General features: G+C 40.4%; 11 protein-coding genes across 41 annotated transcripts; 6 read left to right on the top strand and 5 right to left on the bottom strand.

Moving 5' to 3' along the window:
* Positions 1-45,901: 45,901 nt before the first annotated feature.
* Positions 45,902-47,820, bottom strand: sox3 (SRY-box transcription factor 3). Its single transcript, XM_085243311.1, has one exon. It carries the CDS (start codon positions 47,575-47,577, stop codon positions 46,675-46,677), a length of 903 nt encoding a protein of 300 aa, XP_085099437.1. The 5' UTR covers positions 47,578-47,820; the 3' UTR covers positions 45,902-46,674.
* An 18,084-nt stretch (positions 47,821-65,904) lies between these two features.
* LOC146582500 (P2Y purinoceptor 4) lies at positions 65,905-69,203 on the bottom strand. The gene is made up of 2 exons (XM_085243298.1): positions 68,763-69,203; positions 65,905-67,333 (listed from the first exon to the last, which is right to left on the bottom strand). The coding sequence occupies exon 2, from the start codon at positions 67,280-67,282 to the stop codon at positions 66,191-66,193; it is 1,092 nt and encodes a 363-aa protein (XP_085099424.1). The 5' UTR covers positions 67,283-67,333; positions 68,763-69,203; the 3' UTR covers positions 65,905-66,190.
* Positions 69,204-74,037: 4,834 nt separating this feature from the next.
* inppl1b (inositol polyphosphate phosphatase-like 1b) lies at positions 74,038-102,946 on the bottom strand. Of its 5 annotated transcripts, none has more exons than XM_085243268.1 (28): positions 102,609-102,946; positions 89,869-89,992; positions 88,376-88,439; positions 86,230-86,368; positions 85,962-86,082; positions 85,390-85,530; positions 84,734-84,821; positions 84,546-84,623; positions 84,092-84,229; positions 83,827-83,941; positions 83,592-83,692; positions 83,411-83,513; positions 83,105-83,301; positions 81,661-81,778; positions 81,409-81,505; positions 81,164-81,302; positions 80,915-81,014; positions 80,660-80,748; positions 79,930-80,011; positions 79,540-79,629; positions 79,336-79,449; positions 79,166-79,254; positions 78,988-79,075; positions 78,599-78,751; positions 78,138-78,219; positions 76,035-76,821; positions 75,829-75,959; positions 74,038-74,816 (listed from the first exon to the last, which is right to left on the bottom strand). In XM_085243268.1, exons 1-28 carry the CDS (start codon positions 102,634-102,636, stop codon positions 74,723-74,725), a joined length of 3,690 nt encoding a protein of 1,229 aa, XP_085099394.1. In that variant the 5' UTR covers positions 102,637-102,946; the 3' UTR covers positions 74,038-74,722. The 5 variants fall into 5 exon arrangements, with proteins under 5 accessions (XP_085099394.1, XP_085099395.1, XP_085099397.1 ...); XM_085243269.1 differs by having other exon boundaries at positions 75,829-75,944; positions 102,609-102,943; XM_085243271.1 differs by having other exon boundaries at positions 89,869-90,265; positions 102,609-102,641.
* arr3b (arrestin 3b, retinal (X-arrestin)) lies at positions 96,708-103,110 on the top strand. 4 transcript variants are annotated; one of them, XR_014888163.1, is made up of 17 exons: positions 96,708-96,773; positions 97,243-97,276; positions 98,323-98,353; positions 98,511-98,571; positions 98,673-98,717; positions 98,805-98,998; positions 99,153-99,212; positions 99,314-99,390; positions 99,486-99,621; positions 99,710-99,794; positions 99,918-99,990; positions 100,274-100,411; positions 100,567-100,644; positions 100,744-100,767; positions 100,856-100,905; positions 101,069-101,222; positions 102,659-102,792. XR_014888163.1 is itself a non-coding variant. In XM_085243273.1 (16 exons), the coding sequence occupies exons 2-16, from the start codon at positions 97,269-97,271 to the stop codon at positions 102,811-102,813; spliced, it is 1,215 nt and encodes a 404-aa protein (XP_085099399.1). In that variant the 5' UTR covers positions 96,708-96,773; positions 97,243-97,268; the 3' UTR covers positions 102,814-103,110. The 4 variants fall into 4 exon arrangements, 3 of the variants coding, with proteins under 3 accessions (XP_085099399.1, XP_085099408.1, XP_085099400.1); XM_085243273.1 differs by lacking the exon at positions 101,069-101,222 and having other exon boundaries at positions 102,659-103,110; XM_085243274.1 differs by lacking the exons at positions 96,708-96,773; positions 101,069-101,222 and adding an exon at positions 96,838-96,898 and having other exon boundaries at positions 102,659-103,110.
* Positions 103,111-104,547: 1,437 nt separating this feature from the next.
* rab41 (RAB41, member RAS oncogene family) lies at positions 104,548-113,082 on the top strand. 5 transcript variants are annotated; one of them, XR_014888134.1, is made up of 9 exons: positions 104,548-104,741; positions 105,849-105,907; positions 107,083-107,136; positions 108,038-108,143; positions 108,434-108,545; positions 108,951-109,044; positions 109,452-109,545; positions 110,952-111,018; positions 111,223-111,292. XR_014888134.1 is itself a non-coding variant. In XM_085243266.1 (8 exons), exons 1-8 carry the CDS (start codon positions 104,663-104,665, stop codon positions 111,285-111,287), a joined length of 636 nt encoding a protein of 211 aa, XP_085099392.1. In that variant the 5' UTR covers positions 104,548-104,662; the 3' UTR covers positions 111,288-113,082. The 5 variants fall into 5 exon arrangements, 4 of the variants coding, with proteins under 4 accessions (XP_085099392.1, XP_085099393.1, XP_085099391.1 ...); XM_085243266.1 differs by lacking the exons at positions 108,038-108,143; positions 108,951-109,044 and adding an exon at positions 107,411-107,516 and having other exon boundaries at positions 111,223-113,082; XM_085243267.1 differs by lacking the exons at positions 108,038-108,143; positions 109,452-109,545 and adding an exon at positions 107,411-107,516 and having other exon boundaries at positions 111,223-113,082.
* A 1,504-nt stretch (positions 113,083-114,586) lies between these two features.
* Positions 114,587-118,476, top strand: stard14 (START domain containing 14). The gene is made up of 6 exons (XM_085243261.1): positions 114,587-115,106; positions 115,227-115,374; positions 115,757-115,860; positions 116,073-116,190; positions 116,285-116,337; positions 117,179-118,476. Exons 1-6 carry the CDS (start codon positions 114,933-114,935, stop codon positions 117,383-117,385), a joined length of 804 nt encoding a protein of 267 aa, XP_085099387.1. The 5' UTR covers positions 114,587-114,932; the 3' UTR covers positions 117,386-118,476.
* Positions 118,477-118,743: 267 nt separating this feature from the next.
* pdzd11 (PDZ domain containing 11) lies at positions 118,744-126,078 on the bottom strand. Its single transcript, XM_085243262.1, has 6 exons — positions 125,940-126,078; positions 125,163-125,260; positions 123,086-123,226; positions 122,877-122,975; positions 120,339-120,399; positions 118,744-119,761 (listed from the first exon to the last, which is right to left on the bottom strand). Exons 2-6 carry the CDS (start codon positions 125,253-125,255, stop codon positions 119,727-119,729), a joined length of 429 nt encoding a protein of 142 aa, XP_085099388.1. The 5' UTR covers positions 125,256-125,260; positions 125,940-126,078; the 3' UTR covers positions 118,744-119,726.
* Positions 126,079-131,614: 5,536 nt separating this feature from the next.
* gdpd2 (glycerophosphodiester phosphodiesterase domain containing 2) lies at positions 131,615-142,027 on the top strand. 2 transcript variants are annotated; one of them, XM_085243260.1, is made up of 17 exons: positions 131,615-131,637; positions 131,718-131,843; positions 135,300-135,519; positions 136,224-136,327; positions 136,464-136,557; positions 136,678-136,737; positions 136,838-136,936; positions 137,039-137,129; positions 137,499-137,644; positions 138,100-138,182; positions 138,531-138,690; positions 138,798-139,007; positions 139,095-139,243; positions 140,679-140,826; positions 140,976-141,052; positions 141,141-141,169; positions 141,505-142,027. In XM_085243260.1, exons 3-17 carry the CDS (start codon positions 135,430-135,432, stop codon positions 141,555-141,557), a joined length of 1,593 nt encoding a protein of 530 aa, XP_085099386.1. In that variant the 5' UTR covers positions 131,615-131,637; positions 131,718-131,843; positions 135,300-135,429; the 3' UTR covers positions 141,558-142,027. The 2 variants fall into 2 exon arrangements, with proteins under 2 accessions (XP_085099386.1, XP_085099385.1); XM_085243259.1 differs by lacking the exon at positions 131,615-131,637 and having other exon boundaries at positions 131,662-131,843.
* Positions 142,028-143,523: 1,496 nt separating this feature from the next.
* dlg3 (discs, large homolog 3 (Drosophila)) lies at positions 143,524-223,949 on the top strand. 15 transcript variants are annotated; one of them, XM_085243257.1, is made up of 24 exons: positions 143,761-143,791; positions 144,632-144,763; positions 154,852-154,937; positions 159,863-159,973; positions 192,480-192,533; positions 193,037-193,087; positions 194,217-194,341; positions 194,727-194,896; positions 195,054-195,190; positions 198,266-198,411; positions 200,079-200,240; positions 206,612-206,768; positions 207,344-207,446; positions 214,381-214,495; positions 216,670-216,846; positions 216,956-217,031; positions 217,650-217,749; positions 219,210-219,251; positions 219,463-219,513; positions 219,597-219,698; positions 219,786-219,958; positions 220,077-220,186; positions 220,273-220,364; positions 220,750-223,949. In XM_085243257.1, exons 1-24 carry the CDS (start codon positions 143,773-143,775, stop codon positions 220,854-220,856), a joined length of 2,598 nt encoding a protein of 865 aa, XP_085099383.1. In that variant the 5' UTR covers positions 143,761-143,772; the 3' UTR covers positions 220,857-223,949. The 15 variants fall into 15 exon arrangements, with proteins under 15 accessions (XP_085099346.1, XP_085099383.1, XP_085099382.1 ...); XM_085243220.1 differs by having other exon boundaries at positions 143,524-143,791; positions 217,647-217,749; positions 219,597-219,958; XM_085243256.1 differs by lacking the exons at positions 143,761-143,791; positions 144,632-144,763; positions 154,852-154,937 and adding an exon at positions 158,790-158,891 and having other exon boundaries at positions 217,647-217,749; positions 219,597-219,958.
* On the bottom strand, positions 223,950-235,543 carry tex11 (testis expressed 11). Of its 5 annotated transcripts, none has more exons than XM_085243180.1 (29): positions 235,353-235,543; positions 234,109-234,221; positions 233,728-233,812; positions 233,170-233,249; positions 233,006-233,086; positions 232,777-232,896; positions 232,469-232,549; positions 232,260-232,345; positions 232,126-232,183; positions 231,939-232,034; positions 231,772-231,853; positions 231,449-231,527; positions 231,166-231,317; positions 230,911-230,996; positions 230,477-230,614; positions 230,218-230,263; positions 229,966-230,090; positions 229,327-229,412; positions 228,635-228,688; positions 228,484-228,554; positions 228,295-228,372; positions 228,113-228,183; positions 226,526-226,639; positions 226,248-226,314; positions 225,923-226,072; positions 225,706-225,814; positions 225,482-225,602; positions 224,727-224,894; positions 223,950-224,382 (listed from the first exon to the last, which is right to left on the bottom strand). In XM_085243180.1, the coding sequence occupies exons 1-29, from the start codon at positions 235,378-235,380 to the stop codon at positions 224,311-224,313; spliced, it is 2,697 nt and encodes an 898-aa protein (XP_085099306.1). In that variant the 5' UTR covers positions 235,381-235,543; the 3' UTR covers positions 223,950-224,310. The 5 variants fall into 5 exon arrangements, with proteins under 5 accessions (XP_085099306.1, XP_085099293.1, XP_085099299.1 ...); XM_085243167.1 differs by having other exon boundaries at positions 230,218-230,320; positions 235,353-235,542; XM_085243173.1 differs by having other exon boundaries at positions 228,484-228,524; positions 230,218-230,320; positions 235,353-235,541.
* Positions 235,544-241,235: 5,692 nt separating this feature from the next.
* Positions 241,236-285,626, top strand: kdrl (kinase insert domain receptor like). Its single transcript, XM_085243161.1, has 30 exons — positions 241,236-241,738; positions 249,242-249,332; positions 250,216-250,427; positions 251,976-252,097; positions 253,361-253,520; positions 253,623-253,765; positions 253,856-254,027; positions 254,161-254,281; positions 254,392-254,561; positions 256,077-256,233; positions 258,225-258,330; positions 260,439-260,547; positions 261,609-261,893; positions 261,983-262,129; positions 262,392-262,520; positions 263,582-263,688; positions 264,061-264,190; positions 265,284-265,388; positions 266,921-267,034; positions 267,201-267,289; positions 267,487-267,640; positions 268,383-268,480; positions 268,834-268,956; positions 269,205-269,316; positions 273,792-273,891; positions 276,253-276,358; positions 278,413-278,531; positions 280,471-280,549; positions 280,928-281,028; positions 283,565-285,626. The coding sequence occupies exons 1-30, from the start codon at positions 241,675-241,677 to the stop codon at positions 283,746-283,748; spliced, it is 3,909 nt and encodes a 1,302-aa protein (XP_085099287.1). The 5' UTR covers positions 241,236-241,674; the 3' UTR covers positions 283,749-285,626.
* Positions 285,627-288,358: the final 2,732 nt, after the last annotated feature.

Raw genomic sequence — 288,358 nt, 5'->3', positions numbered from 1 at the left:
GAATGCAGTAGCATCAATTAGAATGTGTTAGGAGATAGCAATGCAGGGAAGAAAAACCTTTCTCTCCCTTTTGCTCACAGGACAACACAGTCCCACTATAGGAGGTGTCAGAGCCACAAAGCCTTTTTTGTGGGTCTCTCTCCATTACATTACCAGTGCAATATGTAAGGTGGGGACTCTTTTGATTTAAATTAAGTGGAAAAAACACTAAATCCTATTTTTATTCAGCAGGGATAATGGCGTTATACTCTATAAAGGTCTTTAACTACTTATCTGTGGCTTAAAATCTTCCCCAGCTCCCTTTTCACTCTATCTCAGTGTCTTACTCTCATTGGGAGCATTATATTTATTCAGTGGTGGAGGGTCAAAGACAGACTGTTAAACAAAGTTGCTTGTAGCCTTAACTGCCGCATCACTTCTAATTGTGTATCACTGGGTCAGTGGTTTGTTGTGTTGTCCCCCCGCAAGAAAGGACGAGCGGATATGAATTTAAACAGTATCTAGTAAGGCATTGTTTGGAGTGGGCTCAGGCCACCTCTTCAGAATCAGAGGGCCTTTCAGACAAAAAGAGGTGTTTTTTTTTCTCTATAACTTTTAAGACAGTTATATAAAAGGAAGGGGAAGGAGCGGAAAACAGTTTGATGGTGATCACATGTCGGGGTTGACACACCATTCTGTTTTTTTGAATGTAGAGAGGCCAGTCGTACATGCCATTCAACCTAATTAGACTGCACTTAATTGAATGCTTTTTCAACTTGCATGCAGTAAACACATTCTGTATTTGAAAACAATGAAAATAGCTTTAATTTCAATCAGCCATGTCCCTTGGGGTTTTTCTTCCTTTTCCCCACTGAAACATCCCTGTTAAATTTCTAATTCACACTCCTTGTGAGAAATTTAGAAAACAGGCATCACGTCGGGGGAAAGGGGTTACTCTGCACTGACTAACTTGAACAAACTGATTTTTAAGTTTTTCATCCATGCACTCAGCATCCATTTTGTCTCCAATTTCCTTGCTTTTAACACAAGATGATACAGATGGCACGTGTGCTGAATGTGTGCGGAATTTTTGTTCTCCTTAGGTTTAATGAGAACTAACTGGCAGGAACCTCTTGTAGAAAGGTGTGGATTTCAATATGAGCAATTATGCTTCATTTGAAGCCAAATGAGCCAAATTTGCATCCTCTGAAAAGAGAACCAGAGTTAAACTGTATGAAAAGTGCAGTAAATTGGGGCAAACATCACAACGTGCAGAAATGCATCTCCGCTGTAATTGTGTAATTGTAGAAGAGCTCTAAATGCACGGCCCAATTAAACTTGCTTCTTCTGCAAGGCAAAGAATTGGCAGGTTATTATGCAGGAAAGTATCAGCAGATCTAAATAGCTGCCTCCTTCATGGGTGGGGATGGAGGGTGAGATCATTTGCAGGAAAATGGAATATCTGATCAAATATGGACAGATGTCTTCATACATGTCGAGCGGCTGTGAATTGGATTGGAAGAGGCAGGATAGATGGATGGCCTCGTCTAAGAGATAGAGCTTCCTGCCCTGAGTACTGAGGGGGCACAAGAGGAAAAGGGGGAGAGAGGGGGAAGGTTAGGCTCGCAGTGGGGGGAGACATTTCCCTGAAACACCAGTTGATGGGTTTCTCCCACAAAGGGTGGAGTGACGCATTCTGCACTGCTGCAGAACAGCCTGGTCTCTGTCTGGATTAGGCCCTGCAGCACACAAAGGAGAGCTCAAGTAAACGGTTCATGAATGTTGATTAATTGATGCCATTTTTTGCAGTGTGCCATGGAGATTTAGAGGGTAGGGTGCATGAGGGAGGTTGTGTGTAAGCCTGGAGGGCTGCGATCTGAGGCTGGAAATGTGTTTTTGTGAGTGTATTTTTCAGATATGCAAATCTTAAATGGTCGCAATAGATCACAAACTGTCACAAGTTTGATTCATAACTTCTGTGGAGATTCCTTAGTCGTTCTGCCTTCAATGAGAACAACAGTTTGCCAGTAAAAAGTTCTAAGAGCTCAATCAAGTCGGCACGCTGTGACTCTCTTTGGTCTCTGTATGCTTTTGCTCCCAATGGTGTTGTCAGATGTGCCCAGCTGGCACAGTAAGCAGCTCAGGTGGCAGAGGCAGCGAGAAGGTTCCCACGATGGGGTTTAGGGGTACAGGTGTCCTGGGAGAATGAGGGTGGCCCGGGGCGAGGAGGGGCGAAGCACTGGCCCATAGCCCACCTCAATGGAGGGATCCCAGGGGCCAACTCAATAGCCTGGGTTCCACTTGATGGAGAGAGAAAGGAGCGTTTCAGCCGCTGCCCAGCAGGAAAGATCTGGTTGTGGGAGACCTCTTTCAGGACTCACTGTTTGTCTGAAGGCTGTCACAGCAGATGAGTACTCAGCAAACAGCGTGAACAAGGATTTGAACCAGAAAACCAACAGAGCCTTGACAATATTGTGATTGGGCCTTGTCTCTTTAGAGGGGCTGAAAGCCGAATTGAGAGCAGTAACAAGTGCACATTCACCGCAAGACGGGGATGCCTTTGGGTTGTGTTTTATGGTTTTGAGGCTTGCATGCGGTGGATAAAGCAAAATCATGTTAATCTCCCTTTTCTCTCATCTAAAAGCAGAATGGCAGTGAACCTGTGGCACTTTAATGGTCTAACTAAAGTCTTACAAAGTCATTCTTCAGTCAAATGCGAATCAGACATCTGTAATCGCTTGACCCAAAACAGAAACACTCTTTAAAAGTGTAAATAAGCACACCACAATATTTACACTGACTTTGTTCCTAAATGTGTTGCTTGTTATCAATAAAACTAAAGCCGTGGATGACACGAACGCACCCGTTGCAACAGAGACACTACCATAAATGTATGCATGTGGATAAATAGTAAGACATGTTATGTACACTTATGTGTAGATATTTACTCAATCTTTATGACTCACTCAGACGTGCAAGCCTTTGCTTGGTAGCTCATATCTAACTCTAGCGTCCTAGAGTGCAGGAGAGGAAAGAGGAACATACCAGATGCATACCGCTGTAACCACACCATAGTACCTTTAAGTGTTGTTGTGCTACAGTAGCTCAATATTAGGGATACAAATATCACTAATACCTTATTCATCATTTGGCTGTAAAATCTGTTTTGTTAATGTGGACCTGGGTGCTTTCACACCAACGGCTCTTTTAAAATCTATCCATCAGCACATGGGAAAAACCAAAATGGATAGTGGGATTCAGTAAATTCAGATTACACATAAAACAAACAAATTATATGCTTCAGTTTTGTTTCCCCTCTGACTTTGTATACATTTATTGACCGATTTATCCATTTGATGTTGAGTGAGAGGGGTATACAAAGAGCGATGTTGTCTTTTGGAGGAGTTGGGGTAACTTTGAAGGTTTCTGAAGAGAGAGGCTTGTGATGGAATGGGCCGGGAAGGACTGTGACTTCTCCATTGAGACTGGAGGGGCACGCTGGATTAGCTCGATTTGCCTGTGAATGGGTGCTTTCCATTATTCTTGTTAGGGAGCTGTCACATTGAATTGAGAAAGTGAAAACCTCCTTTTATCAACCTTTTCCAAGTGAAACTGAACAGGCAATCAATAACTGAATTCAGACTCAGGGGAAAGTCAAGCAGAATGATATGGGGCTGTTATAAAGGGAGTATTTGTCAAATTGCTAATGCGAAAAAGCGGATAACTGATGTAACTTTGGCTCCAAATGCCATTAAGTATAAGAGAACACTGAAAAAATAGAAATAAAGTCTTAACGGCACAAATAATGGTTTACTACTAATAATAATACTGTAATTACAATTTTTTCAAGCTAACACAATAACAGCCACTAACATTATTACTATCACACAATAGTAGTAATCACAACTTTCATAAAGAATTCAATTTAAAAAATAGAAAATATAAAAGTTACAAACATTTTTTTTTACTTTTCCTTGCTTCTTTTTTTTTTTAAGAATTTTATTACAGAATAACTTAAGACCATTTGTCATATGTCAAATCGGCTTCCACAAAATGCATTTTTATTTGCAAATAATTTTACAAAGAGCTCAGTACAAGATCATGACTGTTGCAGGACTAAACAAACCGAGAGTGGCTCACATTTTATTATACGAATGACACCATATTGTTTTGGAGTTTCATTATATTGACCTTATTGTGCCATTGTGCTTGTTCTGACACCATGATAATGCCTGAATACGGAGGGAATTATGCCCTGTATAAATAGATCCCATAGTCAAAGATCGCCTCAATTATCCCTCTACACATTGACAACATGAACAGAATAAAAACTAAAGCCTTAGTCCAAGCTGGTCTCAAGGCGCTCTTCAAACATTGTTTTGGCCTTTGTAAGAGGGGCAGAGGAACATCATCGACATCAATACCAACAGAGAAAAGAAATGCATTCATCTGATACATTAAATACTTACATGTATTATAAAGAATTAACTGAGAAATCATATATATATTTATGGCAGCTCTTTAAATGCATTTGTTTTTTTTAAATAACGCAAGTCTGTTTGTTCCCTCTTTATTGTGTAATTCTTATTATGGATTTTAAACCTATTTAGCAAAAGCTATTTTTAATGTTTACTGTGTTTGCATATTAAATTGCACATACTACCACAGAGAAGGGGTTTCTGTACATGCACACCATTAATCAACACATTTTCTCATACTGCTGCTTCCAGTTTTTACGCTGAATGAAGAAAATGAATCGGATCATTTGGTCTCATCAATCAAATTGGTAATTGATGTCTTAATCGTTATACAGTTAATTGAGCACCTTGATTGTTGCCTGTCATTGTTCAGAGTATTTGGATACATTACCCAGTAGCCAGCCTGCATCAGTTTGGAGGAATTAGAACAAAGGGATTTAATTTTATTGCAATAAAAACTATACAGTTTATATAAAAGTAATGCCATATTGCATATTAAAGAATTGTATTTTAAATTTTAAAAAGATGGTTATCTGTCTCGCAAATTGTTTTAATTTTAAGAAATTAACTTAAAAATAATGATAGCATGAATCTCTTAAGTGCTCTATTCCTGCCAAAAAAGTGTATGTGAGGTTTTCATCAGTATAATTGTCATCAATCCATCTTCTGTGCACAGTGAAGTGATAACAGCTTATGAAAAATGACTCATGGCTTTAATGAGTGCCTCGCCTCTTCGTGGTAAGCAGGTTCACAGCACTCCATGAAACACCAATTCTCCATTTATTCCACTTCACTGTTTTAACTCCACCTCATATACCATCTTGCCTTCAATTTTTCACATAACGAATTCCTCTTTCTTATTGCAACCAGCGCAGAGATTAGTTAAACGAGTAAGACTCTGGGCCAGGCGAGTGATGATAGAGGCCACAGCCTATAAACACCCTTTGATCCCCTGCAGAAGGGAATAGGTGTAGGATAGCAGTTAGGGCTCAGGGGAAACTGTAGGGGAAGAGTCCTTAATTGAGTTACAGAATACTTTAATTACAACTGTTTCCCACATTCCTGCTCTTAATGGCTTGCGCACAATATGAGCCACCAAGGGGTAAAAGAAAAAAAAAACCTGCACCTAATTCAATGCCCGGAGCGCAGCTGCAAGGCAATTATCATCAAGCACCCCTGCATCTGTGTACAAACAATCTCGCAGCTGCTGCCATTGATACTGTACATGCAGAAAGGCACAGATTGACCCCAGTCTCTAGTATCGCCTCCAGACCATGACCCATTCATTTAGGAGGCTTTTGTGACACCGATGAAAACTCAACCTGTTTACAGTTTCTAATGAGTTTACATGCGCTGTTTATCATAGCGCCTTGTGTTTGTGGACATATACAGCATCGTTTAAATGTTGCATCATCGTGAAAAATGCTAGCAATAAAAATTGTTAGACGATTACTGGAAGGTCATTTGATTTTTTTAAACTTGCATTTTTATTTATAAAACATAAACATGCTTTATAGAACACAGAAGCAATTAGACTAACAATCATCACCTCTTTTCAGTCCATCCTGAATTTCCTGTTGTAGATGGAACCACACCTCACTACAGGGATATTTTCAAGTCATCTACAAGCCGGCAAGTTTTCAGGATTGGGAATTTTTAACTTTTTTAAGTGTAAATTCCTGTTCCAAATTTTTTTGGGGGATGATATGGGTGTTATTCAGTACTTCTTTAAGAAATATATGAACATATATGATCATGTAACCTCTATAATCTGCTTCTTCGTTAAACCCTCTAATAAAACGTCACTTTTCACTTTAATTTTTAGGTATCTTTAAGGACAGCCACAAAGTTTTACCATTTAACACTTGCATAAGGGATTTTCTAAATGAGCTCTTTAAAGTTACAAGATGTTTACACACCAATCAGAATTCTTTCAGTTCAGTGTTTAGATGCCCAAACTGACATATAAAGCACCTTAGTACCACTGTGGCTAAGTGCACCGTGTATTCACAGCATCTGCATGTTTTACAATACTTTTTAGTTTCCAGTTTTGTACACATATTTAAACAAATGCCACCATGGTGGGCATGTGCGTGTCTAAGCTGGATGGATGCGTGTGACCAAGAATGTGAGTGGGGTAGTGAAAGTGGGTGAGTGGGCCTATTTGTGTGAGGAGCACACCAGCGAGGGCCACTGTGGGACAGAGGGGGAAATGGAGGATGACTTTATGACACAGAGGGCATAGGATCGGAGACAGAAACAGAGAGAGCCTAGTGGAGGCGGAGGTGGTATGGGGAGAGGGGCTGCCCGAGCTGTCAGCTCTGAGGAGCTGCTGGAAGGCTCAGCGGGAGCCCAGCTTGGCCCCCAGGATGCCTTGTCACCACGGCGAGGGCCTGGAATGCACCAACACACAATGAGCTCCTGGGGCTTAGAGGGCACTCTGATTTGATAACCACATTAAAGTCCTAGCAACATCTGTTGGGGTGCAGGAGAAAGGCCTACTGGCAAGCTTTAACCCCTGAAACTGGGATCATTAACCCTCAGCCCTGTGAGAGAAGGGGGAAGACAGCCCTCTATTTGTCAGCCGCCCAGCACAGGGCTGAGGGGGCTAATATTTTACTAAAAACAGCGTGAGAAGAGAAGCAGCTCAGGGCACCATGGGGAGTGCTCCTTCACACTTTACACACAGATTAAGAGGAATGTACAGTCTGTTTTGCTTAATGGAACTAACAAAATAACATTTGCATAACCTCCAAAGTAGAGGCTTTCTGAGCATGTCACTGATTTACATGATATTGATCAAACAGCTCTGCTTGTCTCCACTAGTTTAGACTGCATTAAAAAGTTAGCATTAAAATTCATGTCACTGTTCCTTCGCTTAAATGAAAACAAAGCATCATACTATACATCAAATGCAATAAACTGTTGGTATACATTAACATAGATATGCCAGGATTATTTTCCTCTCTGATTTGTTAATGTGCAGTAAGAGGAGAGGGGGCAAAGTTGATAGAGGATGGATGGAAATAACAGGTGTCCTGTCACAAAGACATCTCGGGCTTCGGGATGCTCCGATGCTTCGTGGTCAGCTCCAAGCCTCATCCACCTCCACAGGTTTCAAAGGGAAGGCCACCTCTCTGTAATGAATAATTAGGGAAACAAAAGGCCCAGAGGGGGTGAGAGGCTAGGGAAGGAGGGGCAAGCTGTGGAGGGTTTAATGTAACTAGACCAGATGCAGAGAGGTTTTTGCCCCTGTGCTTCATAGAAAACATCATCCTAAATGTATTCCCTGGAGATGAGGGCCTGCAGGAGGTGCCCCCGATGCACAGGGTCCTCAAGTACCTCCACACAAGTAATCCCATTCACTGCAGCTCATTACATGGGCAATTAAGTGCTGGGGTAGGGGAGAGGGATGGGGTAAGGGGGTGATGGCAAAGAAGTGTGTATGCGCCTGTGTGTGTGTGCGTGTGAGAGAGAGTAAGTGTATGGAGGGTAACAGGCCCATCACTGGGTTTTAAGGATCGAAACCCCTACCAATCCAATTCCCCCTCACCCGGCTTCACCCTCACTAGCCGCCCCCTCCCGGATTCTTCACCTGGGCTGAATCTCTCTGGACACCTGCCTCTCCTAATGAAGATCCATGGCTTCATTTCCATTTCTGGAGTCATATCAGAGACGGCCAAGCACAAAACAGGCCTGTTTCCTCAGAGGCCTGGAGAGCCGGATAGAATGACACGGCTAAGTGCTCTGGCAGAGCAGGGCAGCTGCAGAGCCTGAAAATGGGATTTGGTTGGGGGTTCTGAAGTGGGGGGCTCGGATGGAGAGGACCTGATGTTTGGATTGGCCACAATGGCAGCCGTGTGCTACCTCAGCAGCTCCTTGGTACTAATGAGGCTTTCTGCAGAGATGGAAGAGAAGAGGAGAGGGCATGAGGAGGAGGAGAAGAGGAGAACAGAGTAGGAGTGTACCACTACACACCTACCTCACACACTCTCACCTCCTCTGCTGATGACAGCTATGTTAACTCTTGAGAACACACACCAAGGGTCTTCTACTACACAGAGCAGACATAAACAGGTGTCAAGACTCACACAACTACCAAAGGACCTGCTTTCTGCAGCTGCTTAAGCTCTTGTTGGCAGTAGCTGACATGACTACAAACAATTTTGGCACATGTTCTACACATTTTTTTGCATTTAGTGAAAATAGGTGGGGAAAAAAGCAGATCATATTGGCACAAACCAAGAGATCACAAACCACAAAACATGAAGAAAAATGTCGAGGTCACACAAACACATTCTCAAACTTTGTAGAAACTTTTTATTGATAAAAAAATATGACTGCATACCACTATTGAGCTTTTCCCACCCCACCCAGTTACCACCCAGCACAGCGTGCATGTGTGTCTTTCAGTACAGTGGTTAAGGCTGTGCTTGTTAACATGTTCTAGCTCACTGACTCCTCTCAGCACCTGGGGCTAGGGACTCAGAGCTGAGCCAGGTGAGGGAGATGAAGAAAGGAAAACAAACAAGCTGACACCCTAGTCTTATCACAGCTGCCTCCTTAAATGAAGAAACTTTAAGAAGCCCATGTTCTTGTTGTATTAGGTCAAAAAAAACAGCCAGTTCAGGCAATGATCAAAAAGTATTTTGATTTTAATTGTCATAAATAGCCATCAGATATTAAAAGGAGATTGGGAGGGGACCATATTATATGCATAAAGTGGCCACTATGTATAAAAAACCAGTAAAGGTCAGTGCATGAGGCATAAAAGGTGACCTGTTTGTGTAGGTACAGGACGAGCCTGTAGGGGAGGAGGGTTTAGCTAAGGACTGTGTACGGTGTCATTTTGCAGGCCCCTCTGCACTCACCTGGAACAGAGCACTTCCCCTCCCCAAGTCTTATCAGTTCCCAGAGGAAATACCTGCTGCAGGTAAACACGACCTTTCGACCCCAGGAACATCCACTCTGCCCCACTGTCAGCAGCCAGTGTCCCCGTCCTGGAGCCTGTCTCGGCCTTAATCCAAGGATTACCTCTACCTCAACTTCTAACTCCAGGCTCAGAGCCTCGTAACTGCATTTAGCACCATGTTCAGGCCAGGTCTTCTGACAATCCTTCAACCCCTACCCCAACTACCTGAGATGTTGTTCTTCATGCACCGGTGAGAAAAACCTTTATCCCTTCACCCCGACTCTTCCCCCATCCCCTCATCCCTCTGTCTCAAATTTAATCTTATCTACATATCACCAGGTGTAACCAAATATGCCTCTTATCAACCAAAGTGTCTTCAGCTCTGTTTTGCATTGTCACTCGAGTGATTTATTTTGGGGAGGAGAGGGGGACTGAATTAAATAATATGTCATATGTCAAAGGAATAGCTGTATTTGTGATGGAAGTTGGCTTCATTAGGGAATGAGAAATTTGATGAACTTTCAAAGTGATCGCATTAAAGAATGATCGTAATTAAAATGGAGTCTACTTTTAATGACTCTGGAGTGTAATTAATTCTTCAACTGTATCTATAACACATTTTCTAATAAATGTGTGGGTGGTGATTTATATTTAATTACTTCCTTAAGAATTTTGAAATAGGAGTTTTTCTATGAATTATGACATAGCCGGTCATAATGGTGAAGCAAATGCCACACCCTACTCATTTTAACGGCGACACATATGTATGCTCACACAAGCACCAGTGAATGAGCACAAGTAAATATGCATAGATAAATAGGTGCAGGGTGATATAACACTCACAGTGCTTGGCATTGCTGGGACTACAAAGGTGGGGGAGGCTCTGCTAATTCTATCACTAGTGTCCAGGAGTCTCCTGCCTGCCTTCAGGACATAGACTAAGAGGCTGGCAGTGCCCTAACAAAACCTTCCCTACGCTACCATCACAGGGTCAGGGTTATGCTCACACCCCTAGGTTAACCTCCATCTCTCCCAACCCCCCACTCTTCCTCCACTGTCACCTGAGCCACACAGGTGAATGCTTGACTTTATTTGATGGATGCGGTTTCCCACAGCGACAGTGATGTATGCAGGCCCATAAGCCCCTCCCCCACCGGTCAAGTCTGGAGCTAGAGTGGTGATTTTGTGCCGATAACCTCCTCGGTGCACACAGCGCCGGGCAGGGCGATGGAAACTGGAGAGGACAAGACATTCTGTGTGACGCACCTGAGCGTATGCTTCATGAAGCTGAAACAAAGGAGAATCCATTCCGAAGCCATCAGCACTCATCCGAATAACAAACTTTGAGGCTCTGTGATGATGATAATGAATAGGTATTCGTGTGTCTACATGCACAGATATTGATGTAATCCAATTACTATTTCTGAGAAGGTTGTCAAGTCATGTTACATGTTGTATGCAAAAGATTTTGTATAGGTGAAGCAAGTTCACTGCTTTTACAGAACTGCACTACACATTATTGGGTGGTGACAGTCCTTAAACTACACCTTAATTAACAATAGATTGTGTTTTTGTTCCTTATCAATGACAACACCTCCCTCTATCTCCTCCTCTCTCCTCCTCATTATTAGCAGAAGCGCTACATTAGAGATAAGCAGTAACAATGGCCGGGGTGAAGGCCTGGAACACAGTTGTTTTTATCTCTTGCTTGATCTGGAGCCTGTGGTGTCTCTGTCAGAGGATGTTGTTAAACCAGGTCAAACACTCAAACATCCTGTGGCATCTCACACAGGCACACACTTACACAGCCCTCTTTGATGGCAGTTCACACTCGTCTGGGAGCCTGGTCCATGTGGATGGTTTATAGGCCCAGTGAGGTAATTATATAAACCTAATTTTAGATAAAGACTTTCATGTATAACTCAAAAGTCAGATCAGTTAAAATTAGAAGCCATTACTTTCTCTGGGGTCTGTTTATCAAGATTTTACAAATTTAGCCCACGATGGGAGACTTGGCTGCCAGAGGACTATTCCTGGACCAGACAAGCAGAATAGAGTACTTAAAAAAAATACAAAAAAATACATAGTGGAGCAACTAGTTAAAACGAGGCCTTACACCTGAGAGCACAGGGTATGAATCATGCCCGATGCTAAAATTTATGGCAGACTTTATTTTAAAGCATGAAGCACATACATATGACCATCTTTGTTTGGTGGAGAGACCAAGGACATTATAAACGACATGTCATGAAAAAGATGGCAGTTGTCCAATCCCTGCTACCAAAACCTCAATCAGCAGCCTAAATGGGAAACATTAACAAGTCAAGTTGTTGCAGGTGCACAGCAGAAGGTCACAGCATATCTCTGTATTCACTATCATGGCAAATATGCACATATACGTTCATAAAGTGCATCAGCCGGTGCTCTCAGATGATGTCAGCACCGGAAACGAGCCATTAATAAAGCTGTTGTGGCACGTAACTTGGCACAGAAATATAACTTACAGAGAAAAATGTTTTAAAACTTTTATGAGCTGCATTTTTTTTATTATGTGCAAACAGTTAAAATAATGTTGAGGCAACACTGAGGTGTTTAAACAAGATGGGTATCGAGCAGCAAGGCACTGAAGGGACTTAGGCACCTGCAGTAGGATTGTTTATTTTAAAATTATTGCAGTTTTGTTGTTGCGTGTTTTTGTTTCCAAAATATTTAGATGATAGGTTTCATGATGAAATAAGCAACCACAGTTAGGAACACAAAATCTTTAATAACCCACAGATTCAGAAAAAGTAAAACTTTTGATCCTAAATTATAGATAAACTAGCAAAATGATATCTAATGCTTATTGTAACTATATAAAACTTACCAAGTTCAACTCAAGTAAAATTTTTAATGTGGCCCTTTTTTGACCAACTTTCATCAGCACTAGCCCTCAAAATAGGCTACACGATTGCAGACACACACACACACACACACCTCTGTGTGAAGGGAGGAAGCCCCGGTGCAGGCAGGTTAATATCAGGAGCACTTGACAACAATAGTGTGTTATGAGGTGCTGCAGCGGTAATAAGGTCTTTGTTGGGACTTTAGAGCACAGCCACATCACATCATTACTCATCCTGGGAGACCAGTTGCCAGTCGGCATGGCAACCGGGACTTGGCTGAAGCCAGAAGCAAGACCAGAATCTCAATGCCCAGAGGGAACACACACACAAAGGATGTTCTAGTGGAAGGAAAAAGTTTAAAAAGTGGCCACAGTGACCCCAGACCAGTGCCGTGGAGATGGGATAGAGTTAATCTAAAACCCAACATGTTAAATCAAAATTGTATTTTGTGCAGGAAAATTCTATCTTAATAAAAGCCACCAATTCAATTTCAGAGCACAGATCGAGTCAAACGTTATGTGTACATACATTTTCATATCAGGTTTTTTTTCTTTTAAGTGAAATTAAGTTGAGTTCAGATAAACAAAACTGATTGGACATCACAATCCAACAGGAAACTGCTTTATCTCCCACATGCCGAGTGTGTGAATGGACAGCTTAGGAGTGGGCAGGGCGATCAGTGGAGGTATGCAGAGGTGTGATGGTTTTATCCTGCAGGTTGTTGGGAGTGTTGGGTCAGTGTAGAGCGGTCAGCAGCTGCTGCCTGGCCTAGGTCCCACAGTTCCCAGGCTGGGGGGATTGACAGGCCAGTAATAAAATAGGCGCCCCGGTTGGGCTGTGTGCGGCCTATTGTTCACCCAGCAAGGCCCGCGGCTGCTGTTTACTTTCTCCCATATGCATTATTCAACGGCACAGGAGCTCCCGGAGAAAGGGGCCCCATTCAGGGATCCTCTTGCCCTTGTTTTGTTTTGCTAATTTTCAATTAAAATAAACCATCTTTTGCCAGTGCCATGGCTGAGTGGGGAAAGAGAGAGGGACACTGTCCCTGCCACTTGGGCCCTCTGAGGAGATTAGACAGAATGCGTAAATGAGAATAAAGTGGGATGTATCATTTATACTGTCAGTGATATGTTTTTCTATAGTAGGATTTAAACGGAGACAATAAAAGGAGCTGTTGTTTCGGTTGAGACCATACGCTGGCCTCTTATTTTTGTTGTTACCAAAACATTGTCTCATTGTGACCTCGTTAAAATAAAAGAGGATTATACTAAATATATATGAGTGAAAAATCACATAGGTTAGGATTTATTTTCACCTAGTCAACAAGCACACTTTTGTTCTACGACGACAAATTTCACCATTGCAGTTGCAACAGGAGGATTCCCATATGGTGGGAGGAAAGTGTGAAGTAATCACAAAGACAATAGCTTTTCAATAATGACTCCCAGAGGTCATTAAATGAAGCCAGCCAGAGCAGCCTGGACTAATCAATAAGTGCAGTGATGGCTCTCTTTTTAGTCTTCTTATTCACACAGGAGGGGGCTGAGCCAAACTTGCGAAGAGCAGGGACAGATGCAGTGACAGTGGGGGAATAAGCAAAGTTAAAGATTCACTACACATCTGTCACTTCAAACTGAGGCGGCAGCTCATAGTCTGCCCCCGCTGATTAACTGCCTGCCTGTCGACCAGCCTGCCTGATGCCATGCCTACCTGTGGCTGGGGTCTGGTCTGTTGCTGTGGTTTGCCATATGCCTCTTCTGCCTGAATCCCCACAGTTTGCTCAGTGGCTATTAAACTTTTCCTGCCATGTAGAAAGGCAGAAAGGTCTTAGTGTTATATGTAATCAGTAAAATGGAGAAAAAAGAATATGTACAGCCACACGATGGGAATCTACCTTTTCTCCAGCGGCATGCTGCCATTTTTTTTCCCATCAAATCAGTTTTACAGCATATTTTCACCTTAGCTGGTAATCACACAACCAGTGCTCTAATTCCTTACCTTAAAATTGACCATTCTATTTCACTCGTCGTATAAAGTAAATCCCCACTAATGCCCTACACACACAAACACCTGATATTTCATATCCTCCTCTTAAATTACCCCTTGAAAAAAAATCTGGATACCAGTCCTAATTGGCTGGCTCCCAAAGCCCTCACTCTCGCTACCTGTCAAATGCTGATAATTACAGAGTCTAGCAGAAACCTGTTCTAGCCTGTTTTGTGTCTAACAGAAGTCGGCATTCACTGAACAAAATCATTTCCACAGCATATACGTGTACTGTCATCATCTAGCCTATGAACTGAGGATTTGCTCCTCACTGAGAAAGAGAAATTATTTATCTCTGGCAGACCCACGCTAGCCCGTTAGTGCCTGGTGAGTGGGCTTGTGAATGTGGAGGGCCTCTTGGCTTGGCTGGACACAGTGTGTTCTCCCGCTGAGTGCAGGTGAGCTCTCAATGCAGCCCTCAGCACCTGCCCTCTTTGTTCACTTGTTGATGGCTTTACGGCATGAAGGGGATCTGTCTGTCTGGCTCTCGTAAAGCCAGCAACGCGCGGCCTAGTAAAAGCCACACTGCTGCTGGGGCATTGTGTGGGGCCCCCCATGGCTCCCGGGGTGACCCCACCAGTCACAGAGAGAGCTCGTTTTTAGCGCCCACTGCAAATGACGCACATGCTTACAGTGTACACCTAAAAATGCAGTACACAGTTCAAATTTCAGATAGTTGTGCATGAGCATCGCCTGGTTATGCCAGCTTGTACTTTTTCTTCAGCACCAGGAGTAATATTCACTATTAAAAAGATTATAAATATTAAATAATCATATAATAAACTGGTGGACGTAAAGAATTTAATTCACCTTGATCAACTAAAAGATTGCTGTTTACACGTTATAAGGTATAACTTCTGATAAAATAATTCTATGATACAAATGCTGTGCTTTCCACCCTTTATATTTTTAGTTATGTGTTCTTTCTTGAATAAAATGTGATTTTTCTTGCGAATGGTACAAAGTTAACTAAAAAAGCAAAAGTCTAAAAACAAGGGATGGCTTATATAACAACATGCAGTTTATCTAATAATATTTAATGCAGTGCTTCTCAAATATTAGGCTGCGGTCTGTGCTGAAGGCTTCACATCAAGCTGATTGACAAACACCGAGTCCCAAGCTGGATAAAGCAGCTCAATGGCCGTTGGAGGTCAGTGATTGCACAGAAATAAGCCTTACATTAATGTTTAATTTATATGATTTTCCTAGATATGAAATCTTACTGATAACTTCAAGCAAATTAAGTGACTGAAAAGAAGGCCATAAGCAGCTTGGTATTTGAGATCAGGTCTTTGAGTGGGAGCATCTTAGAAACCAATTACCAGACAAGAAATAGATCATTATTTTTTCTTTCAGGATTGGGTTGTGGGGATGTGGGGGTGGGCAAAGGTGGTTGCTAAAAGGAAGGGAGGGTTTTCTAGATTGAGGAGAGAGGGCACAATAAAGACATAATCATCTACCCTCAACTTTTCCTATCCAACTTTCAGATTTTAATTTGCTGTCTGTGAAGTGATACCTAATTTATTTTCGCCTCATCCCTTCAATGCGCCATTGTTGCCGCTGCTGAGATTCAGAGCTTCCTCTCTTAGCTCACCTCGGCGTGAAATTGGTTTAATGAAGCTGAAAGGTATGGGGCTCTCACAACACTGTGGATTCCAGTGACACTGCTTGATCCACCCACCCCTCCTCTCTGTACCCTCCACTCCTACCCCAAACCAGTTCTCTGCACACCCACATTATGGTACAATTTATAACACACCCACAAAAGATCCCTATCTGACATATTACATCAGAGCATATTACCGTCTTTTTGATAGCACCAGGCTTCGTGCAAACACCGAAGAGGGGGGAAAAAAGTGACTGGCTGATCAGCTTGCATATATAGCATGCATATGCCACTTCAAAGTATCAATCAATGCCAGTAATAAAACTGATCAGAAACAGAGGTCAAGATTAATATAAAGGGGTAAAAAGCAAAGAGGTACAAGCTTGTAAATAATCAGAGAGTAACCCTGCCTGTTTTTCCCCACCTCTTCCAATCTGACCCTGTGAAAGGTGTTCTCGTGTTACCTGTCGTCCTGGGTGTGGTTTCTAATGGGAATGAAAAGGAAGTCCCGCAGGACTATTGTGTGTGTGTGTGTTACATTAATATGATCCCCTTAAGTGATATCGTTTGCTTCTTCTTGTCCCCTTTTAGGACAATCAAATGGAAATGCATCCGTAACCGAATATTCTGGCCTGTGCCACTCATTTCTGGTTTGAGGCCCAGTTTGGAGCTGGTAGTTTTTGTACAAAAACCAACGAAAGGGGAAAGAAAGTAGACCGTGTGTGTGTGTGTATGGACAATGTAGGATATGAAAGGTTTCCTGTGGTGCTGGTTTCCCATGCTAAAAGTGAGCAGAGAGTATGATGAGCAGCTTAGAAGATGTCATAACACAGTCAGGTGCTTCTATAACTGAATCGGCTGTGGTTGCTATAATCCTCCTTCCCGAATGTGCTACGCTATGAAAAAACATGAGTTGCTGATGCACTTCCACTGTGATTTAGAACAAAAACTACAGTCTGCATTCCATGGAGATGTGTACTGAAAAGGTTTGGCTAAAGTTGCTATCAGACCTGGGTAATCCAAGTTAGTTTGATGTAAAAGTCCAAAGTTAAAGTGTCCTTTTTAATACATTTTCTGTGGAAAATAAAACACTGATTTGAAAAAAAAAACAACGCATATTAGCTCAATTTAACAACAATAGAATACCAGAAGAGAAGAGAAGAGAAGAGAAGAGAAGAGAAGAGAAGAGAAGAGAAGAGAAGAGAAGAGAAGAGAAGAGGCTGAGCAAGTTCAAAAACTTTAAGACAAAGAGAGAAACGCTTAGGAAAACCAGGAAATGGACAGGGCTGACTTACAAAGGTTTCTTTACACTGTAATGACACGGGCATTATGCTGAACTTTGGCTGCCGTAAGTCAAAAAGAATGAACACTTTCGCTGCTGTGGAGCTCTGGCCAGCAGCACGCACTGCTGTTTGTCTTTCAAATGCCATTGTGGGTGAGGCCACCAGTGTATGCTCAAAGTGCCTGTTACAACTTTGCATTCACCGTGGGATTGTGAAACTCACAAAGGCATGCCAAATCATCGTCCTGTAATTTTGTACAATTTTGAATGACCAACCATCATCGTCTCAGAGTTGGTAAATGATTCTTTTAAACACTTTCATGTTCCCTGTGAGACCAGTTTTGTGATATCCTAAGTGTGAATATGTGTAGCCTACACAGTACGTAACACACACGCAGACACATTTACACACGAAGTAGTGCCAAGCTGTTGTCTTTAGCTTCCCAAGTTAAAACCTAATCTGAAGTGGATGGAGATGGGAAGATTGCAGCTGAACAGAACCGCAGGAGTGCTATCTTTTATAGGTAATTACTTAATTATCAGTTAACACTGTCGCAGGAGACACAATACCACCATAACAACATGCATTCACAGATGTGAAGACGTGAAGACAGCTAGAAGCTATTACACGCACTTTCAGTGCACTCTTTCTACATGATAGGGAATGCGGTCTATGCTAAAATAATACTATAAATATGTCCTGAGTTAATCTCATTAATTGCCCTGTAGAAGTAAAACTGGTACCTCTTGTTTATCTTGATGCTAAGTAACCTGCTGTATCTCATTTTGATTTAATCCCAGTAAAACAAAAAACTTCTGTGCTATTTAATATTAAATGGTTTACAGAGCTAGACAAACACCATTCTATTTACCATTGAAGTTGAGTGTGATGGTGCTGCTTTTTACCACTAGCGGGAGCTAGTAAACAGGTGACATGCGTCTCAAAGGATGCCCTGCGGGCTCTGTCTCAGAAAAAGTTCATGTTTGAACAGTGTTGGGAACCAGCGGTGATTTTATAGGTTTGTTTAAAGACACAGGTTAAGACACAAACAGCCAGGTAGTTAAATAGATGAGTCTGAAGAGGCTGGGTGTTCGGTTACACTGTTGTAGGCTGAGCAGATGAGAAAATCCAGTCTTTTCATTGGTCTGTAAACATTTAGCCAGAATAAACAGAGCAGATAAAAACTGACACTAGACCCGAACAACTGAGTGGTGACAGAAGTGAGAAGAGGGGTGAGATTAAAAGATTTTTAACTACTAAGTTAAATTACCCTTATATTCTTTTAAAAAAAAAAAAAAAGAGTGCTGCATGTTTCCACCTGGAGCATGAAACCACACACAACCAGTCAAGGATGGAAACTCCATATGGTGTTACATGCTTTTGGTCAGTGGTCATGCACCTGCCCTAAAGCCACAGTCCTTCCCTGTGGTCCTACACTCACCACATAGGTTAACTCAGTAAAGCACCCTTCTGCACTGAAGCAGCCCTGCAGGCCTACTAAATCTCACCTGAGACAACCTGCCGTGAGGCAATGAGCATTTAGAGGGTAGGAAGGAGGTCTTAACTCCTGTTACTGTGACCCAGGAAGAGCCACAGTCCTGCGGCTATCAGTAACAACAACAGTCACCACTTAGCCAACATGTCAACACCTCACAACTAACATAACAGAAGATTTGTAAAAGAGGAGTTAGTGGAAAGGCTACTCATGTAAAAAGTAGCTTTAAATCTAAATGTGTCAGTCTGTCACACACACAAACCTCCAAACAGTCTATTAAAAGCTCATGTGTGAGTCTGGACTATTTTTACTGTACAGGTGTATCGCCTCTAGTTTTCACAGATGACACTAATGTACCATCACAAAAAAAAATCTAGCCTTTATGTGACTGTGGCTATCACTGTGCAATCCACTTCCACGTAAATGTGACATTGTGGTTCTGTGATTTGTTTTTTCAAATCCAAAGAAGAAAAACTAAAACCAGCAACTGAATAATATTTAAAAGTATGTCTACATGTCTTAAAAGCCTCATTAAATCACATTCTGTATTTGCTTACCAAAACCGATAGTGAAAAATCCCAATATTAATTGATATAAAATTCAAAATTCACTCAAGCAACGAGAAAAGTGTTTTGGTCAATAAGAATAAAAGAGGGAAGAACATGAGGTTTGTTTTGATGTGATGTTTCCACAGTACTCTGTTGACTCCAAGTGCAGTGGAATTGAACATAAACAAATGGACGCCAAATAGAAAAAGATGAATAAATACTACCAAAATAACTCGATTAACCTGCACATTAACAGACTGTATTTTCCCAGCCCCTTACTAATTTACCTTTAATGCACTTAGTTCCTGTAAAAAAGTTGATGTGACTTCTATGGCCACTCCTCATTCCAGTTTTCGCCAGGTTATACAACTTAATCTCTGCAGGCTTTCATCTACTTCTACTTTCTTATCCGTTCATAGCCTGTTCTTCAACAATACTGATAAGATTCTCCATTCTCTTCACTTCCTCATTAGGTTAAATTTAGTGACTAAAAGGTTTATATAATACTTATAGAAGTCAAAATCTTAATACTATCATGAAGAGACTGCTGAATTTATCAACTACACAAGTATGTACATGATAATGTAAGAGTGGTTTTAGCAAAGGAGTTTGATGAACACGAGGGACAAAAACTAGCTTCTGATATAATTCCATGGGACAAAAAGAAAACCAAAACAAACTAACAACGAATAATGCTCCTATGTTTGTGGTTACAGACTGGATAATGTACTACCATAAAAATTCAACATCAAACAAGCACACGCACACAGAGTCTGACTCATTCAGATGTCATGAAAACAACCACAGGATTAAGATTTGTGGCCTGAGTCACTTGCCAAATAGCTGCTAAAAAACCATCATGACTAAAGGTTTGAAGGGGTGATTCTCCTGCTCGGTGTTAACTATAACCAGTGTTACTAGTTTTTTTGATAAAGAAAAAGCTCAATAAATCTGAATAAAGGTTAAAAATATAACCCTTCTATGAATTAAGCTGGAGGACACATGCATCACATAGTGGGGATGCACAGTCTTAACAGCGACAGATGCTGATTGACAGATACGTCGCCTTTACTGGCTCCTACTTTCAGTTAAGACAACATGGTGAGCCATCTGATAGAGGGGCCCCATGTTCAACGGATGGGCTTACACCCTATACAGGTATGTACTGTGCAATTACCAGAGTCGCTCAGAGCATGCAATAATCAGTAGGTGCTGTAAGATTAAGCACGCGGGCGGCGGTGAAAACAACTTAAAGACAGGCTACTACTGTCAGGTGTCTCACTTCACCCAACTAATTCTCCTCCCTTACAACTGTGTAGGGTGTCCTGCGATATGTGGCTAGACGAGCTGCACGACACGAGCTCCAGTAGGTGTGCCCAAGCATGGGAGAATGTGTGTAGGTGTGCTCACAGTTTTAAAAATAGGCAATACCTAAGAGACAACCGACAAACCCAGCGCATGCGTGTGTTTATGTTTGTGTTGAGTTAGACCGTGTGAATGGAGCTTGATCTTGTCTTGGTCTGACACGTGATGTGAAGACTTCATCATCAGTCAGACAGGGTGAGAATCTGCATACAGACACAAACAAGGATATAGGCACATAAGGACGGCGTTGAAAGGAAATATGAAGAAGTGAAATATACTTACATGCTTGAAAATGTAATTAAGAGATATGAATTATTTTTAAGGTGCGCTTTTACATGTTTGCGTGTGTGCTTAGCCATGTCTGCAGGGTTAGGTGGAGGCTGATGCTTTGGCAGCAGGTCTGGCACGTCTTTCAGGCCCAAACCTGCAGAGGAGAGAGAGACAGAGAGCGCGAGAAGGGAGGCCGAAAGCAAATAGGTGTGAGAGTCTACCTGTGATATGCTTCATTTATTCCTCGCCATCATTAAAACCTCCTGGCATTGTCAAACCAAATACAGGTCAACCTAATAATGTGTCCTGTTTACAAAGTCAGATTAAGTCATTAGTGGACAGAAGAGCACGGAAGCGAAAAACACATTAAAAATGAAATTTAGTTACCTTCACATACCCAAGAGTGAACCGTGCACACCTACCTGCACATGTCTACCTGCTGTGGTGATAACAGTGTTCACTTGACACGTGCGTTTGGGTTTTTATTCAAAACGATGTTTCTTTTTTTTCTTTTTAACCAACGAGCAATAGGCAGGCATGTGGGGCATCCTTGTTTTGCTCTGAGATTTCAGCCAGGCACAACGCTGTTGATGAATGCATTGTGTTTCAGTAGCCAAGCGCTTCAGGAATGTGTTCAAAATCTATTTGCAGTGGTTTTCTAGTTAGGTTCCCCTCTAATTTTCCATAAAGTTTAGCTTGTATTTTAATTTAAGCTCCCTGAGATTCGGTTTCATGTAAGTGCATTAAAAAGCTTCTCAATCATCAGCTTGGATTTTAACACAGTGTGGTCAAGATTAAAAGGTCCATTTTGAATTAAGTAAGAACTCTCCTTCGGATATCGCTAGATAAAAGGATTTCCTGAATAATATCCAGATAATACCTCCACCTACACAGGAACACTTCTAAAGGGAGTATATGTCCCCTACGGCAGTAAGTAAATCACTGTACATTGTGACCACAGCACAAAAGTGACGTTGGAGAGTGTATCAACTCCATAACCTCAAAGGAAATCTCTATTCAGTGGCCATAAAAGAACGCCTTAGCTCACTGTCACTGTGGGGCCGGTTACAGAAAGAGAGAATGGATTAAGAGAGAAAACAGAGCGTAGAAAAGTGGATAGTGTACAGGTGAAGTCCCATGGCTATGGAGGTTTGCTCAGCTGTGCGGTATTCTTTTCTGTGCCCCACCCAGTAACCAAAGGCCAGGATATCTCTTCTCCACCCTCCCTCTCTACAGCTCTCTCTCTCTCTCGTTCATATTTGCACAGGTGAGAGGACAGCAGTCCAATGGGTGTGGGTGGGAGCCTTGAAAGTCAGGTTTGCCTGGCTGGTGGAAGGAGTTCACATGTAGACTGCAGATGGATGAAGGTCTGATGGCAAGGATCCAGCCAGCCTTTTGTCTAGAGAGACAGACAGCAAACATTCAGCGAAACAGAGAAACTCTAAATATCATCAGTCATAATGACCTGTAGTAAAATGAGAGGTTGAGGTAAGAGACACAGCCATGTAAGCAATTAAATAGTGAGATGTTGAAATGTGAAGGATACCAACCTGGCAGAAACAAACAATTCTAGAAAGATGCACGGAAGCATGCAACGAAAGAAGGAGGGACCGTAACGAGAGGGCAGAGAGCAGGTAGGCAGGTGGAGCAGTGCAGGAGTCATCAGGGTGGAGAGGTTTAGCTCCTGGGGCCAAAAGTTCAAAATGAGGCAAAGCGAGTAGGTAACTCTAGTCACCGTGTGCCAGTGTCTCACATGTTCCCCTTCATTGTCTAAACAGGCTGGAGCTCAGGTTTCTGGAACACCATGAGCTTCCTAGGAGATGAGCCCACCCCCATCTCTCCCGTCTACCCCATGTACCCGCCACCCCACCCTGCAAAGGTAAACACATACGTGCAACACATATATAGCAAGTCGACACACACAAGAGAATTAGGGAAACAAGGAGTACGTACTCAAGCCTGAGAACCGACTTTTTTGTGCCATGAGAATCAAAACCAAAGCACGTATGACTACTCCTACCCAGTGGATAAACAGAATAAGAAGTGCAAATAACAATCCTTTTTTTTAATCACACAGAATGACACACTAAGTGCCTCGCCTTGAAGAAAAACAAACACAAACAGCAACCAGAGGAACAAGTTGTAAATCACAATAATTACCAATACGCCTATATCAAGAAAGACTACCTTAGACGTACGAGGCAGTAGTATCAGACATCAGGAGATGTACACCAGAGGCAATTTCCTTTCTCTTTCACTCCTGTAGAATTCCACAAGAGGATCTTTGCCTGATTCATAACTTAGCCAGTGTTCAGCACCCTCTGTCATTGCCCTGTTAGGTAACATCTGTGTTCAAGTTCCTTAACAGCTACTGCAATTTTGCATCCTATATGTAACATTTTACAGCCCAGTTTCCAAAAAATTTAAAAATATTGAGTTTTCCTGAAAAAATGTTGCAAAATTCAATCTGCTCCATTTTTGTTTTTTGGTATCGTTAGTTTGTTTCGTTTGTTTGGGATAAATACGTAACTGTAACTGGAAGCAGTTAGACTCCCACTCTTTAATAAATTTTTTAATACACTTGAAAACATCCCCAAGCAATTATCCAATAAGAATACATATTATTTGTCTTGCCATATATTTTTGGCTACTCAGGCTACGTCCACACTAGCCCGAATAAATTTGAAAACGGTGTTTTCGTCTGAAAACGCTCCACGTCCACGCTATCGTTTTCAGTCGTTTTCACAGAGTTGTGCGTCCACATTGAAACGGCCGAAAACGCTTAGGTTCCAGTACTGCGCATGCGTGAAACGCAAGACGATTCACCCTACCTCATTTCTGTCTGCCGTTTATTTACTTTCCAGCTCTTTGAAACTTGGCAGCAAAATGTTGAGGAAAAGCACAGAGTTTTTAAATGGACTAATAATGAGGTGGAGTTGTTGCTGCGAGTACCACAAAAGTACAAAGTTGCAAAAGTGAGTGAGAATTAAAGAATTTGAAGAAAGGCTCTCTGAAGCATGTACAAACTGATATTAATCTTTAATAGGGCTGTCAAAATTGAAGGCAAACAAAACTGCTGTATAATGCCCTCCGCTATCTTAGTTTAATTGATAACATGACTGCATCACATGACTAAAATGTGTCATCGTTTTCGAAAAGGCTCCGGGTTCGCTGTCCACACTGCGACGCGAAAACGGTGTTTTCAAATGTATCCGTTTTGGAGAGCGTTTTCAAAACGCTGCGTTTTCCTTGACTGAAAATGCCGTCTCAGTGTGGACGGACGGCCAAAACGGAGAGAAAAAGAAAACGTATTAGTGTGGACATGGACTCGGACTCTGATGAGGAAACAGTAGTGTTTAAACATCTGTTTTCTGAAAGAATGCCATTTTTACTTTTAGTTAGCGTAACTTGAAATACTATTTCTGGCTTCAATGAAAATACATTATATAGACAAAAATAGTGGGTCATCTAATAATTACACCTACAGGCACCGTTTGCCATGAAGCTCCCGGTGCACAGTTTAGGTACTGATGTTAATACCAGAGGAGGTTTGGAGCTGTGCAGTTACTGAGTCAACTTACACATATTATGAATATTATCACTTCAACCTCATTTTGTACATGACACTACTCTTTGCATAACTTTACATGGTGTGCCACTTTACGGCTGTCGATCCTAAAGGATTTCAGTTTGCAGTGATACTACTTACAGTTAATTGTGGTGTAAGAGGAAAGAAATTTCATCAACCAACTTGTTGCAATAGCGACATCCTATTACAGTACGATAGTTGAATTCAGTGAGAATGACCCATTCTTTCACAAATATTTCTAAAGGTAGACTGCATAGCTACCTGCTTGATTTTATACTCCACTGACAATGGGACTGAAAACATCTGAATTCAATGTTTAAAAGGTGTGGATCCATATTTTTTTGTCCCTCCAGTGTATTTTTGAGACAAGAATAGATAGTCACTCAGTTTTGTGGAGACATGATCCACAAAAAATGACTCTTTAAGATTTTAATGAATACATTCATTTTCATCCAGCACCACCAATAAATCAAAATTTGGTACTTGCCGAACTAATGGCATCGTAATCAATCTTGGCTACATTTAATGTCTAATATAAACTGAACTGGAGAACATGGTAAAATGACTGGTTCTCATATAGCACTTTTCTACTCTGAGCACTCAAAGCGCTTTTCTACAACTTGCCTCATTCACCCATTCACACCTGAATCAGAATCAGAAAGGGTTTTATTGCCAAATGTTGAGCAGGTTTACAACATTAGGAAATTGCTGCGGTGCTTCAGTGCAAACATACTGTCATAAATTGCGCTTAAATAGACATGAAAAAATAAAAGTAAGAATAAGAATTAAAAGTGCTACGTAGAAAGATATATACATGAGTGCAGGTGGTGATCATTGCCAAACATGGAATGATGCAGTGAACACAGCGTAGGGTCATGTGTTAGTGGTGGGAACAGTCGTACGTTTATTGTTCATGTGTCCAACAGCAGAGGGGAAGAAACTGTTCTTATGGCGAGAGGTTCTGGTGCGAATGGACCGGAGCCTCCTGCCTGAGGGGAGCAGGTCAAACAGACTGTGTCCAGGGTGAGAAGGGTCAGCTGAGATCCGAGCTGCACGCCGCAATGTCCTGGAGGTGTACAGGTCCTGCAGAGATGGGAGTCTGCAGCCAATCACCTTCTCAGCAGAGCGCACAACACGCTGCAGTCTCTGTTTGTCCCTGATAGTGGCTCCAGCGTACCACACGGTGATAGAGGAGGTGAGGATGGACTCGATGATTGCAGTGTAGAATTGCATCATCGTCCGTGTTGGCAGGTTGAATTTCTTCAGCTGCCTCAGGAAGTACATCCTCTGCTGGGCTTTCTTGATGACGGAGGTGATGGTGGGCTCCCACTTCAGGTCCTGAGTGATGGTGGTACCCAGGAAGCGGAATGAGTCCACAGAGGTGATGGGGGTGTCAGTCAGGATGATGGGGGGGAGTGGGACTGTGTGCTTCCTGAAGTCCACAATAATCTCCACTGTCTTCTGGGCATTCAGCACCAGGTTGTTGTGGCTGCACCAAGACACCAGACGTTCAACCTCCCTCCTGTAGGCAGACTCATCCCCGTCCGAGATGAGCCCAATAACGGTGGTGTCATCTGCAAACTTGATTAGCTTGACAGACTGGTGGGTGGAGGTGCAGCAGTTGGTGTACAGGGAGAAGAGCAGAGGAGAAAGAACACAGCCCTGAGGGGAGCCGGTGCTGATGGTCCGAGAGTCCGAGACATTCTTTCCCAGCCTCACATGCTGCTTCCTGTCCGTCAGGAAGTCAGTGATCCACCGGCAGATGGGATCAGGCACATTCATCTGGGAAAGCTTGCCTTGGAGATGGTGCTGAGAAAAGGTGCTGTTCATACAAGCACCTTTTCTATGCCTGTTCTTTCTCGCATGAAGCACTCACCCAAAAGAGAAACAGACAACAGTTCACACTCACATTCACAACTACAGGCAATTGAGATTCACCAGTTAACATAACCTCACCGTCCCTTGTATGTTTTTGTTTAAGATGAACAACTTGTCATAAAGTGGAATCAATAAATTGCACAAAAATCTCAGATGCAAGAATTATACAAATTAAAACGTATATATCCAAACTGATATTTAATTGCTTTTTAAAAAATTGTTAAAAGGTCCAAAAATTAGAACTTTCTGCCAATTATTTCTTGGTTTAGGCTTTACAGGGTTAATATGTATAAAAGAAAAGACCAGTAATATGAAAAACAGATACAAAGTACTAAGAGGTTAAGATATGGTAAGAACACAACCACATTATCCTGTTCAGGAACTCATTTGCGCACTGTAGCGTACTTGGACTAACAGTAACACCTTGTTATATTCGACACCATCACGGTCTCTCTGTATTGTTTATGCACGTTGCCTTAATCGGGGTTGACAAACTGAAACTTTCCAGTCTGAGAGTTGTCAGTTGTTCGTGCTAATATTGTTCTCGTATTTTCCCTGTGCCACTGTACCTTCCATAGGGCAAGTATGTGCAAGAAATTCCCCCTGTACTTTAGAATATTATACATACGCGGTCACACACACACACACACACACACACACACTTTAAAACTTTTTCTTTGACTCTGTTGCTCTGTAAACATCATCTCTCATTCCTCTGCAAAAGTCAGGACCACTTTTTACATACTGCATGAAGTTGGCCTCGTGGGTGTAGTCTATAGGTTTGAGAAGTAGGTTAGTAATTTGAGTTTCCAGCTTAAGGCTGAATCCTGCCACTACCTCCTCTCTAAGATTACTTTTCTGTACACAATAGCTGAAATATTTGAAACTTAAGCTAAACAATCCCAAGAAACACAATTTCTTCCATAGCACTTAAGATTTATGACAGATTATGTGTTAGTGCGAATGTTCAATCAGTTGGACCATCCACAAGCAGAAATGTTGCAGAAGGTTCTGCTATACATTTGAATTCTGTGTGTTTCTCAAGTTTCTATTTATCAGAGGGTGTAAAATACTGCTGTTTCGTTAGCTGTAGTTACCGAAAAATCCCAAATGTTTTCTTATGGTGTCTGTGTAGTGGCAACACGGAGAGCTCGATATCTTGGCTGCATAATTAGGTATAGGCAAAAAGATTATTTTGTTAGCGTTAGGAAAAGACTAACTTTGGTTAAAATGCACTCCTTCAAAACATAAACCCACCATACTTAGTTGGAAGTTGGAATTTAACAGCGGGTGTATATTTAAATCAAGCAATCTGGAAAAATAGTTCCTGTGGGACCAGACGGAAGTTACACGTCTGACTAGCGCTGCAACTGACTTGCCATAGCACAGATGCCATAAGACAAAACTTCATAAATGAAGAGGAGGCACTTACCACCTCTTCATTGATGAAATCATTAAATCACCAAATTTACCTGCCACTTCTACCGGATAACTCCTCTGCAAATTCCATATCCTGTTTTTTAGCTATTGTTAAAACTTGGATCTCACAAAATTCTTTAACCTTAATAAAAAAAATTATTTGAAATAAAAAGAAAATTTTAGTGATTCGTTTCACTAATGAGCAGGCGTTTGGGGTGGCTGTAGCTCAGGTAGTAGAGCGGGTTACCTACTAACCAGAAGGTTGTTGGTTCGATCCAATTCTGCTCCAGTCTGCATGCCAATTATCCTTGGGCAAGAAACTAACCCTAGGTGGCTCTCCGATGCATTCATCGGAGTGTGAATGAGTATGAATGTTAGTTAGGTAACACTGAAAACCTAGAAAAGTGCTTGTGTGAATGGGTGTGATTGGGTGAATAAACAAATGAAGTTGTATAAAGCGCTTTGAGTGCTGAGATAGAGTAGAAAAGCGCCATATAAGAACCGGTCCATTTACATTTTAAGTAGATAGCTGTTCATGTATATCCATTGATCAGCAGCTTTTACCAATTCAAAATTCCCATCTGGTTCATACAGCCAACCAGGGGTTCTCAATTACACCACCAAGCCTCTGAAATCATCCAACTTCAGATTAGGTGAGCTGTCTCAATGAAAAGAAATTGCTTCAGACTATTTTGAACTCTCTATGTTATTATTATTTATTTTTATAGCTTTAACTGCTTGTTGATCATTTTACTTGGTGTGAAGCGCTTTGGTGGTGTCTGTTGTGTTTAAATGTCATCAGATTGTCTTGATTTAATGGTATTTGGTGTCCCAGGAATGAGAATCCATCTTTTTTCACAGCTTTTTTTCCGCAGTGGACAAGATGCATTTTTTGAAGAAATGACCCCCTCCCCAGGAGATGCTCACCATGGAAACCCATGCCAAGAAGCTCTCAGTGCACAGTTTAGGTGCTGATGCTAATGTCACAGGATGTTTGGAGTACCACAGTTATTGAGTCACTAGTTATTTATAGTGGTGACTTGGATCAACTATGTCCTTCATTACTTGGTGAATTAACTTTACATGGTCAGCCACATAATGGCTAAGCTACTATGGTTTCCAAAAGGTTCCTCTTTGCAGTGATACCCCTTACAGTTAACTGTAAGACGGTCATCCAGTTTTGTGGAGACTTTATTTACCTGCTCAGATTCTGTAAAAATAGTGCTACAATTATATTTCTTAGCTTATTATCAGGTGGGCGGGACTTTTGGAGCCAAGTGACCCTTGCACATAGCTACTGCTGCCCTGGGCAAGGAGCCAGACTCGAGGCCTTGTGAACACACGCACACCCTGAACACACAGAGCAGGAAATCACTCTGATGTCATCAGAATTCCATGAAGACTACGCAATAACCTTCTCCATGACAACATAGATAAATCGTTATGGGTCAGAATGCTGCTGTATGTGCACTTGCATTACGTTGTGATGATATGGTGTTTATGGCACTCGAAGAAACCTGAAATTAAATCTCTGAGAGAATTCCAGAATAGCGGTGGTAGAGGTACCACTAGAAAACCTCATAGAAGCAAGTGTGGCCACTCAGCAGCCATCTTGGTAATGCCTCTGGGCACTTATCTGAACAGGATTCATTGAATGCGAGGTCTCCTGTGTGATGTCTGTGATTTAACTTCTGAGAAGATAAAGCCAGCAGGTTTGGCTGGGTATTGCAATGATTTAAATCTTTATGTCTCTGTGACCACTGAAATTAAAGTTGTTTTCATAATATTTTAACATAACGTCCCTAGAAAGCACCTGGAAGCCTCAGTCAGCATTATGTTCTTCAAGATGGTAAAACCAAAACTGCATGCAAGACATAAAATAGAGCCGCAAAACCCCGAACTACAAAAGAAAGTTTACATGTTACTGAGAAAAAACTGTGAGATCATCTCCATGACCATACAGCAATACTACCGGGGGTGTCATACCACAGATCGCTGTCCTCCCCATAACAGCTGCACAGACTGTAATGGATTAGCAAGTCTGGCTTCATGGGAAGCAATGTATCTGGCCTCCCCAGTCAGTGGTCACTCCCTGATTACTGTTGACAAGGTGATCAGGCTAATGGTCTCCCACTGGGAGAACAAAAGACCCCATGAGTTGAAACTACATACACTGCAGTAGGTGGGCACGTACATGTAATCTTACCTGATAAGTTTGCGAATGTGCTGGCATTATGCAGCAAGGAGAAATAAGAAAGTTAAAAATATTTTTAACGGTAATGGGACAGTAAAGTCAAAAACTCAAAGTGTGAGAAAACAAACTGCCCAAACTGTTCTTTGGGAGGAATTACATGAACTGACTGTATTTTGATTGTCCTCTTTTAAGCTCTTTTGAGCTGTTTTACCTTTTTTGTAGACACAGCTTTAAAAAGTCCATTGCAGAATATAACATTTTACGAATGCTAATGGGTGGATTATGATGGAGATAAAAAAAAAATAGAATAGAATAGAATCAATAACTTTGCAACTGCATACCTATCCTCAAAAATTATGTAAGATTTTGCATTTTTAAGGACTCAAAGAGCTCAAAGAACATATTCCTTAATAACTCAGTACTTCTACTTGTATCTGAATATGGACACTGATACTGAGACTACTGACTCATACTGACCCACACATACAGTTCTTACACACACACTGGACTTTCTGGACTTTGGTTTTGCACAACACTGGTCACAATCATCTTCATTTCCGGTTAATACTTGTACAGCTGCTGTTATTGTGTATATATTTATTTATATTTAGATTTCTTCATACATTCTTATATAGTTCTATATTGTGTATTTTGTTGTACAGTTATTTTATTTTCAACTTTAATTTATATATTTTATCTTATTCTTCCCAGTTAAATTTACCCTTCATTCTAATTTGTGTTGTACAGTTATTTCATTTTTAACCTTAATTTATATTTTATTCCTTCCTAGTTAAATTTACCCTTTTTAATTTTTCATATTTATTTCCTATCTCATTCATAGCCTTTTCCTTTTTTGTTTTCTTTCGGTCACGAGCAGTTGTCCAAGCATTTCACTACATATCGTACTGTGTATGACTGTGTACGTGACAAATAAAAATTTGAATTTGAATTTGAATTTGAGACCAAGTTGAAGAAAATACCTTGAAGCCCAATCACATTCTAAACTAATTTATTACCTAGTCAAATGAATGCATCTCTAAATCAATCAATAGTTTGTCCTCTACTTCTGCTTCTTCTCCTTTCCTAAAAGTTATCAGTGCTATGAGTGAATACTAGTTTTCTGCATTTTGGAGTCAATGGCGAGCCCTGGGACGCTGTGAGGTGTGAATGCTAACGCGGCTCAATCTGTGTGCCACTGAGAAAAAACAATCCATGCTAATCTGCCACCACAGACAGGAGTCCAGTTAGGCCAATCAGGAGGGGAATCATCTGGAGTGGAGAGGGCTCAGAGAAGCCTAGATCAGGGCCCTGATTGCGGCAGGGTGATTTACAGCTCGAGAACAATGAGTGCTGCCTCGGTCAGCACTGATGGAGAGGCTTTGACTGCACCAGCACAGACAGTTGAAACTCACCTGACATTCATGCGCTGATGTGCATGCATGCATGAGGCCACGTGCAAGGTGCACGTGCACGCACATCAACACAGCCCTTTAAAATACTCCCACTGGTTGACCTTGCGGGGTTTACTCTGTGACCCGAATGTGCCCCCGAGGCTTGCATTTGACCCTATGCATTTTACTAACAACGCATAAACCAAAACAACTCAGTAAGCTACTTCCTAAGAGCCCAGCACAGATAAAATGAGAAGCTGCCATTGCCCTGCAGCGCAATATGTAAATACAACGGGAAAGGAATTGAATGAAAGGAGGAGTTAGTTCAGATGTTAAGTGTGCATGGGGGAGAGGGAGAGAAAGGCAGGGAATTTGGGGGGAGGGGGGGACCATAAACTTTTCTTTGGAGCATCTCCTTTGATCTTCCTGGGCATCACTTCCGAAAAGAGGGAAGACCACAAGGGATAAAAGGTCTCTCCAAACTTTTTTTTAATTGAAAAATAAATATAGCAAATGTGGCCACCCTGATTGACTGATACAAGTACATTTTGAATATAAATTATTTTTTTAAAACTAAAGTCAAAGTTTTGAATCCTGAAATTCAAATGTAATTTACTGGGTTCTCATAGTTCGTAGAACCAGTAAGCATCAGATCCAAGAGAATACTTAGTATACAAATATAATAGCGTTCCATTTAGTGTTTTGTCATCCATGGGAACACCATCAATGCAAATACTTCCACTGTTTTAAAAAGAGTTTCACAGATGGCACAGATGGCAAATACGCAGTTCTGACAAACATAAACAGGACTGTTGTTAAAGCGCCATAATCCTGCAATGTAAAGTACTTGTTAAAATGGATCTGTTCCTGCTTGTATCTGAAGAAGGTAAAGGCATTAAGAAGGAGTTAATTCAGGATTTGTCTTGTTTGTTTGAAAGTGGCCGCACTCTTGCCCCAGGTCCTGCGTGGGAGTCGAGAGGTTGGATCTGACGTGCGATACTGCACAGACAAGATCGCTCTCAGCTTTTAGGATAGGCAGGTGAGTACATGCACAGGTGCCCCCCATGCACACACAAAAACATGGGCACGGAGTCACAGGTCACATGGTAATGTGACTCGTTGTTAGCGAGTGCAGCAGGTGGAAATTTGATATGGGCAGAGAAAAAACTAGTTCATCGTACTTAATGTAATTTTTCATGACGTTTTTGCATGTGAGTTCTATGTGGGGGGTTGGTAGCAAAGACTTCCCAGCCTGTTTTGTAAATATCTGACAGTGATACATGGGGCTTATAGGACAACTCCAACTGATGACAAAGCCTTGAAACCATGACTACAGCTGGCAAATACATCCTGTTTTAGACCTTGGGCGCATGACTCATTACACCAAAACCAACTGTTAATAGTTCGAAGGTGGTTTTAAGTTCTCTTCTTCCGTGCTTCTGGGTACAAATTATAAACTTCCAGCAGTCTGTGTACTGTACACCCCAGAGCTGAGAGAGGGAGGCCTGGTGAGGGTGAGAAGGCAAAGGGGGGAGTTGAGAAAAAAAAATTTTTTTCTTGGGTGCCTAGAGTTTTTGGGGCTGAGTGGGTCTATTTAGCCCCCAGCCGATTGCCCCCCTCTCCTTCCCTCCCCTCCTCCTCTGCCACCCTTCTCCTCCCCCTGGCTTTGTGTGCCCTGAGCCCACTCCTCCCCCTTTTGTCACCCGGGCATTCCGCTTTGGTTAGCACACACAATGGGCGCTCAGTGTTCACCCTCCTGACACTGCATTCTGCCTGTGCACCAGGGAGTGGGCATGGAAGGGGGAGGGAAAGGGCTCCGGAGGAGGGTTAAGGGATGACAGCAACTCGCCCCATGTGACCACAATGCCATCAAGTATCCCCCCTCACCCTACCACCCTGACACCCTTCCTTTTTATCCCCCCCACCTTCCCCCAAAGACCATCGTCTAACTTTGCCCATCCGTGCAGATGGGCAGTAAAATTAGTGCCAGTGTGCCTGGTTGGCACTCTGAAAAACAAAACCTCGGCCCCACAAGCCAAACAAACGAACAGGTGTCTCTTATGGTTGACTGGCGATATGGAGCCCTGCCTTCATGCGCTTGCCCATGCTACACGAGTGTTCCCTTCATCTTTCTACACTGCTGGGCACACATCCTAAATGGAATTTTAAGACCTTCAGAACATTTTTGTCTGAAAATTAATCCCCTGCACCGACAATGGTAAGAGTAAAATTGGCACAATTACAAGTCCAGGCTTTACTGCTTTGACATGTTTATCAAAGTTTTGGACGTCTTCCTAGCCTCCAGCAGTTTGCCCCGCAGATAGAATGGCACGGTTTGTCTCGTGCCATTTTTTTTTTTTTAAATGTTTGCATAGACATGTCAGAAACGGATGATCAAACATCTGAAAGTGTGACTGGAGGTAGCAAACTCTAAACATATAAACAGAAAGACGCTAAGTGTAACAATAGCAGTTTCCTTTTTAATCTGAACAGATATGACTCCCTTTCAGACTTTTAAGTAGTACAGTACACCGTATCCTTATTACCTGAAAGTATCTCAGGTGTAAAGAGCTAAAAATAAAGTTGCCGGGCATCTACCCACTGACTTGAAATGTAATTCCTATTTAAGGAAAGCAACCAGTGGACTGGTTCTGTATGTGTGTGTGGCAGAAGCTCAGAGGCTGGTGGGGGGTTAGTTTGAGTTTCAAAGACCCTGCTTGTTCGCCCATATTTCACACCACGGTGACATCTTAAAGCCTAGACAGGCCTGGTTGCTTCGCCCTCTCTTTCACTTTCTGAGAAAAAAGGGGAATTGGGATGTGAGGGAGGGGGCACTGAGATATATGCAAATGGTCCCCCAGAGGGGATACGAATTTTATGGGTTTAGAATTTAGTTCAGCCAACCTGAATAATCAAATGTGGGAACAAAAAAACAAGCCCCCCACCATCCCACCACCACAATTCCATACCTCGAGCTTCAACCCCCACCTCAGGCCTCATCTCTGTTCCCTCCTGCCAGGTCTTCACATAAGAGGAGCTCAGTACGTCCAAACTCTTATTAGGATCCCCTTACGGTGCAGAGGAAGGGAAGAGAAATGAGGGGAGGGGGCAAGGAGGAGGGAACGAGAAGAGGGGGCTAGTGTACCTGATCAGGCAGAACTGCTGGCTCCTGATTACGACACCATTTTCTCAGCGGGCTTCCCAGCCTCATCCTGCTTCTGTGAATATGGAGCATAAGGCCAGCCAATCCCCACAGTGCTCCCTCTCATCTAATGGCAGAATTAAGACCGTTTAGAGTGATTTCCTCTGCCTTCATGGGCGCTTTCTGAAAGAGCTGAATCTTTTTCCCTTCGCGCCGATTTACAATGTGGGGGGTCTGGCATGCAACTGGTGAGAGAAAAGTTCTACATGACTGAACATAACATTACAACAGGTGGGGAATTGAACAGAGACTCTGCAGAACATGACTGAGAACAATTTTATCTTCACCTATACCTTCTTATTAAACTGAACTACTATTTCACTTTGATCTAACTTTTTTTGGCACGCTTACTTTCATGTGTGTTTGTGCTTATGCAGCTGGCTTTCTACAAACCTTTACATTAAAATACAATAAAACACTCAAATGGATTAATTTATATTTAAAGTGGGTGTTACGAGGCACTGCTTAAGGAATAAGTGCTGATGTTTTTCTTATCATTAATTGTTATGTTCAGCAGATTTGTTGGTAATATTAAAGAGAAGAGAAAATATCACAATAAGAAATAAGAAACTGTGGTTGTTCAAATGTGCTGCAGTTCATTTTGCTTTTGATTACCTTTAACGTGGTCCAGTATTATTAGTAATAATAATAATTTAACTCCTAAGTTAAAGTGTTATCTGAAAACTGTTACAGTTTTGAAAACTTTAATGAACAGAGAAGAGAAAAATGAGTTTTCTAGGTGTTAATAAGACAGAAATTTGTAAGAAATTTAAATCCAAACATAACAGAAAACAGGGAACAAATGCTTCAGTAAATGCAGGACGGACGTTGAGTTCACAATTTGCATTCAGTACAAAATATGAATGATGCTTTTCTAGTGTGAGAGTGTGACACATTCAACAAAAAAAAGCTTTTTTGAGATTTTTGTGAATAGAGTACGGACAAATATTTCTACATCCAAAATAAGGCCTGAATATTTGTACGTAGCTGTTATTGCTTTTAACTTTGCATGTTTTGCCTTTAAAAAAAATAAAATAAAAGTGCTACTCTAAACAATCAAGTGTCTCATTTTGAGTTGAGGAGTTCCTTCTACTTCTTGTTCATTTACATACACGAGGCCCCTGAATAGAAGTGGCCAGGGTTGAAAGCTGATCATGAGTCATTATGATCAAACTGATTCACACTGACACTAACCAAAACAGGGTATAACTCTGGACTCAAATCTGATTAAACTCGCTCTTTCTGTGTCAAACTGCATTACATCAATCCCATCACTCTGGAATATGCCATAGCACCATATCAAAAAAAAAAAAAGAAGAAAAAATTCAGTTTGGACCTGTGGCTTTTGTTAGTTCCCATGCTGTCTAATGATCCCCCCACTTTTCCTCCAACCTCCAGCAGACAAATCCTTCAGCTTTATTGCCCAGACTCAAGGGCTGCAGGTGCACAGGCCACAAAAGGAAGGAGGAGGGGGTGCATGGAGCGTTGGGATGGGAAAGAGAATGGTCAGTCGGGAGATAAGAGGGGAAGGAACAGAACCCCCTACCCTGTTTTAACCTCTAAACCCACACATCCTTCCCCTCACCCTGCCTCCATGCCAGTGCTCCTTCTACCCTGCAACACCTCTCTGTTTTGCTCCGCTGCCTTCCCGCTCGTGAGAAGAGTGCAAACTGAATGGTGCCGCCCGGCGCTACCAGGCCTTGCTGGGTATGTGTGGCAGGGGACAGAGGGCAGGCATGGCAATCTGGCCATGTGGTGGGAGCAGCCCTTTACTTCTAAACCAGCAGAGAAGTAATGACTATGAGACTCGTCCCACCTTGTCCTGCAGTGGCCCATGAGCGACTGCTGCTGCTGGTGACCGCTATAATGTCAAAGTACTCTCCTCCAATGAATCTTTCTGAATAGCTCAAACTTGGCTTATGGCCCACTGACAAACTAAACGTGGGACAAACTGGGGATGTTGACAGTGCTGGGGGTTAGTTGAATATATCAATTTTGAATGTAACTTTTCCACCTCACTTGCTAAGTAAATATAATAAGGACAAAAAGAAGCTGAAGTTGGGTCTTACGGTTTCATGCTTAGTCTTTAAATATTCCTGTATAGTCTGTTCTCTCTGGCAACAGTCTTTGGATTTCAGTAGCGACATATCCATAGATGCATATTTTTTAATCAATTTTAAGCCAATTATGACACACTGACTATAATAAAAACCCTGCCTTTCATATGCATTGAGTAAAAGCTTTAGAAAAATGGGAGACTGTGGGTAAAGTGGGACATGCATCAAGATGTGGGACAGAGGGACAAGGAATAAAAATGTTTTGCAATACCACTTAGAGAGGCACATGTGGTCACTCTATCGGTGGATTGGTGATAGATGAGATGAAGTTGTTGTAAAATCAAGAACCAAAAGAAATGTAATAACATTTTTTAAATTAAACACACTGTAAATTTTCCATTGAGACAATGGAATATTTACTGGACATGTGCTGGATTTTTATATTTCCAGTTATAGTTCATTTATTTTTATCCCAACTAGTAAGTGGTAACATCGGACACTGTAGGACCTAATATTTCTATGCTTATCGGCTCTTTGAGTCTTTGTTGGTTAATTTTGATCATCTGCAGCATTTAAAAAAATTATATTATTCTCTTTATTGCACATACATGCATCCACACACTCGTTACTGTCAGTATTAGCCGGATGGTGTTTTCTGATCCTTAGAGGATGTGTGATCCATTTGGTAAAACAAAACAACAGATTGCATTCACTCATTCAATTACTGTTACCTCATTTATTTAATTCATATTGAATTCATTTTAAAATAGCATCTTGAGAATAAAAATGATCTCCAAAGAAAACACTTCAGCACTTTTACTAACATGCCTACAAAAAACATATAACATGACCGCTGTCACACAGAGGAAAAAATGGCAGTTAACCAAAATGAATTATGGGTGGAAATTTTGGTGAAATTTTATTTGGGGTAAAAAAAATCTCAAAGTCAATTAGTCACATATTAGAATGAGTGGTACTAAGAGCTTGAGCCACTGCTAGGAAGGGATAGAGCAATGTTTTGGTTCCATATTTTGTGCCTTGCAAGAGCCCGTTTCCAACCATTTTAAACTGTATTTGATTGAGCTTTAAGAATCCCAAAACTGAGGAGTACTGTGAAACTCTAGCAAATGCTGACTGATTAGAGTAGATGTCAGTTCACTACTATTAGCTAAATTGACTCATTTTGTTAAATCTTTTCATCTGTTAATTTAGAAATAATTAACCGGATGCCCAGCATTCCTAATTTGAAAATGTTAACAATAGCGGTACAATCAAATAAAAATGTTGACATGAAAAACAGAAAAGAAATAAATCCGTCTTCAATGTCAAGCAGGCTTTGGGATCTTGTTTGTGGTTCAATGAGTCAGTTTAATTGAAGGCCTGAACAGTACATGTCATGTGAGTAACAGAAGAACTGGTCTGGTGCCAGTGAAGAAACTCCAGTCCAGCTTAGTTTCCCCATAAAGTTATGAGTTACCATCTACACATGCAATATGTTAGCCCACATGGCTCTAACTTGATTCTCTATCACACATTCATACATGAGCACTCCAAACTGCCAGTGTTACAGGAGTTGTTGTGCTGGGAACACACCCTCGTGGACAGGAATAACAGGCCACTCCAGAGCGTGAGGACATAGGAGACACAGTGGCACCATACAAGCGTGAAGACTCTTTAGCTTCTCCTTATCTCCATCCCTAAGCCTCAGTGGGCTCGCCATCCGCTACTGTTTACAACAACCACAAGTCAAGAGTAAAAGCAGAAAATGGACTTTCTTAATTTTGAATGGCTAAAGTCCACTAGAAAGCCATTGACGAAGATCTCTAGTTTGAAGGGAGCCTCGTATTGAATAAGGATTGAAATTTACATGACAACTTGGGAAAAATGCTTTTTTATTACTCATTCATCCCCTAAATCACTTTGCTCCCCCACTCTTTTCCTCTGCCTGAGCTATTAAATCACCATCTTGACCCTGCGACCTGGGGCCGCAACCATAAAGAGCCCCCTGTGGGTCAGAGGCCTGATTGTAACATTTGAATATGAAATGGACTTCGTTGGGCGTGGAAACAGCTCCATGCGCTGAGACACAGGCTGACCCCCAGGAGAGAGGCCTGCCTCAGCAGCTACGGGCCTGGAGGCTCCCTCTTCTCTCAGCATGGATTTACTTGGACTTGAGAAGGAGCGAGAGACAGAGAGAGGGCTGAAGTCGGGGGTGGAGGGGAAGGGGGGGGGGGGGGCAGATCGGGGCGAAGCAGGCTAGGGGTTGAGAGAGACTGAGGGAGAGGAGAAAGAGAGAGGGCAGACATTTGAATAAGACAAGAAGCAAGTGGTGTTTGCATGACAAAGGAGCCCGCCATCTCCCCTGATTGGTGTCACAGCGCTGCACTAAAGCCATGCAAGCCCCCCGGTGTGGGGTGATGTGTGGAGCACAGGCATGTTTATGCATCCAAGGTGTGATATTAGGCAGGAATAGCAGAGGCCCGTTGTCAAGTTTCGGGCTGGGAAATTTGTGCGCATATCCTTGAAAGGAGAAGAAGTTTCCAGATCACCTTTTCTTTTTAAAAACCGTCTTGAAACTTGAAGAAACAAGAATGGGAGGAGAATTAATGGATACATCCAGTTATGCACAATTAAAAATGTTGTTTTCAGCTGTTGTTTTTTTTCTTATCACATATACATACTGAGATGCTGTAATCTGACCTACATTGTAGACAAGCTGTAAATAAACCAGCAGTATTACCGTTCAAAGGGAAATTTAAAAGAAATTTTAAAAGAGGTTTGCATGTGCAGGGAATGTAGTTAAAATTGGCCCTAAAATGTAGGCAGTTTGGTGTCATTATTTACTTTTTTCTTTTCAAATAAGTTTGCTGAAAGTTGTGTGACTTTAATGAGTTCTGCGCTCAGCAATTATATATAATATAATTTTACAACTTCTAAAAAAATAAAATGCCCAAAGCAATGTCGTCATGCCACTAAACAATTGTACTTTACTTTAATCCTCAATGGGACCCCATTAGGACCCTTTATATTTTCTAGAAATAGACTGTTATTAAAAGTTTTATTTGTTTGTTTCCTTCTTGTATGACAGATTTTTTAAACTTAAAGCATTATTATTATCCAGCATTTTTATGCAAAGAAATTACATTTATTCAGACGGTCCTTGTCTGCCAGTTCTAATTAATTCATTTTGAAACTTTAGGCATGTTCAGAGTAAATTATGTATTAGAGTATGCTACTACCATTTAAACATCAAAATGTACATGACAAATCTGCAATACTTACAATGAAGTCATCATGGTCAGAGTGCTTTAGGTACGTTCTTATGTTTAAAATAAAAAAAATGTATAATAATTAAAACATTCAAAATAGTTTCTGCAGCGGTAAATCTTGTACTCTATGTCCATCAGCTCGCTGGCTCACATTACAAAGTATTGATTAGAAGTGGAAAATTGTAACAAAATCAAAGCCAATCAAAGACATGTTTCATTTTCACTAATGGGCAAGAAATCCTCAAAAAAAAAAAAAAAAAAAAAAACATGAAGAAGAAGCTGTAGGAGAGCAAGGCTAATTAACGGTAGGAACATCACATTACAAACATATCAGCAGCCTCTTGAAGGTAAAGGTGTTCTCAGGACACTTATTGCACACAAACTTACTCATAAATAACTTCTATCGCACACCAGAATATAGGTCAGTTTCTCCCTTCTTCAGTTTGGTTTAGGCTGTCAGTGTTCAGTGAGTGGGCAGGATAAAGACCATTTAAATTCCTGATCCATCTGCATCAAACATTTCCTTTCTCACGTTCACCTTTGCTGGTGAAAACTCCTCTAGAATAATAAGAACAGTGCAGACATGGAATGTGTACAGTAGAACCCATGACACTGTAAAGCACAGATAGTTGCCTTATCTTTCTGCCTCTTTATCTCTCATCCTCCACCTTGTTTCTACTATTTTCCTCTTCTCTTCCTGTAGACCTGAATCTACAAATAATTTCCAAAAGGTGTAAAGTCCAGCACCATCACCATCCCCCACTGGGCTTTTACTGGAGTCGTTTGTCACGTCCTGCACCACCAAGTCCAGAATCTCCATCTCTGTGGAGTAAACCCTCCACAGAGATGGAGTGTGATTACTCTTTCTTCCTATGTTTTGATAGAAAAAATTACAATACAAAAACAGAGAGGTGGAGATCACATGAGAATGGGATATGAAGGGGATTTCACAGCTCAGTAAGTTTGAACAGTTTGTTTACAATTCCCTTTATAGCAAGTCCCTTGGGAGGAGGTGTAAGCATAAACAGTGATACATTTTCTCAGAGATTTTGCAGATTAGTTAGGAGTTCGTCCACTCAGGAGAAAAAAGTGTAAGTTAAAGTGCCCGCAGGGGCTCAAAAGGAGGAGGGGTGAACCTTGAGTGAGAGTGTACGTAAGATGTGCATGCATGCACGGACACACACACAAACACTTTCAACCCCCTGCAGACAAAGCCTTCACAGGCTCATCTGGGCAGTGCTGCTGGCCCTCAGGGACACACCTCCAAGAGAGATGGCCTGACTAACTCTCCATGGCAACTAATCAATAAGTGACAGTCAGTCAGGACTGACCCGTAGCAGAGTGTGTGCCACCTCCCCCATGTTCCCAGGCTTACACCCCCATAAACTGCACACACACTCTAAAAGACAAAGTGCTCGCAACCGGGTCATTTCTTCCAGGAAACTGAATGTCCTGATGTGTTTTGGATGCATCCAACTGCAATTACTTGGCTTTCAGCATTTTTGGGGGTTTTACGCTAACTACACTGGATGGAGAGCATACACTGGAACAAGTTACCGAATGTTCAGAGTTCTTGACATTAGTGATATGATCGGCAGATTTTGATGGAGCAGATTCGCCACTGTACTATTGTGTGTCTGTCAATCTGTGTTTTATCTCACTGTCCTTAAGAAAATAATCAATATCGCTGGCCTAGATGAGCAGCCTAATCTTCTGCCTTGTATCCCCTGAAGTCCTTATTCCCCTGACTCTATATTGTCTTGCAGCATCTCATACTCACTTTGCTGTCCTTAGGCATACTATATTCATCAGCTCACATACACTTGGCCCAATTTTTCCAAGCTTCCAAGACAGGTCAAAAGCGGGATCAGATTCCAGTTTGGCAAATAAGAAGCAACACTACATGCTCCAGTGTTCATAGACAAAGTAAAGTGTGCTATAGAAAGAGACCATCTGCAGCTGATGCACTTTTACACGACAGTGACTCTCTTGGTTTCCTGAGCTTTCCTGAACATACATTAGAACCAGCCGTTTGTATGTAATTGTCATTACAGGTTATTCAGGAAGAAGCCTCTTAATCCTGGTTCATTCTGGGTTGTGTGCTTTGTGTGTGTGTGTGTGTGGTTTCGCACATTTTCCTCCGACCACAATTACAAGCGAAAACAAGTTCAAGTAAAGCTCAGCAGTGCTTAGCTGAACAAAATATCAAAGGGCTCTCATCAGAAAAACTCTCCAAACATACAAAAAGAAAAAAAAAAAAGATTCCTCCCATTTCAGCTGTTCGCGTGATTTGTATTTGTTTTGTTTGGGACAAAAGCGGCGGTAATCCCGTCTTATATTTGACAAGTTTCATATTCACACACACCTGCTGGGACAGAGTAAACACACCTTCAGAGTCAGACACCTTAATGGATGACCCTCGCATTAGAACCTAAGTCCGGATAACCCCTAAAGCAGGCATGTTGACATGATATTGTACAGAGACATGCCCATTCTGGAGATGACTGATGAGCAGTAGCCACATCACAGCTAACTTGTTTACAGGACATTCAGTCTGTACATAGGTCAATCCTGCACACATGGCTCAGTTTCCCTTTTGTTTAACTGCAGTTATGTAAAAAACAGATTCCCTAAAAGTATAAACAATAATATCTGAAAAGTAAATGTGATTTCTTTTTTAACTTAGGTGTTTATAGAAATCCACAGAAGCAAAGAAGGTCAAGAAAACACAATTAGAGATCAATTATTTATATTATAAATGTATCTACGTGCACTACTCTATAGTTTGCTTTACCTTTGGTGCCTGAAAGTCTATAAAGGCCGTAATTCTACTAATTTACTTTCTTTGGTATTAACGCAGGTAACTCCCTGCTGGGCGGATGCAGTTTCTTGAGTGGCGGCATGCTTGTCTTTGAAGCATTTCCCACTCAGCATTCCTTGCGGTTGTGTAATGTATAATGAGCCAACCACAGCTATCATTAATGAAACATTTGCATCACTCACGCAACTAGTCCGTCAGTGTTCACATAGGTTCATGTGAGGGCCTGAACCTACATTGCTGAAAGAAGATAGGTGGGGAAAAAATAAAATCATAATAATAAGAAGAAGAAGATAAAATGTGACTTTGTGCCGTGTCTGGTGAGGGCTGTCAAATGTGTGAGTTGAGTGGGTGAGTGAATGGAGAGGACGGTGCAGTGGAGAGGGGTGGCTCTCTGTGGGTCAGCCCAGAAGCCCTGACCCCAGGAGGATTTGATGCCATTTTCCCACGCAGGGAGTCGACCTGAGAGGAGCTCGTTAACAACATCTGCCCCAGTTCAGAGAGATTAACCTCATCCCCAACCCCCTTCACCTCTACACACACACACACACAGCACTTTGCTGTCAATCTCATTACCTCACACAGGTCCCACCACTCCGGACAGGCCTCCCCAAGCTGGACAGGCCACCCTATAGGCCTCTCCGGGCTCAGATCAAACGGGTCTCCTGGATTTACTAGACACAGTAAATGGGTACAGTCTGAATCTGTCATAGGCGCAAAGGCCTTCACACATCGATGAATGTATGGCATAGGGATAGCACTCATCCATTCATGCATTACATTCAGACTGCATTCTTAGCTGATGTCTGATCTGTGTATTAGAGGAGGCTTCAGATTTGAGTGTGAGATTATATAAAGATTTGAGAGCGTGCTCAGAAGGTGTGTTCTTGTTGGAAGCTGCCCAGCCAGTCAAGCAGGAAACGTGATGTCACAAACAGATTTTCCACTCATCACATTGACGTAAAAAGGACAGGTAAAGCACACTCCTATTGGTTAGGCCATCTATTTTACCTATATACTTTCATAAAATGTGCAACTGGCAGGGCATGTTCTGACATAATATGGGGAGAGACCTAAGAAAAACAGGACTGACAGAAACATGGCTCATGGAGCTGCTGCTGTCAAGTCAAGAGTCTGTGTTGGCAGACTGATAGGTGTGCACAGACGCAGAGTGGCAGAATCCACTGGGAATCTGCTGAAGCCATGTTTTACAGGGCTATAATTAGGTTAGTTTTTGGAGAGGGGGTTAAACAAACTGGGGCTGTGAGGTCATAGGCAGATGGAAGTGGGATATGCCTGCACTTGCTGAGTGGGCACAGAGCTCCACATGACAGGCGAGAGAGAGAGAGGCCCTTTGGGCACTCAGCAGGGGGACAGCGAGGGGGTGTGGGGGTGGTGTGGTGGGGAGCCCAACTCAGATGGCCTAACTGCCAGAATATTCAAACGCAGTCAATAGATATGCGCACACCTTCCACCAACCACAGCAGTAAAGTCCTAAATCATCAGTAGACGTTACATTTCTGTGGCAATCCAGGTGATTATAGAAAGAACAGAGTCAAACTGGAGTTATAAGAAAATCTTTCACTCCCAACATATTTATACTTTTCCTTTAGTTGTTAAGCCTAAGCCCACGTGTTGGTGCATTTATCCAGAGAGTCGTATTGGTGAAAGTCATCCAATATTACTGAATTTGATAAATCAAAATAAATAAATATATATAAATATTGCTCTGACGAGACTACGACAAACTCCTCTAACACTGAGCACCAGGAAGAGAAAAGCTGCTTAATTACCAAAAAATGAGTAGGAGAGTGTGATTAGGTGACGGGTGGCTGCTGGCACGCTAGAGTGACTTAAAACCTGTCAGTGAATGCAGGGAGGTCTGGATAATCTTTCCCTCCACAAAGGTGCGTGGGGCTAATCTAGGCTGCTGTGCTGAGCTGTGGATCAAGTCCTAAAGGGGAGTGTGGGAAGGCCAGCGGGACCGCCACCGCTTAGGCCCTCTTGGTGGGCCAGGGCTTATTTATCCTAAGGTACACTGCAACAGCAGGCCAGTCCATTCTTCAAAACACCTTAGCGTCAGGAACAGTACGTGCATTAAAGGAGATTAAGTTTTATAAATGTGGCACGTTTATAAATTGAGAATTTATTGAAGAAAAAAAAATCAGAGCATAGAGAGTTTTCAGAGTCATGACAAGAGTTTAACAGAACCAAGACACAGACTGACAAAGAGTAGAATTTAAAAACGCTTCAAAAGGTACACGAGAACTAAATCTCTTCACATATAAATCAAATAAAAGTTTGAAATAATAAGATCACATTTTGTATGACTGATTGTTAAGTGATACAACACTTTCTGCCAAACAAAGTTGTGAATCAACGATACTTGGTACATCACTGATGCACCAAGTATCGTTAATGAGTGCTGACGCATTAAAGTAAACTTTTTCATATCACATTTCAGATAATATTCTGATAGTATATGGTATAGTCTTATTTAGTAAAAATGTTACCAGTTTAAATACAATCTGAATATGCTTATATAAGGATCTGCCAGTCTAATTCATTTTAGTTTAAAACATCTTAGATTTTTATATTTTTTTAGTTAAAAGTTAAAAAAATATATATACAAAAAGGTAATTATTGTATATTAAAGACCTATTCAAATGAGACAAAATAAAAACCAACCTAAGCAAACAAGTACTTTTACATGGTTTGTTTTCAACCCATCTGACCTATGAAAACTGAGTGAATTTAAGGGAACATACAGCTTTTCAACAAGAGCAAACATTCATTTCATATATATATATATATATATATATATATTTTTTTTTTTTAACAAATAGCCTGTTATCTAATGAAGAATTATGACACTCCTTATTAAGCAGATGTTCAAAATTAGACCAGGAATGAAATTTATGTTTATACCTTCTAAAACAATGAAACATTTTTCCTCTCCTGCTTGTGCTTCTGTGTAAGAAAATCGTAAGTGCTTGAATAACCAACTGATTTGACATTTTCAAAGAGAAAACATTTTTATGAACACATCTTACAAATGTAAATGCCAATTGTTTGGTCTTCAGACGGTTTTGTGAAAAGAAGACTTTCAGTCTGTCTAAGGGCCTATAATTTATTTATTTATTAAATCACCTTTATATCACATTCTCGTCATTCACATTACACACACAGACACATACACACGAGACGGAGTCACAAGTAACGTTTCGTAGAAATTTATTCAGCATTTAAGAATAGAGGATGGTCTTAAAATATGTAGAAACGTCAGTTTAAATAAACCTTTTCGTTCAGGGTAATGAGCAAACATGACACTGTCAAAAACCATCACAGAACAGAATATTTTACAAAAAATAAAACAATAATTGAACATTTTACGTGACAAAACTTCGGGTTCACAAGCTAAAAAACAAAAACAAAACAAAAAACAAGTGAAAAAAAACTTACTATAAATAAAACTTGCGTTTGCGACCCGCACTGTCTTTACATTTTCTTTAACCTAGTTCACTGGGAGGAAGGGAAGAAAAAAAAAAGAAAAAAAAAAAAAAAGGAGACTACAAAATTTGGACACAGTCGAGACAACTGACAGTCTACAAATTAAGTGTAAACATTTATGAAACAACTTTCCATCCAGCTTTTCTGAAATACACCAGCCCCTTCACGAGGCCACATGCCTTTTCATAGAGAGAAAATATGGCATCATTTAAAATATAGAAGTCCAATTCTTCTACATAAGTTAATTGCTCGTACTCGCGATAAAAAGCCTCTTTGCAGCGCAATTTACTCTGGCGGGCTCAACGTTCAGTTTCGATCCATTTAAACGTCTTTTAAAATGGACAAGTCAGAAGATAAAAGCGTGTTTCTCTTTTTTAAAAACAAAACTGCTGAACGTTGTCTCTTTAGCAAGTTCAAGTATCCGTAACTTTTTGAAAAAGTTTTTAAAAGTCTGTGTGGGGGGATTTTTGCGTGCTACTCTCAGATGTGGGTGAGAGGTAGCGTTCCATTAACGCCAGTCCCCGCGGTCTGATAGTGCGGATGGACGCTGTGTAACCGGCTGCTCTGCAGGGATGAATGCTCTGCGCTATCCCCGCCGGGAGGCAGGTACATGCTTATCATATCCCTCAGGTCCCCCAAACACGCCCTCTGAGAGTGGGACGTGATGGCCGGCGGTGGTGAGCTCGGCTCGGTCTTGCACACTGACGCCATGGAGCTCAGTCCCATGGCGCTGGTGGTCTGCTGCGTGTACGCCGGAGACATGCTGTATGTGGAAGCTGCGTTCATGTAGGTCTGCGCCGAAGACATCATCGGGTACTGCAGGCCTGCCATCTCGTACCGGTGCATCTGCTGAATCTGTGGGCTGTTCATGCTGTGATGCTGAGGGTAGGGCAGCTGGTCCGGCATGAGGGAGTACGCACTGTTTGTCCACCCGTTCATGTGCGCGTATCCGTCCATTCGCTGCCCCACTGACACAGCGTTGTTGACGGGGTTGGTTCCTGGCGCCAACAGTCCCCCGGGCAAAGAATACTTGTCTTTCTTGAGCAAGGTCTTGGTCTTCCTGCGGGGACGGTATTTATAATCCGGGTGCTCCTTCATGTGCATAGCCCGTAAACGCTTGGCCTCGTCGATGAATGGCCTCTTTTCACTGTCGGTCAGAAGTTTCCAGTCAGCACCGAGGCGCTTGCTGATTTCAGAGTTGTGCATTTTAGGGTTTTCTTGAGCCATCTTTCTCCGCTGACCCCGAGACCAGACCATGAAGGCGTTCATCGGCCGCTTTACCCGCTCCTGGTCGCTGGCGCTGTTGTTCTTTGCGCCCGGCGCCGAGCCCGAGTTGGACTGCGGGAGCGGGGTCTTGAGCTCGGTTTCCATCATGTTATACATTCAGGCGGCTTTTAGTGTTCACTCACAGGCACATAAAAAGTTCACAAAATAACGCCAAAAGTCAAAGAGGTAGATGTACTGACCGATCTCATAAGATGATGTTTTTCTTTTCTTTTTTTGGAAAAAAAAAGTTCTGCCTTAAGAGGCAAATGTGCCTGCAGGTGCTTCTAGGTTCTCTCCGCTCAAACTGCTCCTTCCTCCACGGCTCTGAAACAGAAGTCTGTAAACTTGTTCGCCAAGCTCATCTGTTAATAGGCCTAGGGGCCGGACCATGTGATGTGGATTGACAGCATGACAATGAGGACCAGGTAACCAATCAGCGCGCGGCTCCCATATCCAGCGCGTAACCAACCAGGGCACACACTCCTGTGTTTTGGTCAGAAGAGGAGGGAGAGGTAAAGTTTTAAAACAGCAGCGCAACTCCAAATATTCTGGGTTTACAAAATTTTGCAAGACTAAATCAACGAGTATATAAAAGAAATGAACCCGATTTATTTCTTCCTTTTTTGTCTGTGAACGCATCACATTTCTTCTAGTGACAAATTATTTTAGTTTTCAAATTTAGTGCTTATGGGGTGTTTTTACGGATTGTAATACCATGGAGGCTGTAAAGTACCCATACAACTATAAATTCTTAAAATATGAAACCATATGACCAAACAAAAGGTTTGGGATCGGTGTCATTTAATTTGCTGAAGAGGCAGACCCCAACCCACATGGATTTAATAAGTCCAAGTCATTTTAAAAAAAGCGGGATATTGAAATAAAATATGTTACTTGAAAGGAAAAAATGTTTCTTTCTGCCACTTAGTCAAATGTATTGCAAATCTTCTGGAAAAATTGCCTCCTGACATTAGTTTGGGGTTTCGATGGTGTCATGCTCAACTGATGAACCTGAATGTTATTCTTACGTGTTTTTTCTTAAAGTTTTTTAAAAATTTCCCAGAGGTGTTGAATGATTAAATGATCCTGTAGTCACTGTGAAAATGAAATCCATGCAATGAGTTTTTGATACAGAATGAGGTTGATAAGGGCATTTATTTAGGTTTTATAAATATAATAAAAATATACATTTTGAAAATAAAATAAAGCATCAAAAACAAGTATATTTATTCTGTTTTATGTGATGATAGAGAGATTTCGTACTTCCAAATGTTCCAAATGAAATTAATCGAAATGTTGTGCGTTAGGATCCCAGCACTGGGGAATTTTAATACATCAACGACCTCTTGTGGAGGGGACAGGCTATCTCCTCGGTCCCTGAGGAAAAGTTTAGTTTGAGTGTCCCTCACGTAAACCGACTGGCGGCCCTAAAAATCGTCGCCAGCTGTTGGGTGACTCGTTTTCTCTCATCGACGTTAATGGTTTTTAAAATGATTTTCAGGGAGTGTCTCCTTACAAACGACTTTGGCCATTGATACCAATCACTCAACTGGGCAAAACTCACACCTGCTAATGATTGGGAGCAAATCGCCCATCGAAAACGCCTGTTAACACCTGAGTATCGACAGGGCTCTTCAGGCGCCGTTCTGCTATGCGCATATTAGAGGGTTTCACACCTCACAGCTTTGAAACTTAAAGGGCAGCTGCTCAAGGCCCACCATGTACATGATGCGAGGGAGTGCAGGCATTTCATCATTTGTCACCATCGGTGAGAGCAAATATTCAGACTGAAAAGCCAGGCTCTTTCTGATTTATAGGTTTCTACGAGCTACCGATAACATTCTCCAACTGTTTTATTTTCCACTTTACTTAAAAAAAACCCCTCAAACATCATATTTAAAGCACTTTGAAAAAGCGTTTACTCTCACGACAGATATATATATATATATATATAAAATTAAATTTAAGGTTTAGACACACACATTACATAATATATATGTTATCTTAGAAGGAGGGGACTGTAGCCCATAGACCCAAGACCGTAATAGTAAATCAGCTGAAAAGAGACATCACTTCATGAATTTAATTTCCACGTTCAATGGGGCGTGACAAACAGAGCGGGAGCAATAAAACTAACGTTCAATTAGTACTCGTCTAATTCTCCGGGACCGGTTATTTGTTTATCGGGGCGAATCTCAGTACTGATCCGCTTGTAATCTGCTTATGGAAATTGACCGGTGGCAGAGAGAGGGAGAGAGGAGGAAAAAACACGCAAAGAGTAACCCGGAGTTTGATAATGAGGGCCTCTGTGCGGCTAATTTCCTAATTAAGGAACCGAGGACCACCAGCACAGTCTGCTCTGATTCAGACTCAACAAGCCTGACGGCCCTAAGGGGCTCTCAGGGCGCACGGCTGCAGGATCCCACTGTTGAATGTTGGGAAATATGTGGATGTCCTGATGGGAGGATGTAACGAGCTTGCAATCACCTCAATCGGGTATAATTTAACGTAAAAATAAAAAAAAAAATAAAAAAATGAATGAATAGCGCGTCAGCCTAAGAGCGAAAGTTCCTCTCAAAAATTCAGATTTCAGCGCAGAAATTAGTCGTTTTGTATTTTTAGTCAGAACACACAGGTTATGTGTTTATTAAACGCAAAAATGTGTGTTTAATTCTTACATTTATGTTCTTGCGGTAGGAGCTACAGAAATAAAGGTCTTGTGCAGAGTTTCGGCCTTTGGGCCAGCAAATAAAAGCAAACAAAGGATTTATTAGTTCAGGGCTGGAGAGGAATTAAAGTTTATCCAGTATGACAGACTGACACAACGACACATAAATGCCTGCTTTAAAATATAGTGCTCCGAACGCATTAGAGCTTTGTGGTCAGACAGCAACTTTAATAATACACGACAAGGCGCAGGCGCTGCATGCATTCAGCTTCCAACACCTGATAACAGATGAAATTTAATGTTTTGAATCGTGCTTTTATTGTTGCAGAATGAGCTTACAGTTCGTTGTTTTCATTTCATTTTTTTTTTACAGTTCTCAAACAAAGCAGATTGTTTTTCATTATCAAAAGTCGCACCTCAGATCCACAATAAACATTTTTACGTGTCCATTTTAGACCCCACGACCTCCAGAATCAATAACTTTCTTTTTGTTTCAGCTCAGTGACTGCGGACAAGGCCTTTGAGAAACAGTAATTAACAAAGAATGGCTTTTCAATTACAGCCACAATAGAAACTGTCTCATTAAGATTTGCATGATTTTTTTTTTGGACTGGGAATGCAAATGAAGATGCAATTTACGCACGGTCTGCTGTTCCTATTGTGCAGCGTGAATGGTTGCGTCCTCCCAGTTCAACACAGGTAAAATAATATTCACGGGTCATTTAAAGGAATAAAAGTGTCGCTATTATCACCTCTTTATTACACAAATCTGGGCTAGTATCCCTAATGGTAATTTGACGTATTTGACCCGTATATCAGTAAACTGCTTAAAATGTTTAACGTCTGTGCGTAATGCAGAATCATGGCCGGTGGAACATTTTTACTCCCTTAACTGATGACATGGGTTGACACAATTTGGGGGGGGGGGGGAGTGTGTATTTGTCTTTTTTTTTTTTTTAAATCGCAATTAAGTCTTAAAAGTCTTTAAAAATCCTAACTCTATAAGGATTGTGCATTTTTATTCCCTGCACTGCTTTGGAGAGAGAGGGGGGAAATAGATATCAGCTATGATCCCCTCTAGCAACAGGTATTTATAAATTAGTTCTTAATAGCTCTGCCTGCTTGATCTACTAGGAAGTGGAGCTTTCCCTAATGTGAGTCTTTGGTTTACTTTGAGATGTTATCGAAGCAGAGGACTGCACTCTTACAGCACTCTTGTTTGTCAGAAAACTTTAAGAGGCAAACAACAAATTAATATAAAATACCTCAAGATTTTTTTAATTCAATGAAGTTTTCATTTTATCATTGGAACAAATTAAATATATTTTATATATATTTTAAAATCTTTGCAAATTTCCTCCACAGTAAGGATGAGCAAGAGACCTTGACTTGAATAAGCACATTTGTTTAAAATTGCTGTAAGCCGGTGTTCACCGCCTGCTGGCAGAAACATAAGACAGAGAAATCACGGATCAGGGCAGAAAATAAATAGAAGTGAGGTCTTTGAGAGAAACATGTTTTTATCACTGCTCTGTCCTGGACTGTTCCCTCACAAATATGCCATATGAAGCATTTTAGTTCTCACGAGGGAGATTGGGAAAGCTTCGAGTACAGGTAGATCATTAAACGTTCAAAATTTCCGGACGCTACTCTGACAATCGTTTCCGACTCAAGACCATCTGAGGCTGTGAAAGTCTCCAAGTTCAGTTATTAAGGGAACAGATGGACGCTCACACCTTCAAAAGAAGCAAAACACACACTTAGAGGACAGATGCATCGGTTTTCAGGAAAGCTTTAGTGGAATGTTGCAAGTCCGTCATCAGGAGGACTCCAGGCTAATGGAGAATACGGCATTCTTCCCTCCAGTGCAGCACAGTAATTTGTGTTTTCATTCTTTGTGCTGGTTGGGCAGAGAGAAGCCCAGAAGTGTTCTCCCTGCACTCAACAGTCACCTTGTTCATTTCTGTGGAATGCATACTTCCTACTTATTGCCCTCTGCTTGTAAAACAACATGCAAAAAGCTGCTTGCCTCCTGCCGCTGCCTGTGAAGACTGCTTCAAATTTGAGCCTCTTTTTCTCCCCGGCAGGCCAAGCATGTCCTTCCTCATTATGTTCTTATGTGAGCAAGGCCAAGGCTGCTGACACAGACCCAGTGTAATCTCTTTAACCCGCCACTGTCATGAGCAGACAAGGCGTGACCACCCAACACTCTGCTCCATCTCACTTAGCCAAGGGAATAGTTTTTCACCTCATCGCCTCACACTCCTAGGCTTGTAGCTGCTTATCATTTAGGGATGCACATCTGAAACACATTTGATCGCACACATCGAGGGTTAATCACTGTTACAAGACCACTCCATATAATTACGTGCAGTTAAAAACTCACTGACCCCTGCAGTTGCCATAATTGACGCAAGCCGTTTTTTCACTGGTTATTGACTAATGAAGCCAAAGCAAATGAAATTACATCGCAGGAGAGGACATTGGTGGAAGCATTTTTAAATGAATATACAATGATTACTAGCTCCTTGATGTCATTTCTTAGACAAAGACTCTGTACGTTTACTTCGTATTAGGGGATTTGGTATATGACGCGTTAAATGAAAAATAAAATACTAAATTACTGTGAATTATAAGCTCCTATCCATTGAAAGCTAATTTCAATTCAGTTCAAATTAAGCAGAAAATTTCAATAAATGTGGTTTTGCTTCTAAGCCTGTGGGTGAGGTCTGCATTAAGCCATCGAGTGCAAAGTCTGAAACTGCCTCGACTGAAGCCCAGTGCCGTTTCCATTTATAGTGAACATACAAACCTTTCATCTCATTTGCTCTTTTTTTTTTTTTAAGAATTATGAGATGCACTCATGCACAATAAATGGTGTGCAACAAAAGACAAGAGTGTAATTTAAGTCTCCAGATATTTTTTCCCCCCTGCAGCAAAGTTATAGTAGTCTGACAGCAAGCTGTTGCCTGATTTTAAAAACGCCTGCACGTGAATGGCATTATCAAGCACTCCTATATGATGATCATTTTAAGTAATGTTAATGCCTGACTAGCTAATTACAGCACTCATTATTTTCCATGTATCTGTTGAATCATTGCCATGTTCAGTTTTCCCCAAAACAATGGAAACTTCCTCCGTTTTTTGTTTGGAAGAAAGTGCTGAATCGTCACTTTTTGCTTTGCGCCATGCCCAAGCAAGCAGCCCTCTTTTGTTTTAGCCATAATTGAGATCCCAACTAATCTAGCCTCTTTTTTTTTTTAAGGCAACAGTCTCTTTGTTAAGCCTTCATTAGTTTAAGATAATATTGTGAGAATGCACAATTAATTTGCAGCGTAACTTTAATTAATTAAATACACCCAATTTTGTAATGTGATTAATGCCGCCAAGTTGTTATCTGTGTCCTCCTCCAAAATGAATATGTAACAGCGATACTGCACTGAGCATTAATTGCAGAAATTGTGGCATTTAAGAGCCAAAAACTAGGTGAGGTAATTATAAGAGGTAATTTATTAAATCTTAAATAAAGAAACAAACAAGCATTAATTGATATATAAATCATGAGTACCATAATGTGTAATCTGGCTGTGATTTGGGAGAAAATGACAAATCTTTGTTGCATGCCAAGCACTTGATAAAGCAGATAGTGGTCATAAATTTAGCAGCAGTCAAGGTCTCATTAAAGGAGGCATAATTTAATTAAGAGTTAGCCATCGCCCTCTAAATATATTAATTACCTTGAGCATGACGAGATAAGTGCGGTGATTATTGCATATTTCATTAGAGTACGTCTTCGGGGAGAAGAGCAAACTAAGGTGGGAAGCTGGCTGTGTTGACAAGATAATGGATGGGCTGGCCTGAGATGAATTTGGTCACCTTGCCGTGGGTTGGAGCTCGGAGAGGTGAGACAGAGGACAACACAGGTACTCAAGCATTAAGGTTTCCGCCTGTTTACTAGGAATTTAATTTTTAGACTTATATATATATATATATATATATATATATATATATATGATTAAATCTCTGTAAGTCTCTAATCATATTTGAATAAATTATTTTTCCAAAGCATTACATAACTATTACTTCAAATACATGATATAAAAAGGTGAATTTAATTTAAAAAATGTTAAATTTTTATTATTAAAAAAATCTGAATGATGCTAGAGCTCATGTCATTTTAAAAAGCACATTTTTAATTTTAGTAATGATTCAAAGTAGAAGTTGCTGTATTGTGATTTGTGTTGTTATATAGAAAAAAAGAAATAAATAAAAACTGTAAGCGTAGAAATAAGAAAAAATCCTGCTTAAGTGTTATTACAAAAGTCAAAACTAAATACTTCTGCCTTTGTTCTGAGTGGCGCAAGCTATTACGGTGACCTAATAATGCTCTATACTTTTATATTCCACCTGTATCGACTTCGCTTGTCCCTAATATAGCCAAGAGTTACCCTTTTGTGCCAACTATTTTGTACAAACCCATCCACAAACACACATCCTGTGCAGAAGTGTGCAGGGGTGACGGCTCATTGCCCCATAGACTGATATGTCAATGGAACATACAAGATGTTGCCGCTGTGTTGGAGAGATTTGCAGCCTCGCTCCTCTCCCGCCTGACAGCAGGACAAAGAGCCTAAGCTACTATTATCTGGAAGCAACCTCTCATTCTTGCTTTCATCCTTCTCTTCACAAACATAGATGTATACAGAGCTCAGCATAAAGTCACTGATGCATCCAGTGTGCGTGTCAGAGAGGACAAACCATAACAATTGGGGGTAGTTTTAACATTCTTAAAAGTCAAAATAATTGACTATATAGCATTTTTTGAATAAAAGAAATGTAGCTTGCACCACAGTGATTATTTTATGCTTTTCCTATATTTATTTTTTAATCATAACAAAGATTCTTTTTATTTCACGTGTTGTAACTTTTAGGTCGATTCTGCAGGATTTGACCGCTCTGAAATCTAAAATGCTGCTGTATCTGATCAGAATAAAACCAACAGGTGACAAGACGGCAAAGCTAAGCTTCCTCGACTCAAATTAGACTATGTCATAACAAATATAGCATATGTGAACACACAGAGCTTCCTAACCATCATTCCAAATGCCCCCTCCCTTTTTTCTCTCTCTCTCTCTTTACTACTAACCTCCTCCCACTCTGGCCAGAAAATTGAGGACACTCACCAACCTCTCACTGCTTCCAAGGCTGCTGCTGCTTCCCGATCCCTCTGTTAGACACACCTTCAACAGCTGACTGCCAGCAGGCCCGGGAGCAGAACCATGGACTCTAAGATGGCAGGGACATCAGCAGCCTACAGCCTCAGCCCAGACTCCATCAACAGCCATTTAAACAGGAGTACCTCCAGCAAGGCAGCCCTCTGTGCAGTAGAGAAATAAAAAGTGTGAGAGCGCTGGGCAGTCACCGGTATGGCAGTGCACACTGCAGCTGAGCTCTCCCTGCTCTGGGACCCATCTCATTCAGCCAAGATTGCTTCATACAAAAGTTGACAATGCACCAGTGAAAGCCATTGTTGATATTCAACATTTTTTAAATAGCTGAGCAGAATAGACAACATGGCAGGCTGCAAAACTTGGCAAGGGAAACTGACCTGGAGCTTCCCGATTTGAAAGGGTTGCCACGCTGGGCGAGAGGAGAGAGCGCTATTGTGTTAAAAAAAAAAGAAAAAGAAAAAAAAAGAGGGAGAGCTGGTGTGAAAGAGCTCAAAAAACAAAACATCTCCCATCCCAGGAGAGCAGAGTACAGCAGGAAGAGGACAATCACCCTGCACAGTCACGAGCATATATACCCAGAAAGAGCAGAACAATAAAAGGTATGCAATCGGATCCAATTTAAGAACGGGATATTATATTTCTCACTTTTGAACCAAACAATGAAGCAGCCCAGTTAGTTGTTGAAAAGCCTGAACATACGTCATACCTCACGTTCAATATTTTTGCCTTGGCCACTATAATTCATCTTCCATGCGTTGGCTTGGCAAACATCCAGATGAATGCCTTTCAGAGAGAGTGATCCATTTCTCTAATGTTGCACACATGAGAATGACACTGCCTGGTGTTCCTAATGGTGTTCTGTTTCCACTATTGTCAAGCTGACAAGCATGCAGATTGATATGGACATTTAAGAAGCCTTTAACCTTCCTCATGTTAAAGCATCACAGTGCTGCTCGTGCCTCACAAGCTATCAATACATCTAATGTAATGTGTAGGTACAGGTGTGTGCGTGCCTGGTAGCCCTGAGGCAGGTCTCAGTGTTGTGTTTCGTGCATCCTTGTGTTTTGCGATGGAATGGGATAGGAAAGGTGAGTGACACACTATTAGCTCTCCCCCAACCCCACCACAAAAAAGCAGCTGCAATGCATGCTGGGACAATTCTAATCAGCTCAATAAATGACTGCAATACTGTAAACTTTGTGTTAGTGTAACTTAAAAATGTGGTAAATTAATTCATATTCTGACAGTAAACAAAGAAATGACCTGCTGACACTGACATAAACCTAACAATGAAAATATTCTATGGTCTGTATGGCCGTCTTCCAGTTTGTGTGAGCAGTTTTAAATAAAAATCCAGGTTAAACAAAAAATTGCTCCTGTAAAAACTCGAATTATTAATCCTGAATTCAAATCTTTGATTTATAAACAAACTCATGTTTGGTCAGCATAGGTAGTACAACGGACTATTAATAATCATACTACTAATAATAATGGTAATAATAGTACTACTACTAAAAAATAACAATAATACTGAAAATCAATAATTTTTCCATCAGTTTCATAATTTTCATCATAAACTTAAAAAGATAAAGATTAATGGCCCATGCTTGTTCATCTAAACTCAGCTGTAATGTGTCATGTTGCTAAAACTGTTAATCACTACAGACTGGTCGTTTTATAAGTAATGCATTTCATTTCTTGGTCTTAGTGACCCCTCAAAGCGCTTTTAGCACATTTCAACCTCACATTCTATACACTTCCAGCATTTCATCTACCTCACATCCATGGCCAGTTTAGAATCACCTATTAACCTAACATGCATGTGTTTGGACTGTGGCAGGAAGCTGGAGTACCTGCAGGAAACCTATGCTCACACCAGGAGAATAAAGGCCTGAAAATCAGTTCTCTTCAATTTTAGAAAACTTGTAAACTTGCTGTAAAAAGAAACTTTGCCAAATATTTGACCTTCCAAAGGCGGCTTGCAGAGCCTGGAGCAGAACATGCGGGACAATTGAGAAATATATTCAGTAGTGTGAACTAATGCAAAAATCAAGAACACTCCAAACATATTCTGCTCCCATCCGATCAGGCCCTGGAATTTCAGAGGAAGCGCTGTAAGTTTTGTATTGTGCCGTCCTTCCTCATTCAAAAAAAATGAGGTGGTGCACGAGTGTGTGTGTGTTTTTATGTGTGTGTGAACAGGGAAACAAGACCTGCCGTGGCCTTTGACATAGGCAGGCTTGGAGTTGTAGAAGTATAATTACATTACATCAAGGAGAAATCACAGCTCTTAAGAAAGCAGGGCCCACGTAATCTCACAGGTGTGTCTGACAGAGAGACGCAGTGAGGGAAAGAGAGAGCGAGAGAGACGAGAACCTGTGGCGTCTTTACTGGAAATCCACATCAGCGCCACCCATCACACACTATTAGTTGCCATCAAAGCTCTAATTTTACTCTAACATTACACCCCGCTCCCTGTGCCCCCCTCCCTCCCCTGCTGGTCTGGATGGCGCAGCCTGGTGGGAAAACGACATTCAATCCACTATCCGCCCCATTCAGGCCAAATTGGCAAATGACTGCTCTCCGCCTCTCAGATTGCAGGAAGTGAAAGGTACCGCAGCTACCAGCCTGGGCCTCCAAAAGCTTCTTGAGGGGTGGGGAAGGAGCAAGGGTGAAAGCAGGGGGAGAATGAGAACCGGTGAGGCCGAGGAGTGGACTGAGGTGGGTTAACAGCTTTCCTTGTCCTCCTCTGCGGTGACAGTGCTGGACAGAGAGCACAGAGGGGGAAAAATAGAGCGAGTGAAGAATGCCTACTCAGCAGATCAAAGGAACATCCCTGAGGCCAACGGAAAAGTTGATCTCAATCCCCTAATCACCCACTTTACCACCCCGGGCCGAGCCCTGCGGGCAGATGAGAAAACAGAGTTTGCCCTCACGGGGGTCAACAGCTGCAGGAGAGCCGTACACGGAGTTTGGGCTACAGAGGCAGGCTGTACAGACAGAATTAAAAGGCCAGCTTCTCCCAGTTTTTTCTATATGCATTCAAGCAAAAGTTCAAAAGAAATAAACCATAAGGACAACAAGCTGTGGCAACAAGTCTGATGAGCGGTAAAAAAAATGTAAAACAAAAACACAAATCTAGCATGTTTCGTATATGACGGCAGAACTCACAGAAAAAAACCCAACAAAACCAAGGCCTTTCATCACTATTTTACCACGACATGCAGGGAAAAGACACAGAACATATTATGTTAGACACTAACTGGCTGCACCGCTGAATGGTACTCTTACCGCTAATTAAGTGCTAATGGCAGTTCCCCCTGCAGAGAATACTAATTAATGCTCCATTCTTCTGCGGGCTCAACGCGTACTCCACCACGGCCTAATGAGGGGAGGCAGGTACGTCTTCTCCCAGGCTGGGTTAATAAGCACAACACAGTGGGGTCTAAATAGAGAGGGCCATACTGGGGGGTTGCTTCCTGTTCCCTAATCTTAACAGACCCCCCTCAGAACACTCACAATGAGCCACAGAGGTAATGAAAGGATCGGTCCCGTAAACTCAGAAAATAGGCCACAGCTTATATACCACCTCAAAAGTTTAAGTGCGTATAATTGTGTAAATGAACATGGAGAAAATTCTATATTAGGTATAAGAAAAAGCTTATATAAAATCCTCCGCAGAGGCATTTGGTAATTTTTCTTTATGTCTTTAAATTTTACAATGCAGAGCATTTAATTTTGCACACTGTACAACTATGTGTTGTATACACAATTTGTTTAAGCTTCTTAACAATAAGTACCATGTCAAAAAATTTCTGAGCGTCCTGCAGAATTATTACCAAGAAATTGCTGATGTCTCATAGAAAACAACTTCTATTTCATATAGTTTCCAGCACTGCCGAGAAATAAATAAATACATTACCTGTTTGGATGCAGAAAGCCCGGGAATCAGATTCAAAGTGCTGAAGAATGAATGGATGTGCGAGTATGTGGGTGCGTGCAGGAGCGTAAACATAGATTGAGGATGGTATTGGAATTACCTGAGTGAGATAATGGGGGTGCATTAGATTAACTTTCAGTCCTTAAATGCAACACATTTAGGCAATCTTGTCCCCCCAAAACATGTCAGTGTCTGAAAGGCCTCCCTCTCGCTATCAGGAGCCTCTGGTCCCCCACACTGATGCAGCTGGCAAGGCGCTACCGTCGACTGTCAAAACGCAGCGCCAGATCTAGTTATAAAATAATTGAATTTTCATATCAGAGGGGACCAGAGTCCCAGCAGACAATAGGACTGCTGAGTCCTCTCTGATATTGGCTCAGGCCCTTTGCCATGCGCATGAAATCAGTATGTTAATGTTCCAGGGTTTTCTTTTTTTAAGGGCACTTGTGCTCTCGCAATGTACTACCGATGCGGTTTCAAAAAATTGCAACTATTGATAAGTAGGCAGCCAGCAACCCCCTCGACCCCTCCTCCCACCCAGCATGCCACCCCCACCGCCTCCCCCTCCAACCCACCAAGGCTCTAGACGTTCTCGCACCCCCATCCTCCCCCATTATTAAAATTGTAATTTATTTTTCTAAATCAGAATGACAGCTTGCTTTCTTTTCTCTGCAGCAGGCAGTGAATCACCAAGCTTTAATTACTTTCATAACTTCGCTGACCCTGTGAGCGTGCCGCTCTGCCAGAGAAAATGGGACCTCCAACAAAGGCCCTCCACAGCCTCAGCCGCCTTCGGTTCATTCAAAATGCGAAAATTTATCAAACTACGGATTTTATATAAGATTTTGTTAACATTTCACCTCCTATCTTTTTCACACTCTCGCCCCCCCCCTACAAAACACCCCCGCCTGGAGCAGTTCTGCACTCCCAATCTCCTGGCCCAGCTCCAGAAGAAACTCTGGAGAACTAAACAACCTAATTCCAACTCTCCATCCACACCTCTCTCTCTGTCTCCCTGTGCTTTTGTTGACTCAACAAGGTCTCCTCGGGTCAAGACAGACAGGGGTCATACTATTATCAGCAACCCCCTCATATCCGGGCCGTGGCCTCGGCAGCACGGAGACAGTCAGAGCAAGGTCCTGGGGCCACAAAGCACAGATCAACAGGGACGAACGGTAAATTTGATCACTTCACAAATCTTTGGCCTGCAGACATCAAGGTCAGGCTTTATTCAGCAGAGCTGCCAGACTCTATCACCCAGCTATCAAAGGATTTTCCATCCACAGGTTACTGCCACAAGAGAGTCGTTTTTCTCTGTCTAAAAGCATGAAATGCGCTCAGAAACTATCACATGGATCATGGCTGTGACACCGATGAGTGAGAGAGCCACGTGTGGCTTTAAAGTTGAACAGGAAAAAGGGTTAAGATACAACCCTCTCCTGCTTTGTTGCTCCAAAGTTCAGGCATCCTCCTTGTTCGCCAGCGGATCCCTATTTGCTTCGCATTATTCCTGCTGGCTGATTTATTAAAGTAGCTAATATGTTGTAATCCCTGCTATCGCTCTCACCTTCTCACTGGCACACCTCTGTTTTGGGCTGTGCCACTGTGTGAACCAGGGGTGTGCAGGCAGGGTTGGTCTTTTGCTGACTGCCTGATAATTGAATGAGCGATTATCCCTCCCATTAATAGACAATGATACAGAAAGCACTGCCATATGTACAGAATATTAATGAGTGGCTGCAGCGGCCTAGATAAGAGAAGCGCCATGCAGTTGCTGTAATAGGGGTTAAAACAATTTGCCCCCCGCTACCCTATTCCTCCCTGCACACACACGAACATACACACACGCCAGCTCCCCGTGCTTTCCTCTCTGCTAATCCTCCACCCTCTCACCAACTAAGCGGGTTGCTTCTGAAAATCTACCCCCCATGGCCTGGACGGATGCTTGGTGCTGACCTCACTGCTACCAAGGCCAGTCGGTTATTGTGTAAGAAATGGAGCAGGGTCTCCTGACAACAGAATGACATGCAAATGATGAGAAACAGAGGGTGTTTTGCGTTTACGTTATGAGCCATTCAGAATTTTGCCTACAAAAAGAAAACAATGTTTTATTTTATACGGCTTTTGCAATTTTTCTTGTAGGATCTCAAGATTTTACAGCTTCTTCCTTCTCTTTACTTTCCACAACTAAAGTGTTTTCTCCTTGTGTTCAGCTCAAGTGAAGATGCAAGAGGAGTAGAAGCCCACACAGTCACAAAGGCCCATCCTGCGTTTCATCAAAAGTTGCACAGAGTCACGCAGGTGAAACAGCTGGGGCGCTCTTCTGTATGAATCTCCATGCCAATCAATATCTAACATCTATTAGCATTGGAAAGCAATATTTCCCCTTTTACCTTGCAATAATTGTGCTTAATGCTGTGAAGTACCTTATCGTAGGTCTGGCGGCAAAAGAAAGGCCGGTTACCATGGCGACCATGAAAGCCATTGGTTTCCTTTTCAGCAGAATAATGAACTTCTCTCCTCTGTGTGTCACTCTTCCACTCCACTCGCAGCCTCTCCGATTAAATTGAAGTCCACGCGTCCTTGAAATCCCTCGTCTCTGCCTTATAATTTGCCAAACAAGAGGGGAAAAAAAAAAAGAAAAAAAACACAGAAAAAAATGTTCAAACCTCAACAAATGCATCACTTTAGGCAGAGGCGTAGGTATATCTCACTCAATCAATGCACAATGTACTTTTTTTAATCTTGCTAAAGCGAATACATCCTCTTAATTAAAAGATTTTCTATACTTGCTTTTGTGTTGTATTTCTTTTAAACTGGAATGATTTCTGACTATATTTTTTCCACTTTTACTTTGTTAGGCGGTTAGATACTGGATTGCAAAGCTGTGAGATAACCATTAGATTTCCACCTAGGAAAACTATCAGTCCTCTCAGATCCTAAACAACTCTTAAAGTGAGGTTTTAACCTTTAGAAAGAGGTATCAGGTCCATTAAAAGCAGTTGCACTACTTTTAGTTTTGTAGCTAATTTAAATGTTAGAATGAATCAACCATGCAATGCAAAACCCCAGATCCCTTTGTGTTGATCAGCTTGATGCTGCAGTAGCTTTGAGGTGACGGAAAGCTCCTCTTGAGTATTTTATGGTTAATACTATAGGACAAACTTATTAATAATGACTGCTAAAAGATTCACCTAACTAGGTGCTCGGCTGCAGGATATTTTTCTACATTTCTACAAGAATTAAAAAAAAAAAAAGCTCCGCGTTTCTCTTCTCTAAATGTCTTGAATCCGATCAGTGAATGCACTCGCTATCCACAATGTCCTTGAGCACAGACATCTTCACTGCCAGGGGACATTGAGTGTTTTATTCACTGGAGGTGTCTGCATGATGGTCGATCAAGGGGAAGAAAGGCCTGAAACTCATTCAAGCAAACTTGGAGAACAGAGACGAGCACACAGATCGAAAGAAAGCCAACAAATAATGACATCAATTAAACAGCTGGAATGGAGAATATCCCAAATGTATTCAGATCACCCACTTTAAGTTGGAGACTGTTTTATCTAAGGGACTAAACGCACAGATATTTTGCATATTTTTAATATGAAAACGAAGACGTCAAGTTTTTAATGTTCAAAGTCTCATTTAGTCTGATTTTTTACGCAATTTGAAAACACAGATGTTAGTAAAATACTCGGTTTTACTTTGTCGTTATTTGTAAATTAATTCTTTGTACGCTTTGATCTTGGTGCTTTGCTAAAACGGATGTGGCAGTTGCTTAAGTTTCTAATCAAATATTAGCGGTCTATAATTATCGGTAAATGTTAGCTTCATGAACGCGTCACTTCTGTTTTCGTTTGTTTATCTGCTTTTTCAATGACAGACCTGCTCATTTATCGCTCCACGTGTGTTTTCCAGCGAAATAATTTCCAAAATGGGCGGAAACACTCGCGATTCTGGCTTGCAGGCGTGGGGTGGGGCCTTGATAACGTGTGACGTCTGAACATTTCTCCAAAACAGTAAACTTACCTTTAATTTATATTCGTCATTTGTTTTTGTCTTTTAAACTTCGAGAGGCCGAACCAAAGCACCTGACAAGTGAGTTAGTCCGAGTTGCCGCTGTTAGCAACATTTAAAAAGCCTGATATTATTTTAAAATGAGAGCTGCGAGGACAGCTTTTCCAAGGAAGGGTTAGTTTCTTCAGATTTTTAAAGCGACGTCTAATCGGAGCATGCGCACATGATCAATTGCTCTACCTAGGTTTCTCTGGTAGGTCAAGGTGGCAACATATCCTGTTAGCGGGAGCGTAGAAATGAATCAATCAATATCAGTTTTGAGCTTGTTCAATTAAACATCCCTCATTTAGGAAAAAATGCACATAAAGCAGTAATTAAAAAAAAAGAAAAACACAAACGTCTGATAGATAGATAGATAGATAGATAGATACTGATTTTTTTTAATTACTTAAAATATTAATTTATTAATTAATATTAATTTTCAAAAATCTTTTTGTGTAGGCTAATATTACGATATCCCAGATTTTGTATGTTCTTAGTAGATTTACTTTTGATTCAGAAACCTTAGTCTACACTGGCACCTCTTTCAGAAGTGGAAAACTGCACACAGAGCCCACTCGGAAGTCATGAAGTTCATGACTTGCTTAACTGCAACATATTTACTGCACGTATTCATGTAAATTGAATGTGTTGTTGTTGCTGTTGTTTTTTTTTACCTCTGGAGTGGATGGCAGGGTGCTCATGCTACCTTTCGGGTTGGTCCTTGAGGGTCGGGTTTAATTTTACGCAGATGTGTGAAATGCTTAACAATCACACATGGTGTTTTTCAGAAATGGTACCGTTTGGATGCCCTGTCCATCCTCCCGCGTTTCTTCTGGCTTCCTTCTCTTTTTATCTTAAAGACAGCGTCGTCATGATCGTGGCACAAAAATATTTCTTTCTACACTTAAACGTCATTTTATAATTTTTAGAATTTTCTAATGCATTTTTAAAAAATCGAGTGTATTCACTGCAAACACAACACTGTATCCTGAACTTTTAAGTACTGCCTCCTGACTAAATCAGACCACGAGGAGGCGCCAGTAAGCTTACTTCAAGCGACCAAATGAACGAAATCTGCCGTTCAGTGCAAGGCCAACTATTGAAATGTGCACAAAGTTGACACGTCGTCCTACAAAAGCGTTTGAACCTTTAGGAAGATGAGAATTAAATGTTTATTATACGCCGAGTGCTGGATCAGTATGATAAAGAAGATGGAGATCTTTGTGATGTAGAATGTGTACAGGTTATAGTAATTAAAAGATACCTGTGGGTCAGTTATAACTTTTGGTGTGGATAAATACGGAAATCCCATGCGTTTAAAAATCCCCTGAATACTCTTTGTTATAACCTCCAAAGACATGATATTAAATGTTACATCTTTCACATCCAGCTAATATGACAGGGTATCTTTCTCACCAAGACAGTTTGTAGGCACACATGTAGGTTTTTTTGTTTGTTTGGGGGGGGGGGGTGCAACTTTAGGGAAATTCAGTATAAAGACTTCCCAAATAGGCTGATAAGGGTTTACTCTTAAATACAGGAATCTGATATAGGCATCTGGTTTGCACAAAACTGCTTCACCAGCTATATGTTTTTGTTTATCCCTCATATCTGGACACGTGATGGTAGATTACAGTGAAAAACAGGTTTTGTTAACATTTGAGTCACATATTCTGCTTTCACTTCCCAAACGCTGCCTGCGTTGACACCTTATTTAGGTCTCGTAAGGTGTTACTTTCAATTTTGCTAAACATGAGGTGATGTTGATTAGATGTAAAATCTTTCCCTGACCAGTTGTTCACCACATAATCAGGCTGTGACAACTGATATGACACTTCTGTCTTTTGTGGTAACATGTCATTGTGTAGCCACAAGACTTAGAAGTAGTCCTCGTATTTTAGATTGTGAGAGCATCATTTGGGATGGTGCACTCTAAACACTTCTCCACTTGCATACCTTCATACATCAGCAATTTAAAAAAAAAACAAGGGTGGAGGGCTCTGTGTGATTAAGTAAAACTTTCCTATGCTGATTTCAGCTCTTGCAAACCTTTCAGAGTTAAAGCAGCCAACTTATCCTTGAATTCCATTTGTCAATCCCGAAGGTAAAAGGGGAAAAAGGAAAATCCCTTCTCCCGCTGCAGAGGTGTGGGTGGTTTTGAATGCAGAAACAGCCTGGAGTCGTCTCTCCGCTTTCCTCCATGGTAAAGAAAAAGACAGCTGTGAAAGTTGAAGGACAAAAGCAGCTGGGATCTGGGGCTGCGCTATATTTGCAGCTGCAGTTTCTGGGTAACACACAAATACTGTTGATAAAACAGGAAGGATTACATCACAACTGTCTTATGTTTTAAGACAACAGTCAGACGTTTCTGTTATATTTTCATCAGCGAGTGTTCAATCAAACCTTATTATCTACACCAAAGATGACAGACTGACTCAATCGTCTCATCGTTTTACTTTAAGGCACCTGTATTAAAGGCTTTAACTCAAGTGTCTCCCTTTCTTCTGCCTAGGCACAATTTTCTCATAAATAACTGTATACAGGAGTGTAACCACTGTTTATTTACATGTTTAGCAATGAATAATAACGCCTCTGGGTTATATACAGACTCATTAAAAAATACATGATTTTTATATAACAAATAGCATTCTGAAGAAAATGAGAGGAACCCCAAACATTTCTTTGTTTTGTTCTGCAGAAATTTTGAAAGACACAAAGCTTATCCAGCTGAGTTAGAGTCACAGTACACTGGTTCTTTTCTCTTCAAGCCTCAGATCGGAAATGACAGTTCAGCCAGGTGCAGAAATATTTACCAGTAGCTCGCAATTGGCACTACGTCTCAACATCCTCACTGGCTTTAAGAGCTGAGTTTTTATAAGCCAGGCCAATACTGTCGTTATTATTCCGCCGTGCTGGTGCCTGCTCAGATATTTGGCTGCTCACTGTCTGTCTTTTTCTCATCAGAACATTCATCATTTTGGAGCGGTAGTGATCCCCAGCCAGGAAATACAATATGGGATCAATGCAACTGTTGATGCTGGCCAGCGGCCTGGTGATCTTGTAAGTAAAGTTTACTATGTTGAGGAATTTACAGTTAAGATCCAGCACACGGGCCGTATAGTAGAGGGTCCGTGTGATGTGAAATGGGACGAAGCTGACAGCAAACACCACAAGCACCACGATGATGAGCTTGATGGATTTCTGACGTGAAGCAGCGCTCTGCTGGCTTGAAGATATTCCCTGTCTGGGCTGGCACAGGGCCCGAGCCATCAGGCAGTAACACACCATAATGACGACGAACGGGATGCCAAACAGCAGCACCATCACAACAGAGCTGTAGTCCACATACTCCTCGAAGGCCTCCTGGCTTGTTGTGTCATGGCACAGGGTGTCATTGCCCCTCCTGGAGGTGGTGACAAACATGATATTGGGCACCAAGCACACGGTCACCACACTCCACACTATGCCGCAGACCAGGTGTGCATGGCGACGCTTCACCAGGCTCATCATCTTAATAGGGTGGCAGATGCCGAGATAGCGATGCACGCTGATGCAGGTGAGGAAGAGAATGCTGCAGTAAAGGTTGGCATAGAAGAGGAAGCGTGCAAGTTTGCAGGCAACCACACCGAATGGCCAGTGACTCCGGTTGGCATAGTAGTATATGAGGGTGGGCAGGGAGAGTACATAGAGGAAGTCTGACAGGGCGAGGTGGAACATGAACACTGTACTGGCGTTCCAAGGACGCATCTTCACAAACAACCATAAAGCTGCAGCATTAAGCACAAAGCCGAACACAAACACCAGACTGTAGGACACTGGCAGCAGAATGTATTTGAACTCTTCATCAAACTGACAGCTCGAGTTGAAGATCGAGATCAGCACAGACCGGTTGTGTCCTCCTGAGCTGCTGGTGACCCTCTCCATAACTATGAATGACCTGTGCGATCAGCTGTTAAAGCTATCAGATGACAAAACCTGCGAGGAAAAAAAGAAACACTGAGATATGACGATTTTTAAATCGTGTAACTGTAAAGTTCACCTTTTTTTTCGGTTGGTAGCTGCATATTTATCCCTCAAGGGACCAAGCTGTTTTAGCAACTGAAATGACAGAGTGAGGTAATTTATGGCACCGTTGTTTTAAACAGGAAGACTTTTTTATTGGCTCTGTATGGGTTTATCTTATATATACAGTTTCTTTTATCTATGATGGATTCCAAAAATTTCTATGGTAACAAATTATGTTTTTTTAAACGTTTAACTCAAATCATCAAAGCTTCTGATGTAGTAAATCTTGTTTAGGTACAAGATTCACTGCAAAACATCACTGAGTAGTGATTAGAAGTAGAAAACCACAATAAAATCAAAATCAACAAAGTTCAATGTTAAAGAGTACATATATCTCTGGGATCACAACTAACGTTTCCAAACTTTTCCGTATCTTTAGCTAACTTTCCATCATACCGATACTGGAAGTAGATTGACAAAATCATGGTAGGAAACACATTTTTAAGATTTAAAAATATCACAGCAGCACATATAAATATGTCACCGTCTTCAGTTTAAATGTAAAGAATTTGCCCTCTATAAAATTTTGTTTTTAGAATAAGCTACTGGTGGGGATGGTGCTTAGGTGGTACAGCAGTTTGTCCACTAATTGTAGGTTTGGTGGTTCAATCTCCAGTCTAATTTTGTCCTTCTGAGGCAAGAAACAGAACCCCAACTCTGTTCTGTTGCCAGGCCAGCACCTTGCATGGCAGCTCCACTTGCACAAACTTGTGCAGGTGGGTGACAGAGACATTGTAGAACCACCAAAGATGCATTATAAGATAGAAAATAATCTGAGATTAATCAGCAATGAAAATAACAGTTGTGGTAGTACAGTTAGTCTGTGGAGGAGTCACATTTTTTTTCTACTGGAATCATGTCAGAAGCATTTCAGTCCTTCATTTAACTTAAAAATCATAGTCTAAAAACACTGGGGGGGGGGGGCTTAAATGGTCACTATGCACAGCAATATCCCTTCAGAAAGTAAAATTCAACTAGTTAACTACTTAAAGGCTAGTGTTTGGAAACAATAAACATTATATTATAAAACTATATTTTTATTATCGATTTATGTATCACCTTAAGGTTAAAGGTGATAAGCGTGGTAACTATATAAACGGGGTAGACCGTATTTCACTGGGAAATCTATCGGGAAAGAAGTGCAAAGTTAGATGTAAGGAGGGTTTAATAAAGTGTATCTAAACAGAACTTCCATCGGTTTCTTTCCATTGCTGTTGGTTGATCATTTAAATCTCCTTAACCTGAATAAGAATCTTAGATGTGATTTTACTAAAGCTCCGCATATCCGGCTCCGCACCTTTCTCTAGAAGCACGACATGGTAACTTCACTGCTACTCACCGCCCAACAGGATCCTCACAGCCGTGTTGTTGTTGCGGATCGCGATCCCGTTGTTGCACTGTGGAGCTACGGAGAGTTAGTTCGCTTAATTGTAAGTTTCACTCTCAGCCGTGATCCAGATGTATGAAAAAAACTCTGCTTCTCTCATTCCGTCACACTGTCCACTGCCTCTGTGATCCAACCCACGCGCGTTAAGCGGTCATTAATGCGCAGCGACGAATACACTTCTCGACATTTTAACTCCAACACAGTTCGCGCGGAATGATAGATGGCAGAGTGTGGTTGAAGTGGGAAGTGCTGAGTGGGCAAGCTGCCACTCGAGATTCCTGTTTTTGCAGCTATCGAATTAAAGAAACACGTGGAACTGCTACTAGAGTTTAATTCGGGGACAAACATGCCCATGCATGTATGGATACAGTGATCAAAAGATAGTTTCCCGTCGCTCCGACTTACGAAGAAATGCAGTGTTGTGCAAAAGTTTTGAACCAACCCTTTATTTATTTATTTATGAGGCGGAGTTTTAGTCTTGTGCAAAATTTGTCCAGTCTTTTCACGTTTTTCTTTGGACATTGGCTGCTTTTTCACTCATTTTCAGTGCTTGTACTTGACGGTTTTCAGAAGAATGTCGTTTTGTTTGTTAAGCTCCTTACTCAGGAAATGTGTTTTGTGTCTAAACATAACACAGCTTAACAAGGAACCAGTTTTTAATCTTATCTTTATCTGCTTCGTTACTAGCAGTCAACAGTCAACTGTTCTATTTGTTCCCCCTTGTTTTATTCGAGTCTACCAAAAAGATAACCCAGTTTGATGCATAGTATTTTTGCACTATTTTGCAAGACCTGAGAGATTTGTCTGGCCCTTTAGTCACTGAAGTTTAATCAGAAATGGTCTCAATTGAATGACGTCTGTCAAGAAGCCGCTCTTAAGGAAGGGAAACAGAGAGAAAAGCTGAAATATGCCAAACTACACAAGAACTGGAGTGAAATTCAGTGACAACAGATCTAAATGATGAATGACGAAAATGAACATTTTTGGTTCAAATTATTGTCAGTTCAAATTAAAGATCAGGAGAGAAGCATGACAGTGAGTGTCTACAGTCATTTGTAAAACACTGTGGGTCCTCTTTCGTGGTTTAGGGCTGCATTTTGGCCCGGGGTGTTGGAAGTCTTGTCAAAATTTATGGAAATATGAACACAGAAAAGTATAATCAGAGTTTGATCCACCTTTTAATGTCATCTGGAAAGTTTCTGATTGGCAATAGCTTCGTTTGTCAGTATGGAAATTATCCAAAATATACTGCCATTGCTGTAAAAGCTGGATATATAAATACACAATGGAGAATTATAAGTAATCAACTTCCCTCAACAGAACCTGAACTTTGACATTACTGAAGCAGTGTGGGATCATCTTGACAGAGAGCAGAACAAAAGGCAGCCAACATGCAAAGGAGACCTTTGAAAGTCCACCAAGAAGCCTGGAGAACTATTCCTGAAGCCTACTTAAAGAAAAAGAAAGAAAGAAAAGAAAGTTTGCCTAAAATCATTCAGGCTGTGTTAAAGAATAAAGGTGGTCAACTTTCAAGCTTGTTTGAATTGTTCCACAACTCCACGTGTTTCCACAAGTATGTGCACATGTGGGTACTATACCTCAGGCAGTAGTGCAGGTTGTTTACTAATCAGAAGGTTGGTGGTTTGATCCCTGACTGCTCCAGTCTGCATGCCAAATAATGCCTGTGCAGGTACTGCTGCTAGTTGTTAATGAATTCAGCCAGGTCAGAGTAGGCCTTGGGATTACTTTGTCCCCTTTCACTAGGAACTCTATTCAGATGTCTTTGACTTTTATTTAAAAAACTGTATCTGCTGCCCAGCAAGGATTTCATGTTTTCTTAGTTTAGGCCAAGCGCAAAATAAAAATCCTCTCCCACAGGTGTGTCTTCCATCGGTCTCAGTACTGACCAGGAAGCCAGCAGACTTAAATTAAAAACATTTCTCGCAAAAGCAACATGGGATCTCGCAAAAGTACTAGGCTAATGCTTATATACCTTCCACAACACAGAATAGCCTTGCCCTTTAACACTGTAGTTCTTTACATTTTATTTTTTTTTGTACATTTTACTTCTAATTTTGAAAACAGACGCTTGTAGGAGTTAACTTTGTAATGTAGTATTTCTCCACTGTCATACTGCCACTTGATCTTTAGTAAAACAGCTCAGTAATTCTTCCACTGCTGGCATTGTATGTCTGAGATGAGACTCATTCCCATGTCAAAACTTTATAGCAGTCAATACTGAAATGTTATAGGAGATAATATTTGAACAGCCCATCTGTCAGAGGAGTCACGACTTTATAGCAGTGTATCTTCCTTGAGTTGTTAGGGATTAAGTTATTCCTCTCCACTGCATTCTGGGCCAAACAAGATTGTTAGGGCGTGTAATGATAGCTGGATCATAAAGAAATAAAAGCAGGTAAGTTGTCCAATAATGCTGTTGGAGACAGGCAATAAAGTAAGATGAAATGAGGCAAAGTTCCTAAACCAAAGTTTGGATGATCCACACACTGAATATCACAAGATAAGATACTGTATTGCAATAACAGAGATAATAGCAAAGATATTTTGCTATTATATTAATCGCCATTTTATGATCTGTTCCCAGATAGTCCAGACAGAGCATGCTCCTTGACTCAGGTGATATGCAGAGAGACGATCTCCTTGCATAGTACAGTTGTCTGATTTTAAAGAGGAGTCAGTTATACTTTGACAAAAGAGCATCAAACTGAATTTTTTTTTAAGCCAGTTAAAGATCTTTTAGGGGAAATGAGAATTAATTTACATGAAAGCAGAACCCTCTCAAATAGAAACTGTTGTTCTTCACCCAAAGGTTAATATGTCAAAGACACAGTAACCATGTTTGATTGTGCGTGTGTGCGCGGGTCAGCTTCCTGGTGAATGTGTCTCCATGCGGGAAGGTCATCTTGTTGGTAGCAGTGCAGAGTTTCTGTGTACAGAAGAGTTTGGGTGATTTAAATGTCTGGAATGTGAGTGGGCCACTAACAGAGCAAGCTCCTTATCGGTCAGTTAAGTGTCAATGGACATGTGAGATGTTAACGCATCAGACTGCAAGAAAATTCTTGAAAAACACAGTCATTTTCTTACTAACAACCAGATGAGAAAAGCGATCATATTTTCATACGTGTACTGCAAAAAAAAAAATATTTCAGCATAAAGACCAGACAGGACAAAGCAACTAGACTTCCTGTATTCAAAGATAACAAAACCCAGAAGATTTAAAGATCAGTAACGAAGCTTTGTTTGTTTATTCCACGTAGTACTAAAGCGAAGAACTCTCTGACATTATAACACTAGTGGTTTATGTTAGGTTATTTCTTGGCTGAAGTCTTGTTAACACTTCATGAGGCTGGCAGACAACAAACACGCACACACCTTTGTGCTAAACTACGTTAATTGGTGGCAGCCTCATTTTTACTGCATAGTCATGAGAGTAGTTTAGATATCTTATAAATGTAACGTGGGTTTCTTTTTCTTTCTTTACTCTGTTATGCTGCTGTCTGCTAAGTGGCAGTTTTTTGTATGTCAGCTTAAATCATCCATATACAGCAAAGCATGTGACTTTAAAAAAAAACTTGTTTTACAGCTAAAGCCAGCTGTTTCATACTTTGAACTTACCAGCACTCCTCTGGTGATGACATCACTACAATTAGTAGGTCACTGACTTAGTGGTGACTGACACATGCCTGCTGTTAGTACATGTGTTTGGCCGTACTGGAATAAGTAACTACCTCAAATGAATGCAACTGTTAAAACCTGAAAAACATTCACACGCCGGGGATTATTTGTTGCTTCTGAGTCAGCTTCACAGTTGTCTCACCTCTTTCTGCTGTAATGTATCATTTTACCTCATAATGTGTCATTATAGGTGAGCTGGCAAAAGCAACTCTCATATGTTTTGGGCATAATTTCAGTCTGTACGGACGTATCTGATGTGAAGTGCTGTGCTAAAGATCATTTCTTGATCATTTGCTGGGAAAATTGAAAATAGCTGCAGCTATTTACCATAGTGAAACATGTGCAACCTTTCATGGCAATACGATGTGTAAGACAACATCTGAGTTTGTAGGATTCTAACAAGCTTGAAAGGCGATATTTGGTATGACCACCTTTATTCTTCAAAACAGCTTGAACTCTTAGACAAGCTTTCTTGTTATTTCTCTTAAGTAGTCTTCAGGAATAGTTCTCCAGGCTTCTTGAAGGACGTTGTTCCGTTCTGTGTCAAGATAACAAATCTGGTCATATGTGTTGTTCCTCTCTCCTGACCCCTATACTGACAATGATTTGACAGAAAATTTTTACATTTGGATTTATCATTCTGCAAAATCTGCTGCCACATATTTTTGGTTCAGTTCTTGTATAATTTGGCATATGCCAGCCTTTTCTCGCTGTTTCCCTTTCTTAGGAATGGCTTCCTGACAGACATCCTTCCACTGAGACCATTTCTGTTTAGGTTTTGGCAAACATTAGACAGATCCACAAGAAGGTCCAGATGCATATCTTAGGTCCTCTGTCAGGCCTTTTCTTGTTTTTTTTTCTGTTTCCTAAGGATATGACTTTCAGATATGGTCCATCTGTCAGTTTTCTCAAGTACACACTGAACACTATGTTGCGAAATGCAAAGTTTTCAGCTAACAGCTTTTTGTGAATCACCTTGGTAATGAAACTGTGTTATCTGAAATCAGAACAAATTATGTGTTTTTGAGGCAGGCTGCTAGTAACAATTTCAAATTGTTTCTTTGCTAAAATATTCTGTTTAGGCGCAACAGTGGTTACTTCCTTGAATTAAGTGCCTTTGCTTGAATATTTCACAGGTGAGTGTTAAGTAGCTTAACAAACAAAAAACCAAAAGAAAAAAAAAGGCATTCGTACAATTTGTACAATGTCCCTCAGGATATAAGACGGAATCATCTGTTTGGCTTAGACTTTATCAAAGTCCATTATCATGGCATCACTAAAGAATAAATCTTCCACTGCACACATTAATATAAGGTCATTGTAAAGGAAATTTGGTTGTATATCTGATTTTACATATTCTATACTTGTAGTAGATGATTTTGACTGCAATAACCCCTGTGCACTTCAGTACTAGGCCATTAAGTAGGCTATATCAGACAGCATTCAAGTAAGATAACACACCATGATCTGTGCAATGGACGGCAATGGAAGCAACTGTCTGACGGCATGAAATGACATGCAATTGCTTGGTGATAGTCAAGAGTTGCTTTATCCACTTTATAAAAACTGCATGAACCATGCACAGTGGGCATATTACAGATTAAGCGGCAGGATAATAACAGTATAGGACAGTAAACAAAATGACATATGGCAGGCCTTTTTTGTATCAGCTTTCCAAATGAACTTCCAGTAGATACAGATAGATTTTATGCTTCGTGGGTTTAATAGAGATGCTTTTAAAAGCTCAGGCCCAGGCTCATTAATAGCAGTGTAATGGAAACAGACAGCAGAAGGGATGGAAGTGGAAAATAAAACAATAACTTTTTATGAACACTGGCAATTGAAAGACTATAATATTATAGTCATTTAGAATTCACTGACAGTAAAATCAATGAGACCTTAATACCACAAAGCAATATTTGTATACGCGTCAGTAATGAGAAATGCCTACCAAGGACTTCCATGGATAACATCACGCTCTGGCAACATGGATGGAAGAATCAAGCAGATTGTGCAACGCATGCTTCCTGTGTTCTCTTTGCTGTGTTGACACACACAATCTATTGTTACAGTACTGATGTGATAAATGAAAAGTTGACAGGGCTGTAGTAATGTCCAGCTGGCAGCCTGTCTTACTTTTACTTCTAACAGTTCTTCCAGTTGTAACTGAGTGAATTATGATATTTTGTACCATTAATGTTGCCCGTTTCTCTATTTCAGTTCCAGGTCCTGGGCAGATTCTCGAGAATCCTGCGTCGGTGTGAAGCGTTCATTACTCCTGCAGCGCACAGATCCTCCTCAGTGATGCCACTGTAGAGTTAAAGATACATTTAATATTCCAGCATCGGACACACATCGTCATACTTGCTCACAGTTTTTCCTTCTTTTTAACCAGTAATGAAAAGATCAGGTTCTAATGTGCATCCACTGTTAGTTTGCTCTCTATCTGAAGTTACCGCAAAGCTGTTGAGTCATAGATAATATCAAAAAAGTCTCATACAAAAGTTTTATTTAGTTACAAAATCTCCTTCTGGGATAAGATTCCTACAGTGCAACTGAAAGAAGAAACAACTGTGACGCAAACAAGAAATCACATGTTCATAAAAATTAAGTAAGAATGTCATAATGTTTGTATTATGCATTTCGCATGTGCAGATTTCACAGAAACCAAGTTTCATTGTGAAGAAAAAAGACAAGCAAGATCGAAAGTAGTGGGGGAAAAACACGATTCAGTGGTACCAGTGTTGAGATATGACATATGAGTTTACATTAAAGTGGCCTATATGTTTCCAAGAAGCAACTACAATGTTTCAGAAAAGATCCCCTTAGTTCCTCTTCACTGCTCATTGTTGCCTCCCAGAAAAGTGTGTTGAAATGACCTTTCACTCACATGAGCTTTTTTCTACTTCTTCCTATGTTTATAATTGTTTATCAAAGCGTGTTTGGAAAAATTGAAAGTGTTTTGTTTTGAATTTACACATTTCCCCTAAATGTACCACATACAGGCAATCAAGCATTTAAAGTACTGTTCTGGAAACTGGACAGCTATGAGGATAAACTAACAGTATGTTTGTGTGTTGTTGTCCTTTTTCAAACTGTGTCTGTGAAGAACGAGCAGATGGTGAATTTGTGTGTGGCATTCTCAAATGTTTAGGTCTGCGTGATTGTAGTCATTGGCCACAGGAATTAAGAGATTAAGAGACAAAAAATAAATAGAAAAAAGCAAAAACAGAGAATAAAGTTATCCATGGAGTCACTCCAGGACAGATACACTGGTGTTATACTCATAATGATCTTACATAAATATCTAAATTAATGTTACCTGAAATAATCCAGATCATCCCAACCATTGAGGCTAAGTCCCAGGGTGTATTTTTGAAGGCCCAGAGTACTAAGAAGTTCCTGCACAGTCTCTGGTGCGCCTTGCAGGGTCGACACCTGCAATGAGATAAACTATATTGAATTATTTATTTGGTTAACAAAACTCAGAACTTATAGCTTTGTCTTTGAAAACAAGATTACGCCTACCTCTTTCTCCCAGCTGCATCCTCTATCTCCATGCATGGAAGGGCCATTTCTATAATTTGTCCTCTGGTAGGGTATAGATGGGCCTCTCTGCTCTATGGGGAAAAAGTCGACTTCGCTGAGGGACTTGGCAATTTGCAAAGCAGTGAGTGAGTTGTCTCCTGTAGGTCCAGGGGGCTGATGATCCACTATCCAGGAAGCAGTGGCCTGACAGTGTGTGCGAGTGTAGGGGAGAGCTGATGGTGTCTTAGCTGCTTTGATAGGGTTGGTCCTTTCTGGAAGAAGCTGATGTTGATCCCTTCTCACCTTTTCCCTCATGATTGCTGAGTGATTCATATACAAGTTCTTTACACTGACTTCAGGCTGTAGGGAGTCCTGAACAATATTTTTACTTTGATATTTGCCTGTGGGTGGTGAAGTCTGTTCTTGGCAATGTGAAATGGCTTTACGTGATGGTGGAGGAATGGGAGATGGGGTTTTGGCTGGAAAGAGTTGATAAGAAGAGTGGGATTGGGATGCATGAAGGTCACTGGTTGTCAAATACTGGGACAGCATGGCTGGAATTTCAATTTCTGTAAAGTCTGATCTGCGGCCAGGTCTGCTGTCAAAGCTATGCCTCCCTGAGACTTTTGGGAGCTGCAAAGCCTCATTACCAGACCAGATCACCTGAGGATCCCTTCGATGGGGAAGCGCATCTTCCACCCTATGTGGCACGGACACGCCTTCAAAGATGTAGTAAGCGGGATTGGTGTAGCTGCTTGGATTTAGTTTGGCGGGAGCAGCTGAGGACCTGCAATGAATTAAAAAAGCCCTGAATTAAGCAAACTCAACCACATACAAAAGTTACTGTCATCCTCAATTCTCACTCATTAGCCACACAACTTTCTAATATTTCTTAGAGTTTTGTTTCAGTTTCATTTCAATTAGTTCCCAGAATGAGTTAGCTCCTTTCAGTTAAAATAAGCTTTGTTTTTATTATTATAACATCGATAAAAGGTTGGCTGGAGCAAGATTCAAGAAGTTCAGATGAGGTATTACTGTATACTTTGTGAAAGCAACTGAATCATATAAGGATGCCATGCAAACATCAAAGAAGAGGTACTGGTTTAATAAACCAACGCGTCACTATCTTTTCATGCTTAATGTGTAAACAAATCTAACCAAACTGACAAAGAATAAAGCATTTTATATTTTTAATTCATATTAATTACAGTAATTACCCACAATTGTTTTTATAGTTTCCACATCTCCAACAATGTTGGCTCTGTGTTTAAGCCAGGATTGTGCTCACTTACAGGCATGTACGCAGACAGCTGCAGACACTACATTCACATAGTCATTAGTTTTATATTTTCCACCTGGAGTCTACATTAAGGACTAGTGCATTTTTCACAGAATGTAGCATAGGCACAAGATATCATCATTGAGTCATATTCCGGTGGATCACATGTAAAGGGCCGCAGTAACTAAAGCACCAGCATTTGTAGTGCCCGTAAAAGCTTACTTACACACACCTTACTCTACATACCACAAACTACACATAATTCATCCAAGCAGACTTCAAACTTGGAAAAAGCACGAGATTAACAATTTGGTCGTGATGTTAGATGGCATCTATGTCTGAAAGCAAGTGTAATCCCAGCCAAAGCCCTGCACAGCAGTTTCTAATAGTTTCTGACAGAGGCAACTAAAGATATATGGCTTCCATATCACAATGCCTTCAACAAGAAAAGCCCATCTGCATGTATTTAACTAACCAGCAAAGTTTCTCAATGATGCTGCACTTTAAAATGCCAAAAATGTATTCTAGTCTTGGGAAATTTGTGCCATCAGATGCCAGAGATTGGGAAACGTAAGTTTTCAGACATTCAGATTAAAGTAATTAAAGTAGTACATTTCAGCATCTATGCCAGTTAGATGGGAAACAAATTTCTCTCATACAATTCTCTAAAATAAGTGTATACAGTGGAATGTGAATCTAAATGTAAGCATGATAGTATGGAAAAATATAGACAAAATGTGCTCACATCCACTAATCATTTGTACAACGTCTGTCCCAGAAAATGTCACCGAGCCCCTTTTCTTGACAAATGACGCTGTCCTCACCTGGTTACAGGGATCCGTGTCACTGCAGGAGACATGTGTCCCCTACCAGAGCCTTTATGATCTTTCTCAATACTGAAGCACTCTGGAAAAGTCAAATCACAGGAAATGAAAATCTCATTTTCTAGTATACAAAATGGACTTACAAAACTAAGTCTGTTTGGGGTGATTAGGCCAAAGGCTGTTGTTGTTGTGTGTGTTGTGCCTGACCTGATGGCATAATACCCATCTGTCCTGTCTCAGGATGCATCTGGTCAGTCAATCGGGAGCCAAAAGAGGAAGCAGCCGATAGATACCAGCAAGTGTAAAGCCAAGCCAGGGATCATTGAGGAACCAAATAGAGGAAGCAATGTGAAACTCACAGGAGTCAAAGAAAGTGACAGAGGATGGAGATGAAGGTTTAGTGGGAAGTGATAGTGCAAGCAAGGCAGAGGTTAAAAGAAGACCAGTTTCATGTGACCCACCATAGATCTTCTCCCGCGTTGCTTGCTTGTCCTTGGGCACATGAACTCTGACACGTCCGCGTATGGAGCCCATTTCCTCACCTCGGTGACTCAGAAAAGTCTCAAACTGGTCAGATGCACCGGTGACGGAGCGCAAAGCCACACAGCATTCACCTATGGCAAAGATATTTTTTATAAAAATGCTCGTTAGATCAAGTAAAACTTTGTTTATGTATGAGATTTGACACGAGATGTTTGCAAAGCCAAATAAAGGAAGTATTAGTATGGATAAGAATATAGTAAATTTAATAAAAAACACTATTGCATTGTGTTTTAACATAGTTGGGTCTTTGAAGGCACTGGTTAGCAATGCTACAGTCATGAAGGGACAAACTTGCTCAGCGACCAACCGTATGATTCAAACCCATCACATGACTTCACAGACAGCAGCATGTGTTGATCTTGAAGATGATCCATCTCAGACATAATTGGAAGGAGCTATAATAGGACACAGAAGTGAAACACAAGTTAAAAAAATAATAAATAGATGAGTTATATTTTAGCCACTTCTCTGTATGAATGCCTGACCTTTGGTAGTTGTTTGAAGGACCAGGCGAGTTTGAGAAACCCAGGAACGTCACAGCTCTGTGAGTCATTCTCACTTGAACGTCGCGTCTCTGCAAAGAGAAATACTAAAGATAAACGACTCTGGTGCATAATGCTTCACAAAAAATTCACTTACTGATATGAAACCATACCTTCAAGGCACAAAGAATGAAATTCAATGAAGAACTTTGCCTTGCTCGCCGTCTTCACAATCGCCTCAATACCTTCGAGAATAATCCAGGCCCTCTCCGTGCTGGAATTTGAATCTGTTTGAATTGAAAATACTGTACTGTTAATTTCACGAAGACATTCTGTCAAAGTGCTTATGTCCAAAGGGACAACAACCATGACAGCACCTGTTTTGGAGGTGGACTGTGATGTCACTCCCACTTGATATGTGGCAAAAACAGGTGAATGATCACTTGTGAAGATGTCATCTGTGCAACCTAGTAAGAGATAATATATTACACAATTTAAAAAGCCGCACTAAATATCTCTGTGTGCTGTTGCTACAGCAACATGACTTTGTGGTAAAGCACATGAGCTGTTAATCATATTTGAAGGAGTGTGTCAAAATAATATCCAGTATCTGTTTTGTTTCAACAGTTTGCTTGAGTTTGTCAAAATAGAAGTGTGGCTTAAAGAGAGGAAATGACCGTTGCTTTCATAATGGCCCACAACCGAGTAAGTTCATTTTATTGGGCGATAGGTGACTGGTCATTACCGCAGCAGTCTGCACGGCTTACCGTATGCAGTGCAGGTGATGTGCGTCTCTGGGTAGGACTTGAACAGAATCCTGTCACACCATGATGGTACATTGACTCGCACCTACAGGAATGCATTTAGCCATAAAATAATCAACAGTGCATTGTATTGGTCTGCGTAAAAATGAAATTCAAATACGTATTCATAGCGTGTGCTCTGAAGGATTTCTGTTATGCCAAACATTCATGTTCTAGAAATGAGTTTAACGCTTAGCCTCCTATTTTTAGAGAGTGGGTCAGCTAGTGTCAATCACCGAAGCACTTCCGACCCTTTAAAGAGGATTAAGTTACAAAAAAGTAACAAATAACTCGTCTTAATGACTGTATATTTACTGTATATTTACTTGAATGATTTAAATTTGATTTTTGGGGTGATTTGGATCCAGCCCTGAAAAGATTGGTGATTATTGTTTGCACACACTTTTACTACATCTTTTCATTCTCAAAAAAAAAAAAAATACACAGTGAAACAAAAAGTCAGCTTCATGTGAGGCACATGTGCTAATCCAGTTCCAGAATGAAGTAACAACCACCGGCAACCACAGACAATGAGACTTCTTGCAACATGCCACTTTAAAAGTTACCCCAATTTTTGTGAACTATTCAGGTGTAAATATTGTTTTTATTTTCGGGATGTGTAATCTGTTGTGCATTGTTTTTTTTATACATTTCCTTGTTTTTCAGAAAGAAAGAAAAAAGAAAGCAAGCTCACCCCTGAGGTCTTGTACTTTTGCCATAGGTAGCAATCTCTAGAGCCACGTTCATACCGATAGGTGGGTGGAAATGCTATCTTCTCTTCCTCTTAACCATGATAAATAAAGAAAGTGAGAAGAATAAGAAAAGTCAGTGTGGCACATAATGAGATCATACTGTTGCTATTTAGGAAATTGCATTTCAGCATTTTTCACAATGCGTGCAGATATAATACTGGACTTTCAATATAAAACAAGGCAAAACTGAAACTCACTGAAATAGAGAAAGGCTTTCCTTTTGTGTCTCTCTTGGGTCAGCTGGTCGGCACACATTAGCTCCTCAAATTCCCTTTTGGATACATGCTTCAGGATGTCCTGGAGTTAATTAAGCAGTGACATCAGTGTATAGGATGTCACAAATAATTGTTATTTCACATGTACTATTAGGAAAATCTTCAAGTGTGCTAAGTCACTCAGTATGTTAAGAAACAGGAGAACAAGGAAATAAGCAGTGTCAGTCTGACCTGTACGTCCAGGTCAAGCCTGTAGTTGAGGTCTCCACACCAGAAGAGATGGGTGAACCGCAGGCTTATGTCAAAAGCAAAGAGCTGTTTGTCACCCAGAGACAGCAGCCTGAGGATGTCCACAAAGTTCTGGTTCCTCCTGGACATTAAACAAAAAGAGATACAACAAAATAAAAAGGTTTTTTTTTGAAGAGCAAGAACCGACCAGAGCACACAAAATTTCTAAACACATTTGGAGAATGCACCTCAGGACTTTGTCGCTTCCAGACGTCAGGTGGCAATTGACGAACCCAAAGGACGTTCCATTGAAGTGGAAGGAGACCCCAACAGCTCCCTTGTTACCTGAAACAATAGAAGCAGTCAACCTTAAATCTACAGGTTAATGAAACATCTTGTCCTATCAACAATCATGCACAGAGTTTGGGGGGTCTTGCTGTATATTTACTGAATTTGCTTTGTGTGCACTTGTGATGGTGAGATCATGCAGAGCAGCCTACCCAATGTGTTCCCCAAGCCAGTCTTCACGTTGGCTGTGTTCACATGGCTGATGCGACTCTCATGCTCAGGCTTTACAAACACGGCCAGCCTTATATTCCAGAGGGACTGCACTGCCACCTACAGGACAATACCCCACATTGTAATACTGCATTTTTGTTTCCAACCAGTCAAAACAATTATTTAACGGTTTCCAAAAAGGCAAACTCTGGAATGAAATGCTTTATTTTTAGAGTGTGTTGTTGTTAAAAATGTTCCCGTTTAAACATTTTTACTGCATGAGACAAAATGTGTGTTCCCATGCACTTCGTCATCTAAGGAGCTTAGAAAGAAAAGCTCTGGACTTCAGAACCGAAGAAGCAACTTAAAGAAGTCCAGACGCTTTTCTTTCTAAGCTCCTTAGACTAAAATGACCTGGATGACTGAGAACCTTCACAGACATGCACTTAGTCATGCATATATATTAATATTTGGGCTTTCACATAAGTGTTATTGCCCTTTAAAATTCTAAAGTGTTATTGTTTTAATTGTATATGCTATAAGAAGAATAAAGCACTGATTTACATGAGCTTAAAATTAAACTTTAATGACAGAGGTGACCCAATTGTAGAACATGGCAAAAGATTGATATTGATATTCATTTAACCTGTAAAGTAAACTGTAGGACTAATGTTGATCTTTTTTTTAAGGTAAGCCTCATTTTTGAAATACTTCTGGTCAGATCAAAGGTATTATAGCGCATGAACTCACCGTTTGTAAAAAAAAAAAAAAGTCAAACAGAATAATATAAAATTAAATATGTGGAGATTTTGGGCTGTGTAAAGATAAATGTTTTAATAGCTGGATGATTCTTTTAGAGGTATGAACGTGGACTGAATGAATTCTGTAAGGAGCATTTGGAAAACCGAAATTCGGTATTAAAAACATTTTTTTAAATTTAGTTTTAATAATGTAATTATATAAATCCAAAGCTGCAGGACATGAACATAATGTGATGTTATGTATGTAAATAATAAATAAAAGACAATTAAAATGCTGTTGTGCAGAACAACTCATGAGCTGACTGTGAAATAAAGCTCCTCACTTTATCCTATTAGTGGACCTTGCCTCTGATTGTTGAAGTAATTATTACATTTCTATGACAATTAACAAACTTTGATGTATAAATTCAATCAACCTCTTATTTAATTCATCTGGATGTAACGTTTTCAGTGGGTGAAACATTTCTTTGATCATCCAAGTGACTTCTCTTAGACTGAAGAAGTCACTGATGAACAGATGAACAAAATCAGCTTTTTGGGATTTGCTTATCTGGATGATTTAACATGCATTTAACAACCCATCTCTCTACATTTACATGTGATGGATTTAGATTAATTTACTCCATATTTAGCCATGGGAATCACAGAATTCAGCTGAGAAGAAAATTGAGAAAAGGACACCTACTTGTTTGAAATCAATGTGAGTATAGCTGCGAAGGGTTGCTTTGATGTGATCTGTCCACTCTCTTTCCCCCTGGGGGTTTTCCTGAGTCCCTAAGGCATAGATGTCATGAGGAAGCAAGGCGGTTGAGTCATCAGGGGTGTGTCCCAGACCGCAGCAGGTCACCCACGACTGTAGACTTCGAGGAGGAGGGGAGCCACCTGCACAATTAAAACAGAAGAAGTCAGAGTTAAAAAGATCACCTAACAATAACTCAGCACAATGTTGTCTGGCTGTGAAAAAAGACTCCCATTGTGTTTTAATGTTTACCCATATTCCAGGTGCCAACAAAAACGGAGATCACATCAGGTTCACTCCGCTGAGAGTGCCTGGTTTTCATCAGCTGGAGGAGCTGGCAGAACGCATCGCATTTCTAAAAGAAATGACAGTGAGTTATGATGAGAGAAACAGCAGATTCCAGTAAATGAAAAACTTCAGTATCGCGCCTTACCCGTGCACTCTCAAACGTCATCTCCCGCGGTGTGCTGTGGTGGCTGTCAACCATCATGCGTACCTTGGCTGGACTGCTCTGAAACTTGACAATCTGAAGGACTGATAAAGAGGGAAAAAACGGAAAATAATAAAGTAATACATACATATAATAATTATTAAACAATATTTTTGCTTTGAAGAGATACGTTTTAGCCACTGTAAATAGCTAGGAAACAAAGCAAAGATTTCCTTACTTCTGTCATGTGAGACTCTTTCTATACCAAATGAGCCAGTCTTCTTGTCAAAAAGCAACACTCCTGCGTCCACATCCACAGAAACAGTTTGTCTGCCATACCTCAACATCTTCACCTGAAAAAAGACATCAGTACATTTAAGGTCAGAGATGAGTTCATTTGTCTTGCTTTCAGTCATCTCTTTAAAAGATGGCATGTAAGTGAAGAACAGACTATAGATTTTTGATTGTAGTAAAACTTGAGGATTTTTCTCACTCTAGTTTACCTGAAAGGAGTAGACTGGCAGCTGCCGGGCATTGCTCTTTGCGGGGGTTACACAGGTCGGTGATGGTTCAGGAGGGGGTGGGTTGGGCTGCACTGCCAGGTTGTGATTAGTCACAGCATCTTGTAAAGCTTTTAATACCTTTATGGGAAAATGATATCAAATGCATTGTTGCAATGTATAACTTGTGCTGTCTATCAGGGAAAAAAAAAAGGGGGTTGTTTTAATTTATGTATAATTATTAACACTTTATCATCACTTAACCGAACGCTATGACTAAAGGTAAACTTTGGAAAGGATAAAGACTAACAAAAAGAGCTGCCTGGTAGTTTGTTAAAGACTTTTAATTCTAAGTTATGTAGCTTTATTGCCCATGTAAGAAGTATATGAATGAGTTTTCGAGTGTTAGACCTTTTTCAGCTCCACAGCAGAAGTTTTATTTTCATCGTAAACGTACCTTTTTCTCCAAAGAAGAAAGGAGACTGACCAAAGCTGAGATCTTACACAACAGGTTCTCTATATCCATCTCTGAACCCTTGTTAACAATAAAAAAAAAGCACTCAATTAGTTTGTCTATATGGATGTCTACTACATTTAGTGCATAATGTTAAGAAAAAAAAACATAATATATAGTTTGTATTGTACCTGTGCCTTGAGGGGTGTTAAGGAGCAGCTAGGATGGTCAAAGACTTTGGCCAGGGTCTCCAGACTTGAGAGAGTCAGATCAATCTCACTGTTGAATAAATAAATGCACAATTTTAATTTACCCATTATTCATCTGTTATTCCTAACTTCTTATCCAATTCAGGGTCATGAGGAAGCTGGAGCCTATCCCGAAAGGTGAGGTAAACCCTGGGAATGTCTATCACAGGGCTAACAGAGAGTAACATCGCTCAGTCTCAAAATCACACCTGTAGACAATTTAACATTAGAATAATAATAATATCTATGAACTGCAGGAGAAAGCTGGTTTACCACAAGAGCACCCACACAGGTACAAGAAGAAGATATGAACTCCACAGAAAGACCTCAGTGGACCTGCGATAGATTCAAACCCAGAACCTCCTTGTGAGGCAATAGTGCTAATGACTTTACCATCATGCTTTCCTAATCAGTCTCAAACATACGTAAATTTTAAAGAAGTGAATCAAAAATTAAAAGTCTATTGCAGGTGAACTAGTATATATCCTGCATATAGCAAACAATGACACCTTGTGTGTGGCAATAACAATCCGTACACTGCAGGCTGCTACAACTGGTCAAAAGCTCAGCACTGAAATCAAGTGTGAAATTATGCTAACCTGTTGAGGCCTTGGCAGGCAGCACCCAGAGTGCGTTTGAGGTGGCATAGTGTTGTTGCCCCTTTATGCACATTCTCAATGTCAAGAGGAAGCTCACTGAAGAGGTAGTCATTCAACAGGCCAATCACATCACCTGCAGTACTATTAAATAAACAAGGAAAAAATCAGATTATATTGTATAAAGCATGAAAGCCATCTTTTTTGTACTGAATATGAGAGAAACAGAGTAGGCTAAGAGCAGAGGTTTAACACAGAGCAGACAGTTTATTAATAGGGCAAAAAAGTCAAAAGAGGGAAGTGCTTCGCAAATAGTTGCTATGCTTGATCGCCAACAGGTGCATGAGCTAATAAAAGAGCTGATTAGATGCAATCATATTAACGTGAAAATAGAAATTAATATGCAGCATAAGTTTGTAAGAAACCACATTCATGCATGTGACTTTATGTGATGCAGTAATATCAAATATGGACACTTCTTATTAAAAAAGGCTAATAATTTATAACATAAACTGTGCAAGGAATATCTCTGAAATAGGTGTATTTTTGGCAATGGAATTAATTAATAAATATACCTGGATGTGTTTAGCTCTTGCAACTTATCGAGAAACAGGGCACGAGGGGCTGCTTTTGCTGGGGAGCCTATGAAAGGTACTGTGCCGACAGACGCTGGAGCAGAAGTTGGCTTCTCATCATCTGTGCATACGCGAAACACAACATTTGAACATTACAGCACAGAGTGAAGGATCTAGACATCGCTATTAAAGCCACATGTTTTATTATGTGTACAACATGCAGGTTAATAAAGGGTACAGAAAAAACTGATTTATCGTGACATCCAACCTGAGCTCTCGTCACCACTGTCCGTATCACGGGGTACAGGATACAGCAGAGGAGTGACCAGGCCTTTGTGGGGTTGCTGATACCCCAACACCAAGTCCTCCAGTGTCCGGAAACAATTCACCTGCACCCCTTGTGTTGTCTATAAAACACACAAATGCAACAGCAGATGATTCATTTTATGTCTGGTTTAAAATGTCTTGACCTAGCATAAATTCTCATTCTACACAGGAAGAAAACCAAAAAAAAGGAATGCAGAAGGTAAGGGATGCAATAATTCTGTTTAAATCTGTCGAGTAGTTTGAATTAAAAAGAGTATTTCACTTTTAAAAGGTTGTGCATAGAAGTACAGATATGACTGCATAGCTTCAACGTATATGTAAAAGAATGTGCTGCTATATGAAGGCCTTATTTGGATCCACAAACACTGAAATGAGAAGTTCTTAAACTTGTTAAGAATCAACGATGAGATTTCAAGATTGTTAAGAGAAAATCTTCCCCGACTGTGTTATAAAAGAATTAAATTACTAAGTAGATTTTAATTTGTACAACATATCTTTCAATGAATGTTTCACACCAGACCTCCACCCCCTTTCCTCTTCCGAAATCTTGCTTGGTAGAGCAAAGCAGAAGTATTGATTTGCATGACAGAAAAGGGCACATGCAGATGATTTGCTGTGATAAAAGGTGTCCCTGAGAGATTTAGAAAGCTTTCCCTTGTGGCCCAACAGAGAGATGACATCACTTCCAGCTATTTCCTGACTATAGCAGCACTTAGCTCTCTGTTTCACTGTGGTCCTGCATAAAAAAAACCTCTAAAATCCCCTCACCACATAATAACAAATTTCTTTTCAAAATTATCTTTAATACATGACTAGATTCATACAACACACATTAAAACCACAAGCTCAAGTAAGCCTTCTCTAAAGGTTTTCACTAAAATCTGGAAAACTTAAAGTAACTGAAAGCAGCATGATTGGAATTTAAGATAAAGAAAAGATGCTGCCATAGGTACTCACACTCTACAAAATGGCATGGTACATATTAGACCACAAAACCAAGTGTGCCCTTTTCCTGTGCCCTCCTTTAGAAGTTTTTGTTTTCGTTTTGTGGTGAGAAACCAGTTTTTGGCTTGAGCTAAATGTCTGTTTTGCCAGGAACTCTTCAAATAGTATTTTTATACCACAAGGGTCTCTTGAAAAGCAATTAAAAAGAAATGAAAAGGAATAGAAGACAGTGAAAGACAAAATTGGCCCCAAAATATCTCCATGGCCCTCTTGGAAAAACAAAAAGGCAAGCGCACGACTAGTGAGTTAGTGGAGCAAATCCAGTGAGGGAAAATACATACTGAAGGTTTATACACATGGCAGTGGAAAAACAACTGAAATAGCAACAGAGTTTTAGGTCTTTATTGGAAACTGGAGGAATTTTCCAAGTCAGCGGCCTTAAAAAAACAAACTGCCAGACAATCACTATTAAACTTGTTATTGAACTTTAATAAGCAGACACTGCTATAAAAAAAAGAAAGGTCAGAGATGATTTGTGGTTTATGCCCCAAAAATATTTATTCCTCTCACTCACCCACTGAGTGCGTGCTTTTGTTGGTGCAAACTTTGTGCTTGTGTGTGTTCTTTAATAGTCTAATAATCAGGTCATTTGCGAACTAAATACGCCTGCTCGAAGCATCAAAAACAGACACATACCATCTCTGGCTTAAACTCTCCCACATCCAACAGAATCATTACGCTTAACACAAACAGCCCCATACATACACATGACAAATAAGCACACCCATTGGTCAATGACTTAGTGTGTGGGTTGAGTAGGAATCTTTGAGACATTAAAACAATTTCTCCTCTGTGCTGCTGAGCTCATGCTGCAAGCATGCAGCCACATGGCAGAGATGCCATTCAAACAACAAAGTTACTGCAGTTGTAACAGAGTCTTTACAGAGACGAAACTCAAACATGTTCCTGTTCTCCTCACAACAGGCAAAAACAAACCAACGTTTGATCCTTCTAACTTGAGTCGTACTCCCCTCCGTGTGCACAGTTTGTGACAAGGTTTGAGACGCGTATGGTGTGGTGTTTTTACTTGGGTCCTTTTTTCCAGGAAGAGCATCCAGGGCCATGTGACAGTGAGCACTCACCTGAACTGCTAGAAGACCATCTGCGTCAGGAAGAATACGATAGGTGTGAACATGACGTTGGAACCTTTAGAAACCAAAAATTACAGTGGTTATTGGTACTGCAAAATACTACAAGGCAAATGCTCAAAGGCAAAGTGTGCATAAATGTAGGTTTTTTTAAGGATCCCATGTGTGTATTAAAGACAATAATTTTCTCAGTAGTTTTACAGATCACTGACTACAGATCAACAATGTGTCAAAGAAGAACATCATCTCCATCCATCACTTCAAAAGACACATTCAGGCAGCATATAAAGATGAACAGGTTTAAAGTGTTTTGCTACAGTATATTACATGAAGAAAGTGATGGAAGAAAGGGTCAGTACAAAAAGGGGGGAGGGGGGCAATTTCAAAGAGTGAATGAGATACTGAGAAAAGAATGAAGGGAAAGTAGGAGCACTGTGACCAGCCAGGCTCAGCTTTCAGGAATGTATCTGGCTTTGGCTGATGAGCAGTCAGCGTAGTGCGGTCGCTGGAGCTCCTGCCCACTTTCAGGGGCCCCAGGGAAGAAAGAGGGGTAAGTGGGGAAACAGGGAGCAATGAGCTAGGGTTAGACAGCCTGTGATGGACTTTACTTGGACGATACCATCTGACTAGTCTGGAGAGTGTGTATTTGTGAAGTCTGCCCAGCGTGTAGGCACTTTTAGCCACAGATGTTCCTTCACTGCCTTCTGCCAAATGATGGTGAAAGTGATGGATATGACAGGATGAGAAAAGCTGCTGAATCAATTTACAAATGACGACATTCTGTAGAGCTAAATGCTTAATATTTGCCAGGTCTATGTGCCAAAATCGAAATGTCTTACATGGGTAGGTGTACTTATTTCTGGTTTTGTGTAAAAACAGAACAATAAATGAGAAATTTGATATTTTCAGTGAGCTAAAACAAATAAAATGAGACTTTCTTCCAATACATTTCGCAATATTAATACAGAGGGTCACTTATTATTGCATTTTCCCTTCTAAGTTCTGAGGGATACAGCATTACTATCAATGGCTTCACATTTAAAATGTGCTTGTTATTAATATACCGCCTAAAGCAGGGGTGTCAAACTCAAATACACAGTGGGCCAAAATTCAAAACTGGAACAAAGTCGCGGGCTAACGTTAATATTTATTGAAATATATTTATTCCTCCAGATATAAGAATGAATCTTTTTTTATGGACTCAAACACGTTTTGCTGAAAAACTGAATATGGAACAAGCAAAGCTTAATACTAAACAATATATATATTAGCTGTATAATACCAGTAGGCCAGCTCTGATAGTAATTTGGTATGGCTTCGCGGGCCAAATGTAATTAGGCTGCGGGCCAAATTTGGCCCGCGGGCCAGAGTTTGACACCTATGGCCTAAAGAGTATAGTCCATAAGATAATTGTGTTCGATTATGAGAGGCAAACGGCTCACTCTCTAAGTATGTGAAATTGTGTGTGTGTGTGTGTGTGTACTCACAGCAGGCATAATGCATAGGCTCCTGGCACAGACTCACTGTCTCTCACTAGGTAGCTGCCATCCCTCCCTGCCCGTGCCAACAAGTCCTCTGCATACACACGGCTGATGTCACGGTGATACCATGCTGCCGTAGCCATGGCAAACAATGTTGAGAGTTATGATCATAAAAATAATCCACATGAGGTGATGACATAGGTTTACTGTCACACTTGCTCTGATAGCACCGCACTGGAGCTCTGTCACCTATGTCATTAGCCACTGAGTGTGCTGAGTGGTCTACTTTAGTGTTTCAGCCTTTCCCATGATCCTCTTCTTCATGACCAAAGTGTCAGAAAGAAGAAAATTCTATCAGCTAGCACTTCCTGGGTTCCTGTTGTTTTCTTCTGGGTCACATATCCTGTTGAATTGAGGTCACAAAGAAGAAATATCCAGCTGAGCGCAAGGTTAGTCCACTCCAGCAACAGCCTTCAGTCCATTTATCTGGTAATATCCTTGTGTAGAGAAAGACCTAGTTACAGTTTTTGGTCGCAAGTTGCTGCACCTAGGTGGGTGTGTTGCTCCAACAAACACAGACCATCATAACAGAGTGAGGGAGGGAGAAAGGGAGAGAAGGAGGTAGAAGAAAAACAGCGAGAAGTGCAGAGTCTGAATGAAACAGCCACCCCTCAGGCAATGACGGAGCCTCTAGCTAAACCACAAACACAAGCCCTCCTCTTGTCCCAAAACAAAAGCCCCACATGCAAACAACAGGAAAAGAAGAACCAAGAATGGCAAAATAAACAAATCAAGCTGCACACACAGCACTTACACACTCCCAGGCAAACACGCAGGCAGCAAAGACAGAAACATACCAGATGGAACTCAGTCAGCACTAAAACCAGACAGGCATGCAACAGAAACCAGACTAATTCAAATGATTTCCCAGCTCTGTTGCCATATAAGGGAATAGGAACACCCTCCAAAAGTTCAGCTGATCACTGCAGTTGCCTTTCCTTCTTCCAAGCTCAGATTCCATTTGGAGTTTGTTTGGTTGGATGTAGGCTACTCTGGGAAATTTACTTTCATGCTGGAAGAGTGTGCTGCTGTGTGTGTCTCGTCAGAAAGGTTCCGTCTGCTCTGGCGTGGTCTCCAGCGGTTCTTCAGAGTGCTGTCAGAGCAGAGGGAGGGAGCACAGAGGCAGAGGACAACCCCATAAGAGCACAGGGCAGACAGAGGAAGTGACTCGACATTCCAGATGGCGGACATAGCCAGGAGAATTCTTGTGAGGCCCTCAGCTTCACCACCGGAGTGTGAAACAGAATGCTGCTTCCTTTTTGTTATTTCCTCCCCATTTATTTTCTTCTTCTTCTTTCCCCTGCCTTTTGTCTTCCCTCAAATTCTAAACAGAAAGCACAGCTCTCCCCTCATCGGTGAGCTCTTTGGCTTAACTTCAATTTCTTCCTCATTTGCCAGCATCCTTATCCTCAGACATTTCAGATTCTGGCCAGCATTTCACCCCTTCTTTCTGTCAGCCAACCCGCTTTCTTGTTCTAACCCTCCCTTCACTTCCCTTCCTCTATTGCTCACTCGTTCACTCCCAGCTAAACGCTGTGTCCATATGGTTATGATCATCCCTAACATTCTTATTTTTGCCCTTCTAAAGCATCACTCATTATTCAGCCCTCCTACGTTCCTCCCACTACATTAGCTGGAGCGAATAACTCTGTGGGAAGCTGTTACTGTTCTGCCTCTTGCTACTCAGCAGAAATGTGCTGACCACCAACCACAGAGCCCATAAAACAAATAGACACAAGTACATCCCAATCTGATGATGCATCTACCTAACTCTCAATCTGTGATCAGTTCTTTTTAGAATAACCATGTGCTTTACACAGCATATTACTGGACCATAAAAGCCAAGCTGAAGCACTATATGCTAACTAGCACACCCAAGGTGACAAGGAAACAATTAATTCACCCGCTAATGTTTACCAGGGATTCATTTGTGATTATCTTAGTTTTGGTAATTATGATTGACAATTACATAACTGTGCCTGAAATGTCATTGCTGGTTTGGCTGGTATTTTAAAAATATGATCTGATGGTTCATCTGATGATGAAAATCCAAAGTGATTACAAATCATACATATGGTAAAATGAATAAATAAATAAATAAAAATAAGGGTAATTTATCAAATACTGTTAAAACACTTCGAACCTTAATAATAATAATAATATCCATCCATCCATTTGCTTCCGCTTATCCTTTCAGGGTCGCGGGGGGCGCTGGAGCCTATCCCAGCTGTCATAGGGCAAGAGCAGCAGCAGAGCAGCTAAAAGCTCTGCTTCCCGTGGTGGGTTGTGCTACAAGAAAAGCCAGACTGGGTGAGTAGAAATCATTCACCCTGATGCAATCTGTTCATTATTTTATGCCAGGCCAACAGATATTAAGATAAACTGACTGGTACTTACATAGCACTTTTCTAATAACAATAAGATGACAATAAGATGAAATAAGATGAAATGTTTAATTCTTGAAACATAATGACTATATATTATATTTCAACAACATTTCAGTTGTTGTTCAGATGTTGTCAATCAAAAACCACTCAAGAGACAGTATCCACCCCAGAGTCAGATCACTAGGTAGGAATCACTACACGATTCTTGGATGTCAGTCAGGATAGCAGATTGTTATTCTTATATTCATGAATTTAAGGATGTCACACCTTGTGGCCTTTACATATGGCTAGAAGAAAGAGTACGTGTGTCATATATGCGGTTTTCCAGTTGAAGGTTAGAGCGGTGTATCGGCTAAGCCATCAGCTGGTGTGGGCTAGCAGTGAGCTGCCAGACTGAGCGCAGACTGAGCGCAGCAACTTAAACAAATGCCATGCTCAATTTCTCAAGTTTTAGTTTAGGTTTTTCAAAGAGAGAGAGAGTAGGTGGATTCACTGGAAGTTAGTGACCAGAAGAGCTCTTCACCAGAATCAAAGTTATGATAAACACTGACAAGTTCAATATTATTCCTGCTAAAATCTCTTTGTTTAGTCATAGATTTTTGTATATAACATTCTAACAAACCACAATTGTTGTGCAATGGTAATTGGTTTCTGTCACATCTGTTACTCTATCCAGTTCTTTCAAATGTTGTGCTTATGTAAGGCAAGGACTGGGCAGGATACTGAAACAGACAGAGACGGGCAAATGTACTCCAAGAGTCATCTGCTCGCTCTCATTTGCCAATGCTGGCAGTCAAATCAGCTTTTGAAACTGACTTTTATCCTTCTCTTTACCTTGAATCAGAAACCCTGTCTGTCTGTATGGTAAAGATGCTTGATGAGCTTTAGAGTTGCATGGATCAATAATATAACAGTCAAAATACAAAATATTTTGTAAAATAATACGACAAGTAATGGCAAGAGTTGAGCTTGATAAAAAACATACTCAGTATTCCTAAATCATCTCCACTATAGGATGAATTAAACTGCCCTTACAAAAATGTAAACTGCTACCAGTGTAAAGTATAGCTGTTAGACTGATTGACTTTAAGAATAAACACAATCCCCAATAAGGCACATTATAAATCACAAATCGTTGACAAATAATTGCTCTCCTTTTGGATGATTAGGCATCTTAGCAGCGATCTTTCTAACTGATGCCACAACCACTTCAAGTTACAGCATCTTTTCAGTTAAGTTAATGAGCAGCAGCTGCTAAAAATACCATGGTTAAAGGTCACACAGGAGGCACGGAGTACAAGTGGCATAAGGCCAACAGGTCAGCCTACCTGACTTGACGAGTTCACAGTATGTGTAAATAATTAAAATCGGTGATGTTAATTGTAATGATGTGCACCAATAAATTTTTGCTCAAGGTTACACCGACAGCATCTCACACTGTTGGAAATTGATGTAATTGGCTCAGCATCTGAACTAATGGAGTTACTGTTAGCAACAAACACTGCAAGTCTGTCTAAATTTAGCACCATGATGAAGACTGTGTTGCTAAGAGGTAGTTAATACCATGGTGCTGTAATACAATGGGACAAGTCAGCAATCCCTTTGAGAGACAATACTGACTGTCTATATAAAGTGCTTGCCTAAATTGTCACCAGATTAGCTATAAGGGGCTTATGTGGACGTATGTGACATCACACAACCAAAGGTTTAAAAAAATAAAATAAAATAAACAAACCGAGAGAGACTTAAAATGGTGTATGAACATAAACTATTATAAAGCTAGTCACTGTGGTGCCTTTAGAAACACAAGCCCTAAAGAAAAAAATTCTTCCCTCTCAATAAACATGAAGCAGTAATTTTGAGTGAAATGTAATTGAAATATATTATATCAAAGTTTTTTTTTATTTGAAATATTAATCATTAAGGAAATGTACTTGCTATAAACTGAAAGTATAGCAATCAAGTAAAGTTCAAATCAACAGATTTCATTACATTTAACACTTAAAATTAGACTTATAATTTAGATGTAGTTAAATTTGTTAAAGTTAGCATTTTGGGTATTTTGGAGAGTGTGTTTGTACCACTTTTGCGTCCATGTTTTCCATCTTTTAAAAAAAAAAAAAAATTGTCTCATGTTTTAAGTTTTAACTTTCTATTCCACTTTTAATTTTGTCATGAAGGCTCTCAATGATATCAAGGGTCACAATCTAGATTTCTGCTGGACCCCAGAGTATGTTAGGCCCAAGCCAATAGCTACCCAGACTAGAGGCCAGCCAGTCGACTTTTAGCTTGCTTGCTCAGCCTAGACTGCTGTTTGCTAGCCAGTAAAAATGTCAACTTTCACACAGTTAGCTAATTGCCTAACTGATTTCACCTTTTTTGGGAAGGGGACATGCTGGTGTTCTTCACGTATGCCCAGCAGCCTTGGTGATATCTCTTAGCCTCCTGGGTCACTTAAAACCAATTTAGCTCTTGAGTCATCTGGCACCCTTCTTTTTTTCTGAGTGTGCAAGACCTGTCAACACCTCTCCTGCTCTTCTTCTGCTCTTGGGTCGACATTTGATCTATTCATGCCTCAGCTGAAACATCACCTGTTCCTTGGCCGACTACTGTTATTTTTCTGGGTCGACTAACACCTCATCTGTTTCGAAAAGATGGATGATGCCCAAACCTAGGTCCCATCCTCAGACAGCTACATCCCTACATCTCTTTGCCTCATTTTCAATCGACACAAGAACAGTTTCTGAACCCAAGTCCACTCACAATTTACCGATTTCTGAGACAGTTCTTAGTTAGCATAGTATTCCCTTCTTCCTGAGTCAAAGTTTACTGACATCCCCGTATTACTAAGAGTCCTGAGACTTTGAGTCTGTTGATATTTCTTCTATTTCTAAATTGTTACTGAGTTGACAGCTTAAAGCATTTTGGATCCCTTTCTTAACTGCAGGACATCAAAGGAAACACCTGAGCACTGTCAATTCTAGGGTGTTAAAATCACCAGGTTCCATATAAAGATGCTCCTGTATATCCCCTACCTTCCAAAAGTAATTGTTTACTTTCTCACGATAACTTTTTGTGTATTAGAGCAATTGGAAGCTTGCTTTTCAATCCCTTAAGCTGTGCAAGATCTTACTGCTTTATTAGAATCACAGAAAACATTGAAGTGAAGCTGATTGTTTTCTATACTGCACTATAGTGGAATGATCAGGACAGCTTTAACCTATTAAAGAGATTTAACACCTACCTGGTGATCCGGTGCTGTTTTTCACACCAGTGCTGTCTTGCAAGGACAGCTTTAAAGAGATCTCAAACCTTGTACCTGTATAACAGTTGCAGAGAGGCCAACACACACATACACCAATCTCATTCATTATTCTTGACTGCCAAGGTGTGACAATCCATCCAGCTCGCTTATTTATCAATTAACTACTTCAGGCTAAAGAAAAGATGTTTGATCTGCTAAAGGTCACTGCTAATAAATGCTGGTGCTTTGGCAGACATTAAAGGCGGGTCAAACAAATGCCTACAGTTCAAGTAGACCAGTTTCATAGAGCCCAAACTAACAGATCCTCATTAACTTAAAGCCAAATATTCCAAACCACGGAATCATGGCATAGCCACAAATTCTGCTTCAGTTTTCATACTTCAAATAGGATCCAAAATTGGCATGACATCACAATATACTCGTGCTTATCATTAAGTTGCTCAATTAACCATGCTCATAGCTAAACAGTAGAACTGCCAGGATGATTTTGTAATCAGACTGATGCTAGCTGTAAGGCCGTGTTCCTTGTGCAACATTAAGTCACTTGGATTTATGTAAACCTCCTATGTGCACAGATTGGGCAAGGCTTGGTGGAGGAGCCATCTGTCGACCTGCTACCATAACAACTAAAATCCTACTAATACCACTCTACTCTAGTTTAAGCTATAAGAAAAGGAGTCCTTGAACATTTAGTCCATTCACAAGGCATTCTTTACAGCTTAGCAAGTCTTAATTAGTATTTTAAGACCATCTGAAGCTTGAGAGCAAAGAATTCATGAAAATTTTGTTACTAAACTATATTATTGCACCATACCTGCAAAGTATCAAATTCCCAGTTTTATTCATGCATACATTTACTTCTTAAAAAAGCTCAAATCAATACATAAAATGAAAATTTTTTCTGCATTACATGCTGTACTAATGCCAAGGCTCCTATCGTTATCTTTTATGTTGAAATTACGTGCACAGTATTATTTTTAAACATGCTGTAGGTTAAAACAGTAGTGGTATAATGAAATAATCAGATTTTCTCCAAAACAGCCTTCTTCAGGACAGTAAGCTTAAGAGGAGAGTTTCAAGGTTGGGAGGTCATAGTATAAAAGCAATAGGGAGTCCGTGATTGGCAGGCACTTAAACTATCAACAGTGAAGGATTAGAGAGCACAGCAGAGACGACTCACTGTCAGAACCGAGGGCACGGTAAGTTAGCGTTTTTCTTGCTGACCTGCAGCATAATAGAATCAGATGAAGAAGGTATATGAAGAAGGTATCGGATCACTGTAACTGCACAGAACAGAGTCAGCATTTGTTGGAAATTTATCACGGTATTATTACATGGGAATATGTAGTTTTTATCAATATTTATATATCCGTTAACAAGGAGCGCATGGTCTGTGTCACGCTAGGTATTAGGAATGTTGTTTATTATGATTATGATCTTAAACTAACCATAAAATCAGAAAGATCCTTTCCTATTAGAAGTTATAGGGAACAACATGACTGTCGTTTGCCATAGTGTCATCAATGAGGAGCTTTCTAGCGTGTACTGTACCGGCATAATAAACTAAAATTGACACAGATAACCAAAGCACCTAATAGTTATAGCTTTTGTTACTATCTCGTGTTTTGAGCTATTTATGACTTTATTGTGTTTTGGGGTTTTTTGCAGAGTGGACCTAAAATTTTGCCATCGACATGTCCAAGTGAGTGTGAAAGGTTTAAGGCTTATTCATCAACAATGTTAATATTGTGACAGTTTTAGAAAGGTTAAAAATCAACCATCAAACTTTCAATATAAAATCCAAAAAGAACTTTAGGCAACCTGTTTAATGCAGTTAAATATGAATGATTTCTAAATAATTAATTAATTTTGATTATTTATTTTATAATCACGAAAAGTTTTTCATGAGGGATGAAAGCGATAATTAATTTAGAAGAAACAAGGATAGTAGATTGGATGTAACATCGTGACAGAAGTAGCTTCTGCAACAACCTTAAAACTTCTTAATTGCCCCTTGGGGATAAATTAAGTCTTTCTGATTCTGATTCTGATTTATTTTATACTTTTTAGACACTTAAGAAAAAATCCTTATTAAGATGGATTTTGTGGATTGGAAAAGCATTAAAAGGATTATGTGGCATTTGAAAGCGACAAACACCACCAAGGATTACCTGTTTGTTTACTACATCCGCCCAGAACAAAAGGATTGCACTCTTGCACTCTCCATATCTTGGGATAAATCTGGGTGTTAAATTTGCCAATTCTGCCACTACTTTTTGTTTTGTAGCATAAACAGCTATTTCATAAAATAGCCTGCCTAACCCAGTATTGATCCAACTATGTCATTTTCATATTTTATATGATGTTTAACTTTGTTTACTCAGCTTACCCAATCACACGTCTTACGTTCAGATTAGACATTTGTAGCAGCAGGTTCAATTCGACTTTAAGCACTAATCCATCCTCACAGGAGAGGAGCAAGGGAGTTGATGGCAAGTGGGAGGTTATCCAGGACAAAAACTAGAAAAGTTGTAAGCGCACAAATATGTTATAGAAGACAACTTAGAAAATAGGGGGAAAGAGCTCATTATTTATAATCAAGCAAAAATAATGAAATTATGGGTCACTGCTCATTTAGACTTAACATCTTGTGTTTTTGTCTGCATGTGTTTTAGGGCCTTTTTTTTAGGACTTTCAGGTTCAAATACTCTTCAGATTCAGATTCTTTTCTTTTTTTTTCATTTCCAGAGTATTTAAGAAGACCAGTGGGAATGGAACTGTAAGTGGCTTCTACAATATAATCATTACAGGGCACCCCTTGAGCACAGGGAGGAGTGCAATTTGTATGTTGCTATTCCAACTTCCCGAAATAGCGTCCACATTTTTTTTAATCTTGTGGAGGAGTAACCGTTTTCCTTTTTCTTCATTTCATATAGATTGCCTTGTACTTGGGGAAAAGGGACTTTGTGGACAATGTGGATTCAGTAGAAATAGTTGGTGCGTGGCAAAACTGCATCCTGATATATGTGAATATATGAACTTATAAGAATCTCTGTGAAAGATCTAAGGCTGTGGATTGACTCTTCTCATATTTGCAGAAGGGGTAGTTAAAGTGGATCCTTCTGGTCTTAACAACAGAAAAGGTATTTTACTTTATAGTCTGCAAATCATAAAAGTTATAAGCGATGATTTACTGACACAGACTGAAATAACACATTTTTCCACTGCAGTGTATGTCTATCTTGCTTGTGCCTTCCGCTATGGAAGTGATGACTTGGATGTCATCGGACTGACCTTCAGAAGGGACATCTGGCTACATCACATTCAGGTGTATCCACCTACGGGTGGCAGCGAAGCTAAATCCCCAATGATGGAATCCCTCTTGAAAAAAGTTGGAGAGCAGGGGCACGCCTTTTCCTTCCAGGTCCAAACCCTTAATCTTTCTCTTTGCGTAACAACAAATAAATTATTTTCAATGCAAGGTATTTTGATTAACCTTAGATCATATCCCCGCTTTTATTTTAAAATCATTTTAAAGTGTAACGTTCATGTATGTGACTCATTTCTTCTTTTTCCAGATGCCACCAAATCTTCCATGCTCAGTTTCCTTACAGCCTGGGCTAAATGATTCCGGCAAGGTACAGTTACCATCCAGTGTTATTGTTTGCTTTCTTTAAGTCTTACACATTGTGTTAAATGTTTGGAAAAATTAATTTATCTGGATTTCGCCTTGTTGTAGGCTTGCGGTGTGGACTTTGAGATTAAAGCATACATTGCCAACGCACCTGACAATCCAGATGAAGTCATTCAAAAAAAGTATGTTTGTGCAGCGTCATTTTAAACCTTTCAGTCTTTGAGCTGTGTATGAAGGCCATGCATGGGTTATTCTCTTCCCTTTTATTTCCTTCTAGGGATACTTGTCGTCTGATGATTCGTAAAATACAGTTCGCCCCAGCTAACAACAAGGCCGGAGCCAAGGCTGATCTATCCAAGCAGTTTATGATGAGTGACAAACCAGTGCACTTGGAGGCTTCCCTTGAAAAAGAGGTACTTGAAAATATACCAAATGCATTTTTACCATTATAAATATTACATAATAATTGCTAAACTGTGTTTTAAAATCACTCTTTTCCAGGTTTATTACCATGGAGATCCAATAACCGTTAAAGTGCAAATCAACAATGAAACCAACAAGACTGTGAAGAAAATCAAAATCTCAGGTAAGGACCCAAATATGTCTGATCAGAATCATTTTTGTTTGTATAGTTTGAAGAGATGGGGGAAATATTTTCAAGGCATATAGTTTAATTCATACTTCTAACATGAACTATTTTTGTGTTAAGTTAACCAGCTCACAAGTGTGGTCCTCTACTCATCTGACACTTACGTCAAGGAAGTCTGTGCTCAAGAGTTTGGGTAAGGCGAATAATAACCGGACTCGAGTCATTTCTGGTTCAAATTAATGTATCTAAAAAGTACATTATGTGCTGTAACTATCAGTGAATCTGAGGCTATAAACGACCCCCCCCCCCCCACACACACACACACACACACACACACACACACACACACCAATATTCCAATATGTCTGTATTTTATTGCTACTTAAAATGAAAAAGGCCCTAAGTAGATTAACTGAAAATAATGAATACTAACCTAGTGTGAGTTCTTTTTCCCTCTATTTCACCTCTAAACACAGAGAGACCGTAAATGCCATCTCTACATTTGAGAAGTCCTTCCAAGTAACCCCCCTGCTTGCCAACAACAAAGAAAAGCGAGGTCTTGCAGTCGATGGACGTCTAAAAGATCAGGACACCAACTTAGCATCCACAACGCTGTAAGACTTTTAGGTCTCTTTTAGGTGAAACTAGGATGGGCCTTCATCCTCTTTTTGAGCAGCAATGTTGTCACTATATATTCTGCCGTCCACTTATAGCACCTTAAACCAAATCCCCAAGGTTTAAATCGTAAACTATTCCCATCTCCTTGCAGGAGTCAAGGAGAGAAGGAGATGCAGGGAATTATTATCTCCTACAAAGTCAAGGTCACTCTTACAGTTTCGAGTGGAGGGTAAGGCTTAATAGAAAACACTAACCCATAACGCTTTCCTGTTTTTGTGCCAAACTGTGCAGACTAAGGGATTCTTTTATCATTTCTCTCTGACCATAGCTTGCTGGGTGGTTTGACAGGATGGTAAATATCAGTTCTCCTTCATTTATTGCCAGTTGTGTAAATGAATGCAAATTATTCACGAGTATATGTTAATCTGTAAAATGTTTAGTGATGTTGTCGTGGAACTTCCTGTGACACTGATGTCCCCAAAGCCTGCAGGTGAGTTCTGTATTTTGTAAACTGCTAGTGCCAGCTAAATTACCATTAAAATACTTCCTGAAATATCACTAAAAGTAGACAGTGGCTTTCTGTAACTGATCTTACTGTCATCTATATGCCATGCTCTCCCCTTTACTGCGTGCCATTACTGTGTACTGAGCAGAAGTGTAAGTATAAAGTATAAAATAGTCTCTATAAAAAGACGTGTATTCGCCTGTGGCAGTGATAATTGTATATGATGTTCATGTTTGTTTCTCATGAACAATTATGTGTTTTATGAACCACAGCAAATTGGATTAAATGCCTCTTTAGTTCAGGTGAGGTCAACTCAGATACAGTGAGTTGTGCAGTGTTGACTTCTTCAAGGGTTACTGCCCCTCCTATAACATCCCTACACACTAAAATATTAGATGATGACATAAAACACATGTTAAAGAACTACCGTATTTGGATAGAAAATTGCATGAATTGCAAAAGCGCAGAAGTGATGGCCCTTGAACGAGTGTCCTGTTTTACCCTTCAATCCTGTGTGAAAAATGAAATTTGAATCCTCTTGCTCCACCCCCAAGATCAATAATTAAAAGATCTCCAGTAGACATTAATAGCAGCATGTATGCAGATATTTGAAAGTTGGGCAATAGCTGAAAGTGTATGAGTCTGAAAAATTGCAGATGTTATAAATAGAAAAGAAGGGGTGGCCTGCAATACTGTATAAAAATTCACAAATCAAAGTAATCCATTATCCAATTTTCAAACCAGACAAACAAACAAACAAAAAAACCCAAGGGACACTACAAAATGTATGTATTGAAAAATGTAACCCTTCTACAAAGACAACTTATCAAATGTTGAAACTCAAAATGTTTTAAGTTAAATGAGATAACTGAGTGGTTGTAGAACGAGTACCCCGTCTGAGGCTGGCACTTTCAGCAAAGCAAAGATGAGCGAGAGGGTTTACAATTCTGTAAAAGACTGTGTGAAGAAAGAGTTCAACAATTAAAGAATAAATTTTTGTTTAACAGAACTACATAATGTTATTGAATGATTTAAAAGCCCAGAAAAATTTCTGTATACAAGAGACAAGGTCAAAAAGCATAATCTGGGCTTAGAAAAGGGACCAACCGGCTTGTTATTAGCACAGAGAAGAAGGGAGGGGTGCACGTATCATGTGTAATTTGCACATCTGTGATGGCATCACTAATGCTGAAATGTATATGTAGGTTTCATAGCAACATATCCATGGCTTCTAGTTCACATAAGGTCTTGCTTATTTCCTAAAACAATACTAAAAATTAAGCACATACTCCAGGTGCTTAACTAGCTCGCAGTCTCGTTCTGTCACCAAATGAAAATATTTGGTGTGTTATGAAATGAAAAAGACCCCAGACTGCAAAGAAGCTGAAGTCCTACATCAAACAAGAACTGGGAAACACTGTGCTCTCAAATTACACCAACTGTTCCCATCAGGCCTCCCAAATATTAACAGTGTCCCTAAACAAAAAAAGATGTGATCTAAAATAATGATGAAAATGCCCCTGCCACTCTCTCTCTACAAACACAAAACGTATCTAATTTTCAACATTTGATATGCTGTTTTTTTTTAAATACAGTATTTAAATAACTTCCAAATCATTGCATTCATGTTGCAGCTTTTTTGGAAACTGGATTGTACAAAATTAGATGAGATATATTCCATAAGTTACCTTGAATAATGTTAGAGTCACAGTCCATTGTCTGTCCATTTTATCCACAGGTCAGATATCACAGTTAACACCACGGATGGTTGAAGCAGCCAGTCAAGGAAAATCATCTCTCATGCAGAGAACACAGAACACAAAGGAACTCATTATCAGCAAAGAAGAGCACAAATGCTCAAATTTCCCCTGTATATATTCAATTCTATTATAAATAACTATGAGAACTCAATTACTGAGGGTCAGAAGTCTGTGTGAAATTTCCGTGCGTGACATCATAGCACTAGAATCCAACAGATGTGTCCCACAATAGAGTAGACCTTTCAATATGTGTCATTGGTAATGAGGATGCAGAGCTTGATTTAACGTAATCTTTATTTTTATGTCATTAGAAATTACATGTTGAAAAATGGTGAATGGATGAAATGAGTGGCTATTTTAAAAACACAAATGTGACACTCTGTTAAGACAATTAAGAGAACTCAATAAATCCATTTTTCTCAAGTACAAACTTCTCTTTGTTCATATTTATGATCTGTTTTGGTGTTGGAAGGGGGTTTTTTTCCCCACACTAACCAAACTGATACATTTTTATGTTTATGTTAGCTATCATTTTTTGCTAGATTAAGTCACAGTTAAAGTTTTTCTGGGTGTAACCAGTTATTATACCACTGCTCCGAAAAGTTGCAGCAAGCCAGCTTTCGGTAACATTTCACATGGCCTACTTGTCTGTAAATAGTGACCCAAAAATATATAACTGTTTCTCTGCTTCTTGTGGTTCTTTCTCCCAATAATAGTGCAGCGGGTTACAGAAACAATCTTTCAAAAAACAATACAATTTTACATTTTTTGTTTTCATCTGGTGCCATGCCATTTATTCCCATGCATTTCAATGAATTAGATGTATCTGATGCATGAAGACTCCTTTGCCTATGGCTCAGCTCTATCATGCTCACACATCCTGTCATAAAGGATTTTTTAGGTAACAAAGAGAAACAGATAACCATTTACCATCAAACCAACAGCCACTTTAGAAACAACGCTTAACCTAACTTCACATTTATGTCTTTCTTTGGAATCTGACCTAGAATCCTCTTGCCGCACGACAGCACTGTCCTTCATTGTTATATTGGCCAACTCGTGTTACGAATATAACTAAGCAATCATAAAAAGACTATTGCAACTTTGGTACCACTAACCACCTGTGGATGATTTTGCAGCAATGTTCAGTTATCTGCTGCACTATAAAATGTTTTCTGATTGAGATACAATATTCAGGAAGACCTTTTTGTGGTTAATTCTACAACTGGAAGACACTTTATATAATAATAATAATAAATATATAAAATAATAAACTTTTTTATTAGATATTTCAGTTGCTGTTTGCTACAGATCAAATGACTTGTCAGCTTGATGCAGCCTTGTTACCAATGCTGAAAAAGTTGTTTACCTAACTGTTGACCATTAAGTGGAAAACAGTCACCCTCATACTGAATGCTCAATTTCACATAAGATTTCATTTATATTAATTTGAAATCTATTCTGCCCAACTGCCCATCATGCAATTTATTCAGAATTTATTTTTTGGGATTTTATCCTATTTATTATTTTTTCTTTATTTTCAAATATTTGCTTAAATAAACTACACAAATTATTTTATTTAAAATAATTGTTAAAAATGAAAGTAACATGGTTCCACGAGTTAATTTGACTGAATGAATATATTACAGAAAATTTCCTGCAGTTGTAAAATGTCCTGTGTAAACATTTACGCTCCCTGTAAACAAATGCATTTAAATTATGTATTTATTGTTTCTGCAGATTTTTCAACCTGCAAATATTGCAATAGAATGGTAATCCTGATTGCAAGGCCTTTCTTAACTTTGCCATTTTTGTTGTCTCTCTGTGTTTGCCACTTGAAGGCGCTATTTCCACTGCTGTATGTTTCAGAAAACAATAGCGCTGGCTAGTGTAGGATAAGGATACACGGCTTGGTCCTCTCTGGTCTAGACATCACATCATTAGCCAAGTCAGCTAGTAAGCTGTTTATTTTTTTTGACAAAATGTCAACCACGACCGGCGGCGGAGAGTTTGGCAACCCCTTACGAAAGTTCAAGCTCGTCTTTCTGGGCGAACAGAGTGGTAAGATGGGCACGAAGTACTTAGAGAAGCGTTAATTTGGTCAGATGAAAGGAAATGTTGGGAGAACTGGCAAGATCAGCTAACTAGCTTTGTGGTGTTAGCTTAAAATTGCACGGTATGGTACAGTCATGTAGTGTATATTAGTGACCAGGAATGATACGGGACAATCTGTTAATTTTGCAAGGTCAACAAAGGATATTAGAGCATGACAAAGATTATTAACCTACCGATTTTTCTCCCCGGTGATGATGTCATTGAATAGCTACCATTAGCTTGAGATAGATCGCTAAACTAGCTTGTTTTGTGCCTTAAAAGAGGGCAAGAATATGACAAATTATTGTGTCGTAGCAGCTGTATTCAAGATTTATCCACATATTAAAAATTAACGAAATGAGTCAATGGGCATTGTCATTGTTCCTCCCATTAGTTTGTGATGGAGGTTCGTTGTTAGCACGTTACTTCTGCTTGTAGCTAGCAGTTAGTTAGCTCTATTGGGCTAAAACGTCAATGTTGACGCTCGCTTGCGCACTTTAAAGACTTACATAGTTGCTCTAAGTCTGTTACAGATCACAGGCTTCAAACAGAAAATCTCAAGAATTAATTTAAACCGTCTGTTTGTCGGTGTATAGTTGTTTGGCTGTTAGCTTCCTGCTGCAGCATCTTGAACAAGCCACGTCGACCGGTGGTTTCGCACCAGTCGGCCTTTTTCCTTCATTGCCATTATTTTTGCTCAGGTTCGGAGACTGACCCTGACATTGCAAAACGTGGCTTGTTGTTAGTAATGTTTGTGTCGTGTAATTGATACAGTATGGTATTACGAGCCAGCTGTCAGGGGTCGAATACATTTTAATTTTCCAGATTTTGTGGCTCCACCCATATTGCCAGCTCAGCGTGTGGGTTCAGTCGTCCACACTGCATCAGTGGTAATAGCAGTTTACTCACCGTGTGATGTCACCGACTCATTTTTCTTCTCTATCTCTTCATTGAATACAGACTTAATTACACAATTATATAATTTTTAAATTTACCATTTGAGTGGTGGTTTTAGGCTTGAATTACCTGGAATACCTCTTGTGTTACTAAAGTGACTGTGTTTTTTCTGTACAGTTGGGAAAACCTCACTCATCACCAGGTTTATGTATGACAGTTTTGACAACACTTACCAGGTAAAAAGAAGTTATAACAGGGATTTGTGTAGTCATTTTTGTCTGAAAACTGACATTTTTGCCACAAGCACAGGTGTAATAAAAAACGAGCGAACAGTTTCAATGCGACTGATCATCTAATAACATATGTGACAGTTAAAATAGAATAAAATAGACCAATTTATCATGTCAGTAGCTGATACTTGTAAATATTTAGACAGCTGGGATAGGCTCCAGCGCCCCCCCGCGACCCTGAAAAGGACAAGCGGAAGCGAATGGATGGATGGATAAATTGGACAATTAAAAAAAATTAACACAAAACAATAGGCAAGGCAAGGCAAGTTTATTTGTATAGCACAATTCAACAACAAGGTGATTCAAAGTGCTTTACAGAGACATTAGAAACAAGAACAAATAAAAAGCATGATTTAAAATTGATTAATACTTTATTAATCCCTGAGGAAATTATGGGATCATTTAGTTTAATTGTATTTGGCATAGGGAATTTGCATTTAGTAATCTGTCTATTCACATTCTTGTAAATATGGTAAATATAGTGTCCATTTTTGCGATCAGCTTGCTAGCTAAGCCCCTGAGGTTTTACCTTCTGTGAAGTGTATAACGAAACATGAATAACGGGTTACTTCAAATTGCCGAAACCATTATGTTTCACCAGTCAACCAGAGTAGAATGTTTGCAACACACAAAGGGCTTGCTACAAAAATCACTTACTCCGGATGTTAGGAAGCATGTGAGTGCATTCCACTGATTAGATTATGAGCGCTACCTGTGTGACAAGTCTAAATGTCAGTAGAAGTAGTAGTAGTTTATCTTTATTTGGCTCATTTAGAGTTTAAATGACAAACTCCTGATATAAGAATCTACATGTAAGGCAAATTAACTAAATCATCAGCCTCAGATTTAAGTACAAAAATCATGACAGAAGGAAAAAGAAAGAACTATCATCTGTTTATGTCAAGTCCAGCTACAGATGAACTCCTATCTAAAGCATCTTCACACAAAACCGCTATCACAATACTTGATAATTTTGTTCTTTCTGGACATTTTTTAGCTATGTTATGAAAAAGGTCAATAAAATATGTTTTTAACATATAATGTAGGTAACGATTCTTTAAATGTATGTAATACATTTAACTTGCTGGTAACACTGTTTAATTGAAGTGTTTGTTTTACAGGCAACAATTGGCATTGACTTTTTGTCAAAAACTATGTATCTGGAAGATCGCACGGTAAGCCCAGTGTGTTACTGTAATTTACATCATTCCAACTGGTCAGGTATTAAAACTGCCATAGAAGCATGGCATGCTTCTGCTTATTATCACACCATTCCACATTGTTTATAGATTATCCTAGTTTTTTGTTTTGTTTTTTCACTCATTTTGTTGAACATGTGATCGTGTTTTTAGTTCCCATCATTATTTCAAGATTTTGTTTTCCTTCCATCCCCTGGCTGGATCATGAATTGCCCCCATGTTCCCACATTTGTTTCGTGGCTGGCCACAGATCCGGCTGCAGCTCTGGGATACAGCCGGACAGGAGCGTTTCCGCAGCCTCATCCCCAGTTACATCCGCGACTCAGCCGCCGCTGTGGTGGTTTATGACATAGCCAGTAGGTATTGTGGCTTTGCCTCTCCTCCTTGTCCTTCACTTAGTATGTGGAAGGGCAAAAAACAAAATCAAAAGCACCAATGAGCCTAGCAAACCCGCTGGATAGCATGTTAGGGTATATTTCAGATACTGTTTGTATTAGGTGTAGTGATTCAAAAGCATTTCTCCAGCAGTGTCCAGGGGAGTGTAAATGCTAATAGTTATAAGTCTTACTTGAAGAATAATGAAAAAGATGTCTGCCGATGTCACTTCATGAGCAGGAATCCTGTGAGAGCTGCCTAAATAATGATTCAGCAGGGCCTACTTTCACATTTGCATAACACCCGTCATCTTTGAGCCTTCTGCATTTGAATGATTCTTCGCAATTCCTCCATTTAAAGGTCATTCTCTTCTTTACTGCTTGGCTTGCAATTCTTTTTATGTCTGTCCTGTTCTCCACATTCTCATCCTTCCCTTTGCTGCCCTTTATCTCGACTTTTTTTTTTTTTTGTCAATTTCTTCTTCTGCAATTCCAATCCTCAGGTCCGGCTCCAGCTTTGGGACACTGCTGGACAGGAGCGTTTTCGTAGCCTAATTCCCAGCTACATCCGTGACTCTACCATTGCTGTGGTTGTTTATGACATCACCAGTGAGTCAGGGCTGTCCTCTAACCATTCTGTAGGGCTCTAGAGTAATAGGAAGGAAGCTCTTTATTTCTGCTAGTACACTAATACAAAATACACTTCTTCTCCAAGCTTTTTCTTCTGAATACTCCTGCTCACTAACACATAACTACAGGTTTTTCTTATATAAGATTAGGCTTTTCTCTAGGCTTTTAACTGAATGTATTGTAACAGATGTTTCATGTATTTTGGGGCACATGTGGCTGATGTGTATAATGATTTTGTATTTTGTTGCTTGTTTTCACCCCATTTGCAGATCTTAATTCTTTCCAGCAAACCTCAAAGTGGATTGATGATGTTAGAACAGAGAGAGGAAGTGATGTCATTATCATGCTCGTCGGGAACAAAACAGACTTGGCGGATAAAAGGTACATGGTTGTGAGATAAGCGCGAATGATTGTTTTCTTGTTCTATTTACAAAGATTGATAAATGGATCCTAGTGCATTTACAAAACAGGTATCTTTGTGTAGCATAAACTCTGCCAAAGCCTGGAATCCCACTTCCCTTCAGTGCATCTCATCCAGTTTTTACTTTTATTATTTCCTTGTAATGTTGCATACTTCAGCCTTTCTATGAGTTATTTAAATACTTTTATTTATATTGGGGTTTTTTTTTATTTATACTTTGATCATATTTCTGTTTTGCCTTTTTTTTTTCTTTTGCCTTACGTTTTTTCTCTTCATGTCATTTTGAATATTTTTTTGTGTTTTCCCCTAAAAACACCACACTTCCATCCTTCACCCTCACCTTACCCTTCCCGGGACCATGGCAGGCAAGTTTCTGTTGAGGCGGCAGAGAGGAAAGCTCGTGAGCTCAATGTGATGTACATAGAGACCAGTGCCAAGGCTGGCTATAACGTCAAACAGGTTGGTGTTCAGCAGGAGCAGGTGTAATGGTGACAAATTATCCCGTTTCAAGCAAGGCTCATACTGTCTCAGAGGTTAGGGAGGCCCGCCTGTGACATCTGGGGTGTGAAGCTCCTCCATGTCTTCGATCATTTAATGGATTAGAGTGTGGCTGTTGAATGAATCATTGACCTTCGGAGTGGATTTTATGCTGTTTCGTCTTTACTCAGCACAGCAGCCTCTGTCCCTTTGTCTCTGTCCGCCTTATAAACTAACCACTCTCTTCTTCACTCCAAACAAGATTCATTGCTGAGCTCTCTTTGTCCTTCTCTCCATCTCTTCTCTTTTCTTCTGGCCTGTCCTCTTTGCGGTTTCTTTCCATATCTGTCTGTTCGGCCATCTCCATCCTTCTGCTTTTACCGGAGCAGACAGATCACCACGGAGGAGGGCGAGCAGAGAGCTAAGGAACTGAATGTCATGTTCATTGAAACCAGCGCAAAGACTGGCTACAATGTCAAACAGGTAGCGATTCCGTTTTCTCAGGGTAGTTGAGCTAATTCTACTCTGTCCCCCCTCGTGGCTCATCATGACCTGTCGTAGCTTTCTCCACACAGACTTTTCAGTGCAGTTGCTCTGCGCAGGTTTATTGCAACTGCCTTTATTTCCCAGTACTCTGTCTGATTTGCTAAAACATTTCTATGAATATAATAGATTTTCTCAGCAGATGACTGTATCGTTGCTTTGACTACCACTTGTGTTTATTCAATGAAATGCAATATTTAGAGATAACTAGCTATAATTTAATTACATACTGCCCATTGACTACCATCTAGGGTTTGGTAATATGATAAACTGTATTGTTACCAGATCTTCAGTACTTTCCATGATAATCTATCTAACTCTAATGTATGACTGTATTTGGCTGTTTGGAATCAAAAATTTATCATCAAGACTGAAATATCTCACTTCTTTAGGATGCCAGGGGCTTTGTTTCAGTGTGAGTGCCTTAGTGTTGGGGCCTTAAGTAAACATGTAAATAAAAACACATTTCTGGAGATTTGAGTATAAACAGTTTCCTGCTACATCTGTAGAAAATGTACTGTACAGTCCTGTGAAAAAGTAATTTCACTCTTACTGCTTCAATAGGAATAAAGAGGCTGAGTAGCAGCCAGGTGCTGCTTATGAAATGCACTTGATGAAATGATGATCAGCAAATGTGAGAACCTCTGTGAGGTCTGGAACATTGAAATGTGTTAACACAATGCCACAGTCTTCCACTAAAGGGACAGACCGTGCAATGTTTAGATAAACTGAAAAAACTCAAGAGCTACATGTCAGACTCTAGACATTGGTTAGCATGTTCAATGCTGAAAGATATATGATAGGACATTTTGGGGGGGTGACTTATTTTGAAGGTTCCCAGAAGGAGCATAGTTTAGTTTGCAAAGTTGTATAAGAACAAACCGCTAAATCTGTGGAGCAATGTCCTTTGGGCAGATGGGACCAAAGTGTAGAGATTTGGCCGTAAAGCGTTGTGCCACATTATGCGAAAAACAAACGCCCCGTACCAACTGTCAAGCATGGTGGTGGAGGGGTGATGACTTGGACTTGTCTTGTAGCCACAGGACCAGGATACCTTGGAGCCATCAAGTCCACCATGAACTTCTCTGTAAACAAATTATTCTTGAATCAAATATGAGGCCATCTGTCCAAAGACTAAAACTGGGTCATTCAGCAGGACAACGATCCCAAGCACATCAGCAAGTGTACAACAGAAATTAGCTCTTAGTTTTTTACAGGACTGCGTAAAGACCTGTGAGAGTTTTTCTTTTCACAGGACTGTCTTGTGTTTTTTGCTACTTAAACTACTACATTTTATTTACCAAATTGTTCCTTTCAAATGTTTAATTTTTCTTACTGTTTTGCAGCTGTTCCGACGCGTTGCTGCTGCATTGCCTGGGATGGATAGCACACCAGAGAAAAGCAAAGAGGACAGTATCCTTTTTGAGTTGCTTTTGCGCAGAAATTGCTGCCATACCTTTTGTCATGCCACAGTTTTAAAAATATTTGTAACTTAGCACTGACTGCGACTTAGTTGACTGGAAAGAATGCAGAGAATGAAAGGCACTGCAAAAAACAAAAAAAAAAGAAGTGAAATCTGCAATTCATGTGAAGTGTTACTTAACTAACTTCTCTCAGTGATCGACATCAAATTGGAGAAACAGCCAGAGATGACTGTAACTGAGAGCAGCTGCTCATGCTAGTACACCTCAGCCCCTGCCAGCCTGTCTCCTCCCCACCAACAGCTTGTCTCTCAGTGGCCACTTTCCTCCACCCTTGGCACACGGCCATCGGGATGGAGGACCTGTCTTTTTTTTTTCTTCTTTTTTTTCCCTTTTCAACTCAGTGACTTTTCAGAGTAACCGTGTGGATGTGCATTACTGTATTGAAACAAATTATTTGGGGAAAAAATGGTTCAAAAGTAAACATTTAAAACAAGGAATAAGTTAATTGATATGTTCAGATTTTCATCCAGTTGCATGGCATTATATAGGATTGCAGACTGACATAGCTAACTGCTCTTGAGTTATTGCACAGTTTAGAATCTTAGTGCTGTTACTCTTGTTGTTGTAAAGTAAAACTGCTTGGGATTATTTAAATGACTCTACAAGGTTGAGTTCTCTGCCTATCCTTTTGTTTTTGTTTCAAATGGAGAGTTCTGTCTCCTAAACGGCTTATCATTTGTCGACTTTGTCTTATTTTGAGGAAGTAACGACTGGCTCTCAACCAGTGAACTGTTATCATTGCAAAACATTATATTACCACATTAGGCTCAAGTAAACCCTTTTCATTGTGTCAGTGGAACTACTTATACCTAACACGTCTGCGAGCTTACATTGCCAAATACAAGTGTGTAAGCGGACCGGATTAACACAAATTTGTATTTAACAGTACTGCAGAAGGATGTGTAATAAGGAAATGGATATCCATTGTAAAAGGGAAACCAGCCCAAACAAATTAGAAAGCCTACTAACCTAAAAGTTTATATGTTGTTGAATGAGCTCTGCACTGTACTAACATGTCTGAGGAGGCATTCTGAGTAGATGGTCCCCTAATACTATGAAAATCAGTTTTTCCACGTCGATGGAGAGTTGTCACTTTGGTCACCATCTCATCGACGATTTGTGTTGTGTTGATTACACTATTGCAACAACATGCAGCATGCTCACCCCGCAGGATTTCCATGGATAAGAACACAGATGCCTTGCTTGTTTGTTCACCAACGTTGTGCACTGAATCAAGCCACAATATTGTAAAATATCAGAGAAGCCTGCTGACTGGTTCATGGCTTCACTAGTTGTTTGTAGAGCTGGTAGATAGATGTCCTCAGATACAGCTAAAGCTTACTAACACCCTTGCTGTAAAAAAAGTGCAGACGTTAGTTGCCATATCTTTTGCTGTATTGCTATTGCCTGTGTAGGACTGTTGGTTTATTTATTTTGTAACTTGGACATACAGCTAACATTGTACGCGTGACCAAAAGTACAGATGCCGATACGCATGTTTTAAAGTTTTATTTTATTTATTGTTTGCGTGTTTGCTGAGGCGCCACCTACAGGTGACATTTACGCCTAGTGAGTTTGGGGGGGGGGGGTGTTTTTTTGCCGGTGTGGTCTGTTGCTTGATTTACAGTCACAGTTAAAGCCTACACCATCTCCCAAACCAACTAACCAGCCATAGCACAACAAAAGACACTGATCGTTTGCTGTAGCTTTTTTTTTTAAATGTCCAGCGTTTTTAAAAAATGGATTTGAAAGTTAAGGTATTTAAATTGCAACGCGAACAACCGTTTTAACATGAGCAGCTCTTCTATTACTAAATACTCAGCTTTGTGCTATTCTGAATTGTGTCTGTCCATTTGAAATATGTCTACTCGTGTTTAGCAATGTTTGTGTGAATACTGTACTATTACTATCTTATGTATAAAAAGGAGAGTTAATGACAACAAGTGTAGGCTTATCACATGGAGTAAAATAAAGATATTTCACCAAAATTTAACCTCTGTGTTCATTTTGTTTTTAAAACTCACTATTTTATGGCAACAGTCATATTAATTCTGTTCATTAACCTCCTAAGACCCGAACTCTTCCACAGCATGCATTTTTGATTTCTCTTTGATATCTGGGCATATTGGGACCCGATGAATGTAAAAACAAAGAATTACCAGATTTTTATTTTTTTTTACCTGATTTTTGTTTCTAAGAAAAATGAGAGCCACATATGAGGATATTTGTTTAAAATTTCGATAGAACAGTAGCAGTATAATGTCCTCGTAAGTGGATATCAGGCCCCTGTAGAGCAAAATTGAGTATTTTGGTCTAACTAACCCAAAATGTGATGTCCACATATGTGAACGCCAGGTCCTAGGAGGTTAATAAAGTTCTAAATGAGTCACAGCACCTGAGCCGGTTATACATAGGTGTGTCACACGTCACCATTGAAACTATGTAACACATCACAGTTGTAAAATGTTATAACAGGTGTGGTCAAATGTGAGCATGACACTGCATTGCACAAATCTGCTAATATCTAACTAAAGAATGTAAATGAAATTTTATTTCCAATAATCCTGCTACAGATAGATTATTACTCTCATCCTTGAGTATTATGTGTCCAGAGCAGAAGGTTCTGGAAAAACCTTCACTTATTCCAAGTTGTATGCAGTAGAGAGACATTTCTTAATAATACTTTATGCAATACTTGAACACAGCTTTGGTACAACACTAACAAATCTCAGCTTGCATTTTCAACAGACGTGTTCTAAGGGCTGTTGGGGGCTTAAGACTTGGTGTTAGGATGTTGGTACAGTAAGAAGAACCATCTTTTTCTGCATCCTATATTCATGGTGCACAGTCCTCACTGCTTCAGATGACTGCTTTTCCCAGACGTGGGTTAAGCCTAGTCTTTTACAAAAAAACTTTTTCTCATTGGAGATCTTCACCTAATTGTACTATATAAGATTTGCTCTTTGGGTTGGATACAAGTCTAGGAAACTGGCTGAATAAGAAAAGCCATCCATCCATTACTTTCTGCTAAATAAGTGGATAAAACAAATTCTTCAACAGATTTCAAAACCTGTTTTGCTTGCACGTGGTAGAGTTGGGTGTTTTGTTTTTTCAAGATGAGACAGGCCGTACATCCCTAAATATCCATGTGAAAAGACACTTTCAATTTGCTCAATTTAGTCAGGAATTCAATGTAGACTAGGTCTAATTTGAACCAAAGAAGCCTAAATGGTTCAGACTGTAATGCCACTATCAAATATAAGTGTGAAAATCAGATTTTTTTTTAAACATTCCACTCATAGTTTACTAGAGGTGTGCTTTTGTTTAGTTTTCACAGTCGTGATGATACTCAGAATGGATCGACGCTGAGCAATTCTCACCTACCCACTCCCCTGATCCGCCCACAATGCGCAGAGTACTGTGAGTGCACCCCTGTTTGTATTGTTAATACTTACTCAGAATAACACCCAGTAAGGCTGCTCTTTTCTAAAAATACTTTTTAAGTTTAGTTAAAGTTTCGACCTATAGTAGCTGCACTGACAGCTGAGGGCGGGGCACACCTTTTTTTTTTCCCTTTACGCACACCTGGTTTCAGGAAGTAACCTCTACGTCAGCGGGAGAGGTGTTTGAAGGAATGGCTCAGGAATTCAACACAAAAATCTTGCTCAACTGGACAGGTGATCAGCAGACATATATACCGAGGGCACCACGTCGGCAGAAGCTTTAAATCTCGTCCGTGGAAAAGCACAGAGAGACTGAACTTTTCTGGGGGCGATCAGATTGAAGGATATTATTTTTCTTTTTCCTCTTTAAGAAGAAAGGCTTCTTTTAAAACAGACGAATATGTCTCGGGTTTCGAATATTTTACCCGATGAGGCGGTCTTTGTTGACTTCAAAAAACAGTGTTTAGCAACCGACAACTGGCAAAATAAGTATGACAACAATGGGATGCAAGTGTGGATCGAGGTGCGCGCTGTGAATAAAGGAAATCACGTACCTAAAGTCCACAAGATGAAGGTGAGTTTGCTTTAGCACCAAATCTAAAAACTATAATACCGTTTGAAAAATAAATCAGTTTTATTAGGCTGTCGTGCTATGTGGGTGGTGTCCTGTAACCATCTGTATGTTTTCCCCCAGTGTAAAATGATAGTTAATGATGTGTCAGCTGCTACCATGTTCGACGTCCTTCACGACAGCCGGTACCGCAAGAAGTGGGATGTAACTATGCAGGAGAGTTTTGACATTGCCCGGCTCTCTGCTAATGCTGATGTGGGCTACTACTCATGTGAGTGAGCACTCTTATCACTTGCAATGCTCTGTGTGTGTTTGTGGTTTGGTGTGGGCCTGATTAGATGTGAGATCTTGTGTTTGCTGATACAATAACTACAAGTGTGTGTGTGTGTGTGTGTGTGTGTGTGTGTGTGTGTGTGTGTGTGTGTGTGTGTGTGTGTGTGTGTGTATATATATACTTGATTCAGCTCTCATCTATGAAGACTCATCTCATCTATGGCCTCTTGTTACACCAGTGTATTTATTGCCATAATAAGGGCAAACTTGTTGAGCCTAAATACTGAACTAACAGAGAAAGCTTGCCAAAGTATAACATTATTTATGTATTTATTTATTTATTTATTTATTTATTTATTTATTATTTTGGCCTTCTGCAGGGCGTTGTCCAATTCCATTAAAGAACAGAGATGTTGTGACACTGCGCTCGTGGCAGGTCACAGATGACGAGTACATCATGGTTAACTTCTCAGTCAAACACCCGGTACGCCACCTCCTACATCCACTCAAGATACATAGCAACCATTGCCTCTACACATACTGTTTGTACATGTCTTTGACACCTCTTTGTCCTGTTATGTGTGCACTGATTTATTGTTTTTAAAGCTAGCCTTATCCATTGTCACATTGTGCAGAAGTACCATAAAAATGTATAGTGTTCCTTATTATTCTGCAAATGTTTTCCTTGAATTATAGAAATTCCCTCCTCGCAGCAACCTCGTAAGAGCCGTTTCCATCCAGACGGGGTATTATATCAAGGCCACGGGACCAAATAGTTGCATTTTTACATATCTTTCACAAGCAGACCCCAAAGGTAAAACTATATGCAACAATTACTTTGTTCCATTCAAACTTAGAGTTCTTGATTCATTTCTGCAGCGTTCTTACGATGAATGTGTGTCTTCTAGGCTCTCTCCCAAAGTGGGTGGTGAACAAAGCATCCCAAGTTCTTGCTCCTAAGGTATGTAATGATTCACAACCACTTCCACAGACCATTTCCTGCTAAACATTTGTTCACCTGTAGTAAACATCAGAGCTGTAAGTGATATGGTTAAATCCATAAACACAGTATCGGCATCTGTGACAGTCTAGGTGTGTTTTCACAAGGGTTTTTAAACGTGCAAGAGGGGTGTGTGTGTGTACATGTGCACACTCATAAGGGAGGGGAAAAGTTTCACGTGTCTTAAGTGACAATGGTAACCATAGAAACAATTTAAGGGCCTGTCCTGACAAGGCTGCTGACAAAGTAGAATCTCAGCTTAAGCTGTCAGTCACCCTCCTGGAAGAACCCAAGTTTCATATTTTCCGTAGATTAAAACTATTTAGACCAAAGTGTATCCACATGTGTGTGTGTGTGTATGTGAGAGAGAGAGAGAGAGAGAGAAACTATCAATGAGACAAGAACAACAGCAAGAAAAGTATTTCTAAAAGTCTGCGTGAAAGTATTTCATATGGTATCTCCAGGTCACATAAATCTGACTGGAAATGGGTAAAAGAACAACTTAAATTGCTTTACACCATCAAATCTACCGATGTCTAAAAATGCATACAACCATTATAAAACCAGGCGTTCAAAACACCTTATTTAAAAGACTTTAGAAGTGTATCCATTTAAAAACCTACATAGGCAAACAAAATTTAAACCTTCTCTCTACATACTCAGTTTTGTTTGAAGAACTAGATTACTTGCCATGTAATCTACCACGCAGTGTTTTATGACCATCTTTATCTTCAACTTTGTTGACTGAGAATGGAGGAGTGCAGCAGTCCTTTAACAATTGCATCATCGCTTCTCTTTTTAGGTAATGAAGAGTGTGCACAAGGCGGGACAGGAATACTCAAACTGGAAAAGTCAGAATTCCCCCGATTTGAAGCCCTGGCTGCACCCAGAGCAGAACACCCTTCCCATGATGGACCCCGCTGAGCTGTCAATTCAGAGAGCAGACTCACTGGAAAATGTGGATGAAAGCTCAAAGCTGGATGCTAACGAAGGGGAGGACAGCAGCTAAATTGAATGATAGTGATGGGAGGAAAGGTGGACAAAGACGGAGAGATTGAGAGGTGGACTGTAGATGGACTTGAGGTCTCCGGCTCTCTGTGATGTAACCAAGATCCTCCAGTTCTAAATCGGTGTGCCTTCGAGGATGAGCAAGAGCATGAAGTGTTTACAACTGTCTGACAAGATGGAAATGAGCACAGATCAAGTTGCCATCACCTCAGTCTGTGTTGAGCTAAGCTAACTTCCACTGTACAGGGTTAGAGGTTTTGGGGTTTGAATGTGACACATTTGCAATACTACATTTACAATTGGACCAGACAGTCGATCTTTAGCTGCAGCTACATGAACAAATTTTAAGTGGAAGAAAGGGAAATATACTTGACTTCTAGCAGGTCATTATTAGTGACTGTGAATAGAAATAAGATTAGAAAGTTGGCAAACACCTGTGGAGAATTGTGACACTAACGTCTCTTCAGAATATTGCAAAGGAATCGGGTCTGAAAACAGCTGAAACTGTTTCAGCTCACTTTATCTTCATTTGGGGTTGTAGTCGACACAGAACGATGGTAACGTTGTGATAATTTATACTTAAACACGGTTTTGTTAATATGTTCACAGCATAATGTACAGGTAGCAACTTGTGGGGCAGGTTGTCTTTAGGTTTGTAATTAGGAAGGCTCTTTTTGAAGGTGTGTTGCCTTTACTCAGACGTTGTGCAACCAAGGTGTTTGCATTGTAAATTATTACAAATGGTAGAGTTTCATTGGTCCACAAGGAAGGCACTGAAGTGAACTCCCAGTTAGGTTGTATTGCCAAGTCACAATACACACAGAATTATTGTATTTTGTTAGTTGAATATCAGTTGACCTGAAGGATTGGAATGACCATAAAGGCTTTTTTATTTATTTATTTCAAGTTGATGTAAATTGATGAAGTAATGGCCTGGGATGAAGCCCCTGTAGGTTGACTTTTTTTTCATATTAAACTATTTAATGATAACAATGTTACAAGGCATTCCTTCTTTTCTGTTTTCTTTTTCAAATAAACCTTAAGGTTAACAAGCTTTTGTACTCATTGTAATTGTCAAATAAAAGGAATGCAGTCAATCAGTTTCAAGAGAAACTGACTTCAAGGATGAAACAAGTTTTGCTACTTGCACCAGAACAAACCGGTCCTTCTCTAGCTTTGGTTCCAGTTCTTCAAGTGCACAAAGCCAAACACTAGAAAAGGTCAAGGAGTCGAGCTTGATTTTTGTAATCGTAACCTCTATAAAAAAAAAAAAATGCAAATACTGAACCCATTCAAACAAATTTTTTACATAAAAATGATCAGTGTGCAGAAATAAAGACAATACCTCGATGAAACTGGTAGCTATTAACGTACAGTTTATTGTATGAATGCATAATGCACTAAGATCCAGAGGTATTCAACTGTTTTCTATGAATGTTCCATTGTATGCAGATTTAATTTGCAGCCAGAGGTTGGATCTGCAGATTTTACTGACTATGCACATCTTGAACCATGCAGGCCAAAATTATGAAAGCACCAGACTGTCTTTGGTTTGAATTAAACCTGCAAACATTGGTGCCTCCTCACAGATAACACCCCATTACAAGCTTTACCACTACGCTACGATAAATGTTATGCACTTTAATAGCACGTTACAAGCCATGCTCGTAAACCATTTGGCACCTCAGACACATAGTTTATGCAACAGCATTAAATCAGCTCAGGCGCAGTTTATGTAAAACTCGTGCATGGAACATAGAAGTACCAAAGCCCTCAGTAGCAGTGACTGAAATGTATATTTACATCACTTAGCATTTCGTACACAATTACAAATCTTTACTAAATATGAAAAAACAGCATTGTGCAATATATTCATAAATTCAACAGAGGTCGGGTGACCATAACTCATATCAAGTGATGGTGGTTTAGTCCACACATATGCAAACATCTGCAGAAATATCATAACAGGGCTTGAGGAAACATGGGAAAGGTCATCTTTAAATCCTTTGCTTGACTAGAAAATATTTATTATTTATCTGTTCTATAATTTATAGTGTAAAATCTAGTTTATAGTCTTAAAAAAAGCTCTGCATAGAAACAACTTCCTAACCATATGTTCAATCGAAGTAGAGTTCATCATGTGAAGCATGCAGAAAGGAGTATCTATGAAACTCAGTCTTTAACGTCATGTATATTTTCCTTACATGAAAGACTGAATGAGATTGTTAGTCATGCATTAGTCATCTTTGAGCTGAGACAGAATGGAGGCCAGAGTGTGTGGGAGGATGTTAGTGAAGTGCAGTAAAGTATCCTTCTGTCTTTGTCTCTCTCTCTGCTGCCATCTAGTGTACGGTCCTCTCCTTCTGCCGTTGGTAGTCTGATAAAACAACACACAAAGGACACCATTTGAGTACTGACATGGACACTGTTATACATTTCTGTATCAGTATGACATAGCTCAAAGTTTTTACTGCTTTAAAGTTTTTATTGTCTTTTGTTTTTGCACTCAGATAAGCCAGATGATAATCTTATTATTATGTGGGCACGATGGCACGATGGCATACTGACAATGCTCAAATTCTTGCAAAATTCAGCATGTTTTAAATATATAACTCATGCTGTATTAGCACACTGAGGAATAGTAAAAGGCACAGACTAAAACCTGCTTTCAAAGCCAAAGTGAGCACAACAGTTTCTTCTGAGCATTTCTTTTACTTAACCTAACAGCAAAACAAGACTCAGACATTTAAGGACATTAAGTGTAGATCTGTCTTAAAATAATATCTTACAAGATCTCTACCCATGAACACAAATTCTGCAGGAAAACATTTTTTTTCTTTCTTACTTCATCTCTCTAAAACATCTTAACAGTTGAGATAAAAACACATGTTGACATAAATGGTTTTTTAGGTTGTCAGCATGCTCCTGATACAATCGAGTAAACCAACGCTTACTGTAGGGAAAGAAGCGAACCCTCATCAGGATTTCTCGCGCAGTTTTCAGAATCTCTACAGCCTGAAGAAGACAAACATTATCCATGATCTTAAACAGAAAATATAATGCAATGTTGTGATGAACAAGATATGGAACAAAAAGAAAACTGCAACATTTGGCTCCACCTAATCTTGCGTTTTTTTAGTATGAGATCTGCTGTTTCACTGGAAGAGCAGATAGATCAGGAGGACAAGCAAAAACCTGTCCTCCTGACAAGTTTCCAAATACAGAAATCATCTGTGAGTAGATGCTTTCTGTATTTGCACATTAATGCTACAACATGCATTTGCATGTCAAATTTTTTTTTTTTTTTAAAAGCTAATATTTACACATTATGTCCAAATATTTACATGCTGCAACAGGAACTGAATTTTTCAAAATAAAAGCAAAATGTACATCTCCTCAAGCATTGCTGATTTTAAACAAACAAAACAGAACACAAAACAATTATGGTGCATCTAGTGCGTCATCATTCTCACAGCGGTTTGATTATGGCCAGAATGGCTTACACTTTAATTCTCTTCTAGAAAGTCATTCATGCTTGAAAAAAAATATGCAGGAAAAAAAGTTTCAAGCCTCTTTTGTTTTGATTTTGATCATTATGGCTTTACAGCTCATGAAAATCAGAAATCCACCATCTCAAACTACAACAATATTTCAATTTCAGTTTGAACAAATTATGGTTCAAATAGTACAAATAAGGTGCATTTCTTGATCTCATTCAGTTCATGCAACCACAATCACGGGGAAGTCTGCTGACTGACAGCCTTCCATGACAAGGGCAAACCACAGAAGGCCAGTGCTGAAAAGACTGGCTGGTCGGTGCTGTGTCAAAGCATATCAATGGAAACCTGGCTGGGGAAAAAAAAATATGACATGGTGGGAAAGTATCCACAAGCAGGGATGGCCGCAGCTTTGAGAGGACTGTCAGGATAACTCCATCCCAGAAGGTGGGAGACCTTCACAAGGAGTGGACTGAGGCTGGTGTCAGTGCATCAGGAGCAGCTTTGACATCAGTTCAAAGCTTAGTTCGAAGTTTTTCACATGAAATTTTTTTTGTTTCATTTCGAAATCAAGTTCCTAGACTCTGAAAGAAGACATTTTAGAGCACTTGATGCTTCCAACTGCCGGCAAGATTCATGGAGATGCCAATTTCCTTTTACAGCAGGACTTAACACCTGCCCACTATGCCAAAACTACCAAATGGTTTGCTCACCATGTTATTGCTGTGCTTGAATAACCAGCCGTCTCGCCTGACCTGAATCCCACAGAGAATCAATGGCATACTGTCAAAAGGAAGATAACAAACACCCAACACAAAAACACAGACGAGCTGAAGGACACCATCAGGCCAACCAGGGGCTTCAGTAACACCTCCGCAGTGCCACAAACTGATCACCTCCATGTCACACTGCACTGATGTAGTAAATCATGGAAACAGAGCATTGTCCAAGTACTGAAAGAATAGGTGAACACACTTTTCAGAAACTGGACATAGTAAGATTCCAAATCCTTTTTTGATCTGAAATATTCTACTAATTTGAGATAGTGGACTTCTGATTTTCATGAGTTATAATCCATCATTTTTTGAATGAAGGTACAAAAACAAATGAACTTTTTTTTTGTAATATTCAAATGTTTTGAGATGCACTTGTATATAATGCTCATTGTGAGTATAAATGTCATGGTAATTTTTAATGGTAAAAATGAACTCCAATTCCGCCAAGAACAATGGTCAAATATCCCGTCAGAATAATTCAAGAACAGGACCACATTCATGACAGGGTTAAGTTTGTTTTACAAGTATAGCCACAATGTGTGAATGAGTGTGTAACTAATAATCCAAGAATAATAAAAAGCATCTGGTTGAGGTGCAACTTGCTAAGAGACATTCAACCAAATAACAATGAGGGTGTAGGGATATTTCTGAAAATAAATTAAAAATGAATAAAATGAATAAAATCTCTAAATGTTGTCTCAAATACTTATATTTTTAAATCTAACTTAGATTTAATTTAATAATTTACCTCATTGCTGATACTCTTGTTGTTGCAGAATAGGGTAAAAATCTCACCCACAGTATATAAAAGGGTATCCAATATCAAGTATTTTCCCGGGTATAGGTATCAGTTTTTTTCAACTCTTGAAATTTTGAAATACAAATAAAACAATATGTCTAGATTATCCTATACCGCACTCCCCCAAATTAAAGTTGACTTACTTTTTGTAATAGTGAGCTTGATATTGACACAAAAAATTATTATCGTGATCACCATTATAGGTTTACTTGAGCAACCCCGCCTTGAATATGTTCTGACTATATTGAAGATTAAAGAGCACAGCATAGTATGTGAAGCTATTTGTTATTCTTGTACATACATGAATAGAAATACACCTAAACTAAATCAGATTTATGAATAGAGTAGATTTCAATATGTAAGTGTGTGCTGGAGACAATGTGTTGAATAAAGCCTGTTTGAAATTCAGCCTCGACTTACTCTTGAGTGCTCTATGTCTTGGAAATCAACATCATTCACTGAAAGAACCTGGTCTCCCTCCTGTAGCCCTGCTCTGTGGGCGTCTGAATCTGGGACCACCTGCCAGCACACAGAAATGATTTAAATTGATTAAAAATAGGCAAACAAATAGTCAGCAGCACAGCAAGAAAAAAAAAAACCCACATTAATAACCAGGGCTGTGCACGCACCTTGGATATAAAGATCCCTAACTGTGAAGCTTTCCCACCACGGATATTGAAGCCCAGCTGCGCTCCTGGAGGCTTCTTCAACACAATGGTGCGAGGCAGAAACTGTGTGAGCTCATTGTTATAGTCAGGATGATGAACCCGCTAAAAATGAACCAAGAGAAGAAGAACAGCCAGCAATATTTAGCTTCTTTAAGTTTGCTTCTTCTGCCTTAAAAACAATGTGATAAGAGTCAAGCATCATATTCAACATATTCAGCATGACCTGTTTGGAAAATAAGCAGATCAGCAACAACAACAACAAAAAAGGTATTTCCTTTGGGATAATAAAATCTAAATAAAAACATTCACAAAAAATATCCACCCATTTGCTTTCTGTAGCACATTTAATGGTATTGCACAGTCCTGACCTTTGCAGTCAGGCGCCAACACCTCTTTGCTTGTCAGATTTCCAAACGCATATAAGACAGGCTTCATGAACTCACTGAAACCCAAACACTAACTGAAAAAAAGAAGTTAAAGGCGCCAACTACGAAACCATGACAGACAGAAAAGCCTCAAGGAGACACAAGGACTGTGCATGCACCTGCAGGTTACAACCTGTATGTGACCACCTATCACATTACATTGGGCAGCCCCATTCCTTGGCCTGGAAGATGCCATTAAAAGCTACAAAAAGCAGTAGCAAGAAAAAAAACTCCAAGAATCTTTGTGACTCTCAGATAAACTTAATAGTATTCAGTAAAATTACCAGTAGATATTTTAGGTACAGCGCTGTGAAAAAGTATTTGCCACTTCCTGATTTCTTTTTCCCCCCATAATTGTGACACCTTCATATTTTAGAACATGAAACAATTTTTAACATGCAACAGCTACTGAAAGATAACCCAAGCACAAAATGCATATCTGATTATGATGTCATATATCAAAAAGGCCCTGTGTGAAAAAGTAGATACCTCCTAAACCCAATAACTGGTTGTGCCACCCCTGGCAGCAAGAAGTGCAATTAAGTGTTTATGATAACTGGCAATGGGTCTTTCACATTACTGTAAAGGAACTTTGACTCACTCTTGCACTCTTTGTAGACCACTCAGAGTTAGACTTACTGGAGTGTTTCATCATCTTACTAAATAACCCAAGTTTGCTCTAGCAGGTACACAGACTAATGGCTGTTCATTCTCTCAGGGTTCTCTGGTGGAGAGAAGAATTCATGGTTCTATCAATTACAGTACATCGTTTAGCTCCTGAAGCAGCAAAGCAGCCTCAGACATTTACACTACCACCACTATGTTTGACTGTTGGTATGATGTGCTTTTTATGAAATGATTTGCTAGTTTATGACAGATGTAAAGAGACAAACCTTCCAAAAAGTTCCGTTTTTGTCTCATTAGCCCATACAACATTTTCCCAAAAGTCTTGGGGATCATGAAGAATATTTTATGGCAAATGTGAAACAAGCCTTTGTGTTCTTTTTAGTCAGCAGTGGTTTTCTCCTTTCTTATTGTTTAATCGTGACCTTTGACCTTAACTGAGCCAAGTGAGGCCTGCAGTCTTTTAAATGTTGTTCTGGGTTCTTTTGTGACCTCTTGGATGAGCCATCAGTGCACTCTTGGTCAGCCCCTCCTCAGAAGGTTCACCACAGTTGCATGCCTTCTCCCATTTGTCGATAATTCTCACCGTGGTACACTGGAGTACCAGAACCTTAAAATGGCTTTGTACCTCTTTCCAGACTGATCAATGTCAATTATTTTGTTTTTCATCTCTTCTTGAGCTTCTTTAGATGATGACTTTTTGACTTTTTGCTTTTTAGTTAAGATCGTTAGGCCCACTTCTCTTTGTCAGATGGCTTCTATTTAAGTGATTTCTTGATTCAACAGGTCTAAAGTCAGAAATCAGTAAGGGGGCAAATACAATTTTCGGCACTGTAAGAGCAGCCAAAAAATAAAGCACAACTTATAAATCGTAACTAAAGTTGAATACATAAATAAAATAAAATAAAAATATACACTATATAATAAGGTACACAATGTTTAGCACATGATTTAAGCACAAAGGTTAGTTGGATTAATATCTGCCATACCTCCTGTGGAGGTATCCATGCAGGTGGGTTCTCATAAGAAGGCAGGAATACCACTGGCAGCTGGTAATCGTCGTAGGGAATTTTCTGGTCCATGGTTGCTAAAATTCCCCACCGAGAAGAGAATAGCAGTTCATTGTTATGAACTACGGATGCACTGGACTGCTTGATACAAATTAAAGGGAAATCCCTGAAATCCAGACCGCTGATTTAAAGGGCTCAGGTGTATCTATTGTGTTGTGGTTTCGGACACGTAACTTCAAGTCAATATGTCAGTCCCTATTCCATGACTGCAATGCCTTCATTCACCGGGGTTTGGCATTAATGTACCCACATTATTACACCCGGTTTTGTATGTATCATTTTTAGATAAGGCATAAAGACCAGAGAAGACCAAAACATCAGCTAAAACACAGCTGCGTTCACAACTCTGTAACAGGTTAGCCACCAAGTCCGAATAGGGACGTTATATGGCTAACACTTAGAAATACCTTTAAAAAAATACGCATGTGGATCACGGGGAAGAAGCGAGATAAAATAAACGTGTGAAATGATCTCACAGTGGACAGTTTCATACAGCAATAACATACAAACGCATCACGAGCTAGCACAACGATTAGCTTACTGTTTAACTGTAAACGAGCTCGCTCCGCTCTATTAAACGGGAAGCGCTTTGACACGCGTTATTATTATCACAGGAACTTTAAAATAACGGTACTGGAATCATTTAGCATTGAAAAACATGAATGACTGCAACAAAACAACAAAAATGTATCTCACCTGCCAGTCAGAGGGCTAGCAGTGTGAACTTGTTGCTGTAAGCAATGGCAGGCAGCTATAGTGCGTTATCGCCACCTCCTGGTGTGGAGTAGTTACTTCAAGAGGTCCGACAGCATTGTGGAGTATTCGCGCGAATACTTTTGAACAGCTACAAAAGTCAAAGCGCGTGAATTCGTGTATTTGTGACTCGAGAGGGCGCAATTGAACAGTTTTATTCACTGATTACAGAGGTCCTAATCACAGAGTTGAAGTTGTAAGTAGTTTTAAAAAAGTGAATAATGAGTAAAAATTTACATGACAATTTTTTTGTAATATTTACTGCCATTGCAATTTTTTTTTAAAAACGTGTGTGAAAAAAATTACAAGGTAAAAAAGAAAATCTACATACTCTCACATTTTATCCTACAAGTGCTCACGTTTTGCAGCATATTGACCTCCTGAAAGCTCTTGCAGATGGAGATCTTAATGGCGGCTAGCTGTAAAATCAACCGGGAAGTAAAACACCTCGGTGATATCTTGCAGTCTGACCAAAAAAAAGTTTGCAGTTTCATAATTATCATTGCAGCAAAAACTTCTGTATTCATTGTGGTGTTAAGAGCTTGAAAAAAGAAGTTTCACCTCTCCTCCAAGGGCCTTCTTCAGTTCTAAAAGGTGGAGAGTCTCAGGTATTTTACCCCTAGTGGTGGTTGACCCTGTGGGGGTAGTTGACCTACTAGTGATCATATGCATCATCCTATCAGCCAAATTTTTAAGACTGCCATGACATGGATGACTGAGAACCTACACAGACATATTTATTATGTTTGCTCATCATTTATGTCCCCGTGTCCCGTGTCTGGATAGTCATATTCTTACATATAATCTTATGTGGGGAAAAAATAATCAGAAATTAAGATCACACACATTCTAAATGTGAACTGTGACTACAGTTGCATATGTTTGCATTTCTTTCTAACTTGAGCAGAAAAAAAAACCAAGTGAAAAATGTGTGTTGCGAAATGCACCCACTTTGTGTGAAAGTTTGTGTGAAGCTGCTTTGCAGAAACTTGACGCGTGATATGGGCTCCATTATGCTAAAGCTTTATAGTGCATACTCTGTAACTGCATTTATTATCTTCAGTCAAATAGTGAAGCATGAACAATTTTTTTATTATTGTAGATTAACAATGGTTTCAGCACTCAGACATGACTTTGACGATAGTAAATCATGCACAATGTTTACTGTTCACTGAGACGGTTTAAGAAGGCTTCAGGTCTCTGCAAGTTGGACATTGCAATTAAATGAAATGAAACACGTGTTGACAGATTGGAATGAAAACACAGAAACTTTGCAAGATAGATAAACAAAACTATGGCAAGTTTTTTTTTGTTCTTTTCTTTTTTGTCTTTTAAATATGTCAGCATACCGAAACCGCTTTCAAGAGGTCCATTGCTGCTGGAGCATTGCTTGAGTACTATTATAACCAAAGTAACATTAAATAAAGTCATAGTAAAAAAGAAAAAGAAAAAAGAAACTCCACCTTCTGTCAATTCTAAACTTTTATATATCAGGACATAATCAAAATCATTCCTACCAAGGTCTTCAGATTAGATAAATACAATGGGAGATGAGCAACAACAAAGGATCTGTTATAGTGTGTCATTGTTTATTTAAGAGAGAACTAAACCAATGTGTAGAAGCAGTGCGTGAAAAACTAAGTACGAGGTCCACACACAAAAGTGGTGCTGAGGATTATAGCTAAGCATCTCTTTGGTCTCATCTCTTCAAAGGACATTGTTCAAGAAGCCATGTGGTTTCATCAAATGCAAATTTGAGAACTTGAGCCCTGCAACCATGTTTTAGGTTTTTGGTTTTTGTAGAATGAAGAGACTTTCTCCTGGAGATCCCCCCCAAAAAATAATCCTTGCTTACCTTGCTTACTGAGGCCTATAGCGTCCAGGTTTTATTACAGTTTCTGAGTACCGCACTGTCTGGATTTCAGGTGGAATTAGTCAGACGTCAAGTCCTGGGACGATTAGCAGCCGTCTAGAATGTTTTTCACCCCTGAATAATCTTTCTCACTATAGAATGATGGGCTTCAAATTATTTGAAAATGACCTCGTAACCGTTCCCAGACTGAGCAGGAATTTCCTTTGCAAGATCGTCACTGATGTCTTTTCATCTTGACATTGTGTTAACACACACCTGGAGGCTCCATACCAGCAAACTGCCAAAACCTCTGTTTTATAGAGATGCTTTGATTTTTATGAAGATCAATAAATCAAGTGCGTTTGATTAGCAGCACCTGGCAGCTATTTTAAGTCTTGATTCCTGTGAAAGCAGTTAGGGCATGCTGAGTTTTTCACATGCTGCTTCTTGCATTTTGACCAAGTTTTTGTTAAATAAGTGATAACACAGAGTAAACGTCACGTTTTGTTGATTATCTGAGGTTATGCTTATCTAATTTTAGGACCAACTAAAGACCACACATTTAAATTTTATGCCCAAATGTGTAAAACCTTACAAGTTACAGTGAGGGGTGTCCTTTCCATTTACCATCAGAGTACATTATGCCTGCGTGACTTCGTTCTAACACTGCTGATCCAGTACAGGTTTTTTCAGTTTGACTAATTCTCAAATGATCGTTGAAGTTGTCAAAACAGTACATCATAGTTGACAGGATTTTGTTACTCTTGCACAACTAAAAGCACATGAATCATTCTTAATGGCACATGTGTCTACAATTTGATTTTGTCTTTAAAAATATTTAAATAAAATCTTTTTTATAAGATAAATTGTTATATTCTCCAAAATTATATTAGAATTAGTTTGTTGCGTAAGTCGTGAGGTGCAGAATATTCCATCAAATCATAAAAAATTTGCCAAGCTGTACACAAACGACATGGATAAGGAGTGGTCATTGTAATGTTTCCAGTTTCATGCTCATATTAAAGCAGCTTTCTTGTACCAAGGGTATCCATGAAAAGATACAAAAAGAAGCATGATCAGCTGATCGGTAAGGTAGCACAAGAGGTCATGACAGCATACGGCCTCACAGAAACACTGTATCTACACCCAAGTACACAAGGTGCACATATTTTGTATCAGAGCTGGAATGAATACTGTTCATGCTGTGTTGCTCCTTTTCTACAGGCTTTGCTTTCAACCGCGATTTTATCAAAGTCAAAGTCAAAGTCAACTTTATTGTCAATTCTGCCACATGTACAGGACATACAGAGAATAGAAACTACGTTACTCTCAATCCCTAGATAAAATAGCAAATGAACATTTAAATATAAGAGTGATTAAAAAATGCAGGTAAAATAATTAAAAAGTAAAAATTTAAATAAATACAATACAATTTTACATATAACAAGAAAGCTATACAATATACAATATAATGGGTAAATGACATTGGGTGTAAACCAGGCAGAGTAGTGCAAATAGGCAAATAGTGCAAATGGAGATTTAGTAATGTACGGTAAGAGATAGTGTAACAACAGATTATTTTTCCACAACAGGAGTAAAGTCTGCTAAACTCATATGTTTGTGTTCCAGGTAAAACTACCATGAGGAGGGGTGGAATTTCCCACATCACCCACATGCCGTCCAGTTATTTCGCAGGTATAAACATCAGGTAAAACATATTTATTGAGCTTGACACGTACGCGCTCACCCAGTTAAATATTTTACAGGGACAATAAGGAGGAGGAAGGATTAACACATAACTTGGTCTTAAACACCAAAAAGACCAAGGAGATCATTGTAGATTTCCGGAAGAGGGGTCATAACAACCATCTGCCTCTCTTCATTGGCAGTGAGGCGGTGGAGAGGGTGAGCAGTTTTAAATTCTTGGGGGTAACTGTGACCGAGGACCTGTCCTGGGGCAACCATATCACCTCAGTTGTACGGAAGGCCCAACAGCGCCTCTACTACCTGAGGAGACTGCGGAGCGCACACATTCCCAGATCTCTGATGTTGAACTTCTACAACTGTGCCATCAGCAGCGTTCTGACGTATGGATTTCTAGTGTGGTTCCCCAGCTGCACCAAGGCCGATCAGCAAGCACTCCAGCGGGTGGTGAAAGAAGCTGGCAGAATTATTGGAACAAGTCTGCCAGAGATCAGTAATATCTTCCCCACTCGCTGTCTGAGGAGGGTGCACAGTATCCTGCGGGACCAACATCACCCTGTGCGCCACCTTTTCCATCTGCTGCCCTCAGGGAGAAGGTACAGGTCTATACAGGCCAGAACATCCAGACTGGCCAACAGCCTGTATCCACAGGCTGTGAGGCTCCTGAACTCTCTGCCCCCCTCTCACGGACAATAACCATATCCAACTTCTTAATAGCAATGAACTGGTCTGCATTGGTGCATCATATCTTTATTCTCTTCCCCCTCCTGCCCCCCCCCCCTCTTTCTTAAATAGATAACTATCATATCTGATATCATATCTCACAGTACAATAATATTGAATGGGTTGCATTGTTGTATTTTGTCATGTTTCTCAGGTCTTTGTCTGAATTTCTACGAACATTATTGCTAAGGATTGTCTTATTGCATTGGAGTCACACTGGGTTAAATATGTACACTTGGGTTTTAAGGGGTATTTATTATTTTCTTCTTTTTTTGGGGTTGTATGGAAGCCCCAAACGCAATTTCATTGTTCTTGACAATGACAATAAATAAATAAATACTAAATACTAAATACTAAATGTAGGAGTGTGGTTGATGAAAGAAAGATATATAGAAAGATGCACATGAATGAAGAGGATGGTTCTTCTTCTGTTAGAACGTAAGTGAGAGCATTATGTATGAGGTGGTGAGAATCTATGGGCAAACTTGCACAGCATGATGCCCTTACTACATACTGAACCCAGTTATGTGTCGTTTCAGCTTTCCCCTTTTTTACTGACAGTTGAACTCGCATATCTTTCTGTTCTGTGTGAGTTTATGCAGTAAAAATGCAAATGTTCTTCTTTTTATTACATTCAAACAATTTTTTTCTTTAAAAAAAGGGGGGGAGGGGGGGCATGTGTTCTTGAAATCAGCATCTGAACACTATTCAGCTGGACATAGCAGGGAATCCTTAGAAAAAAGAGAATCTGGTACAGCAAGCATTCAAAATGTCACACATGCCATTTTAAGTACAGTCCACTGATTCTGACAAATGGCAATAACTCACTCATTGACTCAGAAACTAGAGCGTGTTGATGAATAGATAAGAAGAATCGAAAATAATCTGGCATCAGATAGCCTCTTTCAGAATCACGCATGGATCTTGTATATCTGCGCATTATACAGAAACTGCTGATGCATCCATACATAAATAAAGATGATGTTGCAGCTGACCAACTAGATACTTATTTTACCCCTTTATAAGATTTGTCGATTAGGCCCATATAAAAGTAACGACATTATCATAAAAAACAATCTAAAGCCACTTGTCATCTGTATGTGAGGAAGCTCCGGGCTGCTTCAGGTACAGCAGTGAGAGTTTACTGGAAATAGCCTCGTTTACAATAGGAGCAGATGATGAAACACAAAAGGTAATTCACATATATTCATATATAAATTATCTGAGGACTATTTAAATATATTATGTCGGTTAGTATTATCTTTTTTTTTTTCTTTTTTTTTCTGGGTACCTAGAAAAATCATAATCAGAAACTGGATGAGGCGTGGCCACACGCGGCGCGGACGCCAAATCGCTGTGCAGGTATTCTCTCACACTATCTTTCCTCACTTTGACGGTACACCCCTTGCCCGTCCCTATTCGTGAACCCCATTTACATTCAGCCCACAGACTCACGGCAAGTAAAAGGGATGGTGGAAAGAGAGGGTGGCGACAGAGGGTCTTTTCCAAGACCGGTGCGTCTTTGCCAGTTCGCGGCGTGCGAAGATCTCCATGACCTAGATTGACTGGTGAGTCGTTTTTAATTTGTCGGGAAGCTTACCGCATGGGTTTCATTGCGGCAGACAGACAGAGAGACTGGTCTTTATTCCGAACAACGTTTTAAAATTAAATTTGCGCGCACACTTCTCCGATCTGAGAAATATATAAGACATTACCTGCACAGGTTACATGGTATGTATTATGCAAACTTTCTAGTGTTCAGAAGTGTTGTGTACAGAATGCAATAAGCTGCTGGAGTAAAGCGCTGGCAAATGTGTGCAAGCGCTACAGATCCAAGCGAGCACAAGATGCAGTGCAAATGTAACTAGAGTGGTTCACACAACTTCTGACTACATACTATCACTACAGATGTGTGAACTTGGATTTATACAAACTGTTTATTCCATCAATCCAGAAGATGTTGAACACGAAATAGGCATGTGTTCAATAGGACGCATGGTCAAGCACTTCCGTCAGCATCCACCCAAACCTTCATGGACAGGTGTATAACTCGTTGATATCTAGGTTAATTTTGGAAGAATATTTACATGGAGACAACAGCAGGGTAATAGGATCAGATCTAATTTTGCATCATTTTAAATTAGTGTCCTGATAGATAGATGTTTTAAAAACAACAAGCGCCTTATTCGTGTAAATCAGTGCGCAGGAAAGTGATTGAATATATAATTGTTTTCCCCTCCGGATTCAAAGGATGACAAAGGTTATGAACAAAGCCCCGTGGACCACACAGACTCAAGCTAAATCATTTCCCCTGTTGAGTCATCTTGAAATCATTGACTTAGCATCAGTTCTACAGTTTCATTACAGTTTCACCACAAACATAGATTTCTCCTTGTGTAGTGGCATGCACCTGACTCTTTTGTCTTGTTTTAGTTTGTGAGCACTCAGCTGATATAATGAAGTCTGAGTTTGTCTTTCCGGGGTTTATTGTTCAGTCTTTTTGTCAGCATATTCCCCTATCCCTTTATCCTCGGTTTCCCCTGTTGTTCCTCTGAGGAGCTTTGGTTGTCTGTTTTCTCCCCGCACCATTGTGAGTCATGCTTTAGTTTGTGTGTGTGTGTACTATATTGTAATCCTAGATTAGTTTTTGTGGATTTTACTGTTTTGTGCTGTTTCCTCAGTTATCTGTTACTGCGCTCCTTTGCCAGTATCTCTAATTTTTGAGTTTCACTTCCCCGTCCTGATTGTCTGATTGCCGTCACCTGTCTCTCCCGCATCAGCCTTCTTTTCTCATCATGTCATCCGTGTATTCCCCTGTGATTTCTGATTATATTTCTAGTATTTATTTGATTCCCTCTTTGGCAATTGTCAGGTTTGTTATTTGCTTATCTGTCAGACTTAACGTCAGCCAAAAATAATAATACACAGTCTATGATTGTGACACTTCACAGTGAAGAACACTGAAAACCAGCAAGATGAACGGAACAGTTGGGACCATCCAACATTATTCCCATACTGTGTGAGAGACATGGGAAATATCAAATAATATCAAAGCATTTTAAACAGCACTTTTTCCAAGATGCGAGTAATAAAATGAAAACGCAAGACTAAAAGGAGATAGAAAAATATATAATTAAGGGGGCATTAAAATCACACATCAAATCTGATGAATGAAATATTCAAGCTGAAAACAAAATGATGTCAGTGGAAACCAAATGAAAATCAGTTTTAACATTTTTCAAGTGTTCTTGTTTTTGAGCAGTTCAAGATTGCACAACTGGCTGACCTATGTTTAAATCTATATGCGTCTTATTCATAACTTCTGCCAAAATTTGGTTCCTGGGTTGCGTTACTGTTGAACTGGGTTGCTGAGAGCTTATAAATCAGACTTAATAAAAATTGCATCATTAGCCTTTTTTCCTGGATATAAATCGAAATAGAAATGATGAAGGGCGCAGGACAAGCTTGATGGCATAACTAATAATGGAAGCCCAGTAAAGAAGTGCACAAATCTTTGTCCAAAAAGGAAATAAAACCTACGTGAAAGATGAGCCAGCTCATAGATAGTGAGAGTGTGAAAGCAGTAAGTCTTTGTTTCTTTAATATTCTTCTTAATCTGTATCTAGTGGGGTTAAAAAAAAATCTTTATAAACATCCATCCATCCATCCATTCGCTACCGCTTATCCTTTTCAGGGTAAACAATTACCTGAAAATTTCACCCCTCATCAGTTTTTTATTAATGGAGCATGCTCACATCATTCGTGTGCCTAATTACAGTTTACATTATAACAGTGTAAACGTTGGTTAAACAAATTGGAAAGGTGTGTCTGACTGATATCATTAAATCTTCCAAACAATACAGGTGGCAGTGTGTGCTGTGGATTTCTTGGGGTTTATCCACTATGAGAGGATTTCCTTGTACTCTGAAGTGGGGCTTAGTATAAGGTTTAGAGCAGCAATTAAAATACCATAAGATAAACAGCGATAGCTTCCAGTTACTATATTAGGCAGGGACGTGAAAAGGACAATGTTTTAACTCAGCCGTGACTTTCAGTGACCTTTATGTTTCTTTAGTTACCTTGTCACAAACTGATGCCATGGTTGGTCACATATTACGGTTATTGCTCAATATTTAGCTCATAACTTCCTGGTAAAGCAAGCGTCTGTGGAGTGAAACAAGCCTTCTTACATTTCCATGTCACAATTAGACCTGTGGACCTGTCCAAACAGGCTCTTGTTGGCAACTGCGTCCTAATGCTGATTGCACTGTGCTATTTACTTTTACAGAATAATTAAGAGTGATAAGTAATTTTTAGGTTTCATTTTTACTACTCAAAGTTTATTGTGCCCTCACCTTGAACGTGTTTGTCATCTGGTACCTGTTTGTAAAAACAAGATGAACAATTCAGGTGAAGAGATATTTGGCAAAACTCCAGGGATCTAGTTCAACAAGGAAAAGTTGGCTGTGCACAATAGAAACCTTTATTGTTCAGCATTTCAGTGGGTGACATTGTGTGTAAATTCCCATGTCTTTCAAGGAAGGGGACCAAAGCCTGACACAACTGTAGAATGATAAGCCCCAACACGTTGACAACAATCTTGCTGTGACCCGTTCACAGTTTACTTCATGTCAATGGAAAAGTGTCTGGCAATCGAAACCATTTTCATTTCTGTCATAGTTTATGTCGTTTTCTTTTTCATTCTTTCCATTTGTAAACTATTTGTCGTCTTCACTTTATTTCCTCCACCCGCTCTCTGCGCATGGCTGTGCCTGTCACTGTGTCCAATGGTCTGACTTCACTCTCAGGCTGGTCTGTGCACCACTTTCAATACCCCGTGGTGTTGGCCATTGTAAATGCAGCCAGTTGCTATTTTAGACACAGGCTCTATTGAGGGGTGGGAGTAGGGGGTGGTGGAGGGTGGGGGGTTATTGAGCAGGGATTGCCTTAATACCCCAAAGAAAGTTTGCCCATCACCCCCTCATTTGCTTTCTGTCACAGTCGTCTTTTTCTTTCCCCTCCAGCACACAGGATTGGTGAGATCAATCAGCCCAAAGTTCGTCACTGCATCCAGAGAAAAGCATTAGCTTCTTCAGTGTCCACACAGCACAAAACCAGATCTGCATTTCCTACGCTTGTGGATGAGAAGGAGAAATGTTGTCTCAAGTCTGTTTGTGCTGCCTGTTCTTCAGCAGGGGCTTTTATAGCTGCCGCTGGACGGAGTCAAGTAGTCAAAGGAGAAAGGTAGTTTTAATGTCTGTTTTCTTCTTATGATAAGTCAGTTTTTCTTTATCTCTCTACAGGAGTGTGTAATGTTTAAATAACCATGTTTTATTTGATTTTTTAGGGTTTTTTTGTTTGGTTTATTTCCATTCAGCATAACCTTTATAAATCCCAGTAATCCGGGATTAAAAATTTTGCCTGACTGAAATCCGAAATATAAAATGCTGCTTTATGAACTGTTGCTTTGTGAACCTGATACTTTTATTGCAAAACAGTCATTGACAAATTGTTAGGAAATATAAACACAATAACCGACGTGGTGATTGCATTAAAAAAAAATTCATTTATGTGCCAAGAGAAACAAACAAACTCACAGGCCCTAACAAGCTATGTACTTATATGAAAGGGAATAGGAGGATGCAGGAGCTCTGTAAATCTGTGAGGGAAATGACACTTGAGGTGTGCTGTTGGTGGCGATGGTGGTGGTTGGGAGGCGGTGGTGGGGGCGCTGGGGTTGTTTGCGCCGAGTTCTCACGGCACAGTGCGGGCAAAGCACTCAACCAATTATGAAAAAATGTTGGATTTGTTCCATTGGTCTCACTTTGAGCTTCTATTGGAATTTGTGCACACATCGACACGCACGGGGATAGCTCTCTGGACAACTACACAATTTTTTTAAGGCTACAAAAATGTAATCAATTTTCCTCCTTTTCTTTTCATTTCAGTGCAGATGGTTGTCGCTCTTAGTTGTCACTTTGATGTCTCTGCTTTCCCTGTGCTGGTTGTATATTTGTTTTGCCATCTCTAATGACCAACAGAATGTTAATGAGTGAGTGATCACACACACACACACACACACACACACACACACACACACACACACACACACACACACACACACTGAATATTTATTTGTCTTTGTTGATGTCCTTCATTCTTTTATCTATGTGCTTCACCCTTATCAGGGTAATATTCAGGACACTGAAGACGTGGCTAAACTACTTCCTGGTAGTGGTGATCATTTCTGCAGTGCTGGCCAGCTACTGTATCCTGCTGCTGGTAAGAATACAGTTTTGTCTGTTTACCACACAGGGGAACCAAATCTTGCTCCACATTCAAAGATCATTAAACCTAAGAATGAGAAGCCGCCATTTTTAAAATGTTCTCCGATGATTACAGCTCTTTGCCTTGATCCAAGTTGCCTTAGAGGAGCAACTCCACTTACACTGGCTTCATAAGGTAAGCATGCAAACATTTACCTGTCCAGTCTATAGTTTTATTAAAATCGTCTAATGTTATATTTGCTTTCTGCTTTTTTTCCCCCCTTTTTCCTGCACAGATCATTTTCTGTTTTTGTGTAATATTCATCACAGCTTTGGCTTCAGGAGTAAGCATAAAGGGGAGGGAAGAATGGCCAACAGTTCTTACTCTACTCCAGGTAGAGTACAGAAACTTTTTAGTTTTTTTTTTTTTTTTTAAATGGCTCTAAGTGGTGTGAGAATATCACATGTGTTTGATGTCTGTGTCAACCTCTTGGCAGGCCACGGCTCCCTTCCTGCAGTTTGGTGCTGTTGGAGCGTTGACTCTGCTAAGCCCGTCTGTCTTTCATCGCTTCCACTTGGCCAAAACACGTATGTGTCAGACCTAGTTTCGGCATACACACAGACACGATTCAAAGGCAATTACATAATCCTTTTATATACACACTATTGTATCAAACCTAATTACAGGGCTAACACTGGAAACAAATGTACTGGTGAACTTTGAAGCTGAGGTTCATCTGGCAGTCACTGGAAAACTGATTCTGCATGATGAGCATTAGTTCAATACACAAGAAAGATATACAAATGTATAAATATACATTTATAAATCTATATATTTAAATATAATAAAAGTCAATTCCTGCAGGGGGGAAATAAATAAAAAGGGCTTCTTTACAAATTCACGCTTGGAGCATTTTAAATATTTAAAGATTATTGTCTGACTTGTGTTTATTCCAGGATCTAAGATGGTCATTGCAGGGATGTTTCTAGTGGTCTCAGCAGCCATCTTCCTGTGTCCCCTGCTCATCCACTCTCCTTGTCTAATAGAAGTGCAGGAACTACCTGAAAAACCAAAACTTATCGGCCACAGAGGCGCGCCGATGGTGAGCGTCCTGTTTTACTTGGCACCACCCTGCAAATAAACATTATAATTATAGAGTGATGACATTACACCTTTGGATAGAGCTGCTATTGTTGACAGATTGCAGTCATGTTCAAGTTTTTCAGTTGATTAAAACAAGTTTAAAGAACGTTTAAAAACGCAGTTCAGTTCTTTGAGAAATATTTAATGCTAATATTATAAGCACAATCCATTTTCATATATTGTCAAATATAAAAAAGTAGACTGTCCCTGGCTCAGGTGTGAGCAAAGGTCCAGTCATGTGACGTCCTCATATGCCACGCTACTGTGCCCTTGTTAGTTTGCTTTGCTGCTGGGTCAATAATAAGCTCCATTTAACACTGCATACGGGGGTTGTCTGTGCTCACACCGCTTTGGGGTAGGAAGGGCACTTAAGCACATCAGTGTGTCTCACCCATCTGTCCTCCCTGTGTTCAGCTGGCCCCAGAGAACACCATCATGTCGTTCAACAGAAGCCTCAAGTGCGGCGTGATAGCCTTTGAAACGGACGTGCAGCTCAGGTACAATGACAATGATTTACGCTTAGGAGGACTCACAGTTGCTTTCTTGAAAGAGGAATGTGTTTTTGCTTTTAGTTCGGTTTTTCATGCGCACAAATATGAGACAAATGTATCACCGTGGATTACAGTCCTGCAAGTGGGGGCATGTCATTCTACTAATCACCTCAAATGTAGCAGTGATCTTTATAAGCATGCTGTTTGGTTCTTGGGAAACATAACTAACTATTTATTACATTTTTAGAACATTATTTTCATCATTATTATTGTTGTCTTCACTGATAAATATGAAAAACTGATTATTTTGACTTCACAGATACTAAAATTTGTTTAACTCTTGCTTAAATTTAGTCGAGATAGAAAACCTTTCTTGATGCATGACCATGGACCTGACTTCTTGCTGAGAACGACAAATGTTAAAGACAAGTTTAACGGCTCCTCATTCAATAAGAGCACTGACCTAACCTTCAAACAATTACGGACTCTAAACGCAGGAGAACAGTTCCTCAAGGTAGTAATTGTGCTTTAATTTATGCGTGAGCGCACATTTGCCCGCAGAGCTTTATGTATTATCATGTGTCAGACTAAAGAAACATGTGAAATTATCTGGCTTTGCAGAATGATCCTTACAGCACAGTGTCCCTGCTCTCAGAAGAGGAGAAAGAAACAGCCAGGACACAGTACATACCCTCCTTGCTAGACCTTCTTAAATTTGCGAAAAAGCACAATACCTCAGTGATATTTGACCTGAAAAATAAAGAAACAGAAGAAATTGACACAAATGACACAGTAAATATCACCTTAGAGTTTGGCATTCCTCAAAGTCTGGTAAGTCTACTCACTTGTATCAATTGTGGGATTCAAGCATTTCACAATCAAGCATATTTTTAAGAGTTTTCTTTCTCCTTTTCATAGATTCTTTGGCTTCCTTCTAAAGAACGAGAAGTTGTAAAGAAGCGGGCCCCAGACTTTATCCAGGTTTATGAAAATGAAACGGATTTGGAAAAAAATAACGGGAGCCACCTAAATGTGAAATACAGCGAAATAAAAATGAAAAACATCAGGTAAGAAATAAATAGGTGGGTAAGAAATCTCAATATTATCTACAGTACATGTTGGTGCCAGGGGCCATGCACAGCAGTGTGTTAATTAAAGCTGCGTGTAGCATGCTGAGACACAGCTCTGACACTTAATATAGGGGCGTAGGATTGGCCTCCAGGATACAAGATTCAAATAATGTCCCAACCCAGGTGTTCTGTTCAATGGCTTAGCAAAATAACCATAAGAAATAAAAGGGAGGGGGCCTAAAGAATGAAATGCAGTGTAGCAACATGTTTTAAGAAGTCGCTGAAGCGCTTCACTGAGTGCAAAACAAACTCACCGTGGCGTGGCCTTGCTACATGTCTCGCAAAATAAAACTATTCCTGGGTGGCACAATTAATGCATAAGTACTACTCAAATATGTGTGACTTATTAGGGGTCATCAGGGATTTGTAATGTGCAGACTGGGCGTACATAACTCATTATCCTTATCCTTGCACTCAACCACATTTTGTCATTTCATGTGTCAAAAAATATATATATACATAAAAAAACATAGGAAAGTTTTCTGCATATTTGATGCACAGTCTACGCTCATGTATGCACTCATCTAAAGAGTTTTGAGAAAGCTGAATAAATAAGCAGAGAAGCACAGTGAATGGGGGTGCCTCCACATGGGTGCACTGCATTGTAACAGTTAACATTCAATCATGTCTAAAGATGCTGAGCAGTCCCATTTAAATATGATTATGTAACAAGAGAGCAAGAGTGGCATATAATGATTGGGCATTAGTTTGACATACAAGGAGTCAGAGGTGACTGAGAACGCCTGTGCAGGACGTGTTCAGACTGTTTCTGCAAAAACAGCCTGTTTGTAATTACAAAGGGAGTGATGTTACAGCAGGTTTGCAGAGCTTAAACCTCTAATCACAAAGATAAATGGTCACCGAAGCATTTAATTGGTTTTGGTTGACAGGTATTAGCGATACAGTTAAATGAATCATGCTTCACCATATTGAGAAGTGCACATTTGTCATACATCAAAAGACTTTTACAAGGAAGGGTCAATGAGTAATCGCTTTTATCCTCTGCTGAAGCGTTCCGGGTAGAAGTGGACTTTTCCAGGATGGCACTGCTCCAAAGATTAAGGCTTAAGCTATCACTGAGTAGCTCAAGTATCAAATGGGAATCCTAAGATATAGCCACCAGATTTTATTTATGATCTATGAGAGATGTTGGATGTTGGATGTTTTTCATGCAGTTCTCCAGTCATCTCCGGAGACTTTAAGAGTTAACTTTCCTACCTCATCCATGCATTTACCAATATGCACATGCATAGCAATCGATACCCGTCTTACAGTTTCACATATTTCTCCGTGCTTCTTTTAAGTGCTCTGTAATCTCTCAAAATTCTTCTTGTTCACGTCTAAACGATGTGCTTGTCTTCGTATTTGACAGCGACCTTCGCAAACGAAACATTACAGTGAACCTGTACGTGGTTAATGAGCGCTGGCTGTTCTCTATGCTGTGGTGTGCAGGAGCCAGCTCTGTCACTACCAACGCCTGCCACCTCCTAAAAGAAATGGAGCGCCCTGACTGGGTCATGGTGAGCAATGCAGTAGCTGGGCGTTTTACTGTTTATTTCATTATGATGCAAGAAATATTATCATTTCAAGATTTTGGATGTGGCGCTCACATCTTCGTCGCAGTGTTTCCCAGGATTTGTGACACACTTTGAACATGCTTGTGTTTCAGCCACGCTCTACATACCTGATAACATGGATTTTAGTGGATATATCATCTGCTCTTGTGATGATGGCACTCTTTCACTGGTAAGAACAGAGGTTTAGTCTACAAATTTGTATAAAAATGAGGAGGAAAGTTAACAAGCTGACTAACCAATGTCTCTCTTCCACATAGGACAAAACACAGTCTTTGCCATAATGCAGGTACTGTATCAATATCATGGGTTTTTTGCCATTGAATATTTGAAATTTAAGTTTAAAAAATAAAATGATGATCACTGGTTATCTTCCCCTTTATTGGCAAACCTATAAAACAAACATTTGCAACAGCAGATAGAATGTAAAAAAAAATCCCTGGCATGGTTTTGCTGAAAGTGAAACACAAAGGAAAGCACCATTATAAAACCATCAAAAGCAAATAGAAAGTATATCACATGATAGCTAAAAAAAAGTTGTTTTCATAACCTGACAGCTTGAATGTTCTATTTTATAACAGTTAACAGATCACATAATAATGTATCCCTTGTTTGTTGTGACAGATGGACCGAGCAATGACAATGAGCTGGAAGTCTTCCTCACCAGGCTACCCTGACAGCCTTCAGCTGCAGATGTTTCAGTCTTGAAGCTCACAATCGCAGCCTTTTCTGCACTAACACCGGGGTTTGGACCTAAATCGGGAGGACAGCAAGTTAATGTGAACTGACACGCACTGTTTTATAAAATTATGCAGGCCATAATGTTGTTGTTGTTGTTGTTTTTTTACATATCAGTATGATGCCAGTATACACAGTTTTGGTGTGTGGGGGTGTGTGTGTTTGACAATGAGAGAGAAAACTAGTTACACAGGTTTATCTTTCGTTGGGTTTTTTTAAATACTTGTTTGTTCTTTTGCTACTACTGACAGTTTGATGAAACTATATGACATGGTGTGTAGATCTGAATTACCTTTTGCATTTTATTACATTGATTTGTATCCAATGAGTAAAAAAAAAAAAAACTACTGCATTAAATAAACATTTGTAATCTGAGCCAACGTTAATAAAACTATATTTTTTATGGTAACTTGTGTCGCTTTATTTCCGCATCTACTGAACATGAAGGTAAAATTTTAATTTTGAAAAAACAGGTGACATATCGAAAAAATCGTTTTAACAACTGTGATTTATATTTAATAAAATCAGCACATTAGAAAAGCTGTTAAAGTTGGACACAGATAGTTGTGGCTGGAGCATTAAGAATGAACTGTTTATATAACGGAGGTGCTTCATACCAGCTCCATCTCAGACTTTACAGGCCTCAGTTAGCATGTTAAATGTTAAAGTTTGTGACAGTAATGAACAAGTATGGCTTGTTTGCAAGGGCTGGCACGGGAAAGACTTGATTATGTACAAAGAACATGTTAGCAGGACTTAGATCTGTAAATTTGCATCTAAAAAAACAAAAGACACTGCGAGAAATCACCTTTGGACAGATCAGGCCAAAGTGGAGATGATTGGCCACAATGCACACAGGTCCATGTTTGATGAAAACCAGCGTACACCTCATACCAACTGTCAAGCACGGTGGCGGAGAGGTGATAATTTGGGTTTATTTTGTAGCCCAAGACCTGAGCTCCTTGTAGTCATTGAGTGGACCATAAATTCCTATATACATCAATGTGTCTGACAGCTAAAGCTGGGCCAAAACTGGTCACACAACAGGGTAATGATCACAAGCATAGCAGCAAATCTACAACAGAATATCTGAAAAAGAAAAGCAAAAGTGTTTCAGAGGCCCAGTTAAAGTTCGAACCTAAACCTGACTGAAATGCTGCGACGGGAACTTAAGAGAGCTGCCGAATGAACCCATCTCTAACGTTTCCAACCATGCTGCAAGAGACCGATAAAGTCAGATATAATGCTTCAGTGTTTTATCTCAAGCAGTTTTTTTTTTCATTAAATAATGACAGTGTAGCATGCCCTAGGGTCTGTCCACCTAATTTAAAAAATGGATCATTTCTATTATGTCCTGACATGTAAAGCCATAGAGCTGACAGCTGGTGTACTTTCTTTCTAACGTGACTGAATCTGATCAATAGATTATATTTTGAACAGTTGAAATGTTTCTCTGAGGTCTTCCTGTTTTCCACCTGCCCAGTAGCTCTATTTTCCGCACCCTGAATAACTCTTCTCTGCACATGTCCAAAACACGTCTGCATAGTGTACTTTTCCTTTAATGACGGACTCCCAGCACCACCTTATCGCACCACAAGATGGCAACAACTACAAAAAAATCGAGAAACAGGCGACTTACCAGATAAACATGCAACGAGAGACAAAAACGGCTTAAGTAACACGCTGATCATTACTAGTGATGTCATGTGCTGAAGCTATCTGCAGGTGTCAGTGTTTAAAGCGTTAATACTGACAGTGCGAATGGGGCCGCTATGGCCGGACCGGTGGGCCTTCTCCACGGAGGCGAGGCGTGTGTGAGAGAGGGGAGGAGGAACGTGAACATGTCACGCTCTGGAGCCGTTTTGCCCCCCCAAAAAAGAAAACTTCTGGAAAAGTTGACATGAAGTAAACAGTCTTTGCTTTTTCACATCTTAACCTCAGTCAGTGGGTGTGGACCACACTGCGGACCGCTGCAGCGACACTTCAGACAGACTGCGAGTGTCAGCGACTGGATTTAAAAAAAAATCTGTTGTGAGGAAGGAGCGACAGTCCCGGTTATAAAATTATCCGAAACTATCGCAGTTATTATTCTTGCTTCTTAAACCCTCAAAACACCCCGAAATTATAACTTATGTGACTTTTCAAGTCGGCCACATGATGGTGCATAAATATGGTGAGTACCGTTCATGTAACGTTATATCTTTTTTTTCCCCACGTGTCACATTTTTTCTTATATACTCGGGTAAAGTTAAAGTTTTTAGGTTAATGCCAGCTCATTACGCCATCAAAGTTATTGCACGGCTTTTCAACGTCCCACGAACCTCCGCTGTAATCCCCTCGAGAAACCAGACTGTTGTTTTAGCCCTCAGGGAATGAGAAAGTTAAGAGTAAGTGGAAATTGTCAGCTTCCGTGCTGTTGGTATTATTATTGTTGTTGTTGTTGTTTTCTGAGATGTTATTCTCCTACTCGATCATAATGTTCAGGATTAGGTAGGAAACTGTGAAGTAGTAGATTTACCTTCGTGATGTGCATCAACTCTGCATTCTGTGCTCCTCACCACCCACCGGGTTCAACAACCAGCTGCACAGTCCTGATGGGAAAGAGAGAAATGCCTTTAAAGTGCTCTGCAGGAGACTATAACAGGCAGCAGCAGTGATGCGTTTAGTTTAAAAAAAGGAGAAATCTTTTATCTTTTATTATTTATTTAAATTCTTATAACAGTGTGTGTCTGTGCAAAGAAAAGCAGTAGTGGCAGTATTGTTGGCTACATGTATTTACATTTAATAATAGTTTAATTAGAGCTAAAATAAAGAGGTAAGTTTAGAGTAGTCAGGAATTTTTGTATGAACTGATTAATTGCTGACATTTTTGAAAATTGCAACTCCACGAATGTCTTTTTTCTAGCCTCTCAAATGGGATACAGGTTCATAACACTGTTATTTCATTTCCCCTGTCTCTATGTAGCTTTGCTGCTGCTGTTGTTCTGAGACATGTATTTATTTTGTGAGGCAGACACAGCTAGGGCAGTGAGGCTGCTCAAGCAGTACCAGTCCAACCTGACCAGTCCAGAGGAACAGGCCTTGAAGACCAGCGTGGGCAAAGTGTCTTCCATCTTGGGCAGCCAGCTGTTTCAAGCCCTTCTCGGTAAGCTTGTTTTGAAGAAGAGAGTCTTTCGAAACTTTTCCCTCTAGCTTATGTTGCATCAGACCTTTCTCAGGATGTCCTTTCCAAACAACGCTTCCTCTTCATGTGTCTATCTTCTTAAGAATGGGAGGTATTTTTTTTCTTGATCTTCTTTAATTTACTGTGCGTTGTTGCCACACACTATCAGTATTAGATTTAGTGCAGCTGGTATAGTTTGATTTGCGTGGCCGTGTGATTGGCTGAAGGCTGACACAGGATGGAGACGGGGTCAGGTTGTATTAATTTGTATGGGAAGTTAACTGAGTCTAAATGTTTCCCAATTAAGTCTTATGAAAGAGGCCTTTCAGTCTGCCTCACAAAGGTTTGCTGTTTAACCACCTCTGTAGCATACTCGGATTGTAATAAAATCCCATTAAAGCCACGCTCAACTCAGTCTATCTATAGACTGTGCTGTTATAAACTCTGACCTGTCACACTGTTGAAACACAATTCCTCCTTTCAGTTTTACAAAAATAGGCACATTTATGTCTCATAAAACTGTATCAGCAGGGTATAGATCATAAAGTCAGAAAACTTTATTCACTTTAGCCAGAAGCAAATGTAACTGCTTCTGGCTAAAGTGTTTGCTAATAGTGTTAATGTTAATGTTAATGTTAGTTGTAACCAGCTACACCTCCATGACAAGCTGAGTGTGGTGTGTTTTGTGTTTTTGGAAATGAGCCTGTGTGAACCTTATCCTCACTTCCTTTTAGAGCAGATAAGGCACATTACTTCAGTTTAGCAAATGGTTGAGTGGTCCTTCTAATTACCACAGCCATGTTATAATGATGCTTGCCCCTGGGTCTGCTATTGCTTCTGCTGACCCACTGCTGCTTCTTTGCTGGGGATCTAAGGGGGGAAGGGCGGCTATGACTCGGGCAGCAGTTAAAAATGATACGGTGTGGCTCGTTTTGCTAATGATGTATACTGAAGGGAGTTTAAGGTATACTTTCTTGTGCTGACTGATGAACCCTTTAAACATAAAGATAAAATGTATTGCTCTTTTTGCGTCTTGTCAAAGGTAAGGGGCTCATTATAGAGACTAATTTGTTGTACCTCATCACCCAGAGTCCACATTTTAAGACCAAATGAGTTGTTAAGTCTCATTTGAATGGTTTCTAAAAATGTAGGCTGGAGCAAATGGTGGATAGAACCATAAAAATGTGACTGAGTTTGCATGAATGGTTTAGGAAGTAGAGAATTTAAAAAAGAATATGTAGTCCCTCATTTTCAGAGGCTCAATTTGCACTGTGAAGCTCTGTGGGATTGGCAGCATTTGCAGCATTTGATTGGATCTGAGCAGAGAGTGTAGCCCTGTATACTGAAGAATTCATCCTTCTGCTTCTATCAGGAGTCACATCATCAGTAAACACCAGTGACCTGGTTTCACTGGCAACCATACATGCCCATGCCATAAAATTGCTTCAATCATGTGTGTCCGATGACGTGATTTGCTTTGGATTAGGAGTTGTTTCTCTCCTTATGCATACTTTTCTATTCCCATCATTTTGGCACAAGGTAATCTTCATTCATTCATCTCCTAAGATTTTCTCAGCAGGCTCTTTTAGGTGATTCCTGGACAGGTCTAATTTCCTCTTCTTGTTCTTGGGTTTGCATCTTGTTGTAAACTCTTTGCATTTCCATTCATGAAGGCATCTAACGATTGCATATATTAATAATGATACACGCACCTTATCAAGAGTTTTCTTGACTTGGTTAGATGTTGTGTCACTTGCACTGACACCTCCTTGGACCTTGTGTTTAAAATTGTAGTGAAAAGCTATAAAATACAAATTCAGTCCACCATTGAGGTGTACAAAAGTAAAACTAGAATGTTTGTGTCTTTCTCCAACAAATCATGGATCTAAATGTAACCGGTGTTGCCTTTATGTGCTGTTAAGTCAATCACAACGTGTAACACATGAAGAAAAGCAATTGAAATACTTGCTTTTAATCTGATGCACTGATTGCAAGAAGTCTATCATGCTTGTGCTGACGATAACCTCTGAAATTGTCTGTAGATACTGATGTTTTCTTGAGTCTCAAAAGATTTTTTTATCCATACTCACTGAGTTTAGGGATTAAAAGTTTATTGCACTTTGGTGCAGGCTTAAATATGCAGTTGGGGTTTTTTCATCACAATGAAATAACTGTTGATTGCACAGTTTAGTGGCTTTATATTAATGACACCACTGGTTTGCATCGAGGCTACAATGTTGCAAGCCTTAGTGCTCTTTACTCGTTTTGTTCCCTACTGAAGATCAGCCTGTAGCTGCTGGGTGGAGGTTTAGTATCATTCAGGGTTCTTCTCTACCTTTGGATTAGCATGCTGTCTGTGCAGATGTTTGCAAAGAGCTAATGTTGTGCTAGCAACATCAGCTTTTTTGGTTCTTTTCCTGCACCTTGGCTCATGTGATGAGTCACATGATCAACAGTAGTTCAACGACCCTCTTAAGAGACAACGCCAAGTAGGGTTTACCTGGGACTCTCCACCATTTGGTTGTTGGAACTGAAGAAGCATCTTCACGAAACCTAAAGAAATCCAGTCACTTTCTTTCCAAGCTCTTTAAATTATTATGAACTGAACGACATAATGAAACTACTTCTGTCCTGAATGCAGTTTGCACTTTACAGTTGTGCTGCTACCATTCCACGCTACCATAAATGGTAATGTGATTACAGTAATGTGTTACTTTGTACTGGATAGATGTCACCCTTTTGTTAGAATGCTAACCAAAGCTATTGAACTTGGTTAACTTGTTAAAAAAATCACCCTAAAGTTGAGAGAGAAAGTCACCAAAAAACCCCATGTGGTTACTGACCATTTCTCCAGGTATTAGTGGACATTTGACCATGCACTGTTTTAATGTAATCAACCTGAAATCAGATCTAATGTATTTTATTATTTATTGAGGTGAGGGAGACTCGGAGAGGATTAGCTTTCAGGATTCCAAACATTCCTCGCAAAGAATGTTCAATCAGGGCCGAGCCTGAGGCCGACAGGAAAATAAATAGCTCTAGGCTCCCATGCGAGCCTCTTCCAGGCCGTCCTGGCTCTCTGGACCATCTGCACAATGTGTGAGGGTAGAAGAAGTAGAAGAGCCGTCTGGTCGCTGTGTCTCAGGTGAATGGTTGAAGAAGACTGGCCCCTCATTCAACATGTGGTTCTCATCAGTGCAGGCGGAGTGGAAGAGCAGCCGGTTCATAGCACTAATAGGAATACAGTGCAGTATAAACATTACTCATCCTCTTATCCGCTCCTGTTGTGTTTGCCTTCACATGCTCAGGGCCATGTGAACTGGTTCATATGGGCCATTTAGTCTAATGGTGGGAGGAAATTTTCTGGATCAGGGACTGTGTTGTTCAGAAGAGATGAAAGACCTGAGTCTGAAAATCTGCCATTTTCAGACTCTAAAGAAATTGATGCATAGTAAAGTATTCTGTCTTTACAGTTTCTTTAACTTTGATACTCTGCGGGAAGTAAAGAGGTGTTGCACGTCCCGTGGGAAGGTTCAGCGTTCATCCATTTGGATGTCAGCATGGCTGCACAGTCACAAACAAAGGTTGCCTTAACTGCGCATCTACCCTTTTGTTCCAACGTACAAACATACAGTGGGGAGCACGGGGTGCTGCTCGCTGTGAGTTGGGGCAAACATACAGGCCGACACACTTTCAATTACAGTGGAGCCTAAATTCCTGGGGAATATTTCATTTAAACAGCGACAAGGGAGGGAATTGTTTGCCCTGCCTTAAAACCGTGACCTAGTTTTCTGTCAATGTGTTGCTCTGGTGAGCAGTGGGTTGCTCATCATCATGTAAAGAACCAGGGGCACTGTCTTTTTTTGTTTGTGATTCAACCAGGCAGGAAGTACAGAGATGATGTCAGTCTAATTAAATAGGTACATGACAAAAAGAAGAGGCCTGCAATGCACCGATCATGCATGCAGATATTTTGGAGGACTGTGGATGAGGGGGGAAATGCGGGAAAACCCCCTTAAACTGTGACAAAAAAAGCTTTCGACCAGACGCCCCAAAATAGACCCAGAAATCGGTCCTGTGAAAGAGACTTCTGGTCTGGATTGTGTGTTGTGTTTTATGGTCAGGAATTTATGTGGTCTGTGAGGGTTGGAACAGTTCAACGATTTCTTTTTTAACTTTGTTTGGAAGGTCGCTGAAGTGGAAAAAAGCGAAAGCCCTGTACGAAGTGTGTCTGTGAATCCTGATCTCAGAACACTTCAAGATGTGATTGAGCACCTTTCTCTCACTTGTTAACTCTGCCAAAAATAGATGAGTGATGTAATTAGAAGTGTTAGCTGTGTGAAAACAAGCCAGGTGTCCAAGATGCAGCTGAAGCATGGCCTGCAAAACTTAACTAAACTAATATTTTTCAAGATTTAATCAAGGTTGAACTTACCGGTACTTTTCTTAAATACATAGACAGGTGGACATTCGTTAGTTTGTGCTCCTACATTTTGAAGCCTCAAGTTGAGTGTTTTGGCCTTAACCATCTACCATAATCATAAACTATGTCAAAACTATAAAAGGACTCGCTGAGGTTTTCAATCAAGGCAGCAGCATAGCTATTTTCTCTTAGAATGTACCCATTCAAGCTGATATCTGCAACCAGTTGTCCCTTGTCGACCATTAGAAAGAATGCACTACAGAAAAGGAGTTTAAGTCTGCTGTTCCTAATGGTGGACAGAATGGTTTGCTCCTTAGAAAGGGTGGGGGAGGAGGCCGGTGAAGCTGCTGCTCACCTCAGGGTCTCAGCAGGGGCCTCGGGCCTCATTTTCTCTTGATTGTTCGCCTTTGTCTAAAGTTTATTTATGCTTTAATGCACCTAGCCCATCTTAAAATTGAGGCAAAAGACAATACATGTAAAGATGAGCTTGAGTTCAAATTAAACTGCCGTAAGATTGAAGGCTGCTATTAGAATCAGAATCAGAGAAACTTTATTAATCCCAAAGGGAAATTGAGTTTTAGAATATCAGGATCCTCCAGCTTGAGTTAGTGTCAAAAGAGTAACACTGAGCCATTTTCTGTGCCTCCTTAACAAAGTCAAGAAGGTACTACTGGTCCTTCTGTTGTTCCTCATCTCTCTTCTTCATTGTGAGTAAGACTATTGGTCTATTCCTTCGGTTTCAGAAAACTGAAGCAGAGACCTTCTTTCATTTTTGTGCTTCCATTGCTGTTGCTTTGCATTAGCCAAAGTATCTTTGGTCTCTTCCGTTTCACTACAAGCTGGTTGATAAGGCACAAGAGGCTTGTGCAGCTCCCTCAACTGAAGATAGCATCATATACGACAAATTTAAAGGTACCAGAGTTGGTACCCGAGGCTGCTCTCTTGTAAAATGAAGAGAACCTCTTTTCAAACAATTTTTAAGTTTGCTTTGACAGATGGGATGTACCAAGCAAAGTTACTGGCTTTCAAACACTAAGTGAGCTGATGTTGTTTGAACAGTTCGAGAGCTGTGTCTCAGAGCAGATTGTGCTACATTTGAATGAATAAAATGTAACCACCCTACAGCAGGCTAAAGTTCTGCTGCAGAAATTTGCCTTGACCTACAAGAGTATTTGTGTGAGTAAATGTGAAAGATCCAACTGTGAGCATACGTAGAAAAATGCTGCATTTTAGCCCCAATAAGCTAAAGGTGGTCCACCAAGTCCAAAGCCAGAGAAACAATGTTACTACTGTCATAAAGCAGGGCATGCCTTTGCTGTCTGTCTGTCTCTCAATCGTAAAAGCAGCAACCTCAGCAAACAAGGCAAGTAAAAGCTGTTGATAAAAAAAGGGAATTCTTCTGAGAGCCTTTGTTGAGCTAGATGAACCAGATGATTGCTTTAAACCATGCATCTTTGCCGGATCTGTGTCATTGACAGGATCAGTAGTCAGGAAAAATATTAAGCAATACTGGCGGCTCAGTCTCTCGGATCTTTTTCCGCCTGGCGCAGAGACTTCCTGTAATCTAAGCTCCTCAGTAAGATGTATAGTGATGGCTTTGCATTAGTTTTACGTTTCAGATTTGACTTTATTTAAAAAGTAATTGACTCCATTTAGCATTTGTATACATTTTAATGTTGAAATCCAAAAGTATTAATACACAATAACTTCAAACTATTTGATATTTGTAAATAAGCAGCCTGATATTCCTGTGTCACCTGATTGTCCTATACCTGCAACTCCTAAAATCCTGTGTGCAGATGTCAGTAAAGTTGTGGTTTCAGTACTTCAGCATCTATCTAGCTCTGTAGAACTGGAGCAGGAACACAAGTGGAGTTAGACTTTTTTTTTTTTTTAATATTAATTAACACTTAAGCTGTTTCTGTGCAGTTTGGCACACAGTCTGTCTATTAGTTAAAGGTACTGTGGCTGTATCTTCAAGGGAAGAAAAAAACATGAATGTGTGAGAGACAGTACTGGAAAGAAAGATGAGCGAATATGTTAGAAAGCTGAGTACTGCTCAGGAAGTGACATTTGATAACCCTATAAAATTTAGACTTTTGCCTTGAGTAATTTATGTTTGTTTGGGTTTTTGTGTCACAGTAGATCTCTACACGACCTGCTGCTTAGATATTTGGTTATTTTATGTCATGAGGCGTCTTCAAAATAAAACGATTGTGTGTATTTTTGTCAAAGATTGTGTGAGAATAATATACAAGTGCATGAACAAGTAGGCCTTTTACAGCTCACAGTAATAGTCTATCCTAGCTTGTGCATGGCAGCCTGTGGTGTCCAATGTCTCTGTGAGGTTAGGTCAAAGGTCAGGTGGTAGTCTTCAGTTTGAATTTAAGCTGATGACTATCTTTAGCTTCACTTCCTAAATTCCATCTTTAGATTAGCTTTATACAGCTAAAAGGTAGAAAGTGGCATAGCTGCCTGCTATATAAAGTCAACAAATGATTCTTTACCTTCATAAACATCTATTTCGAATAAAACGCAACAGAAATGAATAGTTTTATTCAGTTATATAAATATTCATTAAGAAACATATTCAGATCAGAACAGATTCCATTGAATTTTATGTTTTACATTACACTGATGTATAAAATTAATTGGAAAATTGACATGGAAAATATTCATGCCCTTTTTGGGCTTGAATATTTTTTGAGTACAGCAGTAGCTCGCACTAACCAGATGCTTTATTGGGGTATACCTTGATAGTACCAGGTTGGACTCCCTTTTGCCTTCAGAACTCACAAGGTTCAACAAGGTTGGGGAACATCTATCAGAGCTTTTGGTCCATATTGACCATACATACATGATGTCAGTCTCCTGTTCCACCACATCGCAATGAATTGAAACCTGATGACCGTGGAAGCCGATTGTGCTTTGTTATGTTCAGGTTAGGAGGATACCACTGATACAAGACGTGTTGTTTATGACAAATTCTCACCCAGCAACATTTTCCAATATTCTTTTCTGTTTCTTTGTAGCTGACAGGAGTGGCCCCAGCTGTGATCCTCTGCTGTTGTATCTACTTCAAGGTTCAACATGTTGTGTGTTCAGAGGTGCAGTTCTGCATACTTTGTTTGTAACAAGTTTTGTTTGAGTTATTGTTGTCTTTCTAGCGGCTCCAAGGAGTCTGACAATTCTTGTTTGACCTCTGACATAAACAAGGCATTCTCACCCAGAGAACTGCAGCTCGCTGGATATTTTCCCCGTTTCGGACTATAAACCCTAGAGATAGCTGTGCACAAAAATCTTCGTAGATCAGCAGTTTCTAAAACACCCAGACCAGCAGACACAGATGCAAAGCAAAATTCTTTACTATAAGAGTTGATCTTGTATTGGATTTAGACTTTTCAGGTAGAGAGAAGTCACTTTTAAATAAAAATTTTGCTCAACCATCAGTAACAATAAATTTTCAGCAACTACTCTGTGTGGGGATATGAGGATACCTTTTTTTTTTTTTCAAATGATTGTCTTTAGGCATTTTTTTCTTTTATTGGACAGTGACCTGGAAGACTGGAAAACAAGCAGTCAGAGGCGGGGTGTAAAATGCAGTCGGTTTCTCAGCTGGAATTAAGCTGAGGACGTTTTAGTTATGTTGCATGCACTGTATCCATTCACTATTGGGATGCTTATATAACACAGAGAGATAATAAACACAGTGACAGTGTGGCGTACTACAATATGTGTAGAAAATAATGAGGTAAAGTAAGGAGGCTCATTTGCGTGACTGTGGATATTTGCATCTATATGGAATTAGGTTATTGCAGGTAGGCCCACAGCATGTTTGCGTGTCTGCATGTGCATAAGAGTTTGTGTAAGTGAGGCTGCTCTTTAGTCAGCTGGTCATCAAACTGCTCTGCCCACACATGGCTTCACTCCTCCACATTCAGACACAGTGATGAGTCACATGCTCCATTCTTACACTTTTGTTCTTACAGCGTCTTGTTGGGACATACTGACTCTTGTCTCTCCGTCTCACACATGCACATAGACTTTGAGTCCCCGTTTCAATAAGAGGTGCACATTCTTGAAAGACATGTTTAAAACGTTTCACCTCCAAAGTGTTTTGCAGCCCATTTTTGTCCTGACAGTGAACTGTGCGAAGTTGATGAACTCTTCTGCAACCTCTTTATGTCAACACTGCAGTAACCAGGCGCTCACTTGGCATCAGCAAAATTGTCTCAGCGCATTCTTGTCAAACGGCTGCCACTCAGCGGCTGACCGTGGGACGTGGGCCAAGAAGTGATGAGAAGACTTCAGAAGAAGGGGGGAGGAGTTAAAGAGTGCGCTGAGACTTACTCACTTTTGATTGAATTTCATGCTGCCTAACAATTAATGGCAAATGCTTGATTAGCCCTGCCCATGCATGTAGTTTTGGGGGATCCCTGTTTCCTAAAAGTCTAGAAAAAAGAACTCGTGTGGCTCCGGGGAAAATCTGATATAGACATTAATGCTCCTAAGTTCTTTTATTAGCACCACTGGTGGCTTTACGGTGTCGTTATTATTAGCTGTTCTTTATGTTTAGCTGTCATGTTAGTACATGCTAAACAAAGATGGTTACCATGGTTACACTATCCTTGAATAATAACTATATTAGCGTTGTCTTGGTTGTAACCAGGAGTTTCTTGAATTACTTGTCAGCTCTGACCATTCTCCTCTGACCTTTGGCAGAGAACTGCTGCTCACTTGATATTTTCTCTTTTTCAGACCATACTCAGTAAAGATGACCACCCGAGAGATGGTTGTGTGGGGAATCCCAGTAGATTGTCAGTTTATAAAACACTCACTCACAGTCCAGCAACCATAACAGATTCAAATTCAGTTAAATCACATATTTTTTTCCCAACCCAACATAACAGTAAAGCATCCTGGTACTGCAACTTCTGCATGCGCGCCTATTTCACACTTAGGAGAAGCAAAGCATGACATCCACATGGTGGGCCAGGGTTACATGCTTTGCTGTGATATCGAGTTGTTTTTGTCCCTTTCTGATGCTCATGTGTTGAAGTGGCCAAATTTGCTAATGCAAGAGTTTATAAATTGTCCCATCAGTCAGCTAGAGTGAACTACATGTATTGATTCGTTAATATGTGTAGAAGTCTTGGCGTAAAACCGAGTTTCAAAGCAAAGAGATCTTAAAATCACGTGTCGTGTAAGTGATCTGTGACACTGACAAATAACAACGTGCAGGATGTTTTTCTTTCTTTTTTTGTGACACACTCTTGTCAGGTAGTATGATAAATTATAATGTTAGACACAGACTTGATGATGTACTTAGTCAGTACCTGAGTCATGTAGTTCAGCAAGAAGATAAGAAGAACACTTGCAAATATGGAGACATAGCTTCCATGTAAACAGACGACTCCCACCCCCACATTTTTACCAACTGTACCCTTGAGGACAAAAAACAGACTTCTCCCCAAGTGCCGGTGATTGATCGGCGGATTCTTTAACGCATCCAAAGCAGTTAGACGACTGAGAACTTACAAAGATGTAGAGATGACAAAGTAAAAAAAAGAAAGTCTTTTGCTGTAATGTTTGTTGTGGTCCAAGTAAAGGGAAAAAAATGCTTATTATAGTTTTCTTTTCCTCGCAGATATTCAAGAGTGTTACGAGGTGACCTTGCAACTGAACACAGAACAAACTGTTGTGAAAGAAGACAACAGGCGCGATGTGTGGGAGGTAAATTTCCTGCTTTTCATTATATATTTCAAGAAAATAAGCTTAATGTTCACACGTGCTGTTGTGCACTTTGCTGTTACTCAGTAGGCAACGCTAGATGTCATTACCTGTGTCCCTCGCACTCCTACACGGATAACATGTCACCATGAGTCACAGTAGCTATGACTTCAACCTGGTGAGTGAGTGTCAGACAGAGAAAAAGTTGGACGGGGGCACCCATGGGTAGAGGGAGAAGAGGAAATTAGACAGAGTCAAAAGAGCGCTGATTACCATTTGCTCATCAGTGGGAGTCAGCCAGTCCTGTCATTATAACAAGTGTTTATAGTCGCATGGTTATTTAGAATATTTTTAGTGTGGGACGCAGAATGAAGGGAGATTTTATGTAGGCCTAAATGTTTTTAAATGTACAGCATCGTGGAGGCAAGTGATGTAAAACAAATCCACACATTCTGGTTATATACAGACACTTTTTTGTCACTTATCCCCTAATGGCCTTTAGATGGGTTGGAACTGCTCACTTGATATCACTTGTGTGCTTTAATGTTGCTTTGCAACTTTCCTTGAGCTATGCCAAAATGTTAATGAAATTGATCTTTGGCTGACTTCAATAACTCATTAGCTGAATGGCCTTTGTTCTTTTTCTTTGTAGCCAAGAGAGATATGCTATAGCGTCTGTATAATAATGACGACATGAGTGTGCCTACACATTTGTTTGCAGTTTGAGTCCCCACGCAGGCTGGACCGGCACAACATGATTTCAATTTCAGCACCAAATTTTTAAATGTAATTTTAAAAAATGTAATTTGAGGCACAATGGCTAGCTTTCATTCTTTTAAGCAAAGAAACCAGATTCTTGAACTGAAATGTCAGACTAATACAATTACACTGGCCTGAAATACTCTTCAAAGACACTGTTGTCGTTTAATCCAGCTAATTAACATGCTTAGTAAAACCAAGACTGTATTTCACCTTGTGAGTGTGGAGCAGTTTAGTGATAGATTATTAGGAGATGATTTCAGATCTGCTCAAACATCAACTGAATGAGCACTTACTTTGCCTTTAGGTGACTGGAGTCTTGGTAGCGTTGAAAGACGACCATTAGCTGCCATCAAAATACTTCAGAGGTGACAAAAGCCCCCTCAACATTGGTTTTAAAGCTTTTCTCAGTTTTAATGTATTACAAAATATAATGTGTGATTTTGAATTCATTGGTGAGCTACAGAGAGGAAGTATGCTGGAAAATACAGACTTGCTCCCTCTGCCAGTCATCACAAGCCATCATGGCAAACTCGATAGGCGTATGAGTTTACATATGACTGTTTGTTTTGACATAGACCACAGATAAGATCAGACTTAGTTCATTTTTAGCAGATATAGTATCTTTAATCTCCATATTTACCTTTATAAAGTATTTACTTCGACCAAGCTGCCTGACTGAAACACTGATTCCCTAATTTTGCTCAGGACCCATTTTACCATAAATGGGGATCCTTCATAGTTTATTTAGCTTTAGTGCTTTTTTCTGTTTATTGTTTTCTGCTGATTAATTTGCTGCCTGATGCAGCTTCTTTGCTGTTTATTATTTACTAAGTGCTGTCCCAGATCCCATGTTACACAGTTTTCAGTGTAAAAAAAGGGAGATATGTCAATATGGGGTTTATACAAATAAATTAAGCAGTCCAAAAAAGAGCCAACTCTGTAGAAAAGACATTAAATTGTAAACGGTGATTTATGTATGACAACTGATGGCTCACGCTATACCTCCTAGATGACTCATTTTAAAAATAAGCATAGATTTTTTCTCAGGATGGTCGTCACATTTCTGATCCACTCCAGCTGCTCTTTGTGTTTGGTGTGATGGGATCAATAATAACTTTCATCCACAGTCCAATAATTCGATTGATGCTGTTTTTATGAATCCTCATGTGGCTTTACATCATGTAGGACTTTTTTCAGTGCCTTTTGGTTTATGTAAAGGAAGGTGAGAGTAATTCAACATTCAACATGGGAACTAAGGTTTAATCTAACATTATTCCTTTATGCTTAACAGCCCTTCCCCCAAGTCAATCACTTAATGTCAGTGTGGTTTTTTTTGAAATTTTCATAACTCTGAACTGGATTATGGCTGGTCAGTTGAACAGAGGAACTGCACTAAACTTGTCATCCACTTGATTGTATTGAACTGATGCTGCAGAGCAGAAGACTTTTTCTTTTACAATCATCTGTTCCAAAAAATAGTCATTTTTAAAAATTAACCGTCCTTTCTTACAACCTTCCCCCTTGCTGGGCAGTTAAAAAAGTAGCCCTGGTTTGAAATCACTGGATTATTCAAGCATAAATTGTTGCTTATTGCAGGGCCATGTGTTCAAACTTTGTCACTCCCCATGGTAGAGGATCTAAACCATAAATTATGACTGTGGCTTGAACTTTAGTCCAACATCCTAAGCTCGTCTCTGTGCATCTGTGATCCACCCTGTTCAGCTTCTAATTCAGTGCAACATGCCTCTTGATCCATTCCCCCATCCTTCACTGTCTGGATCCCAGCTGCTTGTGAGGCCTATAGGCACAGTCCTGGAAAGAGAGAAGCTGCTGGAAGGATGCAGCAGTCATAGTGGGAAGTTTAAGGGAGAGAAAGAGAGCTGCTTAATGGACACCCGACGAGGTGCTCATCAGTATTCTAGCCATACGATCACCTGAGTGGAGGATGGGAGGGAAACTAAATGAGTCTGCAAATTCCCTGATTTGGTGCAGAGTAGCAGGTGAGAGTGGAGAATGGCTCCTTTAGAAAATAAATAAAAGAAACCATAAGAGAACAAGTTAGTTTCATGTGATTGATTTCATAGTGGTTATTTAATGTTTTGGTTCCAAGCTAAGTGTGATGTCACTAGTTTGGTTGTATTGGGATATAATCATGAAATATCAAAATAATAGAATTTAAATATATCATGAATTCCAAGTGTTATAGGACTTGAAGTAATTAATTGAATGACTGCACCAATTTGCAGATGTCTGGCTATGAGTGCTGTGCAAAAGGCATACTGTTAGCTTCCAGCATTAGAAGGGGCTACAGCTGCACTGTCTGCCAGTGTCAGCTGACCTGCCTGTCCTAAATGTGGAGAAGGTGCCATCAAAGGACACACTCACTGAGCCTCACTAATGTAAAGAAAATGTTGTGAGAAGACTGCAAACTTCACATTGATGTAATTCTGATGGTTGAATTTTGCCTTCCAACTCTCTTCCTGTTGGTTACATAGATGCCAGGTACAGCTGCCCGCATGCTTCAGCGTGTGGGTGTATATATATTATCTTTTCAACTTGAGCAAAAGAGGAGCTTTCATTTTAATTTAAAGCCATCGGGAGGAAGTTAAGAGCTTTTATTTGAAAACAAATTTGAAAAATTGGTGGAAACACATGTTTGCAGATTTGCACAGGTGATGGCCTGCTCTAAAGGCTGCCCTCTGCTGTCAGTTAAGGGTCTTTATTCAGTCTATGTCCAGGCTTAGGACACTGTGTTTAGTTTCCTCATATAATATATTTGCTAAACTTTGGCTGTCTTGTGTCTTGCGCCCTTTTTACAACAAACAGTGCTGTGCTGCATTTTTTTCTTAACTTTCTGATTTTCCAAAGCTACTCTCTCTCTTCAACACAATGTTATTTCACAAGAATGGGAGTCACTCCTGACTGTTTTTTAAATTTAAAAAGTATTTAAAATTATTACATTAAAAGTTTTAAATAAGCAAACTTGTTTCCTTGCAGAAATCTAAGAACACTAATAGGATACATGTGCTCATTTCTCTTTATGATACAAGAGCTAGTAGGTGACTAATTTTTTAGCATAAACCCTGAAGACTTGGAAAATAGCTAGCCTGGTATTGTTAAATGTCTGTCAGAAGTCCTGCTTAGGGTTCAGGAAGCATCTTTGACAGACTAAATAATTTAAAAAGACAAAAGAAGGTAAAAAAAAAAAAGTATATACTGTATTGGTAAACTGTAGAGGTGCTGGTAGACTGATAAATTTATACTTGAGACATAGCTAGATTAGCTGTTAGCTCTTTATGCTAAACTAAGCTAGCTTGTTCGTCCTAGCTCTGTTGGTGTTGTCAGATTATTTACAAATGCAGTTAATGTCATGTTTAGGATCAGTAATGTTACGTTTGGATTACAAGACATGTAATCTACTCCGAATACCTAATACAGAAAACATAATACTTTGTTTAAAAAATAGATGCACACTTCAAATTTTGTTTTCAAAAAGATTTCAGAGTGATTTTTTCATATTTAGCATTTACTGTTGGTTAAATTAGTACTACAGTTTGTAAATCTGTATAACATATTACACATCTTTTTCATAGGATTTATTATGAATGATAATAATAATATATTCAACAAAACTCACTATCTTTGTTAGACATGTCTGTTCAACTTCTTGCTAACACAAATCTCTAGTCAGCCAACATGGCAGCAACTCAGTGCATTTAGAAATGTAGACATGGTCACGATGACCTGCTCAAGTTCAACCTGAGCATCAGAACGGACAAGAAAAGTGATTTTAAGTGACTCTGAATGTGTCATGGTTGTTGTTGCTGGGCGGGCTAGTCTAGCAATTTCAGAAACTGCTGGTCTACTGGGATTTTCCCAGACATCTCTAGGTTTTTACAGAAAATGGTCCAAAAAAGAGAAAATATCCAGTGAGCAGCAGTTCTCAGGGAGAAAGTGCATTGTTGATGTCAGAGGTCAGTGGAGATTGACCAGACTGCTTTAACAAATTATGCAGAAGAGCATCATTTACCTATATACTTAATGCCATTTGAAAATTAATGTATATGATTATCTTTTCTGGTATCCACAAGCGTGTCCATGTTATTGCAAGACAATATTTTTACGTTACTTGTCTGAAAAACAAATACTATGTGTGTCCCCTGCAGGATCAAGAGGGACAGAGTGTGTCCCGGGTCCGAGTGACCAGCAGGAGCAGCCCTCAAAAAGTGGAGCGAGTTTCTGGTTTGGTGGCTCGTTCTCATGTCGACGTGCCAAAGGTGAGTTACGCAAAGCAAAGATTTGCTTCCATGGATTGTCATGAACTCAACTTTTGCTCAATGATCCCATTAAACGTCAGAAAGACGATACTGTGACGCTGATGATGTGATGCTTACAAAATTTCCACGACAGTTATTGAGCTTTTTATTATGGTAATACTGAACACCGTGGTTAATAGTATATCATAAAACACTTAAAGGCCTAAAATATGTGGTCATATAATTCACCATGCTGAGGATCTCACTGTAGCTACGGGCTGGTTTTAAAAAGATTTAAATAAGTAATTTAAGACTGTGCAATATATGCTGTCCCTGAATCAGCGTTTTCTTAGTCACTCGTTATTCACTATGATAGTTCTTTTTTTCCACACAGTTTAATGTCAGACTACCGTACTTCAGTCAATGTAGTCATTGGTTTCTTGTCCACAGTCTCTAAGTTTGGACTATCCCTAACCTGACAACATTTGACTCCTGGAGAACGTTCACTGGTTCCCGAAAGCCATCTTTAATTGCTCTGCTTAGTCCTTTATTTTCTAGACAGTACGGTGAGAGGTGAAACTTCTCCCACCAGAGAAAGATTTGCTCTGGTGTCTTCTTAACCAATATCAGTTGTTGACCTCTTGGTATACATGCAACTTTTACTGTAACAAGTGAGCATGTCTTGACAAAAGTTACAAAATGCATTGATTTATCATATAGGCTGACTATAAACAGGGTTAGTTTTTTAACTTTTTTTGCTGCATGAGTATGACTCAACCTTGGATGTCAGTCCTTCTTATGAGTTAACAAAAGTGCAGCACATGTTTTCAGATAGATAGACAAAAGCCCAAAGTACTATTTGTTTAACTAGCTTGCTATGAGGTAAAAGGCAAATACCGCCCTCATGTCTGTCTATTAGATGTGAAGTTTACTTTGGTTTCGGACTAGAAACAGTGGGAAAAAACTGGCTTCGCTTGTCAAAATGTCACAAAATCCATATTACCAACATGTATAAATTTCACAGATTAACACCTTCTCTTTGTTTGATCTCCAAGTGAAAAAAAATGTAAAAACTACATTGTGTGGATTATGATTTTTGTTTGGATAGAAAAAATTAAACGTGCTGTTTTCAGTCCTGCTAAAAGAAGCTAATTACCTGGCACCTCTTGTTTTATTGTGCTGTAACTTTTGGCAAGACAGCAGATAAGCTTCTTGCCAAAGTGATACCAAAATGATGCTTCTCCAAATGCCAAGCGGTCTCTTTAAAGGATTGTGGCTCATCTGATGCTTACACGAGCAACATGCTCAGTCTTCATCTTTCATGTGAGAGATATGTCTCAGTAGGCTGCCATGTTCTTCAGTGCTTTTAAAGGCCGCCGTGTTCACACGCATTTCCCCATTACAGCACGGCCAGAGGCACATGGCAGCACAGTGGCTGCAGGCGTTGGCTTTTGAGCTAAGCCCAGAACTAGTGCAGTAGGTGTGTGTGTGTGTGGGTGTATGTGAGGGGGGCGTTTGGATTAGTGGACTTGGACCAGGTAAAAGATGAGGTGATGCAGGCTGTGGCTGCGAGCACATGGATTCATTGTGCTTGTATGATAATGCCTGCATAATAAAACAGTGACAGCACAGGTTGATTCTGGTATGGATAATATGGAGCTGGCTGCGTATGTGTGTGTGTGTGTGTGTGTGTGTGTGTGTGTGTGTGTGTGTGTGTGTGTGTGTGTGTGAGACTCCCTCTTTCACATGAAGGAGGGAGATGAGGAGGCGCAGGGGAAGGGAGGGACTGTAAGGGAGAGAATGGGGGTGTAAAGAGAAAGCTATAGTGGGGGAGGCTGGAGAGAGACAGCAAGGCGGCTGAGAGGCGAGGGCCGGTGCAGTGCAGAGCTGGAACGGACACCCAGAGCTCAGCCTTCCGCGGGTTGCCATGGAAACCACATTCCTCCCCCGCCTGCATCCCTACAGACTGCTCTGACTCTCTTTCTCTCCATATCTATCTCTCCCCTCGCTCTTCTCTATGTTTTATCCCGTCTTTTTCATTCCTCTTTTAATTTGCGTCTTTGTTTTCTTTCTCCTCTCTCCCTCCATCTCGCTCTCTTCTGCTGTCATGCCGTACATGCTTTGAGCACATTCGTGATGATGCACACTCAGCAAGCACAGTGATTTCAGAAGCGTTGCACTCTGTGGCAAGGTGGATGGGTAATTACACAGTTTATTTTGCATTCCCATGCACTCACGGATGCATAAGCACTTTGTTGTTTTCTCAGCATCTCTCTGTTTTTCTTCTCTCTATTTTTACCTCCCCTTCTGTTCAGCACCATGCTTCAGTAATGCCCCCTCTAGTCATCGCATTTCTGCCCACACACAGGGCACCTTAGCTCGGTTTCTCCTCTGTTACGGCATCTGCAGTGGACCTCAACCACCTTCATCACATTTTATCAGCTACTTTCACCTGATCCTATAACCTCCTACTTGAACCAACCCCCCCTTTTCTTATTGCTCTTTTTCCTGCCTCTTCTTTATGCATGTACGAAATCTGCATAAACACTGTTCCTTATCCTTGCAGCTCTGATAAAATCTCTCACTCTCCTCTTTTCCTGTCTCCTTCATTTATCTCCATGTGTATGCTTCTCTCTCTCATTATTCCATCAGTTGGAGTTTCATGTGTGTGGTGGAGCAGCTGTTCTCTGCCACTAAGGCCTATTAATAGGAGTCTTAGGCATGTAGCCTCAGTTTTCTGCTTCTGAAATGCTGGGAGAGCATTGTGGCGAATCTAAATGATCTCACTCATTTGAATTAGACTGACTGACTTGCTGTCTTCTCACCCTGTGCGAATTACTTGCCTCCCATCAACACATCACCTGTCAGTGAAATATATATCTCACATATTCTTCTATAATCTGGGAATTCCTTTCAGTGGATGTAATGATACCCGAGAGACTTGTTTCTTCATCCCCTATTACAGTTGGTTAAGGCTACAGTACAAGATCTTATTATGTGTTGATTGGGAGCTGCCTCTTTAAGACTGCCTCACTACCGATTGTCCTTTTATGGTGCTAAATCCGGTCAGGTGACGAAGGAGCAGTTACACAGCTTCTCTGAGAAATGCCTAGAAATGACTGAAAAGTTCAATAGATGGTCCGTGCAGTGGTTGGGAGGGGGGGTTGTAATGCTCGTTATGATAGCGTGTGTTTGTTACAGGGTGTCCAGGTGGGTTCATGTAATAAGAGAGCTGTGAAGGCTGCTGCTGAGCTGATTGTGTCGGGGGTGCCGAAAGCTGAAATGAAGCATCTCTGTTCAAAAAGCAAATTATGTGCTCCTCCCGTGTGTCATAACTCAAGCAGAGGGTCAGAGGTCGCAGTCTTAGTTTTAGCCATAAATCACCTAATGCTGTTTGCCTGAACACAATATTAACAAGGATTTTCTTACACACTCTGGACACATTTAATTCAGTTCAATTCAATTTTATTTATATAGCACCAGTTCACAGCAACAGTTGCCTCAAGGTGCTTTATATTGTAAGGTAAAGAATAAGCAAGCACTTGGCAACAGTGGGAAGGAAAAACTCCCGTTTAACAGGAAGAAACCTCCGGCAGAACCAGGCTGAGGGAGGGGAGGCCATCTTCTGCAAACATACTCTTTGCAAAAGCTGCATTTAATCCAGGGCAATGGTATTTGATTACACTATATTCACTAATGCGTCCGTTATCCTCCATTTATAAACTTTAAACAATCAGTACAGACAGTGCTTTATCCATCAAGACATTTCTTGCCCAGTACAATTTAATTCATGCAAAATCATTTTCCTGTATTAATTCTGTATTCTGTACTGAACTGTACAGAAAAGCAGCTCTTAAATTGTATTTCCCATCTATAATATGGAACTGAAACAGTTTCCTTTTCTTTGAGGTACTAAGATTTGTCTGCATATGTGAACTGGTCACACCTGTTCATGTGTTTGTATGTGGACGATTACCAATCTGTGGTTATTCTTTTCTTGTCCTGCCCATACCTACCTTTATATATGTATGTATAAAGGTAGCTTCTTACTGCACACCCCATGATTGCACTGACTGGTAAATGCAGTGTGGACAGTTTATAAGAGACAGGAGAAAGGGGTTTTAGGAAAGGATGCTTGCAACATGTGATCTGTCATGTGTAGTGTGATCGATATGCTTACATTGGTCTTCCAGGCTGCTGCTTCAAAGCCCCGCCTCGCCGCTCTAATTCAATTCAGCGGCATATGTGGCTGCACATCCTACGATGTAACTCATACAGTGGTTTCCAGCATCTGTTTAAAAATGCCTCTTTTTGCTCTTTGCTTGAAAATGAAAATCTCTGCAGGTTAGAGTGAGAGGATATCATTATAATGAAGTGAGTTACTCTTGCATGTAATTAAGTGAGCCTGAGCCTGCTGTGTGTGCCTCCTGGTAGGGCTGCAACACAATCCAGTTTGCCCTCAAAGTCCTGCTCAGTTTAACGGGAAGGTTGCACGGATAGGCATTTATATATGTCAGATTTTCAATATGGCAATATGGTGTCTATCAACACACTTTAAAGGCTTCTTGCTTTAATGTATATATGCACTGTAACATGCAGACTATGTATAAATATACCCTCTCCCCCATGCAGACACACCCAGCTCTGTTCCCCGTCACATTTCATTAATAATGCATGTATACAGGGCTTTAATGGCGACATTGTAACATTCCCTCTCAGTTCACTAAAAAAACCCTTCACCCTCAGTGTCAGGATGTTTTGTATCTAGCTGTGATCAGCCCACGAGTTCACAAGCATTTAAAATGGCTCACAAGCAGTCCTATCGCATTACTGAAAATATAACTGCCACAGATACATGAAAGCCATATAGTGGGGTTTTTTTTCCGCTCACACATTCTCACTCTCAATCTCTTCCTCCACCCACTTGAAAGCCCGAGCGTGTAATCGTGTTGGTTTCGTACACATGTGTTGATGTCATCATTGTGAACATGAAATAATTCCCCTATGGTTCTTATACGAGGCATCAGGAGTGCACTTTTTCCCTCGCCGTGCTTATTTTTGACCCAGTCCTGCACACGCGCAGGACTTGCCATTAAAATAATGCAACAGCGGTGCCGCTTTGAAACGAAAGAACGCTTTAAAGTAATGCAACGTGATTCAAATGCATCCTCTGCTGAGAGCCATGATATTGAGGAGAAAAGGGATTTTCATCTCCTGCACCTACTTCCATTGCAAGAGTATTTACAGATGTGTACTGTGACACAGAGCCTGAGGTTGACAATTACTAGCACAAGAAAGCTGTTCAGGCTGCAGCTGAACTAAGGATGACCGTGGAGATGACCAGTGATCAGAATGACAGGGGTGCTCATTGCAAGTTGGATTTCAGCTGCATTGGTCTGATGAAAACATGGATTAGACTCAGAATTTGCGGATCAGAGGCTGAGTACTGCATTGGCAGATTGCAGACTATGACTTCCTGACCTTTTTCTCTTTAAAATATTAAGAGGAAAAAAACACACACACACACAATGTTTTATTGTGTTTTGATTAGGGAAGAAGTGCCTTTTCACTCAAGGCAGGAAGCAGCGAGATTTGGGTGCTGCGGTCCCTTTAAGAGCAGCTACTGAAGCGCTCAGTCCTGTTGGTGCTGCTGCTGCTGCTGATGGCGGCGCTGCAAGTTGATTGGCTGTGGCTGTCAGGGCTGAGGTGCTAGAGGGATGCTGCTACATATCTCCCCCTCCCCACCCCCTCCGTCCCTTCCTGCTTCCCTCTCTCTCTTTCTCTCTTGCTCTATATCTCTCTCTCACTATCTCGCTCTTGCTAGCTCACATCCCTCTGAATAATCCACATCTAGGGCAAGCTGGCTGAGAGGCAATCCAGTGCTCAGCTCCTCTCTGCAGGCTGAGAAAAGAGACAGAGAGCGAAAGACAACGATTTTCAACGCAGGAGGAAAAAAAAAGCCGTGAGATTTTGACAAGAACAGGAAGATACCAAGAATTAACTGAAGATTTTCATCTGCGGATATCATTTATTTATACATATTGTTTATATATCTATATATATATATTTGTACACACGCATATAGATATTTATATATATATACATTTATCCTTGTACATATCTGTATCTGTGCTTGTCTGTTTATATTAATATTTTTATATGTATTTGTGTGTGTAAATATATATGATATATAAACAAAAAATATCTATATATCTATGAATTTATATGCGTATCACTGTGAACCAAGAGAAGCAAGAGGAAATTTCTATCATCAGGGCTGGTCTCTGATTGTGTGGCGGTATACAATATTTTAAATATTTCCTTTGATCTTCAACGTCAAGAGGACAAAGACTACGTGCCCATTTTGTATTTTTGTTTTCCTGTCGCTGCTTCCCATCCCTCTCAGTCCGTTTTTTTTTCTGCGTCCGGAAGGAATAAACTGGAGAGTGACAGGATTTGACGAAAAGGGAAAATCTGTAGAAATTCCTGTGATTAGTGTTATTTCCATCGGCATTAGCGCTCTGTGAGCCGATCACAGCGTGCTGTGTGAGATCTGAGGAGGCAGCAGAGACAGAGTGCCACGCCGCTCATCTCAGCGTCAGCCCAGCCAGCACAGCCAGCATGCACAAACACCACCACTGCTGCAAGTGCCCAGAATGTTATGAGGTGACCCGTATGGCTGCCCTGCGTAGGATGGACGCCCCGTCGTATGGAGGAGACTGGCAGGCCGAGCCCTATGGATACCCACCTGGGTATGGTGGAGGCCAGACCTTACCCCCTCCAGCCTCAGGGGGAGGTGGAAGCATGGGAGGAGGAGGGGGCACTTTAGGGAGAAGTAAGGGCAAGGTTATGTCTGGTGGGGGCCCTGGAGGCCCCAACCCAAAGGGCCAATCCAAGGGTGGCCCCAAAGTAAATGGCAACAACTCCAGTGGACAAGGAGGATGGTGGCCCGAGTGCACCTGCACCAACCGGGAGTGGTATGACCAGGTAACTCCTCTTCCTCACTCTGTTACATAGCTCAGGCTCGTGGGACCTGACGAGGCAGATCAGAGGGGCTGTTGCCATAGTAAAACAGAAATGATCATGTGCCAGCTGAAGCTGTCGGTTTAAGGAAGAAAATTCAGATTTAGTATTCTTCTCAAGCCCTCTCTTTCCTAATTGTCGCTTGTGTATTTCGCATTGTAGAGCAGAATAGAGCTGATCTAGCTTCACGGCACATGCATGTAGATGATCTTCATTTTTGGATTGGGCGCAGATGACTAATGCTTATAGGTTTAACACACCAAGTGTGTGTGTCGTCAAAGGCTTATGCTGATGCAGTTACCACAGGCCAAAGAAATGGTGCATTTTCATTCATGGAAGCAGCACCGAGAGGCAGTTTGCAATTATTGTGAATTAGCCCTCTAGTCGGTAACCCTGACATTACAAGCTGACTCAAAGAAATTAGATGTAAAAAACAGATTTTGTCTAATTAGCTTAGAGTGGAGGAAGGGATGATGAAATCCATCTCTGATGCCAGTCCCTGTATTTTTTGCAGGCCATTGTGCTTCAAAGCATCACAATAGACTGTGTTGTGTAATACAAACAGAGAATGAGACGCAATCTAAATGCTGCCTGTTTTATGTGTCGCACAGTGTGAATGAAACTGCCTCTTTACATGTGCACCATTTTGTGTCTGTTGCCTCCATTTATTTACATGTATTTGTAAATCACAGTTGATGGAAGGTCAGAATAGCTTCAGGAGCACAGGCTTTAATTAAGGAAGGTGCATGTATGTGAGCATGAGATTGAGCTTGGGTGGGGGAAGGGTTGCTCGGTGAGCATGAGATTCAAGGAATGGATCTTGCTGTGCATAAGTATGTGCCTGTGCAGTCCTGTGTTTGCGGCAAGTGAAGCCACTGCATTATTTGTATTTCACCCCCTGTTGTGTCTGAGCCTGGTTTTGGAAGAAGAATAGGAAGAAGTGAGGAAGGTGAGAAGAAAATGGAGGCTGAAATTTCAGCAGCACAGTGGAGAAAGCTCCTCCTGAGCTGAGCCCTCGTATGAGCTGCAACCTGGTTGATATTAGCAGATTACTACATGGAGGAGAGGCTTTAGCTTTGAGGAGGCGAAAAAAAGAAAATGGACATTCTCTCTGTCTTGTGCATGATCCATTTAAATCTATTCCATTACAGCCACATCCAGATCAGTCATGCGTATTTCATGTTTCACACATTTGAAAGCTCAAAGCAGATGTGATTATGTAAGCATTTATTCCTTACATGGAGAATTTTACTCTCCGTCAGTGTTACCCCTTGGTTTTCCAGCGTATTTGTTCAATATTCAACTTACAACTGGAGCAAATTAGCATCTGCTTGATGAAAAATCTCTTTCGACTGCATCGTGATTCATGTAGTGATCTTATCCTGTTGAAACAGCACCATTAATGGATAAACCCCTCAGTCGAATCCTGGCTTGTGCTATCCTTTCGAAGGATCCCTGCTCTCTCGTTCTGTCGTGTGAATACATACCAGCATAAAAACTCTGCAAAAAAGCGTATCCAACCCGGCATTCATGGCTTGAATATACGAGTGTCTACATTTCTTACATTTCTTCACTGGAATAAAAATAGCGGAATTGCGGATAATGAGTCAGGGAATGGGGCATGCAGCGGGGGTTAGTGGGGTAAAAATGCAAAGGTTAAAAAAGAGAGAAATAAGCCAATAAATGCAGGCAGCAGCCCTGAAGAAGGGGGAGGGGATTATGTAAGAGGAGGCAGTTGGTGGTGCTGTCAGAGAGAGAAGCAGGAGAGGCACTGACACTGTGGACAAGCATCTGTCCCTCCATCTCCTAAAACAGGCATGTGAATGGCCTACATATATGCGCTTCCCATCCCATGAACGAGCTATAGCACAGCATGGGTAGAAATGCACACCCACCATAACCCCCGCCCTCCTGGCCCTCCTCACCGTTGCTCATCCTAGCTAGGGAAAAGTGAACGTTCCCCCTCCCCCACTACCTATAACACAGCCAGAGAGAGCAGGGCAGTAACACACACGCCCAACATCCTTGTAGCTTATAGCTTTCATAACAACTCATGTTTTGGGCATGCTAGCATGAAAAGTAATAACCTTGCACAGTCATTGAGAATTGTATGAGCTGGCTTTTTATAGCTGGATCATTGACATTTTTAAATGGCTCCTGTAGCCATGAACATTTCATGCATATGTGAGGAAATGATCAGGCAACCCCACCTCTGTCATCTATTTAGGGAATGATTGTGTTGCTTTTGTCATGAGCTTGCTAGTTTAATTATGGATGATTTCTGCTGGGATTATAAGAACATTCTTTAAAACAAGAGCTTTTGAATTTAAATCTGAGAAAAATAGAGACCTCAGTCTACTGGGAGCATCAGTCAGAAAGCTCCTTCTTCCCCCTGCGGGCTTCAATCTGTCTTTGTGTGTTCTCCAACTCCATGGCTATGATTAGCTTTAAATATTAATTGGATTTTACTTTATTTATTAGCATCAAGATTTAGTCCAGAACGCTTTGCCAGACCTGTTGTTTATAACATGTCTCTGTAGTGGTTGTGGCATTTTAAATGAATGCACAGACGTGGTGGGCGTTCCATGCCAAACACTCCCATAGGTGATTACGACTTGGGAGCTTTCAGGCCTCAATCTGAAATTTGTGCATGTGTGTGTTCGTGCGTCTTTTTACAGTCGCATTGATTTATCGGTATCATTGGTTTCTACATCTGTCTGATGAGATTTTGTTCAGTCTGATTTGATTTGCCATTATTGTGACAGCAACCCAGAGAGCATTAACGGATGGGATTTGCGTGTGCTCCACGTCCAGAGGTCTTGAGCTGGATCCTCTAACTGTGATCTCGAAAGGCTTAGTCTAAGGCTTGGAATTTTCCTCATCAGATCAAGGAGGGGTTTATCTATGAGCTTGTCTAGGAAAAAGAAAAGCAGTGTGTAATCTGGATGAAACAGCATTCACTATGTCCATGTGTTTCCTTAGAAATTTGGTGTGAATGTTAATGCATGATGGATGGCATTTTTCATCATTGCACCTGCAGGAGATGTTATCGTCTCCAGCCCAGTTTTATACAAAATTAACACACAGCTGTTCTTAAAAGTTGTGACGTTTTGCAATTATTTCCTTATAATTTCAACTATATATTTCATTAGAAGTTAGTACAAAGGTAACATGAATTTCAAACTGCAGCACTTTCTTTTGTCTGTTTTTATTTTAAATGCAAACTTATTTTCAGTATGATGCAAGAAGCAAATTTATAAAGGTTGAGGTTGAGACAACTCTAGAAGGTGAATAATAGCAGTCTACAGAGCCATGTTGCTCTAGCATGTGATAACAATGTCTGACATTGTCTTGGTAAAATAAGGATGGCTGGATGGCAGCATTAGATGCTCTAATGCTGGTATATATTGTTCTTCATTAAAGGTGCCTTAAAGGATATGGAAACTACTCCAGCTTTTAGCCCTAATGCCCCCCATTACCAGTACTGATTTTTGAAATGTTTACTGATCAAACGCATTCACTCTTTTCTCCATCATCCATCATTTACAAAACAAATTTCACATTTTAATTCAGCTTTTTTCTACTATTGGAAAAAGAATGCCATCCGTAAGAGAAAAAATTCTGGTACTTTTCTTAAAGTAATGGATTAATAACCTAAAATTTCAAGTTATTTTCTCAATTTCATATTATTATGTCTAATGCTTGAGTTATGTTGAGACCCCCAACTCAAAATTCTTATCTAATAACCTGAAATTTTAAGCAAATTTACATGTGAGTTTTGTCTTTTATTACCCATGATACAGCTGTTTATAAATATGTTGCTGGTATCAAATTCAAACCAAAGATATATATTTTTCAGAAAACAACAAAATTGATCATTTTTTATCTCTTATCATCTACTACTTTCAAATAAATATAGGGTTTAAATGTTTGAGAATCATTCTATTTTTATTTACACTTTACACAACGGCCCAAATCTTTTTGAAAAAGGTTTGCAGTAGAAGTAGTTTTGCATCTTTCCTGGTCTGATATCTGAGTCTGAAACACATTCCTAACCTAGTAAGAAAAAGTGCCATCATCAACTTTGGATGACTTCATTCAAGTCTGTATCTATTTTTTATTGTTTTCCAGGTTTTAACATTTGTGTTCTGTGTTTTATTCCAAGCTTTATTATGTTTTATAGTTTAAACCCTTATGAATCAGTATCATGTACCGATAAAATTATAAAAGCCCACTTATTTGCTTGTCTGCTGCCACCCTACAGTGTCAGTGCTTTTAGACATCGCTCTTTAGCGTCAGTGTTGAATTAACATTTCATCTGAAGACCTTTCGTTCCTAGCCTGTTCCTCCCTCTCTCCCACACTCACCCCAAGCAGCATTTTAAATTTAGTAGGAGGCAGAAACAGGCAGATATAGTGTACTGGTAATTACTCTCTGAAATCTTTCAATGTGTAGCTCAGGTCCTGTGTTCATTTTAACCTTGTGAAGCGTTTCGGAACCTGCTGTAAACAAGGGCTCAGTTTTGGTTGTTTTTTTTTTTTTTTTTTTAATGCGTTTGCTTTTCATTGTAACGTCACACAATTGGAGTCACAGCTTGCATTTTTCAGGAAAAAGTTTAGAGTTATCAGGATGTATGTGATCTGATCTTTTTGTAAGTCTTAACTATGGACTAACGCGCTAAATGAAGAACGCTTACACAGTTTCTGTCTCGACTGTATCGAGTAATTACTTAAAGTCCAAGCTGGAAAAGTAAGTGAACCCAAAAGCTCAGCTGTTGAATGAGATGAGATTGGCGGTGTGGCTTAAAAGAATTGGGTTTTGGCTTAGCCACAACCTAAATTAGACAAATATTCATAGCCTAGAACATTTCTCATACGTTTTGGCACTACAGTTTTTTCTGATTTAAAAAAAAAACAAAAAACGAGTAGATGTCAACCAGAACCTAACCTAAACCCTGAGACTATTTGTTGCTATCAGTGTGGTAGTCATTAAGATTCAGGCAGCTGCAACAGCTACACAAGTGTTTCTATAACTCAGTGTTCATCATAAATCTACATGCCTACAAATGGAGCAAATTCAGAGCTCTTGCTACTTTCCCTAGTGTGGGCGTCCTGCAAAGATCACACCAAGAGCACAACATGCAAGCGTGAAAGCGGTGAAAAAGAACCCGAGAGTAACGTTAAAACACCTGCAGAAATGCCTACAACTTTATATTTGTTTATGTGTCCACTACAAGAAAAAAACACCTGGACTTACAGGAGAGGGGGCACCATGGTTTGGGGCTGTTTTGCTAACTCAGAGACTCAGAGACAACGACCAACACAAGGAAACACACAAAGAAGAAAATTCATGTTTTAAAATAACAAAAATCGGTTATTTTAACCTAATGGAGACTGGCATGACCTGAGCAAGGCTGTTCAATCAGGCATCCCTGAAATACAGATGAGCAGAAAAATGTTTGTAGGAAGGAGATTCTCACTCACTCATGAGTTAAGTGAAAATTAAATCACATATTTGGAGTAATCAATGTAGAAGGTTTCAAAACCTTTTTCCTCAAACTGATTTGCCTGCTTTAACCATGCAGGAGGTGAAATGTTTTACATTTTCCTACCCAAATTACTGCATTACAGCGATCAGTTCAGTGCAAGTGAATGCGTATATTAAACCATCTAGCCAAACCGAAAAATATGAAATCAAAATGAGATATGAAAGATTTAGTGCTTCCTATTGGCTGAGTTTATTTTCCAATAAGATCACATTTAAAATGTGGTACTCGCCAATCTGTATCTGTTGTTTGACATCATTGCTATGCTTCATATATTTTTATAGTTTTCTAGGGAGCTAAATAAAGAATTCTGTGCTTCCGCAGACCAAAAGGTAGATTAACTACAGCAAAAACAATGCAAACAAAAAGCGCCAGCATTGGCAGATAGCTAAATTGTTAATTTAACTATTAGTATTGACTGATTTTTCTCAACTGTATTTTTTTATATTTCTATTTGTTTTGCAATCAATAAAAAAAACCACTAGAATTTCCTACAAAGTAAAAACTCAAGAAGTAGAACAAAGAAATTGCTTCTTCATAATCTCGGAACTGCTACGATGTTCCAACATGTTAAGGCACTGCGTGACATTGCTCAAGGATGTTATTGTGTGTTATCATCCAGTATATTGAAAACTGCGATACAAACGTGCAAATTCAGCATTCCAGGTCCACGATTTGTTGCACCAAGCTTTTCACTTTGTTGCACATTTCAAGGAGCAGCAGCTGCTGCCTCTTAGCGGTGTTTTAGTGTCTTAATATTTCACCCTGGCATGCTCACTTGGCAGCATGACAACATAGGATAGGAGAAAAAAATGTCGATGAACATGTTTCTGCTACTGAAATGGTGCATAGATGTTTGGTTACTATTCTTTTGTACTTGCAGCTGTGGTATTTGACAGTTTACACTGATCTTTCCACTGGATTGAAAACAATGGATTAAAAACGCTGCTACAGGCTGTAACAGACAGACTGTTTCATATAACTATATACACACAGACTATAAGCACACACCCCCAACCTTTTCCCAAAAACACAGTGTTCTGTACCCATGCGGTGTGAGGGTAAAGAGAGAACAGTGAACCATGGGAAATGCACTACATTACAAGGGAAACAAGGCGTACTGCAATATTTATGTGCACTTTGACAAAAGTTAGCTTTTTTTTTATGCTGTTAAAGAGGGTAAGCACAGAGCGTCGGAGAAATGGCTAGTCAGACATTGACGTCAGCAAATTGTGGAGACTTTGACAAGCCAGCCACCATTATAGGAGCTGAAGACCTGTGATATAGCGCGGCTATACCTGTGACCCAAAAGCTGAACTGTGTTTAATCCCACCTCCTACACCTCTCTTAAAAGCCTCTACTCGGTTGTTGTTGTTTTTTCTTTTTTCCCCCGTTTGCTGCGTTACCAAGCTGAATCAGCTCGTACTCTTTCATAATGGAGGTTCAGTGTGAAACGCTGGAATCAGAGAAATTTCTTGTGTCTTCTGCCAACACAGATTTAAGCTCATCAAGTGGTTTACTCATTAGCGCAACCCCTCTACAGCTATGTGATGTATGTAGAGGCTTTAGTGTAGCGTTACAGGTGCAGTAGCCCGAAGCGGCAGATCCTGTGTGTGGAGGTGTGTGTCCTGCTGGAAGCCGAGGCTGTCGTGCCCCTGTGATCCATATGGTCATTGTCAGAGGCCCTGCCAGGGCTCAGCCCCGTATCAGCTCGCCCATTCCCCTCTCTGGCACTCGCTGCCAGCTGGGGAGGAGAGCAGAAGAGAAAAGAGAAGGGAGGGGAGTGCTATTTGTTTGTTTGCTTGCCTGTTTTGTTTTATTTAAGGGGTTTTTGCTGATCACAGTAGAGACTGGCCTAGAAATGCGACTGTGCTGCGCTGTGCAGGGCAGACTGGACGTCTGAATCAGCGATGGAGCGAGGGATGCGGGCCTTTTGATGGAATGAGATTTTGGTGATCCTGTACCCCTGTAGTTGTTTATTAAAAGAATCAAACGTTGTGATAGATCGTATGTACAGATATAAAAGCCTTTTTCCCCCCCGTGATGCTAGACTCCTTTTAGTAAGAATGTGCTAACATCCTAAGCAAAGTACACCAGTTCCATCACCCACATGCTGCAATACATGAAATACGTGTATATCCAATCAATATCAGTGAAGAGCTAGTCCCTAAGCCTTCTGACTCCTCTTCATTTTTGTGGGGGTGTGTGGGTGCTTTCAACAACGCTTGTGCTTTTATTGCTTTTATTCAACCGCCATATCGGCTGTTATTTTGGTAACACTTTACAATAAGGTACACAAAATCCTGAGTTGTCCAACCAATGAAACAGGATGTAACTACTGAATAGTTATAAAAGAATACTTTAAAATAAGTGCTAGTATAATCAGGATTAGCATTTTCTGTGAAAAAATAAATAAATGTGTACCTACAGCAGCTTAGTCACGCCAAACCTAAGGTTCTTTTGCAGAAGGAACTTTGTTTCAGTCTCCTAATTATTTTCCTACACTTCTGTTTTGCAGGTTTTGAGACGCTCCTAATGATACCCATACTTCCTGCTCAAGCCTTTTAAATTAAAAGCCCTCTTGTGGCTCCAAGGGCTTAATCACTACCTGTCTAAATAAGCTTTTACTTGTATATATCTTCAAGTCATGTTTAGTTTAGTACTCAGCATTTTCACACGATACATTATGACAGAAGGGAAAGACTTGGCATTACTAACTGGAGAGAGTATTTCTGATATACAAGAAAACATAGTTGTAAATATGACTCTACATTGCACGATGGAGCACAAAGGAAACGGAAGGAAATCTAATGCCATCTGTTTAAAAGAGCAACTTTTTCCTGTTGCGAAATAAGCTGAGAAATGAAGTGTTGCCTAAATGGAAAGCTTTAACTAAATAATGAAGATTAAGTAAATGGGCAGATGTATATGAATCAGCTTTAGTGCTCATATTTCAGATTTGTACGTGTCTGCTTGTCGCAAAGGAGCAACTGAGTTGCAATTCTTGGCTTGGCTCAAAATTTAAAATTCATCTAATTCAGCATGAATTCCTTCAATGGGCACTTCCTAAAAGGTTCTTTAACCAGTTAAGTAGGTTGTCTAGTATTTGCTAGAGTTTTCAGGAAGGATATAATAGCAGTAGGGTTACTTTCACTGATTTGGTTCTCACTCATTCATAGTAATCTACAAAGGGATATTTTTGCTTTCATTCCACGTTTTAGTGTTCGCCTTGCCTTTATGTATGCATGGTATATATGGATCTCCGATGGTATAACTAATTATAATACTAAGAGCTGATGACCAAGTAGTTAAAATTCTGTTCTACAGGAAATTCTCTGAGCTTTACTTAGTGATGAGAATTCATGATTTCATCATACAGAATAATGAAACTTTTTTGCGTCTGTGTTCCATTTTCTAGTTACACCGACGTGCACGCACGCGCGTGTGTTTGTGCGTGTGTGTGTGTGTGTGTGTGTGTGTGTGGAGGACATTTGGCAAAGCAGTGCATTTCTTACCATGTGTAGCTGCTCTGAGTGCCATCTCTGTCTAATGCATTATCCAAGCAGCCCTTCAGCCATTTGGTCTGGCCTCTCATTTGTGTGTGTGTGTGTGTGTGTGTGTGCTGTGTTGTTGTTCAGTGTTCTTCATTTCTATCATCCCCCTCCTGTCTCCCACTGCCCTTCGCCTCCTCCGCTTTTTCTTTTTTCATACATCACATGAATCAAAGGTTTCATCTTGGGGTGACGAGCAGTGTTCGGAGAAGATGCAGCAGCATCTCCAGACCTGTGCAGCAGCATGATTAGGCCGGTGATATTTGTATGCATTGCTGCACGGGGTACGACCTTAAATTTAGCCATTTATTGATTAAATTTGGATGACTTTGCAGTACAAAAGTAATAACAAGATCTTTGTTAAGTAGCAAATGCCATGTTTTTGATACCATTTTCTGATGAGAAGAGAAGACAAGCCTGAGCAATCCCAAACGCATTTATCTAAAGTGATATAATTTCAATATTAAGTGAAAACAAAAACAAAAGCTATATATTTTAACCCATATCTTACAAATTAATGTAAGCTAATGTAAACAATGGCCTAAAATAAGAAACAAGTTGTAGAAAATCCTTTAATAAACCTTTTAATGGCTTAATTTTTTTTTCTTTCAGGTCTCGTTGCCCTCAAAGGCAGCTAATTCTCAGCCTCCTTATTCCACATGAATCATTTAATAACCCTGATAAATGTGTCCAGGCTTTTTATATGTTTTATAAAAGAAACCCCACAATATAGCAGTTTTAAAGCTATATTAATAAACTATTTTAGAGCTTTTTAAGGAAAATTTTTGTTAGACACTCAGACTATGAATAGATGGCTCATATGTGATTCTTTGCATTGTTTACTGATTTGCATATAAGAATATACAGAAGGTTGACAAATAAAGGTGGAATTAGAAACCTTGACCCAGTGAGGCAGTCCAGTGGCTTAGTTTTGCTGCCAAAATTACATTTATGCTCCCTGCATTGGTCCCTCGCCTTGTCGATGTGACATCATCACACAGCCACATGCATTTATACTCACCATTATGGTGCTTTTATCCATTTGCAGTCTTCTGCAGCAGTGTTGCAGAAATCTCCCTACATGAGTTCTGTGCCATCTGGGAATCCCTGTGCTCCTGCACACGTGTGTCATATAAATGCCCATACGGGCGGTGTGGTCTTGCCTCAGGCTCGTCCATTTTGCGCCAGTGGATGTGATGCCACTTTTGCCATCCATGCGATGTATTCCCACAGTGGCAAACATAAACCGGTGCTTAGACGAAGTGGTCACTGCAGTTTTATACAAAGTTATTCAGAGTAGTCATCCTTATCCTACAGTAAAAAATGTCTCTCCTGATGTGAGTGGTCTAGTCCGAGATGAAAATGGCCCATGTGTCATAGCCTTTGCCAAAGCTTTGGACACCTGTGGCAGAAGATGTAAATGAAAACATGATGTTCAATGCCAAGAAGCACTGAGGCTGCTCTGGTGTTGGCCGCCGACATGTTACAAGAACCATGTATATTCTTCTCCTATTTAATATGTCTGTATGTTGAAGGAACATGCGGAGCAGAAGGTTCTCTCCAAGCCCCAGAACCTGCATGGGGCATCTGCAGCTTCCTGTTACATGAACATACAGCATATTTTTATATCACATGGGCTTCCTGTTTCCACCCACCAAGCTGACAGCCAGCATTATCCAGGCCTCTGTCTGTTGTATATACAAATTATTATATTATATAATAATATTATTTTCATAAGGGAAAATCATTTCTATCTACATCAATTTTGGAAAAACAGACAGACACATCTAAATCACAGAGACGGGAAAAAATGAGTCACTTGTTATTATACTGCCGTTAGAAGATTTAGAGTTTATTTTTTGTTTGTCCCGTGACACTTATCATATCTGCCGTGCTCTTCTAGTACATACCAAATTACATACCAAATACAAACTCTACCACATATCATTGTCTTTACTTGCCCAGATTAAAGCGATTTAGGTAGGTACCTGTACCTATTAGTCAAACAGATGCACAGTAGCTTAATGAAACATTGATTCTCACCATTGGAACACATGCTAATCCTGTTGGGGGAATCAACCCGTATAAATGTTTAGGTTTCTTGTTTTCCTGGAGGAGCTAGCCATCCACATTTTCTCATTTTAGTATTAGCAGCAAAAATACTCTCATGTCAGTCTGATCACATAGATCTGGGTGATTTTTATCAGTGAAAAGTGCTATATAAATACATTTTACTTACTTATGTCCTTATCAGTTAGACTCAAGATTCTCAATTAAAGGGACAATGATCACATGGTGTATCAGAGTTCTCAAAGGAAATCTTTAAGTTGCAGAAAAGGTGTTCCTAGACCACGAGATAAGTAGAGCAAAACGCCGAGTGGATTTTCCAAAATAATTCAGCTTTCTTTCTTCTCTAAAAAACTGACTTGTTACACGAGTCGCAGCCAGTAGCATAGCATGGCAGCTTAATGCTTACAACAATTATTTGATAGTAAAGTTAAGTATCTGCTGCATTCATTTTAAACTTGAACCTGAAATCACTCGCCCAGGTGAGGCGTTCGATAAAACTTCCCACTACTACTCTCCCAGCTCCCAGCTTTTTCTGAATTCCCCAAATGCTCTTAAAAAAACGAAAACCTTGAAACAGATGCTTCACTCTACCAAAACTCTGTAAACATTATATAGAAATGATCATAAGCAGCCGCTTAAAAGATCTGCCTCCGACATTTTTGTTGACTTTAAGCTGAAGCAACACGAGCTGAGGCATGCAAGGAGAGAACAAAGGAAACATTTATGTTTAATGTTTAAGCATAGCAGCTAGAACTCATTCAGATCTCTTTATTACCAGTGTGGAAGGTGTCTTATCAACACTTTCAAAGGTGCAAACTGCCTTTTTTCACAAAACTGTGCTTTTCCAGGTGTAACAGGGTCAGATGGGCAAAACTTGACTGGATGACTTTTCTTTGTAGTCTTTAACTGCAGGGTTGTGTGCACAGAGCATAACACTTTGACACTTTATAAATCTTGATTTGCCTTTGTATGCAGGATGCTAATCATAGATGCTACAGCCACAGCCTCGGTGGCTACTGCTCAGTGACTGAAAAGTCTTCCTATCCTAGATAGACCAAGAAACATTTCAGTGTTGAATAAATCATGCTTATAAAATAGTTCCAAAATGAAAGTCGAACCATGTTTGAGGCACATCTTAAACATCACCTGGGCGACGTTTGATTTTCTAGTAAGATAAGTCTGTGTCTCTATGTTTGCTTTACTGATTAGAATAAAGGTAGATGAACAATTTTCTTTTTCTGGAAAGTTTCTTGATTAAAAATGATGAGGAGAACGACCACATCTGAGCAGTGACACAAATTTGCAACCACACACGTTTAAAATTCATTCTGGTGAACTAATTGGCAATAACCAGATCCATATTATTTATCTGATCAGTTTTTAAGAGACGGTTCTCTACAGTTCAGCCTTTCTCATTGTACGGTGATCAGTTTTGACTGGGGAGATGACGTCAGGGTTTCAACCATGTTCAGACTCTTAAAATGATCATAACATTAAAAATGGACTTGCATCTGTTTTACTTAGTAAAACATGAAAGTAAGAACTGAGCCCAGAAACTCATCAGGAAAGTGTTTAGTCCCGCTGTAACAGTCTCTGTGGTGTGAACGCTAAGTTTAGGGCTTCGGTCAGCACTGGCAAAAGTAACAAACTTTCACTGCATGTACTGCCTATTTAAACCAATGAAGTTTGTATACTTGCTATCTGATTTGATAACATTTATGACAAAGCCACCAAACAAGAGAAACTATAAGTCAAAGCCTACTGTACGCCATTTCAGTGTGAAACTGTAACCAGAAGCTGAAGTCTATCCCACCCTTGGTTTATTTTAGCATAAAAATAGACACAGGAAGGAACAGCTGGTATAGAGGTTACAGCTGTGCCTATAGGTACTGTTAATTACCACATATACACATTTTAAATCTAGCATTTAGCCTAAATCTACTCAATTGTATATTAACAACAATTCTTATTTTTTTCAGCAGTTTGTTCAGCATGAACATTTTGCATTCGATCAGCTGACAGAAATGTTGTTGTTAAATATGTTTAAAATGCACACTGTGTGTAATCCAGCATAGATGAACATGGAATTTAGCAGGAAGACATGATACTGATTGCCATATGTCAGAAAAATTCACCACCCCGCATTCAGAATGTCGAGGAAAGCAGCAGCGCCGAGCCCTCCCTGTATGTGAACCACCGAGTGTCTTTTATGTTGTGTGATGATGCAACAGGGGACGGTAGGCAGGGGAGGGTGATTAGGAATAGAGATGGGCAGAGAGGAAAGGATGGGAAGCAGGAAGAAAGAGATGAAGAAATGAGAGTTTTTGGCGTAAAAGAAAGGGATGAGCTAGTAAAATATAAATAAATAAACAAGAAGAGGAAAGAAGGGGGAGGAGAGGAAAGCAGAGAGGAGCCTGTGCTCAGACACAGCCCTGTGTGTTGCCATGGTGCAGGCTCAGTCAGAGCTGCACAGCAGCTTTGCTGCTCAGCTAGCTAATTACCACAGGCTGCAATGTTGATACGCAGGCGACCAAAGCCTGCTTGTTTTCCAAGACAATTTTTCCCTCAACCACACGGCTGTAGCAGTCAGGATGCAAATCGTTTCTTTATATGCAGAAAAATATGTCTCTGATGCTGATGATGCTGTGACTAAAATGCAGTATAAAAATGTGCAGTTGCTATGTGGTGAATAGCATTATGGAACACAGTAGTGGTCCTCAGCTCTACTGTAAAGCGCTCTTCCAGCCCAGAGCTTCATTGTCCGACTGCCCCTGCTTTCTGAGAGCCAGCGGGTCCCAATCTGCCTGCTTATAAAACCCAATATGGGCCACTGTGGATTAATACTCACCATTAAAATGTGCAATTATGTAATCAGCCAAATCCAAGCCCTGCATATGTTCTCTAGAATATCTCAGCAGGTGGGAATGTGGGAGGGGAGGGGAGGGACAGTGTGATTGACAGGAATGACGCAACATCAGTACATTCTGCCAGAATTTGGGATTTTCAAGAAATTCAGCCCGTCATTCACACCGCATTAACATTTAGTGTCAAACTAGTCGTTCTTTTAGCCTTTCAAAATGAGAAATGAGCTGTGCCTTTCTATGATGATGCAAATGATTTGACCAGCAGTCCAAAGCTCACAGATTTACTGTGCTTACATTTAAGAAGCTGGAGCCAAGAGTTTTTGGGTTAGGTGGACTCATACAAAGCCATCTTGAAAACACCTCCAGGTATTAAGTTTAGGCTAGCAAGAGAAATCTATCTAAATGGATGGTCAGTGTAGAGTGTAGAGTTACCAGTCAAATGTGATTACAAACAATTTGCCCAAAAATAAGGGTTATTTTTTTTTCCACCTGAGCCAACACAGTCAGCTTCTTTACCTAAACCCACCAGAAGCCCTAAGCAACTGTTATGCTAATTCATATTACACATATACCTAGATTTACAAAACAACTTTAAGTTTTCATTCAGTATAACCCAAAATGAATGAATGAGTGAGTCATCAGGAAAGTGGTTACAGAGGTCAAGTTAGAAAGACTTCTATAGAACCCGAAACCTTTTTGCAGCCACAGCTATCGCCATCTGGTGGCCTTCGAATAGAATGCTGGTTTAAAGCTGGCTTCATCTTACGACCCGAAAGCTACAGCTCCTGTTTATGCAAAGAAACCGAGCACATGCATCAGTGCTACATGGTGATTGGCTTTTTGAGGGGAAGGGAGGGACCATCAACATCTCTGGCATTCCCAAAAGTCTTGTGTGCATTTCTACTCGGAATTCTTTGACCTCATAATATCTCTGATGCATCTGCACTGGCTTGTCCTAGAGGTAAAAATAAAATTAATATATTAAATCTTGCTTGCGTCGTCTGCATTAAAACTGAAGTCGCAAATCAGTGAGTTGTGGTTTCACAGGGGGATTTTCTCAGCAGGGTGTGGTGACATCTTGGGAGGTAGTTTACTCTCATACCTTTATTTGTAAAGAGTCCAACGGGCTTATTCTCTCTATTTATAGTCTTGAAGCTAAGCATGCATCTTCACGTTTGACAGAAAACATGATAAAGATATTTTAATCAATTCCTTTTATTTATTTAATGTCTGCAGCCCATATATTTTGCTATCATATTCCATCTATTAAATCAGTTGTTGTGTTTCAGCAGCCAGCTGGTATACAGTGGGGGTTTTTGTGTCAGAGAAATAAAAGGTTTGCATGTTTTCAGATCAGTGTGTCATCTCTCCAGTCCAGTAATATGGCTGCTCTGCTCTTGGCTGAAACCCATTCTTTAGGGGACAGTGTGTATTGCCTGAACGCAGCCCAAGGTGGGCAGTGAAAAATAGGCAATCTGGACCCTCGACAGGAGGCAGATTGATTTGGCAATCACCAAAGTGCTACAAACGTTTAAAACAATGCCCTGCTTTTATTCCCCTCTGCTGTTTGGCGCTAAATACATCAGCATATGGATAAATGTGCTCATGTATTCATAACTATCAGAGGGAAACTAGAGGCGCAGCTCTTGTATTTGTTGCCTCGCTTGTGTCCTACTTACTGTAATTCTTCATCACTTTCAACACCTACACTTATTGTGAGCCAAAACTCAGGCACGGGTAGTGAATGGAGATTTGTGTGCATGTGGGCGTTCCCAAGTGGAGCTTATAGAAAATCATGAAACCTCAACCATGACAGGAGGATCTCTGCCGCTGTGTTGAGACAGGCCTCGGCTCCTGAGAGATGGGGACGAATGGTTTTTATTGGCCTTTAGGCCAAAGTTAGGCTTGTTATTTTCACTATATTATTTTACAGTAGATCGCTAAGGACTCTGTATTTGCTCTCTATAGTTTTATCACTGTATCATGATTTTGATTTGTGAACGAGCGCTGCCTGAACAGCTGCAGCGGCCATTTGGTCCAAAATATTCTAGCAGATTTGATGAAAGGTAGGACTGCGTGAGCAAAATCGTGTGTAGTCAAAAGCAGGTAAAGGAAATTAAAGAAAGCTAATCTCTTTTCTTGCAATAACATGCACTTAAGGGGTTTAAGGATCGTGTTTGCAATACTGTTAGGACCATGAAGCAGAATCACAGTTGCAATGTTCCCATTTAAAGGAAAAAAAGTCTAAAATTGGATTGGTTTAAATGCAGCTCAGAAGATTGTGGTCTGGGGTTCACTGGAAAGAAGTAAGGAAAGGTGACAAAAATGAAAACAGAGCATTAAAAAACAGTGTTGTTTGCTACTCGTAGTGTTTATTTATTTTGATGAGGATCGCTTTGATTTTCAGTATGATACTTCTGTGAGATTTCATGTCTTTAGTACATTTGAGATGTCAGGATAGACTTAAGACTGATGAAAATCTTAGTTTCTTAGTATATAAACAGCTGTGTTTTTGGTAAATTTGAAGCTACAACTAGAAACAGCTAATGCAGCTCTATCCATGACTAAAAATCCATCTGCTAACACACTTGAAAGTCACAGTTAAAATCTTTTTATTGCCACATTAGTTCATACAAAAACCTTCATGTAAAACTATTGCATGTTCACCTGCTGGAGGCTGGTAACTGCTCATCCACCTTCTCTGCCCATCGTCCCACCTCTCTGTTACTGTTACATTTGCTGCCTGATAAAGGCATAACAGACTAAAAATAAATCTTTAAGTAAAACAACTGACCTAAATATTCATATGATATTAGACTTATAAGATCTTATTTAGCTAATTTATTTAGAGCTCATTTCTGGATATTTTCTTAAGTGTTTGCACTCGCATTGTGAAATATCTCACCTCATCCTGCCTGGGTGTTTCCTCCATGGAAGCTTGTTTCCTCCACTGAAAAAAAAAAAGTCCACATTTTTATTTATTTGCTGAAGATGTATCTTAGTAACTTGGCACATGCAAAGTAAACCAAAAATGAAAACTAAGAATATTTCACATCAGAGCAGCTGAGTAGTAAACCCATAAAAGCTTGAAAATGGCAGCACTCAGTTGGTTGTAGCTGTGCGCTGTAGCTAGTCCTGAGCTACAAATCCAAACCATCGGAGGGAAATAAATTCAGAGGCTTTTTCAGGATAACCAGTCAAAAGCAGAGCGCTAACATGCTACAGTGACCTGCGCAGGCAGGATTATGCTGATGACTATTAGACTCCTGTCACTGTGAAGCCTCACCACAGCACATGTGGTAGTTTCCATTGGAGCTGTTTTTCTGTGACATTGACTCGGTGGTGCTGGTTGTGAGACCAGTGACTAATTTGAATTAGCAGTTTAGTAATTTTCCCAGTACATGTATCTGCTAAAAAATCTGTGATGATTATTGTTTCTAAGTTTTTCATTACCCATCTTTAGCACAGCGGTTGGCTGTTTCCAAGAGCACCTGTAATGCTGTTACCACTTATTAGCAGCAACATCTGAAAAGCAGGGATGACTCAGTCACAGGGCTGACACCGATGCATCATTTGTCGTGCAGCTTTATATGTTGCAGGAATGTATGTATTGTATGGTCTTTAAAAGCAAAGAATAACGACATGGTTAGGATACTGAGTCAGTCAGTTGAATCCGTTTATTGATTGTTTCTAAACTGGACAATCAGGCCCATTTTTTGCAATGTATAAATGAAAAACGAATATTTAATGTATTTAAAAATAATCGTTCTCAACATTTCTGCTGTTAAATGTTCTTGGTTTTTTCTGTTGGTTTATTCTGTACCTTATTATCTGTAGATTGCAAAAAAATGTTTCAAGTTTTCTTTATTTATAACGCCCTGAGGGTTTAGATCCTTGATTTAGATAATCACCTGCAGCAACTGCTTTGTTGCTTTGTCATTTTTCCAAAAACACACAGACCACAGCAGTACTGATATTAGAATATAAAGAACGGCTAAAGTCATGATATTATTAAGGCCATTTGTTTGTCTCTGTGCATCTGTGATGGAAAAATAGAGAAATCTACTGTGGTTTTGAGTTTTTTGACTGGGTTTTTTTTATTATGAAAGCATTACAAGCATTCAAGATGCAGTCACAAAACTTCATAGGAGAATGTTTGACATCATAATTAAGGTGGAGTCTTAAAATTAGTGTGGTCTATGGATTTGCTGGTGTCTCGGCTGTGTGGCAGATTGATGAAAAAATTCTCCATAACTCAGTTGCATTAGTTTCCACTACAATCAAAGTCAAAGGTTTGAATCAAAGACATTAGTGGAAACATGTTGCTTTTGAAAAAAGATAATACTGAAATATCACCCACCCCACTTGGAAAAGCACAGGTCTGTCTAACTACACTGTAATAACATTAATAGAAGTTCAGCTGTATTCAAGTGTGCCAGTAAGCCATGACATTGTCACCGTGAGCCAGCGTGAGCAATGTCAGCCACTATTAATGTTATTATTTACAACCTGCTCTTTTCCCACTTTGTCGTGTCAGAATCCACGCTTGCTACATGCCAGATGTACTGTCACAAGCACACAGAGCGAGGTGCAGTCAAGTTCAAACCCGATCAGTTGTAGAAAGCCTTCTTGAGCAACATTGTTATGAATATTCGTTACACTCAGTACTTCTACCTAGTGGCTGCTACTTGTGAAGGTCAAACTAGCCAGCTCTCATTTGAAGCTGCTCAGCATGGCAGAGAGGTAAGCCAGAGCATGCTTTTGTAATATTACATAAAGATGAGGAGGGAGTGCTGCTGACAGCTGTGACGGGCTATTAATTATAGTTTCATAGATGTGTGTCCATCCTTCATAGGTGTGTGTTGGGAGGGTTTGGAAGCAGGGGGGGGCAACATAATCAAAATGCTCAATCATAGCCATCAAATCAGAAAACTTTGAGCTTTAATTGGTCTGTTTTATGTGCGAACTAATTAATTTCCCTATTGAAATGAATGGCTGGATTCAGCTACCGTTGTAAAGGGATAGCTGGAACAGTTGACCTTTACCGCTGTGGGATTTTCTTTATTACATCTCGTTATTCCGCCTTTGTCCCTGACATTGAGTTTTGACAGCATCTGCAAGTAAAACATCTCTCGCTGTCATCTGTTCAGCCTTCTCAGATGCTTCTTCTCTCACCTGGCTTCTCGCCCTCCCTCTTCCCGCTTGCACAGGGGATACAGCGTGAATGAGATGTTGGGCGCATGGTAATTGAGCAGGTATTGATTAGACTGCAGCGTGGCCTACGAGAAGCCAATAAGAGCCGAAGGATCAGAGCAGCAGCACCAACTGCATCTCTCATTCTGCTAGAAAACAAACGCAGCACAGCTAGAGGCATCTACTTTTTTAGATAACGTAAGCACGTCACAGCATACCTTGTTCTCCTATCTGCTATTAGCGCTGACTTCAGGCCTGGGAAGAGCTTCCTTCAGCATCGGCTGAAGCATTTAAATGACTGGGCGCATCGTCTGAGCAGGGCTGACTGTCATATTTCACCACTGGAGACTGAGCTCTCATGTCAGCGTGCCTTGGTGAGAGCAGAACTGATATGGAAATGTTTGCTAAGGAGGAAAGGGTTATTGCCCTGTCAGCATGCTGTCACCGTGCACATGCTGAAGCCTCTCCGTCTTTTTCCCCCCTCTACCTATGACGAAGATGAGGGTTTAAAAGCACAGAATGTAATGCTGACAGTCAAACCTTCCTAAGGTTTTGGATTATTTTGAACAGAGGCAGCTGCCTGCGTATATGTTATGCAAGCTTCACCAACACATTTAAAATTAGATTTGTTGATATTTGTTATGTTTTTTTGCCATTTGTTTACCACAGTAGTAATTATATGTTAAAGAGAGGCTATGTGCAAACCTGTTTAGACTCATTTTGCTGCTCGTATTGGAGTGGCTTATTTGTACTATTCAGGCTTGTACAGTAGATATGACTATCCCTCAGTAGCCTTTTAACTTATCTTAGGAAGTAATAAAAAGTAAAAAGCTGTAAAAACTGTAAAGAAAATCACCTATAAAACAGTAAATTGTTAATTTTAGACAAGTTTGTGCTAGTCAAGCAGTTAATGCTGTACTGATAAACATATTTGTTGCAATATTATTGTGTTTTCAATTATCTCATCTAACCCTGTACAAGGAACCTTTCCCTTTCAGTACTCGCCTGCCTGCGTGCTATTAAACGTATGCATAGTCAGAATAAAAAGAATATTCCTTCTAATGGATTTGTGCCTTAAATGGTGAGGGTTCACATCTTTATAGACATGTAAATTATAAGCTGTGGTATTCACTTAAATCGGTGTGTGGGCTCTGCGGTGTGTATGTGCTTGTGTGTGTGTAGAAAAGGCAGTCAGGCACATCCAGCCTATGGCCGGGCATGTGTGAGCACAGAGCCACATAAACTGCAGTGAGGTAACAGCGAGAGCCCTGAGAGGTGGAGCAAGGGGAGGTGGCTAAGCCAATGCTGTGCGAGCGCTGGTTACCATGGGAACACATTGATTATTTAACAATTTGCATGAAGCCTGTGCCCTGCACTTGCCAAGGTTCACTGGGAGTCTGTGTAGCTTTGCTGTCCTGAGGGTCTGCAGCCAAGTTGAGTGCTGTGTGGTGCAGTGCCACCAGAACATGATACACAAGCTCTGTGATGCTGAGAGACAAGAGACAGATGCCACAGTCGCAACTGACAGAAGAGTAAGATGATAGATCGGTGAATAGGAAACCATCATGAACAGATGAACCTCGGGAGCGAGAGAAAGAAAGCACTGTGGCGATCATCGCTCCCGGTGGTCAGTGTGGACTTGTTGGAAGGAGCTCATGCTGGGGAGGCAGTCTGGACTTATTGTCCTCGTGTGCGCATTAGGTCTTTGTGTCCATATCGCAGCTTGTTTGTATGGGTGTCCCTGCAGGATTGTGCTAAAGCTTCAGCCTGAACTTACCACTGTAAATGGACACATGTAAAGAACAGCAACTGTTTGTATAAATGATTAAAGTCTGGAGTTAAAAGTCCTTTGCAGTCGTACTCATACACCTTAATGAGCTTTTGTTGAAACCCGACTCTAATGTGATCACCGTCAAAGTGTCTTTTCTAGATGAGAAAAAGCACTTTTAAATGAAAGGTACAAATGCTCACTGAAAGCTCTGTGATCAGATCAACTGGCTTGCGATGTGATTGGACCCCAGCCAGCTGTGAATGCCATCTGCTGTGGGCACATTATTAAAAAACAATCTGCCCGGGAAGTTAAAAGGTCACCTCACATGACCTCTTACGACTAGCAAGTTCCGCTTTTCGACAAAAATTATTAAAATAAACCAGTCATGCCGTTGTTTCCTTTTTACCTGGAGAATGATGTTTATTAACAAAAAAACACAAAATACACTGCCCATTTGGGAAGAATTGTGATAATTAGAGTGCTTATTGTACCAGGTGTACACGCAGATGCCCGTGGATTGGATGTAATTATCCAAATAATAGATCGAGACAAAACTCCAATGTGGCTGCCATGTAAATTTCTTCTGCAAAATTCAGACATTGAGTGGATTTTACAGTGTCAAGGAGACTCACTGAGTGTTTGGAGAGGCATAGACATAGAAAGTCAGAATTTTCGCTTCACTTGTGTGATTTTCAACTTACATCTCACAGTAGGAAAATCCAGATACTGTAAGACGTCGTTCTTCTAAAGGGGCTATTACAGCACAGGTAGTGCTATATGCTACCTCTGCTATGTATTTTAATCCTCTTTTATGGTCGGATTTCTTTAACCAGCTGTTTTGTTTCCTGTGCGTGAGGTTAGCATAGAGGTGAGAGCAGGTTGTCCACAGGGGGAGGCGGGGCAGTAATCCAGTCCAATCCAAGTTACCTGGGTAAATTGCTAAATGTTAAACAAACTCGGGGTGAGATTATCTTCCATTATTCCTTTTTGTTTGCTTGTTATGCGAGATTCAGATAGAGGGATTACGCAGCAATCCCAGGCCAGGATAATGCTGCTGTATTTTTTACCACTGATAGGTTTATTGTCTTTCAGCCGGAGTTGTAGGTTTGGTGATCCCCTCGGGAAGCATTAGTTTTCTGTGTTACTTACGATAAGCACTGGAGGCATACTGTAACAGGTGTGTTCACATGTGGTCTCAGTAGTGGATTCAGTAGCTTAGTCTGTCAGTCACCAAGGGACAACAGTAGCCAGTGTATTCCCCCGAGGTGCCCCCAGGCTGTGTTTCGTCAACTGCGGTTTCATGGTTTTCATTCACAGTAGACTGCCACTGACATAAAACATGCTTTCACCACCAAAATCTTCTGTTGAGTTGGGGTCTAAGATGAAGGGAAGGGAAAGTTCAAGCCGTTCATGAGAAATGTGCAAACACAAGCACAGACGTGAGCATCTGTTAGTCCATATGCAGATAACAGCGACGGCCCAATTGTGCTGACTGGGAGGGAGGACGAGGAGGAGGAGGGCCACAGCTGTCCAGAGTCATAGCACATCATTACTGAGTGGAGCAGGTTAAAACTACAGCTCCTCTTTGTCTGGAGACCTACCTTCATTACCAGGGAACTTGACACTGAGAAGTGTGAATGAAATTATGCATATCTTGCAAGGCGCTTTTGATCAAAGGATGAACTCTTTTGTCAAGAGTGTGTGTCAAGCCACTGTTTTGTAGACACAGATGTGTTGCAGCCACAAGCAGCTTGATTGAAAACCCTGAATCAGAGGCTTGTTTAATGCTGTTCAAGTAGATTAACATCTTACAGTAAATGTCTTTATTAGCATGATGTACACTCACCTGCCACTTCACTTGGTACACCTGTTCAACTGCTCATCACCACAAATATCTACACCGCAACTATCAACCCATAAACCCAGTGCATTTAGGCATGTAGGTATGGTTAGGACGACCTTTTAAAGTTTAAAGTGATCATCAGAATGAGGGAGAAAGGTGATTTACGTTACTTGAACATGGCATGCTTTTTGGAGCCAGAGCATTTCAGAAACCGCTGATCTACTGGTATTTTTCTCCACAACCATCTCTAAGATTTGCAGAAAACAGTCTGTAAAAAGAGAAAATATCCAGTGAGTAGCAGTTCTCGGGCAATCAACAATACCTTGTTGATCCCAGAGGTCAGAGGAGACTGCTTCGAGGTGTTAGGAAGGCAACAGCAACTAAAATAACCAGTTTTTACAACCAAGAAATGCAGAAGAGCATATCTGAATACACGTCTCATCTTGTAGCAGAAGAAGGCCACAGTCTTAAAGTACTAAGGCAACAAGTCACCAAAAGTGGACTATTTCTGCTGCACTTAATGTGGCAGTTTCAGAATTAGGTTCAGTCAATATAAAAGCGTGGATCCATCGTCCCTTGTATCAACAGTTTAGGTTGTTGGTGGTGGGTATTCTTTGGGCCCCTCAATAACAACTGAGTTATCTAAACACCACAGCCTACCTACGTATTGTTGTGGCCATATCCACCACTTTACAACCACAATTATGCACCAATCTACTGATAACCGCTTTTAGCCATCAGATCTCAGTCCAGTAGATCATCTTTGGGATGTGCTAGAATGGGATATTTATACAATGGCTGTGCAGATAACAAACATGCTGCAAATATGTGATGATATCATGTCTGCAGCACCCTGTTGAATCTATGCCATGATCAGTTAAGGCAGTTTCTGAAGGGAAAAGGGGGTCCAACCCAGTACTAGCAATATGTACCTAATAAAGTGTGAGTGAGTGTATATTCAAGGACTTGACAATAAAATGCGCATCACCCCAGACAGCTGAGGACCTGCTAAGAAATATAGTAGATATATAAACAGTAAGACAAAATAAAAATGTTCATCTTGTTCTACCATTCATCCCGCGTGTGTCCCTTTAATATCCATGCCTTTGTAAATAATTGATGGTAACTGTTCAATAGAGCAAGTAAAAGTGGATTTTTATATCATGAATGTGACAAACTGAAGTTAACTGAAAAAATAATTTATATAGTTTCATTTTATCAAACCAAATCCCAGATTCCTGAATTTCCTTTCCTTATATCTAATTATATATCATGTACATCTGTGTATATGTGCTCATATTGTAGAGCAGTAGAGCAGCATCACTCCAGGTAGTTATAAATTATAAAGTGGAAATGGCACAGTAACACAGTTCAGATTGAAAAGATGTATGATAGGCGATGTGTAATATGTAAGTCTTCAGAATCAGTCAAACTCAGCTGCTTAAACACTGTACACTGTAAGGTGATAGGGTGAGATTGGGAGAGGTTGGCGAGGTTAGTGTTAGGACAGACAGCTAAGGATTTTCTCCTCAGTGCTGGACCTGGAAGTATAAGGCCCTGCATGCACCGCTGTCTGCATCCCCCTCACGCACACAAGTCAATCAAATCAGTAGAAGTAAAGGATGGCCATCGGCTGCTCCAACACAAACCCCCTCCATCAAACTTCACTCTGCATGCCTGAAGTGGGCAAAGAAACACCAGGTGGCACAATAGAGCTGAGCTGGGAGGTTAATTGGACTGTGAAACTTAATCTTGTTTGAGTTTTGCTTTTTAAATGCTGCTTTTGATATTTCCGCTGGGAAGACGTGCTCCCTATTGTACATTTGAGCTTTTTTAAAAGCCTTAACGGAAACAAAAACAAGAGAATAAACAATTTCCCTAAAAATTATTACCAAGAAATCTAAAATAGCTTTTAGAGTCTGTATTCATTATATTTTGAGCTAATTCAACCCATCATAGTACTCAAGAATTGTTTGACCCTTAACTTTTGACAGTAACCCTGCAACAAGCAGTTACTGACCTCTCTGTCTGTTTTGCTGTTAAACTGTTGCGTCCGGACAACTGAAAAAGGTGAAAAAGTTTATTAAAAAATTGGCATCATGATGCGTTTAAATGAGCTGTTTATTTCAGACCAAGCACCAGTTATTTTCTGTTCACTAAACAAGTGCGACAGACAGATATTTTGCATAAAGAGAGATTAAAAAACTACCTGTTTGCATGTAGAATAACAGACGTGAGAGGAGATTACTGTGTAGAGTTTGTGTAATTCCGTAAACCTTGTAGCGCACCAAGCCAAAATTCATGCATTTTTCTAGACGATGCTCCGTGCTTTCATTATGTGGAAGTAGATGTGGGATAAACGTATTGTGCCAACAGCTGGAACACAAGCTGGTTTGTTTTATGAGGTGACCGCAGGATGTCTGGCTGTGACGGTTAATAAGCAGCAGTCTCACTGCCCCAGTCCTCATTCTCAGTCCTCACACCCCCCTTTCAACCCCTCCCACCCCACCCTCATCTCTCTCCCCAGTCTCACTCCCAAGGAGACTCACTGCCTGTTCCTGTGACATCCGTTCATTTTGCTCCCAAGCGATAGTGTGTGTACCGCATTACGTCTGCGTGCTGCCAGCCTCACACACTGAGATAATGTGTATCTCTTCATATTCACAGGCCAACCCTCCCCCCATCATTGTCAACGCAGACTCACTAGATGCAGGCCCTTATGTAAGTATCTGTTCTCGTTGTCTGTTACAGTATATATCCCTCTCATTCACACTTCCTGTGTCAGTGCATGAACATGTTTGTATGTTTGCGAGTGTGTGTGGATGAAAAGGCCTCCTCCTGGCAGCAACATGCTGTTTGCCATGTGGACCGACATCCATTTTCCTATTGACTCTGCCCGTTTGTTGGGATTGTGCATTCTGCAGTTGCGCATGTATTCTTACAGCGTTTGCATTTTAAGAAAGAAATGCACCTCTCATTTACAGCATTAAGGAATGTGTGGCGGTTTTCATATATATAGTAAAGCCATATTTTGACACTAATCCCGATTTACTGGGTTTCTCGTATTCAGTCTGATCTTTTTCTCATTTTTGGACATACAATGAAGGATTTTGCCGAAGCATTTGTACACGTCCCATTTTTCTTACGTGTTGGCAAACTACATACTTTGTCTTCAGAGGTGTCACTAACCATGCTGTTCATTTTTTGTGTTTTGTTTTTGGCAGGTTAATGGAAGTGATGGGATGTATAAATATGAAGAGATCATTTTGGAGAGGGTAAGTTTTACACATCGTGGATGCATTTTTTCCCACAGTATCCTCATTCTGATGATTGATGGATTTCTCCCCACTAGGTGGTGGTAAGCAGCTCAGTCTAAATGAATACCAAAGACAAATCTTAATGATTGTTAATTTATATAAAATTTTATGCAAGTGAAGACAGGCGTTTTCTCACTGCATTAGCAACGTCGTAAGTGTGATGTCCTATGTGACCCACATTAACGCCAGCTAGGCATGGCTTTTTACATAATCCTGATACACATGTCATCAGCAGACGCCAGAAATGTAAAGCACCTTCCTGTGCAATTGTTTAGCAGCCACCACTGAACTTGTCAGCGGTGGCTCAGGTTTACTGGCAGAGCTATACTGTACATTTCTGCTCTCATTATTCCACCCACGGTAGATGCAGCATATTTCTTTGCCCCTTCCGCTCTAAGTGGCATTTCTCCATGTAGAAAGCTTAAATAAACTATGCACAGACACACTTTAAAAGGTCTGTGGGTGTGTAACTTTTGGTGGTAAGGCCCAGTGTACTCCTCTTGGCTCCAGAGCAGCACACTGGGAGGCCTCAGCCTCCCTCTGTCCTAATTTGTTGCGACTGTTGCTCATTAATTATAGAAAATAATAAAGCGAAGTCTTTTCTCAGCTGTCTTGTTTGCTGCCTGTCTCTGTGGCCATGGCTGTCAGATGCAGCAGTGTGCCTGGTCCCGCTGGATCAAAATGGGTCCTCTGTCGTTTCAGGGACAGGGACGGCAGGAGGTGGCAGTATCCATCTCCTGCAGAGAGTGAGAAGCATTGTATCAGGCAACCGAAATGATGACTCTGAGCTCATCTTTACCCCAGATTTTTAATGTACTTCATACACAGATATCTCTCTGTGGGTTCATAGAGTACATGCTCCCTCTTCTAATGGCATTTCAATTTGTCACACGTGGGGACGTGCGGTCACACACACGAGCCTCCACAGAAACGGGCATGAGGAAGTGCCTGGAGAAATCTCTGGATCATTTTGCATCTATCACATGATTTAAATACACTAAAAGAGATATATTGCACTAACCTTGAGCTTACTTTGTTTGCTGTTTATCGTATTATGTTGAAAATGTTAATCATAACCTATTTTCAGGGGAACTCTGGTCTGGGCTTCAGCATTGCTGGAGGAATAGACAATCCCCACATTCCTGATGATCCAGGGATCTTCATCACCAAGATCATCCCCGGAGGAGCAGCTGCTATGGATGGGCGGCTGGGGTAAGTTACCGTCTTCCTCCTGCTGCCTCCTATTTCTTCAACTCTTACTAAGCTCCACTACTTCCTCTATACTCTCTCTATTCTAACCTCTCTACTCTCATCTTTAACGCTCACCAACATTGCGTCCCGCCAGGCAGCGCTGAGTGGGAGGCAGAGTTTCTACAGCCCTCTGCCCCCAGGCTCTGTGTGCTTCCTCAGACTTATGATTCACTGGAAGACCAAAGCCTGAAACATGCAGAAATTATGATATGGAAGTTCTTTTTCATGTTCTTTTGAGGTTTCTGATTATACTGGCTTTGCTTGGGTCTCCCTTTTTTATGCAGTCAGTAAACTCCACAGAACTCCATGCACTTTACATGTGACATTTAAACCTTTTCTTTCACAGGGTTAATGACTGCGTGCTGCGTGTGAATGATGTCGATGTGTCTGAGGTGGTTCACAGCCGGGCGGTGGAAGCCTTGAAAGAGGCAGGACCAGTGGTGAGGTTATTGGTTCGACGGAGACAGGCCCCACCTGAGACTATTCTGGAGGTCAACCTGCTGAAAGGGCCCAAAGGTTAGAGTCAGTGTTAACATATTCTTTTTGAAAGTGATTGCAGTGCTGCTTAAAAGGTAATAAATAACATAATCTTACAAATAGGACCTGGAATGAAAGCATGCAGTCTGGGGTGATCCTTTTCTTAAAGCACTGGCTGTCTTTGTTATTCACCTAGGACTGGGATTCAGCATTGCTGGAGGGATTGGGAATCAACATATCCCAGGAGACAACAGCATCTATATTACCAAGATTATAGAAGGTGGAGCTGCTCAAAAAGATGGACGACTGCAAACCGGAGACCGGCTGCTCGCTGTAGGAGCCTGCACCTTCCTCTGACTCACTCGCATATCTGACACTCGAATCCAAATGAATTCATTAGCTATTCATGTGGTTCACTTGCAAGTTAAACAGATATTTAGCATTTTCCTTGCAGTCATTCTATAAAGCTATTTCTATAACCGGACAAGTACAGTGCTATGAAAAAAATTGTCCCTTTTATGATTTTATGATTTTTTTTTTACATATTTGTCATAGTTACCTGTTTTACATAATCAAGATAACTCTAATATTAAACAAAGATAACCAGAGTAAATACAAAATGTCGTTTTTAAGTGATGATTTCATTTTTTAAGGGAAAAAGTAATCCAAACCTACCTGGTCCTGTGGGAAATAGGAATTGCCACCCTCTTGTTAAATCACGAATTAACTGAGTAATCGCATTAATCACATTACTATCCACACCCAGCCCTGATTACTGCCAGACCTCTTAAATCAAGAAACCACTTAAACAGAACCCGAAGACAAAGTAAGCTTTGTTTGTTCAAAAAGCAACAAACGTTGACATCTGTCAGTCTGGAAGGGTTAAAAAGCTATTTTAACGCTCTGGGACTCCAGTGACCCACGGGGAGAGTCATTATCCACAAATGGAGAAAACTTGGTGGTGCAAACTTCTCAGGAGTGCCCGGCCAACCAAGAGCATATCAACGACTCATCCAGGAGGTCACAAACGATCCCAGAACAACATCTAAAAAACTTTAGGCCTCACTTGCCTAAATTAAGGTCAGTGATCATGATTTAGAAATAAGAAAGAGAATGGACAGATATGGCCATAAGGCAAAAGCCACTTCTGACCGAAAAGAAGATAAAGGCTCGTCTCAAATTTGTCAGAAGCATCTTCAGGATTCCCAACATATATTCTGTGGGCTGGCGAGAAAAAAACTGATTTTTTTTTTAAAAAAGGTTTAAGTCCCATTGCATCTGGCATTAAATGAACACAGCATTTTACAAAAAGAACATATCAACAGTCAAATATGATGGCAGTACTGTGATGGTTTGGGGCTGCTTTCCTGCTTCAGGACCTGGACAGCTTGCCATAATTGATGGACCCATGAATTCTGCCCTCTACCAGAAAATCCTGAAGGAGAATGTTTGGCAATCAGTTCATACCCTGAAGCTTAAGCACAGTTGGGTTATGCAACAGGACAATGATCAGTAACATACCAGCAAGTTCACCTCTGAGTGGCTCAATCATAACAAAATGAAGGTTTGCGAGTCCTGACTTAAATCCGATGTAGATCTTTTGACATTACCCTAAACAGGTCGTCCATCCTCGAAAACCCTCCATTGTGGCTGAATTAAAATAATTCTGCAAAGAAGAGTGAGTCAAAACTTCTCCGTGATGTGAACAACTCATTGACAGTTATCACAAACACTCGAATGCAGTTAGGTTTTTTATACTTAACAGATGAAATCAACATTTAAAAACTATAAAAAAAATTATCTTTGTCTAATATTAAAACTCGTTTAATTATCAGAAATATGTTTGTGTAACAAATATTTTTTAAAAAAAATAAAGAAATTAGGAAGGTGGAAAATACTTCTTGCATGGCACTAAAATATACTGGGTTGACTGAGTGCTCAGATGTTAGGTACATCACATTATTTACTTAGGTGTCACATCCTGTGACTTTAAGCTAAATGTGACAACATTATTAGCACTTAGAATAATTTATAAGAAAAATAACACAGTCACGAATTGGGGCAATAAAGCAGCCCCTCAGCTGGGCATGAGAGAGAAATATTTGATAAAGGCAGATATTTTTCAAAAAAAACTATCGTTAATCAGCATTCATGAGTAAAAGTCCAAGTAATTATCGCTGCACTCATCACTGAGCTGTCATTAATCATTATTTAAATACAAACACAATATATTTTACGAAATTCTCTAACACCTTTGTAACATTCATGACCTTTTTTTGTCAGATTGGACAAGTGATTAGGCTTCTGTAGCCTAGCTTCTGTCTTTTTATTTAATACTACTACTACTAACATTAATAATAAGAAGAAGTTTTTCACAAAATAAAAAGGAAAAGAATGGTTTGACAAACACAAGAAGCAGGATACTGAGGTATAAGACGTGGTGTTACTCATAGTAAACAAAGCTGAATGAAATTAAAGCAAGGTTGAGACAACAACAAGAAAATTTAGATCATATTTACAAAGAAAATGAAATTGAAAAACAAGATTTTAAAAAGACATCAGATAAAGTCTATAGACATTCAGAAGTCCCACATTCTACAAACCTCTTCTCCTCAGGAAGGTTGTTCCGAATCAGAGGGGCCCTGATGGGAAACCCAAAGTCACCTGTAGATTTAAACCTCGACTTTGAAACAGCCAGAAGGGCCCCACCTGAGGATCTAAAGCTGCAACATTTCTGCAGCGTAGCTAGGGGTGAGACCTAGATGTGGTTTAAAACTGAAAAGTAAAATCTTAAAATCACTTTTAAAACATAGGATTTGGGGTGACGTCTGCTTAAACAAGCTGTGCTGCTGCATTTTGAAGAAGTTGCAGGCAAGGCAGAAAATTGGCCTTTGAAAGAAATGCACACAAAAGAAAAATGTCAACTCAAAGACATCAGTAGTTAAAATGCAGATCTGGTGGCACTGTGGCATGCTGCTACAGATCATAGACTGATCAAGAAACATGGCATTATTTCCTGTTCTCTATTGCATTATTGCAAGTGAGCACATTGGTTTAATGTTACCAAACTGCTGGAATAACTTTTGACTGGCAGCATATTTCCTGGGACCTGAATCTTAAAAGAGAAACAGTAAAGAGAGATACAGAGCATCCTTCAAACCTCTACCTACTGCTTTTGACCTCTGTTATCACTGCACGGCACACCAACCTTTCACTTTGCTGTTGAAATGTACTGAAATCTCATAATACCTTCAAGCTATGATTCATTATTGTGTTGGCTGGTGTGATGACTGCTGTGATGCGTGATGTTGTCACAGTGCAGCAGGAGACACAAGGCTTTCAGGTGTTGATACAAAGATTTTTTTTTTCTTCCCCCTCTTCTGATTTCTGGACTATCGTCGCATTCAGGTGAACAACATCGTGCTACAGGATGTGCGTCATGAGGAGGCAGTAGCTGCGCTGAAGAACACCTCCGATATGGTTTACCTCAAGGTGGCCAAGCCGGGACCTGTGCATTTGAACGACATGTATGCCCCACCAGACTACTCCAGCAGTACGTATCTACCTCTTCCTGTTCTTGTAGTCGTACTATAAGTGCAAATTTGCTAATCAATAATCAGCAAGCTCCAAAATTAGAGATGTAAGGTAAAGAGTAATTTTTTTTATATGATTTTTTTTTAAAGTTTCATCTTTACCAGCGATGTTTTCTGAATTTTTCTGTTGGTTCACTGTTCTCTCCCCAAAACTGCTATGCCCAGACACCCACATAGTGTATGTAGTGAACGCTCGTGCACACAAACACACACGCACACAGACACACAATCCTTCCCACAGCAACAACAAGCACAGTTCTCTGCCTCCCACTGAGTGTGGATGGTTTCTCACATCCCACCTGCTCATGAGAGCCCACGATCTTGAGCTGCAGCATCTCAAATTTCCACACAACAGTGATTTAGTATTAGATGGGGCTATCGAAGGTTTTGTAAGTTCCGAATGTTTGAAGTCGTCTGCGTTTAAGTTCACTAACCCTTGAATCTAGATGTGGTTCCGGATTTGCAAGTGAAGTAGTTCACTTGCTTTATCACGCTCGGCTAACGCTAAAAATGTAAATTCAGAAAAAGAGGCTTGTTCATGTGTGTGATCTGTCTGCTATGTGCATGCACAAGGAAACAGGTTTTTAGAAAAATGCGGCACATGCCTTCACATATTAGTCAGTGGTAGTTCCCCATTTTGCAACAGACATATAGCAGAAACAATAGATTACATTGTTCGCATAAAAAAGCGAGCCAGCTTATAAAAAATGTCCCAGTGGTACTTTAAAGGAAAACCTGGGTCCTATTTTTGTGGTTTTGGCCACTATTTCTACTCCTAATAATATCATCGTTCTCACCAAGTTAATTGCTAAGCTTTGGGAATGCAGGAAAGAAGTTAATAAGAAGTTAGATGTGGTCAGAAATACAAGCAGTCAGATGATCAGACAAGTTATAAAGAAACAGAGAAGTTAGAAAAACTTGTTTGGAGGCGTATATAATTCAAACTGTCTTATATCGATAATCTGTACTCCAGAGAGATGGATATAAAGAGTTATGTAGAGAGGGATTATTCCCTTTTTCATGGGTCCCCTAATCTGTGGTTGTACTGTACATTCCCAGAAGGTAAATCAATTATGATTTTTCCTCATACATATAGAAAGAGGACATCTTAATTATGGTCATTTTAAACACACAACTCTGGCTATGGGTTGAGCAGCATCACTAACCTACCTTTTTGACCTTATGTTTGCAAGGGACAGCCAATCAGAAGAAAGCTGGCTTTATGAGAAGCTCTTTTTAGACCATGGGTGAAGTGATTGGCTCCAGTAAAAGATACTTAACAAAGGGATTATTTTGAGCTGTGAATCATGCAAAGCCAGTCTAGTAAGAGTCCAGTAATAAATATATGGAGCTAAAAAAAACAAGATAACAGTAAGTATTCTAATCTGCTCATGGATTCTTTTTTTCCCAGTTTATTTCATTGTGTTCCCACTTTGGTTCACACAGAGACACAAAAATCATATTTATATTTGGGTGAATATTATCATTATAAAGCAGTGTCTTGGTGTGGTAATGAAGCTGTCGTTTAGGAGCCGGTAATATCTGATTAACCAGCTTTATGCAGTTATGTTTTGTGCAGTTCTCCTGTTGCACAGGTGTTGTAATCATTCTTTCTTTCCCCCTACTGGCCTGGCCCTCCCTCCAGCCTTCCCCACCATGGTGGACAACCACGTCAGCCACAACTACATGGGGGGAATGGAACCCAAGCCAGTGTACCCGCCACCCCAAGTCACCCCGTCCAGGTACTCGCCCGTTCCCCGCCACATGATGGGGGAGGAAGACTTCACGAGGTACGTTAAAGACCGGCTTCTTCCATGAATGATCCTCCTCCATAACCTGACATTCATAAGGCTGTATAAGCGTAGCTTTGGCTAAGTCTTAGCACAGGTTGTTGGTGGAGATCAGCTGTTGGCTTTTTTTGGTATTGGCTGGTGTAGTTGTATTAAAGAAACACGGTTATAAATTAAGTAACTATTTTAATTTAACATGGATCGTATTTTGTTCCCAGTAGCCTCTATTTTGTTGCTTTTGTACAAGCGTTGTTGTGGTGGCTTCAAGGATACACCTGTTTACAGTAGCTTATAGTGTTTGATTAACAAAAGAATCTGCTTAGCTTGCAGTTTTCATCTCATCGAGGCCCCGATGGTGCATACTACTTAATAGCTGGACAGTGTGTGGCAGCTGTGTGCTGAGAGAAGTCTTTTGTCACATCTTATACTTGTTACGAGCGTGTGTTACCCTTTGACCTCCTATCCAAGTACTGGATCAGAAGTAGCATTCATAGAGGGTTGATTGGAGTGTCCCATGAGGCTTTGAGTCAGCTTAACCCACAGCTCTAGGGAAGAGGCTATATTCCCTCTGTGTGTGTGTGTGTGTGTGTGTGTGTGTGTGTGTGTGTGTCTGTGTGATTGCATGCGGGTGTCTATGTGTGCTGTCTTACTGGCCGAGTGTTACGTCGCCTTGTAATGTCCTTGTACAAGCTGTCTACATGACTTGTATGTGCATTTTGTCGCATCTTTGTTGGTATGTGTGCTTTATTTGTGTCCTACACTTGTCCCGTTCACTGTGATTCCTGTACCCCACAGCAGGGCTGAACCTATTTACAGTGTCATCCACAAACCTGGGGACAGCAAGGTGCCCCAGGCCCTCTACAGAGGCTTCTGTCCTTCCCCTGCTCCCTTGTGCCAAGGTCCACTCCCCTTCTCTGGCAGGTACTAACCTAGTCCATCATACCTTGCTTAGCTAACCCTCCTCTCTGTAGCTCGGCACTTAGAAAAATGCCAGGGCATATAACCCATCAGGATTACCAGTAGTGTGTTGGGCCACATCTGTGCACATAAATAGCAGTAGAGAAGATTAAGATGAACCAAGGGAGGAGGGAGGAAAGGAGAGCTGGAGGGCGAGGCAGGCGATATTTATGTTGAGAATTCTTTTCGTTTTCTGTCTGCATGTAAATTTTTGCTGAGGCTTTTTCAGTTTATTTGGAACCACTACTTTATCTTTCACAACTTCACAAGAAACAAGCATCAACAGAACACTGAGTAGAGAACAAGTGAAAAGAAAATCTCAATAGTCATTGCCCTTTGTTTCATTTTTTTTTCTCTTTTTTTTTCGTTGCCGCTTTTTTTGTGCTTTTCATATTTTAAACGGCCTACTCCCATTCGGTCAATATTTGATTTCCTGCTAATTTGCTCATATGTGCGAATCTCAAACAGTAGTGCTTTGTTCACCGCAGTTTAAAATGGAGTCGTACCTGCTCTTCACAAACACATCACCGCAGGAGTGCAGCCGAAAGGGCTTCACGCTCCCACAAGCTGCTCAATTCCATCTGTCAGGAGGCATTGATAAAACTAAGCCTATATCTCCAGCCAAAGCTACTTTGGCTAGTGCTTACTGCTGAAGACATAATATACATATTATTTATGGCTTGCATTTGGGGGGTTTTCTGTTTGGCATTATCAAATTTGCAAAAGGCCTCCTGGTGTTTGATTTAATTGAATGTTTTTCTTTTTATTTGTTTCTACAGCCACAGTTTTGTCCATTTTCCATCACTTCATGGATGACTGCACTGATGTCTGTGTGTAAACCATTGTTTTTATGTAATTTACCTTTATTGTGTAACATATATGCCTTGCAGTGAGTGCAAAGGAGAGTGACTGTAGTCCTACTCTAACTAAATGCTTGTGGTAAATGTGGTGTTTGAAAGGAAGGGTCGAACTGAAGGCTAGTGTGGATGACAGGAGCGGTGAAATATTTTGCCTGCTTCTCTATGTATGTAAATGTAAACAGAGAGCCTGATCCTGTACAGGGCAGCAGACAGTGCTGCAGCTGTCATGATTCATATGCACGCTGGGAAAACCAGGCCATGCACTCAGGTCTTACCCCTCTCATCACCCGTACTGCCAGCACCAATCACACATGCTTACTGTACGCTGACACACACGAACACACGCGTGCCATGCTTAAAGTGCAGCATGCAATTATGACACTGACACATGCCATACCTGTGCATATCGATCAAGAACACCGGACACGTTGTAAGCCAACTGTGCAAGTGAGAGCAGCCAACATATGGTGACCATGCATGCATTTGGGTATCAGAATCAAAAGCCATTTTCTCTGAGGACATCATAAATGACAAACCACTCGATCTCATCATTCTCGTCATTCTACTCCATTGGGCACAGGGCAGACACCTCTTTCCAATCCCCAAAGCTTCCTCATTGGCTCCAAACACGAAGGGTTATTTTAGATGGATGCTATAGTAGGCACAGGCTTCCACAGAAGTAGAGCAGACTTGTTGTGAGGAATGAGTCAGAGCTTATATCGGCCCTCTGCCCATCTGCACATCCCCCTCAGTGGTGTCATCGCAGACACGTCCCCGACACCCCCTTCTCCATCTGATATTACCCCCCTTTCTGGAGATATGTTATATTATATGGTGTAATCAGACAATCCTTTAAATCCTTGTTTCCGTCCACAATGGACTCAAGAAAAGATTAGTATGCATGTTTGGTGTAAACATACATCTGCATGCAGTCGTGACAGGGCGCAAGATGACTAAACAAGCAACAACCCTCTACTAGCCCTGTCAGGCTTTACTGCAGATGCAAATTACTGTGCAAACATTTTAGGCATTTTACATGTTTAGAGGCATTTGATCAACACTAAATTTATCCTGCATCTTGATAAAGACGCCAAACATAAAGTGAGAGTAATATTAACAAGAAAAGGGGAAAAAAGCATCTTTAGCAACAAGAAGAACAAGGAGTCCTGTAACAGATGGCGTGGCCCCGACAAAGCCCTGTTCTCAACATCATTGAGTCAGTCTGGGATCACACGAAGAGACAGAAGGCACTAAGACAGTCTAAATACACAAAACTGCAAGAAAGTTTTCAAAGTTGCTGAAAGAACATTGAAAAAGTATGTGCAAGTGTACCTAGGAGAATTGGTGCTATAGTCCCACCAAATATTTTGATTTAGTTTTTCAGCTTAAGGACTTCTGTGTAAAGTTAATAAGGAAACAAACACTTTATGGCATGATTTTGAAATGCATTCTCACTTTTAGTTTGCATGTTTTCCCCTTACTGTATGCAACAATGCCTCCTGCTTCGGCCTCTTTGTTTAGTCACAGCCTGTGTAAATACAGAAGCCTTAGTACTGTCGAAGCAGCTGAGCTAATCAGTAACGTTATGTGTCTCTTGCACACATGGAAACACAACCTTTGACTGTTTTTTTTTCTTCAAGAATCTGGATAACACAATGACCTTTAGTTTGCGAGTTAAATGAGGGGTTTAGAATTAAAAGAACCACAGCAGAGTTCCCAACTTAGGTGTTATTCATTTATTACTCAGATTTTATTCTTAGTCACGGTGAGAAGCACGGAGAATGAACAGTCTATCACCTTAGCAATGAATAAATATTTTCCTGTCAAATTAAAGGAAAAGAGCAGACCCCGAAGAAGAAGGGGGTGGACACTGAAAAATCTATGGGTAAAATTTAGACAATGAAAAAGAAGAGGGAAGATGGTGCGTCCCCGTGAACACACGCTGATGTAATCTGTTTTGGAGATGGGGAGAGATAAAGTGCTGCAATAGGTAGTGTCTGTCTGTGGAGAAAATGGCATCCATCTGCAGTGTCCACCATTAATCAGCCAAGCAGAGCCAATTACTTGGCTGAGTTCAGGGCAGCATGACCTGCTGAACCCTGCAGCCCAGATATCCATTCAGAGCTTTAGGACTGCACTGCAACCGCCTCAGCCAGAAAAGTGAAGCACAGAGGGATAATATAGCGAGGGGAGGGGAGGGTGGTTTCTGAATTAAAGAAACCGCTGGGCAGAGAGAAGAGGGTTTTTTGCTGCTCAATACCTGTTTACATTCCTGGCATGGATGAAAAAGGCAGAGGGGTGGGAGGGAGTTGGGATGGGATGGGGGGAGCAGGTCTTGTGATAGAAAGGGAGGACTTGATCCCTGCATTTTTAAAATGTAGGAATTCACTCCCATTTTCCATGTAACTGACCAAGCACTTCACATCCTATGGACAAGCAACACACACACGCACACACACACACACACATACCTCCTTGGAGGGCAGCAGCAGCAACTGTTAAGAAAAGCACCTGTCAAAAGTCTTCCACAGACTATGAGGGCGTCAAATCAAAGGCCTAAAAGTCATGAAAGTCAGTCCATGAGCTCCTCTTTTGTTTACTCTGACAAATTAGCAAGGAGCTTCTGGGAATATATCTGCCTAGTGTCCAGAGGGCCAGGCTGACAGACAGGAATGCTGGTGTGCTGGACTGGAGGGGGGCCGAATCTTCAGTAGCATCCCAGCAGAAACGAGGGGATTGCTTGAAAGAGGATCAAACGTGGACAATCTCTAGTCCATCCAAATTATTCCAGGTGCGAGACAAGAGTGTTTTGTTTTGGTTTTTGCTTCTTCCTGTAGAATCGAAGAGGTTTTTTTGTTTGCTTGGGACTGTTAGGGTTAAATGCGTTGCCTTACTAGTGATAGGGAGCGAGCAACTGTCACAGCCCGAAGAGGAGCTGTTTCCCATCACATCACACAAGAATGAGATAGGGAACACAAGGCCCAGATCCCAGGAGTTTCTAATTCTGTATTCCACTTCACTGCGGAAGGCCAGACAGGAAGAGGGGTCGGGGAGTAATGCTGCGCTGAGCTGAGCAATGTGGCATAGCGAACATGTTCACGGTCAACATCTCATCTTCCATGTCGCTGGTGAGGAGCCTGCCTGAACGCACAGTTAGGAAATGCTCTTTCAGAAGTAAGCACCGGCTCTGGATCCTCAGGTAACCATGGAGATCTGTGTGCCTTGTCAAGCTGAGATGAATTAGCTTAGCTGGTTATTTTAGGCTTGACTTGTGTGAAGGCGAGTGAGTTGTTTTAGCATATTCAAAGGCAATTATCACTTAGCTAATTCTAAAAGGCTGTGGATAAAACTTGGAGCATAATGTAGCAATGTTATGAGTCTCATCAGCACAGTCATATAATCTCTTTACCAGAATCTTTTTTTGTAAGCACATTGCTTGTAAGGAGTCTACTATATGGATATTGATCTATCTTGTGTGATGCTCTTAGCATCTCTGCAAAGTTCACTTCATTTAAAATGCATAGCAGTCTTTCTTTAAGCACGATGTTACTATTCAGGAGTCTCCAGCATTTTTCCAGTTGCTCATGGGTATGATTCTGAAAGTCTGGAATGCTGCCTCTGCTGCCATCAATGGGAAAATGGTCTTAGCAGCGACTTTGAGCGCAGCCATTAGGGATGGAGCAGGAATTGTTCCTGTCGACCGCAGGCTGAGTACTGCGAGAGAAAACCACTAATGGGAACCATGCAGTGTTTTCTGTTGAGAAAGGAAACTGCATTTTGCGTGCATGCATGTGTGTTTATGTGTTCATCTGTATAGAAAATCTGCGCGAGCGTGCGTGCGCGGCATGTGTGCGTGAAAGAGTGAGAGAGAGTCGACTGTTGGGCTTCCTAGAGTGTGTGTGGGTGTGTTTGCATTTGTGTGAAGTGTGTTCTCAGAGGGCTTTTGCCTGGACCGTAGCAGCGGTTTGGCCTCTCTAGCATCTTAAAACTGAGGCGGTCTGAATAGCCTCCTGGAGGATGAGTCATAGTGGGTAAAGCTAAAGCAGAGCTTCAGCAGGTCTGTCGAGCAGGAGGCGGCTCATTGTACATTGATACGAGTGGGTGTTTAAGTGTTGACACGTGTGTACATTTCCATAAGATGTAGCCAATAGATGACAGGCATTTGGACCCAATCATGTTCCTGCTTGTTTTATTGTAATGAGTTAACAGTGTTGTGCATGGTTTTTATGCATGGTTATTATATGGTTAATCATCGTTTTCTACCAGCGAGTGGTGTCCTGAACATAAATCGTTTAAATGTTCTATTTAAAGTTCTCAGATTCAAGTATATAAACAGAGTGAGCCTACAATAAACCATCTGCAGGCCTGCTGCATGTAGCTGCCTAAACTGGACACACTTGACATTTTGGGATCATTGACATAACAAACTAGTCTCTGTACTCTCTGTTCATGCTAATTCTATTCCAGTTTTGGCCACGTCTCTTTTAAATTTGGCCTCTTTTTATACACTCTTTGTCCCGCCCTTCACCCTGACACCGCCACTCTATTTGACAGGGAGCCAAGGAAGGTGGTGCTACACAAGGGCTCTACTGGTCTGGGCTTCAACATTGTTGGCGGGGAGGATGGAGAAGGGATCTTCGTCTCCTTCATCCTGGCTGGAGGCCCGGCTGACCTGAGCGGGGAGCTGAGGAGGGGCGACAGGATTCTCTCAGTTAGTATTTTTAGCTTCAAGCTTTCTGTTTACCCACGTCAACAACTAAAACAAGTCTGAGGCAGAGGGGTTTTCAGCCAACTCCTGCTGTCAGAATAATGATGATAACATTAAGGAGGGACTGTGTTTAGAAAGCCAGCAAATATCTGCCTCACAAATGTCCTTGAGCAAGACATTAAATCCAAATGGACTCTTAGGGAGCTTAGCTGCCCTCTGCCCTGAAGTCTGTGTTTGACTGGTTTATTTTCAGCTTGCTTTTAATCTGGCAGCATATTACATCATGTATGGAAAAAATGAGTCAGTCAGAAAAGATAACTAATGACTCATCAGCTGACATCATTAAAAAATTGTACATTTTCATACTTGTTTACTAATTTTATTGAGTAATTCGGTTTATTATTAGTAAGTCTTGAAACCATCTATTTTGAGCATAGACTTTGTTCTTTGCTACATTTGTTTTTCTGTATAGGTCTCAAGGATCACATGATTCCAGCCATCTTAAAAATCTAACCAGTTTTCTTACCAAATGTCCCCTTTTTGCTTTTTAAAATTGTATTTATTTAATTTTTAAACAGGTGAATGGTGTAAATCTAAGGAATGCCACACATGAGCAGGCAGCTGCAGCACTGAAGAGAGCTGGGCAGACCGTTACCATCATTGCTCAATACAGGCCTGAAGGTAAGACCCTACAATCTCATGTAATGTGTGAATATGTCATTGTACCAAGACGGGGCTTACATTGAAATCAAATAAGTCATTCAGGTTATCTTGCTCCTATTCCTGTGAAAATGGTGATGCCTCGGAGTTTATATTAAGTCAAATGCAATGTGCTTATTTATGTGAAATGACTAATTAAAAAATAAAATGAAATCAAGGCAGCATAAGTGCAAATATTTGTATCCTTAACCGTGACTGGAGAGCTCAAACATTAGACCGCTCTAAAGTTCAGAGGGCGGATATCCTTGATAAGGTCATCTCGGGCAAACAGCTCTCGCTGTGAGCACAGAAACCCCATCCACCTGCTGTTCAAACCTTCTGTTTGAGAGCACCAGCCAATTAGAAAAAAGTTGCAGCCTTGTAGCAAGATCCAGTATAAATATTCCTCCCCTAAACCTTTGATATCATGATTGGTGGTCCTCGCTAATGCAATTGAACTAGAGTACTGATTTGAATACATGTTGGGGTCTTTTGTTTTAGTCTGTTTTGTGGTGCGACAGTGAAGAGATGACAGGAAAGCTGAGAGAAAGACCAGTATAGGGCATGGCCTCTGCAATAGCCTTACAGCATAACACTCACTTGCTGTATCCAGTGAGCTAATCCAGCCCCCGAACTAGAGTACTTGTAATCTGATAATGTTCAACTCCACTTTATGAGAGCAACCAGTTTTAGAAGGTAATTCAACCACTTACTGCACTTTAATGTGGATGCAAATATTGCTACTTTCTCTTTGGTAATTATTATTTTGCAGATTATAAAATTTAAATGTGCTAATAAATTTTGTTATGTGGTATTATAGATAATCAGCTCCCGTAGGAACATCAAAGTGATACACAAAGAATGAATAATTATAATTATATTGTACCATGAGATGTTTTACTTTAATTTAAGGATTAAGCTTGTGACTTGTGCTGTAGTAAGGAGTCTAAACATTTGTTTTGCAAAACAGTTATTCAATATAAAATGTTTCAGTTGTGGTGCAGCGTAAAGATGTGCCATAATGTTTCTTCCATTATGTTTATTTCTTTTCAAATATTCCGATTTCCTGTGGTCCAGGCATGTCTTGTACTTTCCCCCCTCCTCTTCTAGTGCACTGGAGGATTGCATTGTGGGAAATGTAGGAACGATTGTTTTGAGACTCACAGCATTTAGCGAAAATCACGATATCTCGGCTTCGTGTGTTTTGGTTCTTTTTCTACATGTCTCTCGCAAGCCCAGCTTTATAACAATGTTGATTAAATATCTATTTAATGGTGCAATCGGGTTTACCTGGTGCCGCGGCCCATGCGCACTCAGATCGTGCTGCAAACGAGGGCAGCGCAGCGGATAGGCCGGCTTTCAGCGAGTATTCGGTCGGAGGCGGCTCTTGTGGCAGCAGCAGCCCGAAGTGTTGAGCCAACTGCAAGGCGGGCAAACGAAACCGCTGTTGTCCTTCCCTGTTCAAACTCTGGGCTGTCTGTACACACAGACCCGCACAGCGATGGAAAGAGGCGACTAAGCGGAAAGTTGCTAGCTCCGCTTCCATTTCGACACCAGAGGGGGGGAAACCTTTAACGCACCCGAAGTGAAGAGGTGGAAAGCGGCAAACTTTTATGTCTACCAGCCAGTACGGGCGATGATGGGGGATGGGCTTGGATACAACAGCAGAAGAGCAGAAGCCGCATGAACTCCCTAATGGCTGGATGAAGAAACTACCGGCAGCCACAGCGAGATTATAGCCAGAGTTTTCTCCAGCGAAGGTGAGACGAAGGTCGAAGGTGTCGGCAAACACCGACGGGGGTGAAAAGCGAACAAAGAGAGTGAGTTACATTGTAGAACATGTTTGTGTTGGTTGCCAGTACGGCCCGTAGTTTGCTGCTCTTCGCCTGTACTTTGACTCCTGAAGGACAAAGTAAAGTGTGAGCTCTTCATTCATAAGCCACGAGGAAGCCTTGGTGCGATATTATACCTGCTCTCATTAATATCAGTCTTAAGATGAATTCCTTACAGTGGCAAACATGTGATCGCCTCACTCATACTGTGGTTAACATAAGTATGTCTACGCTAAACTGCTGCCATTACCTGGACTCCATTGACGACTTTTCACCGCTTTTTACTCCATGTAAAACCTACTTGGAGGTAGGTGAAGTCGCTTTAGGTTGTAATTAATACCCCAAAGAGAGATTTCATCCAGCATTTGCTTTACTGTTCTTATGTAACCTAAACCTATAGGTGGGGGCACAGAGGTGTGGTCAAACAGGTGTGTGTGTCAGTTTTGCGACTTCACCTGGCATTACGACTTTCTGACCAGAGGTCCCTTTTCCAAGCTGACAAAAGCAGAATTCACGTGTTGCCCTTATTTCCAACATTAGCAGACGATTCAAAAAAATGGCACCACTCCTTCTTTTTAATGCTGAATTAAAGCTTTGATTGTGGCTGTATTTCTTAGTGCTTCAGTCATTCTCTGTAAGTGTACTTGAACAGGCTGCACTTCATACTGCAGCAACAATGGGGAGGATATTGCGAGCTTTATGTCTATATGTCTTTTCAGGTTGGACTATGACAGGAATGTGACGGGGCATAAGTCGTAGCATGCTCGCTCCATATTTCGTTGTCTTTCAATAAAACATCAGCCTGAACTGTCCAGTAACTCTCCAAGGCCACTGAAACCCAGTCGGAGTGGGATCTGTGAGTTAGATTGGGGTTAAAGTCTATGAAAAGCTCAGACTGAGATCAAAAACCGATAAAAGTGCGGTGTTGGGTTTCTTCCCTGTGAGTTTATGTTGTCTCGCATGTCGGGTCATTCAGGCAGCTTCTTGAATAATGATGTGGTTAGAAGAGAAGAAGCTTTGTTTTTCATACCAAATCTTGCTTTCAGTTCTGTGCCCCCTTTGTGACTCCGTGATAGACAATTATCTGTTTGTATACAGTTTTAAACTACTCCAAACGAACAAGTCGAGTGCTGGCAAATGATTGACTTCCTGTATCCCCTCTGGTGACCTGAGATCTGTTTTCAGTAATTCTGCTGGCATCCTAAAGGGGTGTGTGTATGTGTATGTGTGTGAGACATGATGTTCATTTGAGTTTGGAGCAGGAGGAACCCCCAGTGAGCAGTACAAGGACAGTCAATCTGGGGGGGAAGTGGAGAGAGTGAGAGCTAGTCTGTGCCAGGCAAAATGCCTGGAGTATACTCTGTGGTGCTGGGGCCTGAGCATCCATGGGCCTGTGATCGAAGGCCAACACTGAAACTACAAGAAGCCACAATGGGGCACACAAGCTGTGGTGGGAGGGCCCCCAACTCTCAGTGGCTTTCTGGAGCACTGCCAGGCCTTTAACTCACATTAAGCGATGGAAGTGAAGGGTGTATATCCACACACTGCTGCCCTGCCCCAACATCAATGAGTGTAATTACTCCAGAATCTTTGCATTTAAGGAGTGGGAGGAGGGCCGTGAAGGAAATGTTACCCTCCGAGCACCCTCATTAAACTCACAAGTGTGCATTATGGGCTTTTGTAGAAATATTTTAGGCAGGGTCTACATGTACCTTCCACGCTGTAATATCGGGGAAGGGGGCGTGCACGTTCACTGGCCCGACTATTCCTGTCAACATAACGCACACTCACATTACAAGTACATGCTTGCTGTGTTGCATAACTGGATCAAAAGCGAAGCGACCGTCCCCCAAAATAAAAAAGCTGTTCGACTAATGAGGACACGCAGTGGGAGTGAGAGGTGCAGAATAGTCCCAGTTTCTATTAGCTGTGTCTCTCTTTTTTTATCTATTTTTCCCCTGTGGGTCACTCCTAAAAATACAGGCTACCTCATGAGTATTAATCGCTTTAAGAAACCAGGATTTAACATTTATAATTTTGGGCTAAAGATGGGCTTGTGAGCAGAGATGTCACTGAATGATTTATGTTGGATTGATCCCCTGCAAGAGCTGGGCTGGTCTTGAATGTCCCAATCAATAACCTGACTTGTTCTTAACCGGACAGATATAGCTGTTCTTAAATGAAGAGTCTTATCAGATAATTGTGGATTGTTTCTGTTTTTCTGAAAGTATTTCCTGTTAGATTGTTTCTTTGGTAATGTTTGATGTAGCCAGTGGAAATGAAAGAGCTCTTGTTTTTTCTTTTATGCTTTGTCGGTCATTTGTTAAATAGCATGTGTCCGAGAAACAGCAGGAGAAGCTATTTTGAGTGATGACATTTTTTTTTTTTTTTTTTTAAGCTTGTGACTCAGTTGCTTTTACAGTTTACAGGTGTTTATTTAATGCCTTAGTCAAATACCGGATTGATTTCTACTGCTCAAATTACCTTGACATGATGACATCAAGGTAATATTTTAACCCCCTCCCCCCTAAAACATGTGGGTAGACTGTCTCTTGGGCTGATTATTAACATGGCTAGCACACAGTTATAAATTGCTTTGATTTGCATCTCTACTTGTGAGTGATCACATGCTTAAATGCTGTTGTTATGGGAGATTTGAGCTTGTTCTCATTTGTATTAGATTTTCATCTGATATCCAGACTGTCAAGCCGCGCTGATGAAAGATTTGTTTGCGTTACTGTAGCTCCACGTGCTTGGTATTTCAGGCAGGACTAACGATCAATACAGGGCTGAGGTTTCACTACAGTGGTGGTGTTCTCCTGTGGTGATGTTGTGGAAGGTTTGTGACCCTCATTCAGCACCATCACAGCCTGCTCTTTTTGTTTGTTTGCTTTAAAGGGGGAGCTATAATGCTTTTCCTTATTTTACATATTAAAGGTATGCTGATATTAATGGTCAGTGCTCTTAACAAACAGGAGTAGAGGCCAACACATCGAAACTCTTGATTCCATGTTTTTTTTTTTCTATGACTTTGCTTTTATGTCAGTGAAAGCAGATATTCCTGTTATGATGGTCTCATACCTACAGCTCTGGCTGTGAGCACAGAGGCCCCGCCCACTGTCTGTTTAGACCTTCTGTTAGCGAGGGGCAGCCAATCTAAAGGCTCGTGAATCATTCTGCTAGAGGTTAAAATAGGAGCTTATAGGTTCTCTTTCAAATGTGTACCAGGTTAAACTTCCCTTATTGTTTTATATGACCTGACTCCAAAATTGCCGGAAATTAGTTTTTTTGCACAAGTTGATTATAGTTGTGTTTTTCTTTCCCCTGTCAGTTACAGTTACTGGGTTGTGCTGTACACCGATTTACTGCAGAATTCATGTATTCTGGTGTCACCATTATCAAGAAGGTGTGGCAGCAAATTGTAGTTATCTTATAGTTCCCACCCCATCTTCCCCCAGAGGCTTAAAACTGATTGTAGTTCTGCTCCTCTTCAGTGCTCACTGAACTTAAATGAATCATTTTGCTGTTAGGAATTTGATCAAGCTAATCGTTTAGCTTTGTCTAATGTGCACTTGCCCTGAGTTGCTGGTACAGTTCTCAGGTTGGTGGCATTGTAAAGCAGGTCTCTCTGTATTTAGCTACTCTTTGTCTTCTCCCTCGGCCCCTCCTTCCCCAAGCTGCAGCTTCTTGTGCTGCTTTTCTCTCCTCTCTCCTGTGCCTGAAAGCCAAGTGGACTAGTCTGAATGGCTGTTTCCGTGTGCGCTGTCCCTGTTCTAGGAGTGCTACACTGTTGCTGTTGGTTACAGGCAGTCAGGCGGTGTCTGGTTACCTCACCTTGCAGCGTCACTCTGTTGTATCGTTAACCCTTTGAGCAGAGATCAGGGTGGAGCGCTGTCACCGGGCCTGGGCCGGATCCATGTTTGCTTTGAAAATCCTTTTGGTTTCGGCAGGGGGTTATAGATCAGCAACCTGAAGCTTGTTTTTGCACCTGCTCAGAATTTTTCCCGCGAGCTTGGACTAACTAAATCATCTTTGTAGGCGTAGGTGTTTGTTTTTCAAGGCTGCTTCCAGGCTTGTTTGACAGAATATGGACTTTGATCTCTTGTTGTTCAAATTACAGGAAGTGTTGCCAGCTATTGATGATTAAGCTGTGAGGTACCCCTGCGGGCATGCCAGTCAACTCGATATGTGGAATAAATTTGGATGAGATTCTTTTCCGCTGGTTCTTTCATAGGTTAATTAATATTAGGGCATAGATGTGTCATCGTTACAGCAATATTCCATCTCATCACATGGCAGTAATAATTTGATTCAGTTGCGTACAGCTACATTCATGAGGATATGCAAGCTGTGCGACATGAAACATTGGAGTAGAGGAAACATTTAAATGACAAAATTGCTTGTTCACAGTGCTGTCTTTATACTGCTCCAGCACATCCTTTGTGTGATCACATGAGCACCTTAGCCTACTTGTTTTTCTGGATGCATCTGCTGTTCTGTTTATCTGGCAGTGTGCTGCATGGTGCGGTGGCCTTGCTCGTTCCAGCAGCCCGGCCCCAGAGCTCGCTGTGCACAGCAGGCTAATGAGAGCTTTCTTAATGAGCAGGTCCAGGTGGATTCATACATCATCCCTGTGCTCCTGAGCAGCAACTGGATTTACACACCTATGACAAATGGTCATGCATTTGAAATTGTTGGAGGCCTTCGCTTTTTTTAACCACACTAAAGAGCCTGTGTTGAACCTAATTAATCCCTGTAATTAATCACCTGACATGAAAGATGACTGGATGTGTGAGGCAGATCTGTGATAAACCATCAGTTCCTGGGGTCATTAATCAGCCTAAGGATTCGCTCAACCTTTCCTCTCTTTACTGTAGCTCACTGCAGCACTGGCTGAGGCACAGCTCTCCAATTATACCGTAGTGAAACAAGAAGGCAGAGGCCAATGCTCCCGTTTGGTCTTTTTACTCAAGATCGAATGCACCAAGTTAACTTTGAGCGCATTAACCGTAAAACTTCAAAGGGAAAGTTTATTCTCCAGAACCCGCCGCTGACACAGTTTTTGTTTGTTTCTCGCTACGCAGAGTATAGTCGCTTTGAGTCCAAGATCCACGACCTGAGGGAGCAGATGATGAACAGCAGCATGAGCTCAGGATCAGGCTCCCTGCGCACTAGTGAGAAGCGCTCCCTATATGTCAGGTAAAGTCGGCACACCCACCCACACACACACATACTCATGCTTGTACTCACAACATGCAATTCTAAGATCTCACTATTGCATAACAAACCTCAGCTCGTCTGCAGGGGAAGATGAAGCCCAAACACACGTGTTGTTAAAATCGGCCACACTGTTAGACAGTAGCAGCACGACATAAATGTCATAGATCACATGTTACAATATTATTTTTTTATGCTAAGCATTTCGCGTGACATCATTTAATTCAGGCTACTGGGTTCACACTATTCATCACCAGCTAAAGAAAGATGAACAGACGTTCCCTGTTGTTGTTTTGATGCCTGCTATGACAATGACTTTGTTTAATGTCGACTGACAGGGGAGCTTGTTGAGATGACCTGTGTTATGACACTTTGGGCAAGTTGTCAAACTGGATTGAGGCTCATTTAGGAATTGAAACAGGTGGCAACCTTCTGTTCATATAAATGCATTGAGTCGCAGGGCTCAAGGTGAAAGGATCGTGTGATGCAACGCCGCAGTCAAAAATGCTTCCCCATATTTCTGCTGAAGCATTAATTCATTTCACTTTACCCTTTCGGTTCTGACGGCCAAGCCGCCTCTTCAGTTGTTTTTAACTATCAGATTAAAGCTACTCCTGAAAGTAGCTCGGATCTTATCGGGATGTCTCAGAAGGTATATAAGTGTTATTACGTTGGAGGCCTGTTATGGTCAGAGGAGTATCGTGAGAAATGCCTCTCATATACACTGATTCCTGTGAGGCATGTAGAGCCTAGCCTGCTCCTGTGCAGGTGACTAAGCCCGCAGTTATGCAGGAAAAGCTATCTAGTTTTGCCGGCTAATGTGGGAGCTGCCATGTCCACCCAGCCCAGTCTCAGGAATCTTTTAGTCTGAAAGTATCACATGTGCTCTCACTGTCTGTGTTAAGGTACCATAAAGTAGCTAAAGGAAAGAATTTGATTATCACTCCTCAGCCTGTGTTGAAGGTGCTTTCGATTCCCTGGTAAGCACACAAAGAGATAAGCTATATTGCACCATGACAGTTTCACCAGTAGTCTTTATGTATTGACGTTCCCAGTTTCAGTTGGCAGGAGCAGACTGGCTCAAGTCTTTAGAACAGAGGAGAAAAATGCATGTTGAGCTCAGTCTGTCTGTCCACTAGAGTATGGCGTAGCCTGTAGATATAGGCTTATGGGTCAAGGGAAGTTTAAACCTGTAAAGCAGGTAGTTTTAGATTCAGTTGTAGCTGTGGCTTGACCTGTCAGACAAGCTAGTGACGCACCTGGACTGTAAACGTGGTCTATTGAAGTGGAAAGTATGCGGCAACGGCAAATGAAAATGAATGGCATGCCTTAGTAAATGTCTGAAGTTGCTTTCTGTTGCATTTTTTTTTAAAAATTGATTGTTGAATGTATAAATGAGTTGGATTCAAGTGTGACTGTATATGGCTTTGTCACTAAATATGAGTGGCATCTCTGACTGCAGGACTGTGTAAACGTTTTAGGCAGGTGAGAAAAAACAAAGAATGCTTTCAAAAATGGAAGTGTTAATCATTTATTTTCATCAATCAACAAAATGCAGTGAATGAACAAAAGAGAAATCGAAATCAAATCAATATTTGCTGTGACCGCCCTTTGCTTTCAAAACAGCGTCAATTCTTCTAGGTACACTTGCACACGGTTTTTGAAGGAACTCGACTGGTGGTTGTTCCAAACATTTTGGAGAACTAAGCACAGATCTTCTGTAGGTGTAGGCTTCCTCACGTCCTTCTGTTTCTTCATGTAATCCCAGAAACACTCGATGATGTTGTGATCATCTTAATGACTTTGACTGTATGTTTGGGGTCGTTGTCCTGCTGCAGAATACATTTGGAGCCAATAAACAATCATTTATATTTCTGAAACCATTCTTTGTTTACAGCATTTTTTCCTCACCTGCCTAAAACTTTTGCACAGTACTGTGTATCAGCTAAAGCGTTTCTAAATACCAAATATTTAAAATGTTGTCAAATCGCAGCCCACATGCAAGCAATGTGAAGTAATAGACAAAGTAACAAAGAGCAATTATGTAATGCTGCAGAGTCAGAACTGTCATTTTGTGCCAACTTCGAATGCTCAGTACAGTAATTTGATCAGAGATACAAGATGAAAGAGCGTAACCAAAGGCTTTGCTTTTGCAGAGCTTTGTTTGACTACGATCGAACGAGGGACAGCTGTCTGCCCAGCCAAGGCCTGAGCTTCTCTTATGGGGATATCCTTCATGTCATAAACGCTTCTGATGATGAGTGGTGGCAGGCGAGGCTTGTCACACCTCACGGAGAGAGTGAGCAGATTGGGGTCATTCCAAGCAAGAAAAGGTATCACTCCTCTTCATTTGCAGCGGTGTACGAATGCCAGACGAGGCTAATGTGATTACTCCTATTCATGCCCGGCCTGAACTTGATATATTTCTCTTTCTTTCCCTAGAGTGGAGAAGAAGGAGCGGGCCAGGTTAAAAACAGTCAAGTTCCACGCCAGGACAGGCATGATTGAGTCTAACAGGGTAAGTGTAGAGGGCCAGCTGCTCCCTGCCCTGGTGCCAGAGCGGCTGTCTTCAGAGCTGCTGCTGGGCTCCCAGGGAGATGGCCTACTTCCCCCCTGAGTGTGGGAAAGGGACCAGCACCTGCTCACTGAAGCAAGCACAAAAAGCTCTCGAATTACTATATAGATTACCCAGAGGCTCCGCGAAGAGGAAGAGATTTCCGCAACCTCCACAGCTCGTGCACTCAGTGATATTAAGAAATGTGCACTTGCAAAATGTCTGCACGTCTGTCAGACGACAATCTCTCAGATGTAATTTGCAGAAGCATAAATCAGCTTTAATTTTGGTCTGTATTATTTTCTGTGGTACAAGGATTAAATTTATTGAAGATGTTTAATTTGGTAAACGCATGCTTGTTTCCTTCACATTGATGTGCCATTCATATCCACCCATTACCTGCCTTTCATTTTCATTATTTAATGTGAATTGTTTGTTTACATTTCATTTGTTTTTGTTTGATTTTGCATGGGTGTTGAAGTACCTTCATTGAAACCCATTCTGTTTTTGTTTTCACCCTCTCATTGAACCCCCCTCCCTCCCTCCCTTCCTCCCCTCTCTCACCCACACATCAAATAGCAGCCAGTCAAAGTAAAGCGCAAAAAAAGCTTCAACCTCTCACGCAAGTTCCCGTTTTACAAGAGCAAGGAGAATATTGTGCAGGAGTTGGTGGAGTCTGAACGTGAGTACCAGCTGTGTGATTGGGGTGTGCGGTGGTAGTGGTGGGGGAGGGGTGTTGTTTTCATCCTCTTTCCCCTTCATGCTTCAATTCTGTTTCTCAACTTTCATCTTTCCGCTCACCTCCAGGGATGGTTTGTGCGATGGCATCACTCTCATCCCTTTCTCACTGTCCCAGGGAGATGCCACAAGCCAGCACCACTGAGCTGGAGATGTGGGGTTCTCTCTGGTGTGTCTGTCTGTGGGCTCCGGAGGAGTGTTCTAACTGTGTGTGCTGCCAGCTGGGTGTGTTCTCGGCTGTATTAACACACACGCCTTCTAATGCTGTGATGCTACTCCTTGTATATAAGGCCTGATCAATTTCCCAGTCAGTCACTGACCCACAACAGGAAGAATCTCATTAACCAGGCCGAAGCTTTTACACTTAACAGGTCAAAATCCCATTTTAATGGGATTGGGCTTGTGTAATTGAAAGGCCGTGGCTTACTATGAACAAAGTGGAGCTCAGGCGAAATGAGTACCACAGCGCCGTGTGTCAGTGGGCCTGGCGAGCACTACACAGCACTCCTCTCTCTCTTTCTCTCTCCCTGCCCCAACTCTCACTAACCTCTTCTTCTTCCTGTCTGCTTTCTTCTCTTGGTTTCTGCTCTCACCTGTCGGGACACCTAGGACTTCCCAGGGTTAAGCGATGACTTTTATGGATCAAAGAGTTTGAGTAAGTGTGTGGTTGTACTGTGTCAAGCAGCTGTCCCCTGAGCTCAGAGAAAAATGCTTTGTCTCCGCAGGCCCAGCTGGGAATGCAAAAAAAGAAAAAAATTTAGAGTGACACACACAAACCTGTGTGCTCACAGAAAAAAACACACTCACACATCTACACAGATTCACAGTGTGGATATATATTTTAAATAAAAAGCATTCCCAAGAGAGGCTGGGTGAACATTACACTTATTTTGAATGTCTCACATCATTTTTCTACATGTTTTGTCATACAAGGTCACGCAGAGCTACAATACATCACCAGAGCAGGGTGTTGCTTTATTCCCCAAAGTCAACCAGCTCCTGCCTCCCTTCTCTCTACAGTGTAGCGCCGTATGTTTTCAGTCTTTTCTATGCTATGAAATCAGCTGCCACCGGCACAGATCTAGCAATAGGAAACACTGGCCTGGGGATTGTGGGTCATTTGGGATGTTAACACAGGAAGCACTTAATTTCCTATTGCTTGCACCTAAAACCACTTCCCAAATACTGCCAGAGCATGGCTGCTGCACCAAACCAAACTTCTGCTTTCGTTATTCCCCTTTTTCTTATGTGGCCTAGTTGCTGAGAAACAGAGTGCTTTTCTTTTTCCCCTTTTTGTCCTTTGAGGCAGGTGAAACTAAATTTCACCCATAGGAAGAGAATTGACTTGAATGCCACTGTGGTTATGGTTTTGTAAAATGATCTGAAACTCTCTTGCTTTTGCAGAATGCCTGACATCCAACACAAGTGACAGCGAAAGTAGTTCGAGTGAGTCACCTTTAATTTCTCATGGTCTCTCTGGTTTCTTTTACTCTGCCCACATAGATGAATAACACGGTAGATGTCCTTAAATGTACGTGTGAAATTATATCTGCAACCTAATATTTCATTTTGGAGTTTTATCAGCTGTGGCAGCTTTATGTAATTCCTTCAGACAGGATGTAAAATTTTATTTTTTTTAAAATTTTTGTTGTTACAGAGGGTCAGGAGGACACAATTCTTTCCTATGAGCCAGTCATTCGACAGGAAAGTAAGTGAAATCGCTTCTCCACAATCTGTCATGCTGTAGATTTTTACATTTATCCTCACTTGTCTTCTCTGTTTTTGATTCAGTCCACTACACAAGACCTGTGATAATTTTGGGCCCAATGAAGGACAGAATAAATGATGACCTCATCTCTGAGTTCCCCCACAAGTTTGGCTCGTGTGTACCACGTGAGTTGACAACACTCGACACCTCTACACAGTACGCTAAACAAAATAGCAGCAACAAAAATAAACTTGTTCCATTCACTTCTGCAGATACAACTCGTCCTAGGCGAGAGAACGAGATTGACGGCCAGGACTACCACTTTGTGGGCTCGAGAGAGCAAATGGAGAAGGATATCCAGGATAATAAGTTTATTGAAGCGGGCCAGTTCAACGAGAACCTCTATGGGACAAGCATCTTGTCTGTCAGAACTGTGGCTGAGAGGGTAGGCATCGAGCATTTCTCTGTGAGCTTGGGTTACCAGATTGGGTGGCCTGTTAAATCAGAAAGTGTTAAATTTTCACCACTATGAGTATTTTAAAGTATTCTCTACTTGCCTACAGGGGAAACACTGCATTCTGGATGTTTCTGGGAATGCCATAAAACGACTGCAGCAAGCACAACTTTATCCGATTGCCATCTTTATCAAACCAAAATCCATTGAAGCCCTAATGTAAGTCGAAGCTTTTGTACATACTGTCATCAAGATCACAGCTGGTCTGTGTCCGTCGTACTAACCGTAACTACTGTCACTTTCAGGGAGATGAATAAGAGGCAGACATATGAGCAGGCCAATAAAGTCTTTGACAAGGCAGTTAAACTGGAGCAAGACTTTGGGGAGTATTTCACAGGTCAGTCTCATTGCCAACAAAAAATATTTGTACTTACAATTTGGGATATAGGTTTTGATTTTTTTTTCTCAGTGATCTGGTTATTTATTGTCATTGAAGTCTAAAGTCAGTGAATTCTGTGGTTGTATGTAAGTCTATAGGAAATTGACCCTCCAGCTCCCTTGAGCCATGACCTCAGTGAATAATCTCAATCCATGATTTTAAGTTTTATTTATGACCTGATGGTGTGTGTTTGTTTATGATTTGGCTTTTTGGCTTCACAAAACAACTGAATTGATTGATCAACAGAAGAATTTCTTGATTAGGTTACTTTTTGGGGGGTGGGGGGACTCTAGTTCTGATGCAACCAAATAACACACCTCTCTCCCTTTGTGTTTGCCTTCAGCTATTGTACAGGGTGACTCACTAGAGGAGATCTACAACAAAATCAAGCTAATCATTGAGGAGCAGTCTGGGCCCTACATCTGGATCCCCTCCTCAGAGAAACTCTGAGCTTCCTGCCGTCCTCTCTGCATCGGCACAGAGCTCCCCTCCTGCCTCCCAGAGACCCCACCCAAGCCCAAATAGCCCCTCTCCTCACCTCCTTTTTGCAGATATGTTTCATATCAAGTTTTAGTGTCATCATTATGTTACTCTCTAAATGAAAAAGAAGTCTTATCACCATTACTGTGACTGTGCACACCCCTGCATGAGTTTCTCAACAAATCCATTCAAGACTGGAAATGCCATTCCAAAGGAATTTGACAACCGCAAACAAAAGGGAAAAGGAATACATCCTTTCGTGAACTGGGACTGACTGAAGATCAGAAGGTTTTGCAGAAATCTGGAGAGGAGTTGGGATTCAAAAAGAAGTTTCAGGGGATCAGAGACAAATCATACCAAGTTGGAACACTTTGTAAATGTTCATCAAATCACATTATAAAAGACACGCAAGACAAGAAGTTGAAGACCAATAAAGGGTTTTTTCTTTTTTTTCTAAAAAAGACTGGATAAATCGAGCCCTGCTGATGGTACTGTTCAAGGAGTCATCTCTCTTGTTTATAATGACTGAGGAAATTAGTAGAGGAGCCTACAAACTGATCTATTTATCACAAACCAGCTTGCTGTTTGGTCATCTGCCAGTTGTCTGTGCTGCAGCTGATAAAGACATCTTGGGAGGCAGATCAAGAAGAAGTGCGTTGTGAATCTCTACATTTATATTATGAAATCACAAAATAAATGATGAAATCCTACTGAGATTTTACTACATATTAAAAACTACACATTTTACACTTCACTAGAATTGTCAATTTGGAGGGCTGTTAGTTCCTTTTTTGGTTTGTTTTTGTTTTTTTTGTTTTTTCTTGTGGGATTTTTTTTGCTTGTGGTTTTTAGCTGCTCTGTGTAAAGGACGGGGGTAGAGAAGTGTAACTGGGCTCTCTGCAAAACACCAAACTGCCTTACATCAAATACAAATTCTGTTTTGTGACTACCTGTTGTCTGTGAGGGAGGCTGAACACAATTGATGAGGAAAATCTTTCCTATTTGTGACCTCCAACTGTCAGGAGGCCTGACTTGAGTGCAATAGATTAAGAAAAGAAGGAAAAAAAATTGCCTCTGTTGGCACTTTCCCTCCCCTGTATTTCAACCCTCTTCCTTTATAATTAAAGAAGAATTTGGCCAATGGATTGCAATTTGGATAACCAGAGCCTCCCAACTCATGTTGAGCAGCAGATCACCCTATTACACTCTCTGCCTTCCCAGAGGATTCTCTTCTGATTGGTCACACGGTACTGTCGTATCTGCCGCCATGATGGTGGCCTTAAAACGGGTAGAACAAGACAATAATTGTATTGGATGTCCTAAATATTAGAGTAACTATAACCTGTTTTCGATTGCCCCCCATCCCCCTCCCCCGTCCACCAACCAAAAACACTAAAGTTGGGTTTGAGAAAACCTACGCTTTGTGCATCTATAAATCGATGAATTCTTAATCTATTGTTGGCAGGTGCTGAAGCACTGTGTTGAGCTCTTGGCACGTCTGGGGGTGAGCTTGGCCAGCTCAGGAATCTTAACATACAGATACCATTTCCCCGTGACTGAACAGCCACGTTTGGGCGATTGCACAGTTGTCAAATGTGAACAAACTACTCAAAGGCACTGTTGCTTAGCTAAAGCTGTTTCCAAGTGGACAGTGTAATCGGGCTGTACTGTCTTTTTTCTGCAAGGCTGGGAGCTTGTTCAAGGCCATCAGTTTGGTAACCTTTGAGTTTGCTTTGTGGCGTCACCAGGATTGAAATGACCTGCACCATCCTTCCATGCATATCTTGGCACTATACGTTAATGTGTGCATGTGAGAGAGCACGTCTGAAGGAGGAGTGCTGTGGCCCTTGACCCTGTGAACGCTTTTGCTTTCTTCCTCAGCTTTTTTTTTTTTTTTTTTTTTTTTTTTTTTTTTTTGGGAAGAGTGCAAAGGGATATACTTCTTTTTTCTCCTCAGAGAGCCAGACCCAAACAAGAAGTGTTAACCTAGACCCCTGGGTCCCTTGCTCTCTCCCACCCACAGAGCACCTGTACCTGCAGGCATTTTCTGAACAGGTGTGCCCACCTGCCAGGCACCACTGCTAAACCAGCTGTCATTACCTGTGTCAAAACCAGAGTTCAGGGAATTACCGAAGGGAACAGAGCCATTTATAAACTGCTTGCAGACTGTTTCAAAGGGTGTGGTAGCTGTACGATGTAAATAAGCCCCCAGCAGATCCCCCTCACCTGTGCTTCATGCATGTGTGAATCAAACTGGGACAAACATGTTTTATAGACCACAAATGTCAGGTAAGTAAAGTTTGAGCTACTCTTGAGATATAATTTCCATACAAATGTGCTGTATTGTTGGTATTTCTCTTCAAATGCCTATTGGAACACTAACTAGTCAGTTGGGAATTCAGTTCCCTCAAGTAGGGCCTGTCTACATGTGATTTCTTGTGGAACGTGTCTGGGTGTATAGATTTTAAAAAAAACAATATATTGTAAAATAAAGTGATGCAGGCAGAAACCTACACAATATCACAGGAAGCAGGAGCATTGATCAGTACATTATTAGAGGTTTAGAATTGGTCCACTCTGGCGTTTAGTTGAAATACAGCTGACTGTTAACAATGTGTGTGGTATTCATACCTCAGTCAGCCATGTCAAAGCCCAAAGAACTTGATTTCATTTTACACTTTTCCATTGAGGTTGTGATAAGATGGAACCTGAATGCCTCTGTGTGTGTATAATTGACGAGGGTCTTTGTTCTGATGAGAGAAATGACGACATATATACTTTTATTTTTTTGGGTGGGGGGACAGGGTTCTTGTTTGTACTTTTGGGTGATGATATGTTTATGTTATAGCACATCTGTGCAGTAAGTGCTTGCAAACATGAACCCTTTGATTGTACAGTAGTTTCCTTCCTGTCACTGCAGGTAGTACAGCCTATCAGGACACTCGGCCTCATGGTCTTCCCTGTCCTAGTCATGAGGGAACACAGTCCTGCAACTTTTGTTTGGGTTTTATTTTGGGACTTGACAAGAGTTTATTTGTTTGAAAATAAAATATGTGACTCAGATATGATTTTAATGTGCCTTTTATTCTACTTTGGGATACAGATTGGCTTTAAAAACAACTACTGCAGTGGTAGATTTATTTAATTTATTTTTTTTTAGTTTCTGTTGGAAAAGTATAAATGGATAGGAGCTTAGAACAAATGTTCAGGTAAGAATCAGACCAGAAATGAATGTACTAGTCTACCAGAATACACCACAGTTAAAATAATTTAAAAGAACATACCAAACTGGAATTTCTGGTAAATGTTTCTCATAACATTGAGAACGTTAGGGTGTTGAAAACTGAACTGAATAAACGTAGGTAGGTTTCCCCGAAGAACAGGCGTGCACCAGGCTCCCGACAGCTGACCTATACCTGTTTGTCTATTCTTTCATGTTGACATTTTTCTGTGCTTTGTCCAATCTGTCCAGGATTTTGCTGTAGAGACCAGACATCTGTGGGTACATAAATAACAGCTGTATAACTAAGCTTTTTATACCTCTATACAATGGAGCAGTTACTTTCATTGCTGTGTCCCAGTTTAACCTTATGAGACTGTGTTTTATTGCCATACTTTTCTCTTGACAAAGCTGCAATACTTAAAGGATCACCTCTGGTGAAGTTCCTTGAGCTAACTTCAAAACTATAATTGGTGTATTTTGATGAGCAACCCTGGAGTTGTACAATGACATGTAGATTTAATTCTGCCAAAAATCTGTATTTAACAAAGCAGCAGGATGATTTAAGCTACTATCAACCCAGTGTTTCATCCCCTTCCTTCTCTCCACCAGTCCTCTACCTGTGTCTCATAGCTCTCCTGTAGAGATCCCAGGTGGCGGACAAAGCTCATGGCCAGGCCACACCACTTCTCAGCTTCGGGGTATTGAGCCAAGCTGTACAGCAAAATCCCAGTGTTCCAAGCCTGAGTCAGCAACCACAAGGTCTCCATCTCTGGGAAGTCGTCCGGCTACGGAGAAGAGCAGGAAGATGTTCAAAAGGCCACCTGGGTTACTGTCTTGTACAAATCATTTTCAGTGGGTTGAGGCAGCAAATGCCAAGTAAACTTTCATCAAATCCTGTCCATTTGTATATTAACATTTACTTATGCTTGTAAGTCATAAAAACAGAGCATGAAACAAACTCAGTGGAGACGGTTCATTCATATTTCACAACACTTTAATCTTGTCCATTTACTTTGATCCAAAGAATTCCACATCTTTCAAGTAATAACTCAATATGAAAGGGGAAATGTGCGCTGCCTCTAAAGCTGCATAATGTCTCAATAATTTCATGTCTCTTTCAGAGCTGTAGCTCACCGGCAGTGTGACAACTTGTACAGCGCATTAACATTCAAATTGGCAGGAAGGGGTGGTGAATGGAAGCATCTGCTAATTGGAGTGCGGCTGATAGCCCATTGATAAAAAGAGGCTTCTAGAACAGCAGGCAAGCATGGAGTGGAAAAGAGGGGGTGAATTATATAGCAGGAGCATTCCTGTTGGAGGGAACAGGAGGTGGGAGCCGAGGGATGTCGGTGTGTGATTGGTGCTGACTCACTGCGGCTGCAATGATAGACAGGGCCTCCTCGTAGTAGTTCCACACCTCCTCGAGCACATGGGCCTCCACCTCTGACACGCCACTTGGGAGGGACAGCTTGATAAGGCTGTGAACACACTTGCTAAGATGAGGACACAGAAAAATAGTCAATAACCTATTCATTAAAAATCTAAAAAGAAAAAAAATGCTCATTAATGAAATGCTAAAGGTAGTGATGGTTGTGCCTGCAGTGCGCCAGGTCAGCCTGTGGTTGTTTCTTGTGCAGAAAGAGAGCAACCCTCAAGGCCTTCTTGCACAGCAGAGGGAAATAGGCTGGAGGCTCCATTGCCAAGGCTACATAAAGGAAAGACAATTAGAGCATAGAGTGAATACTGAAAACACTGATGTGTTTCTTTAGGTATTTCAGCACAGACATGATTAATAATAGAGGGTCTTTTTAACCTGCCATGGTCTCTAACATTTTGGGTTCAACACTTTCAAGCTCCAACACAGACTCCAGTATTGCCTCAACTATGGGATCATTCAGTTTAGCACGAGCTTCAAACTCATACAGCAGTAGTAGAGAATCTGTCGGGTCCATTGGAAAGCTTCCTGTAAATTGAGAATACATTTTTATAGCTCAATTTCATGAAGTAGACTTAAAAAATTATGTCAGCTTTTTAATAACATATAACTGTGTTTAACTCTCCTTTTCTGTGTTTTAAATAGTTTACACTTTGCAAATAAAAATTGCTTTTAGTTTGAATAGTGTAGCTGCTAAATGCACCTGATGCTTTCAGGGTTTTCCACACCTCTGAACAGATCTGAATGTGCTCCAGAGTCTGAGTGAACTCCTGGAACCAGACAAACATGCAAAGCATTCTGGATTAATCATCGCCACCTAGTGTTTAGTTCCTTTTCAAAGGCAGGGGGATTCAAATTAAACACCTACGCTAGCACCAATGATGTTGTTAGTCACCTCTCCTCTCCACTGGTCTTGGTAAATTTCCATCCATGTGGAGTGAGAGTGTGCTAAATGTAGGAGATGGGCAGTGGGTGGCACACCTGGGTAGGGTGAGAAGACTTCCTGCCGAGCTCCAAAGAAGCAGCAGCAGCCATTAGCAGACATGTCCTCTGGCCCATGAGGAGAGTGCGATCAGGTGGGCACAGCTGGGAGAACTATAGGTTCATGTAGAAACACACATGTAGCCTTAATATTTATTTATTCTTTTATTTAAAAAAGCTCTGTCATTGAGATCAAGTTCTCTTTTTCAAGAGTTTGAGACTGACAGGTAGGCACAAAGTACAGATAGACAAATATAACTTTTAAAAATCTTCCAGTAACATCATAATCTGTGGGCTTATATTTTTGTAGTTCATTTCGTTTGTAGGCAGCAAAGACTCAGTTTTTACAGTTTGAATAAGAACACAGCACAGCCACTGTCAGAATAGACATTTAGACACAGTGAATAGACATTTAAGCACGTATGACAAAGGAACTAACACATGATACGCTACATGGACAAAAGTATTAGGCTACACCTCTTATTCACTGAATTCAATAAAGCTATGGGGTTGTTTTTTGAGGTTTGCCTGGACCTCCTAGCAGTAGTGAAGGGAAATCTTAATGCTTCTGCTTACAAAGACATTTTTGACAATTCTGCACTTCCAAATCTATGGGAAGAGGTTGGAAAAGACCCTTTTCTCTTCCAGCATAACTATTCCCAAAAGAACAAAGCCAGGTCCATTAACGTGTGGCTGGATAATTTTTGGTGTGGTAGGTCTTCGCTGCCATCATCAAACACCTTTAGGACTGAAGTAAAATGGAGACTGTGATGTCCAGCATCAGTCATAGTTAAATGGGCAGAAACTCCAACAGACACACTCCAACATTTGCAAAAAACATTCCCAGAAGCGTGGAAGTTGCTATAGGTGCAAAGAGGGGATCAGTGGTCATAAAGCTCATGTAAGTGTAATGTGTAGGTGGGTCCATAGTTTTGTACATATAATGTAGGAAAGTATTCCTAAAATACTGTATTTAAATTCTGACTACGTTTAACCAAAAGTCAAAGTAAGTATAGCGCTTTTCTAGTCCCTAAGGACCCCAAAGCACTTTATACAACCAGTCATCCACACATTGGTGATAGCAAGCTACATTGTAGCCACAGCCACCCTGGGGCGCACTGACAGAGGCGAGGCTGCCAGACACTGGCGCCACCGGGCCCTCTGACCACCACCAGTAGGCAACGGGTGAAGTGTCTTGCCCAAAGACACAACGACCGAGACAAAGGAACAGGCAACCTTCCGATTACAAGGCGAACTCCCAATTCTTGAGTCACGATCGCCCACTAGTAAGTTGAATTTCTTATAAATAAGATCAAAATAATTGTATATGGGGTACTTTTAGGCATCAGGGCATGTATGTAAATCAGACATGAGAAAATCGCTGGCAGAAATCAAACTTTATAGATCCAAATGTAATGGTATGTATTCCATTAAAGCTAAGGTTAAGGAACACATATTATTGTGAGTGTAAACTGATACGTTTCTATTTATAAAGCAATGTTTATTCCTGTTCAGGTGCTTTTGATCTACACCCACATAGAGCAGACATTGATTAATTCACCTGACAAAGCTAAAAAGGACACTTGCCTGGTAAGAGAGCACAAAGAAATCTCTCATTTTGTCAGGGCTGCTCTCGCACTGCAAAGCCAAGTTCCAAGCTGTAACAAGGACACACATGAGCACACAGACAAAATGAAGGTGCTGCAAGATTTTAAGTCATAGCACACCACGTTAGATTGAAGTGAAAAGAAGAGAAAGAATCTTAGCACCAATCTTTCTGAACCAGTTAGCTTCCTCTGTGCGTTGATCGACAGTCATGTGAGAGGGGTGTGAAATTGTCTGCAGAGCTGAAGTGACGGCAAAGAAAACATCCGAGGGTTATGACGCACAACACATGACACTGTAGTTGAGACACTTCCACTCACAATGCAATTAAACCCTCATGGATTTGCACTTACCCTTTTTTAGATGCGGCAGCAAGACATCCAGACTTACATCACTGCATGGAATGAATGTAGGAAATGTAGATCTGTTGTTGTTTTTTTCAGTTAAATCAGCATCAATTTGAAATATGAAAACATTTGGTATTTTCCCTCTTTCTCGCCTCACCTTATTTCATCACTCAATTTTTCTATTGTGGAGAGAACAAGCCGAACCAAACACCTAAAAAGATGAATGAAGAAATTGGCGTTGACCTCCTTTCTTTCACCTACTAACTGTATTATACAGAGACATACTTTCAGTGAAAATGTGAGGGAATATAGGTCAGTGGATCATAGAGGTGTGTGGAAAACTATGAGACTAAATACAATCTCTGAGCCACCTCTACTAAATGTGTGACGCAGTACCATCATGACCCAATTCGAGATTTAAACATGAGTCATTATTTTCAGATCTCAAAAACCAAACATGATATCCATTAGCAAAGTTAGATATTAGCATCAAATGTATACGTATCTAAGACTGCATCCAAATCAAGACAATAAGAATGCAAGCACATAATAAAAAAAAACGCAATTATTCACAAGTGGAAGCTTTATTTTTATTTTTTTAAGTTACCGTGAATATTAACTCGGGGTTTCAAATTATTAAAGTACCAAATTAAAATGTTCTTTGTGCTCATGATGAGTGTATGTAACTGTATGTTTATTTAATAACAGCCTTATGTGTAAGGCTCTGTACTCAATCTGTTTTTGGCTACATACTGTCACATCATATCATTCATGTTAGATACTATTTTAATAAAAGTGAGGTTAAAATGTTGCTTCTTTTTTTTAGGTTATCCTTAAGTTTTCACATACCTCAGAGCAACCAGAACCTGTGCTTGATCTTTGGAGTGTTCACACAAAATCTCCAGTGCTTTCATGGCGGTTTCCTGTTGTCCATTCTGTCACAGAGTTAGAAACTTTCTCATCACCATTAATGCCACCCACCACCAATACTTATCGATGCGCATCAGAATCACATAGTACACTAAAGAAAATTCAAGCTGATTTAATAACTGAAACTATTGATTATAATAGCTGGGGAAAGTTACAGTCACACCTCTTTTTGTATAATAGTATAAAGTATGTAACTATTGAGGAAGGACTGCAGTATAAGTCTACACGAACAAGAGTTGAAAAATATTTAAGCTTTATCTTTGATCCCAGCTGGCTTTGACATTTTCCTGGAAAGGTTTAACATGCTCGATCATCTTCTCAGTGATGCTATTCTTCTCAGCCCCTTCTGCACAGGAACCAGTATGAGTTCAGTGACAAGGACATAATCCCTCATCAACTTCCCACTCACAAAAACTGCCAGTTTCTGTCCAAGCTGCAAATAGCACTGATGAGGCGCTATATCATCATAAGACTGGGAAATGTAATAATAACTCAATCAGACCTAAACTGAAGGACTGGTGTACAGAAACGAGCAATGAGTCCTGTGATAAATTCTACCTCCAGAGCAATCTGAGCAGCCAGACTCAGGAGATTGGAAGCAGCATCCTCCGACACCAGCAGTCTGTCCTCACAGGCTACAGGATTCTTGGACAGACGTCCCATTGCATGCAATGCACCTGAGGCTAGCAAAAAATAAATAAATCAGCCACATCATCAAAAATAATATGGTGAAAATATTGCTGTTATTATGGCAACACTAGTATGATTTATAAAGCACCCCAGTCCCAGTAAGTAATCTTTTTTAGGTACCTTTCTCTGCCTCATTCTCCTGCACAGCCACCTTGTATACGCTAAACTGAGTAAAAATGTTGTCTGGATCACATCTCTGTGCTTCCTTAATTGCTTCTTTGGCCTTACAAAAATTAAGATTTTTAATACAGATGAAAACATATTTGCATGCAGTAACTGTAAAAAAAAATATGCCAGGGACACCTTCAGTTGTCACTAGTGACATATAAATACTGGTGTTCTTAAAATTACCAACTACAGCAGCCTCAAGTTCTCTTACCTTTTCCAGTTGCTTAAGTTTTAGGAAGCAGGAAGCTCTGTTTCTTTGCAGTTTGGCTAAGTTGGGCTCCATTTGACCTCCCTTGAAGAGACTTAAGGAGTAGTTATACCACTGAAGAGCCTCAGAATAGCTTCCAGCCTGGAAACACAAAGTTAAACTTTTGTCCATGTGAAAAGTAAAGCTCTACACTGAACCTATGCTAAATAAACTACTTACTTATGGTGGAAATTCAGAAAACAAGAACTAACACTATAGGAAAACTTCTAACATACACATGCTGTTTTATAAGGAAACATCAAACAATACCTAACAAGGGTTAGGTGGACCTTTTTGTGGCCACCTGCCTGTTGTGAAGCAACACTGCAGATTGTGAACATGCTTATAAGTATGCATGTCTGTATGGACTCTAAAATGCATTGTGAATAGATGTGTACCTCAAAGTACTTGGATGCTTTATCCCACAGCAAGACATGGAGACTTGTAAGAGCCTGTGTGGTCAGCTGTTTGCCTGTACAGTGGCCTATGTGGGTGTAAAAAAATGATCATACTAATACAGTAGCACATTTAAAGTATTATTCATTCTTTTTAATACTATACGCAGTGATAAATATATAGTATTTGTCATGCAATTTAGTTTTTTTCTGTCTTAATTTAGATTTATTATAGTACTGATAGCAAAAATAAAGTACCAGTGATAACATCCTCAATCTTCTGTTTGCCCAGCAGCTCTTTGCCTCTCTGCAGCAGCAGCTCAATGTGCAAGACAAGAGCAGTTCCCAGGTCAGGGGATGTCTCAAAGTGCTGACACACACTTTTCAAATACTCAAAAGCCAGCGCTTCTCTAGAAAAATAACAGACATATTCAGATCGATAAAATATGCCTGAGACTTAAAAAAAAGATGCTTCTTTCTGTATTATATATTTCTACAAAAAACTAATGGGAATTATTACCATACAAACAAAGATTTTTACCTCTTTTCAGAGATTAATAGTTTCACTGTGCTTAGGCACAGCTCAAGAGAAACTTCTGATTCCAGCATCTCATTAAGTCCTGAAAATGAATTTTTAAAAATGCTTTTTAATGTGCATTTGTAACTCTGCTGAAGTCATCTACAGAGACATATTAACTCTTTCCAAGGCTCTCGGTATAAGTATCTATTGCTACTGTAGTCAGAACAGCTCTAAGAGAACACCTAACCCACAGTTTTATCACTTTGGAGACTAACAACCCACTGCAGCACCAATCAAATTCTGTCTAAATAACTCAATATGTTCTGGTTGTGGTATCAACTAACCTGCTCTGAAGTCACTGTCTGATGACTCACATCTCAGGAGTATTTTGATCTTTAAGTACAGTCCATATGTGCTCACGCATTCCTGTCAAATTACACAATTAGCTGAAAAGCTGAAGATTCCTCTGCTTATATAAATAACAATCTAAAAATGATTCCTAATGTTTTACCTTGTTTGCTAAGCTAACAGCGTTGACCGCCTTCTCTGCAAACTTCTCACAGTCCCACTCCAAATAAACAGTGGCGAGGAGCCGCAAAGCCTTGGCCTATTGTAGGGAAATTAACATCACTTTTATTACAATTGTAATTCTAAATGACAGTCATGTTTGTATGAAAGTTTATATTGTACTGTCTTACCAAAACTTCAGATCCAGGGCCATATTTCATATTCATTTTCCCGATATCATAGCTTTGACTGAAACGGAAACATTTCTCTTCGATTGCAACCTTTATCAACATTTTTCTTGGGAAAATGAACATTAGAATATTACCTCAACCAAAAAGCAGTGTCTTCATACTTCCTCACATTGTAAGCATCTATTCCAAAGTTGTAGCACATTAGGGAGAGGTACGCAGTCTGTATTGAGAAAGTATAATCACAGTTAACATCCCCCACACATCCCATAACAATATGTAGTGTAAAAGTGAAAAATCAATATATAGTGTTGTTATAATAGCAACAGATGGCCTTTTTTCTTACATCCTTTGGTAGTCGCAGCAACATGTCTTTACAACGCTGAATGTAGGCCACAGCCTCTTTGTTATTGCCTTGAGTTATGGCCTGTAAAGGAGAACAGATCTGAACTTATAATTAAATGTCAGCAAACAATATAATACTCCCTATTAGCTGTCAGAAATTTACCCCTCTCATTGTTTCTCAGTTCACATTTTAGCTGTCTCACACTTCACACTGCAAGTCTGTCAGAATGGCACTTCCTAAGCTGCCAAATATCACAAGAACAAATATTCACATCGAAGGTGTCGAACATCACATGCGCCACAGCTCACCGATTCTGCTTGGTATGAGAGAATTCGAAGTAGATCCTTCTCCACATCCTCCTTGGATGAACTGATGTCAGCTGTGCCATTGCCTCTGGACATCAGTTGGCTGTAGAGGATTTCAAGGCTCTGGAGATATTCGATTCTGAGTCATTTCTAAAAACATGGTATTTGTGTTTGCTTCAAAACCTACACAGAATTAAGAGACTATCAGTATGAGTGTTATTTTCTTCTTCACCTTGACAGCAAGGCTTAAGTATTTATCTGCCATCTGGGGATTTTTGCAGTCCAGCCAGGTTCTCCCTGTTTTGCTGGCCATCTGTAAAGATTAGACACTGACAAACATGCCTTGTCCTCCTGAAACATTGGGCACTCACAGAGGCTGCCTTCAGTACTGCTTACCAGAATCTGCTTGCGAATGGTGCCCTCTGTTGGGTTCTCAGGCTCACAGCAGTACAACAGACTGCATGCAACATGACGCACTGTAAGCATAGTGAGAGTATTTGAATGTGAGGAGAGAAGATCCCAAAATACTACCACTGTAATAAAGCATAGAAAAATGCACAGTGGAACACAATCAGTCTTGGACTGGCCTCCTCAGAGTCCAGACCTCAATATTATTAAAGTCAAAATGGGATCAAAGTGGGATCATCTTGACAGAGAACTGAAAAAAGGCAGCCAACTTCCAAAGAAGAGCTTTGAATCTCCTTCAACAAGCCTGGAGAACTATTCCTGAAGACTACTTAAAGAAATTACAAAAACCTTTAAAATTTAGGATGGGTTGAACAATAAAGGTGCTCATACCAAATATTAACTTTGAAACTTGTTAGTACAGACTGAGTTTTTGTCTTATATATTTCCATGCACATTTGTATGTTTAAATGCATTTCTGTATATATTTCCTATTTTCCTAGCAAAATACGAAAAATAAGGGGTGGAACAATACAAATACAAATTTACCTTGGGCTTTTTGAATTGTACTTATTGTGACACCCACATTCTTAGTAACTCCCCAGTTCCACAGCTTGATGGCACACTCCTCCAGCTGTAAACACGACAACAAAAAAAATTATGCCAGCTTCTTGTATATGAGTATTAACAATATTACATTAAATTAAAGTCTTTAAACTTCATGCAACTATTGCAACAGTCATATAACTTGTAGTAGGTTAGATTAATTCAGCAACAAGAATATTAGCGGTGTAAAAAAAATTATTCAATAAGTATTTGTTAATTCTTCATTTTATTTTATTTTTTGGGGGGTTTTATAGTTATACTATAACTTTACATCACTACTGACTTGTGGCGTATAGTTAAACAAGTTGGCATGTTTTTGTCTACCTGCGGATCTGGTATTTTGGGCATAGCCTCAAGTCCAGGGACTTCAGAGAAGAGCTTCTCTATCACTTCATCATAATCTGTTAGCTGCTTTTGCAGCAGGAGCTCAGTAAGACCTGTGTATTAAAAAAAAGTCAACAAAAACAGACGTTGACAGGACACAAACAGGGTAACAGTGGACATGTTGTCTTCTGAAGTGAAAAGTGACATCTGATTTTTCATGCAATAAGAATATCCGAATTTTCTACACTATAAAGAAAACCAGATACTGTTTGTGCAAGACAATAAAGTGTGGGACATGGAGAGCACCCCACTTTCTTATTCTTTTGTTTAAGTTAAAAATCTGTCTTAAAATCCAGTTTGACTACATTAATGTCCTTTCTCATTTCAAAAATAATTCAGATATTCTCTTGTGTCTTAATGTTAGGCTATTAGCACTGAAATATTAAGACAATTATTAATGATTGTTCATCTTTTAAGGTAGAATATAATCTAAAATGAAGTATGAGTCATACATCCCAAATTAGGTTAATTAGTTGCCATTTTAAAAAAGTATTCATTTACATATTAGCAAGTTAGGGGGCTAGCTTGTTATAATAATGTAAAATATAACGATAATTCACTGTGGCTGGTGACCAAGATAACACGAGCAGTTTAGTGGATAACATGAACCCCAGTTTTATGCCTCTAATCATCTGTATTATCAGGCTGCACAAAATGTATAAAAAGTCTATAACAAAGCAGTTTCTTTAAAAATTCTAAGACCCTGTTTGAAATACACATAAGGTCTTCAAGTACCCTTTTTACCCATTGAATAAAGAGAATGTACTCTCCATTAAAAACTGCTTTAAAAGTTTCAAATTGTTACCCAGGTGTAGATTTGTACTTACAAATGTAGATGGCAGCCTGCTGGCTAACGTTTTCTTGCTATAGTCCCAACAGCAGTAAGTTTTAATAATACAACTTTTGGGATTTTCAGACTTTGCCTGTTTAGTTCCCTTTATCTTTTAGAAAAATAACTATTACTTCCATGGCCTGAGTAACATTTAGCTAATATACCAGAGGCACAAAACTGTTATTAGCTATTGGGCGTCCAGATAATAGATGCAACTTAACAATTTGTGAATTAGCTAGGTTGGAAGCTAAATTAACAACTAAGCTCCAGCTCCAGTTGGTACCCAATATGGTTTCGAAAAAACACTTTAATAAATAAATAGGTGGGTCAAGAGAAAGAGTCAGTTACTCACTTTTCACAGTTGAGGTAAGTTCCTCCATGTCTAACTTTTTGTGGAATAAAAATATCTGTCAGGCTAGGTGCTAGCAGCTAGCTCCTCACTGAAATGTTGGCATTTGATTGACAGCGATCACAAAAGCCCGCGAAAAAGAGAGCGAGGTTAGCAAAACAACTGAAAATAGCTATTACTCCAATAGAGGGAATTATTCTGCCTACCTTAAGCTGTTCCTAATACTAGCTTGATAATAATTGCAGGTGTGACAAATATCAAATACTATTAAACAAAGGGATAAAGACAGCTTCTGTTGGTTACTGTTTTATCCCCATCTTCTATAGAAAGTTATTTGCTAGAGGGGCAAGGTCCTACAAGACCTACAGTTCATCTCAAAACTTTGCAATGGGGAGATTGGGACTAACTTCTTTTAGAGATTATTGTTTTGCAGCACAGATGAGTGCTATTGTACTTATGTAGCCCATCATAAAATACACATGGAAAAACACTAAAAAGAAAATACCTCCTATTCCCATACAGCCAATTGTATCAGATAACAAGGTTATATAAATATTAGGTGAAATTGACTCTTAAGGTATATAAAACTGTTATAAAAGAACATAAACTAGAGGAGACATTTATATTATCAAATCCTTGAGTTGTGATTTTATTGTGTGCATTCGGATTTCTATACAATATAATGAAAGAAGGAAAACTGCACAGTTTTGACATGTTTAAAGAGAAATATTTATTATAAAAGCAAGATTTCTATATATTTGCAGATGCAACACTATGTTGATATGAAGGTCAAAGAAATGTAACTGTTGAAAATGATTTGTCTTTTTTTCCCTTCATTTCCATTATCTACCTTGGTCTATGTATGTGTTGTGTAGTGTTTTATGTATATGGCTTATGTTTATGTAGTATTTCAATTTAAAAATAATTAAAACAGAAATAAGAATCAGCAAGGACTTTTGAGAGAAGGGTCATCTACTGGAGCACAAGATGATCCAGGCTATGCAGGGCTTTAGCTTTCTGGGAACATAAAATAAGGCAGTAAAGTCATATTAAATTTGATTTTTCAGTCATTTTAAGGTCAGCTCAACTCACTGCAAAGTTGAATTGCTAGCAGTGTACAAATCAAAGTTTGCTTACAGATAATGGAGTTCTGTCAAAAACTAAATGTTTTGACAGGGAGTGCTCTAAGTTTTAACTTTGCCAACACTAACTGGTATTGATCGCATGTTGGCACCAGTAGCTCTTAAATAAAGTCTATGGTTGATATTATACTTACTGTTATAAAGGAAGGAAAAAAGGGGGGGGGAAAGTATAAGCCCTTATTTCTTGGTAAATCTAAGAAGCCTTATAAGACTGGCTTAGTGCACTTGTTTACATTTATTGCCAAATGACATTTTCCAGTCATCACATGCTTGGCAAGTAGATTAAATTACCTGTACTTATAGTAACTAGTGTGGGAAATTAAGGGTTTATTATTTGTTTTAGATATAGACATCAGGATAACACAGAAAAAGAGAGCTTGCCAGGCAACAAATAAAAAAATAGTCAATTGGTATTTGGACTGTAAGTTGTAATGTTACCACAAAAGCACATCCATCTTTTTTATTAGTAATTCTAAATGCACGAACAGAGACCTGTTCTGTTTTTCAGTGTACAGGTGTCTCTACTTGTGGTTGTTAATACAGGTATCATAGTCAGAATATCATAGGTATCATAGACGGACATGCGACTGTAATATTATCTCGCCAACTCCTTCTGATATTATGGTTACAAAACAATTTATCTTATGTGTAAAACCAAAAATCTAGTTGTAAGTCACAGTACATAAAACTTTCCGGTTTCTTTCTGGCAACAGGTATCAGGAAAAGAGGGGGCATCAGAGCTAAGCAGAAAGAGGAGATCAGGTAAGGCTTTTTCAATTTTCAACTTGAATTATGATTCTTTTTCAAATCACACAAAACATTAATAATAGTATTAAAAAGACTCCCATTTTACTGCCATTTACAGGTGTAAAGAACAAAGTGCCCTCTGACAGATTCATCACTTTCCCAAATCAAACTTCCACCCTTATTCATACCTTTTTGATACTCAAAGGTACCAAGGTAGGCAAAAGCACTATGACATAATGAAACACTGACATCTCACTTAGATATTTTAGTCTCCTCATTGAAGTGAATGTTTTCTCTCTAAAAGTTGAAATATTCCTATTTTTATATGTATGCACGCAATTCAAATCAAAGAAAAAGATGAAAGCCTAAGTTTCCATATGTCTCTGTTAGGGGAGTATATTGTATTTAGCTCAAGAAGTTACTACAGGAATACCAAGAAAACAACAACATGGCTGTAAAACCATCTGCAAAATATTGTATAGGACCGCTGTTATGCTGCCTGAACACTTCTGACCCATTGGAGTGTGAACAAGGGAACTGTGGGGGCATCCTGTAGTGTCTGGCAATGGGAAATTGGATCCTGCGTGTTGCAGGGTGGGGTCTGTGTGGATCAGGGTTATTACGGCATATCCCAGGGATTCTTGATTATTAGCTGGGGAGTTTGGAGGCCAGGTGAACATATTTAGCTGCTGGAGGGGGTTGCTTTCTTTTTCACAGGGCTATGTGTTTAATGCAAGATTGTTTAGGTGTGCAAAGGTTGTTAAGTATGAAACAAGAGGACCACAAGGAAGATTCATGCATGCACTGAAGAAGGATATGCAGAGGGTGACATAAGAGCATGGTAGGGATAAGTTGAGATTGAGGGAGATTGTCAGCTGTGGTGACTTCTTAAAGGGAGCAGAAAACAGAGGAATAATAATACTTTCTATTAAAAGGAAAGCAGGTACCCACTTTTTAAACCAGTAGCATGGAATACTTGGAAGGGCAAATGTTCAGAATAAATAAAATAGTGTTCATTTGGTGTGTGAAGTCAACAAAACCCACTTAATCCATAAATTCTATCAATATATTTATTAAACCATTTTTGCTTCCCATTAAGAGAAAAAAAATATGGCTATAGATGTAGCCTTTCCCAGTCCTGTCCTTTTTTTCCAGTCAACACTAGATGGAGCTAAACTAGATGGAAACTGTGTTACTGATCCTAATACAGTAACACAGTTTCCAAAAATCCTCTGACTTCTGCAAACTTCTGTCCAGGACTTAAAAATTACAAATTTATGCAAGTATTAGTTTTGCTAACATAGTATAACACACTACCTGGCCACTTCATTAGGTTCTGCTTCGGATTACACAAATATCTAATGGGCCATTTATATGGCAGTAACTTAAAGCATTTACGTAACCTGTGTAAATGAGAATCAGGTAACTATGATTATTAAATCAAGTAACTACTCATTAGAATCAAGGTATACAGACAAGCATCTCTGAATTCACAACATATCCAGCCTTGAAGAAGATGTAACAAACAACCATGCTTGGCACTACTTGTGTCTGCTAAGAACAGGAGCTTGAGGATACTATTCGCAGAGGCTCACCAAAATTAGAGAGAAGACTGGAAAAAGTTGCCTGGTCTGATGAGTCCTGATTTCAGCTGAGCGATTCAGATGGTAGGGCCAGAATTTCATATAAACATTAACGCATAGATCCATCCTGGCTTGTATCAAAAACTGATGATGATAGTGGTGGTATACTGGTGTGGGCCATCTCTTTATTACTACCCATCCTGCGATGGCTACTTCCGGCTGACAACACACAATTTTACAATGTTCCTATTATCACAAACTGGTGTCTTGAACATAACAATTAGTTCACTCAGATGGCCTTCACAGTCACCAGATCGTAATCCAATAGAGCATCTTTGAAATGTGGTGTATTGGGAGATTTCCGTCTTGGATGTGCAACTTACAAATCTGCTATCATGTCAATATGGACCAGGATCTCTGAGGAATATTTCCAGCATCTTGCTGAATCTATGCCATAAAGAATTAAAACTGTTCTGAATGTAGGAGGAGGGGGGAGGGGGTCCGGTACAGTACTAGAAAAGTGTAACTAAGCAAGTTTTCATCAACTTGTACTTCTAATTTTGCCTTCACACCCTCAGTCTGAAGTCTGGAAATGCTGGCACTACTTGCATTCATGTCAGAGTACAGTCACTTGACGGAGCATGCAGTCAGACGCTGTCTACTACTCTCCTCAGAAAGGACATGCGGTGTGTGTACAACCAGTTAGTCCCCCACAGTCTGTTTGAGCACCAGCTTCCAAAATAAATCATTTTAAATCCACCCCTCTCAGCTTGTAACTTCCAGCAATTGTTCATCAGGAGACTTATCTGTTGCACTGCTAGCCCAAAGGGAATGTCTCCCTTTTTAAAAGCTTAAATATGGAAACAAACTAAGAAAATTAGAGTTGCAATTTTATACACTTTACAAGTTATTGCTCTCTTACAATGCATGAGCTAATAGTTTATCATCTAATAATAAAATGTTCAATTCTTGCTTCCCAAATTTCCCAAAGTGAAATTCCCACAGTCATAATCTAAAAATTGGTAGAAATAAATCAGTGCAGCCTTCAATATGATGTTTCCTTTTCGAAAGAAATCACGAGAGAGAGCAATAACTTGTCTGTAGCTTCTCTTTCTTTGGCTGTTTGTGACTTAAAGTACTGATAGTGGGCAGGAAATTGCTGAATTCTTTAGTTGTGACAGTGTGGTCTCAAACTCCCAGTTAGCATAAGGATTACCAGCATTGGAATGGCCAAGTTTCCCATGCTCTCATGTGCCACATCACAGTTCTCCTGCTATAGGTCGGAAAATTGGTTTACATTACATTTCAATTTGCCTCGTGTATCACCTTTAGCACACAACACTACTTCCGATCCAGAGCCAAAATGGTAGCTGTGGATTCCTGTTGTGGGCGGAAAGGTGAGGGCAGGATGTTCTTATTTACAATGCCTGCTAGTATGACCTGCAACAGCAAAGTGATTGTTGTTGTGATAAAAAGAAAACAGTCTGCAGCATATCCACACACTGCAGGGTACGGCCGGACAAAAGAAGATTATTTACATTGATATAAAAAGAAGTGCATCCTGTTTCTGACGTTAAAAATAAATCCAACAAATGTTTATTCTGCAAACCTGGGCAGATAGATTCAAGCTGATATCACAGTGATTGTTTGCACTGCATTGTTTTGTTTTTCTCTCCAGTCAAGATAAATGCAATTACCTTTAACCTCAGGTACACAGGTTGATTTTTATCAGTGTTGCACACAAAGGTCAGTTAAGTAAATAAATACATAGCGTGCTAATTTATTTTATAATTAAAAATTGCAAAAATATGTAATGAATCAATGTTAACAAGAGCTTTAACTAAAGCAGACTGCTTTTAATCAACAACATTTGGGCACAACAGCCTTTCAGTTATGGCAGTTGGGATGTGGAAAATTCCTTAACACTAAGAGAGTACAGTGTGATAGTGGATAAAAAGTCAAAGATAAGAGACTTCGTGCACCAGAAGATTTTATTTCAGAAAGAAATTGAGACGGTTTATGCTTCTGAAGAGCATCTGCTCCCTACTAATAGGTGATTGAAGAACTCCCTTTATAGGTTTGTGAATTTAATTTGAAAACATACTCATTAAGACTCTAAGGTAGCTCAGTATCTCTAGTGTCTAAGGGAGCTTCTGCCAGGTATGAAAAACTGAGTGGAGTTTCCTAAATGATAAGATACGTGCAATGACTGCGTTTCTGTTCCATCTTTTTTCCCCCCTGCACAGTTATAGTGGGAATAACTCAGAACAATGACTTACTGTTCCCCCTCAGTAGCTAAAATGAAGAAGTCGTCCCCTCCTCCCCCATCCTCCCCCTCCTCAACAAAAGTGACGTCGCGTCCTCCGTCTGTGTGTGGCTCCATTAAACGTGTCACGTCTGGACGGCACTGTAAGTGTTGCACAGAGGCGATAGGGAGGAGATACAGTGGGTACAAGGCGCAGGAGCTCATTCATCTCGTTCTTGAGTCCAAACACAGCACCAGAGCTGAAGTACTTTTCACTTCAACTTTTTTATTTTTTACCGCCGATTTAATTTCCTTTATTTAACTTTTTTTCCTCCTTTTACTACTTTTGCACCTGCCCAGAGGATAGTGCGCCGGTGCCGGGAGTTGGACTGCCGAGCAGCGCAGGAGAGCTCCCCCGCGAATCGCGTGCAGGCATATGGGGAAATTACTGCTGCTTTGTCCTTGCGCACCTGAACCTTTTGGGGATTCATGAAAGGCGTTTTATAGGCCAATTAAGACTCGCAGTCAGCCGGAATTTAAAGAGACAAACAGGGACTCGATTACATTTATTTTTATCACAAGGTTTGCACTTTGGGGAAGTTCGCAGCATGGCACCACCTGACTGCTTCAACCGGGTCGCAGTCATCTTGTGTTTTTTATCTCTAACATTAGGTGAGTCATTCATGTTTACATACACTATATATTTACGAGTGAAAGAACAGACTTTCTGATTGATTGTTAATTCCCTTCAGTGAATGAAAGACTGATTGCATAATATTTAAAAACACGAGATATGGTAAATGGCCTGCATTTGTATAGCGCTTTTCTAGTCCCTAAGGACCCCAAAGCGCTACACTACATTCAGTCATTCACCCATTCACACACTGGCGATGGCAAGCTACGTTGTAGCCACAGCTGCCCTGGGGCGCACTGACAGAGGCGAGGCTGCCGGACACTGGCGCCACCGGGCCCTCTGACCACCACCAGTAGGCAAACATGGGGTTAGTATCTTGCCCAAGGATATTTGGCATGCAGCTAGGAGGCAGCCTGGGATCGAACCACCGACCTTCTGATTACTGGCTGACCTGCTCTGCCACCTGAGCTGCCAATTTTTACAATAAATTTTTTTTTAGCATTATTTTTCTTTTTCTTTTTTATAGTAATTTAAATTTCTCCGGTGTTTAATTGACCTGCAACCAAGAGCTGATTTTGTTGGCGGGTTATTCTTTGATCCCAGCTGCGGTGTAAAATGATTTCTGTGTATGGATATGACCGCAGATTATTTGCACATTTTCGAAGATCATGCGCCAACAGAAAAAAATCATCATTCTGCTATTGAGTTTGCAATTTTCACACAAGCCCCTAGAGGTCGTCTGTCATTGGGAGATTGTTAGTACGGTAAAATGCGTTGATTCATAACAGGCGATTAGTCGGGCTCTATATTTTAATATGACTGGATTTACTGAGATGAGTCTGTCAGAATGGTCTATTTTTGTGTGCTTTCTTAGATACTTTGAATATTTTGCATGTCAGTACTTTGTTATAAATTATGAAAGGAAAGGTTCCTGCAATTGGTATGTGTGCGTGGACAGGATTAAACATTGTGTCATGTTTTATCTGACAGTCCTGTCAACTCCATTGTCTCAGTCTCACGCCACAAAACCTGAGTAAATCTGGCATGTTCCTTCACCTTGTGCCAGGTCCAGTCCAGTGTGTAACAGAGATACAAACTGAGGCTTCCTCACCACTTCAAAATAAACAGCCCATCCAAACAAAGGAAATAGTGTTCACATTCAACCTCTTTTACTGAACACACACACACACTGTTTTTTTGAGTAGGTTTCCTTCACTGTCCACTCACAAAGCGTGGGAAAGACGCAAAGAGGAGGAAGCGGATGTAGGGACAAGAGAGGCAGCCTGGAATTGTTCTGGCTAGTAAAGGTCACGGAAATGTGACACGCTACCTGAGCAAAGATTTCTTCCCGGAGCTCCTTGTGCTCACGTTCAACTATGTCAAACTTCATCCACAAGACAATAGCAAGGAGGAAAGGGGCTATTGTTTCAGTACAGGAGCCACTGACTGGTAGAGACATTAGTTACTGATGGTCGTCAAGGTGTCTCTGTTTATTCAGAGATGTGTAAGATGTTTTTTTCTGGTGAATAGTTGTGAGAATGTCACGGTGTCATCGTTAACTAAGCAAAGTTATAAGTCACTGAGTGATGCGCAAGCATTCGACTGGGTTATTGTTACACAACAGCCACCTATATCCCAGTAATTTTAAAGATGGCTTAGAGTGAAAAGGGAAAAAAAACTGTATTTGCTGATTTCTTAATTTTTGACTTGCAGCTGCTTCTTATTCAAAATGAGCACAGGTTACATATGTTCGTTCTGACCTTTTGACACCAATTTAACTGAAGCGCAACAGCTCACACAAATGTCAGCAAGATAATCTTTTTTCAGTGGACCCTTCTGGATGTCACTTGAGATATGATGCCTGTAGGAATACTCATACAATGGAGTTTTCCTTTAAATGTAATGATATATATATAATTGAAATGATCACTTGTGTTGGACTGATTCTTTTATTCTGGGTTCTGAGTTACATTTAGTCAGATGACACCCCTGAGTTTAGGAAAGAAAATTGCCATGAAAGTTATAACTGACACATCAGTGACTAAGGAGATGGGTGAAATGGAAAGTGGAAGCTGTCCTTTTATTGTTGCTTATCATATACAACACTCTCTTTGTCAGTTCTTTCTTTTTCCTGCAGTGTAGACAGTCTTGTGATGAGAGGGGTTGATGTTGTGTCCAGAGTATTTTTTTGTTTCCTGTGTGGACACTTGAAGACTGGAAAATGGGAGTGATGACGTGTCAGCCAAGTGCAGTGGGGGCTCATTGCTCACTGGCAGTACATCTGGCTCCATGCAGGCAGCACAAGAAAAACACATCCTAAACACACAAACACACTAACCTGGAGTGGGAGATTTATCAGCAGAGCAGAAAACGTCATTCCCCTACACTGGGAAATTCAGCTTTACAAATTGAACTGTGTTGCTTTTCTGGATTATTCCAGCATCTGTTCCATGCTAGACCTATCCACCTCGAACCAGCAATATATTTTCTTTGAATCCTGCATGGGATTTCGATTTCAAGGAGCTTCTGTCTGCCTCTTAGTCTTAATCATACATTATAAAACAGGAATCCTCTGGGTTTACTATTTAGGAGTCTCATGCAGGAGAACCCTCTTTGTTGGCTCTACACAGCTTCATATAACCTAGAGTGGCCGCCCATCACGGCCAGATGTTCCTTTATTTTGTTTTGTTTTTTGTTTTTTTTAGAGGAGTCTGGGGCATTTTGCCTCCAAACCTCTAAAGGCTTATACACGGCTAATAAAAAAGGCTTTCTCTGTAACTGTTGTCTTAACCTTGCAGTTGGCAAAGTGTAGGGTTTTTGTAGGACTCTGCATGTGAGAATGTTCCAGGACACAAGTAGCACAGCCAGAGCACTGTTAGCTGGTTCTTATTATGGCAGGTGGTCAAGTCTTGTCAAAGGTTTGATAAAGTTTGTCTTGAATATTTTGTCAGTCTAACTTGCAGTGAACTGTCACGGACACTTTTGCAGCAGGACAGCAGCGTGACCCCGAGAAGGTGCGATGTTTAGACCGCCCAAACTCAGATTTGAAGGATACAGATCAAGCTTAGCTTTTAAGTCTAGCTTCTTAACAGATGACAGTAGGATCGTATCCCCCTGGAAGGTAATTTCAGTATATTGTTGAGAGAAAATGCAAAAACGGGTTAGTGAATAGTGTATTGCATTTGTTTTACAATAGCTACCATAGCACTATCCATGACAGACTATTCACTACTGTTTCACTCTGTTTGCCAGGGTCACAGTATGGCAAAGCTGACTCATGTACTCTAGCGGTAAATCCGTCCTCTCCCCCTTCCACTTTTTGTTTGGATATTGATCAGGTTTAGCCTTTTAGTCTGGCTTCATAGCAGATGACAGAGTAGTATCATATACCATTTAAAGTACTTTTAACATATAATTGAGAGAAAATATAAAAATAAGTTAGTGTGTAGTACGTTTGTTTACATAAACTACCAGTGCGCTATCGTGAAATCTCATCGCAGAGACTGTTCACTATTGTTTCAGTCCATCGTCAAGGTCACAGTACAGCAAAGCTGGCTCATTTACTTCGTAATTCTCACTTCTCCCCCCATCTAATTTTGTGACAGCAGAAGAGCAAAGGATAAAGTGGCAATGATACGCAAAGGAATCGTTGGGCCCTATTCCCAAAAATGATTTTCTTCCTCGACTCTCAAGACATTCGTGCCGTCTGATGATGGGAGGGGAAGTACAGGGAGGTGAAGTGTGCCCTCTGCAAAAGAGAAGGGAATTCCGCACATTATTCCTTGCGCTTTAGGGGCCGTGACTTGGAGTTTCCTTTTCGGTTCAGTGACAGTACAGTCATCTGATACAGTAATTTTTTTTTTTTAATTATTACACAACATCACCAATGAGCTACTGGCAGCATGCTGGTGGCATTTATATCACTTTTCTATTTAGCTTTATGTATTTTTTTTTAATTTATAGTTATGTAGTGTTTTAAGGTGTTTGTAGTCACTGAATTTTTTTAGGAGTTGTGCTCAAAGTATCTTCTTAAACACAAAGAGTATATGCTTTCTCTCAGGTCAGGAACATAACTAACAAGTATTATTCAAGATCCTTTGACAAAATATGGCTAAGCAGAGCATACATAGGCCATTATTTTCCATTGCAATGCTGAAAATCTGAATCATTTAGTCTCAGTCTCAGCCATTGTTTGGCCGTTCTTCCAGACTAAATATTTAATTATTTTCTTGACCACAGACATTTCTATTGAAAAAATCCTGAAATCCATGCTGTTCAAAATTTTTGTCTGTATTTCCTGACCATTTGTCTTTTCCAAACACAGTGTCCTGTGCCATTTCCTCTAATCAATGCCAACTGAGGACAAAGACACAAAAATGTGATTCTGGTCTAATCTTAGCTAACATGGCTCTGTGTCAGCAACCAGCTTGATGCTGTGTGAGTCAATTGAGATCATGCAAGTGAAAAAAGCAGAAGTCAGTCGGCCTCTCGCACCCTCCCTGACTCCCTCTCTGTTTGTTCCATGCCTGTCCTCTTTGTAATGCCTTTTAATGAGAACCAGCTTTGGGGCTCTTTGAACCAACTCAATATGAACAATTTCTGGCATTTTTCAGGCGATCTCCTGAAGGAACGCAGGGCACAGCTGTTGCAGGGGGTTAGGGTTGTCAGGATGCCAGCTAAGGTCAGTTCTGGGCAGATGGGAGTTTTGAGGATGGGTGTGTAGACAAGACAATGTTTTTTTCCTCTCTTCTCTTGTCTTTTTTTAATGGGCTGCTGGGGGCCCCTGCTGGTTCACCCATCTGTAGTGCATTACTGAAGAGAAGGACATAAAAAATGTGCTAGTTTTAAAAGATAAGCGTTTTGCCCGTGCAATTCAAGGTCAAGATGATGATTCTGGGTATGCTGTGGGACTTAAGCATTTATGCATGGGATGTATTTGTAACCGAGTCAAAGATTCAAGAAGTTGAAAATGCCATAATTAGTCTCAGTGGACTCTTTTAATCTGGACGAAGTGTTTTCATTGGGGTAAAACGTCTCATTACTCATCCAAGTCTTCAGTCTCTGCCCTGATTTAGACTTTTGCGGTGAACCTTTGCGGTGAGCCTTCGACACAACCGACGCAAGTGGCCGATGTTGCTGGCACTTATGCTTGTGGAGGTGCATATGTGTTCATTATTATGTGGTTGTGTCCTGCCTTTTTATATGCATGCCAGCTGATAGAAACAAAATGTTGACTCTTTGTTGTGGTCATTTTTGGGAGGTGGCAAGCATATTTGTCCCCCAGGTTTTTCCACTTCTTTGGAAATTCCCTCATTGGAATTTCCAATAGGTTTAGCAAGCTCTTTCCAGGAATTTTCAGCGATTTTAAGTCCTCATCTTAAGCCAATGATTGTTCTTCTCTCACTGATCTTTTTTTTTTTTTTTTAATAACTGCAAAGGCACAGGAGGACTTAACGGTAATGATCAGACCAATCACAATATTTGTAGCCTGCATTGATTCAATGTGCAGTTACATTTCTTGGCAGGTTATGCATAACAACAGTGCAGTATATGCAGTATAGTTGCATAATGACCGAAACTGGCACCATTGCCTAACAATAGCCCAGAAGCTCAGTTTCGTTATTGTTCATTGTCATGACCTCTGGACAATGGACATGCCCATATGGAAAAGAAATAGTAAAAACTTATATGTGATTACTCATGAAAGTGGCCACTTTCATGAGTAAGTCATGTAAGGCTTACATGACTTACTCATGAAAGTGGCCACTTTCTCATTACTTTCATATATTGTTTTAGTAAGTATCCAAAACATACAAGTTTCATTATATAATTTTTCAAGGGATCTTGTATCTGTTTTCACTCTTATATGCTTTTCATACAAGTTTCACACAAGACAGATACAAATTTTATAAGATTTATATATATCTTTTCCATATGGGTGAGCACGTTTCACAGAAAGTTGCATTATAAGCATTATAAGTCTGTGAAAGATGGCAGTGGTTGTTCTTCTGTCCTGGATCACCTCTGACAAATGTCCAGGTGCAATAATTGCATTTACTCAGGGAATTCCCTGACTACAGTGGGGATAGTACTACCTCTGTGTTGCAGATTCCTGACAGCCATGAACTTGTCACATAGTGGTGCTAATTTTGGACATTTTGAAACTGGAAGAAACCTATTGTCAGCTGAGACTGAAGAAGTCAGTTGACTTAGTAATGAAGCATTTCTCCCACTGAAAACGCTGCATCTAGATGAACTGAGTCAACTTTATGGGATTTTCTTACCTGAATTCATGAGCATGTGTCAAGGCAGTAATAAGTATGGCTGAAAAAACATGATACATAGTGGGTTTGTTTATATTTGTTTTATTTGTCTTTGATTGATTACATTGCGATTGATGGTATTCTTGTTTCTTGTTATGTATCAAGGCATAAAAAATGCAAAGTAGAATGCCCTTAAGAAATTTGTCTGGCAGCTATAAATAAAAGCCATACAATTATGAACTGCAGCTTATGTGGTTGTTTATTGAGGCCAGGGCTCTTGATTTGTGTTCACATGCAGCCAAAAGTGTGTGGTTTTACGACATGAAAGAGTGCAAGCCACAACCCTTCCCCTCTGCTTAACCTTGGACAATAAAACAATGATGTTATAACATTTTGTGAGGAAGTGAATATTGAGTCCCCCTGCCAACACTGGCAGCGTCAGCTCATTCTTGCCACAACAGCTGTTCTGAATAATACACAAATGCTAGGAGAACGTGTGTGAGTGATTGTTTTTCTGTATTTCTGTGTGTAAATGCAGGTTTCCAGGTGTGTGGTTAACACATAAAATAGGCCATTATCGCCCCTTAAGCCAGTATATGCATCAAACACATAAACCAACATTATCCTTAACAACAGATCAAGGGTAAACTTAATATACTTGTTTTGTGTCCACAGTGACAGGCTGTTTAGGGATCTTAGTGAAAAGAAAGAAACAACATCTGGGACTGGGACTCTTTCTGGACAGCAGGCAGAACTACACTGTTTCCTATGTTAACTGTTGTTAGAGAGACCTCTCAACAGATTCTGCTGGCTCCACACGAGATATGTCCACCTCTGAATCAAACATCTCCACCCTCTTGATATTATAAGCACAGCATTCAGAGTAAAAAGTCACTAGTAAATGAACAAAAAAAAGTATTTGGTTCCTGCTAAATCGGACTGTGTTGACCTTTTTGGCATCGAGGCACAGCTGCTCCATGTATCATCCTCTTCCTCCCTTTATTCTATCTTTGATCACCTAGGACCCCGATCCATTCAACAACCTGCTCTCCAGCTCCCAAAAGTCCCCACAGTGTGCTCTCAGTGGACAATCACTTACACAAGAGGCAGGAGTAGAACTGGACAAAGTGAACCCACGCGCACAGCACTAAAGGCACATTACACAGCAGTTGTGCAATGGGGACTTCCCGCTGTGCTTTTCATTTTGTTTAGCATAACAATGATGAAAACATACCATTGAAGAGTTGGTGTAAATGTCTGTGTGTGTGTGTTTTGCAGGACATTTGGAGAGCGCAAACTCGCCTAGGATTCATCCCTCCGACAATCCAATCGTTCTTCATAAAGGCAATTTGTTAAACCTCACCTGCAGGTATGCAGTTGAAAGCACCTACTTTTGTTGGTTTCACTTGAAATGTAATCAAACATTTATGATGGTGGTGTATAACTCTTCTTAACCACTTTGCATTACAATACAACTTCATTTACTTTACCTTTGCTCTTCTAATTGCTGGACTTCAGACTCTGCGCTCACTATATGGCAGAAATTTTAAGGGAGAATTAGCTGGTTCTGTGGACTCTTACTAGCTACAAAGAAGCTGGGACAGTCCCTGACCGGAACCAGCGATAGTGGTCAACGTTTATCAGTCTTCTGCCACTTCCTTTATGGAATTTAGAACCCAAGTACATTCACATTTCTTAGGAATTTAGGGTATTGCATCATTTTTTAGGCCTTCAAAGAATACTTAGGAACTCATGTTGGTTTAATGTAATGCTTCCTTACAAGGCCACATTGTAAGAAGCCTGATGCGTAGAGCACTGTCTTGTTTTTTGGATGTGGATGAGAACTAGAGGTTCTGCTTGACCCAAAATTCTGCAGGCAAAGGGAAAGGAATGTGAGAAATGCTAGATGTTCCTCTGGGATCTCTTTAATGAGCATTTTAAACTGAATTCTGCGTGGAAAGAATGTGTTAGTTAAGCACATCATTGAAGAGAAACATGTTCCCATGTGAAAGTTCAAACTTTTGGATGACTCAAGATGAACTTGAAATAAACTTAAAATGGAAATGAAGCCCAAAAGCCCCCAGGGATAAGCTACTAAATTTAGTAGCTTTTGTGGTTACTGCCAGATGTGACACCTTCTCTAAAAATAGATCCACTTTTAATAGAATTAATGGTTTGCTTTTTCTAATACCATTTGCCTCGCCCAAGATCTAATCTCATTTAACATTCTCTCTCATTTTCAATAATGTCAGAGGTCACGGTGTCTTCAGCTGGACACTTGCCAAGCGGTCGATCTCATCGCAGGGAGTGAAGGTGGAGAAGTGTGATTCAAGACCTCACCGTCAGTCTCACTGCAGCAGACTGATAGTCACACACCTGATTGCCAATGACACTGGGACTTACACCTGTAAATACACCAAGGATGGTTCAGACCAAATCAAATCCACCTATGTGTATGTAAAAGGTGAGAGCTAGAAACCGTTTTGGATGTATAATGCTCAAATTATGAGGTTCATAATTTAAGAAATTACCCAATGGTAGAAAAACTGAACTCTAAAACTGAAAATTGTTCTTACATTTTGAACCAAATGTTTTTTTTCATTCAGAAATTTAAAATGCACGGAAGATTTGTGTTTAAAAAAAGATTTCAAAGGATAATTGTTATCTCCTGATGGCAGCTGCAGGATTTAATATTGAACTGATCTCACAGACGGTGATATTGACAGTATTGAACTGACAAAGAACAGTGTGGTATTTGCAAGACATAAGACACAAGACACATCCTTTATAGAAGGAAGAAAGAGTGAGTTAGGCAGAAGGATGTAAAGGACCATGGTGTTCAGGGTGTACCCTACCTTTTTCACTATGTCAGCTCCAAAAGGCAGGATTTTTTTAATGACATGGGAAGAATGTGCAAAAAAGAAAACAAGCAAGACCTGCTTACTAAAATCTGTAGTTGTATGCATTAGATATAAATATAGAGGCGGTTATTGCTACCTTTTTTTCAACTGGAATCCTGACTGAGGTGCCACAGGTCTCCATCTGAGAGAAAAAAATAGAGAAAGGAAGTGGTTTCTGTGGTGCCGCTTATCCTCTCACCTCTTCTGGAGGTGAGAGGATAAGCTAATTGCTCGGGAAACCCTGGTCATTGACCATTTCCTGCTTCTGCTACTGTTTTCCTTGTAACAACGCTTCCCTAAACCTCACATGGCACTACATACACTTATATGACTGGATATTGTACTGGGAAGCAGAGAGTAAATTCCAATATCAGCCAATGTGACCAAAGTGGTTTTATATTTTGAAAAATGTTGGTATAAAGTTGCTTAATATTGGTCTACAACTATTATAAATATAAAGCTAGCTTTAATTCTTCTTGTGCTTTTTAAATGACTTCCACAGTTTACCTTCTGTGTCCTATTTCAAAAATCTTCAGCTGTTTGTTAATTTTTGTAACTTTTTCACACCACTAATGTTCGACCTTCCTTCAATCACAGACTATTTATGTAGCCACAGCGTTCCCACAGACTGACTGTCCTTATATGGCCAGAATTAACCAATCTGAGATTTGATCTCTTTTCTGGATCTCTGTTGAATACCCTGACATGCTCTTTTTCACTTGGTAAACCTCCTTTTCCTAGTGGGTCAAAGGTTCTGGAGCCTGTCTCAGCAGACGTAAGGGGTGGGGTACACCCTGGTTATGTTGCAAGTGAATCACAGTGACAGAGAGCCAGAGACTGGGAGAAAACACATGCACTTCTAAAACAAAATATGCACAAACCACACTGGAGGATCACAGCCAGCTGGCAGCTATGAACCCATTATCCTCCTGCTGTGATGCAACAATGCTAACCACTGCACTTTTAAATTAAGTTGGCTTATTTTACCAGAATCTGAATAATTTTACTAGAAAACATGGTTTCCCCAAAAAACAACTTGTGATGGGCCACATTTAATTTGAAATGGTGTTTCTGCCTGACTTGTGTTTAAGATGTTGAATTCTTTTTTTCAGATCCCGACCAGCCATTTGTGGAGCCTGTTAAAAATTATGTTCTTGGCATCTACAGGCACGAGACCAGCCTTGTTGTCCCGTGTCGGACATCCTCACCTGATATTGATGTAACACTGACAGGGGTAGGGTCTTAAGCACCATCATGCTTTTATAAATGCCTTCATAGTACTGCATATTATAGTAATACACAGTATTCTATAGACACTGCTTAACATGAACTTCCAGGAAACTCACACAGCACGTCTCCTGAGAGCAAGATTACTATTAATACCACAGCAGGGTATCCTTACCTGTTTTGAAAAAAATTTCCTTCCACTCCTTGCATAGGGCATCACAGTGGTTCTCACACCCTCTGTGTGTTAAATCATTCCAGCACACAGAAGCAGACCGGGGACAGTGGCTTAGCTATGGGAAGCTCAGGGGCGGCAAAGCGAGTCATCCTGTCTGCTTCCTCTAAGAGCAGGAAGGTGTTCCAAGAGTGCTTTTCTCAGAATAGATCATCAGGCTAAATTTAGTCTCTCTGCTCTTACAAACATCAGGAAACAGCAGAAAAGTTGTGTCCAGTCTTAGAAAACAACAGGTAACAGCATAAGACTGTTTGATCTTAGTAGGCAGCGGTTGAGTACTCCCTTGTTTTCCAGTGCACTTATCTATACAACTTAAGACCCTGTTAGTACTTGATGATGTGCCTTTGTGGCCTTTTTGTGCTTTTTTGTGACATTTTGTTTCATTGTTTGCGATTAATATATGACTGTGTCATAGTGCCAACTGTGCATAATCACTTCTGACTCTAATGCCACAGATAGTACTGGTGTGACCTTCCTGTTATTAATAAATGCATGACACTCCTCCTTCCTCTTCACCTTCCTTCCTTCTCTTCCATTGCCTCCAATCCCAGTCCTTCTTCTGACATGAGAACAAACAGCAGCAGGCAAGGACATCCTTTCCAAATGTTATTTCCCTAATTGCATAAATTAATGCAGCAGTCACATTCACAGTGCTTGTTACTGGGAATACTGGTTAAAACGGCAGGATACATGACTGACAGTTCACTGCACTGTTACCTGTGCTATTAAGCAGGTGCAAAACATCACACAGACTTTGTACCCTGGAGCTCTCATTAACACTGCTTAATGTCATATCTGATTGCACTGGACATTTACGTTCTTCTACATTCATCTCCTTCTGGTAATGTCTAGAAAAGTTCAGGGCTGTCATGCATGTGTTATAAAACAGCTTAACAGATGTGTCCCCAGCTGAGCCCGGTGGAGCATGAGTTACGTGTTAAATGAAGTCATGCAGCTTCCTCTTTAGTCAGTCTGGCTCAGTGACCTATATTTGGCATCACAAGTGTCATCAAATTAGTTTTGCCTTTTTCATTACAGGCGCCAAGTTTAACTGAGAAGGTTACAAAGGAAATGGTGTGGGATCCAATGGTTGGGTTCAGGATCCCCTACGGTGCCTACGATTCATACAACATGCTGGCATGTCATGCCAAAGTCAACAGTCAAGTGTTCAAGTCAGAATACCTTCCAAGTAGACTGAGTGAGTCTGTTGCTTTCCTGGTGACATGACTTTTAATTGTTTTTAACTTTCTGATTGTTTAAGGTTTCATAACATTTCATTATGTTTGTTCCAATTTTACAGCTGATGTCCTTAAAAATGTGAGGATTACTCCAGATAACAACCGTGTTAAAATCTTGGCTGGAGACACCCTCATCCTCAACTGTAGTGGGGAGACCACCTATAATGGAAGAATCAATTTCACCTGGCATTTTCCAAAGGACAAAGTAAGTTAATGGTTTATCATTGATTTTACAATATTATGGAACAGCCTGCATAAGTAGGACTGGAATTTATGGTGCTTTCTTTGTCTTCAGGAAAAACGGCATAGTATAATCAAGTCCCTACTCAAACCTTCTAAGGTCCTTATAATGAGTAACACTTTAGTGTTGCCAAACATTACCATGGAGGATAAGGGAATCTATCATTGCAAAGCTGAGCTGAATCCCAGAGTAAATGATACTGTCACGGCAAAAGTTGTTGTCTATGGTGAGAATGCTTTTAATGCTTTATTATTACAAGTGAAATTAAAAGAATTTTAGGCTGTGAATTATTGTAATATTGGGGCGATCCTGTAAAGTAATAATGATAACCTTATTTAATCTATACTCTTTGGCTGCAGAGCATCCATTTCTTAACATTTCCTCTAAGAATGGACAGCATAGAACAGTCACTGAAGGTGTAAGGAAGATTGTGTTTGAACCCAGGGTCATCGCTTTGCCACCACCAGACGTGATAGCATGGTAGGCAATGGTTTCGAGCCACTATAAATAAACCTTTTGTTATGAGTGTTGGGCACCTCTATTATTGCATATGCACAACAAACAAACTTTTATGTGCCTCTAATATTCAGGTACAAGGATGGGGTTCCTATCCAGAAGAATTCCACTTGCTACAGGATGTCTGATTTTAGCTTGGCCATCACTGATGTGCAGGAGAAGAATTCTGGCGTGTTCACCATAAGCCTGGGCAACAGAGCAAAGGGGCTGTACAGGAATCTCAGCTACGTTCTGGAAGTCACAGGTAAGCCATTACCACAAACCTGATAATCTTCACTGATCCTGACGAAATGAAGCAGCGCCTTGGCTGTGGACAGAGGCTGCCCCCAGCACGTCTGCTGCTGCTCTCAGTCTAGATCACTGGACGGCAGGTAGCAGCTCTAGTGTGAGAGGAACTTGGGAGCTTGTTGATTCCAGGGCTGGATTGACGTAGCAGGAGCAGCTGTTGTTGATTATTGGGGCTCTTTGAAAGGGGCTTGGTGGAGTGTGTAAAAGGCCCGAGTTCTATTCTGCACACGGGCTCCAGCTGCCCCAGACCCCTCCAATCCTTACACCCTGTGTGCATACAGTACGGCTCATATAACCAGCATGTTCTATACATTATGTATTTAGCTGGAGAAAAATCAGCTTGCAATTCATTGTTATGACAACTCTTTTAATATACTGATAAGTGTCAACACTAGGATATAAATATTTTAGCATGTTGAGTAGATACATGAATGGAGTCTGCTTGCTATAAAGAACAAAAAGGAGACTGTATATCCCTTACTTCACACTTAGCATGTGGCGGGAACACATGCTAAGTGTGAAGTAGCATTCTTTAAACATTTTTCAGGAATCCCAGTAGTGTGCCAAAAAGTGTAAAAATCAGGCCCCTCTAGCCTCTTATAAACTTTATTTATGATCCTTGACCGGCCCACTTCACAAAACTTTTATTTATTGGAATGAATTTTTTTTTACAAACACAACAAAGTGGAGAGAAAATCCTGGCACCAGTTAGAGAACTATTTTAAATCTTGTTCATATGTTGTTTACAGTCGTCAGAGTGCTCTGGATTACTACGTGATGTGCAGGTGTGCATGAGCTGGGGCACTGAATGCAACACAACTATTTCTGTTGTCCAAAATTCAGATAGTGCTGAGATAAGTACATCTCCCGAGGTGGGAGAAGCATTTTTGTCTGTTGTTCATTGCAGCACAAATGGTTGACTCAGTGACCCAGGCATGGACTGCGGTGAGATTGTTCTTTGACCTAGAGCCCTGGGCTAGGCAGGCATCCCCCCCACTCTTCTCCCTACACAGTCTAAAGGAGAGCTAATGTCGACGGCCCGCCTTTCATAGCTGCACATCAAGACTGTCTTTCTTTTTGAGACATTTTGAGATTCCACAGCAGGCGGGGCCGGTACGGTCGATTCTTTTAGCTAACCCAGTGGGACAGAGAGTGGGGTGTGGACAGCCAGGGTGAACATAAGGTGCAAAACTAAGCTGAATGAATACGATTCAGAAAAAAAATAATGAAAGGAGAAATTCCTGATCCTATCATGGTGAATGCTGCTTCCCTAAAAAATATCTTGAATTCTTTTTTTATTTGCTCATAATTGATTTTTTAAAAAAAATGTGTAATGTGGGAGTGGGAGCTTTTTTTTGGCTTCTTAAAGGAGGCAATCATGACCTCTGATCTAACATGTTGTCTTTCTCTTCCAATTTCTCTCCATGTTTGTGCGTGTATGTGGTTACTGTGTACTTGTGTGTGTATGTAGTGAAGCCAAGTATTTCAGAGGCGGAGATTGCTACTGTGGACGTGCAACCTTACATGTCGGGCAAACAGCATCATCTAACCTGCACTGCTTTTGGCCTGCCGTTGCCAACCATCACTTGGCACTGGCAACCATTTCACTCAGAACCGAAGTTTAAAAAGTGAGTCACCCTCATGTTATGCTCAGTCTGTCACGGTTGAGCAATACCATAAGAAATTCAAAGCATTTCAACAGTGTAAGTAACTAATTTCAAGCAGGCCACTTAACCTAAGTGTAGGCTCAAAAACAATTCCATGCTTTGAATTGTTTGAATTGAATTATAAAGTTACCAAGTCATGAGCTCTATCTGTATACCAGTTTCAGTTTTGGTTTTCCAGAAAGTTACCGCCTGATGTTTCTCTCTGCATAAAAAACTGTCGCATTTTCTCAGCCTGAATAACTGTTGCAATGATGCAATTGAGTCCACCTGCTGTGGATATAATCTCCATGTTTTGGAAACCATGCACAGGGTGTCTATGGAATCATACAAAGTCTTAAAAGGTTCACAATTAATGGTTAATCATATAATTTTTAGACACTTATGTTTTTGGAAATTTTAAGGACAAAATTGCTATTCCCACATCTGTTAAGCTGTTTCAAACTTGGGACAATGGGATACTAACATCAGTTATATCATTTTCTGGTCACATTAATAAACATATGACTAAATACTTTCTTGTTCATTCTGAACATCTGAAAGAGGATATTTCACCTTTTTCTGTCTCTCTTTTGTATGTTTAGTCTAAAATCTGTTTTTAAGTTGGTATTAAAAAGTCTTTAACTAGTTTGTACCTTTAGACGGAAACTCCACAATACTGAATCAAAATCACCAACAGCAACACGCAGTGAAGAGATACCTTCGCAGGATTCAGAGCCACCAGTCCGACCCGGAGATCCCTCTATAAAGCAGACCTACTTTGATTCAATTGACTCTGTCCCAGAACATGACCCATTAATCAAAGGAACAAAGCCGCGGAGAGCTGCCCTCTCATTAGTGGTCAGTGGTTCTGTAGGCTAAGAGGGAGACACGGGGGAGTTAAATCTCAGATTCCCCGAGTTATTGCAGCGCTGAAGAGAACTGAGAGTGCTGTATATGTGTGACTGTGCATGGATACCAGCCTGGCGGTGAACCCGTACACAAAATGAACGTTTGAACAGTCACTCAGATCGTGGTTTGGAGGGCCTGTGAATTGTAAGATCAGGAAAACAATAGGCCATTAGCTGCGTGTTATCAGTCTCCACATCCAGTGGCAAAGAAAACAATGCAGACTGAAAGCGACTAATTATGTTACATACTAGATGGTGTTAAACCACCAGTTTCCCATTGGTTTCTTCACTAAATTATCGCATAAAACCAGCTGCTGCTTACCAGATTCGTGATAAAATATTGCAGAGGTTTAGTAAGGTCAAAGCAACTCTTTCTGCTGGGCCAAAGATAATCAGGGCTGGCACCAGGAACTGTGGCTGGGCTGTGGCAGGCGGCTAATGAGACAGAGGAACAGCTATAGCCTGGTGGGAAGCCAATTGTGCAAAATGTTTGTTTTATAGTGCCCTGAGCCTGCAGAGTAGCTGTCACTGTAAATCCAACTTGCATCCCTTAATCTTTTGGGAGCAAAGGAAATGTCACTTTTGGGGAGGGTTTGAATTTGAGAGAAGCTTTTTAAGAAGGCAGAAATATAGGGTTGTCTTTATCACCAGGTTGAGAAGTTATCAGCTGTCCTTTGCTGACCACCAAGGTCTCAGGATCTGCCTTATCTCCTCTGGCCAGAACGTGGAGGGGTGTTCCTGTATGAGGTGACGCACAGCACAACCCTTCCTGTTGCTGCTGCTGTTTCCTTCAGTGCCTCTCCACTCATCAAACTAATTGTTCACCACCAGCGGGGCCTAAATCAAGGCTTTCTCTGGGTTTAAGAAGTAGGACACCCCATGCTAGAGGGTTCAGAGAACCCTCAGGAGAGGGCCTTCACAATGAGATAGCAGGGTATACATTATTATCGTGTGATCTGGACAGGGTGTGTTTTGATATTACACTAAAGTTCTCAAATACAAAAGACTGTTACATTGTTCGTTGTTCAGAATGATTGATTTTATTGCATTTTCTCCCTCCTGTAGTGATTTGGAGCCTGTCTTTGTCAGAGTGGATGAAAGGAAAAATGATTCCTACAACTGGATTAAAAACATAAACACGAATTCTCAACTAGTTAAAGGAAAAAACAAGGTATGTAGATTAAAGTTATATGTAGTATATGTTTTTAAACAATGGATGCACTTTATAATATGCATTTCCTCATGAATTGAGTCTAATAAATAGCTGTCGCCAGTATAAAGAACTGGAAGAGAGATGGTATGGAGAAATGTGCGATAAGAGATGGGATTTGTTCCTGGAATTAAGCTACCTGGGAATTAGGGACAAATAACTTGGTTTTATTACACATTTAATGAGCCGCATCTGAAAAGAAAGGATTTATATTTACAAGAAAAAAATAGCGGTAAAGACACTGCTTTACCTACACTGGCTTTCCTCTTGTACAAAAGCTTTTGCTCTTTGAGGCCCGCAGTTTGGAAATGGTGCAACCACAACTGACAGACATAGTTCCTTTCCCATTACTAAAGTGAAATACACCCCAGGTTTTCAGAGTCTTTGTAGTAGATGTAAGCACATGAAACAGCTACACTATGAAGGCAGGCTTAGGTTTAGCTTTAAGGCAGACATATTAATTTAGAGAGATTTTATTTCCTAAAAAAATCAACGCTTAAGGCATCAATAGTTAGATAGTTTGAAGGTAAGAATCCCTTAGTTTTCCTTAAAAGACATCAAAGACGTATTGCCATGCAAACCCCAAACATCCCACACAGACTTTGGTTCAAATCTCCCGTGGAAGCTTGATGCTAAAATTGTTCATGCCATACCTAACTGAGAACAGGCCTTCGCTGCCATGCCCCTTGTCTGTATAGGATTTGGTTCAAGAAATCCATTACAGCTGTTTTAGGGCAGGAGAAAGCATCATTGACCTTTCTGAATCGATTCTTTGTTTTGAGCTGAATTTGTAGTCCATAAATTGCTGGTGCGCTCATTAATTGTGAAACGGATGTCGATGCCATGTAAATGCGAATGACTAAGTGACTGTTTACCATTACTAACTGTGAAATACATGACAACAAGAACTATCCAGTCATTTGCACACCACGTAACTGTAAATTTGGCCTTCTTTACAGGTCATCGATTTTTATACGTGTCTGACATAGATATTGAGGCACCTCTTATTTACAAGTACCTGTGGCCAGTCGCCGGTGCTTTATGAGGGTCAGGGCTAAGGTTCAACGATAACAAGCAGCAGTTTAAACGAAGAGGGATTTGGTGGAGGTAAATTCCTCTCTGTCACCTCATATAAATCGTTTTGGCCCGTGAATGAGAACACAGTCATGACTGGGCCTCCTCAGAAAGCCCAGCAAAAAAGGAGAGTCATAATATAAGGAAACACTAAGGGAAGACTTTGGCACAGAGGTCATAGTGTGTTTGGTCAGGTCACGTCTTCGGGACAGGCACAATCGTCTCAGTGAGTGCTTTCAATCTCATGTTACATAATGGTAAGTAATAGGTGTAACATAATATCATAAGGTCACTCAGTGTTTTGACAAATGTTCTATCAGCAAGGTTTGGACGTTATGATACTTAATTTTGATGCCTGTATGTTTGTAAAGTGAACAGTTTAAGTAAAGGCACGCTGATGTGGTTTTGTAGCTGCAGCTGGGTCTCTCACAGCCAACACAATAGTTCCTACCAGCCCAGGAAGTTTAGGCCAGCATACCCCAGACAATGTACCCACATCATTCACTCTCTTTGATGTAGCCGACTGACCCCAAAAACAGATGTCCCCATGAACACTAAACAGAACCCCATGCAGTCTGGCCTTCACCCAAGTGTCTCACTTATTATTTTGTCTATTTAAGCCATTAAAATATTGTGCTAACCTTAAAATCGAGCATGGCGTTGGAGGTGCTCTCCAGGAAATGGACATGGAGGCCCAGGTCTAGATCTATAGCACCAGTATGAAGGAGACTCTTTGGCCTTTATAACTCCAGCTGTATCCTTTCATTAATGTCAAGCACTGCAGACTATAAAGCACACCAGGCTGTGTCTAGACCTCCCACTTGTTTATTAAGAGCGACTCGGTGCTCTGATGGTGATTGAAACCGCTAGAATCGATCACACTGACAGCAGAAAGTGAATTATGATATCAAGCATTTGTGTCTGTTATTATTATATTTATTATGTTTTATCTGATTTTAAGAATTAATCACAATCGCTTTATTGATTCCAATCAGACTGTGAGTACCCTGGTGATCGGAGATGCACGAGTTTCAGGACAATTTTACTGTAAGGCTGAGAACGACATTGGCAGCGCCCACATTACAGTGCCTTTCTATGTTGATGGTAAGTAGGTCACCAGAATACAACAAGTAAAATGTAATAAAAACAAAACAAAACATTATAATCACACAGCTGCATGCAGAAACACATTAGTTCAATTACAAAGCACACTATACCATGAGCTCTATGCTTTACAAATGATCTGTGTGCACATCGCACGCTGTAATGAACTGCAAGAACAGGAAAGGAATTCACAGATTGCATTGTGCAATAACCAGAGGGGGGCATTAATTAAAAACATCTTCCACTGTAGTTGAACAGCTTCGGGGCGGAAGAGAGGCAAACAAGTCCTGAGGCATATGGAGTGCTGTACATGGCATGCATTTAAAAACATCATTGAATAACCGCATTCCTGCTCCTGCACCAGCAGGTCATTGCTCTTTCTTCATGAGCCTGTGTGTGCAATAAGGATTTACTTTTTATGTGCATGTGAGCAGTTCCAAATGTTCCCAAAATGAAAATCAACTGAGACAGGTATGTAATAACAGTGGGGACGAGGTGTCACCGTGCACAAGCAGAGCTCACTTTGCAATAAAGTGCATCACCTTTCCTAAAAAGTTGCATGAATCACATGTCCTGAAGGGTGGAGGACTTCTTTTGGAGTGGATGCCAAGTACCAAAAAATTATTCTCCCAGGGTGGGAGAATTCCCAAGAGGAATCCCACTCTCTTTCAAAGGTGAGGAAAGCAGAGAATGATGGAATGCTGCTAAAAAAAGAGGACAGGATTGTAAAAACAGCTGTCTTCTCTTACGGAACAGAGAATGCTTCCCAGCAAACTGAATAAACAAGCGCATTCTGTATCCCCTGGGGCACATAGTCAGCCTCGCTCGAGTTGGATCACTGCAGAAGCACCATCAACATGCTTCTAATTAATAGTGATGAAACAGGAAATAACAGGGAATTTGACATTCTGGGTCTTCTGATAAGTACCTTTGTGTCAAAAACTGTTGTCCTAATTAGTTTCTCTGGCAATTTGGATAATTGCACGCATGTAAACGGATGTAGATGCCATGTAAATGTAAATGACTAAATATGTTGTTTTCCATGTTCCTTGTCACACTAGATCAACCTGAGAAAATAACCACTGAACCTCAGAAAGCGATTGAAGGGAACAACGTCAACCTGACCTGTCGGGCAACCCGTTATCTCTACACAGATCTACAGTGGTTGGATTCCAGGAATCAAACAGTCACTTCCAACGTGTCTAGCCTCCAGTTCAGTCGCTACTCCATTTCCCTTTCTCTCTATTTGCACAATGTGTCTCAAAACAGCACTGCAGGTTACAAGTGCCGAGCCTACAAGCTCAACAAGAAGGCTGAACTCAAGGAGGCTGTACTTATTTTGGATGGTAAGTTAGAGCTATATATGATTCCACTTTTTCCTCTACGAAACAGTGATAGTGCCAATAATCCAAACTTTTTTTTTATTTTCCTACAGCCAGGAGAAGACCGTGGCTGAATCAAAATCTGACTAGCCAAGATGTGAACAATACCAGCACCCTGAGGCTGGTTTGTAACGCTTCAGCAGTTCCTCCTCCAAAAATCATGTGGCTGAAAAATGGTGTTCCACTAGAAGAAAATCCAGGTACCACTGAGAAAAGTATCTCATATGTTATGGCTTTCATAAAGAATCTTTTTGTTGTTGTTTTTACAGTTTTTGTGACCGGGTTGACATATTAGAAGAAGATGAATTAAGTGCAGTCTACTGACAAATTAAAGGTTTTATCCTGTTAAAATTGTGTAGTCATTAAACTTGCCTTTGCACTGCCACGAGTTTTCAAAAAACTTCCAAAGTTAAAATTCTGCACTTCTTTTCGGCTGTTTAACTAATAGTTTGTGCGTTTCAGGTATCACACTGGGCGAGGACGGTACCCTGATCATTGAGAGGGTCAAGAAAGATGATGAGGGTCTGTACGAGTGTATAGCCAGCAACACTGAGGGTGTCCTGAAAACAAGCGCTGTGGTTACTGTGTTTGGTGAGTCAGTCATGGAATATTAACAATTAAACATAAAGAAATTTCCAAACAATCTGACCTGCTATGTTTACAGCACTGGATTGTCAGCATAAAATGAAACTTGCAGATCAAAATAAGAGCATTGCTCATCAGGAGAGTCAAGCATTTTCTGCATGCCCTGTCAAAACATCTCTGAGACCCTCTTGGCCTCTTGTTTTCTTGTCATCACTACAAATAGCTCTGGTCAGACTTTAGTGAGAGAATTCTCCCCTGACAGAAAATCTGTGGCTGCGAGGAATGCCAAATGAATTCCTTCTTGAGTTTTATGATCATAGCTTTGGCTTGGAGCCATCATGTAGAGGACACAACCCTTGTAAAGTGTTAAGAGGGCCACTAATGAGTTGAAAATGATTGACTGCTACAACCACCAAGGCACTGGAAACACGTAGTAGATAATTGGAGTAGAAGGTCATTAGAAAATGTAAAAAAGTGGGCCATCATGCAAGTCATTCCATCCATATCTGTGCACTTTAGAATTAGCTTAATCGGCTGTTCATATATATATATATATATATATATATATATATATATATATATATATATATATATATATATCAGCTACAAGCTACATGTGTGCACTGCCATGATTGTTTAGTCAAGGATGGCTTGAAATAAGAGCCGGAAAAATTTTGTGTAGATTTGAGAGACGTGAGTCTGTAGTGTGGACATGGATGGTTAGAAAAGCCGTGTTTAGATGAAAACACTACAGGAAAAAAGTGTGGTATGCATTCTCCAAGCAAACCACCAATGCTAAGCGTGTTTCCACTTCCTTTTTATATACAATCCCTGAAAGAGAAGTTGGGAAGAAACAAATAAACAAGAGTGAAAGAGGTTGAGATGATATAAAGGTTTTAGTCAAAAGCCGTAGTCTTTATTTGGTAATTTGTTACAGATTGTTTCTTTTTGGTCATAAATCACCAGACCCTGCCAATATAATATGACGCATGTGAGATCACAAGAAGGCCACAGTTTCACTTTTGCAAAGGAGGTCTGGTATTTGACAACAATTCTTCTCTTTCCAGGTGATGAGGCGAAGCCAAATATTGAGGTCATAATTTTGGTGTGTACTGGAGCTGCAGCAACGTTCCTCTGGATCATGCTTATTCTTTTCATTCGCAAGCTAAGGAAGGTAAAGGACTACATTATGCTTTTTCTTACAAGCAGAGTGAATCACTCCACAAAATCAGGGGAGTGGCATTGCACTTGTGGTATTTTACACTTCCTCCTTTGTGTTCTTGAAGGCAGCTATTTTGGAAATGACTGACTCATGTGGGTTGTAAATGCTTTTTAAGTGAATTATCCTTTTAGCTGGTATTGAAGATTTTTCTTTGTCATGATCGTTGGGAAATAGTAACCTTTTAGCTTAGATAAAAGAAATAATTAGAACATATTGTACTTGACTAAAGAAAAAAGACTAGAGGAAGAATTTGTATTATTTACTACTTATTTGCTGCTTAAAATAACCTAAAACATAATGTTAATGATAACATTAATTTTTCAGCAACCAGCACATTATAAGATGGGTCCATCGATCATCATTGATCCCGATGAGTATCCACTCGAGGAGCAGAATGATTTTCTTCAGTATGATGGCAGCAAGTGGGAGTTTCCTCGTGATCGCCTACAACTAGGTGAGTAATCCTTAGTGTCATCAGTGTTTTGAAAGAAGTTTCATCATTAAATATGCACCATCTGGACACTTCATTAGGTATAACTTGCTAGTGCTAGGTTGGACCCCTTTCCTGTCCATACATGCCTTTATTCTTTGGTTCATATTGACATTTTGGCATCACACAGTTGCTGCAGATTTGTCGGATACTCTAGTGGCACTGTTGTAATCAGCTCAGTGGGCCTGAGATCTGGTGACGGTAATCTGACTATTCCCATCTGATCTCCGACATCAACAAGGCATTTTCTCCCAGAGAACTACTGCTCACTGGATATTTTCTATTTGTCAGACTATTCTCCATAAACCCTAAAGATAAAATCCCAATAAATCAGCAGTTTCTGAAATATCCATCTGAGACCAACAACCACGCCACATTGAGAATTGCTTAAATCCCCTTTCTTCCTCATTCTGTTGCAGAGTTATGAACTTCAGCCGGTCATCTTGACCATGTCTAGATGCCTAAATGCACTGAGTTGCTGCCATGTGATTGACTGATTAGATACTTGTATTAACAAGTAATTAAATTTGTACCTAAAAAAGAGTCCAGTAAGTGTAGATACAGCAGATCATAACAAAGCAGCAAATTTATACATAGCCCGTCACCTCAGGATTTTTGAATATGTTGTTTTGCTTTCTGGAAGTTTTATGTATGCAGGTTTGGGGCCAAACTGGAAATCTTCCACAGTCTACTCATCAAAATGACATTTAAACAAAGACAGAGCATCAGTATTAAGTCTCAGTTAAACATCACTGTTTGTGTAACATCTTGCCTTTAAGATTTTAGATTGAATTTTAATGATGACAAAAATGTATATAAAGGTTATCAGTTAGTATTAAATCATAGACAGAGCTACATAAGGTACAATGAATAGGTGTAACCCCTCTCTGCAGCTGGTATGTAGGGTTATCAGTGAACCTGGCTATCATCCGGTCTCAAGTGAACCACAAATCCTCACAGAAAAACTGTCATAGCTTCAGCAGGTTGCTTTAATTATAGAGCCTGACAGAAAGTTCTAATGCCTTTCCACTTATCAAAAACCTTCTTCCTTTGCCAGGCAAAACACTCGGCCATGGAGCTTTTGGAAAAGTGGTCGAGGCTTCTGCTTTTGGGATCGACAAGCTCTCAACCTGCAAGACTGTTGCAGTCAAAATGCTGAAAGGTAGGATGTCCAAAAACTTCACTGACCTTTTATGTTGTGCACATTCTTACATAATTTGGCCAATCTACCAATAGTGGTGCAATGGTCGTAGTACTTGCACAGGCCGGCAGTAAAGTCATCGTTTAATGTGCAGCAGATGAATGTTGAATATCTGCCACTTCTGCATAAGATTTATTTCACATGCATTACACAGACTCATAAACTACATCACCATACACAGAGTTAATGTTTGCATGGTGTTATAGCTCAAAGCAAAAAACATCCAATGCCGGTTTCTTGCAAAGTGCATGTATAGTAAAACCTCTCACGCTGACGGGAATTGGGAAATGGATTTGATCAGAAGTGTCCAAGTTATTCGTGTGAATTTTTTTTTTTAAAGTATAAGAGACAAGCCCAACATGAGCAACAAAAATATGCTCATGTGTTTATTTGACACATTTTAGAGAGTCAAACATGTGGAAATCCTCCTGTGTTCAGTCTTTATTTGAAGCATTTACAATCTCATTCCGACATCTTTCCAAATGTTCACTGTAAATATTCAAAATGAAAACAGGAAGCTAAACAATTTTGGCTGTTATTGCAAAGCTATTTCATTCACCGCAGCGAATGCATGAATGGCACATGTAATTCCCTAAAATTCTTTCTTTTTGGCAACGCTATAGAAGCAATTTGCAGACCTATCAGTGAGTAGAGATTTGGGGAAGATGTGTTTGCAAGAAGGAAAAAATAGGACCACTGGGTAGATGTTTTGCTCTTTCTTATCATTAATCACTACTCTTCATAAATCACAGGTTCACTGAAAGGAACTAATGCTCTGGCTGTTGTTAGTCATAGGTCAAAGTTAATGGAAAGCAGCAGGTTTTCTCAGATTGTCCATGATTTAGTCAGAGAATCTGGCGGCTTTGGTTTTGTGGTTGGTCATTGGAAAAAAAAGCATGGTCTAAATCTCGATTCTCATAATTCAATGTAAACTCATATCACTGAATAAACTTCTCAAACTCAGGTGTGTAATGTGAACACTTCCCCTCTTATCTCTGTAATTATTTTGGTATTTATCTTTCAAGATGTCGTCCAACAAAAGCTGTTTGATATAACTGGGCCTAAAAAACCCTCCACATAGCTTTCTCTCTTGTTTCAATACTTAAATTGAATTAAATTAAATTGCTCCTGTAATCCCAGTTTTTTAGCCTTTTCCCCATAGTAAAAAACTGTGAACATAAACTTTCTGCTTGCAATGTATTGTGCAAAACAATGCAGTTAATATTTCTGTATACCACATTAGATTTTAGAGTAGTCTTAGGTCTCAGAAATTAAAAAGTAAAATAGATTTCACTGTTAATATATAAATACAGATAATAAGTTGAATGCACTTAAAAAAAACTCTCCACTCTCTGTTTTAGTTAAAAAACATGTGTATGCTTACTTGTTTTTCACATGAATTTAGTCAAGCTGGAAGTTTCTAAAATTAAAAGGCTTACGAGACCATTTACTTTGGATGTTGAAGCACCAGCTGATGTTTACACTCGTTACAGGAGGCGCTACATCAAACGAGCGAAAGGCTCTGATGTCAGAGTTAAAGATCCTGATCCACATTGGCCATCACCTCAATGTGGTTAACCTGCTGGGAGCCTGCACGAAACCTGGCGGTGAGCATTATTACTGTGATTATAAAATATATAGAAGCATTGTCTTTTTAAAGGATACTAAAATACTGCCAGCTTCGTTAGGTTTAGGATTAAGTTGGCATCTGTTTTTGACCCTTGTTTTTATTCCCGTAAATAATAATCAGAGGAATGATTCCATCTTTAACAGGACCGTTGATGATGATAGTGGAGTTCTGCAAATATGGAAATTTGTCCAACTATTTGAGGGGCAAGAGAGACGACTTTCTCGTCTACAAAGTGAGTCTCCATCTGTACAGTATCGTCATTTTTGTACAGAGAGTAACTGTTTTTGCAACGCTCTTGGAATGTCTCCTATTTTGTAAAGATAAATTCATTGTACCTTAATGCAGTGTGATTATATTCCACAAAAATCTGATGCGTGTAAAACTTATAATTGAATTTCCTATTTATAATGAAACCTGTGTGTCGATCAGAGCCCGGATGGTAAAGTGGTTTCATCCGGATTGGGCTGCGAACTCAGCGAGCTGATGAAGCGCCGCTTGGAGAGCGTGGCCAGCACCGGAAGCTCCGCGAGCTCTGGTTTTATCGAAGATAAGAGCTACTGTGACTCAGAGGAAGAGGAAGAAGGTAAAAGCCAAGCACGTCTTGCTTCCCTTCAACCCCCGCACTCCTCTCTCCTCCCCACTTGTCCCTCCTGCTGTCCCCCTTCTTCTCCCCCTCCTCCTCTCACCTCTGCTCCACCCCTTCTGCCCAGGAATGAAAGCTCCCATCAGATTGTTTTTCAGTCGGAGTCTGATGGGACATTTCCTCCTCCTGTTCAGCAGTACAATCAGTGCAGCAGGAGCGACTGTCACCCCACTGAGTCTGGGGAGGCGTCTGTTTATTTCCTCTCCTGACCCCGACTATTGCACAGCTCTCTGCCTTGAGCTCAGCACGTCAGCCTTGTTGTTTCTAATGTGTTATTTTGGGTTTGATTAGCTGTTTACTCAGGTGGAAGTGGAAGAGCTCCTTGTGAGTTCCTCTTGCAGCATGCTGCGTCCATAACTACACGTTTCACCTGACATCTGAAAAATAGGAGGGCGTGTAATATTTTTTTCTATCACTCGTCTATAAAGAATGTTTCAAAGACAGAGTGTGGAGGAGACATGTATGTGTCAGGATGGATTCTTAAGATGGCGTGTTGTAGTCCAGGGCCTTTGCAGTTTCTCCCTTGAGAGACGTTAGTGCTTCATCTTATCTGATTTATTTGACAGGTGTGGAGGGCTGCTGATAACATTTCAAAACACTAAGCAGAGGAATAGGATTGTCTTAAAGTTAAAGGCCAGAATGAATAATCACTCTGACTGGGACTTGTTGTTTTCTTTCACAGAACCTGAGGATTTATATAAGAGAGTTCTGACACTGGAAGATTTAATTTGCTACAGTTTCCAAGTTGCAAAAGGCATGGAGTTCTTGGCTTCACGAAAGGTATTTTCTCCCTCACAACAGAAGTCAATGCATTTCATTGTTAACTTAACGGTTTTATTTTTAAGCGTGCCCACTGATGTTTAAAGGATGTACGTGTAGAACTCGTTTATTTTTCAGCTCATTCATAGTTTTGGAGAACAGGATGACACTGATTAGAGAATGAAGCCATTGTTATAAATAATCTACAGAAGGAGTCTGTATATAGAAAAAAGAATTTCCTATTGTAATATCACTGATGGCTTGACCATATGTTTCCCCAAATGCAGCGTAGCAGTGAATTCAAACTTGCAATGTGCAGAAAACACAGTTTTGCAGTAAAAATCCCACTATGTTTTTTGCTGTTTTTTTAATAGTGCATTCATCGTGATCTGGCTGCACGTAATATCCTGCTTTCTGAGAATAATGTTGTGAAGATCTGTGATTTTGGACTCGCAAGGGATGTCTACAAGGACCCAGATTACGTGCGCAAAGGAGATGTAAGTTTATTAGGTTATTAGTATCATTATTAGACCACACCAAAACAGTGAACTACTGCTACTACTGAGAACTACTGAGAAACAAGAAGACTTGATACATTTAGGAGTTGTTTGAAATGTGTGTTTATACTCCCTAGTTTTCCCAGTGATGTAATAGTGTGGTGTAATCAGTGTTCACATTAATTTTGGAGATATCCACAGATGATAGAAGGTAGTATATAATCTCTTTTCTAAATACTTGTGCACAGGCTAGACTGCCGCTTAAGTGGATGGCACCTGAGGCCATTTTTGACAAGATCTACACAACTCAGAGTGATGTTTGGTCCTTCGGTGTTCTCATGTGGGAGATCTTCTCTCTGGGTAAGTGTCACGAGTCTCTTACACAGACATGATAGCTGTTTTACAGTACAAGAAAACCAAACCCAAAGCTTCTTTGTGGGAGAGACTGTTACAAATGATTATTTTTAAACTCAAAATGAAACTGTGAAGAGGAATTTGTATTTTGACGACTTGCAAATAACAGATCACAGTTGGTGGTTCTGAGTAACGCGTGAGTTGCATAAAACTTCTCTCTGGAAACATAAGTCACCATATATCCTTAAAGTCAACCTATTATATTAAACATGGCCAGAGTTTAAAATTATAAAGTCATATGTACATTTAACCCCTGTAAACCTAAATCTTGGGCTTCAGACTGCTCTAAATGCTCAGTTTCAGATAAAAGTTGATTTACAGGGATGTTGGCCTTGAAGAAAGTAGAGCTTAAAAAACATGTTGGAGATAGTGGATGAACTGAGTGACTGCACCTAGGCACCGGCATAGGATAAGTAAAGATTTTCTTGAACTCTGAATCCTGCAAAGTTACCCGAGTGCAGTCCAAAGGCAAAAGTATTTAGACAGAATTAGTACAAAAGGTCAACTTTAGGCAAAAAATCTACAAACAAGGTAAAATGGATTTGACTGGATGCCAGACAGGTTTTAAATAGGCCTGACAACGAGTGTCTTGATGGGTCAGATTTTAAGCAAGAGGTGCAACCTAACCTAAGGCCTAATTGATATGTACTCAAACTGTATTTTATTTAGTCAAAACCAAAAAGATATTTATTGGTCACTAGCAAAAACATTTCAAAGGCAAACACAACAAAGATAAATATCAGGAACAAGTTGAATTCAGCATTTAAACAGTATTGAAGTGTTGGCAGTATTTATAGCTGTATGTCATTGTTTGCAACATTTTATGAAACTTATAGCTAAAAAAATAGATTTAAAAGGCTATTAAAAGGCTGAGTTATTATTTGTATTTCACATTTACACTTTATGTATCTAATTTAGTCTCGTAATCCTCACATATTCAGGGCTGGCAGGCCAATAAAGCATTCGTCTCTGTCATAAGTCAAAACTGTATATGAGCAGTCCTGCACATACACATGGATGGATGGATGGATGGATGGATGGATGGATGGATGGATGGATGGATGGATGGATGGATGGATGGATGGATGGATGGATGGATGGATGGATGGATGGATGGATGGACGTTTAGCATGATGTTCATCTTGATAATGGACTTGATTAGTGCCCCTAGCTTTTACAGCCTCACCAGATGTCCTGGGTAATAGCTGTCTTATTCCACTGTGTAATTGTGCCTTTGGGACAAAGGCGTCTGGACTTGCATTGCCAGCCTGGACTTGCATTACAGTTTTCCTGGCACTCATGCAAAAAACAATCAGGGCCTGTGAATATTATCACAGGCATGGGACATTAAAACAAGTGAGCGCCCCTTATTCAAGCAGTCTGTTTCAACCCAGCTGGCAACATAAACTCACAGTAACCAAGCAGCCAGATCAGTGTAAAAGTGTGCCCCTGCTGTGACCACTCCAGCCTTTAAGGCAGCGTTGTGCGTTGGTCCGTGATTGTATGAGAAACCTAGTGCTAGGTGTATATTTGTATCTTTTCAGTGGAAAGCATGCCGATGTCACAATGACACAGTTTTCTTCCCTTTGTTTATTTTTGTCTTTCTTACTCTTCCTCTCTCACCACCTTATCGCCACACTTTCCAAGAAACACTCGCACATCTGGGTAGTGTTAGCTGAGCCTTACAAAAATAAATCAAGAAACAGGGACACAAAATGAGCAACAACAAAAGAAAGTCAGAGAAATAGATCTTTGCAATAGTGCAACTTGATGTCTGGGGGTTAAATTTGACAAATTGGAGCTCTACAGTATACTCTCTGTTATTTTATGAACCAAAAGTTTGTCAGTTCAGTTTTCTGAGTTCATGTATCCAGATTGTTAGTACAGTATTGATGCCAAACAATGTACTAGGTCTCTCATACTACAGGGTGGGCCATTTATACGGATACACTGTAATAAAATGGGAATGGTTGGTGATATTAAAGTCCTGTTTGTGGCACATTAGTATATGTGAGGGGGCAAACTCCTCAAGATGGGTGGTGACCATGGTGGCCATTTAGAAGTCGGCCATCTTGGATACAACTTTTGTTTTTTCAATAGGAAGAGGGCCATGCGACACATCAAACTTATTGGTAATGTCACAAGAAAAACAATGGTGTGCTTGGTGTATAAAAATCTACAGAATTAAAGTTACGTTGAAACCAAGCACACCATTGTTTTTCTTGTGACATTACCAATAAGTTTGATATGTCACATGGCCCTCTTCCTATCCGGTTGTTCAGTGATGACACGACGAATCCTACTTCCGGGCCTAAAGTAGTCTGCGTTTAATATGGCTTTTGTGTTGTTAATATGTTTAATGTTATGTATTTTCTTCTATTTGATCTCAAAAAGCTCCTAAAACAGTCAGTGATCACTGTTGACCTCCCTCGGCTTTTATTACCGCTAATCATTTATTTAAGCTCAGTTTTTAAAACCTTAGGATGTAGCTACAGCCCAGCCCATGCAGCAGTATATGAATGACTAACCTCGTATTATGGATGGATTATCTCAGTTGTTCTCCTGGCTGAAGTTTGGTCCTTTTACAGCATCCTGCCATGTGATTACATTTGATCCTGACCACCGAGAACACTCACGTTAACTTTTATCGAGTGGAAAAAAAGTTAGCTTGTTTATATTATGCTAACATAGCTGTGTCGCTAGCGGTCACGTAGCACATCATTATATACCAGCTAGCCCAACTTCAGTCACCCTACAAACGTCACTGCTGTTTAGTTTTCTGTCTTCATTTATGTTGGAAGTGATAACAGAGCTGTACGTTTTAATTTGTTTCCAAAACCCCGCAGTCAGGACATGCTATATTGTATTTAGATAGAAGCTAGCGAGCTAACTCCCTGCTAACTTCTAACTCCGTTAAATGTCATAAATTCCGTTTTCATGGATGCCTGGATGTTAAACTCAATTGTTACACCTGGTAGAGCAGAACGCTGATCATTTTATTAAAGATGAAAGACTTTAGACAGTTTTTCAACTCTCAGTAATGCCATAGTGATCGTTTGATATATGGACCTGCAGCGGAGTTTAGGTCCAGACACGGCTAGTGACGTCAGACTGAACAACCAGATTGAAAAAACAAAGGTGGTATCCAAGATGGCCGACTTCTAAATGGCCACTATGGTCACCACCCATCTTGAGGTGTTTGCCCCCTCACATATACTAATGTGCCACAAAAAGGACTTTAATATCACCAACCATTCCCATGTTATTACGGGGTATCCATATAAATGGCCCACCCTATAGATTAGACCGATAAATGCTGATTAAAATTTTAAAGAATATAAAAATACCAAAGTATACTTTTTTCGTAATAAAACCAACTAAATATAACTTAGAAGGCAAGAGCAGTTTACAGTATGATATAATGAAATGGGTATTTTATTGCAAACTTTGCACATTAACGATACGTATTACACATGAATCAAATGTGAAATTCCTTCTATTTTACTTTGTAAATACTATAACAAAAATCCAGTCATGTACACTAAAAATATTTAGGTTAAAATTGTGCCATATGCATTAAAATTACATAGTGGATTAGTGCATCCATTTAAGTCCACGTTCAGGTTCTTGCTTTGTTTACACACAAACCCACACGTCAGGAAACACTGAATGGACATGAGCCGCATCTAGAAATATGATGACAGCTGGAGCTGACGTTGGGTATTTTACTTTCTGTGCAAAGCCGAATCTGTCGCTCTGTGTAAATCTGGGGAGCTGCAAAGATGATTTGTTGTATTATTCACTGGGATTGGAGCAAAGAAAAATATTACTTGATAATTCAGAAAACGGGCATTACTACCCTAAACCAGCAGACTGGGAATCTGATACCCATTAGTATTTCATGCTATGTTTTCATAGTAAACCAAGCATTAGAATTTTATACCCAACATTATAGTTCAAAGGTAAATAAAATGTCCCATTTGGTTGGTGAGTGATCCATTAGACAGTTTAACGAGTCTAAAAACATTACGGTTTGGCTGTATATCATTTTTAGCCAGAAGTCATTTATATTTCATTTAAATTGGTTTGAACACAGTTCTTATTACACTATCCAAATCTGAGAGAGATTTTTATGTGACAAAGCAAAGACCAGTAATTTATCTGTTTGGCTTGTGTTCACTTGAGTTATGTTAATATTGTGTCACTGCATATTATTTTTAATGTTTCAGTTAAAATAAGAAGTAGAATAAACTATTTTAGGTTTTCCTTTTCTTTAAATAATAAATGTAGATGTTTCATACTTTAATTAATCCAAAGGGATCATTTTCTCACATCTAAAATTCAGATGTAGTTATTTAATTGAACTGTGTTTGCGCCTTTATGTAAATAACAAATAACAAACCACGTTGTCTGTCTGTCAGGTGCCTCCCCATACCCGGGCGTCCAGATCGATGAAGACTTTTGCTGCAAACTCAAAGAGGGAACCAGGATGAGAGCGCCAGAATATGCTTCCTCTGAAATGTAAGAATTCAGGGTATCATCTTTCTTTAAAAACAAAAGAGGAGGTGTTTCTACCAAATGGGATGAAACGGTGAAGAAGGCAGTGTTCCTAAGAAATAACTTGAACTAAAGTGCTGAATATTGGTCTTATCCTGTAGGTCTGATTGGAAAAATCCAAGACTTATTTCATGAAACAAAAATACACCATATAGTTTGAAGGTGTGTTTATGTCTCAGGCAGTAACCTCCACATCACCGGCCATATGTTCTCCTTTCAAAGAAAATAAGCCCTGTCATATCAGTCTGCAGCTAAGAGGAGGTCTTGTTTCCTTCTCCCTCTTTGCACTGCACCAGCAGGTCAGGGGTGCTGGATAAAAATTCTGCTCTCGGAGTTGCAGGAGGAAATATTAGCTGGTGATTCACTACAGCGGCATGCTTGGAGCTGTGAAGCGTTTTCTGACTGACAGCGGTGCAGAGGAAATTTAGCACTTAATTCAAATGCCTACTTTGGAGGCCTGACGAGGAGGGTTTTTTTTATTCTTTTTCGAAAGGATTGGAGGATTCAGATAGACATAAATATGTGCAGGAGAACACAGAGCCCCCTCTTTGGTGTCAGTTCTGTCAGTTCGTAAAGCAGCAAGTGAAACTTTTTTTTGTGATACGCCTCGTGTAGTCGCTCTGCAACTGATCCGAACCCTGCAGAGCTCTGCAGCTCTCGCTGAACACGTGTGCATATGTTGTGTCTGGATTTCATTTAACACGCCTCACTTACTTAAAATTCACAAGTTGCATTTGTTTTGAAAGAATAATGCTGCACGTCCGCTTAGTAATGATATGCTATCAAAAGCTTCAGAATGTTGCCAAGTAAAGGTAACTGGATTAATCTATCAGCTCTGCCTGGCCATGATTGGAAACGATTTACTCAATCTAATCCAGACCGTAGATTTCAGTTAGGGCACATGATCTGTAGATGCAGACCTACTGGTGCCAAAAATCCCTCATATTTTCCATCTCAGTTCAGTTAGCTCATTGTCTAAAATAGTGTAGGGTTGCCAAATTACATATTTTGCATTTTTATGGCTGTGGGGCCTGCATGTAATTTAAAGTTAAGATAAAAAAAACCCCAGTTAATATCACTTTAAATAGGATGCACAGGAATTCATGCAGAGTCATTGGGGTGAATTATGGTGATCCCCGTGAGATTTTTACAGTTGATCTCTAATCCCAGGTTATGACACCTTGACCTTCGTCCCAAACTCAGAATATAAGAATGATTAAAACCACATGAGGTTTCAGGGAGCGCCATTTAATTTGTGTTCTCACAGCCCTGATTCATCAGGAATGTTGTCTCCCGTCCTGATGCATTGCGCAAGAATTTAAACAGAGTGGGAGCACAATAAATAGGATGCTCATTTCCCATCCTACTGCATTTGCCCAACCGGATGAAGTAGTTCACTTCTTCAGAATCTTTCCCCCTCAGAAACACCAGACTCCCTCAAGACCTCTAAACATGTGGGCCTATGCTATTTATTCTCATTACGGACCAGCCAGGAAATGTGGTTTAAATTGTGCAGTCATACAATGTGTCTACTTCCTCCTCAATGATATGCATGAGGGCTGTGATCATGCTCCCTACATCCTGTCACTGTTAAGAGGGCTAGCACCTGGTAGAGTGCACTCTGTATTAATCAAGGTGGGAATCCCAGTATCTCTGCTTCTTCGATGCGAGGATATTGGGTTGATATACCAACAGACCAACTGCTTTTCCAACTCCTAAGACCTGAGATTGACTAAATATAATGGCAAAATGTAATAACAATGGCTATGTTTACATAAAACGTAAGATCTCTGGAGGGAATGTGGTAGCTGCTGTAGCTGAAAGCAGAAAAGGGTCTGCCATTGATTGATCCCAATCAGTAGTGTGCTGTGAATATAATTTAAACAGGAGCTGAGGTGCTCTGTTTCAAAATTCCTTCACGAAATGTAGCTGGACATTGCAATGGAAAATCACATTAAAGCTCTGAGTTTTCCCACATGGGCAGAGAGGTTGACAGCTTTTCAGAGACCTGAGCGAGGCTGTGTGTTTTTCACACCCAAAACCAGAACAGAGACTGATACAGTCCCAGAGGCTCGAGATTTACTGACAATACAGAAGCGTATGTGTGGCAGTTGGTTTAGAGGTGGACCACATGTGGTTGCTCAGTGAAAAGAGGTTTGTTTATAAGTGGTGAAAGAGACAAAGAGCCACGACTCTGGAGGTCGATGTTTTTCTTCCTGAAGGTGCTACATTTTACAATACATCAACCCAAATATACCGAATGTTGTTCTTGGCTTTGACATTAAGTGTATCCATCCAGTATTTATCTTTGCTCTTTCCTCACAGATATCAGACCATGCTGGACTGCTGGCAGGGTGAGCCACAGCAGAGGCCGACCTTCACTGAGCTGGTGGAAAGGCTGGGAGACTTGCTTCAGGCTAGTGTGCAACAGGTATGATGGGCAAAACTTAACCAATTAAACACTGCAAATTATAGAGTTCACGTCTCACTGTTTAAACACCAGACTGTTCTGATCTGCCATCAGGCTTGGGCGTGAACTGAAACTGCGAGTTTATGAGGATATACCAGAGATTTATTGAAGTGTTTTTACTGAGAAGTGTGGATATATTTCAAATTTAAATCCCCACATCAGGGAGGATTTCTGACCATGTTGCGGTTTTATACAAGAACAGTTTTACCAATATTAGTTACCAGATTTACAGGATGAGTCACAAGCACTGCTGGTGATTAACAGGGGGGGAAAAAACAAAAGTTGAAGTGTTTTGCTCGCTGTAACTGAGAAGGGAAACAAAAGTCAGCACAAACACTTGGCTCTCCTTGAAATGGCACCATCGGTTGTGTAGAGGAACAACACTTCAAAACACGTGGGAAAAAAACAATGTAATTGTTAGTGTGACACATGATAACATTGTCTGGTGTCAAATGACACAGACTGTTACAAAGCTGAACAGCTCTTTGTTATGACTGGGTCAACAAAGACAAGAACAAGTCGTAATGTTTAGTTTTTTGGGCAAATATTTGACACCGAAATGAGATGAAACACACCTGAGAGTCCAGAAAACCTTTTTACTTGCAGATATTTTGACTTGACAGAACAGTGGCTATGCTTGCATTAACATTGCCTTCACTCTGTTAAAGCACAAAGGGGAAATTAGCATGAGGCTAACGGTCTGTGGCTGATCTACTGACAATGCATAATTTACCAACAAAGACAAAGCCAATTTGTTTGGATAATAACCAGCTTATTACCAAGAGAACACGAAACATTATTTACCAATAGAGCCTGAACTGTATTATTAAAGTTATTGTTACTATCCATTGTGCATAAATATGAAAAAGCAATTTTTTCCACATTTCTATGTGATGTTGCAGCTTTTTAATTAAAATCAGCGCTGTGCACACAAGTATACTGGCAGGTATGTAAGAGATGTGACACATAGAGAAATCAAGTTTTCATTGTGACTTAAAAACCTGAAACACTGCAAAACTGCTCATCCCACTGTAAAAAGTAATTTTACTCAGTTGACACCACACTGCTTTAAATCCCAACAGTAGCTTCATAATGCCAAAAGAAGGCTTTGCACTGCCACAGACCATTAGTAAATCAGGCCAAAAGTGTCCCATTAGAGCGTGATTGGCGCTGAAACTGAAGCAGCTAAGTGAAATTTTACACCTGAGTTCCCGTGCTGCTAAAAAGGCTTGGAAGACTAAATTACACTCACTCTTAATAAAGTCGCTTTCTATGGCTTGCATGCCTGCATGTGTCAAAAAGACTAAAACCAGAGTGGATCCATGCAGACTCTGATGAAGGCAGTCTGCTCGCCTGCCGTGTACGTTAAGTGCACTTGAAGGCTGTTTGTCTTCTTAACCTTACAGCCTACGTTTAAAATTGACGTTTAAAACAAAAGGCCTCATTTTTTGATGGAAGAGTAGCAGCGACTGAAGCTGATGAATGTATATTTAAGAAAGACGATTGCTTATTAGCTGTCAATGTGGATAGAAAACTGGTTAAAACCTGAACAAAACCGGACCACTTACAGTCATCAGGAACCACAAGGCATCTTTCTTTCACAGAAGTAAACAGGCCTTTTTCCATAATGTACATTACTGCAGACAGATAGCTACACAGAGGAATTACATTTCACGTCTTTGGAGGACTGTAGATTGTCCAGTTAAGTAATAAGAGACACAGATGAGGCCACATATCACATCACATCAAATGAAAACTGTTGCATTACAAATGAGTCTGTGAACGTTACTTTCATGAGAAACAGAACAGAAAGAACAGACTTTCATTACTAAAGCTTGTGTAACAAGAAGCTCGGTCATGAACTCTTCTGCTACTTGTTCCAGCTTCATGAATATGGTTATGGATTTTGGAGCCATGAGCCTGGTTTCTTTGGCAGCTCACCACAACCTATGGAAGTTTGTGTTTGTGCAGAGCGCATAGCATCAATCATAAACCTTCTTGTTTCGTTGATTTAGGAGGGTAAGCACTACATACCCATCAACACAGCCTTGCTGGCAAAGGTGGGAGACCAGACTGTTCCAGTATCGTCAGAGGAGACACGGCCAACCTCCCACCGCGACTCAGGGAGCAACTGGTAAGAAGATGGAGTATTTTTCATGGACTAGTTTTCATAAATCACACTAAAATACTCACGGACACATGTGCTTTCCTCCCTGCTATGGTACTGACAATACACAAGCACTGGCACTGGTGCTGTAAAGAGTTTAATTGACCCCTACAGGTCTGCAGACTGCAAATTTGCAGGAGTTGCCATGAAATTTTGTGCAGATTTAAATCTACTTTAATCTTGCACATGAAAAATAACATATACTTCACCCTCCACCCAACACTACACCTGCACCAATATTATTATAATATATCATAAAACAAAAAACTAACACTAAAAATAAGCAAATATAAACAAAATAAGCAAATGCAATCAAGAAGCTGAGCATAATCTAAATTTTAAATGAAAACTTAATAAATCCTAAACTATTAATGTCCTAGTACAGAAATTGGTGGACTAATCCTTTTACTTTTGAGATTTTTTTTTATTTTCTTTCTATTTTTATATGAATTTTTAACTTGAAGATGCCCCGCTGTTTCTATTCTCTGAATTATTGAGGTTTAGTAGCAATGCAAATAGATAAATACTCACTCACTCAAGATGGAAAAGCCACCTGCATCACGATGGAGTTTGTTGGCCAAATGGCGGTGGGGTTTTTATATATCAGAATGTGTTCAGTAAACTACAAATTTCTGAAAACGTTTTAAGAGATATTAAATGTAAAAAAAAAAATACTGCATTCTTTTTTAAGTGGCTAGCAGCGGGCGACTCCACTGGTTCCATTAAAAAAAAAAAAGTCAACTTGCACAGAAGCTTTATTGTGTTTGAATATTGAACACAGTAAACATTTCTTGATGAATTTATGCACTTGACCACTAGTTTCAGTTAGTGTGCAATGTCCCTTAATTTTAATAGTCCAATCCAAACACAGTGATTTGAGCTGAAGCTCTAAAACTGGAAACCAAATCACAGTGGCTTTGTCCCTCTTTCATTTCCAGTCTGTGATAGACATTCAGGGTCTAGAAATGTTGTTGTTCCCCAGAATTCCCGTCTGTCACCCCTGTGAGTTTTAATGTCTTCCATTGAAATTTAGAAGAAACATTAATTCCTCCTTCAGGATTACATGTGATAACTTTCCCTCTCTTATCTACTAATGCAGAACTGTCATCAAGTCAAACTTTATATTTGTCCAATATTCGGTTTTATGAATTACAGCCCCACAGGGCTGCTAGATTGGCTGCAGTCTCTTTTAGTCTTCTTGGCTCAAGTCTGTTGCACTCCCCAGTGAACTTGTTAAGTCATTCAAAGGAAATCCATCACCTTGTCCTACGTACATGTAAACCAATCCTCAGACTGTACAGGCAAACAGCGCAGAGTCTGTTTTGCGAAGGAAATACCTCAGTCGTTTTTTTAACTGAAAAATATCTAAAACAATTATTGTTCCCATAACGTTCAGACTAAACTCAACCAGGAGAACGTTTAGGTCCAACCTGAGGACAATGAGAGACCCGATTGGCATGTGATAAGAAATACACAGACGTCAGCTCGATGGTCTGCGAGCCTTCAGTGTTGTGGCTCCTGCGAGGTATTTCCTCAGAAACTATAAAGCGAGGCTTCAGGATTTATGTCCACTTAAAATAATATTTGTTGAGCTGTTGGATTTTCTCAAGTCCCCCAAGTGTGTTTTTGGAAGAGGTGCTGAAACACAGTAATGACAGCTACCCTTTAAGTTAAATTAAGCTGCTGTTTTAGCCTCTGAGCATTGAAATGCAAAGCAAACAAGGTGTGTTTTCAAAGTACAATGTCATAGATGCACCACATTGTTGACGCAAGTGATTAAGTTCCTCTGGTTTTGTTGCTGAACTTGGCCTTTCAGCTCCAGTGTAATCAAAGGACTCTCTGAACTGAATGTTTAAAGGTGGGTTGGAGTCTTAACCCAAGATTTGTTTTTGTTTTTTTCTTCCAGGAATATTAAGATCCGTCCCGCCAGCGTAAAAACCTTTGATGAGGTTATGATGGAGGACGGAACAAGTGAGAACCACGAGGTAAATTATTAGGCATGAAATTAAACCTGAAACACACAAAATATGCACATCATTCAGTACAACTTATCCTTTATTTGATTTCAGCTCCACATTTGACTGTTACATACAGTGACAGCTAAATCTTAATGATATGTTTCAGATTTTTGACTCATAAATCCTCCTCTTACCTACTTTAGCTACATTTGGTTAGTTATAACAGAGCCAGATTTCCTGCAGCAGTTAGATGCTATTGCTTTTATTTGCTAAAGTTAGCTGGAATTTGTTATAAGTTATAATAATTAAAATGTAAATGCATTAAATTGAGTCACATGTTTTAATTTCTATGTACAGCATTGGTTTTAAGTATTCAATCTCTGCTTGTCGATCAATCTTCATTAGGGTCATTCAGACAGCGGGATGGGCCTTTTGTCTGACAACATGAAGACACTAATGCGCTTTGAGTCGTTGGCAGGCCGACCTCTGAGCATCATGGCTCTGGCGTACGTATGCTGCACCCCTCCTCATGCCCCCGTCAGTGACAGATCAGCACACACAAACACACTGTGAGAGACTCAGAGTACCTGCTTGGAAACCTCCCCGCTGTGCAGGAATGTAGACGCTATAACTGTCTTCGGCCTAAGTTTCTTCAGCCTAAAAAAATAAGTAATTGGCCAGTTTTCCCTTTTGTCTGGAGAACCCATGCGTGAGGAATAGGAGCACAAAGGAAAAGTGGTGGGGAAAAAAGCTTGAAGGTGACAATCTGAAGGACTGACCACAAAAGCAGGCCGACGTTTGGCTGTTTTTAAGAGCGAGTACTAAAATCTCTTTGTTTCCAAAGAGTCCTGAATGAGATACCTCCCAGCCTGATTTAAGTTGTGACTCATGGCTGTCTGCTACAATCCAACACCAGGCAACAAATACAAATAATCTCAAAGGAGTGACGTAGACAAACTGCAAAATCCAGCTGATCGTTTGATGATTTAAAGATGTTGTTCTTCTAAACTGCTGTAAAGACCCGGAGACAATATGTTCTCACTTTAGAGTTTATTCTAGGAAAAACATCTGACATTGCCGAGATTTTCTCATGCAGCTCTCTGCCGGCATCTTAAGGTTTACATGTGAAGCTTGGTGACAGGGCTAATTTACAGGGTCACACCTCTGAGCTCAGTAATTACACTTTAAACCTTTTCCTATTATTCTGCTGCTCCCTGCACAGTAGCGACTATTAATACTCCTTCAAAGTCCTGTGGCTTACACTCAAGGGGTTTAAAAGAGCAACAGTGGTAAAGTAAACTGTTCTAGAGCAAATCTTTCCAATCTCTCTTAAGCTCAAGCAAAAAGCAGGCTAAAGTTGTGAAAGCAACATAAAAGCACTTATAAATTATTAAGAGAGACTGTGTAAAAAAAACTGAGACACTCTTAGCAGAGTTAATGACACTCTGAAGCCCTGTAACCTGTAACTGATTTAGAGCTTGCCAGACTTCGACAAACACCCACTCAGAGTCTCCTCTAGATTTCAAAACCTGAAGTCGAGGAGTCATTGCAGGCCTGCTTGTCCCATCAGGGCCTCGGCATGGTAGGAAAAATGAGTCCAGGCATCCAGAGAATGACTTTTATTTTAAGGGGAGGACTTCCTTGCTGGGCAACCACTCAATCACTGCCACCTTTGAACTCAGGAGGGTTTTACATGGCTCTCCCCCGCTGTAGTGCTTTGTATGACGGTCCACCTGACACTCACCCAGGCCTCACCATTCCTCCAGCCTCACTTCCCTCTGCTTATGATTGGTGCTGATTATGCAGAGAATGTTGCCTCAGCACAATGTGGTATATTATTAAGAGACACCCCAGCTCATATTCAAGCAACTTTGATTTAAACATGTGAACAGCTGGGAAACAGTCTGCTGATGGCTTTAGCACAGCTTAAAGTGACTTTTATTTCCTTTGGTCCAACTGGACCTCCTCCCTGCCCTTGGCACTGCCTAAACAACAACTCTGTACTATTGTTTTCTTTACTTTTGATGTCTAATTTAACAGGTAGTTTATTCATCGGCATAAAATTCCAGTACAGGGTTGTCACTTCCCCCCACTGGGCACTGACCCTTTAGCCCTGAGAGAGGAGGTCCGGGAACCCCTAGCAACACCAAGACAATAAGAGGCAATTACTCATATTGTAGTCAAGCAGAAAAGCTCAAGATGATTGATTGCATCATACGTTTGGTTGATGGTAGCTTCACAGGGGGGATTTTTTTTTTTAATCTTAATCAAGGAATATCACAAGAGCCTCCTACTGTGAGAGCAATCAAATGAAGTTGTCATGAGGGAAGGCAACCTTGATATTAAGCACAGAGCATTTAAGTGCATAGGCTATTGTGTAGCAATCCCCACGCATGGAAACAAATTACACACCATTTAAACTTGTCTTTAATTTTTAAAAAATGTAATCTTCTAGCTACTTCCCACTTTTCCAAATTTGCCTGATGAGGTGTCCCATTATTCACTGATATGACTATGTTTTCTGTAAAAGGTCATAAATGTTTGTCACCATTTTCCAAAGCCAAAACCAACCTTAGTAATAGGAAATGTACGGAAAATCTGATTTCTTAAATAGTTGATTAAAACTCATATCGTGGTTAAAAATGCGGTTTTAAGGAGCGGTCCTCGCCAACAGCGAAGAGAAGATGCTGTTAAGAATACATGCAAGCAAGAAAAGCTTTATTCTTATAGCACATTTTAGTACAGTGCACTGCACAAAGTAAAAGCTACCATGGAGATGTAAGGCACAAAACTGTATAGATAGATGTACACGAGTAAACAAATACAAACAAGTGAAAAAAACATCCGGTTTTTTGGGGCAAACTTTTCCGGCCACGTTCATTTTTTTTCATTCATGTGTATGAACACAGATAAGAAGAACCACGCCCAATCGTAGAGGTTTAAATTTAATCAGTAACTTTGAGTTGAAAAACATATTTAGAGGTGTAAGCTTATGACAATAAGTATGTGTAACTAACGAGGTATATCTCTGTGTGGCTTCAGGATGAAGGCAGCGAGTAAGAGTAAAGAGTCCATGCTGTGTGACGCAGAGAAGGAGAAATACCAGCCCATCGTCCCCCCTCTGGACTTCAGTCTGGACGACTCGTCTCTAGACGCCAGCCTCGAGTGTCACAGCCCGCCGCCTGACTATAACACCGTGGTGCGCTACTCCACCCCTCCTGTGTAACCTCCCGTTTTGTCCCTGGAGAATCTGAGAGTGACAACCTCAAGGCCTTTGGCTTTGCCCTCCTCTGTTTTGACTCTTATCTCCGGATCGTTTCTCTAGCAACACTTGAGTGTGAAATACGAAAGGACGCTCATGAATCAGCTTGACCGTGATTTTTTTTTCTTCCTACTTCAAGGAAGGCTGTTAACTGGTGACTTCTCTCCAGTTTGAAGGCAACATTAAAGCTGCTGGTCCGGTCCACGTTCACTGTAATATGGCAAACAGCTAAAAACAGGCTCAGGTATTTCTTTGATCTACTGTGAAACAAACCGCAATGATTTCACTTTGAACAAGCTACAGCGTTTAGAGATGAAAAAGCCTTAAAAGAAAAGAGAGAGGATTCCTTAGACCTTTCAAATTCAGACCAAAAACCTTTTAAAAAAAAAAAAAAATATATATATATATATATATATATATATATATATATATATAGGTTAACTTTATTGGAAAAAATAAAAACTGTAATTTGTGAAACTGTTTTTGTAATCCGGCTCTGTTGTCTCATACGAATTTCGTTTTTGCTCAAAACAAAAAGCAGAGAGTGGAGCGCATTAATTATGAACAGTCTCTTTTGAGGTCATGGCTCCTGTGATCTCATCAAATATTCAGCTCAACTAACTCAGGTTGACCAAGAGTGATAGAGAAGAAGGGTACTCTGGATCTTTCTTGGGTTTCAGAAAATCACAGGTTAATGGGGGAAACAGGGTAGAGCTGAGAGTAAGAACAGACAGCTTCAGATTTGACAGTCAGACTATGGAGCCATTAAAGTTACCTTCTTTTCCACCCAGGTATTAAAGAAATGATTTTTCATTTGAAGTTAGTCCAGCTAAAAACAAAAAAAAGCGTATTTTTCTTCTGTACAGACATAGTTAGAAACATCATAGGAACAGTTTATTCAAGAGACCACTAGTTAAACTAATAGAGTATTTATAGACTGAAGACACTGTAATCCAGCTCTGTTGTTTATATACATTCATATTTTAAGTTAACCAAAGAATTTTCCAGCTCAGTCTTCCTGATATCACCATGCAATATCCTGGTGTTGAATTCCAGACATTATATGCTGTTTGTGCTACTGTGTTCACTGATAATAACGCTGAGGGAACCTGCTTCTGCATCTTGTTGTAGTAAAGCTTGTGGTGCGGGCTATCAAAACTCTATGTGTGTGAGAGAGAGGTCAGCTCAGTGCGTAACATCACCAATGTTTAAAAGCACATTGAGCTTATTTTTATGTTGTGATACAGCACACACACCCCCAGTGGAAATGCAGCTAGCTCATGCCCATTAACCACTGCAGAAACAGTGTTTGTCAGCGAGTAAACTAAAGTGAATATTTTGATCCTTTCCTGATGCTGTTTTGTTTGTGTAAGAGGAGAGGAAGTTATTATGCACTGATGCTTTATATCAAGTATATGGTTTTGTATTTTTAAAGGTGTATTATTAGGAACATATGTTGAGAAACACATGTTTAAAATTATTTTTTTCTTTTTTGTTTGTTTTTTGTTTAAGTATGAATTAACACTTCTGTTATTTGTTGCATTATTTCATGCCAGTCTAACATCATCATTGCCGTTGATTATGGAAATAGCTATCTATGTCAAGCTTAGCCTCTACTTTAACAGTATTAATTATCTCAATATCTGATCAGTTTGGGTAAATGTTGTATTTTATCTAATGTCTTTGGAAAAATCATGACTAATGCTTGCAGCAGCTCAAAGCTCCTTCCAAGCTGCTTCTGTGTTGTAGCGTAACAAGTTGTATTTTAGAAAATTATGTTCCCCAACACTGTTAACTGAGTGTATGAAGTGAATAAATAAAGATCTATATATTTATACATTACTTGAGGCTTGGTTCATATTTGCTTGAAATATGTGGAAAAATGAATTATGAATCCCTCCTCTGCACATGTCCAAACTGTCTCAGTCTTGCGTCTCTATCTTTGTCTGAGCTATCACACTTATATACTCATGTCTAATCCTCTACCTCTGCTACTTGCAGCTTCACTATCACACTTCACTATGCCTCCCTTTCATTCACACACATGTATTCTGTTTTGTGTCTAGTGACTCTTCTCTCCAGATCATTGCATCACCCTATCATGTGAAATGACTCATGATGCGAGTGGGCGTTAGGGAGCCTGGGAAGGGATCTCCAAAGTGGATTGTTGGTGGCACAGCTTTTCTTTCCCTTCTGCCTTGGATGGAACATTTTCTGTCTGGTGTTGCAGGGTCCTGATCCCTGCAACACCAGGTCCAGAAGGTCCAGAATAGGACTTAGGATACTGATTATGTTGTCATTTTACTGAAAATAACCTAAAAATTACAAAAACAGTCTGTTTACTTAGCCTGGCAGGCCGAAGGACACAGTCTCAGCTGAACTCTGGACACACATACACACACGGGGCAGATGGCGGGTCGACTGGACCAGCGCAGACATGCTGCAGGACCGGATGCGCTGTCTACACCGGCTCTCTCTTACCCTTTACCCGCCCCTGTTGCTTGTCTTGTGTTTCTACGGTGTATTGACAGTCATGTGCTTTTTGTGCTGGTTTTTTTTTCTGTTCTCAAACTGTTCTCCCATTAGGAGCTCAGTCTGAGTGGAGTTTTTTTCCTCCTCCTCTCACCTCATGTTATGTATTTTCGTTGTCTTTTCCTATCAGCCTACCTCTCTGACATGTCTTTCCAATGTGATGTTTGTGTAAAGTTTGGTCAGAAGGTTCCTTTGTAAGTGTGCATGCACAATTGGTGTGCTGCCTGCTGTAACCCATAATTTCCTTTGGGATTAATAAAGGATTCTGATTCTGATTTCAATGTGAGAAAAGCAGCAAAAAGCCTACCTGTACCCTTGCTACTGATGCTAACAGCAAGGAGTGATTTTGTTGTTTCACACTTAGGGTTGCCAACCGTCCCTTAAAATACGGAATCGTCCCGTATTTCGAAACAAAAGTACACGTCCCGTATTGAGCTAATAAGGGACGCACTTTGTCCCGTAATACAGTGAGAATCAAAAGTAGTCTATAAATGTTTATGGAATCAACGCTTTGTTTGAAAACATAATTCCCAGCCCCTCTCCTGCTTTGTGACCAATGAGCTGACAGCACACTTATGACAATTCGAGTATGACAATTCAGATTACCGCTCATCTCATTGGTCGAGGAAAGGTCGCTTGCGGAGAAAATACCGGAAGACAACAGATGACCACAACAAGAAGCATGGCCAACAGGGGAACAAACGCCGACACTGCGGTGCAAGTCTCGGACGACAGTACACCTAAAGCTGGGCAAACACTGTGCGATTTTTTTCAGTCACGTTATTCAGCTCCTGCTCAAACTGCACGATTGACTCGCAGGGGTTAGAAGTTCGTATGTCACGATGTACTCTCACACTATACGGCCCGATGCTCTGATGCGACCTGAGTGCTCACACTGTGCCTCCATAACATGAAGGTTATAACAGAAAATCTGTCGCTCGCTCTCTCTGTCTTTCACTCACACAGACACACCACCACCATCAACTTTGCTAAATTGCTAATGAAAAACATTGATCAGGCAGCTGTGAATGAGCAGCAATGTAAATCCAACTATTTTCACGGTTGTTGTGGTCGTGATAATTTTGTGATGCCACATCGAAAAGGCTCGGATGAGCTTTCCAAAGTTCTACAAGTTGTGCCTCCATCGCTTGTGTCCAGATCACACGCTGCACAGCCGTGCTGCTCCATCTTTTTCACCAACGTTTACGTTTGCGCGCGAGCAGTGTGAGCGGCTCACGAGCGATTGATGATCGGGAGCTGGTCGTGAGGTGTTAATCACTTCTCGTTACCCCACGTATACTACACGACGCACGATGAAGGCCAAAATCGGTCCGATCACTCAAAAATCGGCTCAAAATGGGCCAAAAACTGCACAGTGTAAGCCCAGCGTTAGAGCAGCAATGTTTGTTCAGAGAAAGGGAAGAATGGGAAAAGGAAAACACCTGGCTGGAAAAAGTTAATATGGGCATGTGCAGTGAATATCAGCGCTATGTGGCCAGAAGTGTGATAATATAATTTATTTTGTGTAATAAACAACTGCAAGGATAGATGATTACAACAAATTGATGACTAATACATAAAAGTAATACATAGATGAATAATGATGATGAGTTATGATGCGTAATCATGGGAACAAGCGGGTTTACAAACAGGAGCAGCTGATTAGCATTAGAAAAGCTGAAATAATACCTCAACTGAAGCCAATTGTACTAAATGCACTAAATGTGCACTGTTACAAGAATATTTTTCTTTCTATTGTTTTCTATTATTTTAAGTTAAGCAGGACAGAGTTCTTTTAAAGAAAGATTTACTTATATTCTCAAAAGTTAAGCATGACAGGCTTCTGTTTAAGAAAGAGACCTGTTTTACTGTGTTAATGTTGTCATTTTGAGCTAAAAATAAATGGCTAAATGATCATTTGTTTCACATGTGTTCATATCACAAAGAATAGAATATGCATCTACTTAAATCAACTTCAAGTCAAATGGTTAAAAAAATAATTTCACACACAAAAAAAGAGCTAGAAAATTCACCACACTGGG

Source organism: Mchenga conophoros, linkage group LG2 (genome assembly GCF_057382185.1).
Source record: "Mchenga conophoros isolate Kocher_MC1m ecotype Shallow Benthic linkage group LG2, M_conophoros_male_GT1.1, whole genome shotgun sequence".
Taxonomy (NCBI): Eukaryota; Metazoa; Chordata; class Actinopteri; order Cichliformes; family Cichlidae; genus Mchenga; species Mchenga conophoros.
This window is presented reverse-complemented; position numbering and strand designations above follow the sequence as displayed.

What these genes read in the sequence shown, in the direction of transcription:
- sox3 (XM_085243311.1), bottom strand. Translation starts at nt 47,577, where the DNA reads ATGTATAACATGATGGAAACCGAGCTCAAGACCCCGCTCCCGCAGTCC.
- LOC146582500 (XM_085243298.1), bottom strand. Translation starts at nt 67,282, where the DNA reads ATGGAGAGGGTCACCAGCAGCTCAGGAGGACACAACCGGTCTGTGCTG.
- arr3b (XM_085243273.1), top strand. An exon ending in GAAGAAAATCAAAATCTCAG is followed by an intron (nt 99,795 to 99,917) that starts GTAAGGACCCAA and finishes TTTTGTGTTAAG; the next exon opens with TTAACCAGCTCACAAGTGTG. An exon ending in CTTACAGTTTCGAGTGGAGG is followed by an intron (nt 100,645 to 100,743) that starts GTAAGGCTTAAT and finishes CTCTGACCATAG; the next exon opens with CTTGCTGGGTGGTTTGACAG.
- inppl1b (XM_085243268.1), bottom strand. Translation starts at nt 102,636, where the DNA reads ATGGACTGTGACTCTAACATTATTCAAG. An exon ending in CAAGAGCTAAACACATCCAG is followed by an intron (nt 85,531 to 85,961) that starts GTATATTTATTA and finishes TTTATTTAATAG; the next exon opens with TACTGCAGGTGATGTGATTG. An exon ending in ACACGGATCCCTGTAACCAG is followed by an intron (nt 76,822 to 78,137) that starts GTGAGGACAGCG and finishes AATTCATTGCAG; the next exon opens with GTCCTCAGCTGCTCCCGCCA.
- rab41 (XM_085243266.1), top strand. Translation starts at nt 104,663, where the DNA reads ATGTCAACCACGACCGGCGGCGGAGAGTTTGGCAACCCCTTACGAAAG. An exon ending in CTTTCTGGGCGAACAGAGTG is followed by an intron (nt 104,742 to 105,848) that starts GTAAGATGGGCA and finishes TTTTCTGTACAG; the next exon opens with TTGGGAAAACCTCACTCATC. An exon ending in GGTGGTTTATGACATAGCCA is followed by an intron (nt 107,517 to 108,433) that starts GTAGGTATTGTG and finishes CCCCATTTGCAG; the next exon opens with ATCTTAATTCTTTCCAGCAA.
- stard14 (XM_085243261.1), top strand. Translation starts at nt 114,933, where the DNA reads ATGTCTCGGGTTTCGAATATTTTACCCGATGAGGCGGTCTTTGTTGAC. An exon ending in TGATGTGGGCTACTACTCAT is followed by an intron (nt 115,375 to 115,756) that starts GTGAGTGAGCAC and finishes GGCCTTCTGCAG; the next exon opens with GGCGTTGTCCAATTCCATTA. An exon ending in ACTTCTCAGTCAAACACCCG is followed by an intron (nt 115,861 to 116,072) that starts GTACGCCACCTC and finishes CTTGAATTATAG; the next exon opens with AAATTCCCTCCTCGCAGCAA.
- pdzd11 (XM_085243262.1), bottom strand. Translation starts at nt 125,255, where the DNA reads ATGGACCAGAAAATTCCCTACGACGATTACCAGCTGCCAGTGGTATTC. An exon ending in AAGACATAGAGCACTCAAGA is followed by an intron (nt 120,400 to 122,876) that starts GTAAGTCGAGGC and finishes TGTCTTCTTCAG; the next exon opens with GCTGTAGAGATTCTGAAAAC. An exon ending in GGTTCGCTTCTTTCCCTACA is followed by an intron (nt 119,762 to 120,338) that starts GTAAGCGTTGGT and finishes TTGTTTTATCAG; the next exon opens with ACTACCAACGGCAGAAGGAG.
- gdpd2 (XM_085243260.1), top strand. Translation starts at nt 135,430, where the DNA reads ATGTTGTCTCAAGTCTGTTTGTGCTGCCTGTTCTTCAGCAGGGGCTTT. An exon ending in GAAACGGACGTGCAGCTCAG is followed by an intron (nt 138,183 to 138,530) that starts GTACAATGACAA and finishes GCTTAAATTTAG; the next exon opens with TCGAGATAGAAAACCTTTCT. An exon ending in AGCGCCCTGACTGGGTCATG is followed by an intron (nt 140,827 to 140,975) that starts GTGAGCAATGCA and finishes CTTGTGTTTCAG; the next exon opens with CCACGCTCTACATACCTGAT.
- dlg3 (XM_085243197.1), top strand. Translation starts at nt 166,574, where the DNA reads ATGCACAAACACCACCACTGCTGCAAGTGCCCAGAATGTTATGAGGTG. An exon ending in CCTGCTGAAAGGGCCCAAAG is followed by an intron (nt 194,897 to 195,053) that starts GTTAGAGTCAGT and finishes TTATTCACCTAG; the next exon opens with GACTGGGATTCAGCATTGCT. An exon ending in GCATGATTGAGTCTAACAGG is followed by an intron (nt 217,032 to 217,646) that starts GTAAGTGTAGAG and finishes CACATCAAATAG; the next exon opens with CAGCCAGTCAAAGTAAAGCG.
- tex11 (XM_085243167.1), bottom strand. Translation starts at nt 235,380, where the DNA reads ATGGAGGAACTTACCTCAACTGTGAAAA. An exon ending in CTGTTAGCTTAGCAAACAAG is followed by an intron (nt 231,854 to 231,938) that starts GTAAAACATTAG and finishes GTAATTTGACAG; the next exon opens with GAATGCGTGAGCACATATGG. An exon ending in AGACAGTGACTTCAGAGCAG is followed by an intron (nt 231,528 to 231,771) that starts GTTAGTTGATAC and finishes ATTCATTTTCAG; the next exon opens with GACTTAATGAGATGCTGGAA.
- kdrl (XM_085243161.1), top strand. Translation starts at nt 241,675, where the DNA reads ATGGCACCACCTGACTGCTTCAACCGGGTCGCAGTCATCTTGTGTTTT. An exon ending in AGTGCCTTTCTATGTTGATG is followed by an intron (nt 260,548 to 261,608) that starts GTAAGTAGGTCA and finishes TTGTCACACTAG; the next exon opens with ATCAACCTGAGAAAATAACC. An exon ending in CGCTGTGGTTACTGTGTTTG is followed by an intron (nt 262,521 to 263,581) that starts GTGAGTCAGTCA and finishes TTCTCTTTCCAG; the next exon opens with GTGATGAGGCGAAGCCAAAT.